Source organism: Bos grunniens, chromosome 6, assembly GCF_055505025.1.
Source record: "Bos grunniens cultivar Pamir isolate PY7600 chromosome 6, Bosgru_T2T1.0, whole genome shotgun sequence".
NCBI lineage: Eukaryota > Metazoa > Chordata > Mammalia > Artiodactyla > Bovidae > Bos > Bos grunniens.
This window is the reverse complement of record NC_141170.1, coordinates 22925509-23177821: the sequence shown is the minus strand read 5'-3', so window position 1 is coordinate 23177821 and position 252313 is coordinate 22925509. Positions and strand designations below refer to the sequence as shown.

Genomic DNA, 252313 nt, shown 5'->3' with positions numbered 1-252313 from the left:
AGTCTGAAAAGATTTCAACCTGACACTCCCATTCATGTCACTGGGGCGTGTACATAATGATCAAAAGATAATACTTGGCTGGCCTTTAAGGGAAGGAAGGTCTCTGTGTTGTGGCAGATAAGCACTGACGCACATCTTCTCTTTTTGATTTCAAAACACATTTTATTCATCTCTAAACATTTCTCAATAAAGCTGGAGAATCTACTGCCCTAAACTAGAGCAAGCAGGATGGATTTGAGACTCACAGACACCATTCCCAACTTTCCCTGAGTGGCACATTTTTTTAAAGCATTCCACATGGGTAAACAAATGTTTATATGTTTTCTTTGAATAAACAAAGTTTAAAATATCAGAGTCAGCAAAAGCAAGACAAGGAGCTGACTGTGGCTCAGATCATGAACTCCTTATTGCAAAATGCAGACTTAAATTGAAGAAAGTAGGGAAAACCACCAAACCATACAGATATGACCTAAATCAAATCCCGTACAACTATAGTGGAAGTGACAAATAGATTCAAGGGATTAGATCTGATAGACAGAGTGTCTGAAGAACTATGGATGGAGGTTCATGACACTTATAGGAGGCAGTGATCAAGACAATCCCCAAGAAAAAGAAATGCAAAATGACAAATAGTTGTCTGAGGAGGCCTTACAAAGAGCTGAGAAAAGAAGAGAAGCTAAAGGCAAAGGAGAAAAGAAAGGATATACCCATCTGAATGCAGAGTTCCAAAGAATAGCAAGGAGAGATAAGAAAGCCTTCCTCAGTGATCAATGAAAAGAAATAGATGAAAACTATAGAATGGGAAAGACCAGAGATTTCTTCAATAAAATTAGAGACACCAAGAGAACATTTCATGCAAAGATGGGCACAATAAAGGACAGAAACAGTATGGACCTAACAGAAGCAGAAGATATTAAGAAGAGGTGGCAAGAATACACAGAAGAACTATGCAAAAAAGACCTTAATGATCCAGATAACTACAATGGAGTCATCACTCACCTAGAGCCAAAACATCCTGGAGTTGGAAGTCAAGTGGGCCTTAGGAAGCATCACTATGAACAAAGCCAGTGGAGGTGATGGAATTCCAGTTAAGCTATTTCAAGTCCTAAAAGATGATATTGTTAAAGTGCTGCACTCAGTATGCCAGCAAATTTGGAACACTCAAATTTGTGTTCCAGTGGCCACAGGACTGGAAAAGGTCAGTTTTCATTCCAATCCCAAAGAAAGGCAATGCCAAAGAACGTTCAAACTATACTGCACAATTGCACTCATCTCACACGCTAGCAAAGTAATGCTCAAAATTCTCCAAGCCAGGCTTCAGCAGTATGTGAACCGAGAACTAGATGTTCAAATTGAATTTAGAAAAGGCAGAAGAACTAGAGATCAAATTGCTGACATCCATTGTATCATCAAAAAACTAAGAGAGTTCCAGAAAACATTGACTTCTTTTTTATTGACTATGCCAAAGCCTTTGACTATGTAGATCACAAAAATATGTGGAAAATTCTTCAAGAGATGGGAATACCAGATGACCTTATCTGCCTCCCAAGAAATCTGTATGCAGGTCAAGAAGCAACAGTTAGAACCAGACATGAAACAATTCACTGGTTCCAAATTGGGTAAGGAGTATGTCAAAACTGTATATTGTCACCCTGCTTACTTAACTTCTATGCAGAATACATCATGTGAAATGCCGAGTTGGATGAAGTGCAAGCTGGAATCAAGATTACTGGGAGAAATATCAATAGCCTCAGATAGGTAGATGATACCATCCTTATGGCTGAAAGCGAAGAGGAACTGAAGAACCTCTTGGTGAAAGTGAAAGAGGAGAGTGAAAAAGCTGGCTTAAAACTCAACACTAAAAAAACTAAGATCATGGCATCTAGTCCCATCACTTCATGGCAAATAGATGGGGAAACAATGGAAACAGTGAATATTTTGGGCTCCAAAATCACTGCAGATGGTGACTGCAGCCATGAAATTAAAAGACACTTGCTCTTTGGAAGAAAAGTTATGACCAACCTGGACAGCATATATTAATAAGCAGAGACATTACTTTGCTGACAAATGTCTAGCTAGTCAAAGCTATGGTTTTTCCAATAGTCACTTATGGATGTGAGAGTTGGACAATAAAGAAAGCTGAGCACTGAAAAATTGATACTTTTGAACTGTGGTGTTGTAGAAGACTCTTGAGAATCCCCTGGACTGCAAGGAGATCTAACCAGTCCATCCTAAAGAGAATCAGTCCCAAATATTCATTGGAAGGACTGATGCTGAAGCTGAAACCCCAATACTTTGGCCATGCAAAGAACTGACTCATTGAAAAAGACCCTAATGCTGGGAAAGATTGAAGGCAGGAAGAGAAGGGGACAACAGAGGATGAGATGGTTGTATGGTCATGAGTTTGAGCAAGCTCCAGGAGTTGGTAATGGACAGGGAAGCCTGGCATGCTGCAGTCCATGGGGTCTCAGAGAGTCGGACACAACTGAGTGACTGAATGGAACTGTACTGAAAACATCAGAGACTCTATATTGGCATATTAGATTTAAAGATTACATCAAATGTTTAGTGCAAATATAACTGTCAAGAAATTTCAATCATTGAAGTTTTTAGATTGGCCACAAGTCAAACATTATCATGCCTGAAAATTAAACTTAAATTTTTTTTTAATTTAAAAATAATTTAAAGAACCTCTCTCTCTGTATATATGGCTCCCTAGTACTCTTGCCTGGAGAATCCCATAGAGGGAGGAGCCTGGTAGGCTACAGTCCATGGGGTCACAAAGAGTTGGACACTACTGAGCAACTTCACTTACTTACTTACCAAGCTGATTTGGAGGGTTTTTTGTACGTTTTCAAATTAGGCAATAGTGTTATTACATTAAGTTAATAATCAGAAGTTATAAGCTATCTTCAAATGTAAAATTTCTCATTTCAAAATTGGTGTATTCTCTGACTAACCTGAATTTAAATGAGTAATGATGTGATGATAAAATTATTATTGCCAGCACTTACTGAGCACTTTCTATGTCCCAGCTTTTTGCTAAGCACTGCATATATAATTCCACTTAATTCTCAAACAACTGTGTCAGGTAGATTCTTATGATTTCTCTTTTTTGTAGCTGCAATTACACAGGCTCAGCAACAATTCAAAGTTTCACAATCATACCCAGCTTATAAGTCATGAAACAGCAATGAAATGTATTCAAATAACCAAAATACAGGGGGAAATGGCATCATATCTCTTCAAGATATGCTTTAGTAATAATGGCTTTCTATTGAGAGCGATAGGATAAATGATAACAACAGATATCCTCTTAAAATAATTTCATTTCATGTTATAGATCCACTGGCAATCTACTAAAGAGTCATTGTAGAAAGTGACATTCTTTTTTTAAATGAGTCATTGTGTGTGCAGTGGCATTGAACAATTGAAAGGGTCTTTAAAATATGTATTTCAATTATGAAATATAGTAGGAGTTTATGTATTTGCTGTGGGACTTTATGTCCTGTGGTTGAATCAAGATCATCCGTTCCTGGGCTTTTGTGAACATGTCTGTGTTCAAATGTTAAGAAATATACAAAAAACTTTTAGCCTCTTAACAAATGTCTTGCCCTGCAATGTGGTCACGCCAATCAGCTTGCATTTTGTGTCTCTCTTCTCACACTGTCATCGTGTTTTATGAAAATGCCCTCAGGCTCCTTACATTTCCTTAGTGAAGGGGATTTCTGGACCCTCTGTAGAATCCTTGGGGCTTTTTACAATCATCTCTTCCCAGCTGTTCCCTCTCTACCTGGCCCGGTTCCGAGAAAATGATGCAAGGCTGTGAAATGGGACTGTGCTTGGGATCCAGCTGAGGGGAAAGCCTGCCAGAAAGGTCACAGAAATGTTCACCTAAGCAGAACTGTGACCTGACCCGATCTGGGCTGATGGGGTTAAAGACTGTTCTTCCTGTGAGGGCGCACAAACTGCACTCAACACGTTCTGTTCCAGGGCTGCTTCCCTGTCATTTATGCAACACGGGGAGATGCCCTTGACTGTTTCTTCCCCCTTTCTTGTGACTATGATTCAATGTCTCATTATAAATTATTTCACCAAGTGAGGAACCTCATTGGTTCCTCAGAGCAGGCCCTCAGCACAGTTACGGAGTAAGCCAGATGAATCTACGGAAGCCTCCTCCCTTTCACATCTTCAATCACTTTTCTTTCTCTGTTGGATTTCGAACACCCTGGAACTGTCTTCATCTAATGTCAGAGTGCCATGTCTAAGTCTACTCTCCCTGAATCTTACCACAACCAACATGGACTCAGGCGCTGTCATTTCCTTATTTTTCTGTCACCTCACAACCTGTAATCTTTAATTGACTGGTAAATCCCAATAGGAGTTCCTGTGTTAATTGGGCTGAAGTTCTGGAAAGACCTCTGGAAATAATCTGTTATGTCAAAAAAACCAAAACCAAAGCTAGCAAGGGTCAGCTCACATTTGATGCTGGAGAGGACTCTGTTTGAATATCAAGAGCTTCTCCTGTCCTTTGGCCACCATTGCCCTCTCTGCTTTGTGGCTATGTCATTACGTATTTTTGCTACCCCTGGAGAAGGTAAAAAAACATTTTTTAGAAACTTCTTAATGTGTAATTCTCTTTATGATGTGCAATCATTTTGTCCGTTGCTTGGAATTTGTGTTTGGAGGAATTCCCAGGGCTTTGTAATCCATGTCTTAGCCCTTCCAAGCCTTTACCAGTCTGTCCAACTTGTTCAGTTCAACGCCAGCTACAAGCCTTCCTCCAGCTCCCTCTGAACCAAAATAAAAACCAAAGTCAGAGTATGTAAGAGTGAAAGGTCAGTGAAAAATAGAAATAAGTTCTATTTCCTCAAAAATTATTGGCCCCAAAAAATTACTGGGTTAAATACTGAATTAAAAATTATGGGCTTAATTAGTAATCTAACTCATTCTAAGGGAGTATTTTGCATTAGCCTAGAAATGATCAATTATCCTACAACACAAAATTTACCTGTCTCAGTGTCGTAAGCCTAGAAGGAAAAGTATAGAACCTGAAGTCAGAAAAAAAAAAAAAGGGGTGTCCTGTTACCAGTTCTGCCATGTTTAGCTGTGTGGGCTTGATCACATTAGTTACCTCTCTGATCTCAGTTTCCTTGTGGTTAAATAGATAAACTTGTCTAGCAAGATTGCCACAAAGTTTAAATTCTATGATATAGTATGTATCAAGATCCTTCCTTTGTGGCATATACTTTATTTTTTTTTTTTAAGAAAGAAAGCAGTAAAAAATCAAGAAGAGAGAAAATCCACAATAAACAACCAGCTAGAGGCAAATATGTTCTCTATGTGTTCTGTGATAAACAGCATGTCCCTCAGTTGTGTCCCCCTGAGTAACATACGATCCTTCAGGAAAAGTGACAGGTCTGCCCATACAATATACAAAACCTGGTGTGATCCAGTCTCTAGTCTTTTTCCAGCTTTTCTCCCAAGGCTTTATCTCCCAGCTTAGGAACGTGTCAGACCAAACTGTCTTGACTTCCTGAATTCCCCTGCTCTATCATGTCTCATTACTTTGGCATAAGCCGTTCCTCCCACCTAGAAAATATTTTTCCATCTTAATGTCCTAAAGAAACTCAGACATTTGCACATGCAAACACACACGCGCACACACACATACACACACACCAGCTCACTCTTTCAGTTGTACCATATATACCTCAAGGATTCTAAGCATGGGATAAACTCCCATATGGACTTTCATAAATGACCTTCAGGAAATAAAATATCTCTTGAAATGACATGTAAAATTCTGCTTATATGTGCATTGACACATTTTCCCCCCTAAAATTAGGATTTGCAGTTTTGATCACAAGCTCAAAGGGTTTGTGATCTAAAAACCCTAAAACAATGCCAAGACAATTGTTGCAGTTCTGGGTGCAAATCACCACTGTACTGCAACATTTTGCTGGTGGCAATCAGATCTTATTCATCTCTGTTTGCCAGCCTCTACTACGTGCTAAGTGCTCAAAAGGCACTTGATGGGTGATGAATTGCCTTTTCAGGAGAGCACTGTCAGGGTGCTGGAAATTAGGGTCACAGTACTACACAAGGAGGAATGACATTCATGAAACAGAAAAGTCCATCCTTACCCAGCTGCTGTGAAGTAAAGCTCTGTTGGTGCAGTTTCCAATTTGCTCATTATTAGTGCTTTTCTACATACCAAATTAATTATAGCATAATAAAATCCAATAGCATTTGTTCTTAATTCTCCTCTGATCTGCATTCTGTTGTTTATTCTCATTTGTTCTGATAAGGTCCATTGTCTCTAATGTTGCCTCATAAAGGGTAAGAAATAAATCAATGGTATTTAGCTTTTCTAACCATCTGGTCTGGCAAACATCCCAAAATTAATGTTTAAATCTGGGTGCAGTTCATGTGTTTTGTCTTGTCTTAGGAGCATCTCTGGAGATGGGAAATGAGGGGTAAGGGATAACCCCCTAATCTCACTGAGGAATTTGATCTTTGAGTAGATATGACTCTACAAATACTATAGGTTTTCATCACATGTTATGAGGTTCAGTTATAGAACAAAGGCCAAGACTGGTCAGTTTGAAAGCTCCCACTTAGGACACTCCTTTGTGTTTCAGATTAGAGGTTAGCAAACTTTTCCTTGTTAAGGGCCAGATAGTAACGAGCTCAGGCTTCATGGGCCATACAGTTTCTCCTGCAATCATTCAGCACTGCTGATCAAATGTAAAAACTGATAGACAGCATGTAAAATAAAATGGATGTGACTGTGTTCTAACAAAAGTTATTCACAAGAGCAGGTTACTTTTTAACTCAGATATCTGAGATTAGGTCAGAAAGCACAGTGCAGCTAGAAGAGGATAGAGGTGGGCAGGGCACAACCTTTAAAAGAATGATATGTCCACGCTGCTGCTGCTGCTGCTGCTGCTGCTGCTGTCACTTCAGTCATGTCCGACTCTGTGAGACCCCATAGACGGCAGCCCACCAGGCTCCACCGTCCCTGGGATTCTCCAGGCAAGAACCCTGGAGTGGACTGCCATTTCCCCCTCCAATGCATGAAAGTGAAAAGTGGAAGTGAAGTCACTCAGTCGTGCCTGACTCTTAGCGACCCCATGGACTGCAGCCTGCCAGGCTCCTCCATCCATGGGATTTTCCAGGCAAGAATACTGGAGTGGGTTGCCATTGCCTTCTCCAGATGTCCATAGGACATAACAAAAACTGCTTAGAATCAACTAGGTTCAAGACGGCAGAATATTTGACTCCCAGTGGACCTCGAGCTTCAATGTGTTTTCATGGTAATACTTTAGTGTGTTAAATGGCACACTCACCAGCACTATGACAATTCTGAGGCCAACTCAAAAATTGAGTGGTGATCCAATTCCTGGAAATCCCTCCCCCTTCCCCAAAATAACTGGAATAATCCTCCCACTCATTTGCCTATGAAATTACCCAGCCCATAAAAATCAACAATTTCTGTCTCTCACCTTCTGAGATGGCCCACACTCTGTCTGCGGAGTGTATTTCTTCCTAAATAAATGCACTTCTTACCTATCACTTGCTTAAAACTCAGCATTCAAAAAAAAAAAAAAAAGAATATCATGGCATCCAGTCCCATCACTTCATTGCAAAAAGATGGGGGAAAAGTGGAAACAGTGACAGGTTTTATCTTCTTGGTGCTGGAGAAGACTCTTGAGAGTCCCTTGGATAGCAAGGAGATGAAACCAGTCAATCCTAGAGGAAATCAACCCTGAATATTCACTGGAAGTACTGATGCTGAAGCTGAAGCTCCGATACATTGGCCACCCAATGCAAAGAGGCAACTCATTGGAAAAGACCCTGATACTGGGAAAGACTAAGGGCAAGAGGAGAAGGGGATGACAGAGGATGAGATGTTTGGGTGGCATCATTGAGTCACTGGACATGAGTCTGAGCAAACTTGGAGATAGTGAAGGACAGGGAAGCCTGGCATGCTGAAGTCCATGGGGTTGCAAAGAGTTGGACATAACTTAGTGACTGAACAGCAGCAACAACCTATTACTTTTTCTTTCCCTGAATCCTTTCTGTGATTACACATCAAGACTTTCACTTTTTCCTGGTTCTTCTGGGATGGAGAATTGAATCAAGAATAGTATTCTTTAATTCAGATTTCTAGACCCTCCATCTTCTGACACTAGATTGCTTTCCCCACCTTATGTTATGTCCCTTCTATGCATCAGTTCAGTTCAGTTTAGTCACTCAGACGTGTCTGACTCTTTGCCACCCCATGAGTTGGAGCATGATAGGCCTCCCTGTCCATCACCAACTCCTGGAGTTCACTCAGACTCATGTCCATCAAGTCGGTCATGCCATCCAGCTATCTTATCCTCTATTATCCCCTTCTCCTCCTGCCCCCAATCCCTCCCAGCATCAGAGTCTTTTCCAATGAGTCAACTCTTCAAATGAGGTGGCCAAAGTATTGGAGTTTCAGCTTCAGCATCAGTCCTTCCAATGAACACCCAGGACTGGTCTCCTTTAGGATGGACTGGTTGGATCTCCTTGCAGTCCAAGGGACTCTCAAGAGTCTTCTCCAATACCACACTTCAAAAGCATCAATTCTTTGGCACTCAGCTTTCTTCACAGTCCAACTTTCAATCCATATATCACCACTGAAAAAACCATAGCCTTGACTAGACGGAGCTTTGTTGGCAAAGTAATGTCTCTGCTTTTGAATATGCTATCTAGGTTGGTCATAACTTTCCCTCCAAGGAGTAAGCCTCTTTTAATTTCATGGCTGCAATCACCATCTGCAGTGATTTTGGAGCCCTAAAAAATAAAGTCTGACACTGTTTCCACTGTTTCCCCATCTATTTCCCATGAAGCGATGGGACCGGATGCCATGATCTTAGTTTTCTGAATGTTGAGCTTTAAGCCAACTGTTTCACTCTCTTCTTTCACTTTCATCAAGAGGCTTTTTAGTTCTTCACTTTCTGCCATAAGGATGGTGTCATCTGCATATCTGAGGTTATTGATATTTCTCCCGACAATCTTGATTCCAGCTTGTGCTTCTTCCAGCCCAGCGTTTCTCATGATGTACTCTGCATAGAAGTTAAATAAGCAGGGTGACAATATACAGCCTTGACGACTCCTTTTCCTATTTGGAACCAGTCTTTTGTTCCATGTCCAGTTCTAACTGTTGCTTCCTGACCTGCATACAGGTTTCTCAAGAGGCAGGTCAGGTGGTCTGTATTCCCATTTCTTTCAGAATTTTCCGCAGTTTATTGTGGTCCACACAGCAAAGGCTTTGGCATAGTCAATAAAGCAGAAATAGATGTTTTTCTGGAACTCTCTTGCTTTTTCCATGATCCAGCACATGTTGGCAATTTGATCTCTTGTTCCTCTGCCTTTTTTAAAACCAGCTCGAACATCAGAAAGTTCACTGTTCACGTATTGCTGAAGCCTGGCTTAGAGAATTTTGAGCATTACTTTACTAGCGTGTGAGATGAGTGCAATTGTGCTGTAGTTTGAGCATTCTTTGGCATTGCCTTCTATGCATCAGCAGCTCTTAAATGCATCTTCTGTGACAGTGACATTGGTGGGGGTGGGAGTGATGTGCTGGCTGCTGCTTGGTGATTGGCTGTATTTGGGGAGTGAGAGGAAAGAAGACACAAAAATGACTCCAAAAATCCCAAAGTTGAATGAGTAAGGGATGATACCCTTAGTAGAAAGGTTAAAGTTGATGAGAAAGAAAACAAAAAGCTACAGCATAAAACCATTGCTAGGCCTTTCTTGGTGGTCCGGTGGTTAGGAATCCACTTTGCAATGCAGGGGACACCAGTCTGGTTCATGGGTCAGGAAGATCCCACATGCGGCACGGCAACTAACCCAGGCACTGCAACCACTGAAGCCCAGGCACCTAGAGCCTGTGCTCTGCAAAAGGAGAAGCCACTGCAATGAGAAGCTGCACCCCGCAACCAGACAAAGTCCACGTGCAGCAACACCTACCTAGTGCAGCCAAAAATAAATACACAAATTGAAATTGTTTTTAATTTAAAATGCCATTGCTAGCATGAAATTCCTCCCTTGTGTATACACTCAGTGCCCTCCTTTCTCTCATTTTATCATTTTAGACTGGCAAAACCCCATCCTGCTTAAATTCAGCGCTCTGTGGTTCTGCTCCTCTGCCCAGCTGAATATGACCGGAAAAGGCACACAACTGTGACATGCCCCACTGTCAAATGGGTTCCTAATGTACTCAGAAACAAAGTACGTTTCCCTAATGCTTTCCCTCGCCCACACTTCCAGAGGACCGTTTCAAACCTCCTGGGTTCTCATACTACACCCAGTACTTCCTCCTGATCACCAACTGTTGACCTCGCTTCCTATTTAATAGGACAATAGCAATGATGAAAAAAACAATTCTCACAAGCTTGAAAGCTTGAATCATTGCACCTAACTACCTCTTGGCATCTGTGTCCATGTATCCTTTCTTGCTTGCTTCCTGTTATGCTGTCATTTTGCACAACCTGTGTTCCTGTTTAAGGTCCTCTGTACACAAAACCACATGACCTCTTGCTTGGTTGAGGCCATAGCTCCAGCAATTCTTTCCTTTCTCTTGCATCACCAATTTTCTCCTTCTACCAAATAGTTTCTAACCCATTTATACACATGCTAGCATCTCTCCAATAGTAACAAAAGAATCTTTCCCTTGACCTCACAGTACTCTTACAGCCATGACTCCACTCTGGTCTTCTCTTTAGAAGTTGTTACCCTCTACCTCAATGTCCACACCCCTCTGGTCCTTCGCAAGCTTCTCCTTAGCTCACCATACTTCTACACATTGGAGTGACCACAGCTCAACCCATAGGTCTCTTCTCTTTTCTCCTGCACACACTACCTCCTGGATTCCTCCAGTTTTATGGCTTTAAATACTATCTAGATTAGGGGATCCCCAACCTCTGAGATGTAATGCCTAATGATCTGAGGTGAAGTCGTTGTAATAATAATAGAAATAAATGTAATGTGCTTGAATCATCCCCAAGCCATCCCCCTCCCCAGGTCCATGAAAAAAATGTTTTCCATGAAACCAGTCTCTGCTGCTGAAGATGTTGGGGATCACTGATCTAAATGATGATAACTCCCCAATTCACAGCTCATCCCAGGCACTCTCCTGAATTCCAGACACATATATGCAGCCTACTGTTTAATTTATATTTCCATTTTGATGTCTAATCACTATGTCAAGCTTATTGTACCCCCTAATTGATCCCAAACACACTCACCAAGTCAAAGTCTTCCCAGTTTCAGTTAATAGCCACTTCTTCCTCCTGAATCTCAATTAAACCTTGAAATTATTTCATTTTTCTCCTCATGCTTCACGTCTTCCCTGTTAGAAAATTCTACTGGTTCTACCTTCCAAATATATCCAGAATCTCACCTCATCTTCCCGCATCTATTGCTCCCAACTTTTGCAAAGCTGCTCTGGTCTCTCAACTGAATGATTCCAATAGTTTCCTAAAAAAAGTCTATGCTTCCACATTCACCCCCACAGTCTCCAGTCTAGTCTCAACACCAGCCAAGACATGTAGGTTCCTGTCTCAAAATTTTCCATGAAGTTCCTATCCTATTACAGTACAAGCCATCATCTTCGGAGTGACCCAGGAGGCTCCTGATGTCCCGATATCATCACCTCCCACCTCAGCTCCTGCTTCCCTGCCTCTCTGGCTCACTGTCTTCCAGGAATGCTGGCTTCCTGAGTTCTTCAGGAACCGTCCAGCCATGCTGTGGCCTCAGAGCTTCAGAACTCTGTTTCCCTTTCCCACAAAGCCCTTTTCCCAGAGAGACTCACTCGCTCACTCCCTTCACGTCTTTGTTGTTATATCATCTTCCCAGTGACGTCTTCATAGGCTCTTTTACTAAAAATTGCAAACCACCCTGCTCCACACACTGGCACCCTTTTGTGCTCTCTTGCTCTGTTTTCCCCATAGAATGTGGCATCAGGTGGCATCATTTCCACCTCACCCTACTCCACGGAGACATGGATATAGAGGTACAGCTGAGACCAAGTCCTGTTTCATGTGAGGGCTGTACACCACTGGTCACTGCAGCAAAGAATGCCGTTAAAAGTGGCCCAGGCAGGTGTGAGGCAGCAAGTGTGATGCACACAATACAGATGCCAACCGGCCTAATCACACCTTAAGTCAGCCTGGACTTTCCAACCCGCCTCTTGAAAACAGTGCCTCTCATCTTCTTGAAGTGGTTGTACAGAAACAGATTTCCATTTCTTTATCTGCTTAACGCTTTTGAGCTTCCATTCCCCATTTTTTCCTTTTCAAATTTTTTGTTTAACTTATGCTCACTTTTTACTGTACCTTCAGTACACAAGTGAAAAATGTACTTGACCTTATTGATGTTTCTCTATTTCCCCATGTGCCAGTTTGTTATGCTTCTGGAAAGGTAAAAGTGACCTTTTCCATGAAGGAGCCAGGACATACATAATTTTGGTGGTATGTTTAGTTTTGCCTTCACTGGCATGTCTTAACAAACGGATTTTTTAACTCCTATTTTAACACCTTGGTGTAACTAAGTAAATGTGAAAAATATATCCCTCAATATGTGCATTTGCATATTTACATGTTTTCAAAAATAAAGAGAAAATACATAATATTTAGGAATGAGATAGGAGAATCATTTTCACAAGTTACAGATGTCCTGATAACTCATAAGTGGTGATACTATATAAGGTCATCTCTAATGAGTGAAAACATTGTTGATTTCACACTTCCCACATCTTGTACTCTGTTTATAAGATTTACTTCAGATGTTTGAAGATTTTAAGAATTTTTAAATGGTAACTTAACTATCAAAACTAAATAAATACCTCTTTATAGAGTTTGGTATGGATGTGAGAGTTGTACTGTGAAGAAGGCTGAGCACTGAAGAATTGATGCTTTTAAACTGTGGTGTTGGAGAAGACTCTTGATAGTCCCTTGGACTGCAAGGAGATCCAACCAGTCCATTCTGAAAGAGATCAGCCCTGGGATTACTTTGGCCACCTCATTCGAAGAGCTGACTCATTGGAAAAGACTCTGATGCTGGGAGGGATTGGGAGCAGGAGGAGAAGGGGACGACAGAGGATGAGATGGCTGGATGGCATCACTGACTCAATGGACGTGAGTCTGGGTGAACTCCGGGTGTTGGTGATGGACAGGGAGGCCTGGCGTGCTGTGATTCATGGGGTCACAAAGAGTCAGACACGACTGAGCGACTGAACTGAACTGAAGCTTTCTTTGGACAGAAAAGGACCTTGAAATCTGTTTAACACCTTTGAGACATTTCTCCTAACCTAGAGCCCTCATCATAAATTTTGTTTTGTTTTCTAATCACTGTTAATAAATCCACCTTACATCTTTTCCACATGACAGAGATCTTTTGTGTGGGTTTAATGACATAATCCTAGAACAACAACAACAAAAACTTTGAGAAGTGTATTCACTTAAGTTACTTATTTAATTTAATTTGGTTGTGTGGGGTCTTCCTTACTGCACTCAAGCTTTCTGTGTTTACAGTGAGCGGGGACACTCTCTAGTTGCCGTGCTTGGGCTTCTCATCGCAGTGGCTTCTCTTGTTGCGGAGCATGGGCTCTAGGGCTCATCAGCTTCAGTGGTTGTGGCACATGAGCTGAGTTGCCCTGCAGCATGTGGGGTCTTCCTGGACCAGGGACCAAGCCCATATTCCTTGCATTGTCAGGTGGATTCTTAACCACTGGACCACCAGGGAAGTCCTGCCTTCACTTTTTAAGGCTATTTCATGGATGGAGTTCAGTAGAGTAAAATCACAGTAATTTCAGAAAGAGTATTTTTCCACCTTTCACGATACCAACTATCACATAGAGGGATCTTGAACTCAGCTCCTCTGATAAGCATACCAAATCTACAGCTACATATGAGAGAAACCCCCAGACTACCTGAGCAACTCCCACACATTGGATGAACATGAAAAAAAAACCCACACCAAAGTATATAGAAGAGACTGAGACACAGTCTCATCGTAACACCCCCAGCACAGCAACCCACAGTCAGGAGGTAACTTACAACCCCGAGCTTCTCCTGAGGAACTAAGGGTTTGCACCCCAAGTCTGGTAGCTCAGCTTTTAAGATCAGCACCTGAGAGGGGACTCCAAGCCATCTAACTTTTGAAAGCCAATGAGGCTGTGTCTACAAGACCCATAAGGTTATCCTGACCTGAGAACCTGCTCTTAAACAGCTAATGAGGACTCACTGCAGCTATACCCTGGCGTCAAGTGCAGAAGCAGCCCGCTGAAATGCCCAGTATTCCTGAGAAAGCGGTCTATCAAGATTATCTTCACAGCTGCAGCCCAAGGAGTGAAGCTTCCAGTTAAATCTACCCCTAAAAGTCCACTGTAATCCTCCACAGAGACTTTGGAAGGTGGTTGCTGTCTTCACGCTCTCCCGCTGTATGACAATATATGTTTTGGTCTCTGCCTCTTGTTCCTGCTAATATTTAGCCTTTGACTTTTCATGAGGAGGAAATGGCAACCTGCTCCAGTATTCTTGCCTGCAAAATCCCATGGACAGAGGAACCTTGCAGGCTACAATCCAAAGGATCACAAAGAGTGGGACACGACCGAGTGACTGAGCCTGCACACAGACCTCACACGGAACTCCTAAAACCCTTGTAATTTCCCAAGTCATAAGAGCATCTCTTATTTTAATGGGGGGACTGTTGGTGGGCTCCTGGATGGAGGATGGTCACCAGAAAGACCAATAAGTTTGGAACTTTCAGCTCCATTCCCCCATTCTTCAGAGAGGGAGAGGGACTAGAAAATGAGTTAATAATCAATTATGTCTACATAATAAAGTTGCTGTAAAATTTTCTAAAGTATGATTGGTGAACACATCCACATTCCAGGAGGCCAGTGCATCCCAGCTCCACAGGGATAAAAGAGTCTGTGTTTGTGTCCTTTCTGGCCCTCATGCTGTGTACCTCTTCATCTGGTTGTTTATCTTTATCCTTTTGATCATATCCTTTGTTGTACAAAAACCCAGCATCTTGAAGTAAATGATCCCTTGAGCTTTGTGAATTGTTGTAGCAAATGATCAAACCCAAGAAGATGGTTGTGTAAATCATCATTTTTTTTTCTCTATTGGATCTATAAAACATTATTTCTGATATATAACATTCAAGGATAATAAAGCTATCTTAAAATCTCAAATATGAGAAATCTGTGGCAAGAGTTTAAAAAAGTACACTAGTCAAGGTGAAATTTATATATTGATATACACATATTCTAAAACCCAAATCTTTTTTACATGAACACTAACCTCTTTTATTGTTGTTAATTTTCCCCTTACAACATGACCTGACTCTGCAGCTGCCATGTCCTTCAGGAAACATTTGACATCTGGTATCACTGGGGCTGCCATGGGGGGACGGGTGCCAAAGGCATTTTTAGGACAGAACTTGAAGAAGTCAGTCAGTCAGAAATACAGCTGACAACCTGGGATTTGTGATTGGCCTCTGAAATGGGGGCAGTCTTGTGGGACTGAACCACTGACAAGTGTGATCTAACACTAACTCCAGGTAGATACTGTCAGAACTGAACTGAATTGTAGGACACCCAACTGATGTTGAAGAATTGGTCACTGTGGAAATAAACCCACACATCCGGGGTCAGAAGTGTTGTAAGTGTGGCGGTGATGTGAGAGTAAAGAAAAACCCAATGCATTTTCCCCCAGATGGCAAGATGTCAAGAGAAAGGAAGTCTTGGTTACATGGCTGGAAACCTGAATCTTGCTTGTGCAGTAATAACAGTAATGGTAATAATTCCTTTGTTTCCAATGGGAATTGGAGTTAGGTTTGTGTCATTGTCAACTAAAAGAAACTTGACTGAGACAATGGAAGAAGTTACTGAAGTAATTATTTATTTCATTTATGTGTGATTAAGAAAGAACTCCTCACCACAAGGAATATGAAAGGGATGGGAGTCACTTTGTATATTGTGATGCAAGATCGTTTAAATAAGCTGTACTTTAATGTTAGACAAAAAAGAAAGTAAGGAGAGCATGATCCCTTTCTGATTTCCAAGAAAAGTCACTTAGTCAATATGTGGGTGATTCATGTTGAACACATTTCTTGATATTGGCTGGTTGTAATACTGGATAATGCTGTTGGAATATCACTCCCTGTATTTAGGAAGGGGGGGGTCATTAGTGAAAGGCAACTGTTTCTATAAAGTTTGCCATCGTGACAGTCACATTCCTGAGGATAGAGTGTGCCTGTCAGACAAGTATTTGAAGGGTAGTCATGGAGAAAGACAAAATTAATATTATTCTGCTGAGCTCTCAAAGGCAGAACTATTAAAAACAGCTATAGTATGTAAAATTCAAATTAAATAAAAAGAAGGCTCTCTTAGTCATTTCAGTCGTAAGTGACTCTTTGCATCCCTGTGGATGGTAGCCTTACAGGCTCCTCTACCCATGGGATTCTCCAGGCAAAAATACTGGAGTGGGTTACCTTGCCCTCCTCCAGAGGATCTTCCCAACCCAGGGATTGAACCCAGGTCTCCTGTATTGCAGGCAGATTCTTTACCATCTGAGCCCCCAGGGAAGCCCTCCTCCATTAGGAGTGTTCAAATAAGATTTTTCAGGGATATTTAGAGAAGATTCTTAAATTGAACAGAGGAAAATGCAGAAAATCCCTCCATTGCTTTGAGTGAGTTCTACACCATCTCCAATTCTAAACTTCCAGTAACCTACCCTCCAAAGTCCACACATAACTAACTGTTCAGTATGTATGTTATTTAATAATAACACAGAAATCTGAATAACTAGCATTTTCCTACTGTTTTATATTTGCGTAAAGCATTCTTAGGTATATGAGTAATTAGTATACTTCAAATCAATATATTTTATTGCTTTATCTTTAAAGACACCATATTTAAAACAAGTGGCTTCTATCAAGAAAATGGATCTCATGACACAAGATATAAGTCATCTTGACATACTTATTTGGGGAACATTTCACTTGCAATAGAAAGGGAAAATGGGAAAGTATCTTCCAGAAAATTATGTTTTCCCAAAGGTCATTTTAAATTTTAATAATTTAATCAACCATCTGATTCTGATTTCAAGTCAAGAGTCATAGAGTTTCATTTTATTATAAACAGAAAAACCATAGTCATTCAAACACTGATGACAGAGAATTACACCATTAACTGTGCTGGACAGGACAAAGGAGCCAAGTGAAGGAGAAAGACACAATTCATGTCTCTCATCAATTTACGAATGTTTTCCCCCCCAGGGCCATCCTAAAGCCAAAACAGGGAAAGTATTTCCTACCTTGGTACATTATGACCTCTATTCCCTGCCCTACATGATCTTTATGTCTCTGAAACTTGGTTTCTGTCTAAGTGTCTAAAGAAAGACTTTATTCGGTGAAATACATTTTTGTGGACATTCATGTGATCTCTGGGTTTTGAGTTACAAATGTTCTAAGTGCGGCGACTACAGGCAATGGACATAGAAGCGAATGAAGGAGAGTATGGAGCTGCCCCACTGCCGTTGCTCTGTTCACAGTGAGGACTGAGCCATTTAATCCCCTTGGATTTTTTATCTACCAAAACAGCTTGGGCCCATCAGCAAATTGCAGTGGCATATGGTCCAGGTTTACGAGTAATCTGGCTCATGATTAAGGCAAGGGGGATGTTATCCTTCAGCAAATACTGAAAATATTGCCAGAGAATTTGGTGGGGTTTTAAAAGTCAAACTGATAAAATGATAATTATTAAAGACTTCTAGGAATCACCAATTTGGATTTGGTCAAATTAAAATTTTTCTTTGGAATAGGAAGTTCCTTCAGAAAAGAAAAATTAGAGCCCTAAGTTTTAAGAGGTAGTAGTTCTGTTTCTCTCTCGAATAAATAGCTTAAAGGCTGATTGTCAGAATCTTCAGGGGGCTATACTAGGTTTCCACTTCCCTACAATCAGTTTTGCCATTGTGTTTACAGCTGTCCTAAGGTTCCAATGATGAAGGAAACAATTTCAAAGAGAAGTGTGTGACCTGAAGACAGGTAGATTGTAGCTAATATAACCTCATCCATGTTTCTCAAATGGGCTAAGTCTCCAGGTACAGCAGGGATTCCCATCCCTGGGTGCACACCAGGTTCATCTGGTGAGATTAGAAAAATCTTTCCTAGATATTCAGATTTAATTGGGCTTCAGTGAGGCCCAGCAATGGCATTTTCAAAAAGGTTACCTAGTGTTTCTATAACCACTGAATTAGGCAACACTCTAGTATGCCCCGGAGAAGGCAATGGCACCCCACTCCAGTACTCTTGCCTGGAAAATCCCATGGATGGAGGAGCCTGCTAGGCTGCAGTCCATGGGGTCGCTAAGAGTCAGATACAACTGAGCGACTCCACTTTCACTTTTCACTTTCATGCATTGGAGAAGGAAATGGCAACCCACTCCAGTGTTCTTGCCTGGAGAATCCCAGGGACGGGACAGGCTGGTGAACTTCCGTCTATGGGGTCGCACAGAGTCGGACACGACTGAAGCGACTTAGCAGCAATAGCAGCAGCTGGTGTGCCCAGTGGTACCCCAAAGTGTAGTCTAAAAACTGAACACATCTTTCTGGAAAATCCATCTTACTCAAAGATTTGAGGAAGAAAATTAGCTATATTTTATTCCTCTTTAACAGTTATCATAAGACATAACACTTATAATTCTAAGACAGACATGAATACATCATAAAATGCAAAATTCACATGAGGTTTTCAGGTAAAACAGTGCCCCCCAATCCTAAAAGCAATATGTTTATTTTTTTTTCCTTCATTCATCAGATATTTTTGAAGAGGTAATATACACAAGATATTATGTGTGTGTTGATACACATATGTTGATACACCTAAATATTGATCAATCATCAGTTTAGGAATATATGTGTGTCTGTATGTGTTTGTATGAATTTATATTTCAATCAATAAGAAAAAAATTTTAAGACTTTATCATGCTAGATTGCATCTATGTCCAAACAAGTTTAGCAGTTTCAAGTACAGTTGTATAAGCCTGATTTAGGTCCTGATTCCCTCACAGATTATTTAGCATTTATGATGGTGAGGATACTAAGTAACAAATTGAGCAGCAGAAATAAAAACAGATAAAATGCTCATCTCATTCTGTTCAATGTTGTAGTACTCTTTAGATCTATAACATAGCAGGAAAAAAATTTTCAGATTCTTGGTTGTCTTGGGCATTATATTCTTACTTTATCAAGTGATTTCTTATTGGATTAAAGCTAATTAGTCCTACAGAAATTCATGATCATATAGTTCAATCTGTGTATAAAGGGATTCAGCTTTCCCAAACCTCTCTTCTTAGCACATAACATAGGAGAAACAAGCCAAGTTTAACTTCAGTCTTTCTAGTCTTTAACCTTAAAACAATATCAGCATTTATTTCAGTTGAGTTCTAATAATTACCCTCACTGAAGACCCTCCTTAAAATTTTCTCCCTTATGCTCTTCACCATTGATTAAGGAAAATGTATTTATTGATTCATCTTTACTACAGCTTCCAGGAGTGACAAAAATAAGAGTTTTGTTTGACACTCATCAAAGTAATTTTTGCAAAAACTCCTGCTGGGTAAACCAACCAGTGATCACTTGCTCAGCTACAGAATCACCATAGCAACAGAGTCACCTCATCATGTCAGGACCCCTGCACTCTCTTGGCTTTTAGAAGAGCTTCGTATCCAGTGGTACATACCGACACAAAAAAGCCAACATCAGAGATTCATGGCTTTGACTGTTGAAAAAAAGAAAATCTCATGGTTTTGGCTCTGTTGAAAAAAAAAGTCTCATGTTTTAATTTAAAATATTCATGCCGAATACTTGAAAAATGCCACAACCAAACGAGGCGTCACAGGAACATTGGACTCCATTCTTTGCATTGGAGCAAAATCTTGAGAAGGGTCCAAAGTTCGCTGTGAACTGGAGGAGAAATGAGAGAACTAATGACACCAAAGTGGTTTCCTACATTGAAAGGAAACATTCCCCTCTGCTATTTGGAAAAATCAGGGTGGCCTATTGGTGACTTGCATGGAAAGTTGTTGAGATGGATAATAGCTATTTTGCAGCCTGTGGATTTTTAAAGCAAGAAAGCAAAAGGATTATTACAGCATGAGAAAATTGTAGGCTGTGCCAGAATCAGTGTAAAAGAGTTGGAATTCATTTTCCTGGCTTCCCCATGAGTCATGTACATTCTAAGGATATTAGAGTGCGTTTTGGAGAAGGAAGGAGCTACTTATCCCCAGCAAAGATGTTTCCAGAACTGATAGAGAAGGAATAAGAGTCAAAGTATAGAGTCAAGAAAGCCAAGTTGCAACTAAGACACAAGGTCTCAATTAAATCCAGGAAAGAAATAAAATGTCAGTTTTGGGTAAGATAATTGTGTTCGCTGATAGAGATCACACCCCAATTCTCCATATGCCCATGTATAATATGAATTATATAACTTAAAATAATTTCATGCAAAGACTTTTTTTCATTACTCAGGATTTCAGGGAAAAGTGAATACTATAGACAGTGGTTATCATTGGAACTCAAGAGTTTACAAAATCAAAGGAAATCTAGGAAAGGCACAGACTAACTAGAAACCACAGTCATACTCTCATTCAAATTTTTACCATCTTGCATGGTAAGAGTAAATTTGAAACAAGAGACATTCCTACACTATGCCCTGAATTAAAAAGCATCCTTGTCATTCTGCCCAGAGAATCCATGCTTTACCCAGGAAGTTGGTATCCCAAAAAGTGCTTGTTCAGAGTAACTGGATAGGAATTTCATAGTTGTTATTAAAATACAAGGAAAGCATTCTCTCTTTCCATGGACTGTAGCCCATCAGGCTCCTCTGTCCATGGAAGCCCCTGTCCAGGCAAGAATACTAGAGTGTGTTGCCATTCCTTTCTCCAGGGGATCTTCCCAACCCAGGAATCAAACCCGGGCCTCCTGCATTGCAGGCAGATTCTTTACCATCTGAGCCACCAGGGAAGCCCTTCTAATGGTTTAACTCATCTTAAACCTGGCACACCTCTTCCAGGATTTCCTACCAATATTTTGCTTAGAAACCTAGTTTTTAATTTTTTTTTTATTTTTAATTTTTAGCTGTGCTGGGTGTTCATTGCAGTGCTGATTTCTTTGGTTGTGGCATGTGGGCTTAGTTGTCCTACAGTGTGTGAGATCTTAACTCCCCGACCCATGTCCCCTGAATTAGAAGGCAGATTCTTAACCACAAGACCACAAGGGAACTCCCCCTTAGAAGCCTAATTTTTAATCAGAGCTCTAGCCTCAAACTATCGTCATGCTATCTTTTTTCCCAACAAATGAAGCTGTTAAAAGTAATAGTGGCAGCAATGGTTGCCATTTATCAAGTGCTAACTAGGTGCCAGGTGCTTCTGAAAACTCTGAAGCAAAGTTGCTAGTTGGGTTATTACTGGGTTATTCCAGTGCAGCAGTGCAGTGCTCAGTAGTGTCCGACTCTTTGCAACCCCATGGACTGTAGCTCGCCAGGCTCCTCTGTCCATGGAATTTTCCAGGCAAGAATATTGGAGTAGGTAACCATTTCTTACTCCAGGGATCTTCCAGATCCAGGGGTCAAACCCACGCCTCTTGTGTCTCCTGAATTAGCAGGCAGGTTTTTTAACCATTGTGCCACCTGGGAAGCCCTAAAATACGTTATAATTTATAGATGAGGAAATTGAAATCTAAAGAAGTTAAACTCACCCAAGATTGCCCAGTAGGATCCCAACTTAGTTGCTTTATATTGTCCAGCTCCCAGCACTCACTCATTCCTTCCTTGCACAAACATCTGTTGCACCCTGACCTTCTGCTCTCTTGGAGCTCACACTCCACATTCTGCACATATATGTCAAATGCTGTCAAGTTCACCATGAACGAAGAGAAAAGTGTAGAAGTTGAGAGAGATGAACTCCTCATCATCTCTGCCCACCTCCCCAAATGCAGACAGACTTCTCACTTACACTTTTTCCTTCCATATGATTATGTCCAAGCTGGTGCTCTTTTCTTTTCTCTTAATTTTAAGTTTTTTTTTTTTTTTTATTGGGATATAAGGCAAGAGGAGATGGGGGAGACAGAGGATGAGATGGTTGGGTGGCATCACCGACTCAATGGACATGAGTTTGAGCAAGCTCTGGGAGGTACAGAAGGACAGGAAAGACTGGCACGCTGCAGTCCATGGAGTTGAACATGACTTAGCAACTGAACAGCAGCATAGAAGATTAACAATGTAGTGATAGCTTCAGATGGACAGCAAAGTGACTCAGACATACATATATGTGCATCCATTCTCCCCCAAACTCCCTTCCCATCCAGGCTGCCACATAACTCTAAGCAGAGTTCTCTGTGCTATACAGTAGGTCCTTGTTGGTGACACCAAACCTTTGCTTCTCTAAATTCTTGTAAAAATATATCTGGCTATATCATGCCCACCATATTTTTGTCCACTTCAGTCATCTAATTTCGTGTTTGGTTTAAAGCTCCCCTCTCTGCTCTAAGTTCTATCATAATAATTAGTGCTTTGCACATCCATGTGGAAACATCAGTTGGACAGTGTCTCCTCTCTGCTGCAGACACTCACCCCGCCTACCATGCACCACCCAGAGCTAACACACCTCTGAAATCTGAAAGTTCTATGTCCACTCTCTAAGCACAGTTTCCCGTTTTTTTTTTTTTTGCTTTATTTGAACTACTAACATCTTTGTTTCCAGTCCATAATTAGATTTGAAATTTATTGACTATTCCATCTTGCCCATTAATCAGCCTCTTCCAGTTCCCTTTTCCCACATGAGCAATAATCCAGCATTTGAGTCACTCCTTTGTGTCTTGATTCTTTGCTTCCTTCTGCTGCATCTGCCCCCCTCAATCTGGTCAATGCCACAGTCCTCTCTACCTAAAATGGATGGGGATGGGAGAATGAAATATAAAACTGTGTAGATCTGCGTCACTGTAAGTGAACAGTGTCCTGGCCCTTAATACTGTCCAAAAATCCTGTAGTGTATTTTTTTTAATGTGATAGACTGCTTTATTTTTTCTAATTAATTTACTGACAGTGAGCTTTTTCTCTAGTGTGGCCAGCAGGGCTACTCTTAATTGTGGTGTGCCAGCTTCTCATTGCGGTGATTGGCTTCTCTTGTAGAGCACGGACTTCAGTAGTTGCAGCCCATGGGCTTAGCTGCCCGGCAGCATGTGGAATCTTCCTGATCAGGAACCTAACCCATGTCCCTTGCACTGGCAGGTGGATTTTTAACCTCTGGACCACCAGGGAAGCCAGCAGTGTGTTTCTTATCAGCTTGTATCTTATGATACAGCATAACTAGTATAAGTTTACCTGCTTTGCACAAGTCCCCTATCCCATAATTTCACCTTTCACTCTCAGAAAAGGCCTCCTCTCAAATTCTACACAGAAAACACAATCAGGTGAAAATTTGTCCAACTTCACATGCACCTACCTACTCACTTTGCTATATTTGCTGTTTATTTTTCTTTCTCCTATTTCTCTAGAAAAGAGATTGTCCTCTTTTCTGAAGTTAATCCTGCCATCCCCTCCAGCTTCCATACAGCAGTTGCTCAGTCATTTCTTCTCTCTTATGGCAAGTCCTCTGACTTCTCTCTTTCTCCACTAACATTTCCTCTCTTGCTTACAAGATGGCTCAAGCCTCTACTATGCAAAACACTCTCCTTTAACCTTCTACTCACTACTAGCTCCCATCTAGTCTCTCCCATTTAAATACAAGCTAGTGCAAAAAGAAAAACTAGTCTGTACACAGGTAATTTAATTTCCTGTCATTCACCTCACTTCTTAACTCTCGCCTTCTGCAGCCTCTGCTCCCATCACTTCATTGAAATAATTATTCCAAATGGAGGGTGATCATGCATCCTGGTTTGCCTTGAAAACTTCTAGTTTATATTTGTCTTATTGTAATTATTAGTTAACAATCCCCATATTAGTTTTTTTACAGAGAAACAGAACCAAAAGATTGTGTAGATAGATAGAAGATGTGCGTGCATGCTCAATAGTGTCTGATTTTTTGTGACCCTATGGACTGTAGCCCACCAGGCTCCTCTGTCTATGGAATTTTTGAGACAAGAATACTGGAGTGGGTAGCCATTCCTATCTCCAGGGGATCTTTCTGACCCAAGGATTGAAACTGTATCTTTTGGATCTCCTGCACTGGCAGGCAAAATCTTTACCAACTGTGCCGCCTGGAAAGCCCCAGATATGTGCTAAATAGACAGATAGATAGACAGATGATAGAGATAGAGAAATAAATGTATTATTATAAGGACTTAGTTCATATGATTATAGAGGCTGAAAAGATCTGTAATCTGTAATGTGGAGACTGAAGAAAGCTGGTGGTATAGTTTCAGTCCAAATCCAGGGTCCTGAGAACCAGGAGAACTGATGATGCAAATTACAATCCAAGTCTGAAGAGCTGTGAACCAAGATTGCCAATGGTGTAAGTCCCAATCTGAAAGCCAGAGAGGCTGATGTTGCAGCTCAAGTAGTCAGGGAATATGCATCCTAAATGCTAAGTTGCTTCAATCGTGTTGACTCTTTGTGACCCTATGAACTATAGCCCTCCAGGCTCCTCTGTCCATGGGATTCTCTAGGCAAGAATACTGGAGTGAATTGCCGTGCTCTCCTCCAGAGAATCTTCCTGGTTTAGAGACTGAACCTGCATTGGCAGGTGGGTTCTTTACCATTAGCACCACCTGAGAAAGAGCAAATTCTTTTTCCTCTGCCTTTTTGTTGCACTCAGGCCTTCAATCGATTGTATGATGCCCCTGGTGAGAACAATATCCTTTACTCACTCCAGTGATTCAAATGCTAATTTCATCCAGAAATATCTTCACAGACACATCCAGAATGTTTATCCAAAACACTAGGCATCAGTCAACTTGACACATACACTCATCCATCAGTTCAGTTCAGTTCAGTCGCTCAGTCGTGTCCGACACTTAGCGACCCCATGGACTGCAGCACGCCAGGCTTCCCTGTCCATCACCAACTCCCTGAGTTTACCCAAACTCATGTCCATTAAGTCGGTGATGCCATCCAGTCATCTCATTCTCTGTCCTCCCCTTCTCCTCCTGCCCTCAATCTTTCCCATCATCAGGGTCTTTTCAAATGAGTCAGTTCTTCTCATTAGGTGGCCAAATTATTGGAGTTTCAGCTTCAGCATCAGTCCTTCCAATGAATATTCAGGACTAATTTCATTTAGGATGGACTGGTTGGATCTCCTTGCAGTCCAAGGGACTCTCAAGAGTCTTCTTCAACATCACAGTTCAAAAGCATCAATTTATCGGCACTCAGCTTTATTTATAGCCCAACTCTCACATCCATACATGACTACTGGAAAAACTATAGATTAGACTAGATGGACCTTTGTTGCCAAATCAATGCCTCTGGTTTCTTTTTTAATTTAAATTTATTTATTTTAATAAGAATATGCTGTCTAGTTTGGTCATAACTTTTCTTCCAAGGATCACAATCCCTTTAATTCTCAAATGTAATCTATGTTGAATAATAATTTACACCATCACTCTTTCCAATTTCTCTATCTGCTCCTTAAACCAATCCTCTTGGATTATATATTCATAATAATAGCATCAGCTATTATGATGATGATGATGATACTGCTGCTGCTGCTAAGTCGCTTCAGTCGTGTCCAACCCCATAGACGGCAGCCCACCAGGCTCCCCTGTCCCTGGGATTCTCCAGGCAATAACACTGGAGTGGATTGCCATTTCCTTCTCCAATGCATGAAAGTGAAAAGGGAAAGTGAAGTTGCTCAGTAGTGTCCGACCCTTCATGACCTCATGGACTGCAGCCTGCCAGGCTCCTCCATCCATGGGGTTTTCCAGGCAAGAGTACTGGAGTGGGGTACCATCATCTTTTCTGACAATAACTCCCAAATATACTTCTTCGAGCCCAGATTTCCCTCCTGACCTCTAGGCTTCATAAACAACAACTATGGGACTTTCCACTTGGATGCCTAAAAGAAAAACTGTAAAAAGAACACTTCTCAAACTGAGCCCATCAGTTTCCCTCCATATTTGTCCATATTTGTTTCTCTTCCCAGACTACCCTATCTGGGTGAGTTGTACTCAGTCACTAAGGAGTGTCTGACTCTTTGTGGCCCCATGGATGGGAGCCCGCCAGGCTCCTTTGCATGTGGAATTTTGTAGGCAAGAGTACTGGAGTAGGAAATGGCAGGACCAAACCCATGGTTCATATCAGAGACCTGCACATCATCTTTGGCCCACATCTTCTCCTACTCCTTTATCCTGACATATTCCTTATGTCATGATTTTCAGTTGATTCTACTTTTCAAAATATTTCTGAAATCTTGATATCTGCATATATCAACTGTGATTACCTTGGTTTAGAAACTTATTTGTTTTTACTCTACTTACTATAGTAGTCTTTCGGCTCTCTGTCTCCACTTGCAATCCTTTTAACCTACATGCCACACTATCATCAATTTATCTTTCTAAATTTCACAATGGAACTTATCTAAGTTTACCTACCCAGTCTTTGTACCTTGTATACCAGTGTATCCAACTCAAAATGACTTATTTGACCCAAGTCTCTCATGCTGTTATACATGCTTCTTCCTTTCCCCAAGGGCCCTCCCGATCATTCTTCAAAATTAGTCTCACTCAGCCTTGGTATCAGCTCCCTCTTAGAGTCTTCTAGGCTGTTAGGTAGCCCTCCTTACACAGCATCCTTTGCCTCCTTCATCACAGAACTCATCACACTGTAGTGTAATTGTACAGTTGCTATTGGTCTGTACTTCTGGACTATGAACTTTGAGATATCTTTGCATCTGTTGTGCCTCGCTTAAGGCATGACTGAATTAATGTTGTTGTTGTTTAGTCACTAAGTCGTATCCAACTCTGTGATCACATAGACTGCAGCACGGCCCTCCAACACCTCCTCCTCTGCCCTCCACAATCTCTAGGAGTTTGCTCAAATTCATGTCCACTGAATTGATGATGATATGTAAACATCTCATCCTCTGTCACCCCCTTCTCCTCATGCCCTCAGTCTTTCTCAGCATCAAGGTCTTTCCCAATAAGTCAGCTCTTCACATCAGGTGGCCAAAGTATTGAACCTTCAGTTTTAGCATCAGTTCTTCCAATGACTATTCAGGGTTAATATCCTTTAGGATTGACTGGTTTGATCTCCCTGTAGTCAAAGGGACTCTCAAGAGTCTTCTCTAGCACCACAAATCAAAAGTATCAGTTCTTTAGCGCTCAGCCTTCAGCCTGACTGAATTAATGAGTATCCATTTTTTAATGCATGCATAATCACTGTCATGTCTGACTCTTTGGGAGCCTTTAGACTGTAGCCCACCAGGGTCCTCTGTCCATGGGATTTTTTCAGACAAGAATACTGCAATAGGTTGTCATTTTCCCCCTCCAGGGGATTTTTCTCGACCCAGGGATCAAACCTGTGTCTCCTGTGGATTCTTTACCTGCTGAGCCATCCAGGAAGCCTCCACCAACTAGAAATAATTTCTACCATAATAGACAGAATACATATTTAAAAAAATATGTTTTAAAGATATAATGTTTATCTTCTTAAAAGGATTTTATTTCAATCCAGAGATCTTTATATCTTGTAGAAGTGCTAAAATTACTGAGTTCTGCTCCATAGTTCAGGGTTCCATTTCATGCTTTACCATACAACACCTGTAGCTTAATTTTTTTCTTTGAAATTTATTATTTGATCATTAAGTCACACTCTGCTGTCTGTTGTGGTTATTTTAAGGCTGTGCTTGTGCAGTATTTCAAGCTTCCAGAAATGAAGACAAGTCATTATAGAGATCCTTTTCTTGTACTGCCTCCTGCTTGCTGAGACATATGTTTCTCTCTCTTCTAATACTTGTGTTTCTGAAATACTTTCAAGCTAGACAATATTGTAAAGACTCTTAGTATCAGATTATTACTCTGCTTTTACACCCAAAGGATGAGGAATCATTTCTTTTTTTCTTGGCCTGTTTGTGAAATACTATTTTAAAATTTGTTTCAAAGCAAAACAGTAAAAGAGAAATTCAATAGGGATCTATGATAAAAATGGGGAAAAGAAAAGTGTCTAGATTTAGCCATGTCATCCCAATCAGAAAGCATGAAATAGTCAATTACTAAGAATGGTCTGAACAAGCATCAGAGAGCCTTGGTGGAACATTGGATAAAGGAATGTCTCATGATTTTTACTGTACAACAAAAAATTCATGAAAAACATGACATATTCAAGTTAGAAAATGAGAGAAGCTATCACTTATGGAAAATCTGACTCAGCTTACCCTTAAGAAGAGTTCTACTCAGTTTCCATTGGTAAGTGGTAGGAAATTTTTCCTAGCTCTCAATAGACTTAGAGTTTCTGAAACTCTACTCACCAAAAATTCTACTGATGTAGAATTGCTCCTCTTCCATAACGTCCACTCCATCCATACACAATGCTATAATTTGGGAGTGGGGGTATTCTTTATATAAAATTAAGTCATATTTAAGACAATGAGAAATAATATTGTCTTATTTGTGTATAGTTGCTTTCCAATGTCATGTTAGTTTCTGCTGTACAATGAAATGAATCAGCTATATAATATGTATACATATATCCCCTCCCTCTTGGATGTCCCTCCCATCCCACCCCAATTACATCCCTCTAGGTCATCACAGAGAACTGAGCTGAACTTCCTGTGCTTTACAGCAGGTTCCCACTACCTCCCTGTTCTATACATGGTACTGTACGTCTGTCAATCCTAATCTCCCAATTCATTCTACTTCCCCCTTCGTATCTACCCACTGCGTCCATACATCTGTTCTCTGTGTCTACATCTCTTTCCTGCCTTGCAAATAGGTTCGTCTGTACCATTTTTCTAGATTCTACATATATGCCCTAGTATATGACATATATATCTTTAAATGTGTATCCAAAGAGCAGTAAGGCTGGAATGACCTCTGTAGTCTTATGTCCAATCCAGTGGTCTCATTAAGTCTCCTTCCCTCTCTTTAGAATCCCTCAGAAAAAGGCATACTTGAGTGAGTCTTATCTTCAAGGGTTCCTTCTTCATTTTGTCTTTGGTCTCTTGTATACTCATTCGTGAAGGTCCAAATGAATTTAATTAAAATTTTATCCAGAATTTGTTTAATTAAGATGAACATTTAGAATACCTAATCTTTCACATTTCTAGAAAGAAGTGTGTGTGTATTATCTCTTTAATATAAAAAGAAACCTGAAATTTGAGAAAAGACTCTAACATAAAAGGTAGAGGCTCAAAAAATAGATGAAAAGAAAATTTTACAATTAACATACAAAAGTAAGTATGGAGTTTGCAGCTATGTAATAAGAATATCAAAATAAATATAATACATTCAGATAATGGGAAAGTGCTTTTGGAATTTAAAAATATGAAAAACGAAATATACACAACCAATAGGAATGTTGTAAAATAAAGCTAAAGAATTGACCCAGAAAGTAGAACCAAAAGACAAACAAATGGGGAAAAAAACAGAGAAAAGAATCAATCCATGAGATTAACATTCTGTTCATAGGAGTGCTAAAATTTTTATTTTAAATCAAAGAGGAAATTATTGAAGGAAGAATACAAGTATATTTCCTATTTTCTAAAACTTGGGAACATGTGTTTGTGAATTCAAAGTGAAAGATCTCAATGAGAATACCAAGAAAAAAATGGAATAAATAAAAGATTTTAAAAGCTTTCAGAGAGACAAAAACAAGTCATACAACAAGGATCAATAATCAGAACAATATCAGATTTCTCAACAGCAGCACTGAGAAACAGAATATTTAAAAAAAATAGAATTTACAACATAGCATTCAAACATACCAATGATTGAAAAAGTAAAATAGAAATATTTTCAGACATGCAATGCTTCAAAACATCAATATCTCAGGCAACCTTTCTCAGAAAGCTACTGGAGGAGGTAGTCTAACAGAATGAGTGAGTGAGTCATGAGACAGAACATGAGAGGAGCAGTAATGTGGGGTCCAAGATAGAAAAGGACAAAATGGCAGTAAATCTAGTGGTTAGTAGTCAAGACAGGAACAAGAAAATTGAAAACACCAGGAGAAAGATAGAAGACTAGAAGAAAAAATAATTTAACTGATAGCTTATTAGCTGTGTTTAGTCAATTATTTCATAGTTTTATGAATTAATAATTTATAAGTAAATAAATTATAAAAGATAATGATTAATCTAGGAATAACAAAAAGTATACAGGAATGGAAGATACTTTATTACATCAAGTGGCTCATCAGTAGACATATCTATGTTAAGAGCAATGTAAATACTGAAATTGACTTAAATAAAATGGTAGAACAACTATATTAGAATGAGAGAAGAAAGAAACATGTATGTCTATAGTTTGAGATGCCTGAGGGGGGGGTGGGTATAAATATGGTTTGCAGCAAGAAATAAAACAATAATTTCTAAAATTTTTAAATTAAGAAATGACAATATTATTTAGCTATTTGGACAAATGTGGAGAAATTTCATCAGAAACAACTGAAAGGGTTCATGTTGGGAAGTAGAACACAGGAATGGGGAATGAGTGTGATAGGTGAATACTTTTGTTTTAATTAAAATCTCTGTACATGGTTGAAATCAAATAAAATTAAGATGAATAGCTTAATGTATCAAAAGGAATATAAAGCTGAAAATTCTATGAACCCTCAAAAACTTCCAGCTTCTTCATGCAATAGTGGCTTTTCCAACAATGGCATAATTTTTGCCAACTCTTACTGGAGAGAAAAAGAGTTTTGTTTGCCCCTTTACCCGAAACCCTACCCACCATTCTCCTACTGGTTCATAATCACAGGTTTGACTCCTTAAAAAAACGGCAGATGAATGGATAAGAAAGCTATGGTACATATACACAATGGAGTATTACTCAGCCATTAAAAAGAATACATTTGAATCAATTCTAATGAGGTGGATGAAACTGGAGCCTATTATACAGAGTGAAGTAAGCCAGAAGGAAAAACACAAATACAGTATACTAACGCATATATATGGAATTTAGAAAGATGGTAACAATAACCCTGTGTACGAGACAGCAAAAGAGACACTGATGTATAGAACAGTCTTATGGACTCTGTGGGAGAGGGAGAGGGTGGGAAGATTTGGGAGAATGGCATTGAAACATGTAAAATATCATGTATGAAATGAGATGCCCGTCCAGGTTCGATGCACGATACTGGATGCTTGGGGCTGGTGCACTGGGACGACCCAGAGGGATGGTATGGGGAGGGAGGAGGGAGGAGAGTTCAGGATGGGGAACACATGTATACCTGTGGCAGATTCATTTTGATATTTGGCAAAACTAATACAATTATGTAAAGTTTAAAAATAAAATAAAATTAATTAAAAATAAATAAATAAAAACCTAGAAAAAAAAAAAAAAAACGGGTAATTTGTTTACACAGTGACACGTGCCATTGCTTTGGTCACTAATTTGACCAGCACAGACAATCCTCTTGATGCACGTTTTCTGTTTGCAATTCCAAATATTAACTGAGCTCATCTGAGGCTTCATCAGTTCTGAGTCACTGAATCAAACATACGTCTTGAACACTGGGGGAAGCACAAGTTTTTAGGACTTTACTCTCAGCAGGAGAATCTTTGAAGTTTACCCCCTCCACTAATAAGGAGGGCTTCCAACTAGCAAGTTGTAAAGTTCATCAATACACTTTTTAATCCCTTCCAATATTCATCCAGTTAACATTATGCCTATAGCCTTCCACTGTGGCCAAGAAGAATAAAACCTACAAGTCAAAAAACCACTCCCATACAAAAATCCTATGATTATAAGATCAGTTTGATAATTCTTTGAAAGGATTATGCCATAGTACTCACAAGAATGTGTGACAAAAATACATTTTACAATATTGTAGCTAACAAAAGTCTGTCTAGTCAAAGCTATGATTTTTCCAGTAGTCATGAATGTTTGTGAGAATTGGACCATAAAGAAAGCTGAGTGCCAAAGAATTGATACTTTTGAACTATGGTGTTGGAGAAGACTCCTGAGAGTCCCTTGGACTGCAAGGAAATCAAACAAGTCCAACCTAAAGGAAATCAGTCCTGAATATTCATTGGAAGGACTGATGCTGAAGCTGAAGCTCCAATACTTTGGCCATCTGATGCAAAGAACTGACTCATTTGAAAAGACCCTGATGCTGGGAAAGATTGAAGGCAGGAGGAGAGGGGGAACAACAGAAGATGAGATGGTTAGATGGCATCACCAACTCGATGGACACAAGTTTGAGCAAGTTCTGGGAGCTGGTGATGGACAGGGAAGCCTGGCATAATGCAGTCCATGGGGTCGCAAAGAGTTCGACATGTCTGAGTGACTGAACTGACTGACCGACTTTTAATTTTATCTGAACTCGGTGAGCCCTTCAGAGGATTTTGCTCCTGCAGTAATTTGCCTCTTTGTGAGCATGTCTGAAAGGCAGCATGTCTTGGCTTCTACTTAGATAATTTTCTCTTAGAATATGAGACCCAACCAGAACTAAAAATGTCTTAAAAATCTCTCGATGAAGTTTGTTTTTAAGAAGCTTCAAAAAAAAAAAAAAAGTTTCAAAGTGAATTACAATTGTATAAGCAGCCCTTAAGAACCTCAGTGAGAACAAGATGAAAATCTTTCCCAAATGTGATCCCAAAATGTAATAGGTGTTGGGCCCCAAGTCCATTAAGTAACCCTATTAGTCCTTGCAGAGTCAAGACATAAACCATATAGCATATTCCTCTCTAATTACAGACATCAGCTATCCATTCGTGGGGGTGTATTTTATGTTGGCCAACACAGAAGCCACAAGGAGGTCAAAGTCACCTTGTTTTCTGAAATCTGTTACCATCTGGTGAATTTCCAGCAAATTTTAGGAGCATTCTGTCCCTCCTCAAGGAGGCTGAACCACAGTAACCATTCATAGGATCTCAAAAAGGAAAGCAAATCTATGTCCAAGCCAGAAAAATGCTGGAACTCAAATAGCCTACTCCTCCCAAGGCGAGCTCCTCTTATGCCTGAGAAGAGGTTCCAAGTTCATTATCTATTTAAAAGATTCAAATGATTTACCTTCACAAAAAAGTGAATTGTTACCTAATTAACTGTCATGTCAGAGTTGCTTTCCTTGTCAAACAAGCACTCAGTGCTGCTGATATGAATGACATTACAACCGTATTTTAGCTAAGAAAACACACAGACCTGTTGAGATATGGTTCATCTCTCCAATCAGAAAGTTGGTACAAAGGAGACAGCAAGAAGAAAACCAAAGAGCTAGAGTCCAATCAAATTAATCACATTTTGCAAAGGGATTTTCCTATGAATCAGTGACCAGAAGAAAACTCAAACTGAATATAACTTTCAATGACTCATGGCCAAAGAAATCGGGAGCACAACTAGCTGAGAAGTGGAAATTTTCCCTGCAAGACCCAGAGCCCAGAGTTAGTGACATTCCATCTCTATATCAGGAAAGATCACCTTAAGATTTCTGTCATTCTGGCCACACAGGTCAGTGGCGGAGTGTTTACTGGGCCCCTCCACCAGCACCAGTTAGGTACAATCCACAAAGGTCTTGCTGGATTTCATTGCTTCTTCTCAGAAGACAGTTTTACATTCCTCTGAATGCCTTAAATTTACCTCTGGTGGGATATCATGACTGATTCCTTGACTTTTTTCTTTTTGCTTATAAATAATTCTTTATGTCTCCCCCATGCAATGGAGGGCAGAGCAGGGGGTTGTATCCCTGCCCTCATGCAGGGAATGGAGGTCAATGTATACTGATCTTATTGCCAGCTGCCCTGTGGCCTTGCGGTGGGAAATGGTGGGGGGTGGTCTACAGCCCCCTTTCTTCTAACATTGGTCTCTCTTCACCACATCACCATAGTGGAGCTGAGGGGCTGGAGGTGCTAGGAGCTGAGGTAAGGATGCTTATCTAGGGAAAAAAAAATGTCCCCACCTACCTGCCCACTGGTTGCCCCAGGAAAGGGCTGGAATGTATCCAGATGTCTCTGCCCAGTGGGCAGTAGAGGCTAGACAATGTCTCCAGATTGGGCTGCCCACAGAAATCCTCACTGGAGGGGACAGTGTGCCCCAAACATCTTGTCCAGGTGGTACCTCCAGCAGCGATGACAGTCATGAAAACATGACGGATTACTCGACTTCGAACATTTGTGTATTGATTTATACTTTTTGAATTTAAGACAAGGCAAATTTGCTCAAAATAAACTATTCTCAGAAAGCATTCCAAAGATAATATCATGTCAAATCATATTTTGATGTTAGAAGCCCCCATGTAACAATGACAGTAAGAAAGGAATATTGGGTGTCTACTGAATCCCGTTGTAATCATAAGGCTGTACTCATGAGTTTCTCTAGTCATTTCTGGATCTCCAGTCTAGTATCTTTCAACATTTTTTAAGTGAATGAGTGAACAGTTAAAACTATGATGGTGTTTATACTTTAGCAATGAGTAACAACATCAAGGCTCTCTGGTCTTAATCTCAACATTTTAGCCCTAGTTGGTTAGATTTATGATAAAAAGTTGTTCAGTTGCTCAGTCATGTCTGACTCTTTGCAAACCCACAGACTGCAGCTTGCCAGGCTTCCCTGTCCTTTACTATCTCCCAGTTTGCTCAAACTCCTGTCCATTGAGTCAATGATGCCATCTCATTCTCTGTTGCCCTCTTCTCCTCCTGCCCTCAATCTTTCCCACCATCAGGGCCTTTTCCAATGAGTCGGCTCATTGCATCAGGTGGCCAAAGTATTGCAGCTTCAGCATCAGTCCTTCCAAAGAATATTCAAGGTTGATTTCCTTTAGAATTCACTGGTTTGATCTTCTTGCTGTCCAAGAGACTCTCATGATAAAGGTGGTGGGTAACAACCTTAACAATGCTAGGCTCAGCTAATTTTAAGCATGTTCTCACTTTGCTCACCTCTAAAGAAGAGTGGATCTAAGGTCAAAGGAAACTTGGGGAGATGACTAATTTTCTGAAATATACAAGAGATTTTTCATCCTGATTTATAAATTCACTGGCACCTGTGACTAACAGTTTGCTATGGAACAAAATTCAGCATAAGGCAGGTCCATCTTGAACTCTTTCCAAAGGGGTTTAATTACTGAATCGCACACACAAAAATCTTGTTATAAAATGGATTTACCCAAAAGGCAGCCAGATGGCCTAGTTCCAATGCATTCATGAGGATAAAAAGAACGACAAACATGTGTTCCCCTACCCCCAAGATGTTTATTGTGTCGCTGAGCAGAGTCAAAACCCAGGTAATAAGACGTTGATGCCTGGAAAAGGAGATGATATGAGCTTTACAACGTCCCTACAGCAACTGAATAAGCTCCCTTGACTGGGGTCTCAGCAGGTTTGGGAGGAAGATAGTTCCTCTAGACCAAGATCACTGTTTCCAAAAACTGTGGGTGCTACTTGCCTCCACGAGCAACTGTATCTTAGGAACAGAAATTTTAATTGACTGAAACCCACTGTGTGAAACTTAGAATGGAAAGTGGGTTCTCCACCTCCGCAGCACCTTTATTTTGGGCTATGAAGCTTTGGAAGGACAGCAGGGAGTATAAACTGGCTAGTGGTTGTCTCCTGTATTATTCATTTATGTACCACGAGAAAAAAAAGAAAAAGAAAACCTTCTGGTCCTGAGGAAGTTGCATAAAAGGTAGAAACGCTGCTAGAATGACATGTGCCTTCTGGCTTATGAAATAAATGGACCTTTTGTATGTTTTTGTGATGGAAGGAAAAGCAGTTGTCATCTGTCATCTCTGGGAAGTTTGTCACCCATGAGAACTTCATTAGCCTTCTGTATAGTTTTATCCAATACTAAGCACAGATCTCTCTGAAGGCAGGCGCTATGTTTTATTTATCTTTATTGCACCTGAGTCAACAAAGTTCCTGGCACTTAATAGGTTCTCAATAAATGTGGGGAGATGGAAAAAAAAGATGAATACATGAAATAATGATGAATGCATGAAATGATAACTTACATGTATGTATGTTTAATCTAGAAAAAAATGGTACGGATGAATTTATTTGCAGAGCAGGAATAGAGACAGACATAGAGAGCAGACATGTGGACTTGGTGGGAAAGGGGAAGGTGGGACGAATTGGGAGACTAGGATTGACATACAGAGACTACCATGTGCAAAACAGATAGCTAGTAGGAAGCTGTTATATAGCACAGGGAGCTCAACTTGGTGCTCTGTGGTGACCTAGAGGAGTGGGATTGTGGGTGGGTGGGAGGAAGTTCCAAGAGGGAGGGGATCTCTGTATAAATATAGCTGATTCACTTTGTTGTACAGCAGAAACTAACATTGTATAGCGATTATACTCTAACAAAAAGAGTGGAATGTATACTTAAAAACTAAAATTTTCTCATAAATCAAAAATAAAAGTGTATAGACACAGCTTATTATAATAGAAGATAAATGCGCTACAGGAAAATTTCTTAAAATTTAATATATTAAATGTCTCGACTTTAAAGATAAGGAAAATAAGGTTTAGGGAAATTTAATGTATTAATTGACTAGAAGAGTATTGAGGTTTCAAGATTTTGAAAAATACCTATTTAATATGTATGGATGCTACACTGTTTTGATTGTATCCATACTGCCTGGTTCTATCTGGACCTCCAAGTCACTTCTGGGTTCCTTTCATGCATTGGAGAAGGAAATGGCAACCCACTCCAGTGTTCTTTGCCAAAGAATGCATACAATTTTAATACTAGCTTAAGTAAAACCTAATTAATTAAATCATATGAAAATGGATTCCAAAGACACATTTAAAATCCCTTCTCTACAATACTTGCTGAAGCCTGATCACAATGAGCCACCTTGTTTGAACTGTCAAGAACAAATGGAAGGAAGAGTTAAATTTAGAAAATCTCAAGTGGTTGGAGTGGTAATGTGATGAAGTGACCAGGCAATTAAATGTCAAATGCCAAATGTAGATAGTAACCCCTGTATATCAAGCAGACACTGACTACCTGCCAGTGTGCACAGAAGACAGAGGTGGTCCCCAGGTCTCCATTGCTTTTGCTCCACATCTCAGCTCAGCACCAGCCTTACAAGAAGGGGAAAGAGAGACCTCCCTGATGGTTCGGTGGTTAGGAATCCTCATTCCAATACAGGGGATGTGGGTTTGATCCCTGGTCGTGGAACTAAGATTCCACATGACAAAGGGCAACTAAGCCCATGCACCTCAACTAGAGAGCCCACGAGCCACAACTAAGACGTGATGCAGCCAAATAAATAAATATTTAAAAAAAGAAGAGGAGCAGGTGGCCTTTGTCCCACATGTATGGGTCTTCATCCCACACTGTCTTCCTCAATAATTTCCTCAGAAGCCCTAATAGTCACAGTTTGTGAGTTAGAAACTTACCTAAATACAAACAGGCCTGGGAAGAAATTTTATTGCTAAAATTCTGTCTCAGATCGAAAGACTCATGGCCCTGGAGGCACAGCTGCTGCTGCTAAGTCGCTTCAGTCGTGTCTGATTCTGTGCGACCCCATAGACAGCAGCCCACCAGGCTCCCCTGTCCCTGCGATTCTCCAGGCAAGAACACTGGAGTGAGTTGCCATTTCCTTCTCCAATGCATGAAAGTGAAAAGTGAAAGTGAAGTTGCTTAGTCTTGTCTGACTCTTCGAGACCCCATGGACTGCAGCCTCTGTCCGTCCATGCGATTTTCCAAGCAAGAGTACTGGAGTGGGTTGCCATTGCCTTCTCCCTTGAGGCAGAGACCGTTTCAAATACAGGGGTCAGCAACACCTTCTAGCCACACAAACTTGAGCAAATTAATCAACCTTTCGAACTTAATGTTTCTTGGTTTTCTTTCCTAAAAACTGTGAAGATGTTAAGTCCTACATTTGAAAGTCATTGTGAAGATTAAATTAGATATTGTACGTAAAACATAAAGTTATACTGGAGGAAGGGGGAGCAAGGAGGAGATGTCAGTAGCTTGTATGTTGTTTAGTTGCTCAGTCCTATTCGACTCTTTGTGACCCATGGACTGTAGCTCGCCAGGCTCCTCTGTCTATAGGATTTTCCAGGCAAGAATACTGGAGTAGGTTGCTGTTTCCTTCTCCAGGGGATCAATCCCAACCCAGGGATTGAATTCATTTACTCCTGCTTTGCAGACAGATTCTTTACCACTGATCCCGCAGTAGCCTTACCTAGATGGTTAAGCATCCCATCTCTATCAGGTTGTCTGAGTTAAAATGCCATCTGAGAGGCTGTGTAATTTGAAGCAAGGTACTTACCTTCTCTGTGCCTTTTCTTTCATCTGTAAATAAGGGAAAATAATAGTACATACATTATAGGTTATTATATAGATTTAATGATATCATAGAGATATAATGCTAGTATTGAGGCTGAATAAATGGAGTGCTGAGCTGTAGATACAGCAGCTGTGAATTTTTGAGTAGATAGTAGGTGAAGGGGAAGCATGTCAGGGAAACAAGTAAAGGTAAAAGGGACTTTAAAAGGAATGTAAAATGGTATTAAGAAGAAGGTGCTTATTCAAATTTTTATCTGAGTCTGTGCAAAGTTAATCTTTATCTTCCCACATCGCTATAGAAAAGCTGTAAATCTTTTAGTTCCACGTCTTGGACTTATTAATTTTAATAAGTCTCATTTTGATTTTGATTTTAAAGCCAGTATTCAATCATTGGCCTTCTGCATGCACTTAAAATTAACAAGTAAGAGAATAAAATATTTGCATCCCCACCCATCCCAGAGGGACTGAAAGGCCCTTCCCTTAGTAATGAGGCTGAACAGATGGGGCTTGCCCCAGGCCCCAAAGGTTCCTACTCTTCAAGTTGCAACAGAATAACAATAGAAACAAGCTCCAAAGTGGCAGATTCTCCACCTTTCCAGCAGTGTTCAAACTCAGGACCTGATAAAAACAATAGATTCTGCTAATGGGAGGATTCATCAGTTCAGTCCAGTTGCTCAGTGTGTCCAACTCTTTGCAACCCCATGGACTATATAGCACACCAGGCTTTTCTGTCCATCACCAACTCCTGGAGTTTACTCAAACTTGTGTCCATTGAGTCAGTGATGCCATCCAGCCATCTCATCCTCTGTCATCCCCTTCTCCTCCTGCCTTCAATCTTTCCCAGCATCAGGGTCTTTTCAAATGAGTCAGTTCTTCCCATCAGGTGGCCAAAGTATTGGAGTTTCAGCTTCAGCATCAGTCCTTCCAATGAATATTTGGGGTTGATTCTCTTTAGGATGGACTGGTTGGATCTCCTTGCAGTCCAAGGGACTCTCAAGAGTCTTCTCCAATACCACAGTTCAAAAAGCATCAATTCTTTGGCGCTCCTATTGTCCAACTCTCACATCCATACATGACTACTCTTATTACTCATCACATTTTACTAGTAAATTTATTTTAGTTTTTATTTTATATATTTTACACATAGTAGAAGGTGCAGAGCTTACAGGAGTAGAGTTGGATGAATTTTGATAAATGACACCTGTGTAACCATCGCTCAGTTAAGATATATAAGAATTTTTTTCTTTTACCCCTTGAAAGATCCCTTTCCAGTTAATACTGACCTCCTATCCACACTTCTCCCTGAAACATATTTTTACGTTTTGATCAGTATAGACTAGTTTTGCTTGCACCTGAACTTCCTATAAATACAATCACACTATGTGCATTCTTTGCATTGTTCAGTATAAAATTTTTGTGATTCATTCATGATGGTGAATGTATCATCATTTTTATTGCTGTTTTTCCATCAAAAAGAATAGAGCACAAGTAGACATCCATTTATTTGTTGTTGTTGATGGACATTTGTTTCCACTTATTGGTTGTTATAAATAAAGCTACCATGGGCATCATGAACAACTGTTTATTGGATGTGTATTATCATATACCTTGGGTAAATACAAAGAGTGGCATTGCAGGGTCATGCAGTAGGCATAAGTTTAACTCTATTGTTGCTGTTCAAGTTGTCACCAAGTTGTGTACAACTCTTTGTAATCCCATGGATTGCAGCATGTCAGGCATCCCTGTCCCTCCCCATCTCCCAGAATCTGCCCAAGTTCATGTCCATTGAATTGGTGATGCCATTCCACCATCTCAGAATATACTAAACTGTTTTTCCTAAATGGTTATCAGTTCATTTCAGTTCAGTTCAGTCGCTCATTTGTGTCTGACACTGCGACCCCATGGACTGAACCACACCAGGCTTCCCTGTCCAACACTAACTCCTGAAGCTTGCTCAAACTCATGTCCATTGAGTCGGTGATGCCATCCAACCATCTCATTCTCTGTTATCCCCTTCTCCTCCTGCCTTCAATCTTTTCCAGCATCAGGGGCTTTTCAAATGAGTCAGTCCTTTGCATCAGGTGGCCAAAGATTTGGAGCTTCAGCTACAGTATCAATCCTTCCAATACTTCCAAAGAATATTCAGGACTGATTTCCTTTAGGAATGACTGGTTGGATCTCCTTGCAGTCCCAGGGACTCTCAAGAGTCTTCTCAAACACCTCAGTTCAAAAGCATCAACTCTTTAGCACTCAGCTTCCTTTATAATCCAACTCTCATATCCATACATGATCACTGGAAAAAACAAAGCTTTGACTAGATGGACCTTTGACAGCAAAGCAATATCTCTGCTTTCTAATATGCTGTCTAGGTTGGTCATAGCTTTTCTTCCAAGGAGCAAGTGTCTTTTAATTTCAGGGCTGCAGTCACCATCTGCAATAATTTTGGAGAGGAAAAAATTAAGTCTTTCACTGTTTTCATTGTTTCCCCATCTATTTGCCATGAAGTGATGGGACCAGATGCCATGATCTTTGTTTCCTGAATGTTGAGTTTTAAGCCAGCTTTTTCACTCTCTTCATTCACTTTCATCAAGAGGCTTTTGAGTTCCTGTTCACTTTCTACCATAAGGGTGGTGTCATCTGCATATCTGAGGTTATTGATATTTCTCCTGACAATCTTCATTCCAGCTTATGCTTCATCCAGCCCGGCATTTTGCATGATGTACTCTGCATATAAGTTAAATAAGCAGGGTGACAATATACAACCTTGATGTATTCCTTTCCCTATATGGAACCAGTCTGTTGTTCCATGTCTGGTTCTAACTGTTGCTTCTTGACCTGTGTACAGATTTCTCAGGAGGCAGGTAAGGTGGTCTGGTATTCCCATCTCTTTCAGAATTTTCCACAGTTTGTTGTGATCCACATTGTCAAAGCCTTTTGTGTAGTCAATAAAGCAAAAGTAGATGTTTTTCTGGAACTCTCTTGCTTTTTTGAGGATGCTACAGATGTTGGAAATTTGATCTCTGATTCCTCTGCCTTTTCTAAATCCAGCTTGAACATCTGGAAGTTCATGGCTCATGTACTGTTGAAGCCTGACTTGGAGAGTTTTGAGCATTACTTTACTAGCGTGTGAGATGAGTGCAATTGTGCAGTAGTTTGGACATTCCTTGGCATTGCCTTTCTTTGGGATTGAAATTCCTAAGGCTCACTTGACTTCAGACTCCAGGATGTCTGGCTCTAGGTGAGTGATCACACCATTGTGGTTATCTGGGTCATGAAGATCTTTTTATTTAGTTCTTCTGTGTATTCTTGCCACCTCTTCTTAATATCTTCTGCTTCTGTTAGGTCCATATCATTTCTGTCCTTTATTGTGCCCATCTTTGCATGAAATGTTCCCTATACCACTTTACAATTTCACTGGTAATGTGGAAGTTGACTTTCTCCATATTAACACCAACATTTGGTATCACCTGTATTTTGTTTTGTTTTGTTTTGTTTTAGCAATGCTAGAGTGTACTGTAGTATCTCTTTCTGGTTTTAAATTGCATTTCCTTGAATACTAATGATGTTGAACATACTCTCATGTGCTTATTGATCATTCATATATCACATATCTTCTTTTAAATGAAGTATCTGTTTGCCCATTTGTTATAAGCTGTCTTTTTAATATTCAAGTGTAAGGCATTTTGTAGATGCTGGGTAGATAAGTCTTTTTCCAGATTAATGTTTGTATTGTGAATGCATTCTCTGAGTTTGCATTTACCTTTTCATTTTCTAACAGAGTTTTTTCATAAGCAAAGATTTTTATTAATCTTAATAAAGTACAATTTTCAATTATTGTATTATATTTTAATTATACTACATTGTCTTGAACTGTAATACACATTGTAGTATATTGCATTATAATTGATTAACTATGCATTATATTATACATGTTTTTCCGGACTAAAAACTCTTTGCCTACTCCAAAGTTATGAAGATATTGCCCAATGTTTACTTCTATAAGCCTTTGGCAGCTTTAGCCTTTACATTGTGGTCTATGATCTATCTCCAATTAATTTTTGTATATGATGAGAAAGTGAAAGTGTTAATCACTTAGTCATATCTGACTCTTTGTGACCCCAGGCTCCTCTACCCATGGAATTCTCCAGGCAAGAATACTTGAGTGGGTTGCCAGTTGCTACTCCAGGGAATCTTTCCAACTCAGACCCTGAACCCAGGCCTCCTGCATTGCAGGTAGTTTCTTTACCATCTGAGCCACCGCGGTATATGCTGAGACATAGGGGTCAAAGTTGTTCCCAAGCCCTTTGGTGAAAAGATTCTCCTTACTCATGAGTTTATCTTTTACCTGTGTGCTTCCTTAACTGTGAGCTTCTCAGAGGTCAGCTATGATTGATTTATCCTTGTAATCTTAGAATTTGGCCTAGTGTTTCTCTTATATAAAAACGTAATAAATGTCCCCTGGATGAATACATTTTCTAGAAGCTGAAAGAAAGCTGAGTTAGTACCTAAGGTTTCCCCATTTTTATATTCTTTCCCTTTGATCTTTAAAGAAATTTAAATTCCTTAACAGGTAATGCATGATATAGTCCACTTTTCTTTCTACCTTTATTTTATAGTATTTCCCTGCTATGGACTGTACTGTGTATCTCCACGATTGATATATTTAAGCCCAATATATCAATAGCCCAAGCCCCCAAGCCCTATCCCTAGTCCTAAATAGGACTCTGAGGGGGTAAATTTAAATGAAGTTATAGTGTGGGGTCCTAACCTGATAGGATTGGTGCCGTTATAAAGAAGAGGAAGAGAGGAAGATTCTCTTGCCCTCATTATGCACACATGCCAAGGGAAAATGATGTGAAGATATAGTGAGGAGATGGCCATGGGCAAGACAGGGAGAGCACTCTCACCAGAACTTGACCATGCTGGCTCCCTGACCCCAAACTTCTATTACAGCAGAGAGTCCTATTGGAAAGCACCTCTCAAGAACTCACAAGTTGCTTTAGGAGGCAAAATATCCTTGAAATAACCTGAAAACAGCCAACAGACACAGGAGGCGTGGGTTCCTCCCTGGGTTGGGAAGATCCCCTGGAGAAGGAAATGGCAACCCACTCCAGTATTCTTGCCTGGGAAATCTGGTGGAAAGAGGAACCTGGCCAGCTATGGTCTATGGGGTGGCAAAGAGTCAGACACACCTTAGCAACTCAACAACAGCAGTGATACCTTCCAAGGAGCCAAGAATCTCAATGGAGTATGGTAGGTCCTCTGGAGAGGAAAGCAAAGTGCTTTGGAAGCACATGGGAAGGAGTATCTAGCCAAGTCTTCGGGGCAGTGAGGGCTACATTTAAAAAGTGATCTAGGGATGAATATGAAAAGATAAGTAGAGATGAGCCAGGCAAAGGGTAAGAATATCATTTTCAAGAAAAGGCAGAAACATGCAGAGATTCAAGAACAGAAGGGCATGTTGTATTGAATAATATTTCAGTTAGTCTGTAACTCTGAGTTTAAAGCAAGAGGTTTGGAGAGATGGTCATGGAGAGGAAAGCAAGAACCAGGTCAGCGAGCCACTGGAGCCCACTTTTCACTGTTTAGACTCAGAAAATATTTAAAGATTTTTATCAAGGATGAGTCTAAATCGGAATTTCACTTAGTTCCCTCTCTTTTCACCCCCTGGCTTTCTCTCCCTCTTACTACAATGTGGACTGGCAAGGAACAAGGTAAGCAGGAGGTCAGCTAGGAGGCTACTGTAGCATGTTTAGATGAGAGACAATGCTGGTCAGTGAGAGGGGTCATCATGTGATAGAAGTGGGAGAGTGCAAAGAGATGCTTACATAATACAATGACAAGGCTGATGCTTGAATTCGGAATTTGAGGGGAAGAGGGTTTCCCCCTTTGTTGCTGGCTTAGGCAAGATGTGTCAGTTCAGTTTTGAGCACGATGGAGATAAGCTGACTCCAAACCTTCCCAAAGGTTGGTAGGAGACAGTTGGGTGCCCAAGTCTGGAATGAGAAGAGAGCCCACACAGTAGGAAAAGATGTAGAACTCTGTAGCACATGGATGATACTGGAAAAGCTTCCAGGAAGTATGTGGCTCAAGGATTTTAGTATGTTTTTCTTTCTGTACTTTCTAACTGGCCTACCTCTTTGAAAATGGAGCGACTCAATTTTCTTGGTATTGTGGTAATTGCCATGGCATTGCTTGAGGCAACTTTCATTTCTTTTCATGTAACTTCTGTGTAGAAAAAGAAATCTAAAATCATCTTATACAAGGAAAACAAAATGGCGATCACAATCTCAATCCTTCCCTTTATTGCTTAATTTCTCTGGGGATATTCCTAGAAACTGCTATTATTTCAGTATTGAAGGACCTTGATTTTATTTTTGTGAAATAACCAGGCTTACAGTTGAAGAGGGGGCTTCCCATGTGAAACTAGTGGTAAAGAACCTACCTGCTAATGCAGGAGACATAAGAGACGTGGGTTCCATCTCTGGCAGACTACTGTCCATAGACTTGCAAAGAGACGGACGTGACTGAAGTGACTTAGCGCACATGCACAGCTGAGGAGAGACTGTCAAAGATCTGCTTTTTGAAATAACCTTTTAAAACATTCTTTCATGGGATATAAATTATTTTCATGTGTGCAAGAAGATTTTCTTAATCATGAAAAACGTTTTTGCTTCAATATACATTAGGATTCTACAGACATCCTAATTTATAAATTTGCATTCAATTAAAAATACTCTGTGAATAGAAAAAAAAGTGAGAGTAAATGTTCTAAAATGATATTAATCCTCTAAGATTGTGAAGGATTTTATCCTTTACATTTTTTTGTGCTTTCATAATGTGTAAGCTTATTTTACAGCATAAAAAAATACTATTGCTACAATGGTTTTACTACCATATTGCATTGTACTTGTACAAAATAATATTAGTATTGGTATTGTTTTTAGTGTTTTGAATTTGATTATCCAACATTCTTTTAAATGTCTTTATTCCCTACAGACTAATTCTAATTTTATTATAAGCAAAATGTAGTCCAGGTACAGATGGTTTAAAAATGACTTAATAAGCAGTGAACAAATCTTTCAACAATCTGGTTCTATATCCATCATGAGATTGTAGTATTAAAAATGGTTTTTATCATACAGATAAAGCTGAGAGAACCCATGGCTTTACAAGCTGCCAGTCAGTGGCAGAAATGAGATTAAAACTTTAGACCTTTGCACAAAAAGCTGGGGAAAATCATTACCACTTTATATATTTTAAAAAGTCAACTCAATTGACCTTCCTATCTCCAGGCTCAGTATAATTGGCAAATCAATATTATCAACAGTAATTAAAACTGCCAGCAATATGAAAAAAATCAGAAAAATCGTATACAATTAAACTCTTGTTTAAATGTTTTTCTCAAATTATCACAAATGATGCAACAAAAGACAGGAACGACATTTTTCTGAAAGTGGGACACGTGTTCCCCATTGGTAAGACAAAAATGCAGAGAATGCTTCTCTGTGTTTCTTCTCAATAACATTTGCTTTAAGAACTAAAACTAAGTGTCTCCTACATACTTTGTACTTTATGGAAGTATTTTTTTTCTTTCTTAAGAGAATAAAAGAAAGAGAGAAAGAAATGTTTTATAAACTAGCCAGGAGTGTCAGGGAGAATGCTGCTGCTGCTGCTGCTGCTAAGTCCCTTCAGTTGTGTCCGACTCTGTGCAACCCCATAGACGGTAGCCCACCAGGCTCCCCCGTCCCTGGGATTCTCCAGGCAAGAACACTGGAGTGGGTTGCCATTTCCTTCTCCAATGCATGAAAATGAAAAGTGAAAATGGAGTCTGAGTCTTCGAAACCTTATGGACTGTAGCCTACCAAGCTTCTCCGTCCATGTCATTTTCCAGGCAAGAGTACTGGAGTGGATTGCCATTGCCTTCTCCGTAGATAGTGTTTGACAAAATGTGCCATTTTAAAATTGTTGAGTGCTTGAATATAAACTACATTACGCATAAAGGAAATGCAATCTCCTGTAAGAGTTACCTAATAACAACTACAAGATTGTAAAAGGGCGTGTAATTCATCTACTTCTACTGGTTCTTTTTTTAAAATTTAATTTTGTATTGAAATATAGTTTATTTACAAAATCATGCCAGTCTCTGCTGTACAGCAAAGTGACTCAGTTATACACATATATACATTATTTTTTATATTCTTTTCCATTATGGTTTATCACAGGATATTAAATATAGCTCCCTGTACTATACATTAGGACCTTGCTGTTCATCCATTCGATATGTAATAGTTTGCATCTACCAACTTCAAACTCCCAGGATATTCCTCTCCCTTCCCTACCCCCTCCTTGGCAACCACAAGTCTGTTCTCTATGTCTGTGAGTCTGTTTCTATTTTGCAGATAGGTTCATCTGTACCATATTTTAGATTCCACTAATATCACTATATAGTGATATTGTATGGGATTTGTCTTTCTCATTTTGACTTACTTCACTTAGTATGATAATCTCTAGTTGCATCCTTGTTGCTGCAAGTGGCATTATTTTTGTTCTTTTTATGGCTCAGTAGTTTTCCATTGTATATATGTACCATCTCCTATATACATATGTCTTCTTTATTCATTCATCTCTTGATGGACATTTAAGTTGTTTCCATGTTTTGGCTATTGTGAATGGTGTTGCTATGAACATAGAGATGCATGTATCTTTTTGAATTATAGTTTTGCCTCAGTATATTCCCAGGAGTGAGACTGCTGGATCATATGGTAATTCTATTTTTGGTTTTTCTGAGGAACTTCCATACTGTTTTCCATAGTGGCTGCACCAACTTACATTCCCACCAACAGAATAAGAGACTTTCCTTCTCTCCACACTCTACTTTCAGTGATTCTTGAGTTTAAAAAAAATAGAGTGATGACTCTTTTTATGCACTAAACTAATGGGAAGAAATGGCATGATTATAATATGTGATACCTAAAACAATCTTGTTTATTTCATCTCTTTCATACTAGCTTAATTTTTGTTCTGTTTTTGTTCTCTAATACAGTACAGTGTCAAATAACATCATTTCCTTTGTATTAGTCATAGCTCTCCCTTTTTCCACTTAAAATGTTGGTGGCCAGATGTATAACCTATTGGACCTATTATTGGTATCTTTGCCCTGGAGCATTTCAGAGACAGATGTGTTGGCTATTTTCCAGTTAAGTTTAGTATTTCCTGAAGGAGAAAATTAAATCAAAATCATTTTATCTAAGATGCATTTCCAACATTGACTGACTCTAGACATGGAAGATTTTTTCCAAAGGCAAGTGCATCTAGCTTACTTTTAATATTATCTTCAACTTTAGAAATTGTAACTTACAAATAAATATTTTTCTTACAGGTATATAAGTCTTTGTATATATTTTGCTCACCTTGACATTGCCTGATAAAGAGTACAAGATAGGTTAGAGTTTGGAAACCTATAGGGAGGAGTGAGTATTAAAATCCCTGGGGAAAAAGGGCAACATTAAAGCTTCTCCTAAGATGTCCTCTGTGATGCGGGCATGAGACAGAACACTCTTGAATTGCTACTTCCTCTTGAGCAGGTGATTAATGTTGTTGGTAGAAAGACATGATCACAACATATAGCTCAGCAACTCAGTCTACTATACCAGATTTATGAAGCCTGGGTCAATATAAATTGTTGTAGGAAAGCTCACAACCTTGTAATTCACTAGGGAACAATGATCGAAATGAAAACATGGCCTTGATGTTGTCTCTGTTCACTATTTTCATTGGCAGATATATAATTGAATAAAAAACTATCTTGGCATTTAATGAGCAGGTAAAATATGAAGAATAGCCCTCTTTGAATCCTGTCTTTAATCTTCAGTGATGGCTCATGCATTGGAGACAAAGGTGAGATTCAAAGGGGCAGAGTTGACTCCTTAATCCATTCAGAGGCTTCAACCAATTTCCCTGGTTAAATAAAAGTATTTATTTTTGTATTTTTACATTTCAAGTAAAAGAACTTTTTTAAAATAGGCACACATTGGGAAGATATTTTGTGTATGAAAATCATCCCTTTCAAAAATATGTAATTTGACACCCCAACATGATACAGAAAATTCTCTGACTTGTGAAGTTTATTTTAAAGTAAAAGAGAAACAACCATGTACACTATTGTCTCTGGATAATATGTATCCATCCACCTAGATGATTTTTAAAGGACCTTTTTGATCATTAGGCTAAAATAACAAAATAACTCATAAGCATAGCATCAAATTCTTATTATCACCCCATTGTCATCTAAAGGGCTTATTCTTTTTATTACATCTATTTCTTACATTATCCTCTTTTAAAAAAGCTTTCATGCTTTAGCAAAATTGTTCTCATCAGTAAAAGCCTTGTCTGAATTATACATTTCTTTGAATGTGGTATTTACTCTTGGTCGCAGCTCTATGGAACTAACTGAGAAAGAGCAGATATTCATTTGTTTTTCTAAGAGGCACATACTGGATCCTGAATGAGATGAGCGGTATTTAATTTTAATTGCAGTTAGTGAAAGGAAAGGAGTAAATAAAAGAGTCTTAGATAAAACATGAAAGTGAAAAATAAACTGGAAATTTGGTAAATGATGGTGGTCATGTCAACTTGGTTTGAATTACAACTTGTCACGTGATTTTTAATGTGCTGCTCTGTTTACCAAACAATTTCCTGAGTTTGGTTTAAATTATAATAAGACTATGTATGTATGACCTGAAAGTAAAATAACAATGCAAAATCAATATTTCCAGTTGATTGGAAATGAAAAAGTTGGATTCTAAAAACAAATGACAGGGAAAATTTATTTCCTGTTGCTATGTGAACTCAGTACCAAAAGTATGTGAACACATCATAATTTAAGTAGCATCCAAAGGATACCTGTTTAATTGTACTTCTATTACAGATATTTCTGGAATTCATGCAGTCATTCAGTTTTTCAGAGGAAAGTATCAATAGTTCTTATTAGGATAAGAAAGTAATTCACTGAGATATAAAACCTCATGACAAACTAGTTTATGAGATTAACTAAATAGTAATCTGACAGTAATATAAGCAGCTAACACATATGATAGTTAAAAAGTGGCTCCCTAGGTGGCTCAGTGGTAAAGAATCTGCCTGCCAAGGAAGGAGATGCAAGAGGCGCAGGTTTGATCTCTGGGTTGGGAAGATGCCCTGGAGGAGGAAATGGCAACCCTCTCCAGTATTCTTGCTGGGAATTCCCATCAACAGAGGAGCCAGGCAGGCTATAGTCCAGGGGGTTGCAAAGAGTCAGACACAACTGAGCACACACAGACACGTACTGAAATGATAGTTGAGAAACGGGGCACAGAAGATCCGGTGCACAAGGAAGCCGCCACAGGGCCAGTAATATTAGAAGAGGGAGTGATTTCCCCCCACATACACACCCACAAAGAAAAATGCAATGCTTCACAACTTGCCAGTGGTCAATGGCATGTAGATTGAGATGTAAAAACATGTCTATGCATGTACAAATATATCTATGTATACATATAAGGAATATGTACATATACACACATGTATACAGGCATACAAAACACAGGTTTATATAATTGATGTGAATATAGTTGAGACATTGATGGCGACGTGGACTAAAAAACAAGTGTTCTAAAACCTAAGACGTAAGTCTGTAACAAATTCCTAAGACTCAAGTTCTGAGTACCTCTTCCACAAAATAACATTTAATTAGGTTTAAATAGGTATAGCTCATTTATACGGAGAAGGAAATGGCAACCCACTCCAGTACTCTTGCCTGGCAAACACATGAAAAGATGCTCAACATCACTCATTATCAGAGAAATGCAAATAAAAACCACAATGAGGTACCATTTCACGCCAGTCAGAATGGCTGCGATCCAAAAGTCTACAAGCAACAAATGCTGGAGAGGATGTAGAGAAAAGGGAACCCTCTTACCCTGTTGGTGGGAATTCAAACTAGTACAGCCACTATGGAGAACAGTGTGGAGATTCCATAAAAATCTGGAAATAGAACTGCCTTATGATCCAGCAATCCCACTGCTGGGCATACACACTGAGTAAACCAGAAGGGAAACAGACACGTGTACCCCAATGTTCACCGCAGCACTGTTTATAATAGCCAGGACATGGAAGCAACCTAGATGTCCATCAGCAGATGAATGGATAAGAAAGCTGTGGTACATATACACAATGGAGTATTACTCAGCCATTAAAAAGAATACATTTGAATCAGTTCTAATGAGGTGGATGAAACTGGAACCTATTATACAGAGTGAAGTAAGCCAGAAAGAAAAACACCAATACAGTATACTAACGCATATGTATGGAATTTAGAAAGATGGTAACAATAACCCTGTGTACGAGACAGCAAAAGAGACACTGATGTATAGAACAGTCTTATGGACTCTGTGGGAGAGGGAGAGGGTGGGACAATTTGGGAAAATAGCATTGAATATGCTATTCAATATATATATATTTCATATATAAGCATCATATATGAAATGAGTCGCCAGTCCAGGTTCAATGCACGATACTGGATGCTTGGGGCTGGTGCACTGGGACGACCCAGAGAGATGGTATGGAGAGGGAGGAGGGTTCAGAATGGGGAACACATGTATACCTGTGGCAGATTCATTTTGATATATGGCAAAACCAATACAATATTGTAAAGTTAAAAAATAAAATAAAATATATAAAAAAAAAAATCCCATGGATGGAGGAGCCTAGTAGGCTGTAGTCCATGGAGTCGCAAAGAGTCAGGCATGACTGAGCAACTTCACTTTCACTTTTCACTTTCATGCATTGGAGAAGGAAATGGAAACCCACTCCAGTATTCTTGCCTGGAGAATCCCAGGGACAGAGGAGCCTAGTGGGCTGCCGTCTATGGGGTCACACAGAGTCGGACACAACTGAAGCGACTTAGCAGCAGTAGCTCATTTATAACATTTTTTTCAAATTTTGCCATCCTTTTCGGTTATTTTACCATTAATTATTATTTAGTGAGTAAATGCATGCTTATTTATTAAGGGACTCAATTAATTTTTATTTATTGATTGCTCACAGTATGCCAGGGATGGCTGGCCGAGCATAAAGGGACACCATTCTGCCCTTGAAGAATTCCTCAGGTACAAAGAAAAGACAAAAGCACTTGGCCTTACCCATTATATGAGGTTATTGGTGCTTCTGTTACACCAAGAGCACGCTCACGTGTGTGAATATGCCTGTGCATGTCCGTGTGTGTCCAGCCAAAGACTGGACAATGTCCAACTTGACTTTTTCACTTGGTCACCAATTCAAATAGGTTTGGCCCTCAGAAAGTTAAAATTAAAGTCACATGCACAGTAGCTGTGAAGTGCAATAAAGTGAAAAACAATTAAAAAGGTAAAAAAAAAAGTCACATATTATGTTGGATACTGGCCTGTTATAATTAGGAAAGGGTCTCCAATGATGTTTATTTAAAAAAAAAAACATTTAGTATGAATATTTTCAAACATACAATGGCAACAACAAAAAGAAATTATATAACAGACACCAGTATGTACAAAAATAAGAACAAACATATCTTAACACAGAGGATGAGAAGGTTGGAAGGCATCATTGACTCAGTGGACACGAGTCTGAGCAAACTCCAGGAGATAGTGAAGGACAGGGAAGCCTGGCGTTCTGCAGTCCATGGGGTTGCAAAGAGTTGGACACAACTGAGTAACTGAACAACAACATGTTTTATTATTATAGTAGCTAACACCCATCATGCTTACTATGACTCGATCACAAGGCTTGACTCATTTGTCACGTATAACCTCCTATTCCCTCACATTTTATCAGCTACCAGAGGTGCTGCTGCTAAGTCGTTTCAGTCGTGTCCGACTCTGTGCGACCCCATAGACAGCAGCCCACCAGGCTCCCCCGTCCCTGGGATTCTCCAGGCAAGAACAATGGAGTGGGTTTCCATTTCCTTCTCCAATGCATGAAAATGAAAAGTGAAAGGTAAGTCACTCAGTCGTGTCCGACTCTTCACGACCCCATGGACTGCAGCCTACCAGGCTCCTCCATCCATGGGATTTTCCACGCAAGAGTACTGGAGTGGGGTGCCATGGCCTTCTCCGTACCAGAGGTAACCAAGTTGATTTATATTAATATCATTTTCAGGAATGTTGTCATATGTTTACTCTCTATATTTGTCCATGACATAAAATATATTACTGTTTTGTTTTTATAATTGATGTAATTTTATCATATGCTAGATAACTTCCGGCTGGTTGCTTTTTTCACTCGATGCTAAATTCTTGGGATTGATCTATATTGATACACTTATTTTAACTATATGAATGATCCACAGCTTATTCACCCAGTGGCCCACAAAAAAAAATCACTCTATAGTTTCCACTCTTTTGTAGGTCATGATTCTGAATAAACATTCACATCCCAAGCTCCATCTCGCTTCTAAGAAACCAGCCTGTGTAACTCAGGCAGTAGCTCCCAGGTACTAGGAACAGTTTGGTAACAAGTGGGCTTCAGATTCGTGAAAACAGTTACCAGACACCATCACTGTCATCAAGCTACCCATTCTCATCTGTCTCTGTCTCAGCGTCTCCTTCCCTTTCTTGCTATGGCAGCAACCTCTAATTTTACCTCTAACCTTGTGTTCCGCCACCAAACACACAAAGAGAAAGCATGTCTTTTTATGACAAGGCTTCTATCTGCCTTCTGGATCCTGTTCTGCTCTTTGGGGGGTTTGGTCTGGTGTTACAAGTCTTTCCTCTTTGCTTTTTCCCCTTAATCTATAAATAAATTTAAGTTACCTTGCTTTGGAAGGCAACAGTAACAGAAGTTAATAACTTCTGTAATTTTGATCCTACAAAGACCAACTTCTGACCTTTCCAGCCATCTTCTCTCTCTCTCTCTCTCTCTCTATATATATATATATATATATGTATATACACACACATATATAGGCTACACTGTGTAGCATGTGGAATCTTAGTTCCCCAATGAGGGATAGAATCCATGCCCACTGCAGTGGAATCTCAGAGTCTTAACCATTGGACCAGGGAAGTCTGCAACCTCTCTATATTAACTTCTTATCCCAGTGGAAACTGGCTTCTACCACCACTAGATTCACTGAAATTATTTTATCAAGGACCCTATTAACCACTTTATTACTAAATCCAGTGGACATTTTTTCAATACTTGCTCCCCTTGACCTTCTGTTGGATTTGGCAAAGTTAATCACTTCCTTTGAATTGTATTAATATAAGTATTTCAAATATATATGTTCAAATATAAAGCACATATAAAGATATGAGACATTTGTTACTTATTATCCGAATTAAACAGATATAGATGTATATATTTTGCCCTGTTTTCTTGAACGCTATCTTATTGAAAATATAAATAAAATATAAAATGTAAGAGATAATTAAAAATTATCATCCTTTCCCCAAATCTTCCTCTCCAGGAGTAACATATAACCTAAAGTGACATATTCTAGCCAATCCTTCCTTTTCAAAATACTATCACTCTTTCTTCATTCTCACACAGTTTGATTACTAGTTTTTAGAATGATTTTTGGGCTCCACTTCCATCAGTATTTTCCTACTGCAAGTATTCCTTACAAAAGATTTCCTAGAAGAGGTTCTGTCTTTGGCTCTCTTCTGTTTCCACTGTCCAAACTTTCTTTGAGTTATTTTCTTCCATCCCCATGGTTTCAAAAAGTATCTCTCCCGAGTTATAAATCAGATATCTGAAACTCTACTTAAAATCTTCTTTTATATAGTTTACATATAAGTGTAAGTGACTTTGTTTTCTAGACCTTTGGGAATTTGAATCTTCCCTATGCCTGAATACACAGGAGGTTTTCTCCAAAAGGTATTTTTAAATGACTAAACTCATGTATGGATGAGCTGAGGTTATGAAGTCTTCAGTTTGTTTCATCCGATATAATAGACACTACTCACAGCCTGTAGATAAATTAGATTAGAATTAAAATAAGTAAAACTAAACATTTATTTTCTCAGACTTTCTAGCTATGTTTCAAGTGTTCAACAGCCACATGTGGCTAGTGGACAATGAAGCTTCATAGACATTTTCCATGATCTAAGAGAGATCTATGAAACAGTACTGCTTAAGATTAAACTGACAGGAATATGAATAGCAAAGAAGAGAAAGGAAAAGGTAGTTCTAGTAAGAAATAGGAGCAAAAAGAGAGGAGGAAGTTGCATTATGTTTTCTAGATGTAATGATTAATTGATAAATTGATGGCTATAGGAAATGCCAAGCTATGCAGAGGTCAAGATGAGAGATTATTAATTGTTGCTGTTGTTGTTGATGCTGTTGAGCGTGAGATTTTACAGTGGTACATCCTAGAGAATATTTCTTAAGTCACTGCCACAGTATCGAAAACTTTGTTCCATACCTTGATTTAATATCAGGAGATATTTCTTCATAAATTTTTCTTTTTCTGCAACTATTTAAAGAATAGCTCTAAATAATGTTGGATTCTTATTTTCTTTATGCTACCTTATAATTAGAATAGATTAATTTTGTGAAAATCAATTGTTTCCATAGTTTTTTTTTTTTTTACACCATTTAAAAGTGGGTTTTCCCCCTGTGGGTTAAATTTACCACTAAGAACGAAGCATAATGATAATGGGGAGATGTACAAAAGTTATCAATCATTTGAATTTTTCAAATGTTTCCCATAAAGACATCCAAGGAATTTTAGATTTCCTCCTAGAATGATATGACACTGACTCCCACTTTAACAACACTGCTCCTTAACTGGGGTTCCCTGGTGGCTCAGACAGTATAGAATCTGCCTGCAATGTCTCCTTAAATGCTTCAGTACATGTAAGACCACTATACTTTACACTATAAATGGTCATTCAGGGACTTGTACAAATATATATATTAAGAGTGATGGATTGTTAGGGCTCATATTTTGTTTTAATTGAGTACAGCTGTTAGCACTTGTCCAGTAATTGACTAGTTAGGTCATATGAATATAAAGATGTTCTTCTCCCATACAACTAAGCCTGGCTTTAATGCTAAAACCTTGAGCAGGATATTGAATAAAGCTCTACTTTAAGAGATCTTTGATATCTCATGTTCACCCAAGAACATTAAATATACAGAATTCTGTCCAATGACTTAAAACTGACTTGCATTTTTCTCTTTTATATATTAACCTCATATCACATACTAATCAACAAATTTTTCTGAAATATTTAGCCATTTAACTTTTCTTCAAGTTTTAGAATTTTAACTAGTCATAGAACAACAGATTTCTTTAACTTCAGGTGGATATCTACTGGATATCTACTCCTCTATTATCACCTGTGTTTTCCTCACAAAACTTTATGCATTCTTTGGATTCTTTGGTAATTTTTTATGTTCTTGTAGCATTTATATTGTTTGGTGGGTTTTATTTTTGTGTTATTTTTATTTTCATCCCCAAATTTATGTCATTGTTTTTTGGGAGACAGTGAGTCTTTTGATTATTTTAATGAGCATAATTTAATCATATACAAAAGTTTCTAAACCTTGGTTTATTGATGATTTGTTACACCTGTGTAAATACCACTGAAAGTAAGGAACTGATTCTCAAATATTTTCATATATCAAAAATCTATGGGAGGGCTTATTAAAACACAGGTTGCTGGGTCCACTTTCAGAATTTCTATTTTTGTTTCAGTAGGTCTGAAGGTGGCCCCAAGGATTTGCATGTTCAACTCAACCTTTTTGTGTATATCTGTATTGATATCTAAATTGTATGTTTGTGAATCTTTATGTGCATTTATTTCTATTTTTATTTCTATGATGAAAATCATAGTGTATGTACATTTTATAACCTAACGTTTTACAACAAATACATATATATGTATATATATGTGTATATACTTGTGTATACTTGTGTATATACTTGTGTATACTTGATATACACAACAGTATATGTGTATATACACAAAATATATATATATATATAGTGCCAATTGGTGATTGACTCAAAATCCTCTAGCAGTGTCCTTCAGACTTGCAATGGGAAACTTGAAAGCTGCTGCTGCTGCTGCTGCTGCTAAGTCACTTCAGTCGTGTCTGACTCTGTGCGACCCCATAGACGGAAGCCCACCAGGCTCCCCCGTCCCTGGGATTCTCCAGGCAAGAACACTGGAGTGGGTTGCCATTTCCTTCTCCAATGCATGAAAGCGAAAAGTGAAAGTGAAGTCGCTCTACAGTTTAGAATTAGGAATTTGTATGGTGGGTGTGGCCAATTGACTAGAGACAAAGAATCTGAGAACGTTCAGCCATTCAAAATTACTAGAAAAGAGATCTCTATTGAGATGAGGAAAACAGAATTTTTTCACATGTGTTTCAATAAATTGGATTTATCTGAAATTAAAATAGAAGTTTTCAAATGCCATCATGAGAATTAGTGTAATTTCAATTTAGTTCCATTCTCATAGTGTGTTGTTGCTCAGTCACTCAGTTGTTTCTAACTCTGCAACCCCATGGACTGCAGCACACCAGGCTTCCCTGTCCTTCACTATCTCCCAGAGTTTGCTCAAACTCGTGTCCATTGAATTGGTGATCCCATCCAAGTATCTCACCCTCTGTTGACCCCTTCTCCTCCTGCCTCAATTGTTCCCAGCATCAGAATCTTTTTAGTTTAAGCAGTTACTTGAAATAGATTTATTTTGAGAAAATATTTTCATAGGCCTAATTCCTAAATTCATTCCGTATATTATGGAGGGAAGAAGACTAGTGCTCTCCCCACCCACAGATATCTGGGAATGAATGAATATAGTACCCTACATGTCAAAAAAATTATAAATATCATTTAAGACTTAGATCTTTGAAATGAGATTATTTTGCATTTTCTAGGTGGCCTGGTCTAATCATTCATTAAAATGGAAGAGAAAGGCAAAAAGTAGGTCAAGAGATGCAAAGTGAGAAAACTCTGACCTGCCATTGCTGGCTTTGAAGATGGAAGAAGGGAGCCATGAACCAGGGAATGTGGGAGGCCCATAGAAACTGGGAATGACATCAGCCGACACGCCAGGAATAAACGAGACCTCAGTCCTGTAACTTCAGAGAAACGGATTCTCTCGTATACTCTCCTTAGGAATGCAGTCAGACTTCTGATGCCCCCGAACAGTAAGATGATGTTAGTACATTTGTACTGCTTAAAGAAGAGAGAGTTGTAATTTGTTACAATAGCATCAGAAAATTAGGGAGATAAGCTTCATGAAAGGTGAGGATAATGTTTCTGTCTTTTTCAGTGCAGCAAATAAGAGGCCAATCAAATGCCTGGTATGTAGACAGTAGTCAGCAAATATCTATAGATTTAACTAATTAAACCCCATACATTATTCTCATGTATTTTGGCTTTACTCAGTAAGGGAAATCATCTCACTCAATTTTAGGAGAGAAATAGAATTTACTGATTAAATTCTGACTCTAACTAGCTTAAAAAATGCAAATAAAACCTTGGAAAAAAAGTAATTTCTTATGTAATTAGCTAAATATAACTGTATGAATGGGAAGGTTGGACCCTTCCAATGTAATGTTTTATCTCATTTTATTTGATTAGGAAAATTATGAAACAGCATGAAATGCATTACTATACTAATGTAGCCTCTAAACTGTGAATCTCATTGTAACTATGGCCTTGAGGTCTTTTAAGGTTGAACCTGAATGAACAAGTTAAAGTAGTTTAAAAGAATGCTCATTCACATGCACACACACACACACACACACACACTCATAAGTATGATAATTACACTCTTGCAGAGGAAAGCTTAACCTTTGTGCTACAATCAGAATAAAAAAAGGAAATGGCACATCAGTCAATTTGTAAAAATGCTAAAAGTAGTCAAGCCACTTGAATGTTGCAGCAATTCTAAAAATGCTTAACTGTGTAATTTGGAAGATGGATGTTGGTGATGGTAGCACAACATTATGAATGTATTTAATACCAGTGAATTATATACTTTAAAATACTTAAGATGGTAAACTTTATCTTATGTGTATTTTAGCACAATAAAAAATAATTGAAAATATATGTGGAGTAGAGTACCTGTTAGCAGTCCCACTGGAGGATTCTTAAACACTCTGCCCATTGCATTTTGGTATTGGAGATGCCAAGGAAAATACAATGCAGTTGAGTGCTGGGTGAAATAACTCTACTTACAGAGAAGAGAGAGAGCAAGATCGGCCTCAGTGGCGGACAGTCTGCCAAGACGGCGGGTCTCTCCCTGAGGCACCCTCTTTGTGATAAGGCAACAGAGAAACCCAGGAGACTCACCTGCAAGCTTTTCATGTTCTAAGCAGTCTGCCTTCTTTCCACCTTTCAGAGGCTTTCAGAGGTTTTCTTTGTTGTTGTTGCTGTTATTGCTGTTTGTTAGGTCCAGGGGTTTGTGATAAGGGGAACATGGGAGAAATGGGACCACTCAGTCTTAAAGGAGCTAGAAGTCTGAATAATCCTTACAAGAGCCTATTATTTGCCAGACACTCTGTTATTTTATGTTCTACTTATGGTGGCTCAGACAGTAAAGAATCCACCTGCAATGCAGGAGACCTGGGTTCAATCCCTGGGTTGGGAAGATTCCCTGGAGAAGGAATGGCAAACCACTCCAGTATTCTGTCCTGGAGAATTCCTTGGGCAGAGGAGCCTGGCGGGCTGCAGTCCACGGGGTCACAAAGAGTCAGACAGGACTGAGGGACTAATGCTCAGTACTTTGTTGCTAAGCAATTAGGACTGAAGAAGAAAGGAGGGAGAAAGGGAGGGAGGAAGAGAAGAAGGGAAGAAGGGTGGGGATGGAGGGAGGATACTACTCATCTTCCGAGTCTCTGCAAGAACTTCACAGCTTTCCCTAACGACTCAGCCTAGGTTTGTTGTTGTTTACTTGTGTCTGACTCTTTGCAGCTTCATGGAATGTAGCCCACCAGCCCTCGGGACTTCCCAGGCATGAAAACTGGGGTGGGCTGCCATTTCCAGCCTAGGTTAGCCCCTGCCCATTACAAACTCTTCCAGCACTTTATATGACTCATGACTTGCATCATTTTGTTCAGACCTGTCTCCTCTTGCCAATGAGATTGCTGAGACCAATTTGTCCTTCCCGCTGCAGTATCCCATCACCCAGCAGAGAGGCCAGCACGAGGTAGGCACCTACCCGTCTTCATTAATTATGTTAATGAGTGTGCAATTTCCCTTCTCTCTGGCTTTGTTCTTATCATTGTTTTTCATCCCTGGTACAGTTGCTGTTGGAGTTCTGACTTTCCTGATCAGTTTTTGGCTCCTTTCTCCTGGCAACAGAACGATCTCCTGACCTCAGGCATGGTTTGCACTGATCTAGTAAGGGGTAGGGAAGGGGAAGTCTTTACATTTCTGACTGCTCAGTGCACCTAACCTCCTCTACTCCCAGGGACTCCACGATGTCATTTCTACTATTCTCCAGGTGCTATCAGAAAATCAGGATGTTATGAGCGTCTGGCTTCACCCTAAACAGCACTGTCCTTTACCTGCTTTGTGTAAGTCAAGGGGTACAGTGAAGAGAAAAACATGGATATCAAAACAGAATAAATACCTGGAACAGTTTCATTATCACAGAGTCAAAATGTAAAATATAAATCTAGTTGCTCAGTTTTCCATTGTGAAGGGTCACTTCACCATACAATCTTTAGAAATTAAAACCAAGACTCTGAATTAATTATCCTTTCACTGTGTTGGGTTTTCTTTCCTTTCTCGTTCAACATTAACTGCCTCTGAAATTATGTTAAAGCAATGATCTCTATCGTAATGTCCTTCAGCTGGCCCTGAAAGCAATTTCCTATGAAAACCTCCTTTTTTTTCCCTAGGAAACATCTCAACCTTCTTAACCTCATCATTTTTATGTCATTTTGTTTTGTTTTGTTTATACTTAGAGGATATTACAATTTTATGTGGCTTCACTTATCTGTGACTTAGACTAAAGTCATGTTTTGCAACAAATAGAATGATTTAAAAGTATTTTGCTCCCTCAGGAAGGCCGTTAATGTACATGGGAAATTGTGTGGCAGCAAAATGAGATACTCTCCGTGGTACAGAGTTTATCTAGGGTTGCCCATATAAAACAGGCCTCATTTAGCATTAAATCTCATTTTATGTGATCAGGGTTTATTTTCCAATGGGCTACTCAGGATTCATGTGGTAAGACTGCTTTTTACTGAGCATCCTGAGAAGGCTGTCTCTATCTCTCTCCACTCAAGTTGCTTACACCTCAATTTCACACTTTAATTTGCTAAGTTTTGGCCCAATTAGCACTGAATATATTGTGTGCTGCCAGTACATATTTATTAAATAAAAACAATGAACAACACATGTCAAAGTGCTTCGGAAAATTATAAAGTAATAAGTACACATTATTAATGTCTTCAGGTGATTTGCCTGGTTATCATTAAACACGCTGAAAAAATCATTGTCTGATGCCATATTGCTTCACATGAATAATCAAGGATATCTTTAGGACTGTGGGGCACTTAAGAGTTCATATTATGAGTCATTTTTAGCATCTTTCCCCAGAAAGGATGGTGTGTGTTTGTGTACGTGCATAACTACATAAAGTAACAAAAATTATGAGCAACATGAAAACTATTCCTAGTTAATGTAAAGAATTTCATAATTATTCCTAAAAACTCAAGATTGATTGGTATATAATGTTGTATTTTAGGGGAAATCCAGCTGGAAAATCTGATCCCTTTTATTTCTAATATTTTAGAGTTTATCAATTTTATTGATGTCATGTTCAAGATTACTACTTGAACAATATTTTAAGTAGATATTAGTTTTAATAACATTAAAATCATTCTCCTTTCTTAAAAATTTTTTTTTATTCTGTGAAGAAAACAACTAACAGGTGAGGATATCTATATATTTAAGATCTATAGATTAAGATCTATATATTTAGGTTGCTGCTACTGCTAAGTTGCTTCAGTCATGTCCCACCAGGCTCCTCTGTCCCTGGGATTCTCCAGGCAAGTGGGTAGCCATTGCCTTCTCCAATATATTTAAGTTGGTGCAAATGTATTTCTGGTTTCAGACCATGAATTTTAAATCATTATAACTAGGCTCAAATATATCTTTATTAATCAAAATAGGAACCATTGCAATCAACACATTTTTGCCAATGAGAAATCAGTTTGTTTATTCCTGCAGCATAAAAATCAGTGCTTCAGGGTTTGATGAGCTCTTGGAAAGCATTTTCTGCATTCTGCTGGTTGTGGAAGTGTTTTTTTCCCCTGTAAAAAGTTTTTGAGATTCTTGAAGAAGTGGTAGTTGGTTGTCAAGAGGTCAGGTGAATATGGCAGAATAGACAAAACTTTGTAACCCAATTCGTTCAACTTCTGAAGTGTTGAATGTGCCATGTGTGGTTGGGCATTATCATGGAAAAGAATTGACATCTTTCTGTTGACCAATGCCGTCTGCAGGTACTGAAGTTTTTGGTACATCTCATTGATTTGCTGAGCATACTTCTCAGATGTAATGGTTTCACTGGGATTCTGCAAGCTGCAGTGGATCAGACGGGCAGCAGACAACCAACCAATGACCATAACCTTTTTTTTTTTGGTGCAAGTTTGGCTTCAGGAAGTGCTTTGGAGCTTCTTCTAGTCCAGTCACTGAGCTGGTCATCACCACTTGTTGTATAAAATCCACTTTTCATTGCATGTCACAATCATGTTGAGAAATGGTTCATTGTGTAGAATAAGGGAAGACACTTCAAAATATTTTTTTTTTAAATTTTCAGTCAGCTCATGAGGCACTCACTTATCAAGCTTTTTCACCTTTCCAATTTGCTTCAAATGCTAAATGACCATAGAATGGTCAATGATGAGTTCTTCAGGAACTTCTCATGTAGTTGTAAGAGGATCAGCTTCAATGATTGCTCTCAATTGGACATTGTCAACTTCTGATGGTCAGTATGCTCCTTGTCTGCGAGTCTCCTGTCTCCTTTGCAAAACTTCTTGAACCACCACTGCACTGTACATTCATTAGCAGTTCCAGGGCCAAATGTGTTGTTGATGTTGCAAGTTGTCTCTGGTGCTTTATGACCCATTTTAACTGGAAAAAGAAAATTGCTGGAATTTGCTTTTGTCTAACATTAATTCTCTAGTCTAAAATAAATATAAAATACAAAGCAAGTAATACATCACTAGCAAAAAAAAACATAAACTGAGAAATGTGCATTAAAATCATGTACAACATAACCACTTTATTTAAAAATGTATTCCAATATCAAAGGCAAATTTCAACAGTGCAAAAACCGCAATTACTTTTGCACCAACCTAATACTATTACCTCAAATCCATTCATCAGTTTTGGAATGGCCACTCCTCAATATTTCTGCTAATTTTCAGAGGCTTATTTTTTATATTAAGTTGAGGGAACGCTTTGCTTTTCTTGAGTTTGGCCAACTTCCTCAAGTGACAGAAAATGTGAGTTAGTAGACACTTGAAATGGAAGGGTTTACATTGCAGGAATGCCTGCCATTTAAAGTGGAATAGGAAGGATTCTCAAAATAGCATTCTTAAAAACATAAAAACTTCCTCTGTCATTTTCTCAATTGATCCTCTCACCTCCTGTAAAATTGCTCAGCCTCTTCTCTCTCTTCTTTTTTCTCTATTTTATTTCCCTTCAATTTGGGGTGGGAGGGGTAAGTGGAGATTCCCACCAAGATTTGATTTAGGCAGAGAAATTCAGTGTTGTCCAGCCTCTATGGCAAAACTGAGATCTGAGATTCACTTCACATGGAGGAACTGAGCTGAAGCTATGAATGCGTAACTTGCAAGAGCCCCTTCTGGTTGAATTACATTCTTAGACTAAGGCTGTCATGCTCTTTAGTTCTCTACAAAGAGGGGTGGAAAGGCAGTTTAATTTTCCAGCTACCCAGGTACCTAAGCAAATGAGTATAAGATATTTTTAATTTCCTGGTGTTTCTTTTAAGAATCTTATGATTGACTTGGAATATATCGATTCAATGGACATAAGTTTGAGCAACCTCCCAGAGATAGTGGAGCACATGGAAGCCTGATGTGCTACAGTACACAGGGTTGCAAAGAGTCAGACACGACTCAGCAACTGAACGACAATATTATTTATCAGTGTTCCTTGAAAAATATGTGAACAATCTTACACAGATTAAAGAACAGAGGCTCTTTCTGTACTCTGCACAGGTCTACCTCCTTCCATTTTTGCCTTCTGAAGCTTACTCTCCATCAAGAAGCTAGAGTCTTTTTTTTTTTTCAAGTATAAAGCAGAACATATCACTATTTTGCTCAAATCCTCCAAGAGCTGGCTTCCCATCACAGAGTATAATCATACATCCATACATGTCCTTGCAAGTCCTGCATGCTGATTTTCCACTCCCCCATCTTCTTCTCTCACACACTCTCTCTTCAGCCCCTCTATCTTTCTTCGTTCAACTTCTTGTTCTTTGTTATTGCTCAGTAGCCAAGTCATGTCCAGCTCTTTGTGACCCCATGGACAGCAGCAAATTGGGCTTCCCTGCCTTTCACTATCTCCCAGAGTTTGCTCAAACTCATGTCCATTGAGTTGGTGATGCCATCCAACCATCTCGTCCTTGTTCTTACCAAGCTCATTTCTGTCTCAGGACCTGGGAATGTGCTCTTTCTTGTGCCTGGAATCCTTACCCCCTCAGAGAGACTTTCAATGACCACCTCAACTATAAATCTTTTTAACTGTTTTTGTGTCATTCTGTTTTATTTTCTTCCCAGCACATGATATATATACACATGTATATACATAGATATATATCATATCTATCTATATATCATATCTATATATGATATATATCATGTATATATATTTGATACTTCACTGAGAGCATCTCTCTAGATGTCCCCTTGTTTATTTTCTATTTTCTCATTTGAATATAAAGTAGGGAACTTTCTCTTCTATTTCTCCAACACCCAGAATGGGCTTTTAATAAATTATAACATAATATTATACAGGGCTCTTTTGGTTTCAGTTGCAGCAGAAGCCTCAGGACTTCAGAATAACACTAGGCACAGCATCCTAGTGTGCATCATAGCAGCTCTTCTGGACATGATACACTGCTATTGTGAAACTGGTTGCACAATAGTCCTTTGGTATGTGCCATGCTAAGTCGCTCAGTCGCTCAGACTCTTTGCAACCCTATGGACTGTAGCCCACCAGGCTTCTCTGTCCATGGGATTCTCCAGGCAAGAATATTGAAGTGGGTTGCCATGCTCTCCTCCAGGGGATCTCCCTGATCCCGGGATCAAACTTGCATCTCTTACGTCTCCTGCATTGCCAGACAGGTTCTTTACCACTAGCACCACCTGGGAATGCTTTGGTATGCATGGGGAATTGATACTAGGACGCTCCACCTCCCATGGATACCAAACTCTTCTTATACAATGACACAGTATTGTCATTTACCCTCTACATCTGCACTTCTGCATCTGCAGATTCAACCAATGAGAACCTGTGAGTATGAAGGGCCGATTATACTGACATTAGCTAATCATACCTAGACAGCATATTAAAAAGCAGAGACATTAGTTTGCCAACAAAGGTCCATCTAGTCAAAGCTATGTTTTTTCCAGTAGTCATGTAAGGATGTGAGAGTTGGACTATAAAGAAAGCTGAGTGCCGAAGAATTGATGCTTTTGAACTGTGGTGTTGGAGAAGACTCTTGAGAGTCCCTTGGACAGCAAGATCAAACCAGTCCATCCTAAAGGAAATCAGTCCTGAATATTCATTGGAAAGGACTGATGCTGAAGCTGAAACTCTAATACATTGGATACCTCCAATACCTGATGCTGGGAAAGACTGAAGGTAGGAGGAGAAGGGGACGACAGAGGATGAGATGGTTGGTTGGCATCACTGGCTCAACGGACATGAGTTTGAGTAAACTGCAGGAGTTGGTGATGGACGAGGAGGTGGCATGCTGCAGTCCATGGGGTCGCAAAGAGATGGACATGACTGAGCAACTGAAATGAACTGAACTGAATGTGAGGGTAAGGCTGAAGCATTCAGATTGGCAATGAGAGACTTGGGTAGAGGCCAGACCCCAGAGCTCTAGGCATAGGAGTGAGACACCCTGGAAAGACAGGGGGTACACGGGCAGGGCAAAGTACTGTAACAAAATTATTCAAAATAGTACTCATTTGAATCTTTAAAAGTAACAGAAAAAAATAGAAATGTGTATGGCTAGTTCTAGCCTTAAACACATGGCATCTGCTTAAAACTAAGGGGGAATATGTCTTAACTGAAGTAGTAGAAGGTAAATGTTCCCATAATTGAAAGGAGTTTTGAATTATGATAAATTCAGAAATGTAATATCTGGACAGTGCACAATGATGTGATATTTGAGATGAGATATTGAATTATCTACAATACATCCTTTCCTTTATGGTCTCCTCTGTAATCTGTGATTGCTTCAAAATGTCATTCTGATCATACAAACTGCTTTCCTGCTTTAGACCTTCAAACCTTGGTTGAATGGCTTCTTTTCATCCTGAAGATAACAGTGAAAAATAGTGAACATGGTTCTATGCTTTCTGATTTCTTTCTGTTTGGTTTTAAATTAATTTTTATTGGCATATAGTTGCTTTACAGTGTTGTGTTAGTTTCTACTCTGAACGAATGAATAATCATTAGAAAGAATCAGCTATGCATATACATATGTCCCCTCCCTTTTGGACTTTCTTCCCATTCAGGTCACCAGAGTGCATTAATTAGAGTTCCCTATATAATATGGCATTTTAAACGAAGCAACTGACAAAGGATTAATCTCCAAAATACACAAGCAGCTCATGCAGCTCAATATTAAAAAAACAAACATCCTAATCAAAAATTGGGAGGAAGACCTAAATAGACATCGCTCCAAAGAAGACATGCAGATGGTCAACAAATACATGAAAAGATGCTCAACATTGCTCATCATTAGAAAAATGAAAATCTGATTTCTTTCTAAATCATCCTGCCTCATCTTTTCCCACTCTTCCTGGCTCTCTATTCGTAATTCCCAACTCTCCATCCTCAAAGATAGCCTTAGTTTTTGTTACTTCTGGGGCACACTTGTCCACTGTCTACAAGATTCTTCTTTCCTCCTCTCTTTGTGTCTTTATCCTTCAAAGTTTCTGCTTCTTTCAATTTTCCCCTGAAACCCTAGACCAAAGCTCACACACATTCAAAATGCCTGTCCCACTTGTTACCCATTTACTTAAAGTGGTTATTTTTTTTCTCCACCAGAATGTGGGCTTAACTTATTCCTTACTAATTATTCCTAACTTACTTATTCCTTAACTTATTCCCTACTAATCTGAATATTGCTTATCCCTCATTTGTTGCTCATGTTGGCATTAGAATGTCAACATATTTTTGTTCTTTGCCTCTAGTGATCTTTCAATACTTTCAGTATGACAGCAGAAAGTATTACAGGAACTAAATCTAGGTTAACTTTGGGGCTTATGCCAGATAGATCCGGTAAATACTCCGGAGGCAACAAAAACCTGCTCATATACTTCTCAGCCTCGTGTGAAGTTTATCATCTGGCAAGAATCTTCCAAGAATTTATCCCCTGGCATTTTTCCTTTTATGAGCAAAATCTCAAGTAAAATACAAAGCTACAAAATGAGGACAAATGGAATTCCTCCAAAAACAAAACCACTCATGTGATGACAAGATCTAAATAATTTGGGCAGGCAAAGACCTAATGTAGAAAGTTGTAGGTTTGGCATATATATACCACCATGTATAAAGTAGATAGCTAGTGAGAAGCTGCTGCATAGCACAAGGAGAGAAGCTGCTATACCGAGAAGCACCTGTATAGCACAAGGAGCTCAGCTCAGGGCTCTGTGATGACCTAGAGGGGTGTGATGCATGGGTGGGAGGCAAGTTCAAGAGGGAGAGGGTATATGTATACATATAGCTGATTCACCTCATGGTGCAGCAGAAACTAACACAATATTGTGAAGTAATTACACTCCAATAAAAACATAAACTCTGATAGACAGAGTGCCTGAAGAAGTATGGATGGAGGTTCGTGACATTGTACTGGAGACAGGGATCAAGACCATCCCCAAGAAAAAGAAATGCAAAAAAGCAAAATGGCTGTCTGAGGCAGCCTTACAAATAGCTGGGAAAAGAAGAGAAGTGAAAAGCCAAGGAGAAAAGGAAAGATATACCCATTTGAATGCTGAGTTCCAAAGAATAGCAAAGACACACAAGAAAGACTTCCTCAGTGATCAGGGCAAAGAAATAGAGGAAAACAATAGAATGGGAAACACTAGAGATCTCTTCAAGAAAATTAGAGATAGCAAGGGAATATTTCATGCAAAGATGGGCACAATAAAGGATGGAAATTATATGGATCTAACAGAAGCAGAAGATATTAAGAAGAGGTGGCAAGAATACACAGAAAAACTATACAAAAAAGATCTTCACGACCCAGATAATCACGATGGTGTAATCACTTACCTAGAACCAGACATCTTGGAATGTGAAGTCAAGTGGGCCTTAGAAAGCATCACTACGAACAAAGCTAGTGGAGGTGATGGAATTCCAGTTGAGCTATTTCAAATCCTGAAAGATGATGCTGTGAAAGTGCTGCACTCAATATTCCAGCAAATTTGGAAAGCTCAGCAGTGGCCACAGGACTGGAAAAGGTCCGTTTTCACTCAATTCCAAAGAAAGGCAATGCCAAAGAATGCTCAAACTACCACACAATTGCACTCATCTCACACACTTGTAAAGTAATGCTCAAAACTCTCCAAGACAGGCTTCAACAGTATGTGAATGGTGAACTTCCAGACATTTAAGCTGGTTTTAGAAAAGGCTGAGGAACCAGAGATCAAATTGCCAACATCTGTTGGATCATCAAAAAAGCAAGAGAGTTCCAGAAAAATATTGACTACTGCTTTATTGATTATGCCAAAGCCTTTGACTGTGTGGATCACAACAAACTGTGGAAAATTCTTCAAGAGATGGGAATACCAGACCACCTGACAGATTTCTTGAGAAATCTATATTGCAGATCAGGAAGCAACAGTTAGAACTGGACAAGGAACAACCGACTGGGTCCAAATCGGGAAAGGAATACATCAAGGCTGTATATTGTCATCCTGCTTATTTAATTTATATGCAGAGTACAATCATGAGAAATGCTGGACTGGATAAAGCATAAACTGGAATGAATCAAGATTGTCGAGAGAAATATCAAACCTCAGATATGCAGAAGACACCACCATTATAGCAGAAAGCAAAGAAGAACTAAAGACCCTCTTGATGAAAGTGAAAGAGGAGAGTGAAAGAGTTGGCTTAAAACTCAACATTCAGGAAACCAAGATCATGACATCTGGTCCCATCACTTCATGGGAAATAGATGGGGAAAAGAGTGGAAACAGTGACAGACTTTATTTTTTGGGGCTCCAAAATCACTGCACATGGTGATTGAAGCCATGAAATTAAAAGACACTTACTCCTTGGAAGAAAAGTTATGACCAACCTAGACAGCATATTAAAAAGCAGAGACATTACTTTGCCAACAAAGGTCCGTCTAGTCAAAGCTATGGTTTTTCCAACAGTCATGTATGGATATGAGAGATGGACTCCAAAGAAAGCTGAGCGCCGAAGAATTGATGCTTTTGAACTCTGGTGTTGGAGAAGACTCTTGAGAGTCCCTTGGACTGCAAGGAGATCCAACCAGTCCATCCTTAAGCAAATCAGTCCTGAATATTCATTGGAAGGACTGATACTGAAACTGAAACTCCAATACTTTGGCCACCTGATTCTAAGAACTGACTCATTGGAAAAGACCCTGATGCTGGGAAAGGTTGAAGACGGGAGGAGAAGGGGATGACAGAGGATGAGATGGTTGGATGGCATCACCAACTCAATGGACCTGAGTTTGAGTAAACTCCGGGAGTTGGTGATGGACAGGGAGGCCTGGAGTGCTGTATTCCACGGGGTGCAAAGAGTTGAACGTGACTGAGCAAATGAACTGAACTAAACTGGACTGAAAAAACAAAATGTAAAAAAAAAAAACAAAATTAAAGTTAACATATATTTTCTTATGGTGTCAGAAGGAAAATATTTACAAAAGGAAAAATATAAACTTCATGGTATGTTGAATAACAGCCTCCCAAGGTGTCCATGGGAATGGCTATCCACTCCAGTATTCTTGCCTGGAGAATCCCACAGACAGAGGAGCCTGGTGGGCTACAGTCCAAGGGGTCGTAAGAAGTAGAACAGGACTGAGCACCGAAGCACACAGCACAAGGTGTCCATGGCCAATCCCAGAACCCGTGATTGTTACCTTATATGGCAAAAGGAACTCTGAAGATGTGACTATGTTAAGGATTTTGAGATGACAAAGTTATCTGGATATCCAGGTGAGTCCGATGTAATCACAGTAGTCCTTTTAAAAAAGAAGAAGGAGACTAGAGACAAGAGGTGATGACTGAAGCAGAGGCTGAAGTGATACACTTTGAAAATGAAAGAAGGGTCCACCATCCAAGGAATACAGGTAGCCACTCGAAGCTGAAAAGGGCAAGGAAACAGCCTCCAAAAGGAACTAACCCCAATCAAACCTTAATTTTTTAGTTCAATGAATCTGATTTTGGACTTTTGACCTCCAGACCAGTCAGAGAATAAGTCTGTGTTAAGACACTAAGTTTGTGGTAATTTGGGACAGCAGCATTAGAAAACTAATATAAGCCTTCTCTTCTCAATTGAATTGATACTAAAAGTGTCTTTTTCAAAGTTAGAAGTTATAAACATATGCAGACCTTGGGTTGAGAATTATTGGACTGATTTTTAAAGAGGTTGAGGGAAATATTTTTAAAAGCAGAGTCAGGGGCTTCCCTGGTACCTCAGTGGTGAAGAACCTGCCTGCTAATGCAGGAGACCCAGGTTCTGTCCCTGGTCCAGGAAGTTCCTGTATGCCGAGAAGCAAATAAGCCCACACACCACAACTGAGACTGTGTTCTACAGCCTGGGCACCGCAACTAATGAGCCCATGTACCCCGACTACTGAAGTCCGCGTGCTCTAGAGCCCATGCTCCAGAACAGGAGAAGCCACAACTAAAGAAAAGCCTGTGCAGCAACCAAGACCCAGCACAGCCAAAAATAAATAAACAAAAATCAGAGTCATCCCTTCCATTTTATCCATGAAGAAATATTTCGAGGAGTATACTATTGTTCTTCCACCAGATCAATAGATTCAGTGGTTCTGAAATCACTCACGAATTGGCCTTTATCATTTTGAATGAGAATTTTAAAAACCATGGCTACCACTACAGCATTTTAGTGCTTTCTGAGAATGACAGGAATACAGAGACACTGAGTATTTTCAATGCCAACATAATTTTCTTTTGTTTTTACTGCTGTGTCCTACTATTTTTCGTATCAGAAAAAGTACATTGACTATTCCAAGTCATCACTTAATCTTGATATCCTTTATAAAGATTATTCTATAATATCCAGCACCCTCGGAAGAGACCCAAGACTTTAATTGCAGAAGCCCTGGAACTTTCTCCCATTTTTTTAAACATTAAGAATTTATTGAAGATTTTTTACACTTGAACATATTGTTTAAAATATAATCTTTCTTTCCATGTGACAGCCTCACACAAACAAAGTATTTAAAGAAGATGAAGGTCTGTCATTGCTCTGTTTAATTAACAAGAGACTTTTAGAATTAGAGAATGTTAAAAAAAGAATGCAGAAGAAAACTTAGTGTGATAATGATAATCATTTCATTTCACATCAGAATTTCAACTCGTAAAAATTCTATTTACAGGTGTCATCTGCTCGAACTAGTCAATCTTCTTTCATAATGTGAGCTTTTCTTTCCCTAGTTACTTATACAAATCAGATGGTGGAGTACAAAATCATGCGGAGAGGTTTAGATTTGCTTCTAATTTAGCACATGATGTAACAACTTCCTTTTTCTATCATCTATGACTTTGAAAGCTCCCAGATCCTTTGTTTTGCATCTAAATTATTTAAAATTGCCTTTCCTTTTAGTACATAAAGGCAATGCATATCTTTTTAATAGTCTACATTCTTGAAAATTAACTCAAGGTTTCTAACCAAACTACTTCGATGCACATTTCAGTAACTTTTCAATTTATTTTGGATTACCCAGTGACACTTATGATCTTGAAAATACAATTCACCTAAGATACAAATAATTTTACAGTAATTAGGAGACAATGTTTAGGGTTTGTACATGCTGTGCTAACTTGCTTCAGTCATGTCTGATGCTTTGCGACCCTATGGACCATAGCCTGCCAGGCTCCTCTGTCCATGGGGTTCTCCAGCCAAGAATACTGGAGTGGATTGTCATTTCTTTCTCCAGCAATCAAACCCTCATCCCATATTTCCTGCATTAGGCAGCCTGGTTCTTTACCAGTTTTCTTTTACTATAAGACAGTGGTGACGTTGTAAAAGGTTAGCAATTTTAACACAGCACATATACTCAGCTGTGTTCACATTATTCAATAAAATGTTTTCCAATGAATACTTGTTGTGGGATGCACAAGCATAGTTATCATCAATTAAGATGTTTTTTTCCAATTTTGACTAAGCAAAGAAGAATTTAACTTTCTGCAGGGTATGAAGTAGCTCAATCATTACAACTGTAGCATAAATATCTCCTAACGATTTCTGTTTATCTTTATATATGCCTTTGAGACACTTGTTAAGACTGTAAAGTCTAAGTGAAACACATGAATATATTTTCCAATATTTTACACAACTTTTGAGAGATTTCAGGAGATATAAAGTTTATTATCAGTTGTGTCTTTGACAAAGCATAGTTAAAAGAAATTTACTGAGAAATTACTCTATCATAGCTAATTACCAGATTTTGTACTATATAGTTCAAAGCCTTTTTTATAATGAAATGGCAGTTTACAGAGCTAATATTATCACATTCTACAAATGAAGCCAGTTATTAAAATATGATATACATAAATACTAAAACATTAAATAAGATGTATATTCATAAAAATGTCAGAGTTGGAAGGAAATTTAGGTATTTCCAGTTCATCCATTTTCACTCCGTGGTTGAGAAGCTAATCTGTTCAATTTCATCAAGCTACTTGTGGCTAGATCTAGTTCCAGAACCTCCATCATCTGATTCTTAAGCCAAGACAATTTGTAGCACATTTGGGCTCCCCCGATGGATCAGTGGTAAAGGATCCACCTGCAAAGAATGAGGATAGGAAATGTGGGTTCGATCTCTGGATCGGAAAGATTTCCTGGATGAGGAAATGGTAAACCTCCCTGGTATTCTTCCCTTGAAAAATCCAATGGACAGAGAAACCTGGAGGGCTAGAGTCAGACACGACTGAGCAACTGAGCATGCATGCACTCTGAGTCAATCTCCACCTCTCTCCATGTCTCTCTTCCTCCCCTGCTTCATGCACACACACACACTTTACCTTAATATAGTTCTTGCAAAGCAATCTGAACAAGCACATTTTAATATAAATTTGCATATTATACTCTGTACTTTCTTATCAGCATTTTCTTTTGGCAGAAGAGCCCCAAAATAAAATGCATTAAAAAAAACCCAGCACAGAGCTTGCTACACTATGAGAAAGAAGTTTTTTTATCTTTTGTCAAATTGACTGAATTAGATCCTGGTAAGAGTAGAAATATCCCCAAATTGAAGTGTTCTCTGAAATAAGCCATAGAAATTCACTTGGTAAAATATTAATCTAACTCTGAGCCTAGAGTACGTGGCCGCACTCACTTAATCACCTGCAAATAGACAACATGCTCCAGTCTCACCTGCTTGTTTCTTTACTTAAACATCCAAGAGATGAATCAGAGTTATTCGATGATTCTAGGATAGGTATTTCCTTTCATATTAAAATTATGTATTTTCTCCTGTGGAATACTAACATTTTTCCAGTAGCAACAGAGAAGTGATAAACTTCCTAAAGTAATGTGATGCTGAACAAAATCTAGTAAAAGTTAACCATAAGGCTTTGTGATAGAGGAAGTTATAATATTTACAATATTTGTAAATGTTACTCATTTATATTTTACCCTCTTAAAATTGAAAAATAATATATGTAAGCAGTTCAATTAAAAAAAACACTTTAATAACCTTCTTGGCCACAATACAGGCTGTTTTAATTTTTAAAATAATCTAATTAAATGCCTCTGAGCAGTAAACAATGGTCAGTGATATCTAGATAATAAAGTTAAGTTCACAGAGACACCCACATCTCGTATCCAGTAAGGATTTATTAGAAAAACAAATATTGAATAATTTATTATTTTAAATGGTTAGAATATAATTCAGGGAAAATATAAGCAAGTCATTTCCTTTCTAACAATTTAAAATGTAGAACGTTCAAACCTTATATATTTTTGCCAAAATAGTAATTATCCATAGATGACAGATGCTGCTCCCCACTTAATGGAGGGTCTCAAATTTTACTCTGCATCTCATTGGGAAGGAAATTTAAAAATTTAAAATAGAATTAACTTGGGGAAAGACATCAGTGCTGTAACTCTTAGCACCAAATGTTTCTTCTTGGAGCACCAAATGCTTTAAGGAAAACATTCCAAGTATCAAAGTTTTCAGATAGATAAATATTTATGGATCAAATCCATAAAGAACAGACATTGTTATGAAATATATATAGATGCCTTCAAAACTTTCTTTCCAGGCAGAGTAGACACATAAGTTAGGAGTCATTTCCCACTTAATTGTTTTTGCAACCTTATGCAACACAAATGGATTGTGGATAAAGACTTAAACTGGCTTACTCACAGAAAATAGATCTTGACTGACATTATGTCCAGAAAATTAAACAGGAACTGTTTCTCAATATAAAACACTATTAAACTTAAAGAAATGGCTTTATTTTAACCTTTTATATTCTTAATTGAAAGGCATAGAGGTTTTCAATTTTGTCCTTTTGTGAGAAAACAACACTCCTTAAGCAAATTATTCTCAATTTGCTAGTTAGCAAAATCAGAGAAAATCATTAACCTCAATCTAGTTTGTATCTTCAAGTGCAATAAAATTCCATCTGTCTTTGAACTTTATGAACAATACGTTTTTAGTCTGTATATAGACCACTGCCTCTTCCTCTTCACTGAAAGTTCTTCATAGTGATATTAGAACTGGAAATCCATTTTCCTTACACTCTACAGAAACCTACTTTGCCACGTAAGGGCAAAGGTGTACTTACGTTGCTCAGGTAAAAAATAAAAGTGTCATAGAAATGCCATATGATACTAGACGAATTCAAAGAACTACCAAAGAAGCAGACTTAGCTTCTGCATGTACCCTTGATGCTCTTCAATACCATTTAGGGGTGTGCACTGATCAGAAGGGCTTCCCTGATAGTTCAGTGGTAAAGAATCCACCTGCCAATGCAGGAAGAGTGGGTTCAATCCCTGGGTCTGAAGATCCCCTGGAGAAGAAAATGACAACCCACTCAAGTATCCTGGCCTGGGAAATCCCGTAGACAGGGGACCCTGATGGACTACAGTCCATGGGGTCCCAAGAGTTGGACATGACTTAGTGACTAAACAACAACTGATCAGAAATGAAATGCCAAATTTGCATCTGCCCCAGATGCAAATGTAGAACAATGGTCTACAAGAACTCGGTGGGGATGTATGTGGTTTCCAAGTTACACTTGCACACATGGATAATTACTACCAACACTATCATTTGTGAACATAACAGACATTTTGGAACTGGATACAATTCTGTCCCTGCAACTAGCCAAGACAATTCAATATGCAACCAAACAAGGCTTGAGTGTATGTGGGCTTAAAGAAAATGGTAGCCAAAGCACAGGTAAAATTTTATTTATGAATATGGAGACACATGACTTTGGATCCAGCCAGCCAGTGACATAAATAAACTTGAGCAAAAGATTCAAGCTAGAGGATATATATGTATATCTATATATAAAAATTTGTGTGTCTGAGTAAGGCTTCTTGGAACAGTGCCACAAATCTGAACACCAACCATCAGAATCACTCCCGTCCTTTGAAATTTCCATTAAGAGCACAATGGGGGTAATTATACTGGGATGCTCCAAATCGCTGTTTCCATCTTGTGCACTCACATGCCCGCCAAACATGAAATGTTCGCCTTCTCCCTTCCAACATGATGGTTGTTGAACTTATTTTTAGTGTCATTTGATAAGCCTTTGTGCTCGCAGAGAGACATCCCACTGACCCGGCCACTGGTCATTGTCTATACCAGTTCACATCAAAGCAGGCGCGCTTTGTCAGGTTTCCAGTCGAATATCCATTTCGCATCTGAAGTACAGTATCGAAAGTGACTAGATCATTTGAGCTTTTTCTTCAGCTGCTGCCTCCTTCCTCCCCCACAGTCTTTCCGCTCACGCTAACATAATTTGGCATCGTCGACGTGACACGATGGTGGTTTTTCTAAAATAAAAAAAATTATAATACAGACATTTTCGATGTTTCGAGGTGGTCGGCCCTCCTGATATTTTCATTTATAATTTGATGAGAGGAGGTCTTTTTGTTTTTTCTCAACTGAATCACAACCAAGGTAGAGTGCCCCTCAAAAATCCAAGAAATATGCATACAGTAATAGGTCATTCAATGTCAAAAGGCATAAAAAAGATGAGCAAAATCTTCACAGGCTGCTGCTTGCTGTTGCCTTTAATTATATTAATTAAACTTTGAAATTTTCATGCAAAGAGAGTTGCTGGCTTGTGACGCTGAAGAGCCCTTGGAGACTTGGAGGAAGAAAAAAACCCTGAGCGGAAGCTTTGTGGTTACTGCTTCCTTTAAATTAAAAGCAAAACAAACTCCTAGGTATGTTTGCAGATATTAATGCTTTATGCACTACTAAGCCCTAAACATAGCAAGAGGGGTAAATCGACCCATCACAGGGACAAGTTCTCAAATCATGAGTCCATTAAACTCCACTCAAGATCTCTGGTGAGAGGCTGTCTTCCTGTGGAATAACGCACTATTAATTTTCTTCTTTTCCCAAGCGCATAATGAAAGGAAGGTGTCTTCAAAAACTAAAGGGCAAAATCTTGCTTGCTACCAATACCTTGAGGCATCCTGTCTACACTTTGTCATGCGTGTGCACTTTTCAGTGTTAGAATGACAAGATTTTCCAGTCAGAAGCTTCCCGGAAGGCACATTGTGGTAGGGGGACTTGGAAGGCTTCCGTGATCTGACATAGCTATAAGGCAATAGACTCCATTATTTGCTGAGCCTGGTGGGAGATTTCGCACTCTGCCTTTGGCTAACAATCTTGCCATGTAAACACACAAGTGCCATGTTTCCATGTAAAACACTCCTTTCTCCATTCAGGATCCACCACGGCCAATTGTTGTTTTTTTTTTTCTCTCTATTTTGACATCATCCTCACACTTTTGTTTTCACTTTTTCCTCTTCTACACATTCAAGCAGACTTTCTTGTATAAACCACAGCATGTCCATTAATGTTCCTCTTTATTTTCAATGTCCTGAATCATGAGTTACCATTGAGTTTCATCAACTCCCATGTAGATGGCGAACAAGTGTTTGAAAATGTTTGGTGCAAGCAAAGCAGAAGGCAGAGAAAACATTTCCTGACTGAGAGGAATAAAGCTGCTCTTCCAAAAACTTCTGAAATGCACTTTTTTCATTTGGTTGGAAATCGGCGTTCTGAACGTGTGCCATCTTCGTACCTCTTGGCCTTCTCGTTTTCCTTTTACTGAGATGGAACTCGAGAGAAGTTTATGCACCGGCCCTAGGAAAGAAACAAATACTTATTGAAATACTGAAATAATTATTTTAAAAACCTGAGAACACCTAGTTTTTGTACCATGATATAACAAACAATTACCCAAGGTAAGGTCAACATTAAGATGAAACACGGTCATAATTTTTTTCCCCTGGGTCAAAGCATGACGGTTTATTCAGATCTTTACCATAGCAAGTTCATCTACACAACGGCATGATAGAATTAGAGTGGGAAAAAAAAAAAACAACTATGAGAGATAGAACTTTGGTATTGTTATTTAAAGAACAATATTACTATCCTAGCAATAAAAATATCAAAGCCACAAACTCATATTTTCTATAATGAAATAAAAGTATCCCTTTATGCAAGCTGGTGTTTTTAAAGCTGATATAAAATTGGTGCTTCGAAAATGTATACATGAGGACTGTATAGAAGAGATTGAGAATAAGAAGTCAGGGAGAAAGGGAGAGATGCCATTTCTTTGTGATTCCATTTTATAATGGGCTTTCACAAGAGACTTATTAGCATTCCTGTCCACTACTCTCAACCATTTCTCACAAGTGCACACCACTGTTACATGGCCTCTACACGTAGTCACTCTATTTGCACTCCACATTTCCAAAGAGAGTCTGCCATTCTAGTTCCTTGGCACTTCAATAAAGCTTATAGAGAAACATTGTTTCATACGTAACTATAAATAATCCAAGAATTAGTTGAAAATAAATTTCCAGTTAGTAATAAAAGATCCCCTTCTTCCCCTCCTTGGTGTGACAGTGCTGATGTCTTGTACTGTCTAAATCATATCCAGATTCCTTAGTCCAAAGCTACCACACTGCTTTCTACTTTAGGGTTCAGATCATCATCTTATGGAGATTGTCCTATTTCTCTTAATATCTGCTCTCTAACTTCATATTTTAGACTGTCTTTTCATTTCCCTCTAAATGTTAAAAATACATTTATTTCAAGTGTACATCCTTTGTATATGGTATATTAAAAAGGAAACAAGATTTTGGTCTGTTTTCCTCTCAAAAATCACTGTACAACAAGTTGGCAATTTCAGAAATCAATGAAGAAATATTAAAGCAAGGTAGTTTACATTTACTCTTGCCTATGGTTTTTCCAGTGGTCATGTATGGATGCGAGAGTTGGACTGTGAAGAAGACTGGGCACCGAAGAATTGATGCTTTTGAACTGTGGTGTTGGAGAAAACTCTTGAGAGTCCCTTGGACTGCAAGGAGATCCAACCAGTCCATTCTAAAGGAGATCAGTCCTGGGTGTTCTTTGGAAAGAATGATGCTAAAGCTGAAACTCCAGTACTTTGGCTACCTCATGCGAAGAGTTGACTCATTGGAAAAGACTCTGATGCTGGGGGGGTTTGGGGGCAGGAGAAAAAGGGGACAACAGAGGATGAGATGGCTGGATGGCATCACCAACTCGATGGATGTGCGTTTGAGTGAACTCCAGGAGATGGTGATAGACAGGGAGGCCTGGCGTGCTGCGATTCACGGGGTTGCAAAGAATCAGACATGACTGAGCGACTGAACTGAACTGAACTGAAGAGGCAAATATTCATCAAATTACCTGCCTTCTAAATAATTTTGGAAGTAACGTTATTACTACAATTGTCAGTTTTATTCCTTACTTTGTGCCTAATGTCTACAGATAATATCTGTGCAAAAGGAAGTGGGAGAAAATCATGGAGAAGACTACTTTAGAATGAGATCAAAATTCCTTGATAATGAAATGATCACAGGTCATGTACTTAGACTATATTTTTGTTTTTTCTAGAACCTTCAAACAAGATTTTCAGAATGAATATTAAGGGAAAAGATGCTTTTCTCCAGATTAGCTACATTTGTCATCAAGTGCCAAGAAAAACATTTTTAAATGTTATTTTCATGATATATCCCTTTTGAAAAAAATTTTTCCAGGGGGGTAGGAAGAAAAATGACATAATTAATAAATATTTGGGCAAAGCAGTAAATCAGTCCTTCTGAGCCATGACAGTATAAATAGTATAAATACATACAATGAGAAATAGATTTTAACCGTGCATATTAAAACAATGATGTATATTAAAAATATTACTTTCTGGCAGTTTTCCAAAACCAAACAAAAGGAAATATATGAGGAATGGCATTCAGAGAGCAAAGATACAAGTTAATGACATCTTTTCTTGTGTATTTATTGGACACAAAATGTAAAAGTTTTCTCTCTTCTATATCATTTTGAAAAAGAAGTTATCATGAATTTCTACTTTTATTTGCATTTCATCACTGCTGCTAAGTCACTTCAGTTGTGTCCGACTCTGCGAGACCCCATAGACGGCAGCCCACCAGGCTCCCCCGTCCCTGGGATTCTCCAGGCAAGAACACTGGAGTGGGTTGCCATTTCCTTCTCCAATGCATGAAAGTGAAAAGTGAAAGTGAAGTCGCTCAGTCGTGTCTGACCCTCAGCGACCCCATGGACTGCAGCCTTCCAGGCTCCTCCGTCCATGGGATTTTCCAGGCAAGAGTATTGGAGTGGAGTGCCATTGCCTTCTCCAATTCCTAGATTTAAGTGTAAAGTTCTTTCTCTGACCATTTCTATTCTACAAATCAGATTAACCTTAGTGATGCTGACTCATTTATTTTAAGCAATTGAAGGGTTTAAACAGAGAAATTCACAGTACACTTGAATTTTCAAAATCATGTTATCATCTAAACTATTCCAGACTAAATTATTTTCTATTTCATTTGGTGTGGTTTAATTAAAGACCTAGAAACTAAAATGAAGAAAGCCATATTGATTTTCACCCTGAGGTCCTTACTCCAACTCTTCCCAACCTTGGGATTAAGTACTGATCATCAGTCTATTGATTTAAGTACCTCAAAACTCTGCTGAATACCATATATACCCTGGATTTTAGCACACACATTGATAAAAACAACCAAATACCTCCTCTACTTCTAATCATGGACTCAGTGTTTTTCACTTCTATCAAGATCTGATCACGTTTTAATTTATAGGAATTGAGAAGTTGGTAACTTAAAGGAGTTTTGTTCAGAAGTTACTTCCTCTGTTTAAGCCTTCCTCAGCTCACCCAGTCATGTGGCTCTTTCCCTGAAATTCCATCTCTATAATGGCCAAACCACATTGCACCATAATTGCTTGCTCCAAGACCAAAAGAAAAGATAGTGCTCAAATCCTAGTGCTCCAAAGCTTGAATATGTATCCCAGTTCTGTTATTTATTAACTGTGGGATCATGAACAACTTATGATTTCTTCATCAATAAAATGGGGATTAAAAATTGAATGTTTATATTATTAAGTCTGTTAATATATATCTATAAAGCACTTAGAATAGTACCTGGCATATAGTAAACTCTCATTTAAAAAACAGTCACTATCCATCTCCTGTCTATGATGTTATTGCACAATGTCTAACACAGAACAGACATGTAATAAATACTTGCTTAGAAACAACTGGACAAATGGATGGTGTATTAAAAAAAGAATACCTCTACTTGGGGATGAGAAGACCTTGAAAATGGGAAGACAGAAAAAGTACGAATTTGAGAGAGAAAAAAAATGGACTACAAAGGAGAAAAATACAACAGTGTAAAGGAGAGAAGATAATATGGAAAAACATAGAATACAGTAGTTCTAAAAAGAAAAGACAGATAAAGAATAATCAAGAAAAAAAGAAACTATTGGCCAAAGGAAATTTTTATTTAGTATTCCATCAGTTATCTTACTCCTAGGGGATTATTTCATGCTAGCTACTACCATTCACTTACCAGAATGTTCTAAAATCAAGGCAACATACCCTGGTTGCAAGTGGCTGTAATTAAGAGTCTGTGGGCCTTCAAATACTACTCAATACTAAGATTACAAAACCTGTCAATATCATGCTAATTACATTTAAGGTCAAGAATATTTGGGCTGCCATTGATATCATGGCAAAGCAAGCACTCTAGGCCAGAACACTGCAGAGCAATTTTTGTTCACAGGAAATGGGATATGACAGGGCTTATAGGTCTGCTATATCCTCATGCTTACAATGCCTATACAATAAAGGTTTGTTACCAAGGTAACAGGAAAGCAGTATAAAATAGCTTGAGCAAATGACTCATCACTGAATGGTTCGGAATGGAAAATACTAGTAGTAAACAGCGATTCTTTTCCTGAGACTATTTCACTTAGCGTGCATGTGCGTGTTCAGTCTCTCAGTCGTGCGCGACTGTTTGCGACTCTATAGACTGTAGCCTGGCAGGCTCCTCTGTTTGTGGAATTTTCCAGGCAAGAATACTGGAGTGGGTTGCCACTTCCACCTCCAGGGATCTTCCTGACCCAAGGATTGAACATGCATCTTCTGCATTGTGGGCAGATTCTTTACTGCTAAGCCACCAGGGAAGCCCCCCTATTTCACTGTAATTATAAACCATCAAGCTCTGAAAAATTTTTTAAAAGTTAGTTGAACTAATCTAAATATACAGAAATATACATAGATACATACTTTTAATACTTTATTCTCTAAATAGAGGTTAATACTAGTACCAGGGAAAGGACTATAGACTCTCTAAAATAAACCACTAAAATTGTAATATGCTAAAACAAATGAACACAAGGTTTCTGCTAGCAAGAGTTAAAACAGATGTGGCTTCCTGAGGCAGCTCAGTGATAAAGAATCTGCCTGCCAATGCAAGAGACCAAGAGATGCGAGTTTAATCCCTGGGTCAGGAAGATCCTCTGGAGTAGGAAATGGCAATCCACTCCAGTATTCTTGCCTGGAAAATTTCATGGACAGAGGAGCTACAATCCACGGGGCTGCAGAGTTGGACACAAATGAGCATGCTATATTATATTTATGCTATATTTTACAACATAATAAAAGAAGCTTGAATTCAGGTGATACAGTATTTAGAGAATAATATATAATAACATGTAATATTGTATTATGCATGCATGCTAAGTTGCTTCAGCTGTGCCTGACTTTGAGACTCTATGGACCCCACCAGGCTCCTCTCCAGACAAGAATATTGGAGTGGGTTGCCATGCCCTGTCCTTCTCCAGGGCATCGTCCTGACCCAGGGATTGAACCTGGGTCTCTTGCATTGTAGGCAGAAAAAAAAAAATACATTAATTTTCTCTATATTTCCAAATTTTTATTGAATATTTAAAAAATAATTTTCCTGACTTAAAATCATGCTCTAATCATGCATCTAAATAATGGGTGAAATCAAAGTATACTGTTGTTGTGATGATTTAGGTAACACCATATTATTTATTCAATTAGTCAATTACTACAACCAATCTGAATGTTGTACCATGCTTTTTAAATCACTAGTTCATAAGTTTCAACAGTAACAACATATAGTCAATATGAAACTGAATTAAAATAGTATCCTTAGGACTACATTTGTTTAAAAATGAACTATGAATATATTCTATTCTTTTGCCTTGGGAGTACAGAATTCTTTGGATGCAATGAAATAATTGTTAAATTTATTCATTTTGCATAAATTAGGAGCAAAACTACTTAAACATTTAAAAAAATTAAGGTTAGGTAGAACAAACAGAATAACTACTGACTTTAGATTATAGCCAAATACATTTAAAGTACATTAATTTCAAAACTATGATAATTCAGATAATGACTGGCCAGGTTATAATTTACCTTCTTAATATGCTAAACAATCAATGAGGCAAATAAACTATAAACAATATTGTTATTTGCATATTTACCAACTTAAAATAAGTTGTAGTATATTAGAAAGGCATTTATATATTAATAATTGAAACCATGGTATTATGATCTGGGAATGACATTTTATTTACCTAATAAAAATTATGGCTTAAAAGGAATAAAACTGCCTCACTTTGAACGTAAAACTGTTTTATGCAACTTTATATTGAGCACATTACCTAATTAGTGAGCTTCTGTGGCAAGAGAACTCACGCATTGCTAGTGAAAGCATAAATTGGCAAAAATTATATAGTAAGCCACATGTGTAATAAGTCTTTAAAAGCTTATATTCCTTGACTCAGTAATTTCATGTTGGGAATTCAGCCCAGTAAAGTATCTAGGCAAAGATTTCAAAATGTTTACCATTGCATTTTTATAATATGAAAAATATAACAGTTAATTTATATTTCTATCAGAGGAAAATTAAATTATGATTCATCTATCATATATGTAGCCATTAAAATAGAAAAATTTTAAATATTTAAAGATGTAGGGAAATAATAAGTGAAAAAATTCCAATTTGCATATATATATATTTATTATTGGGCTTCCCTTGTAGCTTAGTCGGTAAAAATCTGCCTGCAGTGCAGGAGACCTGGGTTTGATCCCTGGGTTGGGAAGATCCCCTGGAGAAGGAAATGGCAACCCACTCCAGTATCCTTGTCTGGAAAATCTCATGGACAGAGGAGCTCGGTGGGCTGCAGTCCATGGGGTTGCAAAGAGTCGGGCATGACTGAGTGACTAACACTTACTATATTTATTATTATGCAATGAGTATGTCTGGCGGGCTTCCCTAGTGGTTCAGATGGTAAAGAATCTGCCTGCAGTGCAGGAGACCCAGGTCAGGAAGATCCCCTGGAGAAGGGAACAGCTAACCAACTCCAGTATTCTTGCCTGGAGAATTCCATGGACAGAAGAGTCTGGAGGGCTCATATAGTCCATAGGGCCACAAAGAGTCAGACACAACTGAGCAACTAACAGTGTATGTCTAAAGAGCAAAAGACAAGACTAACAGACTATACCAAACATACTATGAGGAGTGGAACTGTACGATTTCTTACATTCTATTTTATATCTTTTCTGTATATTTATACATTTGATAGTTAAAAAAAACAGTTTTCAAAGATCCTTTCTAACGATCTATATTTATGTTTCTAAAAATCAGCCCAGGAACCCACTGACTGCTCTCAGGAATCACCATCATCTACTATCTATGCCAAAGTTCTTTAGCATTCATGTTCCCATAGGTCACCTCATTTACTTGCCTGAAGGTTGTCTTTTACAGTCAATACCCTGATGAACTCATGTGAGTGCAGTTCTACTCAAGAGGGACTGAGTATGGCAGAAGATGATGATTAATAAATTTTATAGTCCACAGTCAGTATTTTCATTTTTATGGTATATAATACTAAGAGTTTCCATAAAAGGCCTGTTCAAGCATTTGTCCAGGTCACAATCAGCAATCTAACTTCTTGAAATGTCTGTATGTATGTGCATGTTCACACTCATGAGTGTGTACATGTGCACACATAGCCTACGTCAAACCCTATGCATACGGGAGTTGATCACCTTTAAATGAAAATATAAGATAAAACTTTCATACAACATCAAACTTTCCAATAACATGCATAGTATCCAGGGTATATGTAGGCATGTGTGCTCTGTCACGCAGTTGTGTCCAACTCTTTTGTGACCCCGGGGACTGTAGCTTGCCAGGCTCCTCTGTCTATGGGATTATCCAGGCAAGAACACTGGAGTGGGTTGCCATCTCCTCCTCCAGGGGATCTTCCTGACCCAGGCATCAAATCTATGTCTCCTGTGGTTCCTGCACTGGCAGGCAGATTCTTTATCACTGAGGCACAAAGAAGCAGGGTGTGTGTGTGTGTGTGTGTGTGTGTGTGTGTGTGTGTGTATCCACTCAGTCAATAACACAGAATATGTATACTTCAGGGACTCATCAATAATAATTTTGGAATCATTCCTCCCCAGATCTGTGGGCAAAACTATCTTTCAAAGTGAGGTTCTAAGTGAAATGCTAGCCACTGATTTCTCTAGGTCAGTCTGGTTTCTCATACTGTAGTCTATGATGTCCCATGGGTTCTAAAAGAGTCACTACAGCTGGAATAGTGCACAAGAATGGAGGAAACAGACACATACAAGCTCTCCTAATTCAAATCAAGAAGCTGTACTCTTATCTATGCTTTAAAATTGCAATTCATATGAGATTTTGTTTTTGCTTAAACTAAAATTATAGTTTGATAACTATTATTCAAGCTATTCGTACCTATGTAAAACCAGATCACCAGTAAACTATCAATATATATGGACTTGGCGTCTTTACTTCTCATTAGAAATACAATGCCTTCCTAAATATATTTATGAAAACATTAAAGCATTATCCCTTCAACATTTGGTCATATCAAGACCCCATATAAACTTTGATCATATATAGAGAATTTCGCATTTTGGAAAATTGCTATTGAGGATGATGATATTAAGGGGTCAATTTTTGGAGTTCAGAGCTAGGTAGGAAAAAGCCTGTCATTTCTGGTAAGCTCATGCGTTTCCCTTGTATTATGTAATGCCAACTGTATAACTCAGCCTTTCTCTTTGCGCCTTGACTTCCAAAAGCTCAGACTTACATCATGTTCTAAGGCACTGCTATTCTTAGTGTACATTTTCTGGTATAGCTAACACTTTGGCCCATGATTATTTCTCTATTTTTATCCTTAAGTTTTTTTACACATTTTCCTCAATATTTCTTTACAAGTGGACTAGGTATAAGTAATTGTAAACTAATATATTTCTCTCTTAATTCTCAACTTTCTTAATTATGCAGACTCCACACTCCTCTAAACCTTTAAAACCCTCCAACAAATGTATTACACCCCAACCTCTATCTTACACAAAAGATCAAATCTTGTCTAATTCCCTTCTTTGTTGCCTTTTCTTATTCTGGTATGACTTATTGAAGTACCATGGAGATAGCTGATGTCAATTTAATCTTAACTAATATGAATTTGAAGCTTAAACATGCAAACATGTTGAAACTATACTATTCCATAAAATTCCAAAAATTCTTCTACAAAAATAAATCTCCTAGGTCTAAAGACTAAACACTTAACTTCCTTTTCTTTGATTGCTAGAAAAAATAAGCGCAATATGATGCTTTATAAACTTTAAACGTACTTATATGCCAATTCATCTCTTAGAGCTCAGGTCTGTGCAGAGGCTTTACTCTGTTACTCAATTTCCCTCAGTATAAGAAGGAACAGAATGTACCACGGATATATTACAAACCAGCATATCACTTAACTCCATTTAGGTGATTTTCAGGAAACACCAAGTATCTATTAGAGTAAGAAGTTCATTGACATTTCATCGTTGGCAATACCTTCTCTTAGGTCACATAATAAGTAGGAGTAGAAAGTTGAGACTCAAAATAAAAATGTCCAGTGCCGTTACTGTTCTTCAGCTAATGAAACCAGGAGATTAAAATTAGACAACAGTAGGAACCAATATATTTACTGTTGGTTACTCCAGTACTCTTGCCTGGAAAATCCCCTGGATGGAGGAGCCTGGAAGGCTGCAGTCCATGGGGTCGCTGAGGGTCAGACACGACTGAGCCACTTCACTTTCACTTTTCACTTTCATGCATTGAAGAAGGAAATGGCAACCCACTCCAGTGTTCTTGCCTGGAGAATCCCAGGGACGGGGGAGCCTGGTGGGCTGCCATCTATGGGGTCGCACAGAGTCGGACACGACTGAAGTGACTTAGCAGCAAGTACATAGACCCCAACTCTGCTGCAATATTTGAAAATTGATTTTGCCAATCGATTGTTACTGTGACCAGAGTAGCATTAAGCAGAGCAAGTGCCACATTTCCCATCTCTTGAGCATTAAAATTCTGCTGGCATTAACACCTGCAAGCTCCTTTACTAGCTATCTGCACAGGATATATTTCACTGTTATAACCGTTATAGTATTATGCTCACCTCATAAATATCCATTGACAAGCTGAAGCATACAACTGCACTTTAGTTTAGACTTTTCAAACACAGATAGCTGATTTATTTATATCTGCACTTCAAAAAAGACTTTACTAAACCTTCATGCTTTGTGCAACAGTGAACAGTGACTCAAATTTAAAATTGTGTACAAAGCAGAGATACACAAGGAAACAGACCCAAGACAACTGAAGAGGTCTAGGAAATCACAAATGTCAGGAAAGAATGTGGGCTTGAGAACACAATAAGCTCTTTGAGTGAAAATTTCCTGTAGCAACAGGAGGTACAGAGTAAGGAAAGGGCACCTAGTATTCTCTCTCTGTCTAAATGTCAGAACTTCCTGAGAGCTTTATTTCATTTTTTTAGTAAAAGGGCAAGTTAGTGAAGCTTACATATCTTTTTTATTTTATTTTATTTTATTTTTAAACTTTACATAATTGTATTAGTTTTGCCAAATATCAAAATGAATCCACCACAGGTATACATGTGTTCCCCATCCTGAACCCTCTTCCCTCCTCCCTCCCCATACCATCCCTCTGGGTCGTCCCAGTGCACCAGCCCCAAGCATCCAGTATCGTGCATCGAACCTGGACTGGCATCTCGTTTCATACATGATATTTTACATGTTTCAATGCCATTCTCCCAAATCTTCCCACCCTTTCCCTCTCCCATAGAGTCAATAAGACTGTTCTATACATCAGTGTCTCTTTTGCTGTCTCGTACACAGGGTTATTGTTACCATCTTTCTAAATTCTAATACTAATAGTATAATAAGACTACATTCAACTATCAGGTATATATACACACTATATATGTATATAAAAACATATATATGCTATAGACACACATAATGAGAAAAATATATATACACATAGTTAAGTGTTAGTTGCTCAGTTGTGTCTGACTCTTTGCGACCCCATGAGTAGCCTGTCAGGCTCCTCTGTCCAAGGGATTCATTCTCCAGGCAAGAATACTGGTGGGGGATGCCATTTCCTTCTCCAGTATATACATAAATGTATATGTATAAAATGTATACATAATTATACATGTAAATATAGTATTTATATATTATGATATATACTATATATGTAAGAATCTGTGTTATCCTCTTTAAAATCTGTGTTATCCTGCTTTAAAAAAAACTGAAATATACTGAGCCAAAATATAAGTTCCAAATACTTTTGTTCTAACAGAAGCCCAACCTATACCATATGTTCCATTTGTAGTGGAGACAACACACTATATAGAGATTCAGTTAATGTCATGAAGGGAAGTATTGAGTTTGCCTGATGAATTCACCTTTCAATTTTTTTCTCTTTATTCTGTTATGGCACCTGCAAACTTTTAGTGACTCTACATGTACTGGTAACATTTACTTTTGCAAATACCTATGTATCTTTATTTTTCTGAGATTCAGGCATATAGCTGGCAGTTAATGAAACAACTAATTCATACCTCATAATAGTAAGACACGAAGCTAACATAGCCTTCACTAAATGCAAGGCAGAACCCTACCAAAAGCTGGGGACATAGCAGGAAACCTGAGAGAGATCCCTACAGAGTACATAACATTTTCCTTGAAAGCAAAGCAATCAAGTGAAAGCTAGGGAGAAAAACAGGAGGGGAGTGAAATAATTACCTTTTCAAAGACACACAGGGCTTTCCCTAAGAAAAAGGAAGCAGCCCTTGAAGGTTTGGGGAATGGGAAAAGGAAGGAGAAAAACAGCCCTGAGGGACTCAGGACATTCTTGATCTACATGGCAATAACCTGTTGAAACCTGGAAGAGGAGAACTGAGAAAGATCCCTCCAGGATCCATGGGGCCTTCTGACAGTGCAGGGAATATGGCCAATCAAAGGATGTAGGGCAAGGAATCGATATGGAAATGGGTCTTTCAGTACAGAAAGTGATAATTGGTGGGGATAGGAGAGGTGTGGTCCTGGACGCTGGAGAGCAAAGAGAACTCCCCAAAACTAGGAAGCTCAGGGTAGGTGGTAAAGGAGAGAGACAGAGATAGATATGAGATGGAGCTGGGGTGGGGTGGAAGGAGAGATCTACTAAAGGAAAATCCTTGAACCTGCCCTCAAATGTCTGGAAGCCAGTAGTACACTAAATCTAAGATAGCAACAAACTGAGACCAGCTCAACCTTAAATCAGCAACATGACAGAGGAACTGTATACACATTTCCAGAGGTAAATATTATCTAGGTTATTTTTTATTTTTTAATGACAGTGTCCAGCATAAAATCACAAATTATGGTATTCACAAGGAAGTAGGAGAATATGACCTGAAAATACAGGTCATATTTCCTGCAACAGAAAATACAGTTAATACAGGCAAATCTATGCTTAAGAGACAAGGACTTTAAAATACGTATGATAAAATATTATTAATAAAATTTCTAGTGAGAAAGATGGATAGCATGCATAAAAATATGGTGAAATTCAGCATAAATATGCAAACTCTCAATGAGAGCAAAATGGAAAAACTAGAAATAACAATGTAGTAGCAGATATAAAGAATGTTTTTGATTCATGTAAAAGTAGGCTAAAATAACAAGAAAATGCATTGAACTTGAAGGTAAGAGAATATAAATTGTTCAAACTGAAAAAAAAGAGAAAAAAATAACTAAAGATAATCTGAGACCATTGGGACAGTATCTAATGGTCTGTCACATGAGTAATTGGTGTCTCAGAAGAGAGAAGAAGAAATGGGGCAGAACAATTTGAAGCAAAAATAATGGCTAAGAATTTCCTAGACTTGATGAAAGGCATGAACCTACATATCAAAGAAACTTAGTGATCTTCAAGCTGGATAAATACATGGGAAACTTTACCAGAGAATATATAATGAAACTTACAAAAATCAAAGAATATCTAAGAGTATACCTCTCTGCCCCTCATCATTCCAGCCAAATATAGTCTATGTAGAGAAAACATTTGTAAGCCCAACAACTAACATTTTATCAGAAACAATGGAAAATATAAGACAGCAGAATTCTCTCAAATGCTAAATGGGGAGGAAAAAAGTCAACCTCAGGAAGGTAAGCAAAATAAAGACATTTTAAGACAAGCAAAACCTGACATAATTTATCTACAATAGACTGCAAAAACCACAAGTGTTAAGTGAAATTTCTTGAAACTGAAAGAAAAGACACTAGATGGAGGCCTGGATGTGCAGGAAGAAACAAAGAAAAACAGGAGTACATATGTGCATAAGTGTAAAATATAAATATATAAAAAATAAAAATTTTATGACACTATTGATTACTTACAGCAAAAATAATAAGAACATATTGAATTCATAAGATCTGTAAACGTACAATATATGCTAATAAGAACACATAGAAATAGAAGTTAATAAATGAAAGTTAGGCCATCATAATGTTTATATATGACCTTAAATTTGTATACAATTATTAGATTATAGATTAAGAAAAGTTATCTCTAGAGCAACCACTGAAAAATAGCACAGAGGTATACCTTAATATTTTACATAAAATACTATATTAATCCAAAAGAGGTCAGAAAAAGAGAAACAGAGGAATAAAGAATGGAATGGACAAATACAAATAAAATGCAGTAGATGCAAGAACTGAAAATAAATGGAAACCAATGAACTGGATACATAATCACACTTACAAAACAACTATCTCAGGTGACTTAACACAGTATTTTCTTTGTGTATCTACTACAGAAAATAATTTAAGAATAAACAGACCAACAAAAAATGTTTTATTTCATTCATCAGTCTTAATTTTGCTAATGCTACTTTATTATTAATTTGTAGCTAATGTATATTATAGCACAGGGCAGATAAGTATTTAAATATGGGTAAGGCCAAGGTTTTTAATGTAAGAGAAAAGAGGTACAAGTATGAATTCAAAAATACTTAGTAAGAGCCTTTAATTCCATAAACTCATGATTTTCTCAAAACTATTGATTTTCTAGTTCTACGTGCTGAAAATGCTTAGAAGTAATGAATACACAAAACAACTAACACCCCCATATACAAACGTGCTTTATCTAAATAATATTATTTATTTAAAACATCTAAATCATCTTGGAATTGAATGATTTATTCCAGTTTTGAAACAAAAATATAAAAGATGAGTATGGGACATATTTTGACAAAACTAAAGAAAATTTATCAAAGACTAATGTAGGCCTTATTGCCAAATTCAGACTTAAATTGAAGAAAGTTGGAAAAACCACTAGACCATTCAGGTATGACCTAAATCAAATCCCTTATGATTATACAGTGGAAGTGAGAAATAGATTTAAGGGCTTGGATCTGATAGATAGAGTGCCTGATGAGCTATGGAATGAGGTTCGTGACATTGTACAGGAGACAGGGATCAAGACCATCCCCATGGAAAAGAAATGCAAAAAAGCAAAATGGCTGTCTGGGGAGGCCTTACAAATAGCTGTGAAAAGAAGAGAAGCAAAAAGCAAAGGAGAAAAGGAAAGATATAAACATCCCAAGAATAGCAAGAAGAGATACGAAAGCTTTCTTGAGCAATCAACGCAAAGAAACAGACGAAAACAACAGAATGGGAAAGACTAGAGATCTCTTCAAGAAAATCAGAGATACCAAAGGAACATTTCATGCAAAGCTGGGCTCGATAAAGAACAGAAATCGTATGGACTAACAGAAGCAGAAGATATTAAGAACAGATGGCAAGAATACACAGAACAACTGTACAAAAAAGATTTTCACGACCCAGATAATCACGATGGTGTGATCACTGACCTAGAGCCAGACATCCTGGAATGTGAAATCAAGTGGGCCTTAGAAAGCATCACTACGAACAAAGCTAGTGGAGGTGATGGAATTCCAGTTGAGCTATTCCAAATCCTGAAAGATGATGCTGTGAAAGTGCTGCACTCAATATGCCAGCAAGTTTGGAAAACTCAGCAGTGGCCACAGGACTGGAAAAGGTCAGTTTTCATTCCAATCCCAAAGAAAGGCAATGCCAAAGAATGCTCAAACTACTGCACAATTGCACTCATCTCACATGCTAGTAAAGTAACGCTCAAAATTCTCCAAGCCAGGCTTCAGCAATATGTGAATCGTGAACTTCCTGATGTTCAAGCTGGTTTTAGAAAAGGCAGAGGAACCAGAGGTCAAATTGCCAACATCTGCTGGATCATGGAAAAAGCAAGAGAGTTCCAGAAAAACATCTATTTCTGCTTTATTGACTATGCCAAAGCCTTTGACTGTGTGGATCACAATAAACTGTGGAAAATTCTGAAAGAGATGGGAATACCAGACCACCTGACCTGCCTCTTGAGAAACGTGTATGCAGGTCAGGAAGCAGCAGTTAGAACTGGACATGGAACAACAGACTGGTTACAAATAGGAAAAGGAGTACGTCAAGGCTGTATATTGTCACCCTGCTTATTTAACTTATATGCAGAGTACATCATGAGAAATGCTGGACTGGAAGAAACACAAGCTGGAATCAAGATTGCCGGGAGAAATATCAATAACCTCACATATGCAGATGACACCACTTTTATGGCAGAAAGTGAAGAGGAACTAAAAAGCCTCTTGATGAAGGTGAAAGTGGAGAGTGAAAAAGTTGGCTTAAAGCTCAACATTCAGAAAACTAAGATCATGGCATCTGGTCCCATCACTTCATGGCAAATAGATGGGGAAACAATGGAAACAGTGACAGACTTTATTTTCTTGGGCTCCAAAATCACTGAAGATGGTGATTGCAGCCATGAAATTAAAAGGTGCTTGCTCCTTGGAAGAAAAGTTATGACCAACCTAGACAGCTTATTAAAAAGCAGAGACATTTCTTTGCCAACAAAGGTCCATCTAGTCAAGGCTATGGTTTTTCCAGTAGTCATGTATGGATGTGAGAGTTAGACCATAAAGAAAGCTGAGTATCAAAGAATTGATGCTTTTGAACTGTGGTATTGGAGAAGACTCTTGAGAGTCCCTTGGACTGCAAGGAGAGCAAACCAGTCCATCCTAAAGGAGATCGGTCCTGAATATTCATTAGAAGGACTGATGCTGAAGCTGAAACTCCAATACTTTGGCTACCTGATGCGAAGAACTGACTCATTTGAAAAGACCCTAATGCTGGGAAAGATTGAAAGTGGGAAGAGAAGGGGATGACAGAGGATGAGATGGTTGGATGGCATCATCGACTCAGTGGACATGAGTTTGAGTATGCTCTAGGAGTTGGTGATGGACAGGGAAGCCTGGCGTGCTGCAGTCCATGGGGTCACAAAGAGTTGGACAGGACTGAGCAAATGAACTGAACTGAAATGACTGAACACCTGTATTCCTCCTCATCTTTTTTACAATAGACTGAGCCTAGATGTTAAGTGATTTCCTTTTCAAAGTTTTTAAGACCAATACACACACACACACACACACACACATACTTTCTCTCTCTTCCACATACACTCAACAAACAACATCAGGATAAAAACCCCAAACTCCAACCACTATGTCAAATAATAGCTAATTTAAAACTCAACCCACATTTGAATTATGTATTTATATAAATGTTAAACAAATCCAAATGAAAAGTATGTTATATCACAACTCTTCAATCAAGTGGGGAATAAAATAAATTAATTCAGTCAGTGTGGAAGAATGATGCATGAAAATATTAATTTTCACCTGAGTATTTATAGACTTAAAATTTTAACCTCTAGTTGTTAATATCACAGAGCAAAAATTTTACATGCAATTTTTGTATTTTTTTCCTAGAAAATTAGGCATCAAGATAATTCATTTGTCTTATCAAACTGATTTTGGCACATTAAAAGAAAAACCCCAAATGCTTATACACCATTGTCACTGAAAAATATTTATTGGGAGATTTTGTTAATGTATACAATCCTAGTAATACAATGATTTCTTCCTAGCTAAGTTTAGATTCTAAGAATTACATCCTCACTTTTGGGACAGTGTATGTTGTCCCATTTAAAAAGATTAATAACTAAAAATGTGTTGATGAATTCAGCCTATCAGAATGATCCCCTGAAATAGGAAATGGTTTCATTAGCTGTCTCTGCTTTAAAGTATTCACAGCTCTTTGGGTCATTTGTCAGAGAGCTAAATTCCCAGCTAATCTGAGACAAACTCCAATGATTTAACAGGTTCTTTCAAAGAAAAACAAACATTAAAAACTGCACTTTAAGTTTTAAAATCAATACTTAATGTATAATACCAATTAAAAATACCTTAAAAGATTTACAGTTTTAAAGCTTCATTCTGAAGGGAAATTATAAATTACTTTCTAGATGATAAATGAAAAAAATTTTATGGAAAAATCTTCCTAAAGCTTTAGCTGGAAAATTAGTCACTCTTATGCTGTTTCCCTTCAGTGCTGCAAATATTTAATGAACTCATTCCAGACATTCAATTTGAACACAGGACATAAGTATATCTTCAATTTATGGACAAAAAAAATTATGCTTTAGATATTTTTATTACATTTGGGAAAAACAATTTTGAACAATTGCTAAAGTCATTTTTATATTTAATGCTGCTGCTGCGGCTGCTAAGTTGCTTCAGTCGTGTCCGACTCTGTGTGACCCCAGAGACGGCAGCCCACCAGGCTCCCCCGTCCCTGGGGTTCTCCAGGCAAGAACACTGGAGTGGGTTTTGCCATTTCCTTCTCCAGTGCAGGAAAATGAAAGTGACAATGCTCAGTCGTGTCCAACTCTAAGCAACCCCATGGACTGCAGCCTACCACGCTCCTCCATCCATGGGATTTTCCAGGCAAGAGTACTGGAGTGGGTTCCCATTGCCTTCTCCATTTAAAAATGGTATCCAAATCCCCAAAGTCAGGATTTCATTTTGAACATTTATTACTAATATTAAGACATGAAATGATATATACTTTTTTATAACACATAAGTAATGTGGATTAAAATTATTCACAATACACTTAAACATTCTAAACTGCCAGAGCAGCAGCCAAATGATTACATTTACTGCTAAATTTATACCAGGGAGAACAAAACTTCAAATGGCACCTTAAATCGTTGATATGAAAATTAGGCTGATAACAGTATGAAGACTATCCTCACTTTTATGTGCAGATGCAAGTCTGAACAGACCTTTCAGATACAGCTACCAGGATTCATATCACAAAGATAGATGCCACTGTGACCCAGATGTCACTTCACTTATCAATGAGTATACAATAGCACTTAATAGGAAACCCTTGGTTTTCACATTATGAAAAGAAACTAAACATGAATTTTGTCCCTTGATCAATAGAGGCATTCCTTGCTTAAATAACGTATCAACTAACAAGATAACTCTTAAAATAACTGAGGTAATATTAAACCATCCCAAGAGATATAATCTCCCTCAGAAGGAAAGGACAGACTTTCAAAGCTTAAACATTTATACAAAGATAAGCATATACATACACTCAAATAAGGAGACAAACATGATTGTGATACTGTTTCAGAATACTAATGACCTATTCATGTGTAATAATTTACCTCTATATACAAAGGACATTTATACTTCAGCCATAGAACTCAAAAATGCTGAAGACATGCACATTTGAGTCAAATAATTAAGTGATTGACTTTGATTATTTAATCTCCATTTGATTGTTACATGTAATTATTCAACATAAATCGCAAAACCAGAAACTGGAGTTTAGGTCTATCTACAACTCAAATGGGGAAACAGTGGAAACAGTGTCAGACTTTATTTTTGGGGGCTCCAAAATCACTGCAGATGGTGACTGCAGCCATGAAATTAAAGGACGCTTACTCCTTGGAAGGAAAGTTATGACCAACCTAGATAGCATATTCAAAAGCAGAGACATTACTTTGCCAACAAAGGTCCATCTAGTCCAGGCTATGGTTTTTCCTGTGGTCATGTATGGATGTGAGAGTTGGACTGTGAAGAAGGCTGAGTGCCGAAGAATTGATGCTTTTGAACTGTGGTATTGGAGAAGACTCTTGAGAGTCCCTTGGACTGCAAGGAGATCCAACCAGTCCATTCTGAAGGAGATCAGCCCTGGGATTTCTTTGGAAGGAATGATGCTGAAGCTGAAACTCCAGTACTTTGGCCACCTCATGTGAAGAGTTGACTCATTGGAAAAGTCTCTGATGCTGGGAGGGATTGGGGGCAGGAGGAGAAGGGGACGACAGAGGATGAGATGGCTGGATGGCATCACTGACTCGATGGACATGAGTATGAGTGAACTCTGGGAGTTGGTGATGGACAGCAAGGCCTGGCGTGCTGCGATTCATGGGTCGCAAAGAGTCGGACACAACTGAGCGACTGAACTGAACTGAACAACTGAAATACTGGGTCTAGTGTTAGTATAAATAGATGATTTATGGATGGATGGATAGATGGATGGATGGATACACAGAAAGATAGATATTGATACACATATTGATAAATAAATAGGAAGATATATAGGTAGTCAGATGTGGATATAAAAACCAATTTTCAGTTAGTTCAGAAAAACAAATTCTGTTATTCTAAGCCAAAATGATTTTCTAAACCAAAAATAATATAATAGGCCTAATATTCTACTTGGAGAAGGAAATGGCAACCCACCCCAGTATTCTTGCCTGCAGAATCTCAAGGACAGAGGAGCCTGGTGGTCTACAGCCCATGGGGTTACAGAGAGTTGGACATGACTGAGTAACTAATACTCATATTCAACTACGAAAGATATAATTAGATTTCAGATGATAGCAAAGTTTGTTCAGCAGTATAAGAACTCTTCTAATTTTTTAACAAAAAAAAAATTTGTTTAAACTCTATCTTCCTTCCCAAACTTTACGTTTCATGAGGGCTTCCCTGGTGTCTTGGATGGTAAAGCATCTACCTGTTATGCAGAAGACCTGGGTTTGATACCTAGGTCAGGAAGATCCCCTGAAGAAGAAAATGGCAACCCACTCCAGTATTCTTGCCTGGAGAATTCCATGGACAGAAGAGCCTGGCGGGCTACAGTCCATAGGATTGCAAAGAGTTGGACACAATTGAGCAACTAACACACAAGAGCTTCATGATCGTTTTTTTACTACCATTTTGTAAATGCTTAAAACAGTGTTCACCCTACAGTCTGTTTAAAATATATTTGCTGAATTACTGATAACTACTGAGTATGAAATATTAAATTTGATCTATGCAGCTACTGTCTCTCTAAAACATATAATTGATATTGATATAGATATTCATGTGAATATTGAGGTAGGTCAATCTAACCACACAATGATTAGGAAGCTATAAAATAAAAGACAGTGGCTCACTTGCATATAATGCACAAACACAAAACTATGAAACTACATTTCAATTTTTGCTGACTTATAATTAAACAATAGTGGCATTGTTCCATGGCCAAAGTCTTCCTGGCTTTTTTTGTGATGTGGATATTCAAAGCAATCCTTAGAGGTCTCCTTTCCTATGTGTCAGCCCAGTGCTAGGCATAATAGAGAAAGAGCTGAACTGGAGGACAGAAGTATTCTAAGCTGGAAAGCAAGTAGGCATCAGGGAGGAAGTGAACTTGCTGTCAATTTTAAATAGAGAACAGATGGTAGGAAGTGAGGTCTGCTTCAGGCTTGAAATCACCAACAGACAGAGAAGATAATCGTACATATTCCAAATCCATTATGATACTTAGATCTAAATACAACACATGTTTGACAAGCAGGAAGTGGTCATTACGAGCAACCGAACCACATGTAAACATGTCATGAAGTACTGAAATATTAAACCTGTGCCCAATTAATCAATTTTGTGGGTGTTTATTTTCCTTTATGACTTTGCTATTCCCTGTCAAAGAAATCAATATTTGAAGAAACATGGTACTTCTTAATATAAGGGGTATGTCTTGATGTATGTCAATAAAAATTCCAGAGACCAAGTCATGCATCAGGAAAAATTATTCTATATTTTCTATTGTTAACATCATGAGATTTGAAAACAATATAGCATAATTCATGCAGACTTCCCAAAACATATTTTTTCAAAACTCTCTTAAAATTAAAGACATTTGCTGACAAATGTGAAAGTTTAATATTTAATATATACTGTGCTGCGGTTAGTTGTCCAGTCATGTCCAACTGTCCACAACCCCATGGACTGTAGCCCACCAGGCTCCACTGTTCATGGGGATTCTCCAGGTAAGAATACTGGAGCGGGTTGCCAAGCCTTTGTCTAGGAGATCTTCCCAACTCAGGTGTCAAAACCAGATCTGCCATATTATAGGTGGATTCTTTACCATCTGAGCCACCAGGAAAGCCCAAGAATACTGGAGTGGGTAGCCTATCCCTTATCTAGGGGATCTTCTGGGTCATGAAGATCTTTTTTTGAATAGTTCTTCTGTGTATTCTTGCCATCTTTTCTTAGTATCTTCTGCTTCTGTTAGGTCCATATCATTTCTTTCCTTTATTGTCTCCATTTTTGCATGAAATGTTCCTTTGGTATCTTTAATTTTCTTGAGGAGATCTCTAGTCTTTCCCATTCTACTGTTTTCCTCTATTTCTTTGCATTGATCACTGAGGAAGGCTTTCATACCTCACCATGCAATTCATTGGAATTCTGCACTCAAATGGGTATATCTTTCCCTTTCCCCTTTGTCTTTAGCTTCTCTTCTTTTCTCAGCTATTTGTATGGCCTCCTCAGACAATCATTTTGCCTTTTAGGATTTCTTTTTCTTGGGGATGGTCTTGATCACTGCCTCCTGAACAATGTCATGAACCTCCATCCAGAGTTCATAGTTCCGTCCATAGGTGGTGTGATTACTCACCAGAGCCAGACATCCTGGAATGCAAAGTCAAGTGGGTTTTAGGAAACATCACTATGAAAAAAGCTAGCGGAGGTGATGGAATTCCAGTTGAACTATTTCAAATCCTAAAAGATGATGCTGTGAAAGTGCTGCACTCAATATGCCAGTAAATTTGGAGAACTCAGCAGTGGCAAAAGGACTGGAAAAGTTTTTTCAGTTTTCATTCCAATCTCAAAGAAAGGCAATGCCAAAGAATGTGCAAACTACCATACAATTGCACTCATCTCACATGCTAGCAAAGTAATACTCAAAATTCTCCAAGCCAGGCTCTGACAGTATGTGAAATGTGAACTTTCAGATGTTCAAGCTGGATTTAGAAAAGGCAGAGGAACCAGAGATCAAATTGCCAACATCCATGGGGTAGATCTTGCTCTCATCAAAAAAGCAAGAGAGTTCCAGAAAAACATCTACTTCTGCTTTATTGATTAAACCAAAGCCTTTAACTGTGTAGATCACAACAAACTGGAAAATTCTTAAAGAGACAGGAATACCAGACCACCTGACCTGCCTCCTGAGAAATCTGTATGCAAGTCAGGAAGCAACAATTAGCACTGGACATGGAACAACCAATTGGTTCCAAATCAGGAAAGGAGTACATCAAGGCTGTACATTGTCACCCTGCTTATTTAATTTATATGCAGAATATATCATGTGGAATGCCGGCTGAATGAAGCACAAGCTGGAAACAAGACTGCAGGGAGAAATATCAATAACCTCAGATACACAGATGACACCACCCTTATGGCAGAAAGTGAAGAACTAAAGAGCTTCTTGATGAAAGTGAAAGAGGAGAGTGAAAAAGCTGGCTTAAAACTCAACATTCAGAAAACTTAAGATCATGGCATCTGGTCCCATCACTTTATAGCAGATAGACTGGGAAACAATGGAAACAGTGACAGACTTTATTTTCTTGGAATCCAAAATCACTGCAAATGGTGAGTGCAGAAATTAAAAGGTGCTTGCTCCTTGGAAGAAAAGCTATGACCAACCTAGACAGCATATTAAAAAGCAAAGACATTACTTTGCCGACAAAGGTCAAAGCTATGGTTTTTCCAGTAGCACGTATGGATGTGAGAGTTGGACTATAAAGAAAGCTGAGCACAGAAGAATTGATGCTTTTGAACTGTGGTGTTGGAGAAGACGCTTGAGTACCTTGACTGTAAGGAGATCCAACTAGTCCATTCTAAAGGAAATCAGTCCTGAATATTCATTAGAAGGACTGATGCTGAAGCTAAAACTCCAGCCTGATGAAACTTTGGCCACCTGATGAGATGAACTGACTCATTTGAAAAGACCCTGATGCTGGGAAAGATTGAAGGCAGGAGGAGAAGGGGACAACAGAGGATGAGGTGGTTGGATGGCATCACCGACTCAATGGACATGAGTTTGAGCAAGCTCTGAGAGTTGGTGATGGACAGGGAAGCCTGGTGTGTTGCACTCCATGAGGTTGCAAAAGTCGGACATGACTGAGTGACTGAACTGTACTGACTGAGGGGTTCTTCCCAACCCAGGACTTGAACCAGGGTCTTCTGCATTGCAGGCAGATTCTTTACCAGTTGAGCTACACTAACTCTATCAAAAAAGTAAAGATTTGAGCTTAAAAAGAATGAAAACCTGCTTAAAAGGAATAAAATATAACTTGATAAATCAATTCCGGTGACTCCTTATTTAAAATGAAAGAGTGTTTAATCTACAATGCATTATTGGAGTTGTCCTCTCTTTGATAAAACATTATTTGAAAAGTATCAATTCTGTGGCAGGTCTGGTACTCAGAACATTTTTCCAAGTCAGGAACATGAAAGAAAAAGGCCAGAAACTGCCTTTTGCAATTGCAAAAATATATATATATATATATAGTGTTTATAAAGCTTGCTTTCTTTGAATTCAGTCTTTCATCACACTTTTAAAATATGACAATGAAAATTCAATTCCAAAAACTTGCCACTGGAAAATGTCTCTTTGACTGAAATGAAGAGAGGTGTAGTCGTGCATCAGTACAACACCACAATGAAAGCTGTGCCGAGCTGTCATATTCTAACCTAGCATCCCATCACCACAGATAGAAAGGCTATGTGAGATGACAATGTAATGTGTGGTTTGAATGGCATCCCTGAGAAAAATCCAACTGCAGCAGCACATTTTTAGATTTAAATGTGGAAGATGGGTCATACTAAATATATATCATTGTATTTTTTCATCAAAGTCAACATCTATCTTTGGGATGCAGAGAAAACTGAATGAATAAAATATGCTTGTACTGGCAAAACCCAAACCTGGACAATTGTATCAGTATTTTTATTCAGTCTCTTCTGACAACACCAATGCACCTTGCAAAAAGAAAGCCAGATGTTCCTTCCACTCAGTGCTATTAAAAGTCTGTTTTAAGACTTAAATTATATTCACTGTTTCTCTTTTTTTTCCAAATGATGATGGCATTGAAGCCTTTGATAATGAACAAAACATATTTTTATGTGGGTTTTTTAGTACTTCTAGATTTAAATATACAGCTTAACATACGTTTAAGACAGAGCATATGGAAATAAGAAAAAGCAAATCTGAAATCCAGGCACAAATATTACTTTATAGTCATTTCAAATCATGCAGGTTACTGAGACTCAGAAACAACAAAAATATAATCTCTTTCGCTATAATCATACGAACCTACAGAAATTAAAATTTCCATGGTTAGTATCTCATTGTTCAGATTCTACAGAATTCATCCTAGATTTTAAAAGGATGAAACCAAGAGAGTTCTTCCCTTCGTGTGACTTGGGGTCATTTCTTACTGAGCGATATTAAAAATAACACCTTTACAAATCAGCCAGTGAATAAATTAATTAGCAGCAACCAGTGAGTACTTCTAGTGTAACAACTTCAATCTATTCACTTAACTGCATTATTACAGAGGTGATGCCCATGAAGAAGTCAGTAGAAAAATGTACAAAGCAGAGACATCACTTTGTCTACAAAGTACTCATGTTTGGATGTGAGAGCTGGACCATAAAGAAGACAGAGCCAAAGAATTAATGCCTTCAAATTGTGGTGCCAGAGAAGACTCTTCAGAGTCCCCTGGACAGCAAGGAGATCAAACCAGTCAGTCTCAAAGGAAATCAACCCTGAATATTCATTGGAAGGACTATTGCTGAAGCCTAAGCTCCAATACTTAGGACATGTGATTCAAAGAGCGACTCATTGGAAAAGACTCTGATGCTGGGAAAGATTGGAGGCAAAAGAAGGTGGTGGCAGCAGATGAGATGGTTAGATAGCATCAACTGACACAATGGAGATGAATTTTGAGCAAACTCTGGTAGATAGTAGAGGGCAGAGGAGCCTGACATGCTGCAGTCCATGAGTTTCAAAGAGTTGGATACATCTTAGTGACTGAACAACAGCAACAACATTGTATAATTTCACTTTTATGTGGTACCTAGAATAGTCAAATTAATAAAGATAGAATAATAAATAATGGTTCTCAGGGACTAGAGGAGAGGAAACAGAGAGAGTTATTGTCTAATAGGTACACAGTTTCAGTTTGCTTTGCCAAAAAGTTCCAGAGATGAAGTGCTAATGGATGCACAACAATCTTGACGCACTTCACGCTACTGAATTGGACACTTAAAAATGGTTAAAACTGTGAATCTTATGTGATACGTATTTTACCACAATAAAGAATTATTATTTACAGAATTTAAAAGTCAACTGAGATTATTACCATAATTTACAGATTAGTTAAATTGTAGAATTTAATTCATGATAGATGAACTTGAGATCTAAAAAATCAAAAGTTCTCATATACCAGTAATGATTAAGTTAGGAATATTTTGGAAGATATGTTATATTTAAAGAAAAATATTTCATTTATTCTAAAAGATATAACAGACTTTTATACATTACTCATATTCCTCATAGCTCATTGGGTAAAGAATCTGCCTGCAATGCAGGAGACGCAGGTTCAATCCCTGGGTTAGGAAGATCCACTGGAGAAGGAAATGGCAACCCACTCCAGTAGTACTTTTGCCTGGAGAATCCCATGGATAGAGAAGCCTGGCAGGCTACACTCCATGGGATTGTAAGAGTCAGACATGACTTAGCAACTAAATCACCACCATATATTACTCATGTGTGGTTATCTATCTATATATATATATATATTAATTATAATTATTTTATGTCATGATAGTCAATTTACTTTAATGTAATAAAACCAATGACAGCATGAAAAAATAATTATTGCTTAATAAGTATTTTGTAAGACACATAGCCAAGAAAATATCTGATATGTCAAAAGTTAACTCAAAATTCTATTTTAAATATAATTTACTATCTTAATCTCAGTAACATAGTAACAGAATCAAATAAAGTCTTGACTATATGCAGTAGTTGGGAATAAGTAATTCAGAATGGAAAAACTATCATGATAATTGAAAACAAAAGGCAAAAAAGCTGCTGGCTTTCCCCCAGCCTCCATTCTCTTCCTTCAGTCATTGAAGTAGGCCCTAACAGGAGTCCTCTCCCCTATTTACTATCATCTGGTGGACATAGGTGACAACCATTGGGCTCATAGACTCAGCCACCAAAGACAAAAATGTAAAGATTCTAACTAATAATGGACGAATAAACTTTTTGTGAGTTTTCCTTCATGTTTCTGCCACCACTATTTTCTCCAAGTAAGACAGGACCCAGGGCCTAGGAGAAGAGCAAACATTATGGCATTTCTCTCTTCTAGTGCTAACTTGGCAATACTGCTGTGATTCTGAGGATCCTTCCAAACTGATACATGGTTAAACATATGCAAAATTATCAGAGAAACCAGTTACAATCACTTTTAATAAAATGATTTGAGCCATAACCCACTATATTCCTCAGGAATACAACCAATAGTTTTCTGACAACAACAGCAATAATAATTATGACCAACCATTATACAATTCAGTCCATATATATCAAGTGCTTTTCTAAGGGTTATGTAAGGACTTGACTGTGTGCATAACAATAAACTGTGGAAAATTCTGAAAGAGATGGGAATACCAGACCACCTGACCTGCCTCTTGAGAAACCTGTATACAGGTCAGGAAGCAACAGTTAGAACTGGACATGGAACAACAGAGTGGTTCCAAATAGGAAAAGGAGTACGTCAAGGCTGTATATTGTCACCCTGCTTATTTAACTTATATGCAGAGTACATCATGAGAAATGCTGGGCTGGAGGAAGCACAAGCTGGAATCAAGATTGCCGAGAGAAATATCGATAACCTCAGATAAGCAGATGACACCACCCTTATGGCAGAAAGTAAAGAAGAAACTAAAGAGTCTGTTGATGAAAGTGAAAGAAGAGAGTGAAAAAGTTGGCTTAAAGCTCAACATTCAGAAAACTAAGATCATGGCATCCGTTCCCATCACTTCATGGGAAATAGATGGGGAAACAGTGGAGACAGTGGCTGACTTTATTTTTGGGGGCTCCAAAATCACTGCAGATGGTGATTGCAGCCATGAAATTAAAAGACACTTGCTCCTTGGAAGCAAAGTTATGACCAACCTAGACAATATATTCAAAAGTAGAGACATTACTTTGCCAACAAAGATCTGTCTTGTCAAGGCTATGGTTTTTCCAGTAGTCATGTATGGAAGAGTTGACTCATTGGAAAAGACTCTGATGCTGGGAGGGATTGGGGGCAAGAGGAGAAGGGGACGACAGAGGATGAGATAGCTGGATGGCATCACTGACTCGATGGACGTGAGTCTGGGTGAACTCTGGGAGTTGGTGATGGACAGGGAGGCCTGGCGTGCTGCGATTCATGGGGTCGCAAAGAGTCGGACACGACTGAGCGACTGATCTGATCTGATGTATGGATGTGAGAGTTGGACTATAAAGAAAGCTGAGTGCCAAAGAATTGATGCTTTTGAACTGTGGTGTTGGAGAAGACTCTTGAGAGTCCCTCGGACTACAAGGAGATCCAACCAATCCATCCTAGAGGAGACTAGTCCTGGGTGTTCATTGGAGGGACTGATGTTGAAGCTGAAACTCCAATACTTTGGCCACCTGATGCGGAGAGCTGACTCATTGGAAAAGACCCTGATGCTGGGAAAGATTGAGGACAGGAGGAGAAGGGGATGACAGAGGATGAGATGGTTGGATGGCATCACTGACACAATGGACATGGGTTTGGATGGACTCAGGAGTTGGTGATGGACAGGGAGGCCTGGTGTACTGTGGTTTGTGGGGTCTCAAAGAGTTGGACAAGACTGAGCGACTAAACTGAACTGAATTGGGGTTGTTTACCCATCACTTCTATGTGGTGCGTATTGATATCCTGAATTTACAGATGTGGAAACTGATGCTTGGAGAAAGCAAATCCTTTACTCAAAAAAGTTCATTACAAGTGAGCAACAGCTCCAGGATATGGACCCAGGAGAGTCAACCTCCAACACCCATAATCATCATGGGTGTTGATTATGAATGAATAAAATTCTTTATTTTGTATATATGTATGCTACTGCTGCTGCTAAGTCACTTCTGTCATGTCCGACTCTGATCCCATAGATGGCAGCCCACCAGGCTCCCCCGTCCCTGGGATTCTCCAGCCAAGAACACTGGAGTGGGTTGCCATTTCCTTCTCCAATGCATGAAAGTGAAAAGTGAAAATAAGTTGCTCAAGTTGTGTCAGACTCTTCAAGACCCCATGGACTGCAGCCTACCAGGCTCCTCTGTCCATGGGATTTTCCAGGCAAGAGTACTGGAGTGCGCTGCCATTGCCTTCTCTGGTATATATAAATAGATAGATATTTTAAAATTACATTAAAGATGATAAAATATTACTGGATGGGAATATAGGAAAATGCCTATCAGGTGGCACTAGTGGTAAAGAACCCGCCTGCCAATGAAGGAGAGCTAAGAGACGCCAGTTCAACCCCTGCGTCAGGAATATACCCTGGAGGACGTCATGGAAACCACTCCACTATTCTTTCCTGGGAAATCCCATGGAGAAAAGGGCATGGTGGGCTACAGACCAAAGGGTCCCAAAGAGTCTGACTGAAGGACTTGGCACACATGAAACTTACATCTAGTGAGAATTCAGAAATTATTAAACACATTATAAATTAAATCTGCAGAATGTTATGAAAAGAATTATAAAATTTATAAAAGGAACGTACATGAGAGAGACCTTACCTATTTACAGCCAAATAAAATTAACTCAGTATTAGCACAACACCAACTAGTATGTAAGGATAAGTGTGAATCGACTACATTAAGTCCCCAGACTTTACATACTTTCCATTTAGAATGGAACTCTTTTCAGTAAATAACATACTCACACTCTATCTTCCTAGACTCAGTTGTCTGACATGTTCTCATATTCAAGACAAAGCTTTGCAATGATGGAAGTTGATAATTATACTAGGATATAGTCCAGCAAGATCCTTAGGGCATTCTGGGGAATATGAAGTTTCTTAATACATTAAACAACTCCAGATTGCAGCATCTGAGTCTTGTGTCCATTCCTTTTTTCATTCTCTTTCTTGCAAATCTTACCTCTCATTACTGTGATATATGTATCTTTTGCACTTCAATTTTATTATATTGCTTCTAACTTGCCACAGGTATGGAAACCAGATAGTGAAGCCCACTAAAAGCAGGTATAAGATAAAAGTAGATAATAGTGTAAAGAGCTGGGACTCTTCAAAATCTATTTTTACTGATTGGAGAATTATTTATCCATTTAGAGCTCTAGAGTATGCTCTAGGTATGAAAGTTGCTGATCTGTTTTGCAATACCATATATTTTAATATATATAATTTCACAAATATTCTACAAAATAAATTCAGTTGATTATATGTTTAGTACAGAGCCATACTTTCCCTACATATGACAGTAATATTCTTAAGTCTCAATTTCAACACATTTACCAAAATAGAGTTGAAATCAAGAAGCCTACCAGATCTAATCAACAAAACCAAACTTACTTTATGTATATTCACCGTCATAGAAGAAGTGCACATATATTCGAATTGTACATAATTTCTCTCAACTTGAAAATTTTGCAAATGTGCTTTGTTATATTTCATTATTTAAATGCTTGGTTTTAATCTCATTTGCATATTACAGGCTGAAAGTAAATAGCTATTTCATATATATATATGTATGTGTGTGTGTGTATATATATATACTTTCTCTAAAAAAAAGATAAGTATGTATCTTTTTTTAAGAGAAAGCAAATTAATAGTTTATTTTATAAGGGTTGCAGTCAGGGACAACAGCTGCAAATATTTTATCCTTTTCTAAATTGCATTTGTGCCAATGGTGAGTAAATTAATGCCCTAAGATCTCTCTTTCTCTCTCTTCTGCCTCTCTCCTCCTCTTCCTCTCCCTCTCTCTCCGTCTTTCCACTTTCAGATAAATGCCAGTCATTTGGCCAGGGCTCACTCACAGAAGGTGCAGCAGGCACAGATGGCACTAATGCATAAATGTAATCTAGCAAAAGAATGCCAACGCCAACCCAGAAAAGGTTCCAAAGAACTGCAGTGCACTTACAGGAAGTCTGTGATTGGCAAGGTTAAAGCTGCAACTGTGAGAGCTCACTATTTGCTCCCAGATCAACAATAGATACTCTTGAGCAAATGAGCATGTTTAATTTGTTTTATTTGCCACCGAAGTATTAATTTAGATGGTATTTAGATAAGTGATATAGCTTTACAAATAACACTAAATGAGGATCATCTAATTCCTGCAACTGAACATATTCATAGATTCATGTCCATCTGAGTATCTGTAGACTCTTTACAGCCACCCTCTATTTGCTTACCTCATTTTGTTTTCTTTATAGCTCTTGCTACCTGAAATTATATTTTGCCTATTAATATACCAACATATGCCTCCCCTAGTTACTTTCACTCAATCATTCTTCAAAGGATTTCACGTTTCATGATTAACTTTATTTCCTGTCTGTCCCCTGAAATCAACTCCACCAGAAGAGAGTCTTGATCTGCTTTGTTTACCTCTCTCAGTGCAAAGTAATAAACTGTTGACTGAATGTTAAAAAGGGGTGAATAAAGGCACTCACGTGTAACACATGCTTACATGTTAAGTAACAGTATTCTGATGTCCATTCAAACTTACTGTAAACTGCTGATATAATGCTACTCTGAGGATAGTTTCTCTTTTTTTTCCCTCAAAACCAAGTCATCTCACCATACTATAAATTTAGAATGCTCACAAAATATTCATTATTTTGTAAATTAACTAAGGCCATCAATATTCATACTTGGGTAAGTATTAAATATGAGCAAAACATTAATATAATAATATTAACTGTGTTTAGTAATCCCACTGCTGCCTACTTAAGAGTTCTGTTTATTTCATGAAAAATGCCACCTGATTGTCTAGCCTAGGAAAAGCAGGAAGATGAGTGAAGGAGACATTCTAGGGGAAGAGCGACATCAGGGCAGAAAGGATTTCCTTGTATAGTGATTAAAATGGTTTACAATAACTCTCAATAAAGGAATGATGTGCTTCCTTAGCAAAAGATACTGCTTCTGAGTTCTTCATTTAGACCTATTTATTTTCTTCTCAAAAATACCCAGCTTGCAATAAAATCAATCATTGCTGCATTAGTTATAATGCTACCATTCACATCATGAAAAACTATTAAGTATTCAAACGCATGAACAGTATGAAAAGGCAAAAAGGTAGGACACTGAAAGAGGAACTCCCCAGGTTGGTAGGTGCCCGATATGCTACTGGAGATCAGTGGAGAAATAACTCCAGAAAGAATGAAGAGATGGAGCCAAAGCAAAATCAACACCCAGTTGTGGATGTGACTGGCCATAAAAGTAAAGTCCGATGCTGTAAAAAGCATATTGCATAGGAACCTAGGAGTGTCAGGTCCATGAATCAAGGCAAATTGGAGTGGTCAAACAGGAGATGGCAAGAGTGAACAGTGACATCTTAGGAATCAGTAAACTAAAATGGACTGGAATGGGTGAATTTAACTCAGATGACCATTATATCTACTACTGTGGGCAAGAATCTCCTAGAAGAAATGGAGTAGCCATCACAGTCAACAAGAGTCTGAAATGCAGTACTTGGAAGCAATCTCAAAAACAACAGAGTGATCTCTGTTTGTTTCCAAGGCTAACCACTCAATATCACAATAATCCAAGTCTATGCCCCGACCAGTAATGCTGAAGAAGCTGAACGGTTCTATGAAGACCTACAAGACCTTCCAGAACTCATACCCAAAAAAGATGTCCTTTTCATTATAGGGGACTGGAATGTAAAAGTAGGAAGTTAAGAAACACCTGGAGTAACAGACAAATTTGGCCTTGGAGTACAGAATGAAGCAGGGCAAAGGCTAATAGAGTTTTGCCAAGAGAATGCACTGGTCATAGCAAACACCCTCTTCCAACAACACAAGAGAAGACTACACATGGACATCACCAGATGGTCAACACTGAAATCAGATTGATTATATTCTTTGCAGCCAAAGATGGAGAAACTCTATACAGTCAGCAAAAACAAGACCAGGAACTGACAGTGGCTTGGATTATGAACTCCTTATTGCCAAATAGTCAGGAAAATCACTAGACCATTCAGGTATGACCTAAATCAAATCCCTTACTATTATACAGTGGAAGTAAGAAATAGATTTAAGGGATTAGATCTGATAGACAGAGTGCCTGAAGAACTACAGACGGAGGTTCATGACATTGTACAGGAGACAGGGATCAAGACAGTCCTCAAGAAAATAAATGCAAAAAGGCAAAATGGTTGCCTGAGGAGGTCTTACAAATAGCTGAGAAAAGAAGACAAGTGAAAGGCAAAGGAGAAAAGGAAAGATATACCCATTTGAATGCTGAGTTCCAAAGAACAGCAAGGAGAGATAAGAAAAAGCCTCCTCTGTGATCAGTGCAAAGAAATAGAGAAAAACAATAGAATGGGAAAAACTAGGGATCTCTTCAAGAAAATTAGAGATACAAAGGGAACATTTCATGCAAAGATGGGTACAATAAAGCACAGAAACAGTATGGACCTAACAGGAGCAGAAGATACTAAGAAGAGATGGCAAGGATACACAGAAGAACTGTACAAAAAAGATCTTCACAACCCAGATAATCAAGATGGTGCTAGACATCCTGGAATGTGAAGTCAAGTGGGCATTAGGAAACATCACTACAAACAAAGCTGGTGGAGGTGATGGAATTCCAATTGAGCTGTTTTAAATCCTAGAAGCTAATGCTGTGAAAGTGCTGCACTCAATATACCAGCAAATTTGGAAAACTCAGGAGTGGCCACAGGACTGGAAAACATCAGTTTTCATTCCAATCCCAAAGAAAGGCAATGCCAAAGAATGCTCAAACTACTGCACATCTGTACTCATCTCACACAAGAGTAAAGTAATTCTCAAAATTCTCAAGCCAGGCTTTAACAGTACATGAACCCTGAACTTCCAGATGTTCAAGATGGATTTAGAAAAGGCAGAGGAACCAGACATCAAATTTCCAACATCCACTGCATCATGAAGAAGCCAGAGAGTTCCCAAAAAACATCTACTTCTGCTTTATTGACTATGCTAAATCCTTTGACTGTGTGGATCACAACAAACTATGGAAACTTCTTAAAGAGATGGGAATACCAGAGCACCTGACCTGCCTCTTGAGAAATATGTATGCAGGTCAGGAAGCAACAGTTAGAACTGGACATGGAACAACAGACTGGTTCCAAATAGGAAAAGGAATACGTCAAAGCTATATATTATCACCCTGCTTATTAAACTTATATGCAGTGACAGACTTTATTTTCTTGGGCTCCAAAATCACTGCAGACAGTGACTGCAAGCCATGAATTAAAAGACACTTGCTCCTTGGAAGGAAAGTTATGACTAACCTAGACAGCATATTAAAAAGCAGAGACATTACTTTGCCAACAAAGGTCCATCTAATCAAAGCTATGGTTTTTCCAGTAGTCATGTATGGATGTGAGAGTTGGACTATAAAGAAAGCTGAGTATCAAAGAATTGATGCTTTTGAACTATGGTGATGGAGAAGACTCTTGAGAGTCCCTTGGACAGCAAAGAGATCCAAGCAGTCCAATCTAAAGGAAATCAGTCCTAAATAGTCATTGGAAGGACTGATGCTGAAGCTGAAACTCCAATACTTTGGCCGCCTGATGTGAAGAACTAACTCATTGGGAAAGACCCTGATGCTGGGAAAGACCGAAGGCAGGAGAAGGGGACGACAGAGGATGAGATGGTTGGATGGCATCACCGACCTCATGGACATGAGTATGAGCAAGATCCGGGAGTTGGTGATGGACAGGGAGGCCTGGCGTGCTGTAGTCCACGGGTTTGCAAAGAGTTGGACATGACTAAGCAACTGAACTGAACTGATGCCAACTCAGGGTGTGCCTACATTTACCATGGGAAAATGCTTGGTAAAATGTTATGTGAATGTTATCATAAAATCTGTGTAATAATATAAAAAACAAAAATGATATAATTTTAAAGCAGAATGGAAATTAGTATTTATATAGTATGATTTCACCTATATTTAAAAAAGAAGTTCAGAAAAATTTTGAAGTAATATTTTCTTTAATAGTTTTGTTTTCTGTGGTACTTAAAAAAAGATTTCTGGGCTTCCCTGGTGGCTCAGACAGTAAAGAATCTGCTTGCAATGATGGAGAACTAGGTTCGATCCCTGGGTTAAGAAGATTCTATGGAGAAGGGAAGGGCTACTCACTATTATATTCCTGCCTGGACAATCCCCATGGACAGAGCAGCCTGGTGGGCTACAGTCCATGGGGTAGCAAAGAGTCGGACGACTGAGCAGACTTCACTTTCACTTTTTTCCATAAGAAGATACTGTTTTCTTCTCTTCCTAAAACTTTTGCAGTTTTTCTTTAGTAACTGCTTGCTTTATAATAACAAAGAGTTGAAAGATAACTTACCACTTTAGTTACTTACGTATTTTACCCCACCTTATTCCACACACACACACACACGCACACACACAAATTGAAGTTAACTGTAAACTCTATTCTCACCTTGAATCAAATTACTGGAAGAAACTAAGTAGCTGTTAATATTTTGAGTGTTCTCTCAGATACAAATTGTGGCGTATGAAAAATGTGTACAAAAAACAGTAGAACAGAATTTTTGGAACAAAGAATATCAATAAATGATCATCAATGCTTCTGAGGAAGATGAAAGGAGTAGGTGGGCTCTTTCTATCTTTGAAAATCAAGTCTACAATGAGAGTCACTTGACTTGGAGTAATGTATCTGTTTTTTTGGAGTAATGTGTCTTTTCCACTATAATGTCCTCATTTATAAATTTTGGACAATAGCATGGCCTCTTGGAGTAAGTGGGAGAACCGTAGGCATTCCCTGAAGTTCAATGCCTGACACAGGATGACTACTAATAAATGCCATGTGTTCCTACCACTGTTTCCATCTAACAGAGAGGAACTGGCAAATAGTATGGTGCATAAAATTGTTTTAAATAAAACTTCAAAGCAGATATTGGAGCAAAAAAAAAGTCTTCATTAGTCAAGTTCTAATCCAAAGAAATACTATCTATTCAGCGGTTCTTTCATGAAGAACATCAAGAACACAGTCATCAGAGTGAGATCCTGTCTGCTTTCAGGGGATTGACTCTGGACATTCTATTAAGAAAACAACTATATACTGTCAGACATAGCTAAGGACAGACAGGTTTGTAATATGCTCCTAAGATTAAAATGCATGCCCTCTACCAATGTGGAGAGTTTAAAATTTTTATGTTCCTTTTTTTGAAAAAAAAAAAAAAATGGCACTGCATCTGCCAGTCAAAACAAGCACCATCTCCTCCATGCTAACCCAACTTCTCAGCACAAATGGGCTGGATTTCAGTGGCCACACCTCATTCTTCCCTCAGTTTTCACCTTTACACAAGACACGACTTGGTGTTGGTGGTTCAGTGGCTAAGTTGTGTCCAATTCTTTGTGACTCTATGGAGAGTAGCCCACCAGGTTCCTCTGCCCACGGAATTTCTCAGGCAAGAATACTGGAGTGGGTTGCCATTTTCTTCTCCAGGGATCTTCCCAATCCAGGGATCAAACCACATCTCCTGCACTGCAGGTGCATTCTTCACTGACTGCATCACCAGGGAATCCCCAGGACATAATTTACTCAACTAGAAACAGCACTGCTGAAATTATACATAGCTCATGGTAATACAACATGAACCACAAATATAAAAATGAAGTAGTGGCAAGGGGTGACAATGCAGGAGGCACACTGTTTCAGGAGAAACACTGAACACAAAAAGAAGAGCTCAAAAGTGAGCTGGACTAGATCTAAAACTGGAGGAAATGCCACAAGGATCAGTAACTTGGGTGAGGGTGAGGTCAAACACGAATATGAGGAAGTAAAGTAGAAACCAAAGAGCAAGACACCACATCAATTATTTAGGCTTACATGCCTATGATGTGTGGCGCAAAATGGGAAGGAAGTCTTCTTTCCCTTGGCTGCAGAAATTGTAACATGAAGAAATTTCAAGATGTCTGCAATTCAATCAAAAGACCAGCTCTAAGGTGACTTAGAGTGAAGATGCTGTGTCCACCCTTGTGTATGCTAGCCACCTGTTTTTGGAAGGAACATTTACTATTTCACATTCACTGTGTTAGTAGGTAGTACGTTTCAACAGCTGTATAGCTGTTGTAGAACCACGCTGAAGAGTGACACCTGAGTTAAACTACTTGTAGGAGATGACTTGGCTTCTAGCAGAATCTACCTTCTTAAATGATAAATGAACGTTTTGAAAAAAAAATAAAAGCACCAAGAACTATGATCTCATTCTAAAGTTGTAAGAAATTGGGACTTATCAGTATTTGACATATGTACAACCTGATTACAGACTTCCCGGTGGTGCCAGTGGGAAAGAACGTGCCAATGCAGGAGAGGTAAGAGATGCGGGTTCAGTTTCTGGGTTGGGAAGATCCCCTGTAAGACGGCATAGCAACCCACTCCAGTATTCTTGCCAGGAAAATTCCATGACAGAGGAGCCTGGCGGCTACAGTCCATGAGGTCTCAAAGAGTGCAACACAACTGAAGTGACTTAGCACACACACACGCACAACCTAATTACAGGCCATATATTCTAAAACTAAAATATTATTCATAGTCCTAAAGGTAGGGAGTAATCATACCATTGTCAGAACCATTATGATTCTTCTCTTTAACTGTGTGGATCACAATAAACTGTGGAAAATTCTGAAAGAGATGGGAATACAGACCACCTGATCTGCCTCTTGAGAAATTTGTATGCAGGTTAGGAACCAACAGTTAGAACTGGACATGGAACAACAGACTGGTTTCAAATAGGAAAAGGAGTACGTCAAGGCTGTATATTGTCACCCTGCTTATTTAACTTATATGCAGAGTACATCATGAGAAATGCTGGACTGGAAGAAGCACAAGCTGGAATCAAGATTGCGGGGAGAAATATCAATAACCTCAGATATGGAGATGACACCACCCTTATGGCAGAAAGTGAAGAGGAACTCAAAAGCCTCTTGATGAAAGTGAAAGTGGAGAGTGAAAAAGTTGGCTTAAAGCTCAACATTCAGAAAATGAAGATCATAGCATCCGGTCCCATCACTTCATGGGAAATAGATGGGGAAACAGTGGAACCAGTGTCAGACTTTATTTTTTTGGGCTCCAAAATCACTGCAGATGGTGACTGCAGCCATGAAATTAAAAGACGCTTACTCCTTGGAAGGGAAGTTATGACCAACCTAGATAGCATATTCAAAAGCAGAGACATTACTTTGCCAACAAAGGTTCATCTAGTCAAGGCTATGGTTTTTCCAGTGGTGACGTATGGATGTGAGAGTTGGACTGTGAAGAAGGCTGAGGGCCGAAGAATTGATGCTTTTGAACTGTGGTGTTGGAGAAGACTCTTGAGAGTCCGTTGGACTGCAAGGAGATCAGCCCTGGGATTTCTTTGGAGGAAATGATGCTAAAGCTGAAACTCCAGTACTTTGGCCACCTCATGCAAAGAGTTGACTCATTGGAAAAGACTCTGATGCTGGGTGGGATTGAGGGCAGGAGGAGAAGGGGACGGCAGAGGATGAGATGGCTGGATGGCATCACTGACTCGATGGACGTGAGTCTGGGTGAACTCCAGGAGTTGGTGATGGACAGGGAGGCCTGGCGTGCTGCGATCCATGGGGTCGCAAAGAGTTGGACACGACTGAGCAACTGGACTGAACTGAAAGTTGTTTCAATCATTGCTCTTAAACAAGTATACAATAAATGACTTAATTATTTAGTCAGAGTCTCATTCTTTGCTGGATTTTTAATTGATCTCTATTCAGATACATTTCAGGTACAGAACTGGACACGGAGCAACAGACTAGTTCCAAATTGGGAAAGGAGTACGTCAAGGCTGTATGTTGTTACCCTGCTTATTTACTTACATGCAGAGTACATCATGAGAAATTCTGGGCTGGATGAAGCACAAGCTGGAATCAAGAATTCTAGGAGAAATATCAATAACCTCAGATATGCAGATGACACCACCCTTATGGCAGAAAGAAAACAGGAACTAAAGAGCCTCTTGATGAAGGTGAAAGATGAGAGTGAAAAAGCTGGCTTAAAACCCAACTTTCAAAAAACCAAGTTCATGGCATCCAGTCCCATCACTTCATGGCAAACAGATGGGGAAATAATGGAAACAGTAGCACTGGGCTCCAAAATCACTGCAGATGGTGAGTTGAGTCATGAAATTGAAAGATGCTTGCTCCTTGGAAGAAAAGCTATGACTAACATAGACAGCATATTAAAAAGGAGACACATTATTTTGCTAACAAAGGTCCATCTAGTCAAAGCTATGGCTTTTCCAGTAGTCATGTATGGATGTGAGAGTTGGATCATAAAGAAAGCTAATCATCAAAGATGAATACTGAAGCTTTTGAACTGTGGTGTTGGAGAAGACTCTTGAGAGTCTCTTGGACTGCATGGAGATCAAACAAGTTAATCCTAAAGGAAGTCAACTCTGAATAAATATTGGAGGGACTAATGCTGAGACTGAAGTTCCAATACTTTGGGCACCTGAGGCGAAGAGCTGACTCATTGGAAAAGACCCTAATGCTGGGAAAGATTGAAGGCAGGAGAAGGGAATGACAGAGGGCGAGACGGTTGGATGGCATCACCAACTTGGTGAACATGAGTCTGAAGGACAGGAGACAGTGAAGGACAGGAACCTGGCATGTTGCAGTCCATGGGATCACAAAGAGTTGGACATGACTGAGCGACTGAACGACAACATTCAGATACATTTTTAAATGACACAATGCTATTCAACTGCTATTTTCAGATCTTCTGTCATCAAAACTTGGCTATTCTCTTTCAAAACTACTACTATTCTCTTTCCTAAATTAGTACTATAATTGGTAGCATTGTAATCAACCTTCCCTACCTACAATTTCTCTATCTATGGGTTCTGCATTGGCAAATTCAACCAACCTCAGACTGAAAATATTTGGGAAAAAAATCCAGAAATTTCCAAAAAGTGAAACTTGAATTTTCCATGCACTGGCAGCTATTTAGATAGCACTTACACTGTATTAGGTATAATAAGGAACCTGGAGATGATTTAAGATATACAGGAGGATGTGTAGGCTATATGCAAACACTACTACCATTTTACATTAAAGACTTGAGCATCCACGGATTTTGTGTTCTGGAACCAATGCTCTGGATACTGGATACTGGGGGACAAATGTACTTAAAATCCTGCTTTGATGAGTCCCACTTATGTTTTCCCCTTAATCACACATCTAAAACTTAAACGAACAGCCAAAATGTTCTCACATTTTTCTAATTCAACAAATGCTTCTTTTCCTTTTAAGAAAATGTATTTTCTCATAAAAGTTCAAGCATAACTGCTGATAGAAAGAAGTAAGAAATATTTCAACAGTATTCAAATTGGTCTCAGGGATTGGAGAATGATGCAAAAGAAATAAAAATCTCATATTAAAACTAAAAGATAGTGAAGAAAAAAACTAACATGTGAAATAATCAGAGGGCAATTAATTTAAAAATTATTGCACAATATTTAAAATAATTCACTTTAAGCTCTGGTTATTTATTGCACTCTGACATATAATGGCTTTTGCACTTACACACATTCCTACCCACTACTATACAAGAATAAGAGCTACCTTTCTATTTTCTATTTTTCTGTCTCTTGCACAATTCTAGACACAAAGTCAGCAAGTAATGAATAACTTCACTATGCACTTATTCAATCATTTGGAGGCAGTTCTCACTTAAATCTTTGTTACAAAGAAGAAAAAGTGTGTTGGTGACTTTTTTCTTTATTTAAAAAAATTAATAAATGGAGAAGCCTTAATTTTATAAAACTTAAAAACATCAGAAATTTAATTAAGCTTTTAATTCAGTGATAAAGAATAGGAATCAATCACTATAGTCTCAACAGTAGTATTAAGAAAACAAGGTGCCCATTTCAGTTCCTTAATGAGGCAATTACCAGTAATAGGAAAAGCTCAAAAGATTCAGATTTGGCTCAATTAAATTCCTTGAAAACTAATCTCATATAACCATCTAAAATAGCACAAAGCAAAGCAGAATAAATTCTCTGGAAGATTATTTGCAATATCCATAAAAGTTTAGGCTAAGGCAGCCAGTTTCTGATTATATGTGTTCAGACATATCTTTATCGACAACCTCACTATAGTAAATTCATAGAAAACTGTCTATCTGCAAGTGATTTTTTGCCATTCACTTGGGCCACTTTTTTCCAATTCTAATTTGCAACTCATATTTACCCTGACAGAGATACTGCCTGGAATGTGACATTCTTAAACAACAGATATCTGTTTCACTATCTGAACCAGAAATTAAGAAATCCCAAAATCAATGACAAAGTACAACTTGAGGACTTAAGTATCTATTAAGCCAAATATTTGTACTGAACATCAACCATGCTGCCTAGCCTTGTGTTGGTGTTTCAAAAATGCCTGATATTTTTGAATAGTTCATTGCTTTTGAGTGAAAACAAGAAATGATATTTGACAGCTAGTTACTATTTTATTCTAGTCTTCACTAAACAATGATGCCTTATCCATTCCTTATTTTTAGGAATTTGTTGCTTCAACATCTCACGAAAAAATTTCATGAGGTTGGTAACACACATTATTGCTGTCTACTTAGAGATGGTCAGAAGGAAAGTTCAGTTCAGTCACTCAGTCGTGTCTGACTCTTTGTGACCCCATGAACAGCAGCACCCCAGGCCTCCCTGTCCGTCACCAACTCCCGGAGTTCATCCAAACCCATGTCCATTGAGTCGGTGATGCCATCCAACCATCTCATCCTCTGTCGTCCCCTTCTCTTCCTGCCCCTAATCTTTCCCAGCATCAGGGTCTTTTCAAATGAGTCAGCTCTTCACATCAGTTGGCCAAAGTATTGGGGTTTCAGCTTAAACATCAGTCCTTCCAATGAACACCCAGGACTGATCTCCTTTAGGATGGACTGGTTGGATCTCCTTGCAGTCCAAGGGACTCTCAAGAGCCTTCTCCAACACCACAGTTCAAAAGCATCAATTTTTCTTTGGCACTCAGCTTTCTTCACAGTCCAACTCTCACATCCATACATGACCACAGGAAAAACCATAGGCCTTGACTAGACAGACCTTTGTTGGCAAAGTAATGTCTCTGCTTTTTAATATGCTATCTAGGTTGGTCATAACTTTCCTTCCAAGGAGTAAGTGTCTTTTAATTTCATGGCTGCAATCACCATCTGCAGTGATTTTGAAGCCCAGAAAAATAAAGTCAGCCACTGTCTCCACTGTTTCCCCATCTATTTCCCATGAAGTGATGGGACCGGATGCCATGATCTTAGTTTTTTAATGCTGAGTTTTAAGCCAACTTTTTCACTCTCCTCTTTCACTTTCATCAAGAGGCTCTTTAATTCTTCTTTACTTTCTGCCATAAGGATGGCCTTACAAATAGCTGTGAAAAGAAGGGAAGTGAAAAGCAAAGAAGCAAAGGAAAGATATACCTATTTGAATGCAGAGTTCCAAAGAATAGCAAGGAGAGATAAGAACACCTTCTTCAGCGATCAATCCAAAGAAATAGAGGAAAACAATAGAATGGGAAAGACTAGAGATCTCTTCAAGAAATTTAGAGATACCAAGGGAACATTTCATGCAAAGATGGGCTTGATAAAGGACAGAAACGGTATGGACCTAATAGAAGCAGAAGATATTAAGAAGAGGTGGCAAGAATACACAGAAGAAATGTACAAAAAAGATCTTCATGACCCAGATAATCACAATGGTGTGATCACTCACCTAGAGCCAGACATCCTGGAATGTGAAGTGAAGTGGGCTTTAGGAAGCATCACTACAAACAAAGCTAATGGAAGTGATGGAATTCCAGTTGAGCTATTTCAGATCCTGAAAGATGATGCTGTGAAAGTGCTGCACTCAATATGCCAGCAAATTTGGAAAACTCAGCAGTGGCCACAGGACTGGAAAAGGTCAGTTTTCATTCCAATCCCAAAGAAAGGCAATGCCAAAGAATGCTCAAACTACCAGAAGGAAAGAACACTGAACAAAATGGTAAGTTCTCTTGCTAAGTATGAAAGCAGAGTGTCATTCACTTCTGAGTTTCAATCAAGTCAATTAAAACCTGCCAGAGGCTTTGCAAAGCCTACCACCGCTAGTGCTACTCATACAAATTACAAAATATTTCACTCCAGAGGATATCTCTGTGAGCCACAGAACAGTAACAGAAAAGCAAGAAAGACAAGAGAGGTCTAGAATTCAAGCTCATTAAATGTATCCAAAATGTTTCTGCCTTTTCATGCCAAGCTCTCTATAAGCAATTCAGTCCCTATAGAAAAATGCGAATGATGCTGAAAAAGGAGGACATTATCTTAAGGCTTGCTACTTTGTTATTCATGGTGGTTAATATATTGTATTATATATAGGAATAATTACTACAGTTATACTCATTAAAAGCCACTAAATCACAAGACCATTTTAAACTGCTGCAGTAGGAGAAAAACATTCAGATTTTTACAGTATCCAATTCTGGCACCACACCAAAAAAAATGATGTACTGTACTACTTGGGAGATACAAAAAAAAAAAAAATGTGCACATGAGTTCTGGTACTTACGTGTATATTTCTAATTTGTGTGACAAATAAAAGGTATTTCTTCCAGCCTTCGGAATTAAAAAGTCCTACTCTATGGCTGTCACAACAGAAAAGCAAGCCACTGGCCTAATGCTGGTGCCCATATGGTTGTCACACATACATTTGTGAGTTTGGAACAGCATGCTTTGTGTTGGCCATTTTAATTTCAATAGGCTATTAATCTTTTAAATACATTAAGCATGACCAACCCTGCTGCCAGGGTCTCCTGCCCCTCCGATTCTCCTTCCTTCTAGCTCAGGGTTTTTGCCCTGGATCTGGAGGTTTCAGCAGAGTGACTCCTGCCAACAGGAAGGCAGAGAAGTTCATTTAAAATTACAGAGTTGTTTTGAAATTGCCTAGTGACACTATAATTTTCTATTCTTAAACTTCATAAAATGAAGCCCAAGTGCTTTTCAAATAGATAATGCTGGTTTTTACAAACATGACTTGAATTGTTTGAACTCACATCTAGGCTTAGTTTCAAGCAGCTTCATTGGAGACAGATTCGTCCACGACAGAGCTACCTTGGTGAGGAGTGTGGGGTTCCCTCGGCCCCCTTCACATTTATACTACAGAGAACTGCCCACAGAAAGGAAAGATGAGAAAGCAAACAGGTGGTGATTTCTTGCCCAATGAGAAGACTCGGTATGTTAAAAAATATGTACAAAAGTCCAAAATGACAATCCCTTCTTTAGGAATATCCTCCCCAATTACTTTACATAGTAGTTGTTAACCTCAATATGGAATAACCATATTCCTCAAAATTCCCATTACAGTTTAGACTTCCAGATTTGTAAGTCAACCACCATCCATCTTATATCATTTTATTGGGAGAAGTGCACTGATTTCCTATGTACTGTTACTGTTACTAATGGCTCAAACACATGTTAACACTGATTGAACACTGACTTCATGCCAGGCAATGTTCTAAGTGTTTTACATGTAATAACTCGTACAGTCTTCACAAAATTAATCAGGGTATTTATATGACTGAATGCCAAGGAGGCAATTTTATGTTTTCCTTTTTATGAAGAAAGATACTGCTTATTTAAGAACCCTGGGGCATTTATGGAAATGCAGAAACCTTTTATTCAGCATTTGAGAAGTACTTAATTTGATGGGCTTCCCTGGTGGTTCAAACAGTAAAGAATCTGTCTGCAATGCAGGAGACCTTGGTTCAGTCCCTAGGTCAGGAAGATCCCCTGGAGAAGAAATGGCAACTCACTCCAGTATTCTTGCCTGGAGAATCACAGGGACAGAGGAGACTGGTGGGCTACAGTCCATGGGATTGCAAAAAGCAGGACATGACTGAACGACTAACACACTACTTCTGCTACTAGTTTGGTGTAATACAGACAGATATTTTGGATTTGTCCAGAAAAGAATATGTTATTTCTAAGCTTATACTATACACTGAATTATAAATTTTTTAAAGGCCAAGAAAGAAGTGCTTAGGTCCTTCTGCTTATCCATTTAGCAAATCAAAATATGATTATTTGATAGCAATTAACATAAGAAAATGTACCATCTGAATTCTGTAACTATATAGAAAGATTTTAATACAGATATCTTTAATGTTTGGAAAATATTTTGTAGGGGAGATTTGTTTTTATTTTATTTTCCTTTCAAATTTTTATTTTATATTGGAGTCTTGATGTTTTTCATCTTAATAAACCTACTATCTATTGATCTGAGATTCTCAATACAAGTTGAAATCAAAATACTCAGTTTTCACTAGATCCCTTTGAATCACAGCCACTTCAGACTCGCTTTTGTGGAGCTCACCTGGCACTCTTCCAGGAGCCTCAGCCATCAAACTTCTGGTAGAAGGAGAATGAGTGAAGAAGCCCCATGCAGTCAGAAAAGTCTGAATTATACCGACTGGAGCCTAATTTATTTTGATCATCACAAATAGGCCCTATCTTAACATATTTGTTCTTACATATAAATATATACTCAGATTTATCAACTAAAATTTTTAAAAATAAAAATTCTAAAAGCCGAAAGCAGGGAAAGTAAGCTCTTCTAGAGCAGAATATATGAAGTGGTAAAAATGTAGAGTGAGAATGAAACTGAGAAGCAGAGGCTGCCAAATTTGGAAATATAATAAGTATATAACAGCAAATATTTATTAAGAACTTCCTGGATTTCAGTGACTGGGCTATGTGCTTCACTATCTCATCTAATCTTCAGTAACCAGGGGTGGTAAGTGCTATTATGAAATAATTTTTGTTTTAAATATTTTTTTAAAAGGAAAATGAGCTTTAGAGAGCCCAATAATGTGCTTAAGGGCACAGAGTAAACCATACAACCAAGAATGGAACCCAGGTATCATAAATCAGTTAAGTCACATGCCCCTGTGAACAGACTAAGATGAACATCTGTGTGCAAAACGTTTACTGGCCAGCACTGTCAGAAACAACCCTTGCTTCTGTTGAAGAACACAGGATTGGACAAGGAGAGAATTTGTTTTGTGTTTCAGTTTAAACAGAGGCCTCAACCAATTCCATGAAATTTCTGGAGCTTCAGGTTAAAAAGCCTTTGCCCACCCAGATCACTGAATGTGGGCTGTCCTATTACTATGGAAACTTCAGAGGAAATCCAGTCCTCATGAACTGTCCATCATTTAAAACAAAAAAAAGAGTGCCTTCCCTGGTGGTCCAGTTGTTAAGAATCTGCGTGCCAATGCAGCGGACGTGGGTTCAGTCCCTTGTCTGGGAAGATTTCACAGGCCAAGCAGCTAATAACTCGCGTGCCTAGAGCTATGCTTGGCGAGGAGAGAAGCTACTACCACGACAAGCCCACACACAGCAACTAGGGAAAGCCCTGAGTAGCAGCACAGATCCAACGCAGCCAAAAATTAATAAGTAAATAAAGATTGTGAAATGGTAATAAGCATAACCAACCTCCGTTTTTGTTTTTTAATTGAAGGCATTCCTTTTTTAGAATATTAATACTATCTGAAGATCTATATCAGACAGTTTATGTCCTGTCAGCAAAAGTCCTTATCCCTAAACCTTAGGATCTAGATATCCTATAAAATAAAAAAGGCACAATGCTTTCTCTCTTTTCTCAGTAAAGTAAGGATTTATATAGCCATATGAGACAATATTTGAAATTGCTATGAGCCTCTTCTATATGTGAGATGCCTACTTATTCCGCCAGAAGCAAATAGGAACCAACTATAATAACTGTCTTGTAATCTCTACTTCTCAGCTAGATGGGGCTATTTTAAGACTACTGAGAATGGCCACCCTAAAGTAAAGTGGTTCTTCCCATTAGAATTGTTCTCTCTCCAAATTTCAGGCCAAGTAGATTATTCACGTTTGTTTTATTCTATTTTTATTTAAAATTTCTCTATTGAAATATAGTCAATGTATAATATTATATACTGCAGGTGTGCAAAATATAGTGATTCACAATTTTTAAGGTTATTTAGTCCCTTTAAGTTATTATAAAATGTTGTACAATATGTCTTTATACCTTATTTATTTTATACACAGTAGTTCGCGCCTCTTAATTTCCTACCCCAATATTGCTCTTTCCATCTCCCCACTGTAACCACTAGTTTGTTCTCTATTTCTGTGAGTCAGCTAACTTTGTATTATATGCACTAGGCTATTGTCTTTTAGATTCCACATATAAGTGATATCATACAGTATTTGCCGTTCTCTGACTTATTTCACTTAGTACAACACCCCTCCAAGTCTCTTCATGTTGCTGCATATGCAAAATTCCATTCTTTTTTATGGCTGAGTAGTATTTCACTGGATATACACACCACATTTTTATCCATTCATCTGTTGATGCACATTTAGGTTGCTTCCACATCTTGGAAATTGTAAACAGTGCTTCTATGAACACTGGGGTATATATATCTTTTCAAATTAGTTTTTTTTTTTTCCAGATTTATACCTAGGAGTGGAATTGCTGGCTCATATAGTAGTTCTACTTTTAGTTTTTTTGAGAAATTTTCATACTGTTTTCCACAATGGCTGTACCAATTTACATTCCCACCAACAGTGTACAAGAGTTTCTTTATTCTACATCCTCACCAACGTTTGTTATTTGTGTTCTTTTTGACAACAGCTATTCTGACAGGTGTGAAATGACATTTCTTTGTGGTTCTGATTTGCATTTCCCTGTTGATTAGTGGCATTTGGTATCTTTTCATGTGCCTGTTGGCTATCTGCGTTTCCTCTTTGGAAAAATGTTTATTCAGTTTTTCAGTCCATTTTTTAATTGGGTTGTTTGGTTTTTTTGATATGGAGTTTGTTTATTGTATGTGTGTGTGTGTATATATATATATATATATATATATATATATGATATTAACCCTTTATTGGTCATATAATTTGCAAGTATTTTCTCTCATTCAGTAGGTTGTCTTTTCATTTTATCGATGCTCTCCTTTGCTGTGCAAAAGTTTTTAAGTATAATTAGTCTCATTTGTTTATTTTTGCTTTTATTTACTTTGCTTTAGGAGACAGATCCAAAAAATATTGCTACGGTTTATGTCAAAGAGTATTCTATGTTTTCCTCTAGGAATTTTAGTCTTACATTTAGGTTTTTAATCCATTTTGAGTTTATTTTTTTGTATTAGAGAATGCTCTGATTTCCTTCTTTTACTTGCAGCTGTCCACATTTGTCTTATTTTAAACTAGCATATGTAAACAGGGAAGAACGTACTCATAAGCAAAATATGAAATTGGAAGAAAAAATAATAATCACACTGCTCTGCATTGCTACCTCCTCTCATAACCCAATCTGCTCCAGCATATTGATTCAATTAGGTAAATCTGATTATGTAGGTAGCAAGGTCCTATTTAAAACAAGGATTGGTTCAGCATGACCATCATTCATGTTTTCAGTGCCACAGAGACTAAATAGGAAGACAAACTCATAATAAAAACAATGACCTAAAAATATTTATTATTGTGCTCCAGCAGAACATTTTCTAACCTACAACTTCCAATCACCTTTTACTGTGGGCGATGTCAAAAACACTTATTGCACAAGCAGAGATCTGTGTTTCCTTTGCCACAGACAATAAATCTTTAGTGTCTGCTCCTGATACGCATCACTCCACTTGTTCTCAAGAGGCACTGGATGTCTCTCTTGCCTTCCCCCTCAGCTAACAAGGTCACTTTTGAGTGATGATACACTTACTGCAAAAATGTATAGGCATGCACAATAATTATTTAAATATCTTCTCAGCAAATATTACAAAGCTCTCAACACTGTTGCTTTCCAAACTTAATATAATGTATACATAACCTTGGTATCACTAATATATCAAAATATAAGACCATCTAAAAACAGATATCTGTCCTGTCCTTTTTGTTTATTATTGCTACACAGTTATACTTTATTCAGAAAGTACATATTTGAGGAATTAATTTTAGCTTCAGAGAAATCTCCTTTTCATTGAGTGGTAATCTGGGAATTAAAGAAAATAAATTGCTACTTGACTGCATTCACCTCTAGCTTACAAACCCTAAGCTTTTTTCTCAATTAGTGAGAAAAGTAGTGGCGAAAATATGTAGAGTGCAATTTATTTTTTATCTTTGTTGGCCTTTCTCAACCAGGATTCTGTAAGTGCATTAACACCTTTGGAGGCATCTATTGTATACAATAAGCTAACTTTTCACCTGAGCCTGATGTGAGTTGTGTAGCATCCTTGGAAGAATGAGAAAATAATTCTTTAAATTATTTTCTCTGTTCTCTGATTCAGATAAAAACCTTCAGTTGAAAAGTTCTATTAATAAAAAGGTTCAGAGATTATACAACTTGCTGAGGGCCAATCAGTTGGTAAATTCAAAAGCTGATATTTGAACCTGGTCTTTTGACGATAAGCTGGGGCACATCATATAATAAATATAAGACATGTGTTATTCCAAATTTCAGGCATGACATTTTGCTTTCTTTAAGTCAAGTTAAGATACATAAAAATTCAGAAGTACATTTTAGATTAACTCTCCTAAGTAAAATAAGCCAAAACAGATGCCTATGCGTCTAAAGCAAAACAAAGATAATACAAGTCGAAAAAAGAAAGTAACAGTCTTCAATCTCTGAGAAAAAAGAATTTCTAAACATATTCAAATAAATACGTAATAATATTTTGATGACGTAAAATCATGATGGAAAACCTTTCCATTTCAGTAAGATAGTGAATCTCCCGTGTGTTCTCAAACTAAATGCGAAGACAAAAGGAAGGAAGAGAGGGAAGAAACTATCCTTGCAAGTAACTCAGATCTTTAAAGCAAAGTTTTTAATATAGGCACTATAATACCTTCTGTACATGATCTATACCCTTTAAATTTGGTCATCATCCTTTCTTGAGTCAGCACTACCATTCCTTTCTCTGACTTCTACTCTAGCTCTCCAGTATTTTTAGTAGGACAAACAGCCACTCTAAATCCTTTGGCCATGTTTTATGTTCAGGAAATATTATCCCTTCACAAATGTCTGGCTAGTATTTAAAAACGAAGGAGATGAATCCTTTCCATATGAGTGAAAGAATGAAAATACTTCAATTGAGGTATAAAATGTATTTAAATATCATGAGGAAAAAGGAAATACAGAGGACACAGGTATCCACAAACAAGATGAGAACACAGGAGCTAAGACGGGTTTGGCATATTATCACATGACACTTAGATGTCTGCGATGACTAAGAGCTGTCTGTTAAATAGAGGATGACAGGTAGTAATTATTCTAATGCAATACATTGTACACTAAACAAGGATGGCTGGGATAAAGTGTCAAATGCTGGTCATTAATGATGACAAGGGCTGGATTCAGCTGCAGCAGCTGTCACCGTCCCAGGTGGGTGACCATACTGCCATAATCCCTGTCTCTACAGAGGTCCTTCCTGGGAAAGTACAAGCCAATACTGCAGGTTAAAAAATACAAGTAATAATATATACAGTAACATGCACATAAAATCTCAGTGTCCTTAGTACCCCCAAGAATTTACTTCTTGGTAGATTATACCTCTACAAGTCACTAACTCCAGTGTAATTTACATGAGAGCTTTGATATTATCAAACTCTGAGTTTAAACTTTACCACTTGCCAGCTGTTTAATCTTTTTTTAACATCCTGTGTGTGTGCATAATGGAGAATTTACTTTTTATGAGGACTATAGTGAAAAATGCATGTTACATAGTAGGCACTGCTGCTGCTGCTGCTAAGTCGCTTCAGTCGTGTCTGACTCTGTGCGACCCCATAGACGGCAGCCCACCAGGCACCCCCGTCCCTGGGATTCTCCAGGCAAGAACACTGGAGTGGGTTGCCATTTCCTTCTCCAATGCATGAAAGTGAAAAGTGAAAGTGAAGACACTCAGTCATGTCCGACTCTTTGCGACCCCATGGACTGCAGCCCACCAGGCTCCTCCGTCCATGGGATTTTCCAGGCAAGAGTACTGGAGTCGGGTGCCATCGCCTTCTCCATAGTAGGCACAAGACAGGAGAAATGAAGTTTTAGTCATCTCCTAAGCCATCAAACAAGTTGGTCAAGTCTAAATTGCTTTCTGTTAGTGAACATGTATCATTCCTATGAAGATTTGATGAAAAGACATCAATTTTACACACACTGTAATTTATGAATTATGGTCTGATATTTAAAAATGAGGCACAACACTGATGATTATATTCAAAATTCTAGGATAAGGAAATGACTAGAACAGCTATCATATCACTGCTGTTCTCTGAACATGCATGATTACAACTAAGTCTGTAAAACTACTAGAAAACTTCCATTCTTAAAAAATCCCCACTCAATATTCATTACTTTATTCAGTATCACTTCACATTCTTTTAAGCTAAATGATCATCCTAAAACTCTCTGTTGGATCATCAATCTTAGAAACAGTTGCAGAAAATAATAAAAAATCCCCTTATTATATCTTCATTCACACTCTTCCCCTACTCTAAGACTTCAGAAGTTACTACCTTACCACCTGCACTATTCCTGTCAAAACATCCAATATCATCATTCACATCATTCTTTAACACTACTTTCAGATACATTGGTTTACAAGAACCCACAGACTCTCATCTCTCAGTTATTTCCTCATTGATTTATGAAACTCCCACTGCTTCAGAGAAAAAGGGTTACATAGCCAGTAGCTACAAATCTATTGACATATGTCTTGATAACTAATGAGAACACACCCGGTAGCACAGGGAACTCTACTTAATGCACTGTGGCGACCTGAATGGGAAGTCCAAAAGGGTATATGTACGTCTGATTCATTCTGCCAGTACAGTAGAAAGTAACACAGCATTGTAAAGAAACTACACTCCAATAAAAATTAATAATAAAAAAGAACTAAGCTGCTGAAAATAGCTGGAGCAAGTTAATTGCTTCAGAATTTTTCAAACCAAATCTCATATTTCTTCTCCTTTTTCTCTCATTCCTTTTGCTGACCTACCCTCCACTATAAATTATTCCAACAGTACCTCAGTTTCTGTATATTTCATGTTATCAAAAATGCTGAAGATTTGGAAAATACAAACCTAAACCAAGGAGAGGTTGGGATGCTAATTCTAATTTTTAAAATTAAACCAGATGCCAGTTTTGATTCACAAGAAAGAAAATACCCAATATTAAAGGAGGAGAAAACCAATTCTCAGTCTCTTAAACATAGTTTCAACTATTTAAGGAACCTCTCCAATCTTCATGCCCAGGTCTGATTTTTTTTTCCCAAACCAGTATTTCTAACCTTCCACTGGCATTTCCAACTCTTTATTCAAGCTCAGTTCCATGGCACCATCCTCAGGGCCTTCCTCTTTTCTTTATTCTCCACACATCTAGCTCCCCTAGTAATCAAGTCCTGCCAGAAGCCCATTTTCCACTCTATTTCCATTCCTTTGGAATCCCACTGTCCCTTCCCCTGGTTGCTGCCCTCACTTGGTGGTTCCTGCATTAGTCAAGCCTCCTGATCTTTCCCTCAATCTATCCAAGAGTATACTATCTGTCATGAACCTAATACTCTTTATTAAAAAAAAATAAGTCGAATTTCTTTACAATGTTGTGTTAGTTTCTGCTACACAATGAAGTGAACCACATACGTGTGTGTGTGTGTGTGTTTATCTCCACTTTCTCCCCCCACCCCCTGATACCTCCCCTGTAGGTCATCACAGGGTTTGGAGCTGAGCTCCTTGTGCTATTCAGCAGCTTCCCACTAGCTGTCTATTTTATCATGGTAGTGTATATATGTCAGTCCCACTTTCCCAATTAGTCCCACCTGCCCCTTCCCCTGTATCTGCACATCTGTTTTCTATCTCTATTTCTTCCCTGCAAATAAGTTCATCTGTACCATTTTTCTAGATTCCATATATATATGTATTAATATATAATATTTGTTTTTCTCTTTCTGACTTACTTCACTGGGTATGACAGACTCTAGGTCCATCCACATCCCTACAAATGACCCATTTGTGTTCCTTTTTATGACTGAGTAATATTCCATCACAGTCCCCATCTTCTTTATCCATTCATCTGTCAATGAATATTTCAGTTGTGAAGCTAATCCTCTTTAAAAAAAAAAATGTTTCCATGAGGTCCTAATACAGAACTGGAAAGCAAAATTCAATAAAAACATTTTTATCTGGAGGGGTAAAACTTTAAAAAGCTTAAGGGGATTTCCCTGGAAGTCCAGTGATTAAGACAAATTTGTGGGTTCAGACCCTGGTTGGGGAGCTAAGATCCCCTATGCCTTGTGGTCGAAAAACTAAAACATAAAAAAGAAGCAATATTGAGACAAATTCAGTAAAGACTTAAGATGTGTGTGCGTGTGTACGTGTGTGTGTGCACACACACGTGTGCTCAGTCCTGTCCAACTCTTTGAGACTCCATGGACTGTAGCCCACCAGGCTCCTCTCTCTATGGGATTTCATATGGTCCACATAAAAAAAAAATCTAAAAAAAATGTAAAAATGAAAAGCTTAAGAAACAGCATGATGAAATACTTGCTGGATATTGAGTGCTAAATGTTAATCTAATATACTGGAACCCTCAGAAATGGATATGACATATATTTAGTCCCCATTATTTCCCACCGTGTAACTTGGAAGTGACTAAAGCATATAGTTGAGCCACTGTCCTGGAACACATGTGAACTTTTTTGTCTTCTCTACCTGTACAAATCCTTCAAGGTTAATTCAAACCTCTCTTCCTCCATAAACTGTCATCTTAGCTCCTCATCTGAAGTGCTCTTCCCTGATAACTCAAATAGCAATTAACGTCTAGACCATTCATTTGGAAATTAATTAGGCAACACATTAGCTACATCTCTTGTTACTGCCTTGAACTGATATTTAAATACCTCAGTATTTTATTCTCTATATATGTATTCTTGATTCATTGAATGGATCAAAAACTTACTGAAGACTATGTACCAAATATTTTGGGAGCTCAAAGACTGCTTAAAAACACAAGGTGCTCAAGAAAAAAGTTACTATTTTTATGCCTCTTACATTCTAATTCTAGCTCATTTTGTCAAACTACCATTTGATGTGAAATTATAACTGTGTGGATATAAAGACGCTGATGCTGGGAAAGACTGAAGGCAGGAGGAGAAGGGGACGACAGAGGATGAGATGGTTGGATGGCATCACCAACTTGATGGACATGAGTGTGAGCAAGCTCTGGGAGATGGTGATGGACAGGGAAGCCTGGCGTGCTGCAGTCCATGTGGTTGCAAATAATCAGACACGTCTGAGTGGCAGAACTGAACTGATATATATTTTACTCTTTTATTTGCTGCATTAATATATAGTATAGATTATCTGTAATATCTTTGTGCATGTATTACTAAGAATTAAAGCAGCAATATTAATTCTCCAAATATAGTATTTATAAAAAGCATCACCATCATATATCTCAAGGCCATACAGAAACTGGAGTAGAAAGCTGGAGTAGAAATTAGAATCCATCCAGAATGTACAATGGGCTTTATTTTTTTATATTTGTTTTTAACTGAATTTTGCTTGCTTTGCTTTGAATTATAATTTTTGAGGCTTTACTTTATCCTCTACTCCAAATAGATCATAAATTTCTAGAAGGTTAGGGACAAGAAGTAATTTTTTAAGTCATCATTATTTTTTTTTAATGTTTCTCTTAATTAAGATAAAAGAGTCTATTGACAATATTATAGTTCATTTTCCTTTCAGCCTAATTTTACTGAAAAGCATTTCAACCAAAAATGAGAAACATGTTTAAATGTATGTTTTCCAACACATAAAAAAGAAAAATTCTAGCATTAATAATTTTTAAATTCAAAGATATCCACCAGCAATCTTATAGACCATATAGTTTCATTAATGCAATGCCATTAACTATTCCATTGTTTTCCATATTTCTTATTCCTAAAAAAAGATTTTAAAAACAAATCAGTAAATGTTTATAAAGCATTAGAAGAACTGTTTACTATAAATATAATAAACTAGGCTTTAAAACATAGTTTAGGGCTTCCCTGGTGGCTCGGTGGGAAAGAATTTGCCTGTTAAGGCAGAAGACAGGGGTTCGATCCCTCATCTGGGAAGATCCCACATGCCATAGAGCAACTACACTCAGGAGCCACAACTACTGAGCCTGTGCTTAGAGCCCAGGAGCCACAACTAAAGAGCCCACGTGCTGCAACCACTGAAGTCCACGTGCCCTAGAGCCTGTGCTCCACAAGAGTCACCGCAGTGAGAAGCCCGTGCACCACAAGAGTAGCCCCTGCTCTCTGCAACTAGAGAAAGGCCTGAGCAGCAATGAAGACCCAGCACAGCCAAAAATAAATAAATACAATTATTTTTTTTAAAAACATAGTTTATAAGGACATTGTTCTCATGCCTTCAGTTACATAAATTATCATTACTATTAATTTTAATATTCGTAGTTTATAAGAGAGGGAGCACATAGAATGGTATCTGGGAAATAAGGGAAACAGTATTTCTCGTAATTTGTTAAAAAGGTATTTTCTCAGCAAAATAACAACAACAATGGTTGTAATGATAATGTCAGCAAGCCATGTCATGAAAGTCTTTCTAGGTGCCTCATCAAAGACAGTTTTATGACAAGGAAACCCTGGCCTCACCGTGTGAAGTGGAAGGTACGTAAAAACCACTTACACCATTACACTGTAGCTCTCAACCTACAAACGTCAACCTTCAGTTCCTGCTACTTACACGCTAGGGATCTGCCTTAAAAGTAATGGTTGACAGCCTGTTTGCTTCAATTTTCACTAATGTACCTTTGAAGACACTTTAAAAACCATTTCAGTGGGCTCTTGTAGGATGATTTGGGGCATGCTATTTGCAGCTAGATCAAGGGATAAATTTGACAAGTGGAATCAGTTGCTCCATAGATCAAAATGAGAGCTCAAGCAAGAGAAAGCGATTGAGGAAATAAACAGTAGACTCAATAAATATTTAACTGAAGTCGAAAATGATGATGAAATATTCTGAAAACAAGATTTTAAGAGGGACTCTAAACAATAAATTATACGACTGTGCCAACAGCATCCTAAACTAAAAATTATGTCCTTTCTTTAGTGAATATGAGTTTTGATATGAAGCACATTTGGAAAACATAACTTGGAATTGTGTCATAATCTCTGGATGGAACTTTTCTTTTTAGTTTGATTTTATAGATTAGAAATAACCATTGATTTGTAAAAGTTTAAGATTAACCTGTCAATATATTTTCTACCATTAATTATATCTCACTTCTTTTTGAAAAGAAAATGTTTTATAATTATTCCTTATTCTTGGCCCCTCCATAATACCTGCTGCTGCTGCTAAGTCGCTTCAGTAGTGTCCGACTCTGTGCGATCCCATAGACGGCAGCCAACCAGGCTCCCCCGTCCCTGGGATTCTCCAGGCAAGACCACTGGAGTGGGTTGCCATTTCCTTCTTGCAAGTGCCCCCAAATAAATCCACACATAATTTTCTGACCCAAATATTTAAAAAATGTGATTAAAATACTTTACATATACATGCTGGGTATACAGTATCTAAATAGTCACTAGTGATTTCTATGTTATTTAAACAGTTGACTAGAAATTCCCATTTCTATATTGGACTTTGCAATTTAATTTCAACGCATGGGTCTATAAATTGTAATCAAAACACTGAATGCATGTCTATATAACTGGCCAATTAACTTTAAAACATAAAGTAGAATTTAAATGGGACACTAATTTTTCCTATAACCTAAAGTTCAAACAAATTCAACACTCCGCACTCACTACTCCTCTGTGTGATGCTAACAACTCATCTGACATTTCTGATCCTCAGTTTCCCTATCCATAAGCATGGGGATAAGGAAAGTGAGTTGCTTTGAGAATTGTGGTGACACACACAAGGTCACTAGCACAGTGCCTGGCACATAGCTGCTTCTCTATAGATTATGCTGTTTTTTCATTACTGATGATGACATTAGAAATGATGGCCATGTACACTGACTTCCATAGACCTAGCTTAATTTTTTAGTTAAGTATATTCTTCAAGTTTTGACTTTCTATACCAGCCATCACAGTTTTGGATCCTGACACTGTCCCAACATCAATGTAGACAATCTAAGGCATATGTTACATTGGGGTCTTTCCTGATTTATCTTTTCTAGTTGCAAATATGAAATTAAAAATTACTGTTTCCAAGTCTTCTCAGTCAGTTCAGTTCAGTAGCTCAGTTGTGTCCAACTCTTTGTGACCCTATGGACTGCAGCATGGCACGCCTCCTTGTCCATCACCAACAACCAAAGCTTGCTCAAACTCATGTCTATCGAGTTGGTGATGCCATACAACCATCTTATCCTCTGTCGTCCCCTTCTCCTCCTACCTTCAATTATCCCAGCATCAGGGTCTTTTCCAGTGGGTCAGTTCTTCATATCAAGTGGCCAAAGTATTGGAGCTTAAGCTTCAGCATCAGTCCTTCCAATGAATATTCAGGACTGATATCCTTTAGGATGGACTGGTTTGATCTCCTTGCAGTCCAAGGGACTCTCAAGAGTCTTATTCAACACCACAGTTCAAAAGCATCAATTCTTCAGCACTCAGCCTTCTTTATGATCCAGCTCTCATATCCATACATGACTACTGGAAAAATCATGTCTTGCTACATCCTAGTATTTCCCATTAACATGTTACTATTTATATCCATGTTGTGTTCATAATGAGATATTTCTGATATAGATTTGAAATATTAAAAGTCTAAGAAATTGGTGGTTAAGTAATATTAATTAAGAATTTTCTATTTATAAATATCTAAAACTTTTATCTAACTAATCAAGAATAAGATAATTTTAATATTAGAATAAAATTGCAATCAAACCATTGTCCTCAGAGCTTTATGTTAAAAGTGTTCAAAGGCTAAAGATCAAAACAAATGTTATTTGTCTTCTAGTTAGCTGTAGGGGAAAAGACCACTTAATAAAAGGAGTGTATTTAGCTGATTTAAAACAAAGTGATTGATTTTCATTTAACATTTGTCCACTGTTGTTAGCCTAAGGTAGAAAATCAATTTCAGAATGACCCAATGGGAGAACAGTCCCATGTAGCTATATATATTTAATGACAAAAACACATTAGTACTTCAATGCTTATAATAGTATTAAATAAAAGAAACTTTTGTGTTTAAATTATTCTGTAGTTGTGACACAAGACAGAAAACTGCCACATATCAAAATGACAATGGAGATAAATCCAAGATCACACATTAATATCTTCTCTCTTTGTTTTGAAATAAGCAGCAAAAAATAGATGTCTTATAGAAAGACAGAAAACTGGCATAAAATTTAAATATACTGCTCTCTTAAATCTGTATTCTCTTTACTTTCTTCCATGTGCACTTATTACCAATTTATTTAAAGCATAATAGTAGTAAAATATCCGTTATGGATCTAGAATCATAGCATTGTCATAGTTATTCAAGTGTATTTCAGAATATTGAGATACATATGCCACTTTTAATTCTTGTAGTAACCTGTAATATGGCTATATGTATTAATTATTGATGATATCATGAAAGGTCTAATTACTAAAAATGTATGAATTTAACAGCTTTGTAAACAACAAACAAAACATTCTACCGACATAAATTTTTTCCTTCCTCAAAGATTAGCAAAGCCTGCTGTCCGAGAGCCAGTGCATAAGCTCCTGGGGTTGTACTAGTGAGCAGGACAGGACAAGTGACATGTTCATGCGGAGTTGGCTTGGTTGGAATTAAACAAAAATCAAGATTTTGAGAATTCAAAGTTACCTTTGTGATCATTTATTTCTCTTTAATACAAATGAGAAAACTGAGGACCAGACAGATGAGGAAATTTGTGGCAGTTTTCAAGACAATGTCTTCTGACTCCTAACGCAGTGATCTTTCCAATATGCCACCAAGGGCTTTAGGAATTGCTATAACTCTGCCCTCCTCTCGGAACTTATCTCTCCGTCTCCCAGTTTGTTGCTCCAGCTAAGGAAACTACCTGCAATTCCTGGAATATAAAAGTTATTTCATCCCTTGTGCCTTTGAACATCCTCTTCCTTTGGAGCCCAGAATTGAGATAGCAGTAGAAGTTGCAGTGTAAGAAGGTATTGAATTACGTAACTTCTGAGGTCCTTTATGATGCAAACGTTCTGTATTCCACGCAGCTCATAAAATTTCTGTACAGTTTACTGCCACTTCTAATATCAGCTTTTATTTATAGATGTATGCAAAGTTAACTTATTTATATATATATATATATATATATATGTAATAGGGTAATATGCATGCAAAGAATGCTCAAACTACCACACAATTTCACTCATCTCACATGCTAGTAAAGTAATGCTCAAAATTCTCCAAGCCAGGCTTCAACAGTATGTGAACTGTGAACTTTCAGATGGTCAAGCTGGATTCAGAAAAGGCAGAGGAACCAGAGATCAAATTGCCAACATCCAATGGACTATTGAAAAAGCAAGAGAGTTCCAGAAAAACATCTACTTCTGCTTTATTGACTATGCCAAAGCCTTTGACTGTGTGGATCACAACAAACTGTGGAAAATTCTGAAAGATGGGAATACCAGACCACCTGACCTACCTCCTGAGAAATCTGTGTGCAGATCAAGAACCAACAGTTAGAACTGGACATGGAACAACAGACTGGTTCCAAATCAGGAAAGGAGTACATCAAGGCTGTATACTGTCACCCTGTTTATTTAACTTCTATGCAGAATACATCATGAGAAATCCAGGGCTGGATGAAGCACAAGCCGGAATCAAGACTGCCAGCAGAAATGTCAATAACCTCAGATATGCAGATGACACCACCCTTATGGCAGAAAGTGAAGAAGAACTAAAGAGGCTCTTGATGAAAGTGAAAAAAGAGAGTGAAAAAGTTGGCTTAAAACTCAACATTCAGAAAACTAAGATCATGGCATCTGGTCCCATCACTTCGTGGCAAATAGTTGGGGAAACAATGGAAACAAGTGAGAGACTTTATTTTTATTTATTTTTTGGGGCTCCAAAATCACTGAAGATGGTGACTACAGCCATGAAATTAAAAGACGCTTGCTCCTTGGAAGAAAAGTTATGACCAACACAGACAGCATATTAAGAAGCAGAGACATTACTTTGCCAACAAAGGTCCGTCTAGTCAAAGCAATGTTTTTTCCAGTAGTCATGTAAGGATGTGAGAGTTGGACTATAAATAAAAGCTGAGTGCCGAAGAATTGATGCTTTTGAACTATGGTGTTAGAGAAGACTCTTGAGAGTCCCTTGGATTGCAAGGAGGTCCAACCAGTCCATCCTAAAGGAGATCAGTCCTGAACATTCATTGGAAGGACTGATGCTGAAGCTGAAAGTCCAATACTTTGGCCACCTGATGTGAAGAACTGACTCACTGGAAAAGACCCTGATGCTGGGAAAGACTGAAGGCGAAAGGAGAAGGGGATGACAGAGGATGAGATGGTTGGATAGCATCACCGACTAAATGGACGTAAGTCTGAGTAAACTCCAAGAGTTGGTGATGAACAGGGAGGCCTGGCATGCTGCAGTCCATGGGGTCACTATGAGTTGGACACAACTGAGCAACTGAACTGAACTGAACTGATGCATTCTGAATACACAGTCTCTCTGTCCTCAGTATCCACAGTGGATTGACTCCAAGACCTCTCATGATACTACAATCCACTGACGCTCAAGTCCTTCATCTGAAATAGTTCTACCCACTGTTTCCACATCCACAGATTCAACCAATAGTGGACTCAATTTCAACTCTACATGCTAAAAAAATTTATGAATACAGACACAGATACAAACTTGATCATTTTGGCCCAAGAGAATCAGACTCAAAATTGGAAATTTTAAAAAGCACTTCTCTACGTGTATAAAAGCCCTAGTTCACTGAGTTATTGACTGAACAGGAAGAAGAATAAAGAGCAGCACTGGACAATGATAGTATGGCATAATGGGGCACTCACTAAACTGGAAATAAATAAAACCTGGGTTTGAATCTAGGCTCTGTTATTTTTCAGCAATGTAACCTTGGCAAATGCAATAAATTTCTCTGAGTCCCATGTTCTTCATGTATAAAATGGAAATGAAATGACACCTAATTCTAAGCACTAATAGCTGAACACACCTAACTGAACATACCTAAGACATTTGCAGTAGTTTAGTCGCTAAATCATGTCTGACTCTTTTGTAACCATCTGGACCATAACCCTCTAGGCTCCTCTGTCCATGGGATTTCCCAGGCAAGAATAGTGGATTGACTGGCCATTTCCTTCTCCAGGGGATCTTCCTGACTCAGGGATCAAACCCTTGTCTCCTGAATTGGCAGATTCTTTACCACTGAACCACTGAGCCACCAGGGAAACACCTAAGACATAGTAAGTGCTCAGCGATTAGCTGAAATTGAGTCCTAAATCCTTCCCATCAAGAGAAAGTGTGCCCTCTTTCCTGAAATTATGAGTGCCCTCAACAACCATGATGCCCTGTTGTCACCCCCATCAGATGCATAAACACACTCCACATGCATGCCTGCATGCACATATGAAAAAATATATGTATTCATGTACATCTGATCTGCTAGTCTGAGCTTTAATTATCTATCTAAATATTACTAAGAAGCAAGAAAGACCTCTAGACCTCTGACAAATCAGGAAAAATATATGAAAGCCATGAAATATCAGATTTTTAGCTAATTAACCTAAGTTGGTATTTTTAAAAAATGCGATGTCTATTAGAAAAAAAGTGTTATTTTATCCAAAAGCCACTTAGTCATTTGACAATCCATCAGGTCTCCTATATTATAATGTTCATGTGATTCTTTCTACAACTCATGATGAAAGACTACACATAAATATAAAAGCATTGATACTAGATTATCACACACAAAAAAATTACCTCCACTCCTGTCCCAAATTTCATTTGGTCACATTATTAGGCAGCTCCAAAACTTTACTGGCTCTCCACTACCTATAAATTAAATTAAAATCTAAACTCTTGATATCTTCAGATTTTTGCATTGTCTCTCCAATAATTAGTGTGCAAAATAGGTAGACAGATAAATACTATGTTTTATCTTATTTATATTTAAAGCTAATAATAAAAGGAAGAAAACACTTCTGTAAAGAATAAACATTATATATATCAAAACCTAATTTGGGATTTTAAATTCATGGACAACAGTATTCAAGTCACTGGCTATAACCTGCTACTGCAATTCAGTTCAGAGTCATCAGAAGAAAGATACACGTGTAAAAATTAACTTAGTGGGTTATATACTTTCGTTATAGACCTTTTCATTTGTCCAAATACATGGAGAATTTGAAATGTAATTATGAATTCATAATTCAGAAGCTTTAAGCCATACCTGCTTTTTAGTGATTTTCCCTGGAAGTACTGCAAGCCTTATTCCATAGCCTCCTTGGCCAAAATATTAACAATTAATACAGTTAGTTGCAATTTCACACTGAAAAGTATCATGGAATAATAATGGAGGTTTAATAGCAAAGTAGGGTAAACCTGGCAAACATGAGTAGAACAGCCAAGTGGGGAGAAAAAAAGAATTTTAAAGGAAAGGCTGCTTAGTCATTTCAAGGTTCAATTTGTTTAATTCTAATTGATTAGGGCTGCAATAGAGGAATATGGAACTATACAAATGTATAATTTGTAGTTTAATATTTAAGTAAACACTAATTCTGTTGCCTGCAAGTTTTTCAGAAGAATAATCTCTTTCTCATTCATTTCTTTTTCATTTGCTTCTTTTCCCACTTCTGCTCACGATCTTTCCTCCTTCTACTTCAGCCTATAATCTGACATTTCCTCTTCAGTGAAGTATTTTGTATGCTGGTAAACATGAAAGTAATATTATTCAGATTTACTGCTGTTGCTATACCTAGAAATTTTATTTGGATTTACTGTTACTTGTCTATAATTCCTAACTGCCCTACAGTAACTGTCAAAAGGTGAAGGCCTGAATATTAACCCAGGGAAATCTTTGAAAGATGTAAATGAAAATATTTATGTAAGATACACACACACACACACACACACACACACACTTCTCTCCCTCCTAAACCTTTTATCTTATAAAAGAGCATCTGATGCCAAAGCATGAACAGTATATTAAGGGCTTAATTTCAGTATTAATAACTCAGATTTAAAACTTGGCAATTAATTAAGATTAATGACAGAAGTCATCCCTTTCTTCCTAATGTAACACTTCCTCCCATCTCTTCAATTCTCCACTCCACTGACCCTTCCATGCTCATTTCAGGCTGTGAAAACCTCAGGTCCTGAAACTCTGATCCTGTTATGTGCTGCCTTTTTACCTGAGATTAACGAAGTAGACATTAGCAAATTTACAACCAACAGCTCAGACAGCTGCCCTACTTTAAGCAGTTAATGGAAAAGGAACTAATCTAGTTAAGAGCATAGGACTAGTTCATAAATCTGGATTCAGAGAATAGATAAAGCCATCATGCTTCTTCTGGAGAGTAGGGACTGAGTTCAGTTGTCAGCTTTCTGGTCATTTTGTTGAGAAGAGCCAGTGTTTCTATAAACTGGACTAATGAGACTCAGAGCTAGCATAAGCTGCATGTATGCTTGCAGAGAAGATGATAATAATGCAAGAGACTGACATCGTAATGTATGATTTCACTGGGATAAACATACATCCTACAAGAATTCCAGTCATTGAAAATTTTTCTTGGATCAAATATGAAACAAAGACTAAATCTGTTTAAAAAAAAAAAAAACAAGAACAATGCAACTGCAAACAAGAAAAAAATAAACATATCCCAATAAAGAGAATTAATAAAAATTATAAGCCTTCATCTATTCAGAATTCAACCTGAGGAGAAATAATTGTATCATGCTCTTATAACTCAGAAAATGTTCAACAGATTTAATTATGAATTAAAAATTAATCATCATCCCCAAATGATAAACCTTAGCTCCAGAGAAATAGCATGTTTATGTATCAGCATCCTCAGTCATACTATTATAAGAGACAATTCATATTTGTCAAATTTAAGAATTGCTCTGATGTCATAATTTTCTCAGTAGCTTAGTTTCAGGGTGGAAACATGAAGGTAAAATTATAAGTCCTGCTTACAAAAACCTTTTTAAGTTCCACAAAATCAAAATATGTATCTCTCCAGAATCAGTAGAGTTTACTACATAAATTCATTAAGAATTCATCTTAATCAATTACAATAAAGCTAAAGGGGACATTAAATCACATAATTCTGTTCATTCAATCAGTACCTTGTATACATTATAGGGTAATATAGTGATTTTTTGGCATGAGACATCACACTCAGAATAAGTTAAGGTCTTGTCTCTGCTCACTGAATTGTGGGAACCATGAGGTCTGTTCAGCTTCAGCTTAGGTACAGCAGGGGAAGGGTAGCTAGAATAATGGAAATAAAGTTAATATATGAAAAACATACATAGGAATATGCTAATCCAGTTAAACACAGAGAATGTGGTAATAAGACATTATACATGTTTTCAGAGACAAGGAAGAGGAATTGAGGAAGGAGGCCAGAACTGTCTAAAATGGTGTGTATCATGATGAGAGCAAAGCAGTGAAAATCTACATGGTCTCTAGAGAAAGGCCACATAGAAAAAAGAAAGTTTTCTCTCTAGGAAGAGAGAAAACTTAAGATCAAAGGTTAAACTGTAAGAATCAACCAATGTTAGGCGATAGGAGAAGGGAGAGAAATGAAAGTGTCAGGCAAAGGTAATTGGAGAGTAATCATTCTTTACTATTGACCTCTAATCTGTTTACTATGTATATAGATGTGTTATTTGAATTTTTTATTGAAGTATGTTACAGATTTACTGTCAATCAAGATAGGATATAATATGATATGATATGATGTATGTGTGTGTGATTGCAAACCAAACTGTGCTTAATGCTGGTCAGGATTATGAAAAATATATATAAAATATATTATTTTCAATACAGTAACCTGCTTTGAAGAAGCATTATGGGAATCTAAAGTTTAGAAAATTAGAACCACCTTTTCCCCACATATTTTCTAAGTGAAAAGAGTTCTCTAGGGTGAGAAATATGAAGTATATCAGTGAACAAAATTATTTTGAAATGGGAAAGAGTTTGTAAACTATTCCAATTTCATTAACTGAAAAAAGAAAAGCATTAGGAGAAAAAAATTCCTTTTAAGTCTTTGAAATAAAAGGAGTTAATTTTTAATCCAAAGTCAGATAAATAAAAATGGTAAACAAGTAAATGGCCATTGGCATTCTTAAACATAATTTTTGCAAAGTCTGAATAGTAAATCATTTTTATTTTTTACCACAAAGTTTACAACAGTTTCAAATTCCTTATATACTAGAGGCTGTGATTTGATTCAGAGTGGAATTAGGGAAGAATGTAAGATTATATGAAGCAATTTTAAAGATGATTTACTTAGATTATAAACGTATATTATAAAAATTATAGTTTTATTTAGGAGTAGAAAAAGAAATGAAAGCCATTTAGCCAAAAATGTCACTTATTTCTCCTTAAAAGTATACATTTATACAATGTATTAGTATAAATTCATTTTTAAAAGAAGGGGACAATGAAAGCTTCCTACTCAAGCCAATTTCCTTAACTGAGTTACAAAGGTTTCCTTAAACTGAACTTATAAATAGGGGCCTGGTAGACATAAAGGCACCATCATTAGGCTCTCTGTTAAAGTAATAAACTGTCTACCAAACAATGTACTTTTCCCCCTCATTAGACTATAACCTTCGGGCTCTAAATTGAAAGCAAAATTTAAGATATACAGAATAATATAAATTTCTGTAAAGTATCAGAAATTGTAAGGTGACATTTAAATAAATATAAATTTAATCTATCGTAATTAAGATTACATAAGGGCTACAGAAAAAGTAAACACAGAAAAAGAAAGGTTAAAAATCTACCTTTGCTGACATTTCTACTCCCAATTGGATGATTTAATTAATGTTCTCCAGGTGCTTAACAACAAAATTGTATATGAGCCTAAGAAAATAATGTACTTGGCCAGAGGGGGAGCAGAAGAAGATGGTGGAAGAGTAAGACGGGGAGATCGCCAGCCTCCCCACAAGTACAATAATGCATCTGGCCATGGAACCAATGTTAACAAAGTTGATATTTTTAAAGTATTCTTTTAGTGTGCCAAAAGCTCACTGGTGACAAAAAAAAAAAAACAAAACACACAGAGACAGAGACTTATTTTTAAACTCAGTGCATTAATTCAAGAAGAGGATATTTATATTAATTTAATAATTTTTGTCTCGTGATTTTCTAAAGGTTGCTGATCGATTCTAACAAAAAAATATCTCTACCTAAACTTACAAATTAATATATAACATATATATGAGGCCACTAAATACATTCTGGATCAGAGGGGTAAGAAGCCAATTAAATATCTAAGTTCTACTTATACTTTGGTTGAAAAAACAAACCTTTTTGGGTAATTTAAATGATTAAAATTTGCATATTCTGTTTTTCACTTTGGGGAACCAAATTGAGTCAACACTTTTGCCAGCTTATATGCATAATTAAGCAACAATTTTATTTAAGCTATGAAATAGTATCAAAAAAGCACTCTATTTTCTGAACTTGCTATTTTCCACTGAAACAGACATTAGTCAAAGACATATACACTGAAAAATATGTTCTGTAGGACTATATATACACATACATTTATATTAAACAATTATACACACACATATATATACACACACGCACACAGGCATAAATCAGACAGTGGAAACTGTAACAATGGCATGTTCACGACATGAGTTATTCTACTAAAAATTTGTCTTTCAAATATGTGTAAACCAAAGTTAATTCTTTCTGCTAATTTAAGTGGGATATTTAATGTATTTTAAGGATGCCCTGAAATGTAATGACAAGAAGTAATAAGAACTGGGGCTTTCCTGATGCTCCAGTGGTTAAGACTCCATGCTGCCAGTACATGGGGTAAGAGTTCAATCCCTGCTGCTGCTGCTGCTAAGTCACTTCAGTTGTGTCCAACTCTATGTGACCCCATAGACAGCAGCCCACCAGGCTGCTGAGGTCCCTGGGATTCTCCAGGCAAGAACACTGGAGTGGGTTGCCATTTCCTTCCCCAATGCATGAAAGTGAAAAGTGAAAGAAAGTGAAGTCGCTCAGTCATATCCGACTCTTTGCGACCCCATGGACTGCAGCCTTCTAGGCTCCTCCATTCATGGGATTTTCCAGGAAAGAGCACTGGAGTGGGCTGCCATTGCCTTCTCCAAGTTCAATCCCTAGTCAGGGAATTAAGATCCTCATGTATGCCATGCGGTACAGCCAAAAGATTAAATAAATAAATCTGCCTACTAAGGCTGTTTTCTGGGGTGGGGGTGGAGAACGGGAGAGAAAGATAGTAAGAATGGAAAGATACTGGTGGTAATAAAAAGGATAGAAACATCTACGGGTACTCTTTCCAAGTGTTGTCCAATCATACTTGGCCTAAAGGACCATACAAAATTTAAGATCTTATAGAAACAAAATGCAAGCAATCACTTAAGAGTTTTTACAAATGATATTTTTCTCTACTCTTTCATTTAAGTATAAAAAGGGAAAAGTGAAAGCATTGCAGGCATTTTGTGTTCAGTAGGACTGACTCAATAAAGCTAAAGTAGAGTCCCTAAAATCTATGTTTGGCTATATGACACAAAGTATTTACATGGAATCTAAAAACGAAGTTTAAGAACGCAGTTATTAGCCGCATAGTTCCAAGCACTGAAGACATCTTACACATCAAATCGTCTGAGTGAAAGCTTCAATCTGCTCAGAAACATCCACAAGTGGTTTACGTCTTGCAAATGTGATGCAGAATTTAAAGGCATCCTCGTACGAAATCGCTGCCTTCCAGATGCTTCTTCAATCTGAAGATGAAGTGGTTTGATAGTACAGAGTGCTGCTTTGAAAGCATGAGTGTTCAGAGTGATCCTTGGGAGGGTTAAGAATCCTTGAAAAAGCCACCACTGAAGAGGTGAGGCCGTTAGTTTGGAGCTCGAGAATTCAGAAGCAGGACTGACAAAGGACTGAACCTAAATCTAGATCTGGAGATGGAAGCCAGAGGTCCAGCCCGAATCATCTACCACTGAGGTTCTCAGGCTTCTCTGCTGCTGCTGCTGCTAAATCACTTCAGTCGTGTCCGACTCTGTGCGACCCCATAGATGGCAGCCCACCAGGCTCCCCCATCCCTGGGATTCTCCAGGCAAGAACACTGGAGTGGGCTGCCATTTCCTTCTCCAACGCATGAAAGTGAAAAGTGAAAGTGAAGTCTCTCAGTCATGTCTGACTCGCAGCAATCCCATGGACTGCAGCCTACCAGGCTCCTCCGTCCAGGCAAGAGTACCGGAGTGGGGTGCCATTGCCTTCTCCACAGGCTTCTCTGGTGCCTTCTAAATAAACCTATGTTTTCAGACTGGGTTTTGGTGGGAGAGTTTGTAGATTTTTTTTTTAAATCAGAGGACTAGCACTGAGTTCTGTTATAATGAACTTTTTTCTTTTAAGCAGCTACCATCAATCATTTTTAAAAATGAAAATATCTGCACAATTAATGGAAGTCCTCTCCATGTAATAAACTTAGCTTAACTGGAAACTCGCTATGCCCCTATATTGTTTATTTCACCACCGACTGATGAAAACTTTGCCAAGTGCTAGCATTTCTCCTCAGGTCATTGCACCCTGGCTGCCCTCACTCCAAAGGCCACTTTGGATCAGCTCCTTTCCTTTATCTTCGTGGCTGCCCAACTAGTTCCTCAGGTGAGGCTGCCTAAATATTATTAACCATAACAGTTTATATTACCATAGAATCCTTATTACCTTACCATACCCCGAAGCTTTACTTGTCAGACTAATATTTTAACAAATCTGTTGTGCCAATACTGTGTGTGCACAATTATAAGTTGTTGCAATAATCTCAGCGAATTATACAAATCCTTAGGATTTTTTTCTGGCTCAATCTAGGTAGAAGAGGAGAAAACTTCTTTAAAAGGAAAAAAAAAAACCGCTTCCATTAACATGTTATTCTTACTTTTGATTTTTAATACCCAACTATCGCTACGCAGCCTTTATAAATGAGAAGAAAATTAAAGTCAATGCAATTTTCTCAATTTCGTCTTACTAAAATTTAAACACATCTGGCAAGAAAACCTAATTCTCTTTCATCTCCGTGTAATAAAAAGCTCTAAGTTTAAAAAACAAAGACATAGTGTGCATACTTCACCACGGGTGTTACTACCACCAGCATTCTTTTCTGGCCGTGTTTCAATTTCTGTCTGCTTATTGGTGAAGGAGGGACTGCGGTCTGAAGGTTAACATAACCTCGATGACAGACAAGAAGCTCCTTGGAGATTGGGTTTGTGGAACAGCTCCCTAACCAGGGCTGCGCTTTCTTCTTTGCTTTGCTGCTTCTCTAACTCTCTTTTCAAATAGAAAAAGAAAAGAGAGGGAGAGAGAGAACGCCTGCTAATGCATCATTTATAAATTACCTTGTTATGGCAAAAACAAAACACCGCTTTGAAAACCAAACAATCGCCTGCTGCAGACCCCAGCCCGTTTGATGGAGACCCTTCAAAAGAGTCCCCGGCTTCACGGAGGCTGTTTATGTGGAGACTTCGATGGGTACCTGCTGTCCCCCGTCACTCCCTGGAAACTTGGCGGCAGATGTTGCCGCGTTAAGTTGTCTCTGAAGTGGCTTTCCGTCCTCGTCTCCCCACCGCCACGGAGTCAAACTGCATTAGATCTCTTTATTTGCGCCTAAGGCAAGTTCGGGAGCGCAGCTGTGTCCACCCCCTGCTCCTACCTTTGGTGTTTCAGGCCTCCAGGCAGCGAGAGGGAGACCAAAACGGTCCTGCCGCTCTCAACTACCTCCGCTGACAATCCGGCCGCTCGCTGCGGGCCGGGGGAGGCCGCCGCCGCCGCGGCGAACAGATGTCGGCGACAACCTGCGAGCTCACACCTGGACGCGCCGCCCGCACCTCGCGCCCGCGCGCTGAAACATTCATGACTCCGAGGACCGGCGGCCGCCATCAAAGCCCGGCCCCCCGGCCGCCCGCAGCCCCGCAGCCCCGCCGTCCCGCCGCCTGGCGGGGGCTGGCGGCGCCCACAGGTAGCCGGAGGGCGGAGGCCGAGCAAGAGGTGTCTGGCGTCGCTTTGATACTTGATGCCTGAACTTCAGTTACTTGATCAAGGACTTCAGTTCGGCCGCGGATGCTGCCATTGAGCCCGCTGCGGCCTCGGAGCCATGAAAGGAGAGCCATTTGGCTGGAAATTCGGCGTGACGGGCCTTGCAGGGGAAATGTGCGTGACTCCGGGTTTGGTTCTATGGACGCTGATGTGTTTATGAAACTAGACTCTCAAGAGGCAGAATCTGCAGTAAACAATTTATAAAGCCATGACAGGATGGGTTTTCGAGGTGGAAAACGGCGCTGTTGACTAAGGGGAGGTGGTGTTATTTTGGAACCATAAGCCACAATCTGAAAACATGATGTTTTATTGTCTCTCAAGCAGTTTTGTTGTGTCTCCCCCGCCCCCAAAGAAAGAGCATGACTATTACTTTCTTTAAAATTGACAAATGAGACAAATGAGAAAGCGTTCTCATTTGTTTCTTGACAATATACAGCAAAACTGCATCCATGCCCAACGAAATGAAAATGTTTGCAAAAGTCCTCCTAATCTCTGCAATGTACAAATTGCTTTAAACACACACACACACACACACACACACCTTATACCATTATGCACACATTTCACAAGAAGCATAGTCAAAAGTAAATACACTCAAGCCTTTACAAGCACAGAAAAATAACAAAATTATTTGCAAAATTTATTCACCAGTTTGTTGATAAGATTAAGTTTTTCTTAAAAAGAACTGGCCTTGAACAGCTAGTAACATATATTCCAATGAACTATTTGATATGCAGAGACAAATCTTTTTAGTGGGAATCAATATTGATACATATATATACCTATATACACTGTATATGTTCAGTTCAGTTCAGTCAGTTCAGTACACACATGTTTAAGAAATCTTTCATCAGTTGTCTGAGTAGTCAGAGATCTATATTTTAACTTAGTTTTATCAATTACTGATTGGTTTCAGGGGAGTCAAGTTGAAGTTAGAATTTTATCCTTCCTTACGCTGGCGGAGCCTAGTCATAGGTAAATCTGGCTATCTAAATGTGTCCAAAAAAACCCTCCAAGACTAATTTTCTCATTAGGTGATTATGCCCCAGCTTGCCTAGGAAATCCAAAACAAAGAATAGGCAGAGAACTAGAGGACACTGCTACTTGGACATCTTTGTCTTCTAAATTTAAATTTTCCTCTACTCCATGTAATCCTATGAGATAAACCATATCTATATAAACTAAGTTGATAAAAACCTTGGGGTTCAGACAGTTTAATTTCTGAGAGCTTACCTAACTAGCCACAATAAATAGAAGGTAACAGTGAGCCATGGTCTTCTTCTCCTGCTTAGATAATTATGAAAGCAAAGCATCCCATCTTACTAACGTACATAAAAATTAGCTGTGCCAAATATGTTCTGTATCACTTATTATCCTATCTCTGGGTCCTCAATTTCTTACTAGGTAAATTAAGTTTCTCAAATGAAAGCTATTCTAAAGCAAAAGAAAAGTACTGGAAATTTTAAAATATTATATGGTCTTTTTTAAAAAACAAAATTTGTGGGACGCTGGCATATCAGCACAGATTACGCCATGTACCATGCAAACAATTTTATTTAGAGAAATAATTAAATATTATTTTTTGGATAATAATATTTGATGTATTCCAGTCATTGTAAAGTTTTTAAAAATAAAACCCACCAAACATTTACTAAGATTAAGTGTCCTATGTTTGATGCAGATTCTTTGGGGCATAAGTACCAAAGTCCCATGAGTGGGCTATTATCAATAACAGTATTTACTGTTATCAATAACTGTTATCAATAACAGTATTTACTATGCTCATGAGGAAAAGAATAGAGCAATTAAAAGACTTCAGAAGAAGAAGAAGCCAGAAAGAAAATTAGCATAGTGTATAAGAAATGCATAAACTAGTATAAGAAATTAGCATATGGAGGATGGGAAGTTAATATGGGAATTAACTCTATCAAATTAACTCTATTAACTCTATCAAAGAGGTCCTGGTAGATGATACAAAGGTGACAGAAACTCGGATATTCTTAATAATCTTTGTGAAACATGAAAAATGGGGAAATGAGGAATAAAAAGAGGGGAAGGCAAAGATTTCCCAGGCTGTCTAAAGGGAAAAAGTTATATGCTGTAAACTATAGGTCCGACATCAAACCCTAGTCTAAAAAAAATAAATATTATAAAAGATCATAGCAAGAACTAGAAGCAAGAAAAAAATAGGTCACAATTACTTGATTTCCAGAACCAAATAATTCTGCATCACTGATTCGGTTGAATGGGTGAATACATAAATATACGTTATACCTTAAATACAGAAAACTAATAAACTTTATTAAATATCCTTGTGAGTAAGATGGTAAACTGAGTTAATACTATTGGTGGGCTTCTACCTCTACCATATTCATTTCAATTAACAGTGTGGAGTGTCAATCTGTGCGGAAGGTGCTCATGGAGTACCCCACTGAGGTCTGAATTTGAAATAAGTGACAAAAATTTGCAGTTGACAAAATTTTGGAAGCAGCAAAGCTATCAAGAATAGGTATTATGAATAAAGATTAAATCAGACTGTGTCAGACACACATAGAATCATAATATATATCTGATGAAAAGCAAATCAATTAACTGAACCAACAATTGATATTTACTAAGTTTAAAGTCCTGCATTTAAAAAAAAACCAAATTTAAAAATCATAAGTCACATATATAGGTGAAGAGTGAAAAAAGTGGTAAACAAAAAAACTGAGAAACAGAGAGTTTACTACCTTTTGTCTATATTTTTTAAATACAAAATCTTTTAAAACTGGAAGTTTTGTGTTAACTGTGTCACTAAAATACATTTGGAAGAAAAAACTGACCTGAACTAACTGAAGAGTATTTATGATCTATTATTATCCACCTGTCCTAATCAATATTCTGTAACAGAACGTCTCAACACTGAGCTCAAGAGATGATGCTTTCCACAGTATATAAACAGATATATGGACTGTATCAGAGTCCTAAAATCTGAAAAATTCTGAGTTTTGAAACAATTTAACCTCAAGAGTTAGGATAAAGATTCTAGGACTATATCAGACAGAAGAATGAGCAAATTCTCAAAAAAACAAAGGAAATTTTGGTCAAAATAATGAAAGCATTATTCTGCAATCATGGAAAAATAAATGATGCTTTAACCTGCTGGGGCAATGTGTAAACTATTCTAGCACTATAATCTAAGAAGAACGTTAGGTTTACTTGGTATCTAACAAAGTGTTTGGTACATTTTAGACATTAGATAGATATTGGTTTGAATTAATGGAAGAATGATTATAATGCATCATTCAGAAGCACAAATATATCAATTTATCCAAACTCAAAGATTTCTTCTATTCCCAATTCATCATTCTGGCTTGAATCCCCAACCCCCAGACTATCTTTTAATCCACACATCACTGTTCTCGGCTACCTCAGAGATTTTGCTCATGACGCTTCATCTGTGGAAATACTCATTCCACCTAGCTCCACCTGATGAAATCTTATGCATTTTCAAAACTAGAAGGCCTCTATTTTTGATGAAACATTCCCAGATTCCTCCAGGAAGAGCTAATATCTCTTCCTCCATGTACTCAAGAGTACTTGATGCTTATCTATATATGGCTTAGATCATGTTCTGGAATAAATTTTATTTTTGTGTGTATCCCAAAGTTTAGATTTCTTAAGGGCAAGGCTATCATCTGTACCCCTCAATATTACCAGATGCTATTACTTGTGCATATTTATAATCTACAAATTATTGAATTAACTCAAAATTAGTACAAATGAGAAAAGGCCATAAAACTAAATTTTAATCATGAGAGTTAAAGGAATATAGAAGGTTACTGACAAAAGTATTGGAACCACTGTCTTGTTTTTGCTAATACATCTTCAGTGCTACCACTATACCCAACACTTAAAATGTTGAAAATTAATGTCTAAGTTGGGGGACAGAAAACTAAGATGATGCATGAAAACAATTTTAAAACCTAAAAAGTGAAAGTCTAGCATATTGAAGAAGAGAGTTGTTACATGTCGTTTGAGAAGCAGAACTTTATATTATGCATTAATTTGAACAGAGGCACAAACTTCTTAAATACAAGAAGTTTGTATTAACCACAGTGGTTTGGTAATGAAAAAGCCTGCTTCACAAACCACCTAATTCTCTCTACCTGTGGTCACAGCAAAGGGTAAATTATCTGTTAGGGATATTCCAGGAATATTTTCTCAAATTGGTTTTCTAAATGGTTGAACTCAGATGTTTTTAAAATTATCTTCATCTCATAGAAGTAAAATCTTAAGATTTAGATGTTTTGATAGTTTAAACACCATGCTAGAATCATATAGCATTAAATATAGCTTGGAACTTAAAATACTAATCTCATCAATTATTTCATCCTTAAAAGAATAATCTAGTTTTTTCCCAACACATCCCAGGTACAAACCTCATCTCCTTCCTGAGGTCGCATCAAGGAAACTCGGTCGTACTGCCTCCGCAACAAAGCCCAGAGCGCGTCCAGCCGACCCTAAAGGGAAACATGATCTGTAAATCTCTGGGAAATGTACTCAACCTCTGCTTGCTAGATAAATGAGCTAAAATGAAGAAGATAAAGTCTTTTCCTCTACTCTCATTTCTTTCATAAATTAAATGAATAAATAACAAAAACAGAGTTTCTTGTTGCTGAGAAATGACTCGGTCAGTCATTAGAAGGTAAATTGAATGTCTGCTGTTTGATATACCTTGGTCCTCCTTCAGGGAGACTAAAAGGATTACACTTTAGGAAGCTGCAGTTAAATCCCACAAAGTTTGAACAGTCACCTTAATTGGCGTGTACCACTTTGTCTGAGGAGGCTGGTGTGTGGGTTTAGATGGCGGTGGTCTCGGTCTGACGGGTTCCTCTGGTTCTTCAGGAAGGGTTACCACAGCATTTTTGGCTTTCTCCAGCCTCGCACCTTCTTCTGTAGATCCTTTATCACCCCAACGAACCTTTAAAACAAAGGGAAATATTGCTATCAGACATACAGTGGCCTAGGAGAACAGACTCGTGTTCAGCTGGTTCTTGGCTCATCACCTCAGAGTCAAAAGATGAGTAAGTAACCTAACTCCAAATTTCTCTTCTGAGATTTAACAGATTTTTCACCACTCCTTATGTATTTAATATCAAGATACTAGAAATAAAAACCCTTTATAAAAATTTGGCATCGATTAAATTTGATACAACCAACCATTTCTCCATTGTTTCAAATAAGGAGTTAATTTGTATTTTACAAGGGAAATGTGTAATTCTATTCTCTAGGTATGTTCTCCTTCTAGCTAAACACACCCCTATATACTGATGACAATGGTTGAAATAGATGGTAATGATGATGATAATTAGCATTTACTGAATAATTATCATGTGCCAAGCTGCATTTAATCCATACAAAAAATGCTATGAGGTAGATACTGTGTTTTTTGCTTCCCATGGAGGAAACAAAGATACAGAGAGGTTAAGTGATGAGCCCAAAGCCGCACAGTAAGTAGCAAGACAGGGATTTGAACATGTTAGTCTGAAGTGGACAAGATGTTTCAACTAGGTTCGAATTTTACAAATATATTTTATAAAAGAAGTTAATTTTTCCTTCCAAAATTCCCATCAAGTTTGACTAAGGACAAAAGTGTGATTAAACTTTCACCTTTGGAAGTAAAAATAATTATGTATGTTTTATCTTCATTTTGTAAAGCAGTTCTCAGTCTTCAGTTCCTCTGCTCATATGGATATGGTTATTTGACATACACATTTTTCATTAAGGAAGACAAATCTGAAAAGACTCTGAAGAGAAGAATTCAGAGACATGAGAGATTTCCACAAATTTGGGGGAATTCCTTCCTCTGAAAACCCTGGATACTGAAAACAACTGCAAGGTCAAGTGATGTTTTCTTTATTTTTCAATGAAAATTGGCTAAATCTGAGCCAAATTTTTTTCCAGTGTGGGGATGTGAAGAGGATGCGGCCCCTGGAGGAAGGTTTTGTTCATCCAAGAGCAGCATAGAAGTCTAAAAAGCAAGGATGTTCCCAAAGAAGACAAAGATAAGTGAAGCTCTAAAAAGAAACAGGAAGGCCTGTCCTGGGCACACAGCGACTCACCAGTGTTAGGTAATTTCTACAAAGAAAAAATGATTAATAAGCTTTTTAAAAGCATTTTAATGACCTGAATTAGTGGACAGGAATACAGATGATTACCGTTCATAGAAAGATCTATTCATAGCTTTTTGATAAGGCTTACTTAGATATTTTTACCTTTTTTTAACTACAATTTTAGAATAGGTTTTCAATTTCAAGTGGACCCTGTTGAGTCATTAAAATGTATCTGTATCTTTCAGTGTGATCAGTGGTACTAGAATGTTCTTTATGAGGTTGTTAAAATTGTTTTAAACACCATTAAACCTTTAGAGCTAGATAGTTGGCTTTCTTTCCAGAGAAATTACCTTCTCTTTCAAATCAGTGTCTTCGCCTAGATTAATTAAAACTTTAAAAATCTTTAGATACATCTAAATTGAACTCAAAAATTCTAAAACCAGGACCCATCTCCTGCAGTTATAAAGTCTCAATTCTAAGAGAAAAACAAACAAACAAACAAAAAATAAGATACATAGTCAAATACTATCATAATATAGAGAAGTAATTCAGAGTAGAAGTATAAGTAGGTAAAATTTAGGACCATCCAGAAGTTATAGATTTTTAAGTCAGATTTTAACTAGTGCAGCATTCACAGTTGATATCACAGAGGTGATGGTAATTGTATCCTTCCTCTAAATAACATTGGCACCATTCTCAGATAAAGAACACGAAGATAGTTGAACTTGAGTTCTCACCCAACATGGCATTTCTAAGGACTCAACTATTAAACAACTAAATGTATGATACTAGATTAGTGGAAAAGTCCATTTTACAACATCTTATGGAAAAAACTGAATGAACTTTTTGGCCAACACAATATATAATTGTTGTTGCTGTTGTTTAATCACTAAATTGCATCCAATTCTTTTGTGACCCACGGATTGTAGCCTGCCAACCTCCCTGTCCATGGGATTTTCTAGGCAAGAACACTGGAGTGGGTTGCTGTTTCCTTCTCCAGGGAATCTTCCCGAGCCAGGGAATGAACCCATGTCTCCACTGGCAGGCAGATTCTTTACCTCTGAGCCACCAGGGAAGCCCCAATTATAGTTGCTGAGTTCTAAAATAAATGCATTACATAAATCCATTATTCTTAGTTCATCATAGCTGTTTCATCATTATCATCATCACTACAAACAATAGCACAATCCTTTCTCACTCAACTTCAAATTCTAAAGCTAAGAAACACTATATAGAGTTTTCCTTAAACTCTTAAAAACAATTAAATATATATACATACTTATATGTATAAATTTTAATATTTTAGTTTGACCACATTGAGATAGCCAAAAAGGATAAAAGAATAACAAGAATAGATTGCTAAAGGCATTCTTAACAAAATTGACTTTTGAATATTTTTTTTAAAAGTGCAAATTTTATAGCTAAATGTTTCCAATTCTATTTGGTTTTCATGATAAACAATGAAATTCCATAATTTCTGAGCATATTCAGAGGTTGTATCATAAAGGAGCAATTTTAGAACTGAGAAAAGAAACAAAAACAGTTTCCTGCTGAACTGCCAGAAACACACATGTGAAGTCATCAGGTACTGTGGCTCAGTTGTGCTAACAGCTATTATTAACATCAGTTCAGCTCCAGCTTTCTGCAAATAACCATTACTATAGTGTTTAAGTATTTAATGTAAAGGAGAAGGAAGAAAGACTTTCTACTAAAATTCCTATCCTGGCTTAAAACAACATTTAGTTACAAAGACTTATTTTTTAATTCAGATGTACCATGATTTCTATAATTCCACTTACTTTCCCTTTAAGGTATTTTTTTTTTTTAAGGAAAATACTTTCCAGATTTGAATAGGCATGATTTTAAAACAAAGTATGTTTTCTATTTTTCCTCTCCAAGTTTAAATAAATTCATGCTTGAAAAAGTCCAATGGTGCTTAATTCTCAGTATATTTTTATTGTGTATTTTTACGTATTGTGTTTCCCCTTTGTGATGCCCATATTTACTTGCTCATTTTTTTTATCATTCCCATCCTTATTTCCTCCTCACTGATGGAGTAGTCCATAAAATGTAGCCCAAATTATCCATGGTTAGGGAACTTCCCCAGTGGTCCATTGGTTAAGACTTTGCCTTCCAATGCAGGGGGAGTGGATGTGATCCCTTGTCTGGGAAGTTAAGATCCCACATGCCTCGTAGCCAAAAAAACCAAAATGTAAAATAGAAACAAACAATATTGTTTTGAAAAACCAAAATGTAAAACAAATTGAACAAATTTAATAAAGACTTTAAAAATGGTCCACATTAAAGAAAAAACTTTTAAAAAAATTGTCTATGACCAAAATGGACTCTGATTTATTAACAGTGAGTGAGTCCTTCTCATAAATTTTCTTCAGCTAAAAAGAAAGGGCAATGTAATTTCATATTAGGGCTTCCCTAGTGGCTCAGACGGTTTAAGTCAAAACTAAAACACAAATTAATAAATTTCAATTTGACTAAATTTTAAATAAAAGAGTCAGTAACTCTTAAAACTTGAAATGTGAGTTACTCAGGGATGTTCATGGCCCCATGGCTTTCCTGACCATATTCCAGTAATATGCCTTTTAACTTGGAACCCATTCAGGAGCTCATGCATATGCTTTTATTTTCTGTAGAAAGAGACTCCTAATCTCTGGAATACTAGAATATTGGAATAACAAAAATCTGCCACAATTCCTTGTGTTTTCAATAAGAACAAATATACCAGGTGGCTCAGATGGTAAAGGACCACCTGCAATGCAGGAGACCTGGATTTCATCACTGGGTTGAGAAGATCCTCTGGAGAAGGGAGTGGCTACCTACTTCAGTACTCTTGCCTGGAGATTCCCATAGACAGAGCTGCCCGGCGGGCTACAGTCCATAGGGTCACAGAGTTGGACACAACTGAGCGACTGAGCACGCGTGCAGTGTATTTGAACCCCACTGTCATGTGGCATTCTAGATGTGTGGATTTCAAAGTGGAATCAGACTTATTATTCTGATATAAATTAGTACATGCTCACTGACAAATAGGTCATGAACAAGCAGGGAAATACATAACACAAATTGAAAATCACTCCATTCAAAGACAACTACTAACACGTTGTGCTAATTCCTGTCTAACCGCTTTCCCCCTGCATACATCTTCTTATATACATGCTTTGCCAGGATCTGTGATTAATAATAAAGTCATGATATCAATGAGAAAATCCCTCCAATTGCTCCCTTGGGTGGGAGGCTGGCTTATCTCTGCCACTGTTAAGGGGTCAGTGCTGACAGGGCTTGCTTATTATTAATTATTCCACCACATTGAAAAATATGTCTGTGGTGATAAGAAGACCTCATTTGATATTTAAGATATAATATTTAAGTTCTATTTTAATCCACACTTTTTGCCAGTCTAAAAATTTAATACATTCTATAAATGATATTTAATATTAATTATGATTATTCATAAGTGGCAACTAAAACCTATTTTTATTTTTTATGTTTTTAATATGTTTATTTTAATTGGAGGCTAATTACTTTATAATATAAAACCTATTTTTAAAAAGCCTTAAAGGTACTTCCTCTACATTTGTGATAGGGTCATATCCCCTCTACTGAATAGTTTAACATTTTTTTCTCCCCAAACAGTACTTAACTACTGAATCTTTTCAAAGACATTCATTGTTACAACTTTAAGTAGTTGGCTTCTTCAAAGTTGATGTTCTCTGTAGTCATTTTTTCCAAAACAGTGAGGAAAATCCCTAATTTTGTTTTGCCTTTTAGAATTCAGGCATCTTATCAATGCAATCCATTGGCTAATGAAGTCAGTTCTTGCACAGTTTTGAAATGGCTAGAATTATTCCATGGAAAAAAAAAACTGCCCCCAAAAATACCACATGTTAAGAAAAATTGGATGGTATTAGGAAATTGAGCTGTGAAAAGTAGTTTCCATGGCTTAATAGTTCTATAAATATATATTCCAGATTAGCAGCTTCTATTTTTTTTAAGAGATACCAACCTCCATTCTTTTAATTCCTCCAACACCTCGACCACCATAATAGGAAGCATCCACAGTTGGCCATTTCTTGGTAGGCAGAGGTTCTTCTTCCTCCTACGCAGATACAAGTTTTAAAAAGGTGTTTAATAATTTCTTAAAATGTTACTTAGTCAGAACTGGCTCACATTTAGATATTTTTCTGAATAATACCACTGATATGGAAGAAATATAGTAAAAATTGCACATAGCACAAGTGTATGTACTTCTGCTTATGTGTATAAATTTCTAGTGAAGCTCTACAGAATATAAGGGCTCCTTTCATTCCACAATTCATGGAATCTACCTTATTTTCCCATCATTTCATGGGAAATAGATGGGTAAACAGTGGAAACAGTGTCAGACTTTATTTTTCTGGACTCCAAAATCACTGCAGATGGTGACTGCAGCCGTGAAATTAAGACGCTTACTCCTTGGAAGGAAAGTTATGACCAACCTAGATAGCATATTCAAAAGCAGAGACATTACTTTGCCAACAAAGGTTCACCTAGTCAAGACTATGGTTTTTCCTGTGGTCAGGTATGGATGTGAGAGTTGAACTGTGAAGAAGGCTGAGCACCGAAGAATTGATGCTTTTGAACTGTGGTGTTGGAGAAGACTCTTGAGAGTCCCTTGGACTACAAGGAGATCCAACCAGTCCATTCTGAAGGAGATCAGCCCTGGGATTTCCTTGGAGGGAATTATGCTGAAGCTGAAACTCCAGTACTTTGGCCACCTCATGCGAAGAGTTGACTCATTGGAAAAGACTCTGATGCTGGGAGGGATTGGGGGCAGGAGGAGAAGAGGACGACAGAGGATAAGATGGATGGATGGCATCACTGACTCGATGGACGTGAGTCTGGGTGAACTCCAGGAGTTGGTGATGGACAGGGAGGCCTGGCGTGCTGCGATTCATGGGGTCGCAAAGAGTCGGATACGACTGAGCGACTGAACTGAACTGAACTGAAAGTCTCAACATGTGTGTAAATTTGAACCCTGCAAAATTGGTACTAAAAAGGTAGTTGAGAAGCTTTGAAAATGCACAATGCCATGTTTCTTCTTGCTAACACAATATTACTAGTATATGGTATATACTAGTAATATGATATTTAATATATACTATATTAATAGTATGATAATACAGCATATAGCAATAATATAAAAGTAATAATAATTTTGAAGAAAGTAATAATATCTTTAAACTTCAAGCTTAGATCTTCCAACTTTTTGTAAATAAGGTAAGTAACAGCAAATTATTCACATATTGGTATAAAAAGTAAATTAAATCTCTAGGTACTATTGCTCCTGATAGCAAGTCTATGTTTATCAATGTATGAAGGTCCTATCGTCTAACATGTAAAAGAAACCACAAGGTTTGAAAAATAACAAGTGACTTAGTCATAAACTCAAAAGTCAATATATCAGAGTTACCTAACAACAGCATAATTGATCAGATCTGGCATAATATCTAAATACAAAAAAAAAAAAAAATACCCACATCACTTATTAAGCACTCATTTACCTCTTTTGGTGCAGAAGGTGGTGGTGGAGGAGGATCCTTGATAACCTGTACCAAAAACAAAAAAAAATTTAAATGTAGGAACTTCAGTGACATCGAGAAGAGACAATAAGAATGTATAAAATAATTAAATTAGTAAAATACTGTGGTGGTGCCAAAGATGTCCCTGATCAACTTAGCTTCTCAATACTTATCCCCCTATCGCCCTTTATTTTTTTTATTTTTTTATTTTTTTTTGTTTTTATTTTTTTTATTTTATTTTATTTTTAAACTTTAAAATATTGTATTGGTTTTGCCAAATATCGAAATGAATCCGCCACAGGTATACACGTGTTCCCCATCCTGAACCCTCCTCCCTCCTCCCTCCCCATACCATCCCTCTGGGTCGTCCGAGTGCACCAGCCCCAAGCATCCAGTATCATGCATCGAACCTGGACTAGCGACTTGTTTCATACATGATAGTATACATGTTTCAATGCCATTCTCCCAAATCTTCGCACCCTCTCCCTCCTATCGCCCTTTAAAACTGGGTTGGTTTTTTAACTAGCTTTTGACTAACCAGTAACTACTAGTCATTTTTTTTTTAACTAACTAGCTAACCAACCAGCACATTCACTCATTTTATCTTTAGGATATAGATACATTATAGCTTCATTTTTCAGGTGAATAACAAGAAAACTGTCAAATACCTTTCACTAGGTGTTTCTTCTAATGTTAAAATGCAAACATTTTTCACTAGATTACAGCTTGTTCCCTCAAATGGAGAGGGTATTTACTAGCAAAGTCTTCCTGCTGTGATTCACTGATTCTTTTCAAATTGATGATATAAAAATCAGTTTGCATTGGATGAGATAAGGGAGATGAACATACTCTCTTTCCTCACCTTTTTTTTTTTCTAGAAACAAATCAACCTCTTAGCTAAGATTCCTTTCCTCAGTGGATTATTTCATGAAGTCTGATATGGTTAATTCTTTATGTGAGAGGAATATAGACTGAAATCTGATTTAAATGATCTTCACTGGTATTGGGGTGTCTGGACTTTCATACTATCCTGATAGAAAATGATGGACCAAGTGCCAATGGCTTCTGATAATTTGGGTACACATCCAAGTCTGTATACTAAGAAGGAAAACTTTGAAAATATAACTGCTCCACTTCATTTAAGGTCAAATGTTTCAATTCTGTTATTAGATACTTAAAATTTTAAAAGAGTAGCTTTGAAAATAAATATCATCAAAGAATTCTTTTACTGTACCGGTATCTATTATCATGAATATGCTTTTATTTTTTTTTAAACTTTTTATTTTGTATTGGGGTATAGCCAATTAACAAACAATGTTATAATAGTTTTAGGTGAACAGTGAAGGGACTCAATCATGCATATACATGTATCCATTTCCCCCCAAACTCTCCTCCCATCCAAGCTGCCACATAACACTGAGGAGAGTTCCATGTGCTATGCAGTAAGTCCTTGTTGGTTATCCAATTTAAATATAGCAGTGCGTACATGGTCCATCCCAAACTCCCTAACTATCCCTGAATATGTTTTTTACAGAATGCTTATATTTTAAAGAGATTTACCAAATCACTTCCAGGTTAATGATATAATTCTGATATTTTCACCAAAATAATTTGAGGTGGGAAGTGAATAGGGTTACAGATGAAATAAGATTAGCCATAATTGAGAATCACTGAAGCTGTGTGAAGAAGACATGGAGGATTCATTATTTTACTCTTTCTCTTTGCATATGTTTGAAATTTTCCATAATGAAAGGCTTTTAAAAAATATTTAGAGACTGACTCATAATCTTTTTTATAATTATTTTCATCATTCTAATTTTGGTTTAGATCTAAATCTCAGGAAGAAAAAAAACATAGTAACCACAATCACATGGATATAAATGGACAGTAATTTAATTTGATTGAATCTCAAAACTAATTCATCGTAGCATTTGAATGCTACAAGAAATGCTGTTATTTTTACTTAACCCTTTTATTATCCAAGTTCATTTTATCAATGAACATAAAATTCCAGTTCATTTTGGTAATATTGAAGGATAGAAATCTGTGAATTTTGAGATTTAGCCCAGAAATAAATGCCAAGAGAGGATAAAGATTTAAAATAATACTGTAGTAAAATAAGGCAAAGGTTATCATGCTACAGATGCATTTCCTTTATAAAAAGGAAGCACTCAGCTTATTTGCAGGGCAGGAATAGAGATGCAAATGTAGAGAATGGATATGTGGACAAGGTGAGGGGAAAGGAGAGAGTGGGGCGAACTGAGAGAGTGGCATTGACGTATGTAACTGGCATGTGTAAAATAGATAGCTAGTGGGAGACGCACCGGGAGCTAAGCTCACTGCTCTGTGATGACCTAGAGGGGTGGGATGGGAGTGGAGGGTGGAAGGGAAGCTCAAGAGAAGGGGGATATATGTATACATGGAGCTGACTCACTTTGCTGTACAGCAGAAACTAGCACAACACTGTAAAGCACTTATACTTCAATAATAAAACAAAATTTAAAAATAAAATAACAGTAATCTAGAAAATAAATAAAAATATGGCAAATCAAAAAAAAAAAAAAAAAGCACGCATGTCATTATCAACATGCATGTCCAAAATAAATGAAAACCAGATCAGTCAATATTTCACACTCAACAGAGTCAAAACCAACCTAATTACCTTCATTTAAAAGCTAATTCTTCTTCCTGTTTTCCCTGTTTCTTTCAAGTAAATCATTTTCTTTCAAATTGCAGCCTTAAAATTTTCTCATAATCTATAATTTATTCCCACCTCTGAATGATGTCACCAAATCATTTACCATGTCCAACAGACTTTTTGAAATATTCTAGTCTCTGCAGTGTGCATGTGTGTGTCTGTCTCTCTTTCTCCCCACATTCCTATCTTTTCCTCTCCTTTCCCCACCATGAATTCCCCAGTCTTCTCAAAGTAGTTCAGATTTCCTTAATATGCATGGATGCCTGTTTGTTCTCCCCTAGCATTGATCACAATTGATAATTTTATCCAACTCCAAAGCACTGTAACTTCTATGAGAATGAATTTTATGTCTGCTTTGTTCCTAATTATATTCCCAGAACTTAGCAAAGTGTCTAGCAGAAAAGCAGGGAAGAAAGGAAGTTAGAAAGAGAGAAAAGGGAGTAAGGCAGGAAAGAGAAAAGAAAATGGAAGAAGATAGAATGAGGGAGGAAGAAGGGAAGAAAGAAAGGAAGGAAGGAAGGAGGAAAGGGAAGGAAGGAAGGAGAGAGGAGAAGAGGAAGGAAGGAGGGAGGTTAAGGAAGGAAGCGAGGGGAAAGGAAGGAGGGAGAGCAGGAGGAGAGAAAGATGACAGGAAGAAGGAAGGATTCTTTACATTCCATTGCCATTCATTTCAGTTCAGTTACTCAGTCATGTCCAACTCTCTGCAACACCATGGACTGCAGTATGCCAGGCCTTCCTGTCCATCACCAACTCTTAGAGCCTGCTCAAACTCATGTCCATTGAGTCGGTGATGCCATCCAACCATCTCATCCTCTGTCGTCCCCTTCTCCTCCTGCCTTCAATCTTTCCCAGCATCAGGGTCTTTTCCAATGACTCAGTTCTTCGCATCTGGTGGCCAAAGTATTGGAGCTTCAGCTTCAGCATCAGTCCTTCCAATGAATATTCAGGACTGATTTCCTTTAGGATGGATTGGTTGGATCTCCTTGCTGTCCAAGGGACTCTCAAGAGTCTTCTCCAACACCACAGTTCAAAAGTATTAATTATTTGGCACTCAGCTTTCTTTATAATCCAACTCTCACATCCATTCCCATTATCACTACCTAAAATCATGAACTCGAGAGTCTTTAGACCTTAAAAATATCTAGTACAATATTTTTCAACTTCCCCAATGCATCCAACCAGAACTTCATTATTCTGAAAAATCCCCACCTAGTTGTCATCCAACTATGTCTGAATTCCTGCAATAAAGAGAAATTCACTACTTCACTAAGCAATTCATTCCCCTGGCAAGGAACCCACATCATTTGAAAAATTTTCCCCTAAATGAAGCCAAAACCTCCCTCTTCGTAGTTTCCACTTTTTAGCCCTGATCCTACAGTGTGAAATGTATACATACACACAGAGACAACTATTTTTAATTCCAGAAGAGAGGGTTTCCTGTTTTTGAATACGAACCATATATCATCTAACAGCTAAACCTCACAATCATTTTTCATGTAATGGTCTGAGATATTGGGTGATCTTGGTCAGTTTCTTTAGTATGTATTCATTTGTACAATATCTCAAAGTGTGGATTCTAGAACTGATAAATAGTATTTTAAGTGTGACCAAGCCATTAATTAAAGGCATGGTACTCAGGAAAAACAGATGCACCCCTGGCAGTCCTCACCTTCATTCCATGCATTTTAATTAATAACATATTGAAAACTAGGATTGATCTATAATTACCATCACTTTATTTTGGGATTAATGTCTACATGCTTTGCATGTGTGTGTGTGTAAAGTCGCTTTAGTAGTGTCCGACTCTTTGCAACCCTATGAACGGCAGCCTGCTAGGCTCCTCTGTCCATGGGATTCTCCAAGAAAGAATACTGCAGTGGATTGCCATGCTCTGCTCCAGAGGATCTTCCTGACACAGGGATGGAACCCGTGTCTCATTATGTCTCCTGCATTGGCAGGCAGGTTCTTTACCACTGGAGCCACTTGGGAAGCCCCTACATGTTTTACTTGTAGCTAAATTATACATGCAGCTTGCTTCTCTATCTCTAACTCATCCATCATTCTAATCTATGCATCCAGGTCAATATTTTTCTAAGCTTGTTGTTGTTTGCTGTTCAGTCTCTTAAGTTGTGTCCAACTCTTTGCAACCCCGTGGACTGCTCCTCTTTCCTTCCCCATCTCCCAGAGTTTGCTTAGATTCGTGTCCATTGAGTCGGTGCTGCTATTCAATCATCTCATCCTCCGCTGCCCTCTTCTCCTCTAGCCTTCAATCTTTCCCAGCGTCAGGGTCTTTTCCAGTGAGTCAGTTCTTCACATCAGGTGGCCAAAGTATTTGAGCTTCAGCTTCAGCATCATTCCTTATAATGAATATTCAGGGTTGATTTCCTTTAGAATTGATTGGTGTGATCTTCTTGCAGTTCAAGGGACTCTCAAGAAGTTTAATTGATTGCAATAGGAGCTTAATTGATCATTTCTCTAGTCAAAATGGATCAAATGTTCCAGTGACCACAACTGAAATCAAGGAATTACTGAATTTGGGGAAGAACCTTACACATCACGCTTCTACTCAGTTTTGCAAATTATCCTAAAGTGCTCTAGAGTTCTTTCACTGGGAAGAAGCTAAGGTACCTCCATTCCACCAAGTCTAATTTAATATATGGTACTCATTTTCATTTCCTTGTGAGGATTTTAAATTTACTCTGGTTACTACATGTACACCTTGTAGGGTGTATGAATCTCTGAGAACTGAAACAGCATCCCCAGTCCTATATTAGACTATGTGCATGTGCACACTCAGTTGCTTCAGCTGTGTCTCTTCGCGACCCCATGGACTGTAGCCCACCAGGCTCCTCTGTCCATGGGATTCTCCAGGCCAGAATACTGGACTGGGTTGTCATGCCCTCCTCCAGGGGATCTTCCCAACCCAGGGATGCAACCCGCATCTCTCATGTCTCCTGCATTGGCAGGCAGGTTCTTCACACCAGTGCCGCCTATATCCCCTTGAGAATTACTGAACATCCACCTCCATAACACCTCTTTTTTTATGTCATATTTATCATGCTCATCATCCTGCATAGCATCGAGTTTTAGCATGGATATGGGCAAATCAAATTTCAGTTTAAAATCCTCATCTGACGCTGCTGACAACCTCACCACAGGATAATGAGAGGCATTTTTACCTTCTGTATCAGAGACGCTATCTGTTATCATAAGCCACAACCCAGAAAACAAAAAGTCCTTTTTCAGTGCATGAGTCCTCTTGCACTCTCATTGTTCAAATGCCTTAGCATGGCCCTCAATTCAACACTCTATCTACAAAATCTCTGTTTGTGTACCTCTAACTCCAGATTGACTGAAGACCCCTTTGCTACCCTGGATAAAATGACCATTTCCATATTAAGTCCCTTCCATCCTTCATAGAGTAGTCTACCAACTTTCCATTCCATTATCTAGAAACTTTAAAACTTTAAACAATATAAACATTACCACCCAGTTGAACCATTCATGCTTCATCAATTTGGGTTTATATGTTTATTTTGGAATTTTTCAACTACCCCTCAGAAGTGTTGATTTCTTAGGGGCAATATCATTTCTCCCTCTTTAAAAATATCATAGTGCCTAATACAGTGCTGTGAAAACAACAAATACTAAAGACATGATTGAAAGTGAGTTGAAGGAACTAGTTGAGAATGTTTGCAAAGGCTCATAGCCAACCTCTAAATTTATTTTTTTAATGGAGAAAAAAGATGTAAATGATGACTGATAAAGATTTCCATGAAAATAAAATATTGCTAGTTCCAAAGAAAATGAAGTATCAAATGTCTCTTTTGACCAATAAAGTCCAAGAGCTAGTGAACTCAAAGACAGATGGAAAAATATAAGCCCATGCTAAGTTTCTTCATCTGGGAAATAAACTTGATTCACTATAGGTCCTTTCCAAAATGAAAATTCTAATAGAATGATAAAGACAAAATATGTATCACAATATTTCCAACAGGTCTTTTGCTTCTATGCCTTTATGTAATTAAGTAGGCCATATGTCTACATGTATTTGTGTTCACCTTATTTCAGAAAAGAACATTAGGGTTTGTTTTTCCAATAATGTGTAATTAATTGTATGTATGACTAAATGCATGACTTATTATAAATTTAAATTGATTCTGAAATCCTGGGAAGTATACTTTCTACATTATTAACAATGGAAAAAAAACCCTTAAAATTCTGCATAAATAAAAATTTGATCTTGTAGATTAAGAGACACAACCACCACCACAACAAATAACAGCACTTTCAGAAACTGAAACAGACCCAAGGCTCATCTGTGTGCTGTTAATACTATTAACAATAACCACATTTTATTGGTGCTGGCATATGCCACACACTCCATATTTCTTCCATTTTCATAATAATGCTATGCAGTTACTATGTTTATTTTAAATATAAGGAAAGGGAGGCTCTGAATTCAGTAACTTGTCCAAGGATATACAGAGAAAATATTAGAATTAGTATTTAAACTCAGAACGCTGGTCCACCTACCTCCAAACTCTGGGTTCAACTTTCTCTGGCACATGACATTCTCTTAAAATAAAGTTTGGATTGCCAAGGCAAAGGGTACAGGAGAAAAAGTTTAAGATGTGTTGAGAAGTACATTACTTGGTGGGATGGATGGATGGTTAGATAGATGAATAGGTAGATGAGATAGATAGAGATAGAAAAACAGATACAAAGCAATATTTATGGTAACTGTATGAGACAGATGCTATCATCCTCATTTTATAGGGATATAACATATTAATTCATATGCCCAACATCATTGCCCTAGAAATGTTGGAACAGGAAATAAACGTTGTGTGTATTTGATGTTTGTAAATGCTCCGTCTGGCCATTGTACCACACAGGCTCATAAGTAACAAAGGAGAGTGAAAATAATCTGAAGTCATTCAGTCCAAAAGCCAAAAATGGCGAAAGTCTGTGTCCACTGATGTCCCTACATTTCAGTAAAATTAGTGCAGGAGAAAAGGAAACCTGATTGTTGTCCAAATACATTAAAAATAACAGTCATGAGAATCCCATTCTTGTATTAAATAGTGCAAGAGCACTCATCTCAGAAAAGGATGTATTCGTATGCACCATATTTTATGAGAATTTGCAGATTTTAAAAGGCATAATATTGCCTAGTTGCCAGGATTTTTTCTACTTAGCATCCTTCAACTCGATATTGAAGATTCTGGAAAACACTTTCACCACTTTATGAACCATATGCAGAGTTTGATTCTTCTCCAATTTTTTTTTTCATTTGTTATTATCATCATCAGAGAGGATTATATCTCATCTACTTAGCTGCTAGAATGAAGATTTCAGTTTGGAGGAGAGCCGATTTTAAAAAAAAGAAAAAGTTAGCTGCTTCAGGCAACAGTCCTTTTGATCTGCTCATTAACACTTTTCAAATGTTCGAGTGATGTGGGCATTCTTTGCGCTAGAAAATGTCAGCACTGGAGCCTGCAGCCAGCTTGATGCGATCATATGTTCCGATATTCAGAAAAGAGTGAAAAGAACTGTCAACAGTGAACTGCCTTAGATTGAAAAAAAAGATACTGTGTAATGACTGTAGATCAAGTAGAATTTCAGAAGTGACTCTTGCCAGTGACAGAAACAAACGCCCAATATTTCAGCAATGTCATCTCAGTACCTAAGGGTCCACAGACTTCAAGAACTCATTCTTAGTGTGTACAAAAATTTGTTTAAAATACATGTGGGATTTCCTTTCACTCTTCCCTTTCTTTCTGGATAAGATCATAGAACAAGTGCAATGCCTTTCCTCTCATGAATACAAAGTTCTCTGACATTAGTGTTTGGGAAGTCCTTTTCCAAATCCCACAAAGTGAGTTGCTTAAAACAATGAGACCAAGATATGGTCAGGTTATCTGCCTCCCTTTCCTTTCCTCCCTGACAGACTCACCAATGTTCAAAGAGACTGCTTTGAATAAACAAATAATAGTGGGAAGTCTGGACAATAAATATAATTTTAAATGCCTAATGAGGACTGGGAAGAACGATGTGAGAGTGTGCTTTGAAGGGTTGGGGAGCACGCATGCTCAGTCGTGTCTGACTCTTTTGCAACCCCATGGACTGTAGCCAGCCAGACTCCTCTGTCCATGGAATTCTCCAGGCAAGAATTTGCCATTTCCTCCTCCAGGACATCTTCCTGACCCAGGGATCGAACCTGCGTCTTCTCTATCAGCAAGCATATTCTGTACTACTGGGTCACCTGGGAAGCCCCGTGAGAGTGTCTTCTCCTGGAGTTAAGTAAAGGTACTGCCGTCAAGATAAATAAACTAAGACTGGGAAGAGTGTGATAACCTGTTTTGTAATGATGCTCTGTTGGAAAACATCACCATAGAACCAATAAGTACTAACATCACACTCTATTTCAAAGGGGCAACCAAACATAAATCATTTTAATTAATGGTGCAAGGAAGGCATATTAAAATTTAAATTCCTTCTGTTTTATTGTGCATTCTTTAAAAAAAAAATCAGGCTGCTTTCAAAGTAACTCAATAAAGGCACCAAGAGCCCTCCTCAACAATAAAAAACAAGTGCAATGTAGAAGCATTATTACTATTTAGAAAGAACAGCACAGCTGTTGCTGGCTAAGAAAACGATTCTATACAGCTCTAGTCAGATATATCCTCATCATGAAAGCCCAGCTTACTTGTTAGTAAATTGGGCTTTAAAAAGATAAGTTTTTAAAACGGTTTTTTAAACAGATTTATGAGATCTTTATGCAATGTCTTAAATGGACTGAGGAAAAATGAGCTTGCAGCTTTCCCTTGTGGATGGAGAACTTTGGCCAAGGACACTAGAGCAAAGTGAACATTTATCATTTCCGGCATATTCAGATATTTATTTGCAGCTGGATAACACACTCTAACTGACAACACTCCAGAAAGTCTTTGTTTGCCACCTCATTAGCCTTACATCTGTAATTTTGCAGAATGCCCAGTTCTTCCAAATGATGCAACTGAAGGACGGTCAGTTCTGCTATCCTGGTAGTGAAACAAACCTGCCGTAAACTCCACACATCTTATGAGTTAAACAGTGATGCAAAGAGCCGTATCTTCTCATATTTCCCTCATGATTCAATACCTGATTGTTTTTAACTTCTCCCCTTTTTTAATCTAAGGAAAAGGAAGGATGCTGCTGACATCTTTGTTATAGAAAAGCAGTTGTAAAGGATGGGTGTGAGGTTATTCAATGAGTAGGAAACAGAATCATAAACAGGTTGTGAGAAATTACTTTAGACAAAAATGAGAACTTCCCCCTTGATGGAATAGTTTGCAAATTCAACATACTCTACAGTTCACCAATGATAGTGCCTAAAAGTTCCAGCTTTGCATAAGGGTTCCACTATTATTACTACTATTACTATTACTATAAGATAAAGTTCTCCAAAGATCATTGATTTAGATCCTATTTGCCATGGAAAACCTAGGCACACAGAGGACACAAATCTGCAACATTTTAATCTGTCTTTAATGATATCACCTGTCTCTTTTTTCCTTGAATATACTCATTAAATGAATCGAAAGATTTAACATTTCAAAATAAGCTCATATTAAAAGCATCATTGGTAGCCAGAGATTCTATTTGGGGAGTTTTTTTCTAACCTTTTTTATTCTATGTTCCTCTTTGGCAATCTGATTATAGGGGACCAATAAACCCCTTCCTAGACTAAACAAGCTAAATTAAAATACACAGGATTAAAAGGAACCCAATTGTACTGAAATGTAACTGTCAAATCTACTTTTAAAAACAAGAAACCAGATCTGTGAAACAGAAATACTATGTGCTTCTTTATTAATTCATCAAATAATGAAATATAATAGTAGGTCTAGGAACTATCATGATTTCTTAAAGTTTAATTGACTTACAATAGTTTTGCATGTATAGCATAGTGGTTCAATATTTTTATATCATAGACAGTTATAACAATACAACTATTGTGTCTGTTCCATACATTATATCCTCATGACTAATTTATCTTATAACTTGTATTCTGGACGTCTTAATCCCCTTCACCCATCCCTCACCCCTTCCCCTCTGGCAACCACTTGTGTGTTCTCTGTATCCATGTCTTCTGCTTGGTTATATTTGTTCCTTTGTTTTGTTTTCTAGGTTGCACAAATAAGTGGAAACATATAGTATTTGTCTTTCTCTCTCATAATTTTGAAATATTGGTATCTGAATATGAACGGGACTGTACTGGTTTCTACCATCAAATAACAAGCACCCTGAGAAAGCTGACCACGGGTCTTTGCTGTCAATGGGTTCTAATATCATATATGTCTTGGATACTTCTTAAAATAGGAAACCTCTTTCTTCGACAAATCCCTGTCACTCTGAAACAGTGAGTAAATTCTACTCCGTATATAAAGCATTACACGTATTTACTTGACAGTTGACCCAAAACAAAACAGAATGGTAACTCTAATTTTAAAGAACGCACATGGGTTTTAGCTACCACAGAATCACTGCAAACATTTTAAGAATACTTCCTTGTCTCCCATCTTACAACTTCCTGTACTCCATAGGCAGGTTTTGTAATGAGTTGATCCAAAAACATATTCCATAAGAATTCCCCCAAATCAATAGCCCTGAGCAGTGATCCCCAGCTCTGGAGAATATCAGAATCATGTAGGGAATCTGTTAGATCTTTAATGCTGCAATAACAAGTTAGCACACACTTAGTGGCTTAACACAACAGAAATTTATATTCCTACAGTTCTAGATGCCAGGAGTCCAAACTGAGTCTTATAACTAAAGTCTGGTGTCATCAGAGCCGGTTCCTTCTGCAGACTCCAGGGGTTTATCACTCCTTGCCTCTCCAGCTCCTGGTGACCAGCATTCCTTGCCTAGAAGCTGCATCACTTTGGTCTCTGCCTCCATGGTCACATTGCCTTCTCCCCATCTATGGTCTTATCTCCTCTGTCACCCTCTTATATGGGCACAGTGATGGTATTTAGAGCCAGCTAGGTCATTCTGGGGAGAAGGCAATGGCATCCCACTCCAGTACTCTTGCCTGGAGAATCCCATGGACGGAGGAGCCTAGTAGGCTGCAGTCCATGGGGTCGCTAAGAGTCGGACACGACTGAGCGACTTCACTTTCACTTTTCACTTTCATGCATTGGAGAACGAAATGGCAACCCACTCCAGTGTTCTTGCCTGGAGAATCCCAGGGACGGGAGAGCCTGGTGGGCTGACGTCTATGCGGTCACACAGAGTCGGACAGGACTGAAGTGACTTAGCAGCAGCAGGTCATTCTGGATGATCTCCCTATTTCAAGATCCTGAATTTAATCACATCTGTAAAGTCTCTTTTGCCATAGAAGACAACGATCACGGACACCTTACCATAGGGGCTATCCTAAACCACACTGATCCTTGGAGAAGTTTCACCCAACTACCCTTTCCCCTGGTGTGAGAGAGACACCACAGATGGAAATCTGAGAGCAGCTACTCTGAAAGCCTTCCAGTTACTAGGAGCAGAAAAAAAAATCCAGGCTAAGACATAGGTAACACTGTCATTGCTGAGTCATTAATTAGATATCTGTGAAATTTTAATCTCTGAAACATGAATGGTTACATTATTTCACAAGATATTTTTTAAAAATATGAAATGATTCAATGAAGAACCCTCTGTTCAGGGTTTTTTTTTCCATTCCAGGATTTCTATCTCGATAAGAGCTTCTAAGCATATGATTCCCAAGGAGGTGATGGCTGACATAGTCTAAATGTGCCTGAAAACAGACATTTTAAGCTGTTTAATCATATTTCAGTTGAAAGACTAAATGTTTGTCCCAGTACTTAAAAGACACTCAAACAAAAGAAATTTACACAACACCAAGCTGAAATAAGGACTTCTCTGGTGACTCAGACAGTAAAGAATCAACCGGCAATAAGGGAAACCCAAGTTCGATCCCTAGTTTGGGAAGATCCTCTGGAGGAGGGAATTGCAACTCACTCTAGTATTCTTGCTTGGAGAATTCCATGGACAGAGGCTACAGTCCATGGGGTTGCAAAGAGTTAAACACAACTGAGTGACTAACACTAAGCTGAAATAAATGCATTTCATTTCCTATTAAAAAGAATTATTACCGGTAATAGCTGATAGTCAAAGTTCAAAATAATCCCTAATAACGAACGCTGTTAACAATTAACTAATCATATTCTAATACCAGCATTGTGGAAATATGTTCTCTAAACATAATCAAATAAATAAATATCCTGCAATTGTACCATCATGGTACACCTTCTGTTATACTCAAGATCTTGTTTTTCATAAGGTTATGGTTTCCTTTGACCCTTCCTTTTCACATCACCTTCTCATCTTTCTCTAACTGATTTAGCTTACTTGTTATATTCCAACTCTCTATACTTCGTTAGAGATACTTTGCTCAGGCTATATCTTTTTTTTAAATACAAATGTTAAAGGTTACACTCCACTAACAGTTATTACAAAATAATGGCCATATTTCTTGAGTTGTGTAATACATCCTTGTAGCCTAACTTATACCCAATAGTTTGTACTCCCCACTCCCCCAATCCCTACGTTGCCCCTCCCCTGCCCACTGCCATGTCTAAGGCTCACTGTCTATTACTGGCTTGTATTTCAATAGCTGATGGGTCTCAGTTGGATAAGACTTAATCCCCACCGGGACCAGATCTCAGCACCATGTACAGCAAGTAAAGCTTCTTTCAGGGGATCAGTGATCAAATCTTTCCAGTGTATTCTCCTCACCCCTGGGGTGAGTTCAAACGTCCTCAAAGACATAGGAGGTTCATGCCTAGATCCTAAACCATCTTTCACCGCTCCCCTCCCTGGCATGTTAGACCTCAGCCTAGGGCATCTCAAAGCCCATCTGAATAACTTGTAATTCCACACACACCTCATAGGAAATGTCCCTCATCAACTGCTAAAGTCTTGTTCAATATTCCAAATCAGTTTGGAATCGGCAGCTCCACCCAGTTTCCCTGAAATAATCCCTCAATTCTGGCAAATCCCTCTTTCCTTTGTGTTCCTGACATGTGTTGCTCCTGGCGTACTCATGAACCTCCATTCTCAGTTTCTCTACCATTCTGTGCTTCATGCTAAAATATGAGTTTCCATATCATATGGTAGTCATTTCTGAACCCCTAATTCCAAGCCCAGCACTGGCTCAGATTACTAAGGGCTGAATGCAGAATGTTGCCTCTACTTTCTCTCTGCTTTTAAATCTGTGTTTTTAGGAAACATTTGTTCTGATTCATTTATGTGCTCAGTCGCTCAGTAATGTCTGATTCTTTGTGGCCCTGTGGACTGCAGCCCACCAGACTCCTCTGTCCATAGGATTTTCCAGGCAAGCATACTGGAATGGGTTGCCATTTCTTACATTTTCTTACTGACCCAGGGATTGAAGCAGCATCTCTTATATCTCCTGCATTGGCATGTGGGTTATTTACTACTAGCACCACCTGGAAAGCCCAATTCATTTATTTTTAGATCTAAATGCAAGTTCATACTCAAGGCTATGTAGTCTATATTTCTAAATGTAAAATATGGATGATTCTCTCTATTAAATAAGTTGCAGAAATTAATAAGCATTCATGATGTTTCTGTAAATAGGAAGCCCTCCTGACAGCCTAAAAACACACCTTAATGGTGTCCCTCTGCACCCTGCATAAAGAAATATAATTCCTGATTTCCAATCTGCAGAGTTTCAGGGACGGAATGGATCTATTCTCACTACCTGATGATCGAATCCCCTGGATACACCCCATGTGACGGTGAAGACTTCATTTGATTACATCAACTGTTGTGGTAAAGAAACTGCCTGCCAAGCAGGAGACTTGGGTTTGATCCCTGGGTTAGGAAAATCCTCTGGAGAAGGAAATGGCAACCCACTCCAGTGTTCTTGCCTGGGAAATTCCACTGACAGAGGAGCCTGGCAGGCTACATACAGTCCAGGGGGTTACAAAAGAGTCAGACACAACTTAGCAACTGAGCAGGCACTCAGCAACCTCACAAAGAAGTCCAGTTCATTCTTCGCAAGTGTCCTTTTAAAAAACCATATACTTTAACACTTTTGAGCCCTCTGGTCAATAGTAGATGAAAATGCAAAGTAACAAAAGAATGAAAACCACCCCTGTGAATTTTAAATTAAAAAAGTAAGGAGTACAAATCACATTAAGGCACCTTTTTGCTTTTTAATTTGAGACTCAAGAAAGTTAGCTCATCTAAAAATCACCATATCTAAGATAATCAAGGTTACAACAGGAAACTGAGCAGAAATTGCTATGCAGGAAACTGATTAGTTCAGCAAAGAGACAGGATGCTTCATGTCTCTGCTGTTGTCTAAATTAATTCCATGCCTCCTCCGTGGCCAACTGCTCTGAGATAAAGGACTGCAAAGTTGCCTCATGAAAGTGGACTGAAGTACAATGAATAATAAATGCAGAAGTAATACAAAGCACTGCCTGAAGTTGCAAGGAGTGGAAATCAGTCAGCAAGGGTGAGAGGGGAAAAGAGTCAGTCTAGTAATATTATGTAAAACACTACTGTGATCCACAAAACATAAAATTCAATATAAGGTGCTGATAAGAGGATATCAAAATAGGTGGTAGGCATGCTTTGAAGGAGCGCTTCTTCAGAATAACCTTTTCTATGAAGCCTGAACAATCCAAGTTATATTGCTTGAACTGTGCTGGTGTTTGTTACTCAGAGTTCCACCTGTGACAGGCAGAATAATGGCCCCATAAAGATGTCCACCTGCCAAAGCAGGAGATGCAAGAGATACAGGTTCAATCCCTGGGACAGGATGGTCCACTGGTGAAGGATATGGCAACCCACTCCAGTATATTTGCCTGGAGAACCCCATAGACAGAGGTGCCTGGAAGGCTACAGTCCATGGTGTCACAGAGAGTCACACGCAACTGAGCACACACACACATACAAGGATATCCACACTCTAATTCCCTGGAACTGTGAATAACCTGTCTTCAAGGACCAAAGAGACCTTGCAGATGTGATTAGCACGAAGGATCTTGAGATGAGAGATTATGCATGCATGCATGCATCAAGGTGGGTCCAACCTAATCACATGGTTCCTTGATACTGGAGGTCCTTTCCCAGCTGGGTTTGGAGTCAGAAAGACAAGTGACTACAGAAGAATGGTGACAGAGATGCAACACGCCTGGCTCTGAAGCTGGAGGAAGGGCTTACTAGGCAAGAATGGAAGGAGCCCCTGCAAGCTGCAAAAAGCAAGGGAGCAGATTCTCCTCTAGAGCATTAAGAGAGGAATGTATCACTGTCGATACTTTTCAGCTTAGTTTAGCCCAGCAAGACCCATGTTGGATCTGTGATTACATAACTGTTAGGTAATAAATTTGTGTTGCTTTAAGCCAGCAAATGTGTGGCAATTTGCTACAGTAGCACCAGAGAGCTTGTGTCTATCCATGTTCTTTCAGAGCTTTTACTCAAGCATGAAAAAGGACACAACCTCAAACCAACTGTCATAACTTCAAAGTGACTGTTTCACAGATACCTAACATTTGCATGTGACTTATTTCTAAAATGATTTCCCCAAGAGGCAAACAGAAAAAGTCCTGAAATAGTGTATCTTTCAAAGAGATAATGAAACATTCAATAAGCAATGAAAACAAAACAAACCCCAAACCTGACAGATTATCAATCCCTGTCAATGAATCCAGTAGAACATATCATTCAATTTACTTGAAATTCTTTTGTACTTGAGTGGGAAACCCTTTATCCCTATCATTATTCCTACCTTCTTCTCTTCTTCCCCTAAACCTGATTTTGAAGTACTTTCTAGATTAAGTTTTATAGTAAACATTTATTAGCAGGCATGAACAGAATTTCTTACAATGATTAAAATATATAACTATTAAAATTCAATTTTCTAATCGAAACTTTGTTGTTGTTGAGCAATGTGGCACTGATTCATATTTCAGCCTTAATTTACACCTTGATGTTTAAAAAAAAAAAAAAGGAGGACTGCAAATCCTTCTTACTTACCACTTTGCAGCAAAGGGGCCAAAACCACCACATCAGTCCAATACCCAAGAGCAGCAGTAACACCAAAATAGCAATGAGGGCTGCAATCCCAGTAGACTGGAGGAAGCCGAAAACAAAAACAAGGCAGTCAGCAAAGTTGACAGTCAAATCCCAAATATGTACTTTTTAAGGAAACACCAGAAAAAATGATAGGAAGCATAATAATGTTAAACCAGATTGCTAATATATTCCTTTACATTCTTAAATTGTATAAATTATCTTACTACTTATATACTACCTATATTATATTCCATTTTATTATATTTATATAATATACTAAATATAATCTATTTGTATTAAATTCCCTCATATTATACCTCATATATATTATGTTAAGACAGGCAAGGATAAGTATAAAACCCTCCCAAAGTGTCTGAAATTACACCTTAAAGAAAAATAGGAAAAAAAATTACAATTTGGAGTTGTGCGAATGGTCCTGTGCTGTGTGTGCTAAGTCACTTCAGTTGTGTCCAACTCTTTGTGACCCACCAGGCTCCTCTGTCCATGGGATTCTCCAGGCAAGAACATTGGAGTGGGTTGCCTTTTCCTACTCCAGGGATCAAACCACGTACTTTCCTCTCTTGCCTTGGCAGGCAGGTTCTTCGCCACTAGTATCACCTGGGAAGCCCCATGAACAGTCCCTATGGTCCCCATCTTTCGTCTCTGGGAAAAGATTATTGTGGCTACAAGCATGATTACCTCTAGGCAGAATTTATGCAGAATTTCCCCAGACTTTTTGATGATGGGCATTATTTCTTCATATACTTAAATGGTAGGACAAGATGAATACCAAAACTCACCAAATAGGTGACAAACCAACAACAGTTCTTGTTGGCAAGTGGTACACAGGTATCAATGAAAGGATGCAATTTTATGCATTCGTATATCAGAGCATCACCCATGCCAGTTCAAGTGCTACCCACTCTCAACCACAAACCACACTGGTGTTCTTTCACTTCCTAATGACAAGCTCCTCCAGCCCTAACACCTCTGTCCTGGGCTTAGCCTCTACCTGCTTCATCTACCAACTACCTATTCATCCTACAGGGCGTAGCTAAAGCCACTTCCTCAGGAAGCCTTCCTCGTACCTTCTGGCTAGAAAATACCCCTTCTTACTTACATGGCATAGTTCTCTGAACCTTAAACTTTAGCACTTAGCACAATTTATTTATTTGGTTTGCTTATTTATTTACGATGAACTACAATGATTTAATTTGTATTTTCTGTATTCACTATGAGTTCTAGAAGGCAGGGCCTATTCCCAATCTACTTATCCAGGTATATTCCAGGCCAGGTATGTAAAACTATTTACTAAGAGAATGAACTCCAAAGAAATGAGATGGCAAGAGCCACAAACACAAAGTGAAAGTCGCTCAGTGTTTCCGACTCTTTGCAACCCCATGGGACCCCATGGAATACAGTCCTTGGAATTCTCAAGGCCAGAATACTGGAGCGGGTAGCCTTTCCCTTCTCCAGGGGATCTTCCCATCCCAGGAATCGAACCCTGGTCTCCCACATTGCAGGCAGATTCTTTACCAGCTGAGCCACAGGGAAGCCCAAGAATACTGGAGTGGGTAGCCTATCCCTTCTCCAGCAGATCTTCCCAACTCAGGAATCAAACCAGGGTCTCCTGCATTGCGGGCAAATTCTTTACCAACTGAGCTATGACACAAAGAAGAATACTTAATTTTTAGCATAGAGATCAATTTTCCAAGAGAACAAGGTGTCTCTTTCAAAGGCTTACTCTCTGATATCCCCAGTAATCATGTTTTGTTTGTGTTTTTATTTTTTTTAAGAAAAGACTTCAAGGAAGGAAAAAAAAAATCAAAAAAATAAATCAATACATTATCTCTGGGTGGGAATTTGGGTCTTCAAAGGTAGGTTTTCAGAGATACACACTCTATCATTCAAAACAAATAAGAAGTACAAGCCCCGAAATCAAGACAAGAGTCACATTTATCCCAAGAGCTGATAGAGAGAGAGCCTGGAGCTGAAAGAACCTACCAATACTCATCTTAAAATGGCCTTGCCTTACAAGTGTTAGTCTGGATGTCTAATTTTAAGCAAGCTGTTTAATTCTTAGGAGACTCTGTTTTCTAATCTATACAATAATAAAGTCAGTTGTTCCCAAAGCATGAAATTATTTGTGGCAAAGTGATAACCAGGATATCTCCCTTAGAAAAGCACTGTGCACATTAACATATTTGTAAAGCTCTGAATGGTTTTGTAGTAGGAAAAAAAAAGTCCAACTTACATCAGCACAAATCAATTTTTTTCTCATAACATTATCAATATCCTAAAGAACTAGGATCCCCCAGTATCCATTTGGGGAAATGTTAGGATTGATCAAAAAGCTAAAAGACTTTTGGATGTTGAAGTAACAATTTTTCTTAGTAATTAGAACATTTTATGATGGAATTTGAATTGTAATGCATAATAACTTATGCACAAAGAGATAATGATTTTTATGTAGACATGCTTGACTGCTCACTCCCTCAGTCGTGTCTGATTCTTTGCAACCCCATAGAGTGTAGTCTTCCAGGCTCCTCTCTCCATGGAAGTTTCCAGGCAAAAGAATACTGGAATGGGTTGCCATTTCCTACTCCAGGGGATATTCCTGACCTAGGGATTAAACTTAGGTCTCCTGCATTGCTAGGTGGGTTCTTTACCACTGAGCCACCAGAGAAGCCTCTTTATGTAGATAGTTATTTGTAAATAACTGAAGAAGAGAAGGTAGGTTTCAAAAGTATTAGTTTAAGGAGCGTTAGCAAACTATTCTTTGTACAGCTTATCAGAAAAATCTTGAAATGTGAGTCATAGTTTCCCTGTATCATCTGTTAGTATATCACAGTGTAAAAAAAAAAGAGAGATTACCATACAGTGACTTGGAAACTATCTCCAAACAAATCAGTTTTCAAAAACATTGATTATTAACTGTGTTTCAATTTTAATAAATCCACTAAAAATAACTTTTAAAATAATTCTCAGGGCAACATAGACCATAAAACATGCACTGACTTCAGAAATTTTAGAAGAAGATTAACAATCAAGTATATACATGAATAATGAAAGCCATCCTTTGCTTTCTAATTTTGCATCTGGATATAAGAGGGAATAACCATACAAGCTATTTATATAACTCATGTTGCTGCTGCTGCTGCTAAGTCGCTTCAGTTGTGTCCGACTCTGTGCGACCCCATAGACAGCAGCCCACCAGGCTCCCCTGTCCCTGGGATTCTCCAGGCAAGAACACTGGAGTGGGTTGCCATTTCCTTCTCCAATGCATGAAAGTGAAAAGTGAAAGTGAAGGTTGCAAGTTAACCAAAACAGACAGCACCAAAATATTACCTAGAATCTTTGCCCTGTCCTGTAATCTATTTTCAGAAGACAACAAAAATAAGTACAGAAACTTCACACACACATACAATCTTCCGAAAGCTCTATTATTTACTATTAGCCCACTCTTAAGGCACTTGAAAATGCTACTACATGGTATTTACCATAAAACATTAATTTTAAGAAATGAAAAGACATGCAGTCATCTAGCAACTTCTTCATTACAGTTTAATATAATTAAAGTGTAAACTCAAAATGTATTTATTGATGTAGCCTAAACATCTAAGTCAGTGTCTTGCAGATAGAAATTTGTGTGTGTATATGTGTGTGTATCAGTGAGAGAGAGAAGATAAATACATTATAGAAAATGTTCAGGTAATTATCTAAGTTCTGTGTCCTCAAAACCAAAGGAAGTAACTCAGAGCACACATCAGGATTCTTATGAAAGCACTCAAAGGGCATCTTTCTACATGGAATTCCAAACATTCATGAACAAATCATGCAATGATTACACTAAGCTCTGAAATCAAACAAGAATACAACAGGAAAAGAATGTCAACGGAATACATAGAAAACTATGATATTCTATGGGAGAAATGTTGTCAAATGTGTTAAATTCATGATCCCACCTTTAAGCTCTTACATAAGACACCCCTGATCTGTGACTGTTCATGTATGGAGTGAACACAACGTTCCCCCCAGACCTTTCCCACAGGAGGATCGAGCCACAGTGTCCATGGAAATGGCTCACCATTTGGCTCTGCTCACAAATTCCAAAAGGGTACTATGAACATTTGTTTTCCCCTTTTCTTAGAATTCAAATCCTATGTTCAGAAATAAAGACACGAAACTAGAGGGTGTGAATATGCTACAAGTTTAGTGGTTAGTGTTTTTTTTTTTTCTTCTTCCTACAAATGTGTCATGAGCAGGAAATTCAGAAAATCATACTGACAGAATATAAAGTAGATGGGCTAGCCATGACAGGCAGTCAAAATTCTTGCATTTTCTTTCAAAAATGTCCCTGTGAGGAATACTCACAAAACACTGTGCACATCCAGATGTAAATATCATTTTGTACAATAATATTATCATCTCAACTGATTCTGAAGATTAGTATACAAGAAAACTATGAAAATATACACTTTCCACAGACCTACAGACTTACTCTTGATCATATTTAAGTTAAGCATGGTGGAGAACAGGTCACAGTAAACAAAGAATTGAATGCAACTGGAACTTGCCATAAACACTTCCCTGGATGCCCCAGTCCCAGACATTAGCTCAGTTAACTGGATACAAATCCAGGCTTCCACAGTTCCTTTGTTTTGATTTGCCAGAGCCATTATCAGAACATGAAAGACCTCAGCAATGAAAGGGAAATAATTTCATAATTCAGATAACTTTATAAACAAATTAAGAAAAAAGGCCAAACACATAGACTTCAGTTCTATGAGCAGACACTGTGCTGCAAAGTGCAAACTTCAAAGTCAGATGAAACCAGATCTGATTACACAGAGATCTGTATCATAGGGAGAAACTAAAAGCCTCTCACTTCTGTTTAGGTGTGATACTCTTTAAACAGTAGAGAGTTAAAAAGCTGCCACAGCTATGTTGTGCAAGTCTTCATGAAGCCCACAGGTTAGTTAGAGGGACAACCCTTGAACACACAATCAAAAATGTGAGGAGGATGGAAAGATGGTACCATAGAAACGGGGCAAAGAAGGAACTAGCCTGCACTGGGGTTCTCAGAGGACCTCCTGGGGAAGTATAAGAAAGCCCGGGAAGAAGTGCGGGTCTAACGAGTGGCTTCTTGCAAGCACAAGAAAAGACAACTTTTGGCTGGAAAACAGAATCTGAGGGAACCTGAAGCAACTGAAGAAACTAATGAAACACAAATTTCTAGAAAGCAGGAATCCTCTTTATTACACAGAGAATTGGGTTGTTGGGTTGTTTGGGTTAATACCTAACAAATTTGTTGGACGACCTTCCAAGTAGCCATCTGTTGGATCAATTCTTCCTAACTATAGTTCTGAACAAGTAGCATTTTCAGATGTCTATAAAGACAAGTTAGCCGAGGAGACCAATTAGAGACAGTACCTTGGGGCTTCCCTGGTGGCTCAGATGGTTAAGAAATCAGTTTGCAGTGCAGGAGACCCAGGTTTGATCCCTGAGTTGGGAAGATCCCCTGCAGAAATGAATGGCAATCCACTCCAGTATCGTTGCCTGGAGAATTCCATGAAGAGAGGAGCCTGGCTGGCCACAGTCCATAGGGTCAAAAAGAGTTGAACACAACTGAGCAACTAACACTAACTAACTAACTCAGGTGTTGGTCAAGGCTGTGAAGCCAAAACTTTGTAAAGTTTCAGTTGGGGACAGAACCCTGAACTTGATTTGGGGGTAAAAGGAATATATTTTCTAGTTGTTCTGGACGCATTCAGTCTTCGAACTTTACCTGCATCTAACTTCCTTTTCTTTATTCAAAGCAAGCTATAGGGTAACAATGAAAAACTGTACTCTGCCAAACAGATGTGAACTTCTAGTGAACTTCTAGTCATTAAAGAAGTATAAAAACAAATCAGAGTTACTACTGTACTTGCAAAATAACTGCAAGAAAAGATGAATCACTCAAAAATTTCAAAACTTTGTGACTAGCATGTTGCAATTTATCTAGAAAATAATTAATCACAACAACCACATTAGAATAAAACAGAAACAGAAAAGGGGAACTAGATCTCCACAACTCCATTTCCATGAGTTGAGAGCTTGGGAAAGAAAAAAAACAGTCATAAGATAAGTGATGATTTCATTTACTGGATTCTTTTGAAATATTCCATATCAGGCCAAATCAGCTCATCAATTTCATAAGATACCTAGCAAGCTAAAACAAATATTTTACATTACTATACAGCTGGGAAAATTGAAAGAAAAATATATTACATGAAATTCAAAGGTTAGTGTACATAGTTGGTTGAACATAGCCATGCCCATTTGTTTCTATAGCTGCCTTTGCGCTAATGAAAGAGTTGGGGAGTGCAACTGTATTGCCACCAAAGCTGAAAATAATTACTATCTGACCTTTAAAAAAAAATGCCAACCTTTATCTTACATAAATCAGATCAGGACCTGGTAATGAATGGAAGATTGTGCAACAGGGGCAGACAGACAGGTTCAATTCGCAATTCTAGCATTTACTCGACTATGAAACTGAGCAAATAATTTAACCTCCAGACTCTCCAGGCTCCCAGCCTCCCCTTTCTTGGGGGCGGTGAAGGCTGAAATCATTTAATATTCTGCGCATTAAGCTGTGTGTACCCTACTGAGAGTTAGATCCACTTACGAGAGGAAGCACCTTCTACTGTGTTGGCATAGATGGGCACTAAAGATTGGAGGTGGCTCTCTGTGTTCCTAAGTTTTCTCATCTGTAAAATTAAGATCATAATAACAACCTTCTCTTCAGTGGTGAGAATTACATCATAAAGTGCTGAGCACATGTGCAAGGCTTAGCAGTGTCTGGAATGTATCTCTTGCTCAGAAAATACATTCTTAGTGTATTATTCTAAAAGAATCAGAAAAGCAGTGGTTCCAAAGGGGAGAACAAATATCTCTCACTGCATTTTTATAAACAGAGACACATTTAAGAGACCTTCTGAAGAGACAAATGAAGAGAATGGACTCCCTGAGGGCTTCCCTGGCTGTCCAGTAGTTAAGACTCTGTGCTTCCAAAGCAGGGGATATGGGTTTGATCCCTAGTCAGGGAACTAAAATCCCACATGCTGCCTGTTCATGGCCAAAATTTAAAAAAAAAAAGAGAAATAGAGAGAGAGAACAGACAGCCTAAGTCCAAGCCCTCCTCAGACCCTAAACTTAAATCTCTTAAATCTAAACCTTAGTATCCCCACTTCAAATATATAGGTACTGTCATTCATTCCTTTAACAAATAATTTGGAGCACCTGCCTTGTGTAAGCACCAGGCACCAAAAGGGAGGCAGTGAGCAAGCCCCAGACTGCAGAGAGGCAGAGAAGTAAACAGGAAATTACAGACCAGTGACATAAGTGCCTTAGTAGGACTGAGCCCAGATGCTCCTGGAGAACAGAGGGGATTCTTTATTTGTGGGATTTCCACAAGGATTAATCAACTGCTAAGGCAATGGTATTTTATTTGGTGTGACTTTCAAATGCCTATGAAGAGCCAAAAACATCATCCTAGAATGAATAAGATTACTAACCTAATTACCAATATCTGAATATTTCAAAACATTCCCTAATTATCATATCCAAATATGCCTGAAAGGCTAGGTATCACATAAATACAATGCCCACTATTTATTATATCATAGTATTACCCACTGTCCTCTTCTATTCTGAATAGAGATGTAATGCACACATCCACTGGTCCTTTCTCATCAGCTTCAGTCTCACTTTCCATATCGATAAAATGGTAATATTACTACCATCCACAAGAAGAAGAGGGCAGCAGAGGATGAGATGGTTAGATAGCATTACTGACTCAATGGACATGAATATGAGCAAACTCCAGGAGAGAGTGAAGGACAGGGGAGGCTGGCGTGCTGCAGTCCGTGGGGTTGCAAAGAGTCGGACATGACTTAGTAACAACAAAACCAGACATATTTGAGCTTGAATAAAAATAATGACTAAATCTAATGAGGAAAAAAAGAATCATCCCATGGTTATGTAAGTAAATAGTTATGTTGTACATCTTGAACTTATACAGTGCTATATGTCAATTATATAAATAAAACTGGAAAGAAAAAACTCTCTAAACTTTGTCTCCACAGAGTTAAGCTCAACCTCTCATGAACACAGATTTTCTTTCCTTCATTCATTTTTAATATGACAGCTCTGTGTACTAAAGCTGAGGAATCACAGACTTGTAGGATGAACTCTAAGCTCTTTTTTTTCCAGGTTGTTGATAATCTGATCTAAATGTTCTATTTTCAAGCTTTCCTTCCACTGTTTTTACTCCAACCAGAATGATCCTGAGACAGACATGGATCCCAAGACCCTCTGCTGCACAGTGCTGCAATGCTCATACCTAAGCCTCTCCTCCAGAGAAGGCAGTGGCGCCCCACTCCAGTACTCTTGCCTGGAAAATCCCATGGATGGAGGAGCCTGGTGGGCTGCAGTCCATGAGCTCGCTAAGAGTCAGGCATGACTGAGCGACTTAACTTTCATTTTTCACTTTCGTGCATTGGAGAAGGAAATGGCAACCCACTCCAGTGTTCTTGCCTGGAGAATCCCAGGGATGGGGGAGCCTGACGGGCTGCCGTCTATGGGGTCGCACAGAGTCGGACACGACTGAAGCGACTTAGCAGCAGCAGCAAGCCTCTCCTCCAACAACAAAATACAAAGAAACTGTAAGGGACTAAAAATACATGTATGCATGCACAGTTAGGGCAAATTTTGGACAAAAGATACAAAGATACCAAAAAACCGAACTGCCACTTCTGAAGAGTTGGAACAAAAGCAGGGTATTGCCCAAGCCTGCTGCACACAACACCACCTAAGGGGTGGGCAACCACCTAAGCCACCCCACTGGCCCAAGCCCTGGACACACCACTACCCTCACCCCATAAAAGGGACAAACTCCCTGCCCAGCAAGCAGGAAAGCAGAGGAACTTCTTGTGTGTTCTCATTCTCCCTTGCTACAACAAGGGCCCCAGTAAAATCTTGCCTGAATTTCTTGTCTAGCCTCTGATCAATTTCTATTGATGAAGGAGGCCAAGAACCCTAGTAGGTAATAATCCTTTTAAAACACTGTCATACAATGTCATCACTGCGGATGGTGACTGTAGCCATGAAATTAGAAGACGATTACTTCTTGGAAGGCAAGCTATGCAAACTGAATGTATTAAAAAGCAAAGACATCACTTTGACAACAAAGGTCCATATAATCAAAGCTATGGTCTTTCCAGTAGGCATGTACAGATGTGAGAGTTGGATCATAAAGAAGGCAGAGTTCCAAAGAATTGATGCTTTTGAACTGTGATGCTGGAGAATACTCTTGAGAGCCCCTTGGACAGCAAGATCAAATCAGTCAATCCTAAAGGAAATCAATCCTGAACATTCTTTGGAAGGACTGACATTGAAGCTGAAGTTCCAATACTCTGGCCACCTGATGCAAACACCCGATTCACTGGAGAAGAACCTGATGCTGGGAAAGATGGAAGGCAGAAGGAGAAGATGGAGACAGAGGATGAGATGGTTGGATGGTATCACTGATTCAATGGACATAAACTTGGGCAGATGGTGAGGGATGGGGTAGCCTGCCATGCTGTAGTCCATGGGGTCACAAAGACTCAGAAAGACTTGGCATTGAACAACAACAACCATGTCACCTTCCAATGGCTCCCTGTTTCATTTAGAAGAGAAACTCAAGTCCTTACAATGACTTATAAAACCCACTATGATCTCTCCCCTCCCTCTACTCTCCTCTACTCATCTCAATCCTCCTCCTCCCCTAGCTGCCTTTACCCTACACATTGGCTGCCTGTTCCTCTTTAAGCCAGCCAGGTACAGTCCCACCTTAGGCTCTGTTTTAGCTGCTCCCTCCACATAAACACTGTTCCCTTACATGGTCTTCAGGGCTTACTCCCTCACCTTCCTCAAGTTTTCCCTCAAATCTCTTCTCATTGGAAATGACTAAGATCCCTTGTTTAATATTACAACATGTCCCCACACTCTCTCTCCATCTTTGATACAACTAATGTCCCTTTTTTCTGAAATCACCTTACTGTTAAACCACCTCTAGTCACATTCAGTTCAGTCGCTCAGTCATGTCCAGCTCTTTGCGACCCCATGGACTGCAGCACACCAGGCCTCCCTGTCCATCACCAATTCCTGGAGTTTACTCAAATTCATCTCCATTGAGTAGGTGATGCCATCCAACCATCTCATCCTCTGTTGTCCCCTTCTCCTCCCACCTTCAATCTTTCCCAGAATCAGGGTCTTTTCCAATGAGTCAGTTCTTCACATCAGGTGGCCAAAGTATTGGAGTTTCAGCTTCAGCATCAGTCCTTCCAGTGAATGTTCAGGACCGATTTCCTTTAGGATGGACTGGTTGGATCTCCAGGGATTCTCAAGAGTCTTCTCCAACACCACAGTTCAAAAGCATCAGTTCTTCAGCGCTCATCTTTCTTTATAGTCCAACTTTCACATCCATACATGACTACTTGAAAAACCATAGCCTTGACTAGACAGACATTGGTTGGCAAAGTAATGTCTCTGCTTTTGAATATGCTGTCTAGGTTAGTCATAACTTTTCTTCCAAGGAGCAAGTGTCTTTTAATTTCATGACTGCAGTCACCATCTGCAGTGATTGTGGAACCTAAAAAAATAGAGTCTATCACTGTTTCCACTCTTTCCCCATCTATTTACCATGAAGTGATGGGACCAGATGCCATGATCTTGACTCTCCTGAAAACAAGAAGACCTAGAAAGACTTCCTCTTTCTAGGAAATATACAACCTATAAATTACAAACGGGTAATATAACTTCAGCATCCCTGTACATGGAAACTGTGTATGGTTATAAGATCCAGATAAAGATCCTATAACCACACTTGAGTGGAAGAGAGGTAAAAAACAAAACAAAACAAAACAAAAACAGCTAGAGGTACAGAATAGGAGGGATGGAGAAAGAATGCCATTTCAGTGAGGGAACACTGAGAAACCATAAACCACAAATGTTTGTAATCTCAACCACATCCTGAGGGACCAGAAAATATACAAACTGCAACATCCACAAAATCTACAAATTGCAACATGAATTGAATATGAAAAGGCCGGGGTTGGGGTGGGGAGGGCCTAGCTATTTTTAAAATAAAAAAATGAAAACAAGTGTTGAAAAAGAGGTATCCAGGGAATTCAATAATGACCCAAGAGTCCATATGGATGCTGTTTTCCCTGCAATGTTTTCTTACAAGAAGAAATAAACTATCTCTATACAGATAATATTGAGTTGCCTTTTTTTTTTTTCTGGAGGAAGGATGTCTCTCAAAGTAAAAGATCAAAATGTAAAACCATCTCATGAAATCATGAGATGTGGGACAATGTTTAGGTTTGGGATTTTGGTCTTTTGAAGGGCAGGAATTTTTTTTTTTTTTTGCTCTGATTTATTTATTTTTTACAAAGAAAATGCAATCATAAGACTAATAGCCATGTTATCAGTTCCTTTTAATGCTTTGTGTTTTCATGTTCAATAATCTAATATCAAGACTTAAACCCCCAAAATTAAGGAAAACATTGTCTTATCAATGGAGTTTACATCTAAAAATACTGCATTTTAGGTCTACTATGATCTATGATACAAACCTATCACCTCAATTAAATTATAACTTCAATATAGTTTTAAGCCAAGATATTATCAAGCTTTCAAAATCAAATTCCTTACTCATGCAAAAATACCAACATTAAAATGGACAAAATAATAAGCTCACTCATTAAGATGCACTAATAATTTCAAAACCATGATAAATGTCTTAGATACTACAATGCAACCTTCATTAAGAGAAGACATTACTTTCTTTATAGTTATTGTTTTAATAAAAAAAATAGCTTCATTTGGAAATCATTCTCCTACCTTATTCTGATATGACTTTCCAATTTTATAAATGTCAAAACACAACCTATACTCGCTTAAAATCCCTTTTAAAATGAAACTAAAGGAAAATGCAGAACAGTCTACAAGTGCAAGTGTTTCCTCGAGACGGTCTTCAGTGTCATCCTTGTACTTCACTGTAGTGTGCAGCGACACCGAAAGACCATAAATTATTTCTGCGTAAAGTTATTTTGAAAAGGTAACTTTATGCAAACTGTGACTTACACATTCCGTGGCTGTGACTATTAGTGAACTCGAGATGACAGACTTTCCTTCATTAAAACTCACTGAAACATGAAGAGTTCTGAAAGAAAATGAAGAAACAATAATTAACAATGAATTAAAAAGTAGAGCTTTGTGGGAGATTTTTCTTTCTTTAAATAATTCAAAAGTAACCAGAAAGTCTACTTTAAAAGTCAAGTGTCTGGTCAGTTAGCTTTTTTCTTTCTTAGTTCCAGCCCTTACTCAGTAGCTAGAGGCAAATTCCTTAAGTGATTCAATTGTTTCCAAAAGAGGCACTAATGTAAATAGAAACATGAAAAATTCCTATAGTCGTCCTTTTAGTTTAAAAATGCTATCTTTCGGACAAAAATTTAATTTAGAAGAATTCCTTAATGCAGAAAAATGCTGAGATTTTTCAGGTTCACAAAAATCTTTTTAAAAAGGAGAAAAATCGTTCCATCCCATTTCGCTTTTCCCTGTCTGTAGATATTACAATTATTATAAGATCTTTGTTTAAGAATTTAAAAATAACCAACCATTCAAAGATAAAATATAGAGAAAGTGATAATGAAAGACAGAGATAAGCTGAATGGAAAAAAATAATACATGTAAATATCTGTAGGCATTTGTTGTAAATACCCAAGATTTTAACATATCCTGAAAAAGGCAGAGAAAAGAGAGAATAATTTTTGTCCATTACTGAGAACTACTATAATTAAAATACAGCTCTCATTTTGAAAATATGATTTCAAATTATAATTAAAAATAATTAAAATTTCATTAATTCAGGTTTTATTATAGTAATTCATTAATTGGGATCAGTTGGTAATTTTTTTTTTCATAGCTTTAAGAAAATGGCAACCCACTCCTGTATTCTTGTCTGAGAAATCCCATGGACAAAGAAACCTGGTGGGTTAAAGTCCATGGGTTCACAAGAGCCAGACAGGACTTAGCGACTAAACCACCACAGAAGATAGCAAAGAGGGAATAGTGACAAGGAGATTTTTAAAGGAAACAGCTCTTTTCCAAAAGAGTTTACAAAGTATATTACCTATAATAATCAATATACCAAGAAAACAAAGCTATCCATTCACTAAAGTGAAACAGGCAACATTTTGTTAATCTAGCTTCTTTTTTTTTTTTTTTTAATCTTTTTTTTTAAATTTTTTTTATTTGTTTTTTTTTTTATTTTTTATTTTTTTTAATCTAGCTTCTATACCACACCATGCCCCAGTGTTCACAAAATATTATAAAGTCCAAGAATTAAGAGCCAGAAACTTTGCCTTAATTACTCTGGATTAGTAGAATCTTATTAAATTTATTAGAGTTCTACTCTAGGCCTTGAATTGTGTGTCAAACACTTAGTTATAGACAGAATAAAACAGAAGCAATCTCAAGCCACTGGTAAGATTTCCAATAATGATGGCAGAGATGACAAATATTATTCAGTTCCTGCCAGATGCTGTCCTGGGCATTTTATGATATTATCTCATTTAATTCTTATAACTCTTAAAGTAAGGAGTTTCACAGTTTTATAGCTGAGGAACATAAGGCCCCAAAATGCTAATTACCTTGTCCAAAGTGGTAAAGACAGGATTCTTACAAATTTCGAGTTCTTTCCATAATACCACTGAGGCTTGAAGAAATGAAAGTTCTTATTGTGTTTTTCTTTTTTATTATTCTCTCAATGTGATATGTAGCTTGGGTTTTTACAGTGCTAGAGTCTCCAGGAAAGATAAAACTAGTAAACCTCTAGCTAAACTCTTCTTCAAAATTCAGGATAACTCCTATTAAAAATATTCCCTGTAAATTATTCCCTTCAAAACATTTTGTTTTTATTTATTTATTTTTTTTTTTCCTGCTGCCTTATGATCCAGCAATCCCACTGCTGGGCATACACACTGAGGAAACCAGAAGGGAAAGAGACACGTGTACCCCAATGTTCATCGCAGCACTGTTTATAATAGCCAGGACATGGAAGCAACCTAGATGTCCATCAGCAGATGAATGGATAAGAAAGCTGTGGTACATATACACAATGGAGTATTACTCAGCCATTAAAAAGAATACATTTGAATCAGTTCTAATGAGGTGGATGAAACTGGAGACTATTATACAGAGTGAAGTAAGCCAGAAGGAAAAACATAAATACAGTATACTAACGCATGTATATGGAATTTAGAAAGATGGTAACGATAACCCTGTGTACGAGACAGCAAAAGAGACACTGATGTATAGAACAGTCTTATGGACTCTGTGGGAGAGGGTGGGAAGATTTGGGAGAATGTCATTGAAACATGTGAAATGTCATGTATGAAACGAGATGCCAGTCCAGGTTCGGTGCACGATGCTGGATGCTTGGGGCTGGTGTGCTGGGAAGGCCCAGGGGGATGGTATGGGGAGGTTGGGAGGGAGGAGGGTTCAGGATGGGGAGCATGTGATTTTTTTTTAAATAAAATTTTTGAGAAAAAAACATTTTGTTTTTAAAAATATGTTTAACTAAATCCAGAAACAAGCAAGAACTTAGGGTGTATATGTCAATTTTACTGAACTTCTATGAACTTCCAACACAGAATGAGAAGTGGCTTATTTAAGAAGGTAAATTTAAAATTACTTGCTTATTCTGCAGAATTGAGTGCCTTGTTTTGTTTTGCTTTTTTGAAGACTAAGCATAGTTGAATCCAAAAATAATGTTTCCTAGATCTTAATTCCTCCACTCTAAAGCACGCACCAGAAAGCATATGACACAGAAGGCATGGTTTTGGTTTTGGGCAAGATTTATTTGAGTCATAACACTGCATGATTGTTGCAGATAATCTTATTGATTCAACTTTGAAGGGCTCAGTAGACATTGACATAAATTGTTCATAATCTGGCAGGTAGAACTCACCAGACATAAACCAGTTCTCTAATTAACAAAGGGAACATTCAAAACATTTAATGATTATCCAAATGGAATAAAAACAGAAGATATTTTTACAACAAAGTTCACTCTTTTCTATAGTTCCCCATAGCATGCTGATGAGCTCTTGTAGGCAACCAAAACAATTGCATATTATTCCTAAAATCTGTCTAGTATCATGTGGTTGGTGAAATAAAACTGAGTTAAGTCTCCACAGACATGGAAATCCACCTGATGATTCTTTGGACACATGGATTCATATGAAACAATATAACCTTCCCCTTCCTGAGAGCAGTGGTAGCATTATCAAACTATTACCATTAACAACAATATTAATAATGATGGCATTTGTCAATTCCTTACTATGAACCTGAGAGAGTTAATTCTTAGGTAGGTTGATAAGGAGTCTGGGGCCCTCAAGGAGGAGAAAGGGGTCCAAAGCCATTGGGGAGGAGAAAGGGGTCTGGAGTTCTCCAGGAGGAGAAGAGGACAAATCGGTTTTTTCTACATTCCTTCATCTTAGTCACATAAAATGTTTTTTTCTTTAAGCCCAGAGTTAATGGCTCAAGGGTATGTTTTCCCTTAAGCTCTGTACTAAGGATTATATAACAATAATTACTAAGGATGTATCTTGCTCAACGACATGCTTCTCCCTTTTAACAAGGACCTTCTGACTAATCTTGTTATCTTTAGATGTATGCTGCGGAACTGGGTCAAGATCTATGTTGTGGGAGTGGGTCTGGTAAAAGTATGTAAGACCTCCATTAGACTAGCAAGGGGGGCACTCTCCATCCCCCTTCCGATGTATATGTCAGAAGCTTTCTAAGTACCTTTTTATACTTTAATAAACCTCTGCTATACAAAAGCTCTTGAGTGATCAAGCCTCGTCCCTGGCCCCGAAGCTAAATCTTCAGAGATTGTGAATCTGACATTGTTCACCATAAGCTGTCAAACCCAATGCATTAACTCATCTTCTCATTTAATTCTCACAACAATCCACTGAGGGAGGCTGTACCATTATCTGCATTTTCCAAATAAGGAACGTAAAGCTTAAAAAGGTAACCTGCCCAAAACTGGACTTCTCTTAACTCTGTAGTCAAAGGGTCTCACTTCTATTGCACATTACCTTAATCCTCGATAAATGCTTTAGGGTCTGATATCTAATTTTTGCTCACTGGCAAAATTGTCACTCCTCCAACTTTTTACAACATTCATGTTATTGCTCGTGGTTAATTACATTGGCATTTAGTATACAATGAAGAGGGAAATGGCAACCCACTCCAGTATTCTTCCCTAGAGAATCCCATAGACAGAGGAGCCTGGGAGGGCTATAGTACATGTGGTCACAAAGAGTCAGACATGACTGAGCAACTAACTGTTACTATATAAAATACTTATTTGTGAATATATCTGTATATTTTTATATGGATATATATTTGCTGGTAGTTTTTTCAGAAACGTTGCAAGCATTAAAAACATACTCTAAAGGTTATTTCTGCTTTTACATTTTGTTGTTTCTTTAGAAAAATACTTTGAGATTATTCGTATGATAATGGCACTGTGTGGATCACAATAAACTGTGGAAAATTCTGAAAGAGATGGGAATACCAGACCACCTGATCTGCCTCTTGAGAAATTTGTATGCAGGTCAGGAAGCAACAGTTAGAACTGGACATGGAACAACAGACTGGTTCCAAATAGGAAAAGGAGTTCATCAAGGCTGTATATTGTCACCCTGTTTATATAACTTATATGCAGAGTACATCATGAGAAACGCTGGACTGGAAGAAACACAAGCTGGAATCAAGATTGCTGGGAGAAATATCAATAACCTCAGATATGCAGATGACACCACCCTTATGGCAGAAAGTGAAGAGGAACTCAAAAGCCTCTTGATGAAAGTGAAAGTGGAGAGTGAAAAAGTTGGCTTAAAGCTCAACATTGAGAAAACGAAGATCATGGCATCCGGTCCCATCACTTCATGGGAAATAGATGGGGAAACAGTGGAAACAGTGTCAGACTTTATTTTTCTGGGCTCCAAAATCACTACAGATGGTGACTGCAGCCATGAAATTAAAAGACACTTACTCCTTGGAAGGAAGGTTATGACTAACCTAGATAGCATATTCAAAAGCAGAGACATTACTTTGCCAACAAAGGTCCGTCTAGTCAAGGCTATGGTTTTTCCTGTGGTCATGTATGGATGTGAGAGTTGGACTGTGAAGAAGGCCGAGGGCCGAAGAATTGATGCTTTTGAACTGTGGTGTTGGAGAAGACTCTTGAGAGTCCCTTGGACTGCAAGGAGATCCAACCAGTCCATTCTGAAGGAGATCAGCCCTGGGATTTCTTTGGAAGGAATGATGCTAAAGCTGAAACTCAGTACTTTGGCCACCTCATGTGAAGAGTTGACTCATTGGAAAAGACTGTGATGCTGGGAGGGATTGGGGGCAGGAGGAGAAGGGGACGACAGAGGATGAGATGGCTGGATGGCATCACTGACTCGATGGACATGAGTCTGAGTGAACTCTGGGAGTTGGTGATGGACAGGGAGGTGTGGCCTGCTGCGATTCATGGGGTCGCAAAGAGTCGGACACGACTGAGCAACTGATCTGATCTGATTGGATCTGAATGGCACTGTTTGATCAAACCAGTCAAATCTAAAGGAAATCAGTCCTGAATATTCATTGGAAGGACTGATGCTGAAGCTGAAACTCCAATATTTTGGCCACCTGATATGAAGAACTGACTTATTGGAAAAGACCATGATGCTGGGAAAAATTGAAGGCAGAAGGAGAAGGGGACGACAGAGGATGAGATGGTCAGATGGCATCATCAACTCGATGGACATGAGTTTGAGCAAGCTTCAGGAGCTGGTGATGGACAGGGAAGCCTGGAGTGCTGCAGTCCATGGGGTCGCAAAGAGTCGGACGTGACTGAGCGGCTGAACTGAATGGCACTGTTATGAGTTGGTACCTTTGTCCAAAGCTCTGCCCCTCCATTGATGGCACACAGATTGATAAAGCCACCTCATCCTTTAACTTGCCCTTTCTTTGCCCTGAGACTCCAATATATGCATATCATGTTTTGTCATATTTTATGTAATTCTGCTAGAATTTATGGATTTCTCATTCTGATTGCTATATAACCTCTGTTGCTGGTTAGTAATGTTTAGAACAGTAGAACTCATACTCTCAGTTACAGAAACTTAATTATGGACAAAAATGTATTAAAGTCATTGTTTTTATGTAATTCCACACATCAGTGAGAGGTGAGTCAAGAATTCATCTTTATTTGTCCCAAGAATAAAATAAAATTGTAAAAGAGGATAGATTCTGCCCACATGTTGGGGAATCAGGAGTTCTAGGTTTGAACCCTAGTCACTATACTCTCAATCTTGCGTTCCTTAATCTGTAAAATGGGGATACTTGTACCTACTTCAGAGTTTGGGGGAAAAAAGCTTGATAAAATAATGTCCTCAAAATGTCCAACACAGTGCTTAGAACACAGCAGATACTCTATACATTACTGTAACATCAGACTACTTGTCAAAAAAATTATTCAGAATATCAAGATACTTTTATACCAAGCTAAAAAGCAACATAGATAATACTGAAGAATGTATTGCAGCAATGAGATAATTGCCCAATACTTTTTTGTTTAAAGAATTTCTCTTCCCCTTACTTCCATATAGAGAAAGCTAAATTGTTCGAAAAATGCCTAGAATATAATATCATGCAAGTTTATTTAAAGAAAATTTTCAGAGCTATTTCCTTCCTATTACAAAATGTTATCTTGACAAAACCCAACATTACAACTGTGTTGACTGTGTGCTTGAACTTAACACTTAAAACTACACTGCAAATTGGTTTCTGAATGTCTGCCAATAAGTTCAACCAATCGCTCAACCAGTCTATTGTTCTAATATTTATAAATTACCTACAATAGGCCAAGCAAGGCTGTGCTTGGTAATAGGGCTGCAAAAACAAGTAAAACACAGAATTACAATGTAACTGAAAAGAAGTCACATAAAACAATTACAATAGAATGTAATATTAACTAAAATAGGTACCAGCAGAAAGGTACTAGAGCACAATGTATGAAATACAAGTAACTCAGCCTTGCATGAGGGCATCAACAAAGGTTTCCTGCAGGAAGTCATCTCTATGATGAATCCTGAAGAATGATCAAGAATTAGTTGGAAACGAGATTAGAAAGGAATCTAAGAAGACGGAGCACTATTTGACAAGCTAGAAGATAAGAAAGGCACAGAATAGTCAAGGAACTAAAAAGTCATTCAATATGGCAGCAACACAGAATATGACAGTGAGAATATATGGTTTGAAGCTGAAAAGGAGAATAGGATAAGGATCATGAAGAACCCAGGATGCTATATTTAGATGTTTGGGATTAGTCTTATGAACTTCTAAAACAGGTAGAAATCTGGTCATAATTGTGTTTTACAAATATCACATGTGTTGCATCGTAACGGTTGGAAGAGTAATAATTTCTACAGTAGAAGACCAGTTAAGAAAGTCATGGTGTATTCCACTCTTGGAAGGAATGTAAATTGGTGCAGCTACTTTGAAAAACAGTATGGAGGTTTTTTAAAAAGTTAAGAATGGAACTACCATAAAATCCAGTTATTCCACTTCTGGGTATTTATCTAAAGAATGCAAAAACACTAACTCAAAAGATTTATGCACCTTGATGTTAACTGCAGCATTATTTAGAATTGCCAATATATGGGAGCAACCTAAGCGTCCACTGGTCGATGAATGGCTAAAGATGTACAGTGTACATGTACAATGGAATAGTATTTAGCCTAAAGGAGACAGAATCTTGCTATCATGATAACATGGATGGATCTTGAGAGTACTAAGTGAAATACATCAGATGGAGAAAAACAAGTATGTATGATTTCACTCATATGTGGAATATAAAAGCAAGCAAACAAAACAAAAGCAGCACATAGATACAGAGAACAGACTGATGACTCCCAGAGAAGAGGGGGTGAAATGGATAAATGGAGTTACTTCGGATGGAAACTAGGCTTCTGGTGGTAAACACACTGTAGTGTATACAGAAGTCAAAAGTTAACATTGCACACATGAAGCATATATAATATTATAAACCAATGTTATCTTAATTAAAAAAAAATTTTTTTAAGAATTTCTTAGTACATTTCAAATAAAAACCAAAGTAGAATTGAGTCAAATAGTGTCAATGGGGGTAGGGCAAAAATGAAAACTGAGAGATATTAAGGAGTTAAACATAGAAAGGACTTGGACATTTATAGGATGCAGGAAGTGAGGAAGAAGGGAGTAGTTAAAGATGACTTCAGAGTTTCTGTCTTGCACAGGAAGGTGGGTAATCCTGAATAGGAATCATGAAAGGAATAGGTTTGAATGGAAGTACATGAGTTTAATTTGGGAACTTCAGGTTTAAGGTGCCTAGGGGAAATACAAGTGAGTGAGTTGACATCTGGATAGTAGACACCTGAATAATTGGCTTAAAGCTAAGGGAAAGATCTTGTTTGGAGATTGGGAGCTCATCAGCACGAAAAGGAAGCCTTCGAGAAGGCGAGTTTATGGGTTAGGAATCCAGTCATGGTGAAAACTGACAAGGAACCACAAGAAGAGGAAGCACAGGTGACATCAGAGAAGAAACAGCCAGGGAGGTCGGACTACGAAGTTGGGAAAGATAAGGGAGAACTTTCTGAGACAGGACTGGCCCACCATGCAGATAATTCTGGGTGTTAAGGGAAGGTGGGGCTCAGAACCCACGACTCTTTCAACTTTGTTTTCTACAAATTGGTGCTACATTGTTTAGAATTGTATACAAATGTTCGTTTTCTCTTTGCTGCATCCTCAGAATATTTTTTTTTCCTCAGAATATTTTTAAGTAGAAGGATAGAAGAAACCTAAACATCTTAACAAAAAGACTGTTGGAAGTGCATTTTAATGTCAATTGCTTCTCAAATTAATAGCAATAAAACTAAATTCAAATGTACTAAATTTTTTCCACATGACAAATTATTCAATAGTATTGGGATATTTAATGAAGTAAATAAAATTCAAGGTCCTAACAGTCACAGTGCTTTTATTTAATGTTAAAGATGTATGAAAATTCCAAAACAGGAGAACAGCTCAGTGCCATATGTTATGGTTACTCTGATCTGACAAATTTCATACTCCATGAAATATGGTTGACAATCCACAGTAACCTATTTGCAAAGTATTCATTTGCTGTTTACTTTATGCATAACCAATAAAAGACTGCCATTTTATGATCCATTAAAAAAGATGAAAAAATTAAATAAAATTGTGAAAGACATTTGCTGAAATAAATAATTTACCTCCAATTTGCATATACTGAAAATTAAACTGGTAACTACTCAAAAAGTTATTAAAATTATGTCAACTGAAGATATTTTGAAACCAAGTGCTACTATTTAATACTCTGAAGAGTTTCTTAAAAGTTAGCTTTATGCATAATAAATTATGAGTTGAAAGTCAAATTTCATATTTGTGAATAAAGATTCAATTTCTAGTTATGAATATAGATGTAAATTAATGTTTCATCTAAGAATATTTTCTTCAAAGGGTAAAAGGATAAAATCATTAAATAAAATAATTTCTTTTTGAGATACTCAATATAGTTATATAAAACTGAAACAAATACACTGCAGTCAGGAAGACTGCTAGATTTTAGAAGAAAAAAATGCTTTATCAGAGAAGTACTGGATCACATCTAAAGTTGTATTGGAAATGTTTTCAGTATTACACTGAAAATAACCCCTTTTTAACTGCATTGTGTATTTTTCAAGTGTTCAAATGATGCTTGGAAAAGATCACTCGATTTTTAGTGTCTTTCATCCAAAAATGTCATATGTCTTAGTAAAATCTTTAATAATATAACATTTAGAAATAGATCTATAAGAGGATTTAAATACATATTTACTTGCCCAGAGGCTTAGTTGGTAAAGAATCTGCCTGCAATGCAGGAGACCTGGGTTCGATCCCTGGGTCAGGAAGATCCCTTGGAGAAGGAAATGGCAACCTACTCCAACATTTTTGCCTAGAGAATCCCATGGACAGAGGAGTCTGGCAGGCTACAGTCCATGGGGTTGAAAGAGTTGGACACGACTTGGCGACCGAACTACCACATCTTCCGTATCATCTCATGGCTGTCCCTCCTGGAACACTTTTAGTTACCAAAACACTCACTAAATGATTCTAATTTTTACAGAACTCTTCCTTATACTGAGCTGAAATGTGCCTCCCTTTACCTTTCATTCTTCTCTTGTTCTTGGAGCAATACAGAATAAATCAAATCTATCTTTCACACAACAGACCTGAAGTTTGAAGGAAGCTGAGGTGTCACATCTAGATTATGTCTTTTTCAGTATTTTAACTGCATCCTATTTAACATTTTAACACTTGACCACATTCTATTAGCCACCCCTGAATGTACGTGAATTAATTATTGTTTCTCTTAAAAGGTAATTTCCAGAACTGAAAATCATATTTAGGATCAAGATTCAATGCAGATTAGGTGAATTTATTACATTTACAGGGCTTCCCTATGGCTCTGGCTGCCAATGCAGGAGACACGGGTCGATCCCTGGGTTGGGAAGATCCCCTAAGGAAATGGGAACTCACTCCAGTATTCTTGCCTTGGAAATCCCCTGGGCAGAGGACATGGGCTGGTTACAGTTCATGGGGTCACAAAAGAGTCAAACATGACTTAGTGACTAAAAACAACAACATATATACAAAAATGTACAACATTTGGCCACCCTGTGGCCTAGTGGTCTTGGAATGAGTGGCTGAGTTCCCCTCCAGACATTCACCCCAGCACAAGAGGCTGTCAAGGCTGTAGCTTGGTGTCTCTGGCAGGCCAATGTCCTGGCAACTGAAAGGAAACCCATTAATGGACACATTCACATCTAGAATGTCTGCTATGGGGCCTGAGTGCTGTGGATGCTTCTGGGCATGCTCCATCCGCTGGTCCCCTACTATAAGGAGTTCATCTCAGGCCATGGCTTTGCTCAGAACCAGCTTGTTATTTGGAAGCACTCAACCACGGGCTTCCCTGGTGGCTCAGCCGGTAAAGATTCCTCCTGCAATGCAGGAGACATGGGTTCAATCCCTGGGTTGGGAAGATGCCCTGGAGAAGGGAATGGCAACCCCCTGCAGTATTCTTGCCTGGAGAATCCCATGGACAGAGGCACCTGGAGGGCTACAGTCCACGCGGTCGCAAAGAGTTGAACACGACTGAAGTGATTCAGTACACTACTGAGAACAACCATGGCCAAGGTGGCTAGGCTCACAGGTCACACAATTCAGGTCTTCGGTCCAACCGTGAGCTCAGCAGGGGCCCTGCAGCTATGGCACGGCTCTGATTGGACCCTGAACAAGGGGGGAAGTGGGAAACCAGTGCAGCAAAGCAGCCTCATCCAGCATGTCACCTGCTGAGGATCAATTCATCACCTCAGTTTTTGAGTGCTTTTTAAAGAGTTTTTCTGATTAAAAAATTGTGTCAAGTCTCCTTCTCAAAAAAAAAAAAAAAAAAACCTGACAAGATGGAATTCACCTAACCATACAAATATATTAAAACTGTTCATGTGAGAAGCTAGGCTAAAGGCAGAATTTGTCAAACCAGGAAAGGGAAATGGAATCAATTTTATTCCAGGCAAAATTAATTACACTGAAAAAAATAACAACACTGAAGAAAATAAGATTCTATCACCAAGTCAGGCTCTAACCCCAAGTCTGCCACACATGCATCTCCATGATCCTTCAGTATCAGCTGCTTCAAATTTTCCACATACACTTGATGTCCCACCTCCTCTTACTCAAAACACTCTGTCAACTGTCTTTCCACACAGCCTTTTAAGAGGACTAATACTATCAGTTTCATCTGATTGAGATATTTATTTCATATTTGCCAGAAGATTCTGGCCAATGTTTTTGAAAGCACATTTAACTATACCATATGCCTCCTTAAATCATCTCTATCAAACAAGCTGTAGGATAAGGCTCTGGTTCATTCTGTTCTGTTTTTCTTTCTTCACAATGTGTTTATGTATATTTACCCAACTTGCTCTGTTCTTCTTGCCAAATTACAGGTTTGAGATCTCAACTAGTGCAGAGCAGCTGTGCTATTGTTGGTGTCTCACCAAACAAGGGTCAGCAAATGAGCCCGTTTCGCGAGAATGGTGACACCTGCACATTCCACTCAAAAGGCAACTGCCCTCGAAAGGGTGGGATCCGCAGGGCTTCACAGAGTCCTTCCTACTTAAGACGTTTTGGTACAAATAAACCACTGGCAGAAACTACCTTCCAATCTGTACATCTTTCTAGGTAAGACAATATGTTTAACCATAGGACATTTTTTAAAATTAAATTGTGTCCAATGGGGAAAAAAAAATAGAAAAGAACTACCTCCTTTACATTCTTTCTGTTTAATGACTAAGAATCTGTGCATTTTGGTGTAAAATTCTCTACCAAACAAAGAAATGTAATACACAGATATCCCCTCAAAGAAAGGACTCCAAAGATCCATTCCAGCAATACTAAGCAATGATATACCCGGAAAAGATTTGCCCAGATAGCTTTAACTTTTGGTTTCTCCCTGACATGCTGCTGTACATGCATACAAAGTCACATCAGTTGCAACCCCATGGACTGTAAGCCCACCAGGCTACTCTATGCACGGGATTCTCTATGACATCAATTTCCAAATGCAAACTTATGTCCTAGCTACCCTGCTGCATTCTTAATTCCCATCTCCAAGAAAACATCTTCATATGAAGCCTCTTTCAAACCAAAATTCATGAGCCCTGGATTTTTAAAGGGATCATCCTCAAAGAAAATGTATTTCAGGAAGTAACATAAAGATAAGAAAGGGACTGAGCGAGCACTCTAATGAGATGAGGCACATGTCCGTGGCTCCAGCTCTGAGACTGTGCATCTGGCTTTGAGGCTGTCTGTCTAGGGTTACTTCACCAGCATGTTGTTAATTATTTAAGTGAGAGAACGGGGGGAACCATCACCACATCTGTCACCCTCACACAGGAAAAACCTTCATTCATTGTTGGGCCAGATGTGTTTATTTGAAACACAGACTAACTAGCGACTTAATGGGTTTGAATCCTTAGCCAAAAGCTAATTAGACAAACACAGTAAAGCATCAGTCACCTTACAAGGCTAAACTGTTTCAGTGGTGTTGATTTTAATCCAGTCTCATAAGAGGCCTCATCACCTACAAAAATATCTGAAGGAAATGCAAGGCAGAGGAAAGGTCCAAATGACTTGCAAAGTACTCAGTGGAACACATAATGATGTCGCCAAATGTCCAACACAGTAACAAACAAAATCTTCTCCAATTTTGCCTCAGTGGTATCATGTACTTGATACAAAAAAGAGGAAAACAAAATTATTTTAGACAGATCTCCTTCCAAAACACTCTCAGCTAGCTTATAGGTGAAATAGTAACATCCAAAAGCCAAACAAAGGATGATTTCTTGTGCCTGATATTGTTTAAAAATCATATAAGACATAATAAATATCAGGCACGAGAAACCATCATTTGTCTGGTTTTTGACGTTAATATTTCACCCACCAGTAAGCTGAGAAGAGGATTTGTCTACAAATCACTAAAAAATTCAAGCGGTATGTGTGGCAGCCTATTCAAAAGGGGACTGTGCCCCAAGGCAAGTTCTACAGAAAACGAATTCAGTGTTGGACAGAACAGGCATATTGCATTTTATAAGTACTTTGGAGAAGAAAGTAAGCTGTCTTACCTTACTAGTCATTACTATGAAAAATCCAACTTAGTTTTCTGCTCTCTTAAATGGTATGACCCCCAAAACAGAATTCTGACCATCTTTCTCCTACTTAAAATACCCAGTAACCAAATGCACCATTTTAGTCTATATATAAATAATGAATCAAAACGTTTGAGAAACATGTAACAAATATTTCACAAATTTATTATGTGTCCAGCATCATGTCCACCAAGAAACAAAACAAATTCATTCCAGCAGGAAGGAGACACAATAACAAACAAACAAATGCTTTGGAGAAAAAGTAAACCAAGAAAAGGAAATAGAGAGTGTTAGACTCAAAGGAGGGAGTAGACTGTATGATTAAATAGGGTAACTGGGAAGGGCTTACTGAGAAGATTATATATAAACAAAACTTGAAGAAGTTGAGCAAGTGAGACGAGGGGAGGAGTCTCTTAAGCAGAGAGAAGAGCAAATGTAAAAGATGCTGGAGTGGGAGTAAGCTCACATGGTTAATGAAGAGCAAACAGGCCAGGGTGCCCATAACAAAGGGGCAAAAGAGGATAAGTCAGAGATGCAGCAAGGGCCAGATCCTGTAGAACCTTGTAGAACACTGACTGCAGTGATTAGACTTTCAGTATAATGGAGAACTCATTATCAAGGATAAATGAAGGGGTGATATAAATTGATCTGTTTTAATAGAATCACTGTTGCCAAAGACAGAAGCAGAAAGAGTATCTGAGAGGCTAATAACCTAACCAAGAACTGACAGTGGCTTGGTTTAGGATGTATCAGTGGAGGTGGTGGGGAAGGACTGGATTCTGAATATATTTTGAAATCAGAGCTGAGATTTGCTGATGGCCTACATCAGTTCAGTTCAGTTCAGTCGCTCAGTCGTGTCCGACTCTTTGCGACCCCATGAATTGCAGCACGCCAGGCCTCCCTGTCCATCACCAACTCCCGGAGTTCACTCAGACTCACATCCATCGAGTCAGTGATGCCATCCAGCCATCTCATCATCTGTCGTCCCCTTCTCCTCCTGCCCCCAATCCCTCCCAGCATCAGAGTCTTTTCCAATGAGTCAACTCTTCACATGAGGTGGCCAAAGTACTGGAGTTTCATCTTTAGCATCATTCCTTCCAAACAAATCCCAGGGCTGATCTCCTTCAGAATGGACTGGTTGGATCTTCTTGCAGTCCAAGGGACTCTCAAGAGTCTTTTCCAAAGAAATCAATAATGACTCAAAGTTTTTTTTTTACCTGAACAACAAAAAGGATGGAGCTGCAAATGACTAAGATAGAGAAGACAGCTCTGAAAGCAGACTGGGGGAACAATCAGGGGAATCAATATGGAGTCAGAGATTCAATAAAATAAGACCAAACTTTAAGTCAATAGATTTACTATTGTTAATTCAGGACAGTATTGTTCAGAAAGACATTGAGCCCCACTGTGCCCTTGGGGTAAAGATGGCTCAATGTAAAATGGACAGGCCTTAAATCCCAAAGCAGTCTAATTTGATATAAGCACGTTACCAATAATGCTAAATTATTTTATGACAAAGAAAACAAATACTTTTTTATAGAAAGAAAAAAGATTCTGATAGTCTTGCTTTTATAAGTTATACAGCCCTTTATAACCAATTTAAAATAGAAAGTTGATACCACTCCAGTTCACTCAGTTGACCAGAACCAATGTCCAATAGATATCCTGCATATTTAAGCATCCACATAATTCAAGTGCTCAAGTCAACTTCAAACTGCTAAAATAATTTTCTTAGGTTCCACAGAGGAAAATATAATCCTCCCTCTCTGAACTGTATCCTATTCATTATTCTAAATGTTGAAGAAGACTCTTGAGAGTCCCTTGGACTGCAAGAAGATCCAACCAGTCCATTCTAAAGGAGATCAGCCCTGGGATTTCTTTGGAAGGAATGATGCTAAAGCTGAAACTCCAGTACTTTGGCCACCTCATGCGAAGCGTTGACTCATTGGAAAAGACTCTGATGCTGGGAGGGATTGGGGGCAGGAGGAGAAGAGGACGACAGAGGATGAGATGGCTGGATGGCATCGCTGACTCGATGGACGTGAGTCTGAGTGAACTCCGGGAGTTGGTGATGGACAGGGAGGCCTGGCGTGTTGCGATTCATGGGGTCGCAAACAGTCAGACTCGACTGAGCTACTGAACTGAACTGAACTGAACTGAACTGTTGAACAAGAGAACATGTGAACTATTCACGGTCATTTTCTGCACAATAAAGAGAGCAGGGGGAAAAGTCACAGATGAAAATATTAAGATACTGATAAAATTATCTGTGTATTTTAGGTGACTAAAATAATAGCCCTTCCTCTAAACTAAATAGCTTTTAGTTTATCTAGGTATCATGGTTTATTGCCATACCAAAGAACATAAGAATATAGACCTTAACAGGACTGGGACACAACTTAAAGAACAAATATTTCCTAGTCTAAGTTGTGCCTTACTGAGCCACATTCCTTTTGCTTTTCAATCTTAATATTTAAATACTATAGTAATTAGTCAAAATCCCATTTTTGAAATTTGTGTGTGTGTGTGTGTAAATTCAATACACTAAAATTCAAAACACTGGCCATGGCTTTACTGTTTAAAGACTCTAACAACAGATCTCCAACCTACCCAGATAAATATTTATAGAGTCTTTTAATCAATATTTAAGAAACAAAATAAAAAAGATTTTACCAATTTCAAATCTACTAAGAAACATATAAAGTACTAACCAGAGTGATCTGCCTAGGTTTTACTATTCCATGTTCAATCTGTATATCAACAATAGACAAAACAACTACTGCGTATTGGGTCACAATTTCCTTATAATTTGTAGCTAAAAAGTTTTTAAATGTTTTAATGAAGCACTTACTCTCCAACTTCATGCAGGGTAGGAGCAGGACAAAGCATAGAATTCTGTTCCACACTTACTGGCTTTTCATCTAGAAAATAAGATGCCATTGAATTAATAAGGGGCTTTATGTATCTCATGCAGTTTTATTAATGATATAAAGAGATACAGCAATCAGTGTTCAAGTGTGGGGCATTAGATACATCAGCATGAAAAAACAAAAAGATACTCATCTAAAGAAATAAGAGGAGGAACACAGAATGAAAAATAGAGATTATATGCCTTATTGATATACAGTACTGGTAAATCATAAATTATGATTTTTTATATAACATTCACATATAGTTTGTAGATACTATAAAATTATCACCTTTTCTCCCTCAACTTTGTCAATATATTAGACATTCAAGAAACAATGATATATATTTTAAAAGCAGAATTTTAAAATGATAAAGATAAATATCCAAAGGATAATAAATTTATTTCAAGAGCTTAATAAAATAATTGGGTCTATAACATATAAACAGGCTTCCTAGGTGGCTCAGTGGTAAAGAATACACCTGCCAATGCAGGAGATGAGGGTTTGATCCCTGGATCCTCTGAAGATCCTCTGGATAAGGGAATGGCAACCCACTTCGGTACTCTTGCCTGGAAAATTCCACAGACAGAGGAGCCTGGTGGGCTAAAGTCCATGGGGTTGCAAAACAGTCAGACACGACTTAGCAACTAAACAACAACAAATAATATATAAATACATTTTATAGAATACTTAAGTTGCCTTGCAATTTTCATAGATATGAAAAAAATAATCTAGACTATAAATATTCAGAAAAGCTACATGATCAGATAGATAATCTTAGAATGCAAATTATGAAAATACAATCTGACTCAATTTACTTGAGATTTATTTTAGTAAATTTAATCTCATATAGCTAAACATAAAATATATTTCTATTATAATAAACTCCAACCCATAATCAAAAGAAGTTAGGTAAAGTTAATGCTTAGATATAGATGACTACTAAATAAAAATACTAAAATAATTTTTCCTCTTCAGTTGTAGAACCTACTAACAAGAGAGTTCGTTACAAATATTATTGCCTTTCCTTACTAAAATGATGATTTTAATAGAAAAGATAGGAATTAATGATATCATTTACCATGCTGAGACCCTTAACACTGTAATTCAACAAACATATTGAGCAGTTACTTTGCATGCAGACAAAATTGTGCTAAACGGAGAGTTTATAACAATCAGATAAACAAAATTGTAGATGATCCTTTCAAAAAATATTTCTACCAGAGTTCACAGAGTTGCAGCATCTGCCTTACAGTATAAAATTTTAGAAGACAATATAATCACCAACGAGGAGAAAAGTCTTAAAAGAGACCCAAAAAGCCCAGAATATTAAGATCTATTTATTTAAAGAGAAGTTTTTCTCAGAATAAAGATTAAAAATGTTGCACTCATCTGCTTTTTTGAAAGTCAAGCTAGGCAAAGTGAAATTTAATTCCTTAAATATGATAATCACCAACAAATACTGTACCAGGGAGACATTACAGACATATCTTTAAGGCAAGAAGTCTGTCCTCAGGAAACTGGCTGACAACTTAGTTGCAAATTAGACAAAGACAGAAAGTGACAATAAAATGAGGTAATAAGTAGTAAAGTAGTCCAAGACTGGTAGACTTTCAAGCAAGAGTGACAAGAAACAAATGTGGAGAAAGAGACGATTAAATCAGGGGGTGGGGATAGTCCACACAGAGAAAACTGGGTTCAACTCTCAGCTCTGCCCAGTATTAGTTGCGTAATCACAGACAAGTTATACGACTCTTTCAGCCACAAGGCCATAAATTGTATAATGAGGATACTTCAGATACAGTCCAGCATTTAATAAGTTATGAACAACTGTTGCCATTATTAAATAACTATTAAGTAACTATTACTACTACTTGCATTATTATTGCACTTCCTTTCTTTACTGATTAAAAAAAATATAGCACTGCTGGTTTCAGCTGACAAAAATACTTCATGCTGAAATACTGCACAGATATTAAAGCAATACGGAAATTATGGAGACATACTTATCGTGTATGTTTCATTTACAGTGTAAGTACAGAGAACACTGCCTTTCCGACTCCCCAGGTTGAATCCTCTTCCATTCAAAACAACTTGAAATTCCTCTAGAAGTAAAAGGAAGAATACAAAATGTAAATGCTACTTTTCAAGAACAACAACAAAAAGCATCACTTGAATCAAAAGCATCAAGGTGCAACGAATTTTTTAATACTATTCGGTCAACTAATAACAAAAGACATGGTCTTACTAGTTTTCTTAGACCTTCCAAGGAAATACAGTGGAGATGCCCTTCGCTGCCAGGTAGAGATGCATTATTTTACATTTTGAACGAAGTGTTTTCCAATAATAACCAAAAAGAACTGAAGTGTAATTGACCAATAGAATTGAAGCACAACAGTCATCCCAGACAGATACTGTACAAACTTGCCCAAATTCCATCCTGAGGAAAATATCTGTAGGAAAGAAAACCCTTTGTTTTCCTCTTGTCTTAGGTACTGAGGTATGAGAATGGGAAGAAGTTAATGCCTCATTTTACCTGGTTCTTAGAACAGTCGCGTGTTGTAATTTCTTTAACCTATGACACCCCAGACAGAGGTTCTTCTTTAACGGCTTCTTCACATATCTAATCCTACTTTTAATTTGTTGCATACAGACTTGTAACTCTTCAAAAGTCAGGCATTTTGGACTAATAATAATCTGTGGCCAATTAGTAAAAGAAGTTGATTTGACTCATACTCTGTGTAAGAGGAGCAGTCACTAAATGTTAGAGAGTGAAATAATATGCTAGAAGAAAAGTTTAAATGTTTATATCTTTGCTGCTTAGCTGTAAGAAGATATGTCAATTCTTTTAATAGTAATTAACTTTCAATCCTCTTCAGAGACCCCCTACCCAAGATAATCTAACACATATCTAATAATTAACTGTGGAAGAAAATGCTGCCATGCCACTCTTCATTCAGTGTGTTATTGAATATAAAGAATGTTCTTATAAGTTACAATAAAGTGCAAGTGAAATGTAAAATGTGACTCAGAAAAAGAACATGAGCTTTTGGAGTCAGACAGACAAGAATCTAACAGGACATTTACTAATAGCAACTACTGAATATATTTCTGTCTCAGTTTCCCCATCTGTGAATCCAGGATTATAAAACTGCTGAATAGTGTTGTAAGGATTAGGCCAAATTATAAATGCAAAGACCACCATCCCACTCTAGAATGTTCAAATGCACTATTCCTCTTAAACATCTCAGTAATCATTAAGGAAGGGTGGGTCTAAAAGATGCCTGCAATGCAGGAGTCCCTGGTTTGATTCATATGTCAGGAAGATCCCCTGGAGAAGGGATAGGCTACCCACTCCAGTATTCTTGGGCTTCCCTAGCAGCTCAGCCGGTAAAGAATCAGCCTGAAATGCGGGAGACCTGGGTTCAATCCCTGGGTTGGGAAAATCCCCTAGAAGAGGGCATGGCTACCCACTCAAGTATTCTTGCCTGGAGAATGGCCATGGACAGAGGAGCTTGGCAGGCTACAGTCCATGGGATCGCAAAGAGTCGGACACGACTGAGCGACTAAGAGCACAGAACACTAAAAGATGTAGAACCTCATCCCATGTCCAGCAGGTGGGAGGCCACCAGAGCCAATATTTAACTTTTGAAAGAAAAGTTGGGTTAAAATGAACTCCAGGTTAAAACTTGAAGAAATTATATAGGCCACAGAGAATCCCACTCTCTTTGGGTTGGATGGCTTGAAAGTGCTAAAACCTGAGTCTGTTTTTTAGCACCAGCTGATCAAGCCACCTGCTTCTTTCCTGCCATCCACCGTGAGCTGGCAGGGACGTACTTTGGCCAGGTCATAAGAGCATGGAGCTCAGTCTACAGATACATGCCTGTTTGTATAATCAGATAAAAGAGAAAATTTCCTATTTTATTTTACTTGTCATAAGAAAGGTCTCAAACATGAACTAAATATACAGAAGATTTTAAAAGCCTGTCACACAATATGTTCATTATTTAAAATAACACTCCAATCTTAAAAATTTGAATTTAAAATAGAAATATTTCAAGGAATTATTTAAAAATTCTTGCAGAAAAAGATGCCAAAAAATTAATTTTGCTATTCTCTTTCCAACATGAGTTTCAAATCATATATTTTAACTAGGAAAAAAAGTACAATTTCTTACAAGGTATTTTTAAATTCAAACTACTTACGCCCCACACAGACACTCGAGGGCCGCAATTCCAGGATTTCAGTGCATGACTGAGCTAGTATCTAAAAAGGAAATAAAAAAGAAGACCAAGATATGTAACTTAATCATAATATGCAAAATGAATCATAAGATTACTAATAATCTGCAGTCCTCCCTTTACAATAAATGGCAGAGAAAAATTATTAGCCACATATACAGCTACCAAGCTCTTATGAAATTTCTGTGTCATCTTCTAGTATATATTTCAAGACTGCATTCTGTAGGAATGCTTATTTGATTAGAATAAATACAGATAAGCACAGATAAAAGGAGTTGTTGCTCTAAAGTCTGGGAGCCTTGGATATGAAAAGATAACTAAAATTTCTCAATAGCCATAAAATCAACGCTAACTTTCCCATCAAGCAAAAACAAGATAGCAAAATCAGACCTCCTATTTAATTATGCTAATTTAACATTTTCTATTAAAAGATTCAACATAATATCAATAAATAAACACTTCTTTATTTGACTCTGGCATTTCTATTCAATTTCTCTGCCTCAATTCCCATGGATGCTAATCCTCCTTATATGCATCAAACATTACACTTGCAGAACACAGGCCCCTTGTATGAGCCAAATATTATTCTCAAAAGCACAGACTCTCTACTCTAGCATTCCCAGAGCACAGGAACAGAACAGCTCTTCTTAGCGTGATCTGAGAGACAGAAACCACCATACAAGGCACAAGGCTACAAGTGAAAAACAACAGTGATGAAATAAGCTGCTCCTCATGGACTCAACAATCCTGTCTTTATTTTTAGAGCTGCTCTGCACTACATTAGCAAAGGCAGACAAGTTCCAGATGATCTTTGAAAGACATTCCTTTCTTGCTGGAAGTTAAGGACAGACGATGTACAGTAGTTTCTAGCGTCTCCTGTTCATAACTAAAACAGGAAGGAAGGACTGTGGCAGGATACAGAAATGCTTTCCCTGCTTTCTTTAGTAACAGTAGAAATATAAACTGTCAGACTCTAAAAATCAGCGGGTCAAATCATGGGATTTTTGTTGCTGAATATGCCCCTCGGAAAGAGGGTACATTTGTACTTTTTAGGGTCATTTCCCAGAGAATCCACTTTTCACATACTGATTGAGGAGTAAAATACTATAACTGAGAAATTCTGAGTGAGATCTATTTAAACTCCGAAATGATCAAAGAGATTCCACCGTCACCCAAAGACTGTCAGGGCCTCAACAACTCTTGGTCTGCTATTCTATCTCTGATAATCAGCACTCACTCCTTTGAAGAGCAAGTACCTTTGTTCATTTAAGAATTGAGGATCACTCTCAAAAGTTAATGTGCCCTCTTGGAAAGAAAGAATCTCAAATCACTAACATCTTTAAACTGTTTGACATAATTCAGATAACAAGACTCTGAAGGGAATAGAATACAAAAGTTTTGCCAAAAGAGTAAGAAGCTAAAAAGCTTCCAGTTAACAAAATAGGTGCATTATTGCTCCAGGTTTGACCAGTCTGAGATAAAAGTGAGAACTGAGCCATGAAAATGGAAGGTCAAAAGAAAGCATCAGTTCAGTTCAGTTCAGTTCAGTCACTCAGTCGTGTCCGACTCTTTGCAACCCCATGAATTGCAGCACGCCAGGCCTCCCTGTCCATTACCAACTCCCGGAGTTCACTCAGACTCACGTCCATCAAGTCAGTGATGCCATCCAGCCATCTCATCCTCTGTCGTCCCCTTCTCCTCCTGCCCGCAATCCCTCCCAGCATCAGAGTCTTTTCCAATGAGTCAACTCTTCACATGAGGTAGCCAAAGTACTGGAGTTTCAGCTTTAGCATCATTCCTTCCAAAGACAGCATAAACCCCCCAAATCTATTTTGGCTGGCAACAATTCTTCAAAGAATTTACTTGAAACTAAATCCTATTGAGAAGACTGACTGATCTTAGAGCTGATAATCCTTTTACTATTCTAGTTATTTTAGGCACACCTTTATAAGCATTACAGAAAAATGTTCTGAGTGTTGAATCACCCCCTCTATTAGAACACAAACTCTTAGAGCATAGACATGGGATCTCATACTGTGCAAGCCTTCCAGGAGGACCACATTGTTTTGTACTCGCAGTACAACCAAAAAAAAAAAAAAAAAACTGCTTAGAGAATAAAGACCAAACGTACTGATTAATGAGAATACTAAAAATGTCTAGTAAGCAAATCAACAATCATAAAAGGACTAAGATAAAGCACAATAAAGTGAATTTATGTTTTTACATAAATGAGATGCCAATGTTGGAAAATAATGTCTCTGCCTACATGTCTTCCTGAGGGAGGTCTGTCCCTCTGTGACTGTTTTTCTTAGTTTCTTTCCCTCCTGTATTTGTGAACCACAGGGTTGTTAAAGGTTTTTAACCAACAGTTGAGCCCACAGGGTACAGATTGGGTTGGAGGTAAAAGTGTGACCTTCCAGTGGGGAGAGGTCTGGGCAGAGAGGTTGATGGTATATCCAAGACTGTCTGCAAGACCTGTGTTTATAAATCATTAAAAAAAAATCTATAATTAAAAAAGAGGCCGAAAGATATAGAATTCTAAATTCTGTTACTTTGTGTAAAAGATCTATGTTTCAGCTCATTATCCCAAATTGTGAAATGCCTAAAGATGGTTTGATATATTTAATCTCTATAATAACAGTCATTGTCCTTTCTCATTATCAAAACTTTCTGTCCTATTTAAAATGTATTTGTTTTGAATGCTGCCTTTGAAAGGTATGATAGGACTTCCCAATGCAGGGGACAGGGGTTTGAACCCTGGTCCGGGAAGAGTCCACATCCCGTGCAGCAACTAAGCCGGTGCGTTACAACTACTGAGCCTGTGCTCTAGAGTCGGCAGGCTGCAACCACTCAGACCAAGTTCCGCAACTCCTGAAGCCCATGCACCTAGAGACCATGCTCCCCAACAGGAGAAGCCACTACGATGAGAAGCCCACACACCACAACAGATTGCCTCTGTTCACTGCAACTAGAGAAAGCACTCGTGTGGCAAAAAAGACCCAGCACAACTATAAATAAATAAAATTACTGTAAAAATGTAAGGTAAAAAGCCTGAAACACATTATCACAAGAAAATAAAAATCCAAGTAATCCCTCTCTTCTGAGTTGTTTGGAATAAAACTACAGGGAGAACAAGAGCATTCAGCCTTACAGATTATAATTACTTATTTTCTGTTGTTTCTAACTGGTTGCATACAATTTTGATATGTTATTTGCACTATTTGGACCATCAGAATACTCTCAATAGTTCAGTGAACTCTGTAAACATGGATACATGGAATTTCTCTATTTGGCAAGGGAGTAGGGTAGGATAAGATAAGGTTATTTACGCCCTCCTCTGAGTTGGTTTCGGTGAGCCGAAAGACAGGATGTAGCCTTAGGGGTCAACTCCGACCACACTGCCAGCTGGCCTCTTACAGATGTTTGGCAGGAGATGAAAGTAGATTCCATTGTGCTGTCCCTTGCCTGAAGTTGAACTTGAATGAAGTACCAGAATAGTGTTTCACCCTGGGTATTCCAGGCATAGTCCAAATTAATTTCAATTGACTCTGCATCTAGCATCATGTACTTAGGTTGCAGGATTTCACTAGAGGCCAGATTTGCATACAGAGCAACAAGGGGGCAGACATGTACATTGGAGCTAGAATTGGCAAGACTTACGGCCATGTAAGAACCACTGCTAAGTCAGAGACACAACTCTTCCAAGAATCCCAGTGGCCACAAGGCAATTTCTTATCTTGCTTATCCATAGTGTTAGGATCAGATCTTTAAAAGTATTGAATAATAACTACGTAAATTAACAGTATTAATCTAGGAAACATTTACAGCAGAAATAACCAGAAAGCATCAGACTTGATTTCTTCTTTCTTAGCTATTTTAAGATACATATGAAACCACATTTTGATTGAGATCTGTAAGTTCCTGAATATGTTTACATATGAATACATGCTATAATAACAAATATCGAATATGTAGGAAGTAGTGTAAATCATATTATAGCCCCCAAAACTGCATACAATGAATATAGCTTTGGCCTTTTTCTCCTGGCATTGAAGATAAAATGAGATTAATTAGTGGAGAATTGTAGTTGGGCTGCATCCAAGATAAAATTTAGAATGAAATTAGTTAAGATGAGGTAACAAAGTCAAAATATTACTCAGCACCTACAGTGTCTTGGAAGTTTATACTAAATTTGGGAGCAATATCTAGGTCTAATGATTTGAAGACCAAACATCCAGTTTAAATAAACAAACAAAAGCCCATTTCCTACAACTAATATACATCAAGACAGATTTTTTAAATCTATATTTTTTCCAATTTCTAAATGGTAATGGTAAGGATACTATATTTGGAAAATAGAATAGAGCCCATTCCACATGAAACTAGGCAAACACTTTTTTTAATGAATGATAACACCTCATATTTAAAACCAATCTAATATAAAAAGTATACAGCACAATGTTATAAACAGCAGCTGCTTAGTTAATATTTATTGAATTAACTGAGTAAATGCAAAACTTTCTAGTAAAAAACAAGCATCTTGACTATAAGACAAATAAACAGGGTGTGTAACAATGGACAGTTAAACATATTTAAAATTAAAGAGCTTTTCAAATCACATCTTTGGTCACATACAAGGAAAGGAAAACTTATTTGTATAGTTTAAATTGTGGTAACCAATGGCACTAATAAGGCATTGAGCCAAACACAAAAAAGAAAGAAATTTAAGATACGCACCTTCTTTTAAAAAGAGGGTTAATTTTTAGATAGGATATGTGGATGAGAAAAATGAGATTAAATCCCATTGAATGGTTTCCTCTGTGACTTCCTTTTTAAAGGTCAGTTCTAAATAAAAAAAATTTCCCCCCAAACTGGATTATTTCTTCACCCTTAAATTCAATATGCTACCCAAACATCTCGAACATTTTCAACGTTATTCAAAATTCAAAATATTTATTCTAGCAATAATTTTCTAATACTGACTTTGAGTAAATAACATCACATACAACAGAACATTATAGATAATTTACAAGTACCCTCAGTGTATCCTTAACAAATAGAAACTGTTAATTTGCATGACATACAGCATGCCAGAAAATATCAGTAAGGATAATAAAAAGGTCTGAAAAATATAATCTGTTTTTTTCTGACTCACTGAGAGTCTTTAAGCACAGCAGGAGTTCATCCCAAATATGAAGGAGTCCAAGTTTAAATCTCATAAGGAAAAAATCAGTGAAGAATATTAGTTCCCAAAAAGAGTTCCCCAAAAAATAAAGCTTTAGTAATTAGCTACACATGTACACAAAATAAGCAACTAAAACAAATGGAAAGATGTTTCTCACAATCTTTTCTTGTTTGCTTTTTACCTTTTAATATTTAGATACAATTTTTATTTTCTCTCTAGCTGTAAAACATCCTACCAAATATATTTTTCTTTAAGAGGTAATGATTCAATGAAAACAATTATAACTTGTAGTCACATGTTTGGTTGTGTTTGTTTTTTTTTAATGCTTGGAGATTCAAAATGCCAGTTGCTCAATACAGCATGACCCATTTCTAAATATGGATTCTTTCTCCCTTTGGGTAATATAAGCACAAGTGATAAATTCTAAACAAACTTCTACTCTAATAAATCTAGGGAAGAATGTAAGTTACAATCATTGCCTTCTACTCTTCTCTGCTCCAAACATAACAGATGAGCGGTTCTGAGTATAATGTTAGTAAAATTATGCCCATATCACAAATTGTGAAACAAAACACTGAAATGACATTTAAAGTTCTTCCTCCTGTTATAATTGTAATTTTCATAACAAATCATATTAGCAGGTCTTCCTTTCTCACTATAACATAAAAATATGCCCCAAACTGGATTGTGATACAAAACAAAAATTTATATGCCTCTCCTTCTTTTTCTTTTGTTCAGCACAAACTCAGAATAATCATTTAATGCTTTCTTAATGGATGAACAACAGACTTTACATTAAAAGTGCATTAAAATTATGGGATTTACACTGATGGTACATTTAATCATAAATCTTACCATTTTATCCCCCTTTTCAATGTCCTGCTTAACCGAATTTACTTTCACAAACAAGTGAGCCTCTAAAAGTTTATCTTGTTTTGCAGCCCAAAAGATTGTTAAGAAATAAACATTTGACACTTAACTTTGGCAATGCAACCTAATACTACCACTGAAGTTTTCTCACAAAATATCACAGTTGTAATCATTTATCAAAAATGGATTTTATTTCCTTATACTACAATCCCCACCAAATAATGAAAATGGAAAGAATAATATTAAGTAAAATTATCATGCAAATACAAATAGACCATTGGACAAAAGATGTCAAGATTATAAAATTTCAGTAAATTAAATGAGTATTTTAAAGTGAACTTTCTATTGGTATTTTTTAGTTAATTGGAATTAGGAAGAAATGAAGTACCTTATTAGAATATGTGAAAAATATTTTAAATATATTTTAATATAGTGGACTGTCATAGCTATTGATTTTTCTTCCCTATCCTTAACATTTTTTCATCCTTACATATCTATAAACAGTGTTGCCTTTCTACTGGGAAAATTGTTCTTTATTCCATGTGGTTCCGGTGAGGCTGTCAATCATGATACCTTCTCTTTCCGCACCTTGTTCCCAACCTTCCACCATGGGAGTGAGCATGTTATTCAGGCTGGTCCAAATATGTCTGTTGACTATGTTATCTGTTATAAGAATGAGCACTTGACCCAGCTGAGTCAATCAGAGTCCTTAACTGGGATAGAATAAACTGATGCTGAGACAATGGGCCCATGGAAGCTGAATTGAGGCCCATGGAATTGAGGAATTGGGCCCATGGAAGCTGAATTGAGGCCCATGGAATTGAGGCCCATGGAATTGAGGCCCATGGAAGCTGAAACCTTTGGCAATTAACTTTCCTCTGATGATCAACAAAGCAAGGAGTGAATGAGGCAAACAGATGCTGCTGCTGCTAAGTCGCTTCACTCATGTCTGACTCTGTGCGACCTCATAGATGGCAGCCCACTAGGCTCTCCCATCCCTGGGATTCTCCAGGCAAGAACACTGGAGCGGGCTGCCATTCCTTTCTCCAATGCATGAAAATGAAAAGTGAAAGTGAAGTCACTCAATCCGACCCTTAGCGACCCCACGGACTGCAGCCTACCAGGCTCCTCTGTCCATGGGATTTTCTAGGCAAGAGTACTGGAGTGGGTTGCCACTGCCTTCTCCAGAGACAAACAGAATCATAGGCAAAACTTAGAAAGGGAGAAGACCTTAGGAGTGGATTGGTACCCTGGATCCAACAGCACCTGGGGTAATTTCCTCCTCTGGACCACCAGTTATTTAGATAAGCCAATAACTTTCTTTTCCTTTCCCTTAAGCTACTATACACTTGGTTTTCGTCACTTGTAACCAAAAGTCTTAATACAGCAGAATATAAACAAAAGGATGAAATAATGCAGAATCAAAAGACAATTCAAAATATTCTCTGGTTAAAAAAAAAGATGAGTTGATTTTTCTGATGCTTAAATACACCATAACTATATTATAAAAATATTTTCAAGGAGCATAGATTTTATTTATTCATTCACTGATAAATGGGAATTGGGCAGTGTCTACTTACCCAATACTGTATTAGGTACTAGACAAAAAAAAGGAGGCAGAGGGAAATACAGTCCCAACATTTCTATCATTAATGTGAAGGATGTTATGAAAAGAGACACCTCATCTACATTTAATACTAACAATTCTTGGATAAACTGAAGCCCAGGAGAATCTGGCATACAGTGGGCCTCACATTACAGCCTGTCCCTTTTTAAAGGGAGTCCTAGAAACTGACTTCCAATTTTGCATAAGTTGTACCAGTTCAGGTTGTTTTCCTATGAATATATCTTCATAGTTAGCTCAGACTTTAGGTTTTTCATCCGGCCATGATTTTATAAATAGAGATTCCACAATTAAGCAGTCAACATCTGTAGCGGAACCTGCCAAAAGTATTTAAGCTAAAGTCTTATCGGGTAGTCTATTAGGCATCCGCTTCGATTTTCCTGTAGAGAAAATGATTTTGCAATGTCTTCTCACTCCATTCAAACATAGTTCAGACAGCTTTCTTAGATACTTTTTAAAAATAACAATAACAACAACAGATATGGCTGAGAAAAACAACTTGGCTCCAAAGGTCAAATGAAGCTTATATTCCCAGCACTAGGAATGAAGTTACCTTTTGAAATGTATATTGCACTTTTTTCCCTTTATAAACAATCTATTACAGTTTCATTTAAATTTTCTACACGTCTGAGTGACCATGTTCTTCCTGTTTAGGCTCTCTTATTTTCCCATTATGTACTTAGGAACTTTAGCATTTGCTGCCATCACCTAGGATGTAGTGTTCTTAATTCTTCTGGATCAGGCATTATTTATAAAGCCAGCTCCACAACTGATTCATCTCTTCTGCTTAATACTTTCTGAGGTACTGTATCAAAAAAATTTGTGGAACCAACTGCAAATAAAAAGACATCTCATGGCCTTGTTTTTAGAGGAAAAAAAAGGGGGGGAGGGAGGTTTTGCACAGATTATTTTGCTTTTTATTCTTCCCCTATTATTCACTAATCATGGTTTTGTTCTATTTTCAATGTTCTCTTCCCCAGCACTGCATAATGAAACACTGCATTGGAAAGTACGTGGTATTCACAGGCTAGTCTGACCTATCCTAGTTTGAATAAACTTTCATCTTCAAATAAAAGTTCTATAATTGCCTTTCCAATAAGCCAAAAATAAATATGTAACATTCTAAGATTTTAAAGTTAACCTAAAGTGAAAAACAGAATAAAATCCTTGTGTCTGTGGGCAGTAGGAGAGTAGATACATCAAGAGGCTGGAGAACGACTCAAGTCTACAGTTTTCTGGCTTGAACATTTCTCTGGATTTCCACTTCCCTCAGTGACATTCCCCACTGGGATTTCTTCCCAGGCCCAATTTCACTCTGTCCTCTAACACTCTGGCCCTTCTGTGAAAACAATTTTCACTTTTAATGCTTCTAGACGCTCGGCCACATTATCAGGAGTGGAAGTTGTATTTGACTCCCCCCTCTGTCCTTTTCATCCTATATCCAGTGAGCTCCCAGGTTCTATTAATTTTTTAAAGCTTCCCACGTTTACCATTTTATTTCTAGTTTCACTGCCATCACAGTTTTAACAGCAGCAACTAATTGCCAGGTAACATTCATTGGAGTCTTCAGAGCCTGGCTCAGAAAGAGCCAACAGTTTTATACCTAGTGGTTCAGCCCCACCTTGTTCCTGACATAGTTCTGACCAGGCCGTGAATCTATCAGGCACTTCCCTTGACATCCTTGACCTAGTTTTATTGGGAAAGACCTACAATCCCAGTGCCTGAAATAAGCGCTAAGGACCTGTGCTCCCCTGGGGTGTGGTTCCCCCTTAACCAAGTAAGGTTTCTACTCTGAATCACTAAATAGCACCATGAGTTCCCCAACAAGAATGGAGAATCTTGAAGTTCTACATAGCTTTTGTCATGGGAATTCTGAATCTACTTTTTCAGCTGTTCCCTGGGTCCTAGACCTGTGCTCACTGAGTCATGTCTGATTCTTTGTTTAGCTTGCTAGGCTCCTCTGTCCACGGGATTTCCCAGGCAAGAATACTGGCTGTGCTGAGTTGCTTCAGTCATGTCTGACCCTCTGCAACCCTATGCACTATAGCCTGCCAGGCTCCTCAGTCCAAGGGATTCTCCAGGCATGAATACTGGAGTGGGTTTCCATGCCCTCCTCCAGCAGATTTTCCCTACCCAGGGATCAAATCCAAGTCTCTTGTCTCTCCTGCACTGACAGGTGAGTTCTTTACCACTGGGAAGCGCCACCTGGGAAGCCAAGAATACTGGAATGGGGTGCCATTTCCTACGCCAGGGGATCTTCCCGACCCAGGGATCAAACCCACATTTCTTGCAATTCCTGCACTGGCAGGCAGGTTCTTTGCCACTAGTGCCACCTGGGAAACCCTAGACCTGAATCCTGAGAATTCAGAACTACGGCACAGTCAGATCTTGACTTTGGGAAGCTATACCATCTTGAAGTCCTTGTTGTTTTGACCCTTTGCTAGATGTGATCCTTGCACATCTAATACCACTCCTCTTTAGATCTAAAGTCATTGATCACTTAGAACACTGACAATCTCTCTAAGTGGACTGCCCTACAGAAGGATCAATAACTCCATCCCACATGGTCCTAGCTTCTTGCCATTCCTAGCTTCCTATCACATGCTTTAAAATCCAGCCCTTCTGAGTTAGATCATTCTTAATCATTATCTCATGTAATTCACAAAACAACTGAATGACATAGATGTCATTATCCTCATTTGAGTAATGAGAAAGATTACATTATAGAACATTATAAAGATTACATTATAGGACACACAGAAGGTCACATGGCTAGACACAGGCAGAGCTGGAACTCGCACTCAGGTCTTCCTGTTTCCAGTCTCATTTTGTCTTCTCTATACTGGGTTTCCTGACACCGTGTCTCACAAGCATTACTGCAAGAGACTTATAATACAGCTTTTCATCTTCCAAATCATCCCATATATTACCACAGGAATATCCTACCTGAATTTCCACTGCTTTCTTATAAATTTCAGGCTCTAAATGAATTTTCCATGGTTCCTCAATTATTTATGCAAAAAGTGCCAATTCACCAGCCAAACATTGGATGATCTCCATAATCTGGATCTAGCCTACCTATCAATGTTTATCCCTGACATCACTCCATAATCCAGGCCAAACCCTCCTGTGCTTCAGCCACTCAGCCTAAGTTGTTTCTGAGGTTCTAATTAATTCTATTAATTAATTAATCTATTCCAATTGTCAGTGCAGTTCAGATCCCACCATAAAGAGCCTCCCATGACTTTACATAACCCAACTTATTTCACCCTTCTGTCAATTTTAATCATATTGGCATTTTACCACAAATTGCATTATAGAATTACTTTTATCATACAGGGTGACTCACTGAAATTTCCCTTTTCCAAATTCTCATATTTTATAATTCTTGGAGGGCACCACCATAATCCAAAAACCTGAACTGTCACTCTCCAGCCCCGTTAGGACAGAGAATTTGTCTTATTTAAGTTTGTGTCCCCTCTTCCAAGCTTAACACGATGCCCTAACATAAAGAATACATTAGATTTAGGAGAAGAAGGGTGAACAAGACAAAAAATTTTTCACTAGTATCGCCTTGAGATAATGAATTCTAAACCTTCATATATGCTAATTGAGAGTGGAGGTTAAACCAATGGTATAAAAAATGTTATGCAAAAAAAAAAAAGTTATGTATCATTTCCCTGGATAGAAATCCAAAAATTTTGATGATGCATTTCCCTCCAAATTAAAATAGAACATTAAAATGATTTTCTGAATCAAATTTTAGAAAATTTGTTATTTGTTAATATGTTCATAACAAAGGCCTTTTACAGTTCCTTGTTTTCGAGGTTATAAAAGTTATAACTACTACTGTGTTTCTTCTTTTTATAAAAACTATAATGAAAACTGTTAGAACTTTTTCCAGAGTGATTAAATTGTTGGAGTCGCTCCAATAATACATGAAACTTCCTGTTGTTCTACATCCTCACCAACATTTGCGTTGTCAGTCTTTTAAACTTTATCCATTTTGGTGGGGATGTAGTGGTATCTTCTTGTGATTTTAAACTACGCCTCCTTGATGACTAATGATGCTTAAAAAAATTCTTTTTATGTGCACATTACACAACTAAACATATGGCTATCCTATAGGCAGGCCAGAAACTTCACTCCTAGGTATTTGCCTGAGAAAAATGAAAATATGTGCCCACAAAAAGAATTCTACATGAATGTTATCAGCAGCTTGATTCACAATACCCCCAAACAGAAACAGTTTAGGTGTCTATATATAGGAGAACAATTTAGCAAGCTGTGCTACAGTCATACAATGGAATAAAAAGTAATAAACTCCAAGTGTACATAATGGGCAGATGAATCTCAGAAATACTCTGCTAAGTGAAAGGAGCCTTATATAGATGAGTATATACTATATGATTTCATTTATATGAAGTTCTACAACAGGCTTAACTAAACTCTGCTGGAAAAAAATAGAACAGCAGCTGCCTCGGGGGTGGAGAGGGCAAAGACTGACTAAGAGGAACCATGAAGGAACTTTCTAGGATGAAAGTAATGTTCTATATCTTGATCGGGCTTTTGAACACAAGTACATGCCTTTGTCAGAACTCACTGAATGCGTAAGATTTGTGTAGTTTATTTCATGCAATTGTTTCTTTACACTGTATATAACTTAACATTAAAAATTGTAGACAAATGAAAAAAAAACTATAATGAAGGCTCCAAAATTAAACTCCTATCCTTGCTGATTAAGAAGTCAATTATAAACAAACTATACATTAACAAAAGGTGATATCTTATATAATAAGGGAACCAGGCCAATTAAGTCATTGGATTTTGGTGGGCAGGGAAAGGAGGAAAAGTAAACAAGAAATTCATGTTATCAATTTTTCTCACATAAAGATTAACTTCATGGAAATTAATATACTGACAATTAATAAGTCCAGATGGATTTAAATAAATTCTACAGGAAAAACAAATTATCAATCCATTTAGCGAATATTCTGCCTTCAGTGCACCAAACATTTAAACAATTTAAATTTTCTGATTTCTTCCATTTAATTAGTGTTGGTGGCTCAGTTATGTCTGACTCCTTGAGACCCCATGGACTGTAGCCCACCAGGCTCCTCTGTCCATGGAATTCTCTAGGCAAGAATACTGGAGTGGGTTGCCATTTCCTCCCCTAAGGGATCTTCCCTACCCAGGGATCAAACCCACATCTTTCATGTCTCCTGCTCCGCTTTGTGTAAAACATTCCACAGTAGAGTGTAATCTGTTAGTTTGGTAAACCATAAAGAACAGACAGAAATTCTCTTCTCTCTGTTCTGTACCCTGAAATAGATACATTATATTTATTTTAAATACCATATACAATTTTTAAAGATAAGATGGTATTCTAAATATAAAGGATAATTCAAATTTGAGGCCAATATACAGCTTTTGTATATTATCAGAGGTGGTGCAGTCTCCGCCTTGAAGAGACAGAAAGTACTTTAATTGCTTTAAGTTTCTACAAAACAGGCATAAATCCCAAGTTACCATCATGATGATAAAAATTTCAACCATTAGTGTCAGCAACTTTGATTGCAATGCTCTGTCTACGTGCCTCCTCTGCCAAGTCACCACCAAGGTTTCCCCAGATGCTGACTTCCCTGAGGATCACTTACTCCTCCTTTGGTGACAAAAGAGCTGAAGTTTAACTACAATGAGATGATAACTATATCCATCAGCTCCCTCCAGATGAAACACAAGAGGCTTCGTTCATGATTGGTGGCTAAAACAACCCAAATTTTTCTAACTTCAAGCTAAGTCTTTCGACATAACTTTGCTGTTGTTCAGTCACTAAGTCACGTCTGACTCTGCAACCCGATGGACTGTAACACACCAGGCTCCTCTGTCTTCCATTGTTTTCCAGATTTTGCTCAAATTCATGTCCACGGAGTTGGTGATGCTATCTAACCATCTCATCTTCTGCCATCCTGTTCTTTTGCCTTCGATCTTTCTCAGTATTTTTGGTATTTTCCAATGAGCTGGCTCTTCCCATCAGGTGGCCAAAGTACTGGAGCTTCAGCTTCAGCATCAGTATTTCCAGTGAATATTCAGGGTTGATTTCCTTTAGAACTGAGTGGTTTGATCTTCTTGCAGTCCAACAGACTCTCAAGAGTCTTGTCTAGCACCACAATTTGAAAGCATCAATTCTTCAGTGCTCAGCCTTCTTCATGGTCCAACTCTCACATCCATACATGATTACTGGAAAAACCAGAGCTTTAACTATATGCACCTTTGTCAGCAAATTGAAGTCTGCTTTTTAATATTCTGTCTAGGTCTGTCAAATCTTTCCTTGCAAGGAGAAAGCATCTTTTAATTTCATGGCAGCAGTCATTGTCTATTGTGATTTTGGAATCCAAGAAAAGAAAACCTGTCATTGCTTCCACTTTTTCCCCTTCTATTTGCCATGAAGTAATGGGACCAGGGGGCTTCCCAGGTGGTCCTAGTGGTAAAAGAACCCGACTGTCAATGCAGAAGACCTAAGAAACACAGGTTCGATCCCTGGGTCGGGAAGATCTCCTGGAGAAGGAAATGGCAGCCCACTCCAGTGTTCTTGCCTGGAGAATCCCATGGACAGAGGAGCCTGGCAGGCTACACTCCATAGGGTCACAAAGAGTTGGACATGACTGAAGCAACTTAGCAAGCATGCACATGCATATACAATGGGACCAGATGTCACAATCTCAGTATTCTGAAACTCTTGGCTGAGTTTCAAGCCAACTTTTTCGCTCTTCTCTTTCAACCTCATCAAGAGGCTCTTTAATTGCTTTTTACTTTCTGCCACTAGAGTGGTATCATCTGCATATCTGAGGTTGTTAATATTTCTCTCAGCAATCTGGATTCCAGCTTGTGATTCATCCAGCCCAGCATTAAGCAAAATGTACTCTGCATATAAGTTAAATAAGCAGGGTGACAATATACAGCCTTGACATACTCCTTTCCCAATTTGGAACCAGTCAATTGTTCCATTTCCGTTCCTAACTGTTGCTTCTTGAGTCACATACAGGTTTCTCAGAAGACAGGTAAGGTTGCCTGGTACTCCCATCTCTTTTAAGAATTTTCCACAGTTTGTTGCAATCCACACAGTCAAAGGCTTCAGTGTACTCAATGAAGCAGAAGTAGACGTTTTTCTGGAATTCTCTTGCTTTCTTCATGATCCAACAAACGTTGGCAATTTGATCTCTGGTTCCTCTGCCTTTTCTAAACTCAGCTTTTATATCCGGAAGTTCTCGGTTCACAAACTGTCGAAGCCTAGCTTGAAGGATTTTGAGCATTGCCTTGATGACATGTGAAATGAGCACAATTGTATGGTAATTTGAACATTCTTTTGCATTGTCCTTCTTTGGGATTGGAAGAAAAACTGATCTTTTCCAGTTTTGTGGCCACTGCTGAGTTTTCCAAATTTGCTGACCTATTGAGTGCCACACTTTAACAGCATCATCTTTTAGAACATGAAATAGCTCAGTCGGAATTCCATCACTTCCACTAGCTTTGTTCATAGTAATGTTTCCTAAAGCCCACCTGACTTCACACTCCAGGATGTCTGGCTCTAGGTGAGTGAGACCTTCTGGGTCCTGAAGACCTTTCTTGTATAGTTCTGTATATCCTTGCCACCTCTTCTTAATCTCTTCTGCTTCTATCCTTATATGAAATGTTCCCTTGATATCTCCAATTTTCTTGAAGACATCTCTAGTCTTTCCCATTCTATTGTTTTCCTCCATTTCTTTGCATTGTTCGTTTAAGAAGGGCTTCTTGTCTCTCCTTTCTATTCTCTGGAACTCTGTATTCAATTAAGTATATCTTTCCCTTTCTCCTTTGCCTTTCACTTCTCTTCTTTCCTCAGCAATTTGTAAAGTCTCCCCAGACAACCACAATGCCTTCTTGCATTTCTTTGTGTTTTTTTTTTTTTTCTCTTGGATTTGGCTCAGTCTCCTGTACAATGTTATGAACCTCCATCCAAAGCTCTTCAGGCATTCTGTCTACCAGATGTAATCCCTTGAATCCATCTGTCACTTCCACTATATAATCATAAGGGATTTGATTTAGGTCATATCTGAATGGCCTAAGGGTTTTCCCTACTTTCTTTGATTTAAGCCTGAATTTTTCAATAAGGAGCTCAGGATCTGAGCCACAGTCAGATCCAGGTTTGTTTTTGCTGACTATATAGAACTTCTCATCTTTAACTGCAAAGAACATAATCATGGCAACTGACTCCAGTATTCCTGCCTGGAGAACCCCATTCAAAAGTTTCCTTAATACAAATTTTAAAAATGAAACTGAATAAATAAATATAACAACAACTTTATCTCCTCCTATAATCAACTACTCAATTTCTTGAAGGAGAAATCTGTAGTCATAACCCACAAAAAGAGAGTTTTCAGATGCCAATTAATCACCAGGAGAATTTTGAATTAATACTTTGATAGAAAGAAAATAATTCCAAAGGGGCTAAACCCACAGAGGTCTTCTCTCCTTCAGTATAATTATAAAAATAACTGAAAATTCCCAAGTACAATAAAATTCTATTTAAAATACAATACACTTTTTTTCACGGGCTTCACTAGTAGCTTAGCTGGTAAAGAATCCGCCTGCAATGCAGGGAACACCAGTTCGATCCTGGGTCAGAAACTTCCCCTGGAGAAAGGAGTGGAGGTACACACTCCAATATTCTTGGGCTCCCCTGGTGACTCAGACGGTGAAGAATCTTCCTGTAATGCAGTAGATGTGGGTTCCATCCCTGAGTTGGGAAGATCCCCTGGAGGAGGTTATGGCAACCCACTCCAGTATTCTTGCCTGGAGAATTCCCATGGCAGAGGAGACTGGCGGGCTACAGTCCATGGGGTCACAAAGAATCAGACATGACTGAGCAACTAACCACAGCACAGCACACTTTTTTTATAGGGTCAAATTGTCCTCCCTTTTGCATTGTCAATACATTTTCCTATATTTTAAAACAAATTACAGTTGTGCAATATGTACCTTGAATCCACCTCTAAAAATATTTACTAATTTTACATTGAAATTTTTTCCTGAAAATAAATACATATGTAAAACTCCTAAAATGCTTATATCTCTGTTCCATTCTGCACTTAGTTTTGGCCTTTCCACTGGCTATTCTTATATGTGATAGAACTAAATTGCATGTTTTCCCTGAAAAGCCCTGTGTATCATGAGGAAAAAAAGCATACATGCTATCAAAAATAAGTTTTTTTTAAAATTTCACCCTATGTTTCTGAAAAAAACATGATCTTTAAGAAGAAATTTTAAATACCAAAACCAATGTCAGAAAAAAACTGAGATTTTTTTTCCCTTCAATAAACATCCAAAGATTAAAGGAAAAACTTTGGCTTAGAGAATATATATATATATATATATATATTATTCACTTCCATTTTAGGATGTTGTTTACCAAAATATCATAAATACTTAATAGCAACTGTTCCTACTGCTTCTAGCAAAAGGCAGTAAAATGAAACATAAACCTCAGCTGTGAAAGCCCAGGAGTTTTGCTTTGCATTTCATCACTCCACTTCCCCTTCCCCTGCTTAGGATGGCCCGGATTCTAACAATCACCAGAGACAGCTCAACTGAATTCCAAACAGAAATATTATGAGTTCCAGTGAAACTATTAATCATTAAAATGGAAAGAACAACAACCGCAGTCAAATACTCTGCTGCTGGTTCGAGTTGCCTGACTGATAGCTAAGAAATACCCATATTTGGAGCAGGAAGCAATCACACATTCCAATCCAAATTTTTATTTTATACTTCTACAAAGCCTATAAAACTTTCAAGATAGCGAGTCAGTGAGGAACTCCATGCTCAAAGGGCGCTCTGAGACTGGTGATGACAATCTTAAACTTGAAATCACAAACCCAGGCTCACAGCACTCAATTTGTTAAGAGTTAATTCCAAATCTCACAAACAAAATCCATATCTCTAGAATTTCCCTGCATGTGCAATACTCAACAAATTTCCTTCTTAAATTCTCTCTTCAAGATAACAAGATTACTCCCTATAGTTTAAAATATATCTAAGGGATGCCCCTTATATGTAGAATCTAAAAAGAAATCACACAAATGAACTTATAAAACAGAAAGAGACTCACAGATTCAGAGACTGTGATTTAGAGAAACTTATGGGGACAACGTTTTGCCAGAGGAAAGAACGGGGAGAAGGGATGGTTAAGGAGGTTGGGATTGATATCTATTCACTGCTATACTTAAAATGGATAACCAATGAGGACCTACTTTATGTATAACACAGCAACTCTGCTCAGTGTTATGTGGCAGCCTGGGTGGGAGGGCAGTTTGAGAGAGAATGGATACATGTATACATATGGCTGAGTCCCTTCTCTGTTCACCTGAAACTATCATAACATTGTGAATCAGCTATATTCCCAAACAAAATAAAAAAATTTTTTAATTCTTTTAATTTAAAATTGATGAGCCTTTCCTACCCACAAATAAATACTCACAGAATTAATGATTCCTCTAAGAGCTTGAAATCCACCTTTGACGGGAAACACTTGTTCCTTGGAATCAGCGATTCTTTCAAGCTTTAGGAAAAGGAGGAAAAGTTCACTGGGGGGTGGTTGAGACATACAACCTTTTATACCCTTCCTTACTTGTTAGTTACATTCATCTGAAAAATTACACCAGAGGATTAATTCCTTGTCAGGAACTGAATGGAGTAACTGGTGTACTCTAAATGCAGCACAACAACAGGAACTGAGATCAGGCACAGCCCCTTTACAACCGGCCTCAAGTCACAATTTCAAAAGAGTGCAGAGCTCTACGAGCTGCAAATGTCATGAGACACAGAAGCTTCGCTCACACTCAACCAGACATTTAAATGTAAAAACATTTTGTGAGTGGGAAATAAAAATTTAATACATAAACCCTGTAAACTTCATGAAAAAAAAAAACACTTTTTTTTTAAGGAAAATCATTAAAGATTTTTCCAACAGACTTCTCAAATTCTAAGCTCCTAAGAGTCAAATTTTCAAACTAAAACATCTAAACAAGACTTGTCATGATAACCTCATCAGCTGATTAAAGAGGAGCATGCATATTATTTTATTAATGTTCAAGAAAAGTAGAGTTTTGTCTTCAGTTTAATTAGGTAATGAAACCCATCAAAATCAAACATTACTAACACAGAGTTCAAGACAGGAGGCCATTTTTATAGAAGATCTTTAACAATTAAGTGGGTTTCTGTGGTTGCTCAGATGACAAAGAATTCTGCTGCAATGCAGGAGACCCAGGTTTGACCCCTGGGTTGGGAAGATTCCCCCTAGAGAATGGAATGGCAACCCAATTCAATATTCTTGCCTGGAGAATTCCATGGATAGAGGAATCTGACAGGGTATATTCCATGGGGTTGCAAAGAGTCAGACCCCAGGAGTGACGAACACTGTGCTTCTCAGGTGGGACTAGTGGTAAAGAACCCACCTGCCAACGCAGAAGACATAATAAGAGACGTGGGTTTCGGTCAGGAAGATCCCCTGGAGTAAGGCATGGAAACTCACTCCAGTATTCTTGCCTGGAGAATCTCATGGACAGAGAAGCCTGGCAGACTTTAGTCCACAGGGCTGCAAAGAATCAGACCCAACTGAAACGACTTAGCATACATAGAAGTGTTAGTTGCTCAGTCATGTCTGACTCTTTGTGACCCCATGGGCTGGAGCTTGCCAGGCTCTTCTGTCCGTGGGATTTTCCAGGCAAGAATACTGGGGTGGGTAGCCATTTTCTTCTTCAGGGGATCTTCCCAACCCAGGAATTGAACCTGGGTCTCCCACATTCCTAGCAGATTCTTTACTCTCTGAGCCACCAAGGAAGCATGCATGCAAGTCATTATTGAAAAATCTGATCAACTCTCCTTAAGACTATTATGTGATTTAGATTCAAGGCTACAGATCTGCTGTACTTACTTGAGCTTGTTCAAAGTCAAGGACACCAACACAATAAACTCTAGCCCCAAGTGACCTGGATATCTTTGCCTATTGAGAGAGAGAGACAGAGAGAGGGAGACAGGTAAATTATTCAAACATCAGGCTACACATGCAGAGCATACAGCAAAATACACTGGGGTGTAAAGACAGTTTCAGTTCAATACTCACCTCTTTCTCTGCATATGATGGCACCAGACCGTCCAACTTACCATCTGTCAGAGCAATTATGATACTGGAGGTTTTTAAGTCTCTCGCTTTCTCAATTTGCTCATTTGCCTGAAAATGAAGAAAAATTGTCCAACTCACAAGTTAATCTTAACTTTTAACCAGCATGTTCCATCAAGCTGCATTTTAAGTCTGGTAAAATCAAACTATTTTGGACTAGCTTTTAAAATAGCGTAGGGCTTCCCTGATGGCTCAGGTGGTAAAGTGTTTGCCTGCGATGTGGGAGACCTAGGTTCGATCCCTGGGTTGGGAAGATCCCCTGGAGAAGGAAATAGCAACCCACTCCTGGAAAATCCCATGGACAGAGGAGCCTGGTAGGCTACAGACCATGGGTCACAAAGAGTCAGACACGACTGAGCGATTTCACTTTCTTTCTTCTTTCTTTAAAACAGGGTATTTTATATTAACTATTTTAATTTGAAATATACATATATTCACATTATAGAGTAATTACTATTGGGTGTAAATCACAAAGGTTTTTAGCCTTGGCTGACTATAACCACGGAGAAAATGTGGTTCTCTGAATATAGTTGCAGAGAAAATGGAAAATTCCTTAAAAGGCAAACTGTCATCCAAACTTCTTTTATCACCATGGTAAATTCTTTCTATCAGTCCTATCCCTAGAACAACTAAAAGAATTTTTTTTTTTTTAATTTTAAGGTAAGCATGTAATGGCATCTTAGAGTTTTACTAGGGAGTTATAATTTATTTCATTACACAGTAAGGAAACATTCTTTTCCATACTTACAAGTATAAAAGAACTTACTAGCTTTAGTCCTTCATGGATGTATGTCTCTCCTGCGGGACTAACACGTTTCAAATTGTCCAAGCCTTCACTGATTTTGCCTCTGAAAATAACACAGTACAAAATTAAACAAAAGAAAAATGAGGAAAGATCACAATAAGCACTTTTCAAAAAATGTGGCAGTTTTGCAATTAAGGCAGTTTTGTCCCAGGTTTTGAGGGCAAACAACTCCTCATACTGTCATTTTAATGAATATTTAATAATGTCTGTATTTTAAGCATAAAATCATTCACCAGAGCCTCACCCACATTTAAAAATAACTTATTTTATTTTAATTTTAAGGATTCTACTTTAATATTGTAGTGAAAATTATTATCAGACAAGTTCATCTCAGGAAGTTTCCAGAAAACACAACTTTCAAAGTATAATCCTAATCTTCCTTCTTTGTAACTCAGTCACCTCCACCAACCCATGTTGACTGTCTCTTTTAATACTTATTTTAAAATCTACCTATTCTGAACCTAACTAACTTCAGTACACTCTTTTTTCTAAGATGCCCCAAATATATTCATGTTCAACTTTTACTGCAATGAACAATTCTGTATCTTAAAAATATTATACTTTAAAATAATTTCACGGATTTAACGTTTTCACTTAACTAGACTAGAAGCCTGGAGAAGGCGATGGCACCCCACTCCAGTACTCTTGCCTGGTAAATCCCATGGATGGAGGAGCCTGTTAGGCTGCAGTCCATGGGGTCGCTGAGGGTCGGACACGACTGAGCGACTTCTCTTTCACTTTTCACTTTCATGCATTGGAGAAGGAAATGGCAACCCACTCCAGTGTTCTTGCCTGGAGAATCCCAGGGACGGGGGAGCCTGGTGGGTGGCCATCTATGGGATCGCACAGAGTCGGACATGACTGAAGTGACTTAGCAGCAGACTAGAAGCCTACAGTGGGCTATCACCATGTCTATTATTTATAATGCATCCCCCAACTTTGCCCTAGTTACTTATTATAATGCCTTTTACAAAGTAAGTGTTCAATAAATTTTTCAATCTACCCTAGGAAAAAAATTCATAGTTCCACAGATGATGGAGTAAATTACATAATTTATAAACTTGTTTTATCTAAATATTTATGTTTTAATATCTACAGAAACAACTTGAAACTGACTCAGTCTGAATGCAGATAAAAACCAAATATTTGGTGCTTCCCAGAAATGAGTGGCAGCGTGTCCTCAAGCATTAATGTTTGCTGCCAAAAGAGAAATGAAAAAAGACAACTGAAATTCAAGTTTACACAAACAGCTTTTGCCTGGTAAAAATCGCCTTCTCCATTTAGTTCAGATTCTAATCATTATTACTTCTGAGGACTAGACAACACTAGTAGAAGACTCTAAGCAGAAAGAACTTGCCAAATGTGGGATTCAGAGTGGGAAGGTAGGTCTCTGCCTGCTTATTCCGCTGGAAGAAGCAGAGCACTCTTGCCTGTATCCCACACCAGCCTCTGTGACATTCTAAGTTACTCTGAACTGCTTCATTACTTTTGCAGCTACAGAGTCATAAGAGGAAAAGTGTTCCTTGGCCATATCCAACAACATCAACATTCATGAGCCCTGGTCTGTCACTTTCCAGAGTAACTACATACTCTGTCAGCCTCTCCTCTATCAACAAGTATCACTGGGACTTCCCAGGTGGTCCAGTGATAAAGAGTTCGCCTTCCAATGCAGCGGGTGCTGGTTTGATCCCTGGTTGGGGAACTAAGATCCACATGCCATGGGGCAACTAGGCTCGTGCACCACGACTAAGACCTGATACAACAAATAAATAAAAAAGTTTTTCAACTGAAAAAAAAAAAAGTGTCACCAAAAGGGAAATGGAAGTCAAAACAAGACAGGGCCTTTGAGGGATTCCAAGTAACTAAAAATAAGTTTAAATTTTTTTTATTAGTAAATGGTAAACTGAGGGAGAAAAAAACCATGTAGTAGGTAAAAAACACAACTCATCCATTTATACCATGACTTAAAGTTCTAAAGGAAAGCAAGGGAGAAAATGTTTAAAAGTAAGAGAAGAAAAAATGTGTATGTTATGAAGATCAGCTCAAGTCAATATCAGATTCACTGAGCTTGGCTTTAATGTTGTCTTCAACCGCAACAAACAGCAATACCGAAACTACTTTGGAGTTTGTTGTGGTTCTGTAGCCAAGGATGCAAGACACACAAAGTCCCCTATGAGCTCACAGGGCAGAAGCTTCTTTGCCATCCCTGAGTAATCGCTACACACTTCCTCTTTTCTGCTAACTACAGTTATTTCTTGCCCCGACTATCAGGAACTGCATGGTAAATGTCTTCCTCATTCAGAAAATTCTGTTAAGCTCAATGGTTATCATATTGCTATATCCTCTTTTCTAAGATCTTAGCTTTTCTTTTCAGATGTTACTAATTTTCTGCAATGTTACTGTATTCTGTGTGACTTCAAATACTTCTTGGAAAGAGGCAGAATTTAAACAAAGTGGGATATGAAACCTCTGTTTGATTGCTGTTGCTACTTTTGTTTTTGTTGTTGTTGTTGGGCATCAGGGTACCAAAATCTATAATCAACTCTTTCTTCTTGACTTTATAACTATGTTGATTGAAAAGAGGGGATGAGGCAGAGAGGCAGGGGGTGGCAGAGGCAAAAACATATTGACTCATTTTTTAATCTAAAAAATTAACACTCTCAGCTCTGTTAGTATCCTTCAAATTTCTCTGCTGAGTAAAGGAAAGAAGAGATAAGAAGGGAAGAGGAAAGATAAGCAGACAAGAGAAGGGAAGGGAAGGAAACACAGCAACCACTACTGCTAGGCACTGTGCCACCTCAGTGGCCTTTCTCCAGCCATTAAGACACCGCAACTATGGAAGGTGTGCATGAGGTCACAACTAAGGTGAAGATATATTTGATAAATAGTGGCATAATAAAATAGTTGGCAGAAAATTCTGACATGCTCAACTAGCACAATTCAGCCATAATTTTAAGTCCTTTCTACTTGTGACTAAAGATATACATTTATAAATGTATCTCTATACTTAACCTGAACTTTTCAATGTGCATGCCTTAACTCTCCAGACTTCAAAGCTCTTTCTAGGTTTCAATCAGTCTACACACATTGGCTGAGCACCCACACATGTGAACACTGTGATCTTACACTGTGATATGACAACAATTTACGCCTAGTCGATTTACAGGTGCAATGTCGTTCTCCACCCTGGCTGGACACTGGGATGGCCTAAAAGGCTTTAAAAAAAAAAAATCTTCTGGACACTAATGGAAAAAATTATAATTTACTTGATGTGTGCTGGGGTCAGGGTATTTCTTGGAAATTCTCCAGAGCATTCTATAGTGCGGCCAAGAATTATGAAACTCTGATTTAATCTAATTTTAAAACCTTTCCCTGTTGTTGGAAAGGGCTTCCCTAGTGGCTCAGTTGGTAAAGAATCTGCCTGCAATGCGGGAGACTCGGGTTCAATCCCTGGGTTGGGAAAATACCCCGGAGAAGGAAATGGCAACCCACTCTAGTAATCTTGCCTGGAGAATTCCATGGAATGTTGTTGGAATGCTCTTTTCCTTACCTATTTTGCAGTCAGTTCTTCTACTAAAGGGGTTTTGGAGGTAACTAGGATAATCTTTTAAAATGTAAAATGCAGTTTCTGGGATGGATGACTTATAGCCAGAGAGAACATGGATTAATTCCAAGCCCAATCTCATTTTCTCAACTATAAAACAAAGAGGAAAATACCTGTACTACAGGGCCATTGTGAGGATTAATATAATATAATATAACATATAATAAGTACTGCGCTAGGCCACTTCACTAGCTGTCCAGGGGTTAAGACTCCACACTTTCAATGCAGGGGGTGCGGGTTCAATCCCTGGTCAGGAAACTAAGATCGCACAGGCCATGCAACATGGCCAAGAAAAGCTACTATGGTTGTTATTGACACTGGTCATTCCTCTGTTCGTAGGATTTTGTTCACCCAGTTTACTTGCTTCTTGATTCTAAGGAGAGCTCACTCAGCAAACTGAAGGTTGAAAAAAATTGATAAAGACCCAAAAAGGAGGAGGGAAAGGAATAGAGGAAAGAAAGTTTATGCTGAAGCTTTAGTGAGAACAAATGATATGGAAAGCTATAGAATGAGGTGGGAAGACTCAGGTTTGGAGTAAATCAGAAACGAACTAAAACTTGGGTTCTGCAACTAGTGTAAGCACTGGCAGTTGTTTAATTTCCTGCAGCTCAGTTTCCATATCCATAAAGTGTAAATAAGAATGGCTGCCCCAATGACGTCTTCATTCACTCATTCCACAGACATTTATTAGGTGACTACTATCACATTTATGAAAATGTTAGTTGCTCAGCGACCCCATGGACTGAAGCCCACCAGGTTCCTCTGTCCATGGAATTCTCCAGGAAAGAACACTGCAGTGGGTAGCCACTCCCTTCTCCAGGGGATCTTCCCGACCCAGGGATCGAACCCCGGTCTCCCGCAGTGCAGGCAGATCCTTTACCATGTGAGGCACCAGGAAGCCCATCATCTTTTTAATATAACGTTATTATATTTGGCAGCTTTGAACAATTCAGAAAGCTGTCAGATCTGGACAGAAGAGCTATTAGAGGAGATAGATGAGAGAAAGGAAATGGCTAGTGCCCTAAATGAACCCTCTTTACTACAGCTTCTCCTTTGCATTGCCATGTTGCTCTTCTACAAAACCTACAAATGGTGGCAAGCTGAATTTGAGGTGACAGATGGCACAACGGATAGCAGTCCAGACTGCTCCAGCTAATTATCTACCACCGCATCCTTCAGTTGTTTCATGTTAAGCAAAAGTAACACCAACATAACTCCACAGGGTTGCTGTGAAAAATCAAAGAGTTGATGCATATAAAGAATTCGGTACAAAGTCAGTGTCACACAGACATTAGTCATTATTCTTTTATCACATGATGTGTCAGGAACTGAGCAGGGTCATCTGCAGCCAGACCTCATTCTTTCATGATGCCACCCTGCATCATACCATGAACGCAACCCACAGGTCAAACATGGTGCACTGGCCACCTTAATTCCCAGCTCTAAAACTCACTAGTCTTAGTAATTTTGTGACTTTGCTAAGTTGTGTCCTCTCTGAGCTTGCATTTCTCCCCTCTGAAAATGGGAACATTGATAGTACTTATATAGCAGAGTTGTTATAAAAAATAAAGGGACTATTACTATCAGGGCTTCCTTGATGGCTCAGTTGGTAAAGAATCCACCTGCAATGCAGGAGACCCTGGTTCAATTCCTGGTTTGGGAAGATCCACTGGAGTAGGAATAGGCTACCCATTCCAGTATTCTTGGGCTTCTCTTGTGGCTGAGCTGGTAAAGAATCCACCTGCAATGCAGGAGACCTGGGTTTGATCCCTGGGTTGGGAAGATCCCCTAGGGAAGGGAAAGGCTACCCACTCCAGTATTCTGGCCTGGAGAATTCCATGGACTATACAGTCCATTGATGCTTTTGAACTGTGGTGTTGGAGAAGACTCTTGAGAGTCCCTTGGACTGCAAGGAGATCCAACCAGTCCATTCTGAAGGAGATCAGCCCTAGGATTTCTTTGGAAGGAATGATGCTAAAGCTGAAACTCCAATACTTTGGCCACCTCATGCAAAGAGTTGACTCATTGGAAAAGACTCTGATGCTGGGAGGGATTGGGGGCAAGAGGAGAAGGAGACGACAGAGGATGAGATGGCTGGATGGCATCACTGACTCGATGGACGTGAGTCTCAGTAAACTCCGGGAGTTGGTGATGGACAGGGAGGCCTGGCGTGCTGCGATTCATGGGGTCGCAAAGAGTCGGACACGACTGAGTGACTGATCTGATCTGATCTGATACAGTCCATGGGGTCGCAAAGAGTCAGACACGACTGAGCAACTTTCACTTATTGTAAACAGTTAGTACAATGCATGGCACCTAAGTTTTCAATAATCAATACCAACTGTTTATATCAATTTTCTGTGCATGTGTGCTAAGTTACTTCACTCATGTCCAACTCTTTGCGATCCCATGGACTGTAACCCCCCCAGGCTCCTCTATCCACGGGATTCTCCAGGGAAGCATACTGGAGTGGGTCGCCATGCCCTCCTCTAGGGGATCTTCTAGGGATCGAACCTGCGTCTCCTGTGGCTCCTGCATTGGATTCTTTACTGCTGAGCCACCAGGGAAGCACAGTGTTAGTTGCTAAGGAAGATCACATTGCAGGCAGATGCCTTACATCTGAGCCGCCAGAGAAGCCCATCAATTCACTGTACTGTGCCAACCATTGACGGTAATGTAAATAGGAATTATCACCTTTGTTTTTCACAGTTTGGGAGCCTTATTTGAGAACTTCTCTTCACTAGTGCAAAAACACATAGAATTTTTAAACTTTATATTAAGTTATACAAACTCCAACTCATATGCATGTGTTCAGTATTGCTCTTGAATAGGTGAATATCAAAATCCCAAAATGTACTTCTATCACAGCACAATATTAAACTGTTTTAGGAAAATTATCATTTCTAATAAATAAAACTTCAATTCTCACATTTATACCTTACCTATTAATTCTTAAGACTGAGAGTTTGAATTGAAAAAACTATTCAAAGTCATGAAAGTAAAAGGAAATGTGCCCATCTATTCCAACCCAAGAAGGAAATAATGATAATATTAAAATAATACAAAAATAAAGTATTAATGTTGTTAATAAACAGCTTTAATTCATACAAAGGAATGAGAGTGAGAGGCTAATAATAAAAAATAAAAGTAAATAACACATCATTCAAAATTTGCTGACATGGGTTATGGGTTACAGCAGAATCTAAAGACTAGTGCCAAAATTACCAGTCTAATTTGCTATTTTGGTTACACACAAGGTTTTTTTTTTTCCATTTAGCTGGCATGTTTATTTCTGAAAGCGATTCATCTTTGGAGTTTCATTATTACTTTCAGTATAAACTATGTACAGAATCTCTAAATATGACCTCTATCAATTTCTTCCCACTCTATATGCACCCATTTTCCCATCAAAAGTTGGAATTTATCCCCCATCCTCTTGATTCTGGCCCAGCCCTGTTACTACCTAGCACTAGAACAAGGTAGAAGCGATATTCTTAGACGTCCAACCCTTAAAAGAAATGGAGACACTGCTTCCTTCATCTCATAGTACTCGCTCTTGGACCCAGTCATCATGCCTTGAGAAGCCCAGGCCACAAGCCGAGGTCCCATGGAGGAAAACGTTATTCCAGTAAACAGCCCTAGCTATGCTCCATAACAGTAACCACCTTCTATGATTATAGCACCAGATAATATCATGTGGGACAGAGAAGCTTCCATTTGAGCCATCCATCACAGAATAGTGAGAGATAACAAAATCATTGCTTAAGCCACTAAATGTTGGGGTGGTTTTTCATGATCACTATGCCTGTTCCAGGACTAATTCTAAATGAGGCACAGGACTTTTCCCTTTATATACCCTTGGTAGCTAGCTGCCATACAAAAACTTTGATTACCCTGAAATCACCATGGTAGGAGGAGACTTAACCTAGCCATGAGTTGAAGTCATGTGTAGCAGAATGAAGACTCAGATCAACAGTCCTATCTGAGCTCCTAGACAACAGCCAGCACCAGCACGAACTTTCGAACCATGTGGGTGCGGTCATTTCAACCCTTCTAGCCATTCCAGCTTTCTAGCTGACAACAGGCAAAGCATAAGAACTGCCCATTCAATGCACAATATCATGAGAAATGACTAGTTGTATTTATATCACTAATTTTAGAGTAGTTTATTATGCAGCAATAGATATTCAAAAATTAAAGTTGTGACTAAAGTAAAAGGTAAATGACCTTGAAGAGATGGATAGTAAAGACTGGAAAGGCAGTGAGCAAATTGTTACTGGAGGCTCAGTTTCATGCTCATTCATATCTGTTGCATTCCATTGGTTAAAGTGAGCCATAGCCCCAGCCCACATTTTTTAAATTATATATTTAAATTAAAATACTTATATAAACATATGTAAATACATGTGTATATATAAATATATATAATATATAAATATGTGTGTACTTAAATACATATATAAATATATAAAAATACTTATACACACATATATTATACCTATTACATATATAATCATATTTGTCTCAGTGGTAAATCTGCCTGTCAATGCAGGAGATGCCAGAGAATAGGGTTCAACCCCTAGGTCGGGAAGATCCCCTGGAGGAGGACATGGAAACCCACTCCAGTATCCTCACTTGGAAAATTCCTTGGACAGAGGAGCCTGACACGCTACAGTCCATGGGGTCACAAAGTGTCAGACACAACTGAGTGTGTGCACGTGCACACACGTATGCATATATGTTGTATGTATTCTGTGTTTCATTGGAGGTCACAAAGGAGCAACCTATCACAAAAACTAAAAGCCTCATACATCTATGCTACCAAATGCCAGTTTAGATAACCCTATAAGCATAAGTGTTAGAGGTATGGAGGTAGAGGAACCAGAGATCAAACTGCCAACATCCACTGGATCATGGAAAAAGGAAGAGAGTTCCAAAAAACATCTACTTCTGCTTTATTAACTACACCAAAGGCTCTGACTGTGTGAACCACAACAAACTGTGGAAAATTCTTCAAGAGATGGGAATACCAGACCATCTGACCTCCCTCCTGAGAAATCTGTATGCAGATCAAGAAGCAACAGTTAGAACTGGAAATGGAACAACAGACTGGCTCCAGATTGGGAAAGGAGTACATCAAGCTGTATATTGTCACCCTGCTTATTTAACTTATATGCAGAGTACATCATGAAAAATGCCAGGCTGGATGAAGTACAAGCTGGAATCAAGATTGCCAGGAGAAATATCAATAACCTCAGATACACAGATGACACCACCCTTATGGAAGAAAGTGAAGAAGAACTAAAGAGTCTCTTGATTAAAGTGAAAGAGGAGAGTGAAAAAGCTGGCTTAAAATTCAACATTCAGAAAACTAAGATTACGCATCTGGTCCCATCACTTCATGGCAAATAGATGGGGAAACAATGGAAACAAGTGAGAGACTTTATTTTATTGGGCTCCAAAATCACTGCAGATAGTGACTGCAGCCATGAAATTAAAAGACGCTTGCTCCTTGGAAGGAAAGTTATGACCAACCTAGACAGCACATTAAAAAGCAGAGATATTACTTTGCTGACAAAGGTCTATCTAGTCAAAGCTATGGTTTTTCCAGTAGTCATGTATGGATGTGAGAGTTGGACTATAAAGAAAGCTGACCACAGAAGAATTGATGCTTTTGAACTGTGGTGTTGGAGAAGACTCTTCAGAGTCCCTTGGACTGCAAGGAGATCCAACCAGTCCATCCTAAAGGAAATCAGTCCTGAATATTCATTGGAAGGACGGATGCTGAAGCTGAAACTCCAATACTTTGGCCACCTGATGGGAAGAACTGACTCACTGGAAAAGACTGTGATGCTGGGAAAGATTGAAGGCAGGAGGAGAAGGGGATGACAAAGGATGATATGGTTGGATGGCATCACACACTCAATGGACATGAGTTTGAGCAAGCTCTTGGAGTTGATGATGAACAGGGAAGCCTGGCGTGCTGCAGCCCATGGGGTCATGAAGAGTCAGACTCGACTGAGTGACTGAACTGAACTGAACTGTACTTTATCCTTAAGAGATTATCAGCCAGGGATATGAAATGAACAAAACTGCAAACAAAATGTAGTAATACACAGAAACTTTATAAAGATTTCAATTCAGTTCAGTTGCTCAGTTGTGTCTGACTCTTTGCAACCCCATGGACCGCAGCATGCCAGGCCTCCCTGTCCATCACCAACTCCCAGAGTTTACCCAAACTCATGTCCATTGAGTCAATGATGCCATCCAAGCATCTCATCCTCTGTTGTCCCCTTCTCCTCCTGCCCTCAATCTTTCCCAGCATCAGGGTCTTTTCCAATGAGTCAGCTCTTTGCATCAGGTGGCTGAAGTATAGTTACATAACATAATTAAATATTGCTCTTGGAAAATAAAACTTAGTAGACTGAGTAGAATATGAGACAAGACAATCTTCTCAAGATGTTATTCATGTCCATACAAAATTACTAATGATTTATAATCCACTTAGCACTGTACTTTACCTGAGCAATTACAAATAAAGCATTTAGCAAAATGTCTGATACATAGTAAGTGCTCAATAAACTTTACTACTTCTATCTCCTTCCATTAATAAACCACAATATTATATAATCAGTCTGACAAAATTAGAAAAATTACAGGAGGGAAAATCTGCTCACTCATTCAAATGTGGGACCATCCTAGCTATCTATTTAATTATGCCATTATATACTGTTACATGGCATACAGTGTGAAGAATAAACTGCAAAAAAAAAAAATTGTTCCCTATTAGCTCAACTTAAAAGATTTTAAAGGGTTTCAAAAGAATGAAAGATGATTTTTCAGGCACAAACATTGCTAATACATTATCTTAGGAACTCATACTTTATATAAAAACTTGTTTACTTTTTATTTAACATGTCATGGTAAGGCCAATATATGTCAAGGTCTCTGTGGTACAGATTCCAGACCAATGAATCCAAAGTCAGAGTCCTAGATTCAAAAATATCTGCTTACAAAATGCCCCATACAATATGGGTTTGTGAAAATTCGTCTCTAATTTAGTCTACACTTACCTAAGTGAGGTACCCAGATGACACCTAAAGTCTGTATCTGCTGTATCTTGTGTGTTTATACCCCATTTCCTCATTCAACACCTCCCTGGGCCATGAAAAAATGACCTCTGCATTTTACCACCTGAGTGTGCCAGGTGTGTCTTCCAGACATGAGTAACAATGCATTTCATTTTCTAGAACATATCCACAAAGCAAATATGGGACTTCACTGAAAACGGCTATTCCCACATCCACGACTGGAGTCTGAGTTGCTGCCATGCTCAGACTTCTCAGAATTAGCACAATGTGTGACCAGCACTGACTTTTCTCAACAGGAAAAATAACTTCCCTGTTAGAATCTAAACAAAAACAACTAGTCACTTCCTCTCACCACGTCACTGGTTTGTAAGAGCACAGAAGAAATTTAGAGGATGAATATATCTTTGAATTATGACAACTCTGACCAATTCTGGAAACCAGCTGGAGAAAGGGGAACAAAGATTCTGAGGCAGTGGAATGGTTAGGTGCTCATGCTCAAGAGCTATACACAGGGGTGAATTCTGGCTCTGACATAGCCGTGTCACTTTGTGCAAAGTCACTTGACTTCAAGCTTCTGCTTGAATCTGGGCACATAACGGTGACGAGGCGGTACAGTGATAAGACCCAGATCTCATCTCAGCCTCAGCCTCCTTCCCACCTAGTCATTAATTAGGCCTCCTCATGCATTATGTGCACTTAATCATCCCAATATTACCCCAACACTTCTACACAGTAGGAATGATTAGCTCCTTATAACAGACAAGACAATTGGGTAGCAAGAGGTGAAATAACTTGTCCAAAGTTACACAGCTCGTATACAGCGCCTATGTTTTTCTGACCCAGAGTCCAGTCCTGATGTTTACATTTAACAAGCAACCTTCAGGATCTGCGCCCCTCCGCCAGGCTTCCCTTCTGGCTCAGCTGGTAAAGAATCCACCTGCAATGTGGGAGACCTGGGTTCGATCCCTGGATTGGAAAGATACCCTGGAGAAGGGAAAGGCTATTCATTCCAGTATTCTGGCCTGGAGAATTCCATGGATTATATAGTCCATGGGATCCCAAAGAGTTGGACATAACTAAGCAACTTTCATTTCATTTCACTTCAGCACTCCCCAGGTTAACAGCTGAATATGTTCTATTCCTATTCAGGAAATTAACACTGAATAGTCATTGGAAGGACTGTTGCTGAAACTGAAGCTCCAATGCTTTGGCCACCTGACGCAAAGAGCCAACTCATTGGAAAAGACTATGACACTAGGAAAAATCGAAGGCAAAAGGAGAAGCGGCAGCAGAGGACAAGATGGTTAGATAGCATCACTGATTCAATGGGTTTCCCTAGTAGTTCAGCTGGTAAAGAATCCACCTGCAATGCAGGAAACCCCAGTTCGATTCCTGGGTCAGGAAGTTCCCCTGGAGAAAGCATAGGCTACCCACTCCAGTATTCTTGAGCTTCCCTGGTGGCTCAGACCATAAAGAATCTGCCTGCAAGGCAGGAGACCTGTGTTCAATCCCTTGGTTGGGAAGATCCCCTGGAGGAGGGCATGGCAACCCACTCCAGTATTCTTTCCAGGAAAATCTCCATGGACAAAGAAGCCTGGCAGGCTACAGTTCATGGGGTCAAAAAGAGTCGGACATGACTGAGCGACCAAGCACAGCATACCACTAACTCAATGGACATGAATTTGAGCAAACTCCAAGAGATGGTGGAGGACAGGAGAGCCTGGCGTGCTGCAGTCTATGGGTTCGCAAAGAGTCAGACAGGACTGAGTGATTGAACAACAACAATGCTCTACTCCTAATGTTTATACTTTCTAACTCCTGAGTTCCATTCTGATACCAAGAGAGTTGTCTCTGGCTACATAAGTCAGTCATATTTCCTTTAAACCTAAGCATTTGTTTTTTATAAATAGTATATTATTCAAATAAAATTGAATAACCTAAATGTATAGAAACTAAAACATGAAGGAGCCCCCACCTTGAATCTCACTCAAGGAACCCCCACCCTGAATCTCATTGCTAAGACAATATTGTTGTTAGCAATTTGTTGCTCATTTTCCAGACTTTTTTCCATGCATTCATTATCATACACACATACCATAAAAACCATTAAAATTTTTGTTTTTGTCATCTTTAACAGAGTATTCTGCAACTTGCTTTTCTCAACTAGTATATCTTAGACATATTTTCATAGCAATATATATAGATTTTCCAGTTCTTTGAATGACTGCATAGTATCCAATTCTATGTATATACTCTAATTTAATTACAGTATCATCAACTGATGAGCATTTAGATTTACTACCATTTTCACATTATGAACAATGCTTCAGGGTTTAATCTCACATATACCTATCTTTGCACACTGGTGCTACTATTTCAGTAGGGCATAGTCCTAAAAAGTAAAATTGCTGATAGAAGACTTCTAAACGTTTACAAATACTGGCAAATTTCCCTGCCTGCAAAATGAATGAACCAATTTATAAATTACCAACTATCTTATCACAAGTAAACTTTTAACTTGGATTCAAAGGAATTAAAAGAAATCCTTTCAAATAACAGAAATGTATATATTACTTACACTTTTTATATAAATTTAATCAAATAACTTATTTTTAATTTCCTAGACTAAGTTTGTCTACAGAATATTTTTTCCTAAGTAATTGATTATTATTCTCAGGTCAAACAATTATATGACTTTTTCAAGTTGGGGACAAGTATATCAAAAAGAGAGTTGGAAATGTTCGTAACTGATCTATAACAATAGGAATGAAAAGATTAGCAAATATAAATCATGTTTTATTATTTCTTAAGGAGAGAAAACATTTGATAGCAGTTAATAACTCAGGTTCTAGAGTCAGACCAACCCAATCGTTCATTCAACATATACTTCCTGAGCATCTACTATGTTTCAAGCTCTGTTATAGGTGTTAAGATTTGGAGGTGAAGGTAAACGAGACAAAGAAGACCCCTCTGCTCTCATGCAGTTTACATTAGGGTTATGGAGATAAAATAAATCGATTAATTATCAGAACAATTTCAAAAAGTGATAATCAAATAGAGAATTGTGAGACACTACTGGGAAGGTGGGGTAGGATTGCTTCACACCTGATACCAAGGCAAGGCCTCTCCGGGGAGGTGACGCATGGGATGAGGCCAGGCAAGACATGGGGAAGACAAAGGGCAAAACTGCTAGTATAGAAACACACTCGGCCCGTTCAGGGAAGGGAAAGGTGGCGAGTGGGCGAGACTGGGGCATGCAGTGTTAGGACAGGATTGGGTGAGCAGTCAGGTAGGGCTTTTAGGCCACTGGGAAATGCTTTCTACTCTAAGCCATCAGATTGTCTTAAGAGCAAGAGTGGCATGATCTATTCTACATTTCAAGAGACCATTCTGGCTAATATACTCCTCATCACTGATTAACTGTGTGTCCTTGGACAAGCTACATTTCCTTTCTCAGCTTCAGTTTCCTCATTTATAAACTTGAGATAATAGTATCTATGACATGGAGTTGATATAAGGGTTAAATAATGAATGGAAAGCATTTTGCACAGTATCTAGCACATAAAAATGTTCACTAAATGTTTCCAACTAAATCGCTTTTACCTCATTAAGATTACACTGAACAGAACTAAGCATAATTCACTATCACCAATTATTCAACACAATAACTAAAAATATCCTTTTAAATGAGTCTTGATTCAAATTCTCTAACACCGAGAGGCTGGATATTTCCATATTGAGTCAACACTCAGCACTTTCCTCTTACTGGATCCTATAATACAGCCCTGAGTTATATGTGTTTGTATACACTCCTCACTATCACACACAAGATTATCCATCCTTGTGTTACCTCCAGAGCACATAATGCTCAAAACATGGTATACAGGGTAGCCAGAGCAGGATGGTGGGTAGGTGAGTGGAGGGATTACCAGATAGGGAGGATAAAAGAGAAGACTCTTGAGAGTCCCTTGGACTCCAAGAAGATCAAACCAGTCAATTCTACAGGAAATCAAGCCTGAATATTCATTGGAAGGACTGATGCTAAAGCTGAAGCTCCAATACTTTGGCCACACGATGCAAAGAGCCAATTCATTGGAAAAGATTCTGATGGAAAAGACTGAAGGCAAAAGGAGAAGCAGGCAGCAGAATATGAGATGGTTAGATAACACCTCCAACTCAATGGACACGAATCTGAGCCGGAGACAGTGGAAGACAGAAGAAGCTGGCATGCTACAGTTCATGGGGTCGCAGAGTCAGACAGGACGCAGCAACTTAACAACAACAATGAAAATAAAATAAAATAAAAATCATGAGGGCAAAAGAAGAGAATGTTTCAAATTGAAATATTCAAAATAATAACGTTTTAGGACTTTCCTGGTGGTCCAGGAAAGTCTGCCTGGACCTGCCAATGCAAGGGACAGAGGTTTGATCCCTCATCCAGGCAGATTCCACACGCCACAGGGCAACTAAGCCCATGTGTCACAACTACTGAAGCCTGTGGGCTCTAGGGCCCATGCTCCACAATGAGAGAAGCCACTACAATGAGAAGCCCTCACACAGCGACTAGAGAGTAGCCCCACTCACCTTAACTAGAGAAAGCCCACGTGCAGCGACGAAAACCCAATGCAGCCAATAAATACATTTTTAAAAAAATAATGGTTTTAAATCATGAGCATATAAAATGGATAACTGATCATTTCTTGCCATGTTTATTATTCTGTTTATGCATTTACATAGTACCAGACTTCATGATGAAACCCTAACAGAAGACACAGTCCAACTGTAAGGACTTACTGCCTTCTAATCTTGCTTCCTCTCTACTGAAGATATTTAGCAACACTTTGAAACACGAAAGAGGTACTTCTCATATTTACCAAGCTACAGAAGAATTATGAGAAATAGAAACAAAATTGTGAAACCTGATGTGTTTGACCTTTGCTTTTCCTATGCGCTCAGACCTCTAAGTGTGACATCAAGAAAATTCATGCGTAGAATTCCCCTTTCTAGACTTTGAAACAAGGATCCCCAATAGCTGTGGCAACATTCGTTCAGTGATCTTGCATCTAAATATGTGAATGATTTCTACACACTTAAAAGGCAGGAATAGAGATGCAGATGTAGAAAACGGACATGTGGACATGGAGAGAGTGGGTTGAATTGAGAGATTAGGCTTGACATAAACATATCACCCATGTGTAAAATAGATAGCTGGTGGGAAGCTGCTGTATAGTATATGGAGCTCAGCTCGATACTCTGTGGTGACCTAGAGGGGTGAGATGCTGGGGCAGGAGGTGGGTGGAAGGAGGGGAGGAGGGGGAAGGGGTTGCAAGGAAAGGGAGGTCCAAGAGGGAGGGGTTATATGCATACATATAGCTCACTCACTTTGTTGTACAGCAGAAACATACAACACTGTAAAGCAAGAATACCCCAATTTTTTTTAAAAAAGGGGGGGTATAATGAATGAAAAGTGACCTTATATCCAAATATAGAGGACCATAGAAATTTGAAAAGTTACTAATTAAATAAAATTGGTAAAAGAACAACTAGGTTCAGAATTTAATCCTTTAATGGAAACTGTTCTGTAATATACAAAATACTTTTGTATGCATTGTCTTATTTTTGATCCCCACAAATCTCTTAAGGAAACACAGTTAAAAAAAAAAGAAAGAAAGAAAGAAGGAAAACACAGTAGATTATGCCTGCAGTTTATAGACATAAATACTGACAGAATGAGAAGATGATTTATCCCATCTCTAACCAATAAGTAGCAAAACTGGAACTCTAACCCAGGCCTTGTTAGTGTACATTCTGCTACCCCAAACTAATGCAATTTGGCAAACAGGGAAATTTGTTAAAACTAAATTTATTTCTATTTAAAAAGAGAAAGAAGAGCCAACTATGTTTTAAGTTGCAAATAGCATTATACTAAAATTCCTCCTGAACTATTATAAATCCTTTCAAGCAGTACAATAATCCCTTTATATAAGGATAATGCCTCCCCATGATTAAAATACTGCACACTCCCTAACTGCAGATACTAACAACAACAAAGCTCTCTTCTCTTGATACATATATGCCAGACTCTGTCCTACATTGTCCACACACACTGACTTCAATTTTTACAGCAGTCTTATGAGGTAGGTATTATTATTATGACCATCATCGTCATCATTATTCAGATGGAAAAAAGTGAAGCATAAAGAGGTTGTCACTTGTCTGTGACCATTTGGCTAGGAAATTGGTTCAGCAACTTTCAGCTGCAATATTATGCTGCCTCTGGAAACAGAAGCCTCTTTATCCCAACCTCTGCCTTATCAGATTCAACCAATGATAACGGAAAATCTTTAGTGAGATTCAGTTCAGTTCATTCTCTCAGTCCTGTCCAACTCTTTGTGACCCCATGAACAGCAGCACGCCAGGCTTTAACCCGTCCATCACCAACTCCTGGGTTAAAATTGTGTTAGTGAGGTTGTGTACAATAATATAAATTTACTATTATTATAGTGTATAGTAATAGTAAAAATTGTGTTAGTGAGATTAACACAATTTAAACCCTTTCCATGCCTGCTGATGCAATACCAATCTTGCTGACCTGTGATTACAGTTTATCAAAGTGCTGGAGAACTCACATATAAAGTACCTAACAGAGAACCTAGCACAAAGTAGGCAGTTAACAATTACTGAGAGTCTATAGTGTGTCTGGCAATATTCTAAATGCTTTTCTCTACATATGCACTTCACAAATGTTAGCATGGTTCTCTTTTTGTGCTACATGCTATGTATATGCTCAGTTGCTCAGTCGTGTCCAGTTCTTTGCGACCCCATGAACTGTAGCCCGCCAGGCTCCTCTGTCCATGGGACTTCCCAGGCAAGAATAGAGGAGTGGGTTGCCATTTCCTCTCCCAGGGGATCTTCCCAATCCAGGATCAAACCTGCAGCTCCTGCATTGGCAGGTGGATTCTTTACCACTGAGTGACCTGGGGTGAATCAAAAGCTGTTTCTTTGGAAATTAAGCTAGGCAATGGAAAAAATTCTTTTCATGAAGGCAAGGACTGTTATATCAATGGGAATAAACAGCTGTTGTATTTGGGTTGTTAGGGACTACTGTTGCCCCGGCCTTTGATGAGACCCAGATGCACATGAGAAAGTATGAAACGAAGTATCAGAGAGGAGACTGAGGTCATAAGCTGGACTCCCCACCTACAGAGATTTCCTCTCCAGGAAAAGTAAAACTTAAAGCACAAATATGTTAGAAGTTTGATGGATTTTCCAAATCAATTCTGGGAATTTTAAATAAGTTACCTCTGTAAGCTCTTTTAAAAATTATGTGTTCTCGACATTTTTAAAGTAAAAAAAAAAAAAAAACAACTTTATTTAAAGGAACTATAAACACAAAACTTCTCAGAAATCCACATATTACACAGAACAAGGTACAACAGCCTTCTTTGCTGAAACTACAGTTTGGAGAAATTGGGTTTCACAATAAAACTAACCCACTCATTTATTCAAGAATTGATTAAGAACTACCTTGTGTACTTCATGTTAAATGAAGTAGAAAATCTCCCTTCCCACTATGGAAAGTACCACTCTTTAAAATGTCAATGACTACTTATTTTTTTAACTTTTTATTCTATGATGGAGTATAGCTGATTAACCATGTTGTGATAGCTTCAGATGGAAAACAAAGGGACTCAGCCATACATATACATGTATCCATTCTTCCCCAATCTCCCCTCCCATGCAGGCTGCCACCTAACATCAATGACTACTTCTAACTTGCCACAGTGATTAGTTCAAACGACACCAAAATGGTCATATAAAGCATTATGACATTGATTTGGGGGAAATTTATATACATATATATGAAATTAAATTCAAATTCATAAATATATATATTTATGAAATTAAAAGCGAGTTCTTTCATAAAGGTAAACCTATTCTGCATCAGTGGACCTCAGAGTAAGTCTGAAGATGCAGGATGTCTGCTCCATCTAGTAAATTATCCAAATAGATCCATATCTTTCTCCTCCTTAATGTTCTTCAAATTCCTAGTTGATTAATATATTACATCGAAACAAGAAAGATGTAGAACTACTTACAGTAACAGAGAGGGGGAAAGGTGGGAGGCAGTAAACACACAACTAAGGCGGAGATCTGGGTCTCATTGTACATTCCACAGCAATGTGAATGATATTGATTTTCAGATTAGCTGCTCTTTTTTATTATTCATACCTCCTTTTCCCTCTATTAGTGAAGAGAACTTAACTGTCTGCGTACTTGCTTGATTCCACTGAGAGGCCTGAATCACCACTTGGAAATATCCATCATTCCTTTAAGATAAGTCTCTACTAAAAGCCTGCAGCAAAGTGATAATGCACTAACCTGTCTCCGGTTAATGGCAAAATAATGGTGGCTTGAGAAGAAAACACAATGAAAGATAATCTCATTTGAGGGCTGCAAAACAAGAAAAGAGGCAGTTAAAACATTTTTAAAAGAAATATTGATATAATACAGACGTATAGCTAGGGAATCTCATTTAAAATCAGTCTCACTGAACAGTCCAGTCTTCTTTTAAATGGAACCCCTAAGTAGATACATGAACTCTGCTCAACATTACCATTATCACATAAGTCATTCTAGATTTAGTCAGTGCTGCTCAGCACTCAGGCACTCCTCTCTGACCCACAGGGCCACTTTAGGAAGAAATTACCTAGAAAGATAAATCCCAGGCCAGTGGAAAGTTTTCTTTCTTTCTTTCTTTTTTTTTTTTTTTGTAGAAAGCTCTTTCTTTGGCCTTCTACCTCATCTCCTTCAAGGAGGCCAATCCCTTCAGAATGATTATCATAGCAAGTTTAGGGCTGGAGACAAGCAGGTTTGATTTAATTACCACAACTATGAGAGGAGTTCATACAAGTTATCCTGAGGTAGGATTACTTAAGGAGTGTCAAGGACAATGTGAAAGAGAAGAACAAATCACATTTTGATTAGACATGTTCAGTTCTCTAAGTCTTTAGCATCATACTTCCGATTGGCAACAACTGCCCTAGTTAGCTACACCTTTTAAGCTCTAAGCCTTGATCTCACAGAATGATTCCTGTTTCAAAGACACCCTATGCAATGTTTCTTAAGATCTGAACCTGAAGCTGTAACACTCAGCTCTATAAACTGAAGAGCAGAATGATGCCCAAGGGTTACACATATTTGAAAAGTCATTCACTTCAGTAGTCACCCTTTACTCATTTCCTACAATATATTATGGGTTAGCAACTGAACAACTAAACTTGTGCCAGAGAACTGTTTACTATAGAATTCCAATTTGTAAACCAGACCAAATAAGAGCCCTACTTCTTGGAAATGTACTGAAATGACCCACTGCGTTTGATCAAAATCTATGAGACACTCTGCACACTCTTGGATTAAATCAGAAAATTTATCAACAACTCTCTCTCCTGCCTTTGACACTTAACGATATAGAGCCTCATTTACTTTTCTTTCCTAGACAAGCTTACCTTAGACCCTGTCCAGAAATGAGTGTTATACTTGGCTTCTTAAACAGGAGACTGATGACTGAACATGGACAAGCATACATTTTTATAGGGATAAGCTTACTGCTGCCAATAACTGAAAGCAAGGATTTCCTAGGCCTCTACAGATTGTTTGAAGTTACTTGCAACATGACTTTCAAAATGTTTTGATCATCCAAGCCTGTTTTAAAGAAAACATTTGGGCTAACACGACTGAAAGAAGCAATATTTAATGATACAGCTCCTTTTCATGTCCTTTCCATTATCTTGATAAACTTGCATTTCCTCGTTGCATTTTTTCTTCTTTAAAAAGAAAAAAAAAAAAAAAGAGGAGGAGGAAAAAAGCCTCAAAAGCCTAGTGTCCTAGGGTCACTTTTAAATAAGAAAGCCACTAATTTCTGGTTACCTCTAAATAAGAGAGTAAGCTGGCTATCATAGCAGTTATGCTTTTTATAGGAGACAAACCAATCTTTCCTAGTAAGGCTTATTGCATATATAGAACAGTTAAATTTTAAACCAGCCACACACCCACACATTGTGTAAACACAAGTCATTTCTTTAAAGGCACACACACACAAGTGCCTTTTCTGGTAGTGGGTTATTAACACATGCTCATTTGAAGTTTACCAACACTTTTTTTTCTTAATGAGGACCTCAATAATGCTAAGAATTGTGTGGAATGGCAAATATATTATGGGTATTATTAGCATAAACTTTTAAAGTGATAAATTATGAGAAAGCATAAATGAAATTCAAAACAGATGAAAACTCAGAAAGGAAAAGACATTTGGAATCATGTCTGAAGATAGTTCCCCAGAGCCTGAGCCAAGTTTCTGGGATCCAGATGAAATAAGGCCTCAACAACTGAAGGGCTGTCCTAATAACAGCATGTGTGTGATAAGACCTTGAGGCACTTAAAAATCAACACTTCAGTAAAGGCTTTCCTTGCAAATGGTTTCCAAAAAAGGATACCCCATCTAGCCTTTGGTCTACTTGCCTCCAACTCAAAGTCCCCTGCTTAGGAAAGAAAAGTAGGAGAAATACCTTACAAATCTCTCTGTAAGTTGCTGGACAAAATTGTAAATTTCAATCCAGTTATTTGCCACACTCCCAGACCTGAAAAAGAAAATTGAACGAATCAGAAAAACAACACATTTACAGGGGTGTAAGCTGACCTCTTCTTCAAGCCAAGTTAACAGTATTAGCAACTGAAAGGTAGGTGCTACAAGAACCTAGGAAATCTACCCATCTTCAAGGATCACCTGCCTGCTAATTGTCTGGAGTAAGATCCCAGCTCTTCAAATAAACACAGCCTTCCTTAGAAGGAAATGCAATCCACAGTTGAGTACGTTAACTTTAGACTGCCAAGCTACAATGAAAGTGCTGTGCTCAGGGTAAAACCCGGCAAACTTTAGCCAGCGTGAGGCGTTGAGGACTGGGGGACTCAGAAGGAGTCTTATGTGGGTCCCAGGGTCGCAGAAGGTTACCCCAAGTGACCGCACTCCCATTTCCTAAGAAACCCCGCCACTGGCCAGCAGTGACTGCCCATCTCCCTAGAGAGCCTAGCAGCTCGGGGCTCCTCCTATTACCCCGCAGCCCGCACAGATCCGAAAGCGCTCGCCTTTCGGACAGAGATAGCAACAGGGCGCCCATCACCGGAGTTACCCCTCACCCCTCCCCAGGTCACACAGACATCTCAGCCTCCCCCCACCACAGCTCACCACCCAGGGCCACTCTCCCCAGGAGACCCTGGATCCCTTTTCCCGCACTCACTTGTCTAAGACGAAGTAGAGATCAAAGGCTCCGTGGCAGGAGGGCTGCTCCTGGGCGCTCAGCAGCCCCCCGGGACCGCTGAGAGCGAGCAGCCACAGCCCAGGGACCAGCCAGCGCCCGGGACAGCGGGCCGGGGAGAGCCCCGCCACCATCCTGCGGCCGGGGGTCTGCGGCTCCCTCCTGCTCGCAGCCCCCCTCGGCTCGGCTAGACTCCACTCGGGGGCGACGCTAGGGTGGTGGGAGTGACCAGGGACGCACCCTGAGGTGGGGGATAGCGAGTCCCTTAGGGCGCCGGCGCCTGGGTCAGCGGGACCCACTGACTGACAGAGGGAGGGAGACAGGGAAGGAGGGAGGTCCTAGGAGGACAAAGGGAGACTCCGCCGCCGCCGCAGCTGCCGCCGGAACTCTTGACGAATCCCCGTGGAAGAGCGATCCGGCCCTCCCCCTCCCGATTCCGGAGAGTTCCTGCAGATGACCGGGGCCCGCGGCGACTGCTCGCAGAAGTTCCTCCGCCGCGTTGGGTCGAGCCTCCAGCCTCCGCTACGGAGCTCGGGTCCTCCAGGAGGGCCGCCCGGGACGCGGCCGCCGCCGCGTACACTTAAAAACGGAGGACCGCTCGGTTCGGGTTCCCCGCCTCCGCCGGGCACTGCAAACTTTTCTTCCTCGTACTCGGCTCTGGCACCGCGCGGCGGCCGGGCGGTCCTCTTTAGGGGAGGAGGCCGGGCGGCTCCGGAGAAGCCACTCGCAGCCAAGGCCAGAACCGCAATCCGGCCGGGTCTCCGCGGTGGCAGTGTGCGCCCGAGGGCGGGGCCTGAGCCGAGCCACACACGCACACTTGTGGGTTCGTGCCGAGCCGAGATGACTAAGGCTTGCCAGCTTTTGGAAAGGAGAGAAGTAGTTTAGAAAAACAGATGTCCTCTAGAAACTAAACAACCCCCCTTCCTGTACCCTGCAGACTCGGCCTGTTGCAGCAGCTGTGCAGAGCAGCCCGTGGCGAGGTTGGGAGACTGAGGTCTAGCGGTCTCGAGAAAGGGCATGACCCCCTCTCTCTGCCTCACCCCCATTATCACAAGCGCACTTGCTGCTCTGGTATCTAAAGAAGGCAACTTCCTCTTTTTTTTTTTTAAATAAACCTACTTCATTGTTTCATCTCACAGACTAGAAACTTCTCTGTGTGGGGTGTTGGGGGGAGTAAGGGTGGGAAACTCTTCAGGAGTGAACAGTTGTACCTCAAAACATTGCATCCCACTGACATTGATCTCAAGCTCCAGATATTAAGAATTTCATCTCGGAGCAAACTTGCACAGGAGCGAGAGTTTGCATGCATTTTGGATTCTCTGCTTACCCATTCTGCACTCAACCTCTCCTCTCTGCCCCCACCGCAACCTGCCTTCCCCCGGTGGAAACTGGCTTTTAGAGACTAACCA

At 38.3% G+C, this 252313-nt stretch overlaps 1 protein-coding gene across 1 annotated transcript; it reads right to left on the bottom strand.

The window, feature by feature from the left end:
• Window positions 1-75296: 75296 nt before the first annotated feature.
• Window positions 75297-251678, bottom strand: ANTXR2 (ANTXR cell adhesion molecule 2). The gene is made up of 17 exons (XM_086407575.1): window positions 250887-251678; window positions 250158-250229; window positions 247972-248043; window positions 228856-228937; window positions 228033-228140; window positions 227844-227912; window positions 226389-226469; window positions 208158-208218; window positions 205959-206057; window positions 203895-203964; window positions 187314-187392; window positions 175098-175193; window positions 158312-158356; window positions 156775-156867; window positions 151454-151621; window positions 151080-151160; window positions 75297-77230 (listed from the first exon to the last, which is right to left on the bottom strand). The coding sequence occupies exons 1-17, from the start codon at window positions 251036-251038 to the stop codon at window positions 77192-77194; spliced, it is 1467 nt and encodes a 488-aa protein (XP_086263701.1). The 5' UTR covers window positions 251039-251678; the 3' UTR covers window positions 75297-77191.
• Between the last annotated feature and the right edge of the window lie 635 nt (window positions 251679-252313).

Excerpts from the sequence above, each read along its gene's own strand:
- ANTXR2 (XM_086407575.1), bottom strand. The coding sequence starts at position 251,038 with ATGGTGGCGGGGCTCTCCCCGGCCCGCTGTCCCGGGCGCTGGCTGGTC. Across the intron at positions 228,938-247,971 it reads TTGCCATTAACCGGAGACAG|AGGCAAAATCAGTGAAGGCT; the intron begins GTTAGTGCATTA and ends TGTTATTTTCAG. Across the intron at positions 158,357-175,097 it reads GGCCCCTTTGCTGCAAAGTG|GTTATCAAGGATCCTCCTCC; the intron begins GTAAGTAAGAAG and ends TTTTTGGTACAG.